Raw genomic sequence first — 288,358 nt, forward strand, 5'->3', positions numbered from 1 at the left:
GCCTAGTGCACCATTGGCGCCGGCAACGCCATAACCGACGCCTTAAGCAACGTATCGCCAGCATTTCGGCCCAGGCAGAAAGTCATGCGGCCTTTGTGGCGCAGCAGCAATAAAACGGCTTTTGTGACCCACTGAATGGCCGCCTGGGTACAGCCCGTACTTGGCATCTCCTCCGCCATCTCTTAGATCCCACCAAATCCCGCACACACACCTCCCAATCTCTCCGCCGCTTATTCCAGACTTTTTCAACTTCGGATGACGCTCTATTCACCCAATTTCGCCTTGAAATAGCTCCCCCAACCACCCCGCTTCCTCCCACACTGCCGCCATACACCGGCCAACCAAACCCCGATCTGGACTCCCCGTTCACGGTCGAGGAAATATCCGCAGCGCTGCAATCTCTCTAGCGTAAATCTGCTCCCGGGGCGAACAGGGTTACCTCTACCGTACTCCGCAACCTCGATACCTCTTCCATCGCTGCCCTTATGACATTCTTTAATACGCACTGGTTAGCGGGCACCTAGCCTTCCGAGTGTCAGTGGCGCCATGCCGACGTCAGTTTCATTCCAAAACCCGAAAAACCTCTCGACCTTTCCAACCTCCGCCCTATCTCTTTTACCTCGTGTCTTGGTAAGCTCTTTGAACACGCCGTTCTGAGACGTCTCCAGCCATACCTTTACTCAAGCAATTTCCTCTCCCATACACAATATGGCTTTCGTAGTCACCTTTCCACCCACGATGTCCTCCTCCAACTTCGCCGCGATATTCTCGAAGGCCTCACTCCAGCATCCAGTAGGCCTATCCTGGCATTGGATCTGCACGCCGCTTTTGACGATGTATCCCATTCTGCCATCTTAGACGGTCTAGCTCCTGTTCAATGTTGCTCTGGCAGGCCTCCCTGCGGCCGCAGGAAGTACCCGCAGGGAAATTTCCGGAGTCCTCCAGTATGGCGTCTCTCATAGCCTGAGTAGCTTTGGTACGTTAAACCTCACAAACTAAACCAAACCTTATGTTTGGTTTGGTTTGGTTTGGTTTGTAGGATTTAACGTCCCAAAGCTACTCAGGCTTGAGACACGTCTTAGTGGGGGCTCTGGAAATTTCAACCATGTAGGGTTCTTTAGCATGCACCGACATCGCCCAGCACACGCCCCGCCGGGGGGGGGGGTGCAGTGATAAGACGCCCGACTAGTGTGCTGGAGTACCCGGGTTCGAACCTGACCTCGGCGGCTGCGTTTCGATGGAGGCGAAACGAAGAGGCGTCCGTGTACTTTGCAATGTCAGCACACGCGAGATCCCCATGTGGTCTAAATTACTCCATAGCCCTCCACTACGGCTCCTCTTTCTTTCCACTTTCAGTGTCACCTTCCTCCGTTTCCTTACGGCGCGGTTGAGGTGTCCACAGAAAACAGTGACACAGATACCGCGCCTTTCCTTTCCCATAAATAAATCAATAAATCAACCAGCACACCGGTGCTTTACTTTTAACCTCCATCGAAAAGTGACCGCAGAGGCAAGGATTCGATCCCGCTTTCATGGGACCAGCAGTCGAGCGCCATAACCATTGAACCACCCCTGTGGGGCCGCAATCAGTAAGTTTGGTTTGGTTTGTGGAGTTTAACGTCCCAAAGCAACTCAGGCTATGAGAGACGCCGTATTGGAGGACTGCAAAAATTTCAACCGCATGGGGTTGTTTAACGTGTACTGGCAACGCACAGCACGCGGGCCCCTTGCTTTTCGCCTCCATCGAAAAGCTGCCGCCGAGTAATAAGTAGTGGCTATGTTGAAGAGGTTTGTCACCACAACTTTATCGGGAGTGTGAGTGAGTGAGTGAAAAACTTTATTTAGCTCTAGATTGGCTTGTCTTCTGCGGTTTTCAGATGGCTTCGTCCATCTTCTAAGACAAAGGTCGGTTGCCCTTAGTTCAGGGCTCCTCTGGATGCTGCTGCCAGTTGTGCTCGCCGAATCAGACCTTCTTGATCTACTCGGCGATCGCTGCAGAGCAATCCCTCCCATTGCTCCGCTCTCGGCTTTCTTATAACGGGTACCACGCTTATCCTCTGCCATGCCAACGTTATGTGGCACAGAGTGGGTGGTTCTTGGCACCGAGGGCATTTGTCAGTGTACTGTGTGGGATACATTTTGTTGAGTACGTGTAGGTTCGGGTACGAGCCCGTTTGTATCTGCCTCCACGCGACTGAGTCCTCTCTGCTAAGGGAGTTGTGTGGTGGTGGGTACCGCTTTCTGCAGCCCTTGTAATGGTTTAGTATCGCTGAATAATCTTGGGATACAGGTTCGTTCCCCTCGAGGTCGCCTACCTTGGATGCTCGGTAATAAGTGTACCCTCGAGCTATAAGAATTACGTCGAAGCAAACGGCTATAGAAAAAAAGCGAATGATTGTAGTGGATAGTGGATGAAAAAAATGTCTCCAGGGGAAATAGTTTGCGCGTATGCAGTGATTAGTGAGCTATTTAGAGGCAATTAACTCAATCGGATGTTTCAATAGCCAACCGGAGTACTTGTGCTCAAGTGGTACACCGCCTCCGGTCATAATGGGCCTAATGGGTCACAATGACTAATGGGCCTGTAAGGTATTTGAAATAAATATGACCCATGAGTACGTCGGAATAATGATGGAGTTATGTACACGCCAGAATGTGACGTCAGTGTCGAACATGAATGAGCCGAATAAATCAGTGAAAGTCATCAGAAAGTCTGTAAAGTGTTGTTCAATCGACGATAAAAGAAACGTTTCGAGAGCACTGGAGAACCTGCAGTGGAGAAATGCAAAAGCCTAAGCATTACCGCTGCTTACGATATATCGTGCTTCCCTTGCCGAACGCATCAAAGTTCACCGGCGTTCTATAATTGGTTTACAGGAAAGAAAAGGCGCAGTATCTGTCACATGGAATGTCGCCGAAGCGAGACTCACCTCACGCATAGAAAGGATTTTGCCTTAAAAATAAAAGAAAATGCACAGTTTACTACACAGTTCCTTCACTGGCGCAGCTGGTGTCATACGTTCCGCATTGTGACAGATACAGCGCCTTTCCCTTTCTCTGAACCAAATTATTATTATCGACAAAGGGCGCTCGATAATCCATGTGCAGCACCTTCCAAATCTGAAATATATAGATTTTGAAGATGAGAGCTGCAGGATTTGCGGGAAGAGGGGAATTCTCAACCATATAATATGGGAGTGTTTGCATTGCCCCAGACAGGGTAAACAAAATTGATAGTAGAGAAGCCTAGGAGGCTTTGCTGGAAAGTTCATCCCCGGAACACCAGCTACTAGCGGTTCGATTAGCTGAAGAGACCGACTACATCAAGGGAATTTTGTCCAGCATCTAAAGCGGATTCTCACCTGCACCCAGGCGCCTCTCCTCTAGTGAGGAGGACCTGGGGTAGAAAAAAGCCTTTTCTGTCGGACAATGAAGTTGATTCAATCACTCACCCCATGTGCAGCAGCAATACTCAGGCTTACGCATTTTTCCAATGCAGTGCTCTCGGTTTGGCTTTTTTTGCGAGATAAGTGGTTCACTGACCACGGCCTGCTTTGGGCCGGACGCTTAGACAAATGGTTCAGGTGGTCATGGTCAACGACCGGTTAGGCTGGGCCGGCCATCTCTACAGAGCATCTCGATCACCAATAGAAGTGTGGAAAAGATTAAAAACTGATGCCTTCGAAAGGGTTGACGCCCGTCATCCGATCTTAAGCGAAGGTCTACAAATGAATCCTCCTGACTTGAGTGGTTCGTGATAACCGCCAGCTGGGGAACTGGGGACTAGAGAATAATTTTGCGAAGTGAGTTCAAGAAAGATAGATTGTTATCGCTAATTTTTGCGTTGACGTTTTTAATAGAGTAGAACACTGAGCTAGTTGGTTGAACATCTTGTAAAAAGCAGCTGACCAGGCAACAGAACAGAAGAAGGATGCACAGACACAAGGACGATGCTGCGCTGAAACCTATATTGACCTGAAACCACGCGCCTTCTTCTGCCTTCACTTTACATCTGCGGCTTACTTCTTCTTGAACTTCAAAATCCAGCCGGTAAGCGTACAAAATCTATTTACTTTTTCAAAAGTACCACCGAAGGCGTGATAACACATTGGTCTCCAGAGTTCCTGATCACATATGCTTCTAAAACTTCTCTTAATAGTCTTTCCTTATTCCTTGTCAAAACCTGCACATTGTTTAGGTCAGCTGGGCATTTTTCGTCTTTGCAAATCGCACAATTTTTGCAGTGCACCGCGAGATTAGTTTCCGACTTCCTCGATATTGCCGCAGCGTGCTCTTTATTTCTGTCATTAAAACTTCTCCCTGTATGCCCCGCCGCGGTTATGCAGTGATAAAACGCCCGACTACTGGGCGAGAGTACCAATCACAGTTTGCAGTGAGTGTATATTACCTTTAGGTTGCGTTCAGAGAGATCTTTGGAACAATCGCCGTTTAACTCGCTGAAAGTGTTGTCTGCTCCAGTGCGCCTACGGGATATGGTTTGGCAGTACGCTACCCGAGTTCGGTCCCGATCGCCGGGGGCTACGTTTCGAAGGAGGCGAAACAAAGAGGCGTCTATGTGCTGTGCGATGTAAGCGTTGTTGTTGTTGTAGCTGTAGGAAGAAGGAAAAGAAATACACGGGTCTGCTACTGGTTCTGTAGTTGAGCCACCTCCGCTGCGGAGGATCTCGAGCGCAGCGCGAAGCGATCGGACGCATGGCGTACCGGCTCCGTCGATTTTTGTCTGCAACCAAGGAAATCTTGTTCTGACTCCTGCGAAACTTGTGCATCTGCATCCGTGAAGGCAGCACGATCCTGGAGACACCGATCATATCCTGGCGCGCTCAATTTTCGGCCATTTAGAGCAACTCTGCGCATAATCACGTAGCGGAGGAGCTAAGCCTAACGGCTGCGGCCGGCTCCCCCGCCGCTCGCTGCGGAGACGCCCACTGGCCACCCAATCAACATGGTGCAGCACGAACAACGCGGCTACGAGCCCACGACTCTGTCGTGGTTCGCTGTCCCTATAAGCAAGCCATTTCGGCGGAACAAGGTGCCCTTTTTCAAGTTGTCGAGAACCGGTGCCTTCGCCGGCAAAACGCACGAAGAGCGGCGAAGTCAGACTCCTCTGAACAATGCAGACACGGCAGATGCTCGCGCTCCGTCTTCAAAAGCTCCACAGAATACATCCCCACTGTCTAAGTGGAAGCCGAAACCAACCGTCAGGATGAATTCTGACGACTATGTGATCGTGATCAAGCCAAGTACTACGGTCGACCTGAAGACAGCGTTTCAACAGGGTGTGCTCGGCGCTGCCATTTCCCAATACAGCAGCACATGAACGCCATCACAGTTTCTCCCAATTGAGAACAAAACATCATCGTCTGTGGCATGCAGAACGCAGAGGTAGTTCAGAAGATGAAAACACCAGAAAAGGACCGCTCCCGCTTCACGGACACTACAAGCTCACCGGTATGTGTGTTGCGGAGTGATTACTGTGCACAACCTAGAAATCTGACTCTTTGAAACATAGTGTGCAGTGGCGTGGTGGAGAACTTGTCCATCTGTGCGAGCTGGGGAACTCCCACGTAGCTGTGCTCACTTTCGTGGGACGTCACGTTCCACGGCATGTTCACTGCAATGCCGAACTGACTCCCGTAAGGGGATACAAGAAGACAGTGACAGCGTGCTACCGTTGTGACACCCTGGGTCACCGTGCGGACAACTGTCCCACTCCAATGATTGAAAGATGCGGACTTCGTGGCCAAAACGTGGGGTCTGGTACTGAGGGGATGGCCCCCCCCCCCCCCGAATGCAATTCAGTGTGTATAATCAGCGGGGGACCGCACCTCACCAGCTCCCGCGAATGCACGGGGAAATTCATCAGGCCTCAACAGCCAAGGCCCAAGACATCGGGACCCCCCGCAAAACAGAAACGCCAGCAGGAGACACAAAACTGCGGCGGAACGCCACCAAATGACAAGAACGCCCCCACCTGGAGACGCGGGTTCCCTGCTCTAAAGCCTCCTTCTAAAGGCGCCGCCTGTAAACAGTCTAAGGTAGGCAGCTGAGCGAGGTCCACCTCCTTTTCTTCTTCTACCCTTCCCCCTCCCCCCTAACCCGAACCGCTGAGATTGGTTGTTGTACAACTTTTAATTCTATCGGAAACGGGGAGTCGTGCACCCGCGGATTAGAGGCTGGCAGGATGCCCTTGGCTTGTTGCGGCCTCTTCCGCCAGAAGGACGGTGCGGTACTGGATCGCAGGGTCCGCGCTTCGCAGCAGGGTATCTCATGCTTCTCTACTTGTAATATTTTGTCCTATCCCTGGAGATTGTGGGCACTCCAAAATTATGTCGTCGAGGGTGCCTCTCGCCCCACAGTGTTTGCAGAGATCATTGTCCCTAAGGTCTGGTAGCGCGTGAAAGGCCCAGACCGGGTTCATGAACGTATTAGTTAGTAGCCCCCTCCACGCGACAGCTTCTCTATTATTTAGTCTAACATCTGGCAGGGGTACCAGTCTACATCCCAATTTATTATAATGGTCGATGATTTCTCCGTAATTTTGCAGACGCTCGTCGTATGCCCAGTGTTCGGGGGGCTCGACGGCTACCCGGTAGTAGAGAGCTCGGGCTAGCTCGTGAGCTGCCTCGTTACCAGGGGCGGCAGCGTGAGCGGGTATCCAAATTAACTGGATTTTCCTATTTATCGTTCTTTAAGTGAGGATTTTGGCCGCCTCCGACGATATCCTCCACTTTCCAAAAAATTGAATGGCAGTTTTGCTGTCGCTAATTATGAACTTGGCTTCTGTTCCTACGCAAGCTAGCGCTATCGCAACTTCCTCCGCAGTCTCTGTGTTGCGGCCTCTGATGGCTGCCGCGGATACTGGTGCCCCTTGGCCATCGACTACCGAAGCTACCGCCGCACCTGTTCTGCCACTTGCCGCATCAACATAGACTACTTCTTTTGCTCCCATGTTCTTGAACCGTCGCTCTAGAGCTTCGGCTTGTTTGGCGCGTTTTTCGACATTGAATTCTGAATGCATATTCCTAGGGAAGGAGGGAACTACCAAGGCATTCCTGATTTCACTATTAATTGTGACTTTTTTTTAACTCCTCTGTCTGGGTTGAGGCCTACATTTACAACGATTACCCTGCCCGTCTCGATCGTGCTTAGTCTCTCTAATTAGGAGACTCGCACTGCCTCCGCCAATTCTGCCCACGTGTTATGTACCCCGAGTTCGAGCAGTCGTTCGCTCGAGGTACCCATGGGCAGTCCTAGCGCCTTCTTAACGCATTTCGAATCAGGCAGTTTAACTTCTCTTTTTCGCCGGCCTTGATGTCCAGGCAGAGCGTGGCGTAACTAAATCTGCTTATTACGTATGCCTGGATTAGTTTTAGTAAATTTCTCTTCTTCAGGCCTCTTCCTTTAGTGGCGACCCTCCTCAAGAGCCCGAAGGTTTGTATCGCGTAACTTTCTATTTTTTTTTTCAGGACCTCTCCGTTATGGCCGTGGGATTGAATGAACATCCCCAAAATCTTGATCTGATTTACTTTTGGCACCGGTTTGCCCTCCACCTGAATATGAAACTCCCCGCTATTCCTGCAGCGGAGGTACTTTGGGTTATAAACGAACAACTCAGATTTATGCGGGGAGCCCGAAAGTCCCCTTTTAGCCGCGTAATCGACAATGATGTCGGTCGCTGCCTGCAGGCGTTCCTCCGTACTCGCCTCGCTCCCATGGTTAATCCAGAGGTTAATATCGTCCGCATACATGCTAAAATTTAGCCCCTTGATTTAGTTAAGTTTACCCGGGAGGCCTCTCATTGCCACGTTGAATAGGAAAGGCGATAACACTGAGCCCTGCGGTGTACCATTGCTTCCTAAATCTATCGCAGGAGATTCTAAATTTTGAAATATCATGCAGGCTTTTCTGCCCGATAAGAAGTGTTTTATGTAGTTGCACGTTCTCTCACCTACTCCGAACACTTCGAGCCCTTCGAGGATAGCCTCGTACCTGACATTGTCGAAGGCCTTGGTGAGGGCTAGGCCCAGGATCACTTTGGCGTCTCTCGATCGCGAGTCTATGATATCATGCTTTAGTCGGAGCATTACGTCCTGCGTGCACAAGTGTGCTCGCAAACCGACCATTTCGTGCGGCCACAGGTTGCTTTGCTCCATGAAGCACGTTAATCTCGTCCGTAATACGTGCTCCAGCAACTTCCCTATGCATGAGGTTAGGGAAATCGGGCTCAAAATTTCTAATTGCGGGGTTTTTCCCGGTCTGCAGCAAGCGTATTATGCTTGCTGTTTTCCACTGACCTGGCAACTGGCTCGTTTCCCAAACTTTTCCAGTGAATTCGGTTAGAAGACTAATAGAGTCATCGTCCAGATTCCTTAGCATTTTATTGGTGATCCCATCGGGACCCGGGGCTGATTTAGTTTTTAGTCTTACAATTTCCGCCCTTACCTCTGCCTCCGTGATGGGGGCGTCAAGCGCCTCACTGGGCGCGCCACCGTAGCTCGGGAGTGGGGGACGCTGGTTGTCTGCAACATACGCTTTTACTAACTTACTCATAAATGCCGCATCGTCTCCTTCAAAGGCGTGTCTGACTTTTGCCAATCTTATTCCCGATTGAGTTTTTAAATTTGTTGGGTCCAGCAGATGCCAGAGCATGCCCTACGTTTTGGAGATTCATGCCTCCCTCTATTTCGTCGCATCTGCTGAGCCAGTTTTGTTCACACAATTTCATTGCATTGCTTTCCATTTCCTTGTTATGCCTCGCGATTGGTCTTCTAAGATTCTTGTTCAACTTTTGTTTCTTCAGTCTGCGTTTCATGCTTTGTTTAGCGTCCCACATGTGGAGCAGTCGCCTATCTGCTATACCAGGAGCGTCGTCTCCTATCAGCGTCTTCGTCGCCCCACCAACGTGGCGTTTGAGTGCCTCCGTCCATTCCTCAATGTTCTCAATCCGTTCTAATTGCGCGGTTGCCCTGATTTCTCTAAATTGATCCCATTCCGTAACGGCCGGTTGGCACGCCCTGTGCGTCTTGACGCCCTCTTTGTAACCGAAACGACAATGAAATGGTCACTGCCAAAATTTTGCTCAGACTTTTGCCAGTCTAAACCCTGCAAGTTTTTTTGAAAATATCAGGTCTGGGGATGTGTCCGCGCATACGCTGTTGCCGTCCTCGTTGGATGATCGGGATGCGTACGGAGAGTGAGACCTAGCTCGTGCGTGTCCTCCCATATCTACCTACCTTTGGTGTCCTGTCTAGCATAGCCCCATTCTTGATGTCTGGCGTTAAAGTCACCAACGATTAGCAAGTGATTATTCCCGGCGCCTTGATGGCTTTGCGCATAAGGGCCCTAAATCTAATTTTCGTTTGCTTGGGTGAGCTATTAATGTTAAGAAGGAATAGACTGGGATCCGTCTTTCGTCCCGTTAATATATCGAGAAATAAGTTCTCGATATCTCTCGAATTTAAATCGTGTTCTATCACCGCTACATTGCGCTTGACAAAGGTCGCCACCGTCGATTTCACGCCTCTATCGCTGTTGAACACCTGGTATCCCATTAGTTTGGCTCCCTTCCCTGTTTCCTGAAGGGCGATTGCGAGGGGGGTCTCCGTTATGAGCGGAATGTATTGCTGCAGTAGAGCTCTCTTGCGCTGGAAGGCGCGACAGTTCCACTGCCAAATTTGGTCCTCATTTACGCGCCCGGCCATTTTGCAGCTGGGTTAGGCTTTGCTCGACATTCTGCTGCCACGTGTTGACGGCTATGAGCTCGGTTCGAACTCTTTGCAGTTCCCCTGCAAGTGCCTGTACCTGGCTCTGAATTTGGTTCATGAATTGGATCAGTTGGCTCATGAAGGAATTCAATTTTTCGTCAAGCCTATTTTCGAGTGCTTGGAACGGGTCTGGTTCATTAATTTTGCGCTTCACCGGGGGCGGGCGAGACGCCTCAGTCGCCATTTGCTCATCCCGTTTCGTCGGTGGCGCCGCTTGTGGCGGGGCGACTGGGTGAGCAGGTGGCAGCTGCTTCGCGGGAGTGGGAGGCCCTTGCTTTTCCGTATTCTGTTTCAAATTTTATTTTCCGTTAACTTTCTAATCGCCGCTTTAAGCTCCTTAATTTCTTTTTAAGAATTTCGACTTCCTCAACTTTCTTAGCTTTCCTAGGTTTAGCCTGGGAGGCACCGCTGTTGAAGCTTACATTTTTCCGGTCTCCGCTGGCGTTCCACATGATCCATGGGTTGACCGCGTCCCTCGAACTCGAGCGTCTCCTGGACCCAGACCTGGAGCATCCCATGGAGCGAGAACTGGAACGCCCTTGCTGCTGCGGTGGCGTCTCGTTGGCGGTAGATTCCAACGCCGAAGTCTCCTCCTCCTTCTTGCTTGACTTTCGGTCGCCCTCTGTTGTCGTCGTGCGCTGGCTTCTCCTTGACTGTTCGCTCCCATTGCTTCTTATTCACCTCGTACGGAGTCCTGTATATTTCCTTACATTTTCGGTCACCAAGCAGGTGGCCCTTGCCGCATAGCTGGCACTTTGCCTCGCACTGGTGACCTTGCGGTGGCCTCTCCATTCCGCAGCTTCTGCACTTGAGGTTGCTCGGGTCCGGACAGACGTCCTCCCTGTGACCGAGTCTTCCGCAGGCATTGCATACTTCATATTTTTTGCGGTAAAGCTGACACCGCTGCGCCATCGGAGTCAGGCGAAGCTATCGTGGTACTTCTCTCTCATCAAAGAGAATTAGTACAGCTCTGGAATTTTTGCCGAGTCTCCGCACACCCAAAACTGGCGGGTTGACGTGGATTCTCAGCTTCTCCATGATGATCTCGTCGGTTATGTAACTGGCACGTCATGTACCACGCCCTTGCCGCAATCTTCCGGCGTTGCCACGTAGGCAGTCAATTCGATCTTCTCCCCCTCGAACACGAGGTGGGTTAGGCTCGCGTAGCGTCTCTTCCTTTCGGCGCTTATAGTTACCACGAGTATCGAGTGCTGCTTAATATTCGTCGAGATTACGTCCTCCCCGGCCTCGCCCGGGTGGATACCAGCTGCCACGATTATTGCGTCAGCTAAGATTGCGTTGCCAAACTTGAGCAGACGCATGAGGCCGCCACGTAGCTTAAAATGATTTTCTCGGCGTCATCGGGTAGGCTAGCAAGCTGCTTTTCCATCAATTTCGCAGCCATTTTTTTTCCAGCATGCTTCTCAGCAGCTCGCTGCTTCTCAAATTGTTGCAAGGTCTTCTCGAGCGGCACATATCTCTGCTTGATGGTATACCATTGGCCAGGCACTTCAAATTCCTCCGGATCTGCCGGCGTTCCTTCGACAATTCCCATTTTTTTAGCTTTAGTCAGCTTCACGAGGCTAGGGGTGGGTCCCTACGGGGCCGACGCGATCCCAGGGTGCCGCGAGTCGCTAGGCCACGTTAGGCCTAGCTTCAGCACGTAGTCCACCGAACAAAGTCCGACAGAATCGGAAACAAAGTCCCGCCTCGGAAAAACTGGCATTCTTGTGGTCCTCTTGATGCGTTCCGTCGATTCGACACAAAATTAAAAAACGCCGATCCAATGAATTGCCCAAAGTAACCGAAATTGGCGGAACTCATGAAAGGCACGTCCGCTCGATTGAGAGGATGGGGTCGGAATCAACCGCCGTGACGCAGGAACTTTAACGCGAGAACGCCCTTTTGCGAGCTCAAAACGAAAAACTAGCCAGCGAACTTAACTCGCTGAAAAACGAAGTCACTACTCCTCCCTCTTCTAGCACGACGAGGAAGAAAACATATCAGACAGGGAGATTTCTAATAATATGGAGAGACGCTCTGGAACCACCGGAATGGGTCATCGTGATTGAAACGCAGTTGGCTGATCTTGCCAAAATTATCCATGACACAATCGCGCACCAGATGAACAGTGTCATCACCCATGTCACACATGCTGTAACTCACATTATCCAAAAATACATACAGGAAAATCCTCGCGTCCTTAAACGCGTGGGTGCAATGAGGGACGTTAACCGCCCTTCGAAATTTAGCAGTCATTCCCGATTAGTCTGACCTTTCTGAAGACCCCTGCATTTCTTCGCCGGGCACTAGTGGACTGGGAGGTCGTAACAACGTAATCCCGCCTTCCGTATCCGACCACGATCTCCAACCTTAAGTCGAAAGCCAGATCAACTCAGCCGTTTACACTAACGCAGTGGAATTGCAGAGGTCTCAAGAACAGCAAGAAGCGGGATGAACTCCGCTTCTTCCTTGAGACCTCTGAATTCCTCGTTGCCGCGGTTGCCGTTCAGGAACCCGGCGCAGGCGTCAACCTCACAAACTACCCTACATTTCAACACAACCCGCAGACATATATACTTGTTCACAGGCAATATACTGCACAGGAAGTCACACTCCCCACAACACCACCATTCGCATACACGATGGTGTCGGTACTGCCCCTAAGGCGGTCTGACCAACCTGTACACATTCGTAACATTCATGGTCCCCCTACGTTAAGCGAAATTTTCCTGCAAGCTATGCAGGTAGCGGGAAAGGACCCACTTCTAATTGTCGTTGATTTTTGTGCTTAGAGCAGGCTCTGGGGTTACCCCTGGGCCAACACACGTGGTAGGAAGCTTGCGGAACTTCTCTCTACACTCGGACTCACCCTCCACACTCACCGCACCAACCCAACACGTGTAGGACATTCGATTCAATGCGACACTTGCCCGGACCTCACATTTACACGCAACATACGCCATGCCGACTGGCTGAACACAGAGAAAACTCTTGGTAGCGATCACTGTATATTCTACACAACCATCTACACGCGTCCACTGAAACGCCCACAAACACAAGCTTGTCTCCCGGACTGGACAAATTTCCGCACCTCTCTGCCTATCGTAGAGCCCCTCCAGTCGGGATATGACACCTGGTACAAATTACTCACGTCTACACTGAAACAACACGAAAGGCAGATACAGCTCACGGAAACGAAAACGGTCGTAAACAACCACCTCCTACATTTTTAGGAGGCCCGCCGTAGCCTCATCCAAAGATGGAAAAAACAGAAACATAACAAACGCCTCAAAAAACGCATCCTCGAACTTACACTTCAAGCCGCGGAATATGCTGCTCATCTAGCCGACACTAACTGGGTAGACAGGTGCAACACGGCTGCGCGCCAGATGTCTGGTCGTAATGCGTGGCGCCTATTCCGCGGGCCTATTGATCCAACACAAACACGCACAGAAACCCAACGCCACTTCATAGCTAGCGCACACGGTCAGGGACCTATACCTGTGCACCACCAAGGACCCCCGGGCGGTTGCCTACTCGTATGCAGGCAAAGAGAACAAGGAGCTGGACAATTCATTTCAGCTCCACCACATCCGGGTGGCCTTAAGCAAGATGAAACGCGCGGCACTGCACCCGGGCGCGCGAGAAGGTTACGGTCAAGCTTTTGGCCAACCTTCCCGATGCAGCATATGTCGTACTTCTCAAATACATCAATAGCATTTGGGACGGAAACACTCCTATCCCTCTCGATTGGAAGTTGGCTCACGTGACATTAATTCCGAAAACCGGCAAACCTATCGATGTGAGAACCTTCGCCCCATCTCTCTCACGTCTTGTGTCGGCAAGCTGATGGAGACAAGGGTGCATGACAGATTCTCCGAATTTCTCGAAACACAACACATTTTCGCGGACACCATGTTCGGTTTCCGCCCTCAAATATTAGCACAGGATATACTCCTTCAGCTCCACCACGACTTCTTAGATCCTGTCGATTGTCCCCATAATGACAAGGTGGTCCTGGCCTTGGACCTTAAAGGTGGATTCGACAATGTGAAGCACGAAGTAATCCTCGATCAGCTCAGTCACACCAACTGTGGTCCCAAAACATTGAATTACATAAAACATTTTCTTGCAGAACACCAAGTCTACATACGCATACAAGATGCGGAACACAGACCATACACCATCGGCTCAAGGGGAACACCTCAGCGCGCTGTCTTGTGTCCCCTTCTCTTCAGTTTATCTATAGTGTACTAGAATTCTAGTACACTGTAGTTTTACCATGCTTCATCTTCCCTCCAAATTGGCTTCTCTTCCCGGGATATATCTCGCACTTTACGCGGATGTTATCACAATCTGGGCCACGCAAGGTAATTTGGGCCACATGGAGTCCTGCTTGCAGACAACGGCGACTGTAGTCGACGACTACGCGACCTACTGCGGACTCCAGTGCGCCTCCAAGGCGCACTGGAGTCCGCAGTGCGCCCGAAATCTGAATTTGTGCCCGACCTCGGCGGCTGCGTTTCGATGGAGGCGAAACGAAGTGGCGTCCGTGTGCTGTGTGGTGTCAGCGCACGTTAAAGATTCCCAGGTGGTCGAAATTACTCCGTAGCCCTCCACTGAGGCTCCTCCTTCTCTCTTTTCACTTTCACTTCCACCTTCCTCCCTTCCCTTATGGCGCTGTCCAGGTGTCCAGAGACACGTGTGTGGCAGATACTGCGCCTTTCCCTTCCTGTGAACCAATTATTATTATTCTTATTTAATATTACGTACGTCCCTCCCCTCGAGACAACTCAGCTTCGCATCAGTCCCCTCAGGACCGATCCGGGAGGCAAGCAATCCGCGTCCTTGGCCTCTTCATGCAACATCAACGTAGGGTTCACACCACTCTGGCCAAACTTCGCATGGTGGGAGACCAGGTGGGCCGTATGGTCAGCCGGGCTTTTAACAAGCGGGGCGCAATACGAAGCAAGGATGCACTGCTGCTAGCCCATGCTTTTGTAACGAGCAGAATCTGCTACTCGACGCCCTACTTGTACCTGCATGAACACGATGATGATCAGTTGGAGGTCATCCACAGGAGAGTCATCAAGCGGGCTCTCGACCTTCCGGTCAGCACGTCCAACCAGAGACGTCTGGCTCTGGGCGCGGTGAACATCTTTCCGGGAGCTACGAGAAGCCCACTTACTAAGCCAATACACGCGTCTTACACAGACCACGCCCGGTCTCCGCCTCTTGTACCGACTACACATCAAACATGGTTACCACATCTAGAAAAGGGTGAGAGTGCCAGAACTCTGGAGACGCACTCTCCGGGTCCGACCCTTTCCCCGCAACATGTCCAAAGAAGACCATAATGGTCGTCGTTAGGCGCGCGCGGAAGCGTTGGAGCAATACTATGGTCACCAGAAACATGTGTATTATGTGGATGTTGCAGGCCCATACCACGGGGGAAGGTATTGCGGCTGCAGTCGTACACAACACAAACACGGTTAACGGGCTAACTTTCAAAGCCTACAGCGCAACTCACGCGAAGGAGATTACTATCGCTCTGGCTCTCAGTATTCCCAAGTCGAAACACATCATCACCGACTCGCGAGGGGCCTGTCGGAACTATAGGCTGGGATAGGCTCTCCCGCTTGCCCGGCGTACAGTGCAATATAGCTGCCAATACATAGACCCGACACCGCATAACCTCATTTGCCACCCGGTCACCGGGGACTTAAGAGAAACGAACAGGCCGATCAGGCCACCCGCGCACTATCTCCCCGGGCTATCTCCCTGTCCTTAGAAGCCTACTCCTAACCAGACAATCTGGCCCTTACATTCAAAAACATCACCGATTACTGCAAAGAGGAGCACAGGCGCTACCCGGCCCCTTGTAAGGAACTGCATCGCGCTGACGAACGCCTCCTCAACAAAATTTTTGGCAATATTGTACTGTGCCCGGCGGTGCTTAAACATTTAAACCCGTCCTTTGATGGTGCGTGCCGGTACTGTGGGGAGCTGGCTGACACCTTCCACATGGTCTGGGCGTCCCAGTCAATCCCATCTATTCCTCCCAATTCCAATCCAACTAGAGAGGACTGAAGGCGACCCTGCTTGGCTGTCAAGACCTCAAGGCTCAAAAGGCCTTGGTTCAGTGGACGCGGGCGGCGCTGCTTGCCAACGGTGGCCCGGAATAGGGGCCCCACCTAGTATTGTGAGGGGAGGACACCGATACGTCTCTAACCCAAACACCTCTATGTAAGCATTTAATTGTTAAAATATGTTTTAACCACCACCTCCGCTGCCTCGTGAGGACCGAAGAGAAAAAAATTAAAGAGCACTGCAGAATCTTCATTGGAGTAATGCGAAAGCACGAATGCTACTGTTGAATGCTTTTAGTAGCCTAATTCACTTCTTGTTTGCCCATTTTAGTCTTTGGTACTTTTCTATCCCGCACCCATCCCTTCCTATGCCTTTTTTGGCTCTGCTTACTGTTGCATGACGTCACATCCTCTCCCTTGCATTAATTATATTCTTGTTTACCCCGTTTAGTCTTTGGTACTTTCAAATTGCAATTCATTCCTCCCTATGCCTTTTCGGCTGTACTTCAGGTTGCGTGACGTCACATCCTATCCACTACCGCACCTGTTTCTCTCTTGCCGCTTAATTTTGTGGTCTCCGCTTAATAATCGGGGCAAATAAAAATAGAAACATTAAACAAGAAGAGCTGAGTCATTCCGTCGTAGCTGAATAGTGCTACCGCGTCTACTGAGGCTAATCTTGAGCGTGTTCTCTAATGTTTTTTTGTTTTTTTACATAATAGTGTCCATAAAGTAAAGATTTCAAATTACACCTTGCCCATGCATTATAATCTGGAAAAATTACATTGAACGTAGTGCAGTTACGTTTCTATTTATTAAACAGAACCTTTTCAGCCCTATTTCACAAATGCTGGGTATGTTCTCCTTTACCAGGAGGCTGCCGGGTAATATATTGCGAAAATACTTTGAGCATTTCAGGCAGCATTATGATGTTTTCATATTACAAAGCAGTGACATGCATCTTGCATTCTACTCCAAAATATGTTTCCGGAAGCCATAAACGATAATTCATGCACATTTCTACTTTGTAGCTAGAAGTGATCACTATTAGAAGATTCTTCTGTAAAAACAGCGCTAATGCCAGAAGCAGCACATCTTCACAACTAGACGACACTTCAGAAAACTTCTGGAAATTCATACCATACGAAACGCTGGTATCATCTCGGTGTCAACATTTTGTTCTTAACTTTACCACCCTTTTCCGTGTGCATATCAAATCAAAGGGAATTGAAATTAACCTTTCGAAACACGGGCGCATGGAGTGCCATGAAAATATGGCGGCATACCTTCTGAGCCCTCGAACAATTCCCAGTGCAGACTCCGAGCGGTAGTCTTGGGGTACATAAGGTGCCAACAATAAAAGTGCAAAATTCTTGATAAACAATTTATCTGGCGTGACGAACAGCCTAACTATTCTGCAACAACATCGCTGGAGCGTGGCGCACAACGTGCCGGCGCCTGAAAACGCGTATGCCTTAAAGGACACTGCAGCGGTTTTCAAATGTGCCAAAACTAAAATTTTTTGTTGTAGATAATTTGTTTACCATGTCCATAAAGTTATTGTTTTCAATTTTGCATAAAACACCTGCTCAATCGCCAACCTGAAACGCGCAATTCAAATATTCCGCGCTCCGCGCGACTAGGAAAGCGGAGAGAGAAACCTCGCTTCTTCGTCCGACGTTACGTCACATTGAGGAGCCGGAGGTGCCGGAGGCATTGCGAGCCAACGAAGGGAGGTTTCGGCATGCGCTGTTCCTCGTCTGGCGTGCGTTTCGGGCGTAAAACACACGTGAACTAATTAGTGTTGTGTACCTGATACAACACAGCTCTGCATTTGCTCGGATGGACAAACAGCTGTGTACGCGACGATGCAGTCTCCATTTTGTCAAAAGGTCACGGCGCATTGTGGCGCTGCTGAGAAGAGCGATAAATTCAAGCCGACCAAAGGAAACATTCTACTCGACGCACTTTCGTGACTATGACTACATGGAATTTGTTCCTAATGCGATTTTTATAGGGCTTTGTCTATAAGGAGTGGACAAACCATGACGCGGTTCCTTCTGTTCCTTGTACAAAAGAGTCGTACCAGTCTCCATTTCCTAGAACCACGCTTATTCAAAGAAGAAAAGGGAGCGAAGGCTTGTAAATTGTAGTATTGTTACTTTCTGACTTTACAGGTCTGATTTGTATGTGAACCGTAGCGTTATCGTTGATTTCGATCTGTTCACGGAGTAGAATCTAGTGATGGAACAGGTGGAAAGCATCAACGCATGGTTGTATTTGTATGTCTCATTTCCTTTTAATTTTTTTTTTTGCGAAATGCTCCGCGCAACGGCTTCTTTGCTAAACATCGGACAAATCATCAGCGGCGCGCACTGATGATCTTTGCGAACGAGCAGATGATTAAGAAGAGCACACTGGTATGTCGCAGCTAGGCTCTGACGGCTTTGCAAGATCCTTTCCAACAGCTTGATATGATCGTGGAACCGCTACGGGAGCTTTATTAGAGACGTTTAGTTTACCGCTGCCGCTTACGGCGGCGTCTACAGCTGCCGCCCGCCGTCAGCACAGGACACGCTAATTGGTCCCTGCGTGCGGAGTCCGCTGAAATTTGACAGCGGCGTAGCGCCATCTGTCACCCTCCGGGTGATCAGCGCATGCGTGATGACGCTCACACGGTAGCGATAGGCAGTAGCGGTAAGCATAGCGCCAAACTAAGCGTCTCTTTTAGAAGATAAGGTGTGTACCGCTTCGCTGATTATGGGCGCATTCAGGTATGGAGTGCACAGAGCGAGGTTTCCATCGATGCTTCTAAGCAAGAAATCATCGAAGTTGTTCATAAATGACCTTGTGATTTCGCATCCGTTGCTACGTCGTCATTTTACATAGTCCTGTATTGTTCGGGAACGTAAATTAAATTGGAAATGAAAACGATGAGGGCACTTGTAAGAAAGCACATTTCATGACATTGTTTTCTCATGAAGGTATGGGTGCGGCGGAGCTGCAGCTCGGCTTTCAGCATACGTCAGCCCACAATTCACTAAACGTATATTGTCGGCGTATGATAAAAGGGAAGAGTTCTCTACAACTGTTAAATTCCCCTTGACTCAAGCAGCATTCTGCGCGTACTTGATCTGGTCTCCAGAACAATGGCTCCGTCAATGCCTAGCATGCATTGCATAGTTCGGCAACCGTGCTTTGCTTATTGTTCCTTTGTCTGGTGGCAGCTGTGCACTGCTTCTCTCTTTCGAAGCCATTCTTCTTTTTTCCAAAAGTACGACGCCTGGAATTTTAAGCAGGATGTGGAACACCTTGCCTTGGGCGCTTTCTTCACAACAATGACTTTTCAAGGGCGGGTGGGGGAGGGGGGGGGGAGGGGGGACGCCTGAGACGTAGATAGTCTGCTACTGCATTGTTCGCTGCCCTTCCTTCCCAGGAATATGCACGTGGAGGCTTCTCTGAGGGCTAATAATGACACACACTACCTTTCAAAATGCCTTATGCTAACCAAAGCAGTTAGTTGCCATGCAAACCCTACGCACCCCACAACGTAAGTGCTGCATCGTTTGTGGGCGCATCTGGTACGGATACATGCGATGAAAATCCCCATGGTCATTCGAGGGGAAATGACATGCCATAATCACATTCACACGACTGCAGAGGGCTGCAATAAGCACTCGGCGCGACGAAGGGGCCGAATTGGCAGCTTTCCCGGTCCTCAAAATGTCGTCACGCGACGTCTTTGCCAATCCCAGGTGGTGGCGCGACACGCAGTGAGCCCCGTCACGCTGGTTGCGCATGTATGCTGAAAAAAGGCTATATTCAGCTTTTTTCTGCCTTTTTTCAACCTGGTATTACCGGTCACAGCAATAAAAACTGTGGGTTTCTGCTGAGAGCCTGATTTTTCCGAAAAGTGCTGCAGTGTCCCTTAAAGCACGCGGCTTAGACTATTGCTGGCAACACGGAGAGCTGGAGACGATTCTACACGGCATGCTCTGGTATTTTGTGAATGCAGCCTCCTTAGCGTGATGTAGCCGACAACCAGAGTTGGGCAGCGTTAATTACAATCCAAAATACGGTCGCCTCCAACGCTCTGCTTTTGTTGCGGGTGGTGGTACACCGCTTTCATGTGCATCAGCACACCGCAACTAAATGCACCTGAGTCTTGCTTGAGCAGCGCAAAACATCTGAGGGCAAACATCCGTACATTCTCTCTTCGGAAAAGCGCAGTGGCTGCGATATCTTATCTTCACGTTCCAGTCTGTCAACAAAAGAAAGTGCCCACGTGTACTTTCGGCTGCAGGCCGGCCATATAAGTGTTCTTTTTTTATATTAGACAGTGGCGCCCAAGACGAAGGAGGGGGTACTTAATATGTGGACACACCAGCTGCCTGTTTGCCAATAAATCTGGCAGAATGAACAAAGCAAAAGAAAACAAAACATTAAGCGGTGCTGCAGTCAGAAACGCTAGCCCCTGCTTTCGCTCGACATGACAAAATTTTGTTGGCCAATTCCTTTCTTTTTTCTGCGGACCCTGCAGCATTTTGTCAAGTCACTTCTTTGAGGGCTTAGGTGCTAAGAAGGCCCGCTGAAGCAGCTAGCCTAGAAATATGTACACTGCAATAGACGGAGCATTTTTCCTAATTCATGGCAGCGCAGTCCAGTATCCGCTAAGTGCAATGATTGTTTTTTTTTTTATTGCGAAAACAATACTACGCCAGGTTTCGCCTTTTCGCCGTACCGGAGCCTACCCTTTATGGTAGGTGGTCGGTCATGCGACAACCAACGTCATACCAGAGCGAGAGACAGGGTAGCAAGTTGGCTCTTCAGCGCGCTGGAGCTACGCCGCTCAACGGTCGAGCGACGGCGGCGGTCGGTCACGTGACTACTGACGTCACACCAGAGGGAAAGACAGAGGACCAAGCAACATAACCTAGACTACTATACTCGGGGACAACTTTCTGTGGCAATGGAGCCAAAGCTACGAGGGCGGGGCTTTCCTAACTGTATTACTACGTCATGTAGTTCCAAGTATCTGGCTTCGGCTGCGGTTTCGGAAACGCGCACGACGTACGCTGTCAAAAGCAGACGAGCGATACGAACGCGCGCAGAAATGGGCGGAGAAAAGCGGCCGGCGCATCCCACCCGGCCCCGCCTACGCTCTTGCGCTTTACGAGATTGTCGACAGGCCGCGCAGCCATCGACGTGAACGCTGTCTATTAAACTCCCACTGTACTGGCTAGTACTGTAGCTTAAGCCTGATACAATAATAAGCTTAATAGTTCCATAATGATTTAACATTCCAGGGTATCCACTGCGAAATTTCTGGAGGCACTATATGCTTGTGCGGAGTGAGCTGGTGCGTTTCGGCTCCGTAGCTTCCACCACATTGCCAGAGAAAGTTGTCCCCGAGTATAGAAGGCCTGCGCAAGCTTATATGACATCATCGTAGTGAGATCATACTGAAAGTCGGCTTCACCCTACGCGTTCGCGTTTCTTTTTATTCAACGCTGCTCTGGAGCTACCTCTTCAAATTTTTAGTGCTGGCGATGAAGAGGGTTATAGTTTTGTTATCTGTATTGCCAGTCGTTTGAAGTATGAGAAGTTTGACACAATCCACCTGGAATTTATTTCCATGGCAGAAATGAAGTGGCGAGGAAATTTTCACCTTCATTCAGAGTTGCTTGAACAATCATTAAGACAGCCACAAAATTCAGCTCAGAGTATATTTATTGTTAGATGGATAGATAAAGCTAAAAATGGTAGGCAGAGATATTATTCTTAACGGTGACCTTGACGACACTCGGTGTAGCTTGTTGTGAATACGAGGTCGCTTTCACGGACATGCTGGTCAGAAAGCTGTAACGTAAATATAAAAAAAAGCTGCTTAAGCACGGAGCAGCGATTGCCATGGGTATATTAACAAAGCGAGCAGCTAACTCGGCTTTAAACCAGTCATTTACCACGGTAACTACAATCACGTCGCCACTAGCGAAATAAAATTGTTTCCATAAGAAAGTAACTTAGGTTGCAAAACAATTTTGTTCCTCACTCAAAACAAGGCGGATGCTACTCGATTATTTGTAGCTGTGCTGTCCAAATTGTGTGCTCGATATGCCCAAGCCTACGCTTTAATACACTGTGCTAAATCAATTAGTCGTGAATAGCAGCACGAGTATTAGGAAGCAAATAAGAACGCTTTCTTACCACAGTGCACTTATCGGTAATAAGTTTTTTTACGGCACAGCCTTTGTTCACGCTGCATTTTGAGCCGAGTCCGACGGAAACTTGTACATTTGCGCTTTGGATCCATTGGCATAGTTAGATCGACAGTTTAGCGCACAAAAAAGCCCAGACGTTGTAGATACCTTGCTCGCAAGCGCCTATGCAGCACTGATTAGGAACACAGCAAACGTAGGCTGAAAACACGCACACTCTGGCCGAGTCGTTCCAGGTCGCCTTGCTTGTGTACGCTTGCGCTCAGCGCCACCGATCTATCCCCAGATCTCACTGTCGTGACGTAGGACTATTGGAAAGGGGGTCTTGCGCTGACCTTCTCATAGTGTAGGTGGTGTTGGACCAAGTCGGCTCTTCAGCGCGGCGCAGCTACGCTCCACGGCCGGTCGGCCACCTGCGAACGGCGGCAAGCGATTAACGTCATACAAGTTGCAAAAGCTTGCACGCCTTGCTGCGATAATGGATGTGTGTGTTGCAGCGTGTGGTACCACGTGCGGTGTTGGGGTGTATAGAATAAAAGTAGCGCCTACTAGCCGGTTTCGTCAGTATAGCTGTATGGAAGACTTCGATTGTGTTACCGTTTAACCTGGTGGAGGCTATCAAAGATGCTACGAGTTACACAACTGCACAAGACCATAAGAATGCAACCAGGCGACGGCAATGTGAGTCGAAAACCGAAGAAGAACGGCAACGTCGTTTAGAAAAGCAGCGAGCTAGATATGCTGCTCGTCGGGATAGGGAGAGGAACGCTATGAGTGTTATACGTGAAGAAAATCTTTTTGTAGAAGACTCATGTACTGGTGATTCAGCATCGTTAAACCTGATGGAGGCATTGAATGCCGAACAGTCTACAGATTACATCATTTCGTGGGTATGCAGGAGATTAGCAATGTGCACCACTACAAGCGGACCTTGCTTTCGCAATTTCCAGCCCTAAATAAAGCTAAGCCACAGCTAATTTTTTCTGTATGTTTTGGTGAAAAAGGAAAAGTAGGCTCCCCAGAATCTAAACATGGTACTCTCCCACCCGTCTTGAATTCAAGAGATATGTCTTGAATTCAAGAGATATGTATCGTACAACACGCATAGCTTTCTGTTTACATAGAGGTCATTTTTAAGCAATCTATTTATGAAAGACAGGGTTTGAGTTATTGCTCTGGGAATAATGGTTCTTAAACAAAAGTTGCGCCTCATCTAAAGTTTCACTGCGGCGTCTCTCATAGCCTGATTCGCTATGGAACCTCAAACCCGGCATGACACAACCAAACATCAAAAAGAGTAAAACGAAAAGTTTTCACCAGATACTGGGTAAATTAGTTATATAAACTTTTAGATGGTCCAGTTCAATGTATGAAGCATTTGACTGAAAGTTTTGGACAGTGCTACTGTTTTTGCGTACCCGAATATCATCGCTAGATCAAGCACGCGCCTCGTCTCGCGATCGAGGCAGCGTTTCAGGGTAACTACGTAACAGAGTATAGGGGGGTGGGGGGCGGAGCGTTAGGTAACCAGGCCCAGGATGAGCAACAGCATTATTTACAAGCTTGGGCTTCATGTCTCAGCTGCCGATGTTGCTGTCACCAGAAGCAGTATATTTGTTTTTAATCTGAAAATGGGTGGTTGCCTGGCAATTCAATGCGGTGCATTACCGCATTCAGTGGCTTAAGCTCAAATGAGCATGGTAATATCATAATATAGACTAAAAGGAACCCAGAAAATATAATTGCGGTAATATTCCAATGGAAGAAATTCATACGGAGTGGAATTATCAGTATTTGAGTCAAACGTAAAATCTTTGCGCCAGACCGATTATTTAGAACTCTTTTTAAGTGCGCTCCGGGCGACTGCTAGAAACCGGTTTCGACACCTCCATGCGCGCCCCCTACCCGTTTATGTCAACTGGACTTTCTAGGCGCGCCCATTTCATTGAACGCTCTCAAATAATGCGAGTTGGACGGGCTGGAATGAGGCGCTGTCACGACTCGTTTTTCTTTATTTCTTTTTTTTCTTGGACTCGGGCTTTCGTTGACTTATGTAAAAGATTGAACGAGGAGCATGACTGCCGAGTGCAGATATGTTCTGTGCCAGTGAGAATAGCTTCAGTATTATTGTGTTGTTTAGGGAACTGATGGAATACTGATATTTAGTACGAATTTCCTACTTTCCCTAAATCGCCTTTCATGGTCCCTTTAGGGCTCTGTTTGCCGAGTACTAGGCTGTGCACACCCTTGACTAGAATGTGAAATTTATGCATCTCTAGACTTTGCAAATACAAGCAGATTTGTAGCTATTCGATATCAGTCACCACAATGTATCCTGTGCGAATACTGATTCCTTTCTGCACCGTTATCGCTGCTATAGGAAACAGGCCGTATTACCAAAAGTAATACGAAGCACGCGAGCGGTAGCCGAAATGAAAAAAACTGCATACCAGCGCGCTCTATCAGCAGATGCGTGGTCATGAGCGAGGGGGCGTCGGCACATCCGGCTGACCCACCTCGATAACTTGAGCTCGCGTTATTGCCTCAAAGTGCGAAGATGCGCTGCTACCCTCCCTGCCCATCAGGGACGTTTTCATTATCTCATGGTTTGTTGTTCGTACGGGCCCTGCAGAAATAATTGCCATCGGCACCGTTCGCTTTATGCTTCTTCGGGAACTGCATTATCTTTCTCTACATAACAGCCGAACTTTTTTTTTGCGCCTCACTTGGCGGCGAGTTTGTGCGCTGACGAATATAAACGTGCTCATGCAACGCTTTAGCAAGTGCGGGGAAATTTTGTTTCGCTTTAGGCAACGCATGAAAAACAAAGCATGCATGTGCTGTCTCTGATACAAATAGATGCTCAAGGGCATAGCAAGTGAGCTAATAATTCAAGACCAATTTCTTCAACACAAATTCACTTTCGTACACTGGAGAACAAACGGTTAAGCATAGATATAGGTGAAAGAAAGGAAACCGTTAAAAATATAACATCAAAATGTGCTATTTTATGCGAACTCAGTTTCATAACCGGTAAATCCCCCAGCTAGTTTTCGACATAAACGAAGCGCCAAAAACGAGATTCGTACAATAATTCCACGTAGCTTTCGGAGGTTGTCCCACATCTTCTTGACAGCCTCCCATCCAAAGGTCACGTGGACTAGGTCTACGATCGATACGATGTAGATTGATTTCCAACGTTCACCAAACGACCTCACTTATGTTCATATCGGCGTCCTTTGGCGTCCACTCCAACAACAGCACAGCCCTTTCTTCCAGCAAGACTTTTATGACTCGCGCAATGTGGACTGGACCACCGTCTTACTGTTAGAAAAATACATCATCGTAAAAAGGGTAGTCTAAGTCATATGGGATGAGATAGCGACCGAGCGCCTCGCAGTAGCTGGCTTCGTTCATGCTGTCACCGTGATAATCGATGAGAACAAAGCTAGACGCGTTTGAAAATACGCCCACACGCACGTATTTATCAACGAACGTTGTGGAAATTGCCATTCAACGAAAAATGTCGCCCAGAGTCCCACTGGATATTAGAAGCGAAATTGTTCTATGCGCGCAGGGAGTATCGCATCGCGAAGTATGCCGCAGGACTGGAAGGTCGATGACTGCAGTGAATCGGATAATACAAGCTTACAGGGATGAAGGAGGCAGCTTTGGCGATGCTTTACGTCCACATCACGAGCGGTGCACTTCGGCTGAGGCTGACCAACTGATCGTCGCTGCTGCCGTTGAGGATCCTTTTCAGAGCGCCAAAGAAATTCTAGATGTCCTCGGCCTAGATATTAGTCTGGGCCCCATTCGGAACCGTCTCCAGGAAGCCGGATTAAGTAGATGTGTGGCGGCGCATAAGCCGTATTCGACGACAAGACAGAAGGCACAGCGCCTGGCATTTGCTCGCGCCGACGAGCAGTGAACTGTGGATGACTGTCGACAAGTCATATTTACAGATGAACAAACTACTTCTTAAGATGGGACCGCAGCGGCGTCTTTGGCGTACATGTAATTGCAGGCATATCCGAATAAGATCATTTTGTGTGAAGTAAAGAGCACAGCGTTCTAAAGAACAGGAAGGTATGGGCAAGTAAAAATAGAAAAATGAAATTGTTTTTCTTCACTGGTCATCTTGCAGCAATTATGTTCTATAAGCCGTACCGTTTTCGCTTTCTCTGGCCTGACAGTCATGGTTTTGAGTTGAATGCATAATTTGTAATCCCGCATTACGTAAGAGCTGATCAATGCATCATTAATTCGCACATAGATACCTGCCCGACTACGCGACGCAAATAATCAGCTGTGGTCGTTGTGCCGTGAACGTCTGGGGAGCTGTCAGTGCAGAAAGACTCGGCCCTCTTATTAGACTGCCATCAATGTTTAACGGAGCCAGCTACTGCGATGTCCTCGACCACTATCTCGTCCCGTACGAACTGGACAGGCTGTTTAAAGATGGAGTAATACTCCTGCAGCAAGACTATAGCCCCGTCCACACTGACCGAGATGTGAAAGCCTTGCTTGAAGAAAAGGCTGTGCAACTATTCGAGTGAACTCTAAATGGAGCCGATATGAACATCATTGAGAACGTTTGGGGAACTTTGAAAAGTAATCTCTCTCGTATCAATCACAGCATGGGTTCAGGTGACCTCTAGGAGGCGAGAGCAACTCGGATACGTCGACTCTTTATATGAGTCCCTGAGCATAGCTGGCCTTTCAGCAACCAATCCTGCCTCATACGCCACTTGGACGCAGGGACCTCATCATCGCTCCCTTCTGGACTTCATAAAATCAGCCAACCCTTTTCCATTCATTTAATCATTCATTCATCCTTCATCTCATATCCTACTGATGCCCTGAGGCAATATATATCGACTAAAAAAAATAAAGTCCCTTCCTCGGCGTATGGCCGGTGTCATTAACGTGAGCAGGATCTTCACCTGTCATTCAACTTTGAGTTTGCATAAAAAGAACTTTTAGAAGTTTTTTTTTATCGTTTCCTACATTTTGCCCTATTCTCCTTGCATGTTTGCAAAATATAGCCGATCATCATCATCATCATCATCATCATCATCATCATCAGCCTGATTATACCCACTGCAGGGCGAAGGCCTCTCCCATATTTCTCCACTTAACCCGGTTCTGTGCTAGCTGCATCCACTTGACCCCTGCGAACTTAATCTCATCCGCCCACCTAACTTTCTGCCGCCCCCTGCTACGCTTTCCTTTCCTTGGAATCCAGTTTGTTACCCTCAGCGACCATCGGTTATCCTCTCTTCGCACTACATGTCCTGCCCATGTCCATTTCTTCTTAATTTCCACTAGAATGTCGGTAACTTGAGTTATTTCTCTGACCCACTCTGCACGCTTTCTATCTCTAAATGTTACCCCTACCATTTTTCGTTCCATAGAGCTCTGGGTTGTCCTCAACTTAAGTAGAACTCTCTTGGATACCCTCCACGTTTCAGCCCCATAGGTGAGTACAGGCAAGATGCAACTGTTGTATACTTTCCTCTTGAGCGATACCGGTAAGCTGCTGGTCATAATCTGCGAGTGCTTGCCAAATGCGCTCCATCCCAATCTTATTCTTCTTGTTATTTCCTATTCAAGGTCCGGATCTGCGGTAACTACCTGTCCTAAGTAGACATATTCGCCTACTACTTCCAGTATTTCGCTACCTAATGTAAACTGCTGTTCCTTCCCGAGGCTGTTGAACGTTACCTTTGTCTTCTGCATATTGATTTTCAAGCCTACCTTTCTACTTTTTCTGTCTAGGTCATCAATCATTATTTGCAGTTCCTCCCCCGAGTTGCTTAGCAAGGCAATGTCATCAGCAAATCGCAGATTACTGAGGTATTCTCCATCTACCCTTATCCCTAACTGCTCCCATTCCAAGTCTCTGAATACTTCCTCTAAACAAGCTGTGAATAGTACCGGGGAGATTGTGTCTCCTTGCCTAACACCTTTCTTTATGGGAATTTTGTTACTTTCTTTATGCAGAACTATGGTTGCTATGCAGCCACTATATATATCTTCCAGCGCTTTCACGTACGGCTCGTCTACCCCCTGATTTCGCAATGCCTGCATCACCGCCGAGGTTTCAACTGAGTCAAATGCTTTTTCGTAATCAATGAATGCTATGTATAAGGGCTGGTTATATTCCGAGCATTTTTCTATCACCTGATTGATGGTATGGATATGATCGATACTAGAGTACCGTTTCCGAAACCCTGCTTGATCATTTGCTTGATTGCAGTCTAAGGTTGTCCTGATTCTATTAGCGATTACCTTAGTGAATACCTTATACGTAACAGACAGTAAGCTGATTGGTCTGTAATTTTTAAGGTACTTAGAGTCACCGTTCTTCTGAATGAGGATGATGTTTGCATTCTTCCATGATTCTGGTGCCGTCGATGACACCAGGCACTACGTATACAGGGTGGCCAGTTTTTCTAGCACGATATCCCCCCCCCCGTCCTTCAGCAAATCTGTAGTTATCTGATCCTCTCCAGCTGATTTCCCCCTTTTCATAGTTTCTAGTGCTTTCTTGACCTCGTCCTTCGTCATTGGTGGAACGTCTGACTGTTTTTCCCTAGCGCCAATCTCATTACGGTCCTGACTACTTTGGCTACTGTAGAGATCTGTATAGAACTCCTCGGCTATTTTGACTATCTTGTCCATATTAGTGATGACGTTGCCTGCTTTGTCCCTTATCGCATACATCTGGTTTTTGTCTATGCCCAATTTCTTCTTCTTTACCGCTTTAAGGCTTCCCCCATTCTTTACAGCATGCTCAATTTTCTCCATGTTATACCTCCTTATATCGGCCACCTTGCGCTTATTGATTACCTTTGATATCTCGGCCAATTCGATCTGGTCTGTTGGATTGGAAGCTTTTATACTCTGGCGTTTCTTAATCAAATCTTTCGTCTCCTTAGACAGCTTACCGGTATCCTCTCTAACTATCCTACCGCCTACTTCTACCGCGCACTCAGTAATGATATCTCTGAAATTATTGTTCCTTGCCTCTAGGGTAATGTCGCCATCCTGAGTTAGAGCTGAATACCTATTCTGTAGCGAGATCCTGAACTCTTCTGCCCTCCCTCTCACCGCTAATTCGTTGATGGGTTTCTTTCTTACTAATCTGTTGCGTTCCTTCTTCAGATTTAGGCTAATTTAAGACCTCACCATCCTGTGGTCACTGCATCGCACTTTCCCGATTACCTCTACATCCTGCACAATGGCGGGGGTTGGACACATTATGAAGTCGATTTCATTTTTAGTCTCTCCGTTAGGACTTTTCCATGTCCATTTCCGGTTCTTCCGTTTGCTGAAGAAGGTATTTATGATTCGTAAGTTATTGCGCGCTGCAAACTCAACTAGTAACTCCCCCCTGCTATTCCTAGAACCAATGCCATAGTCACCTACTGCCTTGTCTCCTGCCTGCTTTTCCCTACTTTGGCATTGAAGTCGCCCAGTAGTACAGTATACTGCGTCTTTACTTTTCGCATTGCCGATTCTACATCTTCATAGAAGCTTTGAAGTGCCTGGTCATCATAACTACATGTAGGTGCATAGGCCTGTACAACCTTCAGTTTATACCGCTTATTAAGCCTAATTACGATGCCTGCAACCCTCTTATTAATACTATAGAATTCATCTATATTACCTGCTATATACTTATTGACAAGGAAACCTACTCCTAGTTGTTGCCTCTCTGGTAAACCTCGATAACACAGTACATGCCCATCGTTCAGTACAGTATATGCCTCATTCGGCCTCCTAACCTCACTAAGCCCTATGACATCCCATTTCATGCCCTCTAGTTCCTCTAACAGCACTGCTAAACTAGCTTCACTAGCTAGGGTTCTAGCATTAAACGTTGCCAAGGTCAGTTTCCAATGGCGGCCTGTCCAGCGGAGCCAGGCTTTCTTAGCACCCCCTGCTGCGTCACAGGTCTGACCGCCGCCGTGGTCAGTTGTTCCGCAGCCGCTGGTGACTGAGGGCCGGCCGATATAGCCGATCGCAGACGACTAAATGAGAGACAACTTCGTTTTCTGTTTGTCATTGTTTCCTCCAACGTAAGAAAGTAAATTTGTGTCGAGGGAAGCGATCCTTAACTAACTTGCAATACCGTTGAGCCCATATCTTTAAATGAAGACAACGAAGGCAACGCCGGCAAGCTATTTTTTTTTTCATACGCTTCCTTGAGCCAAGAAAAAGTTGACCACACTTGCCAAAGCAATAGATGAGCTTTAGTATTCTATAGCTCGCGCCCGAACTCGCAGAACACATCATGAGCTAGTTGGTTGTTCATCGCAATAAAAACAGCGCAAACTCCACGACAGACGCAGAAAGGGAAGACAATCAGAAGACGACGATCTGTTGTTGGATCAGCGCCTATATCTCGTCTTCCCTTTCTGCGTCTTTCGTGAATTTCGCTTTTCTTATTGTCACAAACTCGTCACGAAGCGAAGAGTGAACCACGGCAGTCACGCAGGCTGAACATGGTGGCATTCCTGAAAAAGCAAAAAGCGCGAGCTGCCCAACGCCCACTTTTTACACGGCGCGGACAAACGACAAACCCTTGCATGACGTGCCCCTGGCGAGCACTGATGGTAGCAGCGCAGCTTCGCTTGTGGCGGCGATAACGCGAGCGTCAAGGACCGAATTACAGACGGCTCACACTCACAATCAAACTCACACTCACAACCTTCCTATTGGCCAGCGGCAACACGGCGGTAGTGGCCGTTCTTTACACCATCGACGTCTGCTGTTTACGTCTTGAACACACTTGAAGTGATGACGTTGTCTACGGGCCAATTGTGAGCGGGGGTTGTGGACGACGCGAGCTGCTCACAACTCGTTTGTGAGCGCTCACAAAGGGAAAATGGCGGTGATCTATGCGGCGGCCGGCGTTCTCGTGAGGCAGTAGCGGCGGCGCTCCGACGCGATCATCGACGAAGGACGGTGTACGAAGACTGTTTGACGTGCCCGGGGAGATGTTTCGACGCATGTTGCTACTCGATAAGGATATATATAGTGACTGCATGGCGGAAGTAGAATGGTGGGAAAGGCTGGGCCCAAAAGCGGTTCAGCGGTATCGCAGCATAGCCACAGGTCGGGGGGCCAACCACTCAGAATAAGAAATTATACTACTAGAAATTAAAAAGTATCAATCAACATAAAAACAATAGACATTTTAATAAAATCGCTTGTGAATGAGGTAAGGTATTTTATAAATACATTCTTAACTTTTTTTTAAATCTTGCAACACTCTTATCGCCCCACCCCCTTGATGTTGCATCGGTCAGGAGGCGCTGCCAGAGGTAACTAAGGCAACGGAGATAACGAAGCTGACGATGCATGAAACGATTTTTTATCGCTGTCTGCTGCTCGTCTGCTGTGGTGCGGACCTTGGTGTGCCCGGGAAAGCTTAATGTAGTTCGCAAGTCTGAAAATGTCCCTTTTGCGAAGATTTCGCCGTCCTTGCTGGTCGCTGCTCTGTCGCCGTTTGGTGAGATTTAATATCCCCCTGCAGCCGTGTTTTTTCGGTTTCGTCCCCTTCGTCGTGCGGTCAGTGCGAAGTCGTTTTGCAGAATTGTATTGCGCTTAGCGTTTTATTGCAAGATGAGCCCGCACAAAGTGAGGAAGCGATGCTCTGTGACACGTTGCGACAGCGTGGACTCAACCGTCGGTGTCTTACCGCTTCCCGGCTGACTTTCACCGGTGAGCAGATCTGGAGGTTGCACACAGACTGAATGTATGCTCTAATGCTCCTGTGTAAAGCACGTTTGTTGATTCTAAAGCTGTCTGGACTCTCGCAACCTTGAAATTGCCTTGAAAACTGCTGTATACTTTCTGCCGAAGAATTTAAATGTGAAGAGTGATCCCAGTGCTCTATGCTCCACGTATGTTTTGATGCACCTACTAATTCATGACATTTTTATTTCAGTTGCAGCTGTCATAGCTTTGTTTCTGTACGTGCATGTTTTTTATCTGGTGATGTTTTGTGGCAGGCACTTGAAGCCTTTTCCATGCCTCGGCTGGGATCATTGAGATGATTAGCCCGCCTAAACAGCGCTACTGTTCGTGCTGTCTGCGAGGTGCATTTTTATTGTTGTGATTTGTTGCTGTATTTTATTGGTTGATGCAATAAACCATGGATATGAAAACCATATTTGTTCACTTGATACACTCTTTTGCGAACTAGGCACGACTGCCCAGTTGCACCATTATTTCTGGACCGCACCTTACTGTGCTGAGGGACAAAGTAAATAGCCAAAGTACTTGCATGACTTGCAGCAGTATTTGTATTGTGAGCCCTCCACGGATCTTCTTTCATTTGTACATACCATGATCTTCGTCTTCCTCTTGTACATACCATCATCATGGTCCCTCGGCGCCGGCTCCGGCGCACGCTTGGGTTTTTCTCCATCAGTTAAACGCTGATACGGCATACCTTGCCTTGCCTTCACGACCTTGCCGTCTGGACCTGGCCTTCTTTCACAAGTGGTGGAGGTGAAATTAGATCCCCTTGCTGCCTTGTGCCCTGCCTCTCGCTGGAGTTACGTTCCGGTCGCCGTTTAACCACTACCATCGTCATGTCAACCGAGAGTAGTCCCGACCCGGCCGGACCCTCTACCTCGGCTACACCGCCGCCTCCGATGGTGCCCACACGACAACGCGACCCGCCGCTGTTCGCTGGTCGTCGCGACGAAGACGTCGATGACTGGCTTGACACTTATGAACGCTGCAGTGCCTACAACCGGTGGGATGATGCTTTGAAATTTGTAAACGTATCTTTCTACCTTATTGAGGTCGCCAGAAATTGGTTTATTAACCGCGAGCCCCACAACACAAACTGGCCCACTGTCAAGCAGCAGTTCCGACAGTACTTCGCTGACCCGGCTGTTCGGACGGAGATCGCAAGGAACAAGCTCGCTACCCGCCGTCAAGGTTCCGGTGAGTCCTATGCGTCATACATAGAGGCCGTGCTTTCACTCTGTCGGCGTATCAGTCCCACTATGCTGGAATCTGAACGTGTACACCATGTCTTGAAGGGAATCAATTCAATGGCATATAACACCCTAGTTGCCCAAAATCCATCAAGTGTTGATTCCATTATAACGACCTGCCAACGCCTCGACCAGCTACAGTCCTCCCGATTGCAGCCCAGCTTCACTACTGCCCCGACCTCTACTGACCTCGATCTACGAGCCATGATTCGAGCGATAATCCGCGAGGAGCTCCAAGCTCTCAGCCCTTTCTGCCAGCACGGGTGCGATCATTCGTCTCCTCCTGATGACGCCGGCCTCCGCCACATCATTAAAGAAGAGTTGGGCACTATCAACCACCCTGTCACGCCTGATCCTCCTGCACCTCGCCCAGCACCCACTTACGCTCACGTCACTGCATCCTCTCCTCCTTTCGTTCCCCCACCCCAAGCACCACCCTACAACCACATCAACGCCATGACGACGGCTCAACCGACGCCACCCTATTACGCACCTTTACGCACCTTGGCGCCCCTCTCGCCCAGTGTGCTATTATTGTGGAATTCGAGGACATATATCTCGCTTTTGTCGCCGACGCATTCAGAATGAGCGACGTGGTTATGACGCCTTCGAAAGTGACACACCTGCATATTATTAGCGACGACCAATTCCTAGTCAACCTCGTCGATTCTCTCCACCGCCGGTATCCTCGTCTGAACCAAGTGGGGCTCATGTATCCCGACGCCGGTCCCCTTCCCCATACCGCCGCACTATTTCGCCACTTCGACCAGCAACAACTGTTCCTGTCCGTAATTCGGAAAACTAAGCGATGCAGTTTCCGGAGGAGAAACTGCACTTTGCGAACTTACAAAAAGTCCTCCTCGTCGCCCGTATAATATGATTTCCGTTTTAGCTGAAGGATTACCGGTCGAAGCTTTGATTGACACAGGAGCTGCACTTTCTGTTATTCATGCTGATTTGTGCCACCGTTTGCGGAAAGTAACGACACCATATGATGGACCTGAACTTCGTGGAGCAAATGGCGTCCCTCTGCACCCTCCAGCAAAGTGCACAGTTCGAGTTGTTATAGACGGCGTCCGCCACCATGTGCAGTTTGCTGTGCTTTCACCGTGTGCGCATTTGATGATTTTTGGATGGGATTTTTTGTCAACAACTTCAGCGTTAATTTCTTGTGGCGACCGTGTTATCCATATGACAGACAGTGATTGTTCATCTGACATTTCTGCACGGCATCATTTCCTCATTGCCGCAGCTGATACTGTATTGCCTCCACAGTGCGAAACACTTATTACCGTTTCTTCCGAACCCATCATTGACGGGGATGTACTCATCGCACCATATCATCGTCATCTTGCCCGTGGAATCGCCTTCCCATCAAGCCTTGTACGATTCCGCAGCAGCTCTGCAATAGTAGCTGCCACGAACGCTTCCCGTGAATCCCTCGTGCTGACTAAAGGAACTTCCCTGCCATGCATAGTGGATGCTCACCCTATATCCATGATGGTGCTCACTGCCCCGCTACCTCCGCAACGCGATTCATCGCAAGTCTCTCTTTCCATGCTGTCGAAGACAATGAATCCGAACCTCAAGCCAAACCAACATCAAGAATTGCTGCAATTGCTTCAAGCCCACCAAGCCATTTTTGATGCCACTTCCCCACCACTGGGACGGACTAGTGTTGCACATCACGGCATCCTTACCGAAGGTAACTGAATTGTACGCCGACGACCTTATCGGGTTTCTATCTCGGAACGAAAAGTAGTTGAAGAAAATGTCAATGACATGCTCCGTAGCGATATTATTCATCCATCAACAAGCCCATGGTCCTCCCCAGTAGCATTAGTTAAAAAAAAGGACGGATCGCTACGATTTTGTGTTGATTATCACGCACTCAACAAAATTACCCGCAAAGACGTCTACCCGATGCCGCGTATTGATGACGCCCTTGACTCTCTCCAAGGTGCCGAATATTTCTCGACCTTGGACCTCCGCTCAGGTTATTGGCAAATACCTATGCATGAGGACGACAAAGAAAAAACCGCTTTCGCAACTCCTGACGGACTTTACGAGTTTAATGTTATGCCCTTCGGCCTTTGTAACGCACCCGCAACATTTGAAAGAATGATCGATACTGTACTCCGTGGCCTCAAATGGAGAACCTGTTTATGTTACTTGGATGACATTGTTATCTTTTCGTCAACTTTTACCGACCATCTCACGCGCCTGAATGAAGTCCTCACGTGTCTTGCTTCAGCGGGCCTTAAGCTCAACACAAAGAAGTGCCACTTTGCAGAGAAGGAAATTAAAATATTAAGACATCTGGTTAGCCATGACGGCATTCGCCCAGACCCTGAAAAAATAACCGCGGTCTTGAATTTTCCTCGTCCGCAACGGACTACAGATTTGCGGAGTTTCCTCGGCCTGGCGTCCTATTTCCGGCGATTTATAAGACATTTTGCAACTATTGCTGCGCCACTTCATGAGCTACTTAAGGCGCGCAGCCCTTTCGTGTGGACTGAACAGTGCAACACTGCTTTTAACGACCTAAAGCACGCCCTCACATCAGATCCAGTTCTTGGCCACTTCCGCGACAGCGCTCCTACCATCCTGCACACTGATGCCAGTGGTCACGGTCTTGGCGCTGTACTTCTGCAGCGCGATGCAACTTCACGTGAGAAAGTGATTGCCTTCGCCAGTCGGACCATGACTCCAGCTGAGAAAAACTACACCATTACCGAGCAGGAATGTCTCGCCGTCGTCTGGGCTGTTCAAAAGTTTCGTCCTTACCTGTATGGTCGGCATTTCACAGTTGTGACCGATCATCATGCTCTTTGCTGGTTATCTTCACTGAAAAATTTGACAGGCAGACTTGGCCGGTGGATTCTACGCCTGCAAGAATACCATTTCGACGTCGTTTATAAATCGGGTCGCCAACACCAAGACGCCGACGCTCTTTCTCGCTGCCCGGTTTCGGAATCAGCCTGCTGTTTTTCTTCACAATGCATTTCCACCTCTGACCACAGCCGATCATCGCTTCCACCGACGCATATATCACTGCAGTTTCTTTTGACGACTCTGAGAACAAGCACGCTCTCCGTTCACAGCAATTAGCTGATGCCTACTGTCGGCCCATCATCGACCGCCTTATCGGCGCTTCGAGCCCACCCAACGCTAGGCTTCGCCGACAGCTTCGCAATTTCAAGCTTGAAGATGGCATACTACGCCGCTACGTGTATTAACCTGATGGAACTCGCTGGCTCCCAGTCGTACCACGTGTGCTTCGCCCACGTATACTAGCAGCTTTCCACGATGACCCTACCGCAGGTCACCTTGGTTTTAACAAAACATACGACCGCGTGAAAAGACGATTCTTCTGGCCTGGCCTGTCTACCACCGTAGCTGTTTCGTTGCTTCCTACCACCTGTGCCAACGTCGCAAGCGGCCGACCTCTTCCCCCGCTGGTCTCCTACAACCCCTTCCCTGTCCCGCCACACCATTCGACGTAGTCGGCATCGACTTATATGGTCCCCTACCTCTCTCCAATGGGGGTAACCATTGGGTTATAACAGCTGTCGACCACCTTACACGCTATGCTGAGACCGCCCCTGTACCGACTGGTTCCGCTGAAGAGGTAGCTAATTTCTTTTTGCGGTCAATTGTATTGCGTCATGGCGCTCCTCGGGTGCTTCTAAGTGACCGCGGGACGGCCTTCTTATCGACAGTCGTATCCGAAGTTCTTCGTGCGTCATCCACCCTGCATAAGACAACCTCAAGCTACCATCCCCAGACTAATGGTCTGACTGAGCGATTTCACCGCACCCTATCGGATATGCTATCCATGTACATCACACCGGATCATCAAAATTGGGATACTGTTCCACCATTCGTCACATTCGCCTATAATACTGCAGTACAACGGACTACCGGTTACTCCCCATTTTTCCTCGTTTTCGGCCGTCCTCCCACTACAATCCTCGACACTTCCTTCTTCTCTACGCCCGACTACTACTCATCATTACCAGCCCAGTTCTTATCCCGTGTAGCCAGATGCCGTCATCTTGCCCGCCTCAACACAGAAGCGTGCCAGCAGGACCGCAAGAGTCGCTACGATTCGAAATATCGCGTGGTCTCTTTTCGTCCTGGTGACGAAGTACTGCTGTATACACCACTGCGCACCCCTGGCCTTAGTGACAAATTTCAGCACCGCTATCTTGGTCCCTACAAGGTAATCAACCAAACTTCCCCAGTAAACTACCAAGTCACACCTGTTGATCCCCCAGCTGACCGACGCCACCGTGGAACTGAAATTGTTCATGTATCTCGCTTGAAGCCGTTTGTGCGCCGCGGTACATCGGTTGGTTAGGAGCGGCCAGGCTGGCCGCTTCCGACCCCCCGGGCAGATTGTGTGAGCCCTCCACGGATCTTCTTTCATTTGTACATACCATGATCTTCGTCTTCCTCTTGTACATACCATCATCATCGTCCCGCGGCGCCGGCTCCGGCGCGCGCTTGGGTTTTTCTCCATCAGATTAAACGCTGACACGGCATACCTTGCCTTGCCTTCACGACCTTGCCGTCTGGACCTGGCCTTCTTTCACAGTATTATGAATTTGCATGCGCGGTTTCTATTTGGAAGTGTTGCTGCCTTTCTATGCCGCCACCTTTGCCAACCACTTTCATTGTGATGGAGCAACTGCTTATAAACAAGGGCGTAAACTACAGAAACGCAACTTCTTTTAGATGGCAAAGGTTGGCGCGCTGAACGGCAACAACCTTCAAAAGATACAGGCTCGTAAATGCAAAGAAGCGGTTAAAAGAAAAAAAAACTTGTTTATAATTCGCGCCAATGTGAACGCATACGTGACGTCATTTGACGTCATGGCCCCCCATTTTCATTGGTCGCTGGAGCCCATGAGCCGCCATGTTTTGTACGTATGGGCGTCTATGGATCCTTCGCTACCATAGTACATATACCTTGGTGACTGTGCGACGCAATGAACTGAGATAGGTGTGTGCGGCCGAGTGCGCTGTCTGTGCGGCGGCAGACAACGTGTGCCCTGCGCTTTTTCCGAACTGCTAGTGGCTTCCAAGCCGCTACTGGCAACGAGGCGAACATCGGCCTCGCGCAGCCGACAGTTCGAAAGCGTTTGCTGCGGCGTGCAGCTAGGGCGGAGGAGAAGAAAGGCTTCCTTCGTCACGGCAGCCTACCCAGGGCGTAGTCGGGTTCGTCGACGGCACATCGGTCATCTACGAGTAGCCTTGTGATGTCCCTGTTCCAGATATGAGATGCCAACATGATTTTGGCCATGAACCGTCCTACCTGGAATCTTAGCATGGTGCTTTCTTCTGGCGACATTTATGACACAGGTCGTGGCCGGCCTGCTGCGAGACGTCGAATTCACGACACTGAGCCGCGCTGCTCTTTGCCTTGGCTTGTTGCATAACTTCTTTGGATGTCTTCCTGCCTGCCTGCAGACGAGGAGGGTGCTGCTGGCTTAGACAAAAAAAGGGTCACATCTGTGCAATGGCTACTTGGAAGTGGAATCACTATTGCCAAGCATACCTGTAGGGAAACGTCATACAGAATCATGTTGTGAGCTTGTTCCGCAGAACCTACCACCAGAGGCTGGCACAGCTGCCCATGGTGCGGCAACCGCTTTGGCGTCAATTCCAGCACAGCAATCGGTCGTGATATACTACACGTAGCTGACCAACTCATCACAGGCAGCCAAGTGCAGCGTCTTCTCGTTTAATGTATGTACCAGAAACCTGTTGTGATAAAGATGCATCCTCTCGAACAATGCGTTAAAACACCTCATCTGTCAAGTCAAATTTGTCTTCTTACACCCCACTTCACTGTTGCTCGCAACCGTGTATGTTGATGTTTGTGTGTGTGCATGTGTTTGACTACATAATTAAAGTGTTTCACAAGCAAGCAATTGTGATGCCTTACGGAATGGGAAAGTCTCACAGTTTTTTTAGAAGCACGTGTATCCATTGTGCACCTTTATTTTCTTCCAGCCGTTCACATGAATATGCAGCAGCGAAACCAACTGCCTGCAATAGCATGGGCAGTTATTCGACGTGCTGCACAATTGTGCTATACACAGAGAGGACACACAAGAATAATTTTTAGAGCCTGTAAACTGGCACAGTACTCATCGCAGGTCTTCACAAGCAAGAAATGAAAGTATTGTGCATAAAACTGCGACACAGAGGCAAGACACAAAAGAATAGTTGCTTAATGATTACAGGCTTGCATAGCAGTTGTCATAGGTGTGGCACATTTCAGAAGCAGGAAACAAATTATGGCACTCAGCAGTGCAGAAACATGACACAAGTAGTGTTATGTACAATGTTTGCATAGGGCAGTCTCCATTAGTGAGCCTTTTAGGACTACAGGCCTGCATATACGGTTAGGATGCATAGAACGCATTTGCTTATTGCAAAACCACGGCCGCTTAATGGAGGCGCACTTAGGTGCGGCCCGTCGCGTCGCCTAGAAGAGCCGTATTGCGCCTAGTTCTCATCGCCACCGCTGCGGCGCCACCTCTCCGGGACGAGTCCGGGCGGAGAGCTGCGCGCAGCGGCCGTGGCTGCGCGTTCGTTTCGCCGTCCGCGTGGTCGGGGCTTGCTCAATTTATGATTATGAGCGGCGTTTCACACAGTATGTGATGCTACGTTCAAGTTTGCTATTGATAAGGTGATAGCGGCAAGTCATCATCACTAGGCTTTTCCAAGTCATTCGTGGTCTTCCGTTTACAACGAGAACGAGGCAGTAGTGTGCTTCGCTGAGTGCGCACCCATTTGGTTGCGTTTCAACCACTGTAATAACGTATTAGATATTACAATCTTGAAATCGGGACACGGTTTGGGGCCATTGATTCAGCGTGCACTTTTCTGGAAGCTTACAATTCAGGACGTAGCGTTCAACATTATTTTTCAGCCTGTTCCTCCGTTTTCACTGGAAATAATATTCAAATCGGTACCACCACCAAAACATACTAACATAAACTGTTGCAAAAGAAACAACACAAGACAGCCAGTTCAACGACACGCCCGCAGGGTCAAGTAATTTTTTTCTCGTTTGATTGTGAAGCCGCGTGATGCACAGAAGACACGCGAGCTTATTTTACAAGCGAAGAACTTTCCTCGAAAAAGGTTTATGTGCAAGCGTCATTTTTTCCACTGTCTGATTGATGTTGCCTGTCCAGTAGGTCATCAGTGGTCGCATTAGTGTGGTTAGTTCCTTAGTGAGACTGCGGTCTTCTCTCTCGCAAATCAACTCCAGAAATTGCACAGAATAGGGAAGAAGGGATGAAACTAACATGTTGCATAGCTTGCTGCTTCTTATGACTTGCGGGCACTTCATCACCTTGCTAACAAAGGTGCATGGTGATTTTCAGATACCTTAGGCGTCCATCATCAAGAATTTTGATAAGTCCAGGGTTTTGCAGGAATCACAAGGCACAAAGTTAATAAATGGATGCGGACAAATAAAATAAAATTATTCACACTCTAAAGTAAGCACTAGAAGTTATTTAAACTTTGTTAATATATAAATAATGAAAACACGGGCTGGCACTGAGAACAGAATAAATAAAAGTGTTGCATGAGATTCTGTAAAACTGTTGATACTTTCTCTTAAATTGGACGTGCAAGGTAACCAGCCAAGAATGTAATCGGTGCTAACTCTATGTGAGCTGCTGGTTCACACCACAAATGAATGAATCCAAGCTTACTCGAAAACTCTCTTGAAGCCGACGTGATATGGCAGTTGGCAAGGTACGACTTTCATACTCACGAATGCCAAGTTTTATAGCTGCCTAATTGTTGATAGATGCTTTTGCAGACTGATGCTTGCAAGATGCCAACGTGCACAAAGCATAGCAAAATGTTTATAATCTCAGTCGATAAATATATTTTATTTTTCGCTAGTGGTACCTTCAGTATTTTCTCCGAGGTGAAAACTGCAGCCCTTGCGTCAACTTTGTCGTTCCCGCCTTTGAATTGCCTTAGGCTGCTAAAAAGCGATAGTATAGACCCGCTTTAAGAGCCTGCTTTAGGGCGTATCGGAAGCTGAAAATAAGATTCGGTTAAATGCAATGCACTAGTAAGGCACACAGAAGACATTGTTGTAAGATACTTGATGAGATCAAGAAGGTACTTAATTAGCGCCACTGTTGATCTGATTGTCATGATTGTTGCTTCGTACGTTTGCTTGGTTAGCCTTTGCTTCGACGTGCCTCCTTGGACCTGAACGTCTTCGATATGGCGAAGTCCAACTCTAACCAAGAGAGTCGCTCATCTGACAAATAGAGCTGCTCCTCTTGGTGTCTCCATGGCTTCACTTATGCGATGTTGGGCAAGGCATACCATTTTGATATCATCGTCATAAAAGTGATCGTGGCGGAGCTATCTTGAAACACACATGCTTCAGGATGACACGGGGGGTTGTCCAGGAGGAAATGAAGCGTAGCTATAACAAGTGGGTTAAATAAAGCTATTGACCTGCGCACATTAATTTTTTCAAGGTTGTTTGGTTCAACATGAGCCCGCATGAGTAACTTAACTTGTAATGTGGGCAGTTCGGGAACACGGAGGGGACAGCTGAAGAAAACAGGATCTTTAGTTTTATGTTCTTCCCGTAATCGTCATCTGTGAACTGCAGTGAGTATACTAGTGACTTGTCACTCGGCTCCCACCGGCTTCCTCTTCCGTCCTAGCCCTCCCGAGATATGTTTTTCAGCCATGCTGCTCGACGTTGTGAATCGCATGGGAACTCATAGTAACCGACCTTTTCTTGCTTTCGTGGTGCACAGCGGCACAGAGCAGTTGCCTGGCATGATGCTGCGTACGCTTAGGACGCTGTTGACACAGGCACCGATGACACGCATGCAGAACTATCAGAACCACGAGGTTATGCTGAGTAGTCAAAACGATAACACGCCCCAACCCAGCCAGCGCGCTCCTTCCGCGTCGTCTGCTCGTCCGTGCCGGCGGCGCCTTGTCATGGAGTGGTGGCGCCCCCGCGGAGAATGACGGCGGAAACTGTAACTTCTCCCAATACGCACTTCCCCAGCCATTGAGGCGCGACGCGACGGGCCGCACCAAGTGCGCCTCCATTGAGCGGCCGTGGCTAAACAGTGTAAAGCTGACAAATTGAATGCATAATATTGCGAGTTTTAGTGCTCACAGTGATTGTAGCATAAGTAGAAAATCCCATAGGTATACAATTAAACTGGCGCAAAAATATCACATATGCATCAAGCAAATGATGTGTGGGCAGAAGGTATCGCTCAAAAGCAAAGCAACCCAGTCATAGAGAACAAAGAAAAAAAATACAGAACACACTACAATGAACGCTGCATAGAAAGCCCTGTCACGGTGGCACTGCAGTGAATGAAGGTTTCAGGTTCAGTCTCGGCAGGGTTGGGAGCATTCCCACGATCATGTTCTTTCCTAAACTATCCAGCTACATACAAACAGATGATCATGCAACCACGGAGTTTCATTTTGGCCTACACTACATGCTTCACAGTCGTCTTGCATTTCCTAAAGAGAAACAAATAGCACCACAGTGCTTGCACGTTGCACTTTCAGTTTTCTTTAGTAGGCGCCGACCGAAAACACCTCCGCAAGTTGTCTTTGTCCATTTCTGTGTCAAGCGCTCCATGATATTTTATCGCTGCAAGCTCTGAACTTCGACAGCATTCTATTAGATTTTAAGCATACTCACTGCACCCGCAAGGTACTTCGATTTCAGACGACGCTTAAAAGAGCAGCACCTTCTCGGGGAATCAGCTGTTTGCTTGCAGGCCTCCATGTGCACGCCATGACGCCGCCGGCGCACCCTCGCGGCAACCAAAGTTACCTAATAGCAAGTATGATTGCAAAACTAAGAACGCTTCTACTTGAGCTTGATGTTATTCAATATTAAAAATAGTACCTTGCCAAAATAACCCTTAGTCTGTTTTATTTATTGCGTATTAATTGCGTCGTGTTACAAAAAGTTAGGAGACGGTCCCTGCTCAGTTTTGTGCCACACTGTGGCAACAGCGTTTGCCGAGGATTGAGAACTACCGGGGCGGAGCCACGCTAAAAGTCACTGGTAATTGGACGATTTCGCATACTCGTCACGATTGACTTGTCAAGGCTGCATCACGGCTCCGTAATTTTGACGTCACGCTCACAAACTTGTGAGCGGAGTCCGTAACTCGGCCCCTGGCCGAACTGGTAAAAACTGCATGCCAGCGTGCTCTATCAGCAGATACGTGGCTAAGAGCGAGGGTACGTCGGCATATCCGGCTGACCAATCTCGATAACTTGGGGCCGAATTACGGACTCCGCTCACACGTTTGTGAGCGTGACGTCAAACTTACGAAGTCGTGACGCAGCCTTCAGACGCCAATCGTGACGAAGTACGAAATCGTCCAATTACCAGCGACTTTTAGCGTGGCTTCGCCCTAGTAGTCCAGAATCCTCGGCAAACGTTGATGCCACAGTGTGGCGCAAAACTGAGCAGGGACCGTCTCCTAACTTTTTCTAACAGGAGGCAACTAATACGCAATAAATAAAAAAAACAAATATTTATTTTTGCAAGATACTATTTTTAGTATTGATTAACGTTGAGCTCAAGTAGAAGCGTTCTTAGTTTTGCAATTATACTGGTTATTAGATAACTTTGGTTGCCGCCAGGGTGCGCCGGCGGCGTCATGGAGTGCACATGGCGGCCGGCAGAAAACAGCTGATTCCCCGGTATAGTGCAAGTATATTCTAGGCACTATATCCCCGGCAAGGTGCTGTTTTTTTTTAGCGTCGTTTGAAATCGAAGCAATGCGCGAGTACCATAAGCATGCTAAATATGTAATAGAAAGTAGCCGAAGCTCAGGGCCTACAGTGATAAACTTTCATGGAGTGCTTGACACAGAAATGGACGAAGACAACTTGTGGAGGTGTGTTTTTCATTGCCGCTTACTATTGAAACAAAAGAACTCATATTAGAGCGTGACTGTGGTTTTGCTAGCTTATCTTAAGGACATAAAAGACGACCGTAAAGCATGTAGCGTTTGTAAGAAGTGTGACCGCGTACTCACTTCTTGTTGGTATGTACTAGCTCATATGCATCTGGGTAGTTAGGAACGAACATGACCGCGTGAAGAAACAAGGACAAGCAGAAAAGAAACACACATTGGCAACAGTCTTTATCGTTCTTACTCGGTCCTAACTGTAATCTCCTTCAGTGCAACGAATGCCTATGCACCTCCTTATGGTGTACCAACCAGCCGAACCCCAACAAGTGAAATCAACCCCTATAAATCCCCGTTATTAGACATAATTCTCTGTAGTTCCCTGATGCAGTTTCAAATCTTCTATAAATGTGAGAAAAATAACGGACAAATCAGTTATTCGGTCAAAAAAAGATGTCTGGCAAGGCACCCCGCATGTCCCGCGCCCAATAGGAGATGCTGGTCCAGTTCATGGGACAGCATCCCATCTTGGCGCGGGGCTCTACGGAGCTGACGCCGCAGCAGACGGCGGCCAAGAAGCGAGAGCTGTGGCAGCAGCTTGCCGCATCTCTCAACAGAGAGGGCCCAGCTGTGAAAAGCGAGGAAAGGTGGCGCCATACTTGGCACATGATGTGCAGCAGAAAAAGAGCCGAGGCCACGCGCCTAAGAGCCGAGGCGAGGTGAGTCTTTCCATATGTGTCCGTATAGTGCAAATTATTCATGCTACTTTTTATTCTGTCGCAGGGGAAACGGCGGTGGCGAGCTGTCCTGGCTGTCTGGCCGAGTCGTCGCTCTACTTGGGGCAGCCAGTGCGACTGGCGTGGGGCCCATGAAAAGTTTCCCGAGGACCCGCCAGGAGGTGGGTACACATTGCCATTTATAAACTGTGGTCACGTTGTAGGTAGTTGAAAATATTCCTTCAGCAAATAATGAAAAGATCTATAATGAGCGCCCTGCGCTGTGTCACTGTGTCCCGGCCTGGCCCGCTAGAGCAAGCTGGCCCGTCAAAGCAGCCCGGATCAGCAGGAGCAGCAGTTCCTGGGCCAAGCGGCATTCAAACGGAGGCGAGCTCGGCAGCGGGTAAGTAGACCATTTAACCACGCGATTTGTGTGTCTTAAAACTTGTACACCTTGTTATGTTCGTTTATGGTTTTATTTGGAAGGTGAAGGAATGCTCCCTGACAATGCAGCCTGGACTTGTGCACGTCCCCTCTTTTTGCCAAGTAATAGCGGCGATGGTTCTCTTTACATTGTCTCTCACGTATAATCCTGCTGTAATGCATACTTATGGCAGTTGTTAACTAAGTAATCATGTCCTATGAAATCATTTCACCCAGAGGACACCCTCACGAGCCCCTCTGTAGGAAGCCTCTTTAGTGAGGAGCTGGAGGAGCAGGAGGAGGAGCTACAGGCGAGTGCCAGTGGCGCGACCCGTGAGTGTGCATTTGACTACCTTTGCTCCGCTTCACCCTTTTTGCCAGGTGCAAGAAGAATAGAAAAACATTTCAAAGAGGGACAGTATAGTGACAAGCAGTTTACACTGGCCATGAAACTATTCATCTCTGGTATTTGCACCGTGTTCCATTTTTTTTTCTTTTGCAGTAGGGTTAATGTTGGGTCCAACTGGTTCAATGAATTGCCACAATGAACGTTTTAGAAGAATTATACTATTGTTTCGTCACTAATTGTGTCTGTGTGTTGCTACTGTCCCTACGCACTTCACTAATTATCCAAGATATTGTAATAAGCAGTTTGCTGATTGCATTGTGTGATAAGTGCACTTAGGAGCAGCCTACCGTTGCGGCCCCTCCGCACCCGAGCCCTTCTGACGATGCTGAAATATTTGACCACCTGCTGAGGGAAGCCGAGCGATCAGCTTCCCTCACCGAGGCCAAGACCCAGCAGGAGGCTTATTTTCAGCAGCAGGTGCTGGTCGCACTTCAGACGGTCATCACTGAGAACAGGCAGGCACGTACAGGCAGTGCACACCAATAAACATATAGTAGGGCGTTACATATGAAATGTGCATGTACTTCTGTTGGTTGTCTTGCATACTACACCTCTGTACAACAGTCTCTTGTGAGAAGTGATCCCAGTACACCTCACTGTCCCAAAGCGAGCATTGTCCTCCATGAAGGCAGTTGTACACATCCGCATAAGAAAGTATGTTTGCAAGCAGGCATGATTATGAAGTACTATTTACTGCTTGTCCTATTCGGAGGCTGTGAACTGTGAGGATTATGAGTAAATAGAGAAGAGCTCTGTAGTCTGTTACTCTCAGATGACAATGCCTTGCTAAGCATATCGGGGGATTCATTGCAAAGGGTGAATATTGACTTAGGCAGGGAAAGCAAAATGTTCGTAATTTGTATTATGCAGAAGACTAAGGAATGGCTAATAGCATCAAGGAACTGAAATTAACGATGAGTTGCGAGGTTGTGGAAATGATAAAAAAAATAAATGTTTTGAAACAGGTAGTGACCACAAATCTGTATCACGGAAGGAAACTGCATACAATTATATATTGCAAAGGACCGCATTTGGCTTGCGCTATGATGTCATGAATGGTTGGTTGCTAGTATAGCTCAAGGATGATATCGGCGTAAACCTAAGGGAGAGAAGCATGGACACTAAAAAACAAGGATGTACTTAAATTAAGGACAGCATGGCAAGCAATGAAAAAAGACAACATAGCTATGAAGTTACAAGGCCGTAAGCAGGGTCAGTGTTAATTGGAGGGATATGTAAGGAGCATTTGTAATGTGATGGGTACATTCAGGCTAACGATGATGACACAGCACCTGTCCTTAAGAAAATAAATTCTTGTGCGAGACTTGGCAGGTCTGGTTTTCACTTCAGCATCCTTTTCTATGCAGGAACATCAAGCTGCGGCTGAATCTAGGGCCGAAACATGCGAAGCCCTGCGCGGTATCGAGGCTGCCATGCGGGAGGTAGCGGCAGCTATTCGCGAAGCCAGGGCTGACTCTTCCCGCTTCCATGAACCGCCTGTGCAGCTCTTGGGGGCAGTGACCCACCGTCTTCGTAATTTCTTTTCATGTAATTCTTTAAGCATTTTATATTTACTTTTTTATGTACATTACCTGCCAGTCGAAGAATTGTTTTTGTTCAGTACCTTACATTTGTTACCCTCTGCCAGGTGCAGAAACATTTATATCAACTTTTTGTATGTTTCCATCTTTTTGCCAAGTGCTCAAACTTTCGATTACACTTTTATGATTTGGTTTGTGCTGTTTAATGTCTCAAAGCAACTCAGACTGTGCAGGTCACTGTAGTGTAGGGCTCCGTAAATTTGCAGAGGCTAGATTCTTGATGTGTGCACTGACATCGCGCACTGAATGAGCGTCTGGCTTTCACCTGCATTGAAAAGCAGCCACCAAAGCCTGGAATTGTTGCGTCTTTGGGTTTAGTAGTCGAGCGCCCCCTATTTTAATGCATTGCAATGCGCATTTCATGTTTGCCACCATTGTTCTTGGGTGTTTGCTTTTATTTTGATTGACAAAATCTGTGCACATGTAACCTCACTGCGTCGGTGATATTTACGACGATTTGTACAACGGTGACAATTTTAAAATCGTGTTAGTCTCTGTGAGTTGTAAACCTCACATTGCATGCTAAGTATACACTTGTGGAGCCTTATCCTCGATTTGTTAGTGTTTGGCATTAAGCAAGGCTTGCATTCTGTGCATGATACAGGTTTTGCAGGCGTGCAGAATTGTGGCCACTGGTTAGCGTAGCAATTGTACACAGTGTCAGGTCATCTTATTGCATTATACACCTCAGCTTACCTGGTCCTGGAGTGTGTTCAAGCTCTGATAAATGTCCTGGTGACCTCTAGTCATTTTTTTACTCTTGAATATGTGTCGCTCCTTCTCAAGTATCTATAACCGTTGATGTATATCATCCGAGCTTACAATGCACATATTCCAGTGACCGCTGAAGTTTTGCGAAGTGCAGTAATGTGAAAGCATTGTTTTTGTTTTGTTATGTGGTCTTTTTTTTTCATTTTTATTTTTTTCGCTTTCCATATGTTTTCCAGTAGGAGTGTGGAGAAAAACTGTTTTGTTGTATCAAAAGCATATAAGTGATATGAGCAGAACAGAGAGTCATTTGATAGAGCCAAAAGAACTCAGTGTCCTCATGTACCTTCTTTCATTGCGACTTTGAGAATGCGAATGTAGAGCGAAATGTGATGCTGAAGCTACACATAAATACAGGAGGCGACCATAGTGTGATACACAGTTGGAACGCCAGTACCACAATACACTACTAGTACCTGCCGCGCTCGGCTTGAGCAAGAAATTATGTTGTTTGGTTGGTGGGAAATGTTTTCTTGCACAATTTTGTTTTGTGAAAAAGTCACTTATGTGGGGGTGCTCTTTGTCCACACAATGTAGTGATGCCACGCGCCGGGAATGCTTTTGCAATAATAACCATTTAATTTACGAACTGTATGTTCTGCATTGCACATTTCCATGTGCAATGCTTCTTGTCCTGCTTTAGAAGTGTAACGAACATGTATGTAGTCCCCACTGAAAAATTCTGTTTAAAATTCGTACAGGAAATCGTATACAGGTTTACTGTATAGGATCTGGGATACAGGATTGGGGCTATTTCAGAAAATTCCTGTACTGCCTGGAAAGTCCGGAATGAAACCGCGCGGAGCTCTGATACCGGAATGGCATGTATGGTTGATGGCCCTGGTTTCCGGAAAGAAACTCGTCGCCAGGGTGGAAAAAGCATGCAATATAAAATAAAACGACTAGATTTAAAAATAAACAAAATAAAAAAACTACTACACAGTGTGGAATCGAACCTCGGTCGCCATTGGTCTTTAGACGGGCACCTTAACCACTACTCTACGCCGGATTATGGTTACACCGGTTATTATTCGGTATATGTAGCTACATTTGCTCTTTCGTACTTTTATATTTTCTTTGGCAGTAGAATTTGTGGCCGTAATTCACCGATCGCCCTTTAAACACGCTGAATATCTTTGCAGGCTATCAACAAGGGTTCACAAATGTGCCGTATCTTTATAATGCGTCGCTTTATTGAAGGCAAAACTCAAGATATAATTTACTAGTGCTGATGTGTTTTCATCGTCTACGAACGCTTGTAAGTTTTCCTACATACAGAGATATCCGGTGCACTAATACTTGTAATACTGGGCGTTTTAGCTTCCCGTGCTACCAGCGGAGCATCGATGTCAATGAATGCACTTCCGACTGAGCCGTTTCAATATGTAAACATTCAGAACGCGTCGCCCGGTGTGCGGCTATCTGCGCATCTTTCGATGGTCAGCGGTGTTTGTTTATTTTTTCTCGAACAGTTTTTTGTCATCGCTAGCGAAACAATCAGTTCGTGCTTCCACTTTCGCGTTGAAGGCGGCAGATCTTCAGTCGCAGATATGAAGACGCACCGTAAGGTCGTACGAGCTGCAGCGACTGTTGTACGCGCAAAAGCGATGCGACGCGCGTATATGCTTGTACGCTAGCGCACACTTCGACGGCTTCGCATTTTCGAGGTATTTGGGAAACAAAGCGTGCCCTTTGCATACAGAATAGTTGTATAGTATGTTTAGTATCATGCTTATTTAGTGCGCTGGCGTGTCCGGCATGGTCATTCTGTTCGAGCTTCGCCGATCGGCCCGGCTTCTGTTCAGAAGCGGAATACTCTGCCCGGTATCAGTTCCAGAAATGACGCCTTCGTTCGGTTTCTGGTTAACTGATAGAGGCTGAACCGAAATGAAAAAGCGCGGAGCTCTCATTCCGGAAATTCCTGTATGGTCCGTGGCCCTTGTTTCAGAAAAAAACTGGACGCCAGGCTGGAAAAAGCATGCAGAGCTATAAAATAACACCGCTACATTTAAAAAAGACAAAGAAAGAAAAATAAATGAAAAAAGACAAAGAAAGAAACAAAACAGAAAAGCAAATTCACATGCGATTCGAACTTCGATCTTTTCAGCCAGCATGCACGCACTTCAACCACTACACCACGGTAGAATACGGTGGTAGTGGTTATATTTCTGCTTATGTAGTCGACATTGCTCTTTTGTAGTTTTTGTATTTTTGTAGGGTGTACAATTTGTGGTCGTAATTGAATGATCGCCCTTTAAACACGCTGAATCTTTTTCCTGGCTATCACGAAGGGTTATTCGTGTCCCGCATCTTTACAATGTATCGCTTTCTTGCAGACAAACGTCAGAATGTCACAATTTACTAGTGCTGATGTGTTTTGTCATCGTCTTCGAAAGCATGCAATTTTCGCTATATATAGATATATGCGGTGCACCAACATTTGTAATACTGCTTGTTTTAGCTTCACCTGCTGCCAGCGGAGCCGCGACGTCAAGGAATTTACTCCTGACCAAGTGTTTTGCATACGTAAACACTCGAGGAAGCGACTCCCGATGTCCGGCTGACCTGTGCATATTTCGATGATCAGCGATGTTTCATTTATTCTCGAGCGTATTTTATCCTCGCTAACGAAACGCTACGTTCTTGCTTGCACTTTCGCGTTGAAGGTGGCAGATCTTCAGCCGCAGATATGAAGAGGCACCGCAAGATCGTACAAGCTGCAGCGACTGTTGCACACGCAAAAGCAAAACGCGATGCGTGTATGTACTTGCTAGCGCACACATCCAGGGCTTCATATCTTCTAGGTATTTGCGAAACAACGCGTATTCCACATATACAGAAAAGTTATAACGTATAATATGTATGGTTTCATGCTTATTTAGCTCGAAGGCATGTTCCGACGGGGTCATCCTGGTTGAGCTTCACGACCCGGCCGAATTGTACTGAGAAGCGGAAATGCTCTGTCCCGTATCAGTTTCATTCATACAGGTTTGTCCACTTTCTGTTAAACCGGACATGCCCTGTCCTGTATATGAGCTCAATACAGAACTGGTCCGCCCTGTCTGATATTCATACCGGATTGGGATGTCATGTATAAGTTGCATGCTGGAAATGGTCTGCCCTGTATTAACTCGACACCGGAATGGACCATCCGGATTGAGGTTCATAGCGGACTTGACCTATCCGATATAAACCCATTTAAGCTTCATACAGGACTGGTGTGCCCTGCTTCATATTCATACCGGATTGGTATGTCATGTATAAGGTGCATATGGAAATGGTCTGCCCTGTATTAACTCTATACCGGACTGGACCGTCGGATTGAGATTTATACCGTACATGACCTGTCCGTTATAAACCCGTTTAAGTTTCATACACGACTGATCACACCAGTATGAAATTTATTCGGGATAATACAGGACCGGTTCAAACCCGTTTGTCGCGATACGGGATTTTTCACTGGGGTGTGGCCTTACAGTCATTTTCCGGTATCCTTGCATCGTTTGCTCCTCTTAATCTAAAATATGCGGAAACTGTTGAGTACCGTTACGGGTTGTAATAATGAGAGCTATTTTTAATATCTTATCTGTGTCTGTGCAATACATTTTGTGTGCAATTTATTAAGGTTTATAGGATTTGCTGCCAATGCTACTGTAAACAGTTCGTTTTCCTGCGGCATATTCAGATGTACGAAATGCAGCTAAGAAAGCTGCATACTGATTGCATATCAACCATGCATTACAAGCTGTTGCTGCCTCCTTGGGATTTGTTCATTTATTCATCCTCTTATTCCATCACACACACATATACAGTTCACACCGATACGGTTTGCACCGCCACGACAACACCGAAGCAGGATGTACGAAGACCCCTTTGACTTGCCCGACAAGGTGTTTCGATGGATGTTACGTCTCGAGAAGGAAGAAGTCCGCCGACTGTACAACCAACTCGCCGTTGGAATGGGAGGAGTCCAGCCGCGTGCACTGCCAGTGAAGCAGCAGCTGGTGTGGGCGTATGCTTCTTCGTCACGGCAGGCTTCCTTGCACACACACGAGGTTGAGGCAAAGTTGACGACGAGTTGGCCAGCTACAGGAGGTGATCATGGCCGGCTGCTACACTGCACGTGGCGCCGCAGTTGTTGACGTACCGCGCGCAGGTGTGCAAGCCTTTGATGAGGTGTTCTCGCGAACAGGCTCACAACACGACTGTGCACGACTTTATCTTGCAGGTATGTATGGCGCGACCGTGAGCCCACCAAGTAGCCGGCAGAGTTCGCACCGATACAGTTTGCACTAACACCGAAGCAGGATTTACGAAAACCCCTTTGACTTGCCCGACAAGGTGTTTCGACGGATGTTACGTCTCGAGAAAGAGGAAGTCCACCGACTGTACAACGAACTCGCCGATGAAATTGGGGGAGTCCAGCCGCGTGCACTGCCAGTGAAGCAGCAGCTGGTGTGCTTCTTCGCCAAGGCAGGCTTCCTTGCACACACACGAGGTTGAGGCAAAGTTGACGACGAGTTGGCCAGCTACAGGAGGTGATCATTGCCGGCTGCTACGCTGCACTTGGCGCCGCAGTTGTTGACGTACCGCGCGCAGGTGTGCAAGCCTTTGAAGAGGTGTCCTCGCGAACAGCCTCACAACACGACTGCACACGGCTTTATCTTGCAGGTACGTATGGCGCGACCGTGAGCCCACCAAGCAGCCGGCACGTAGAGGCGGCCCATTGTCGTCAGAGCCAGCTGCCTCCTCCTCGTCCAAGAGCACGGGGCAATCCAAGCACAGGTTATGCATCACGGCACAGGCTGCAATGATGTACGTTGCACGGTCCGGCTAGTAGTGGAGCGCCCGGTACATTTGCAGGCACTGGAAGCGGCTTTTAAGCACGCCTATGCAACGCTCCACCACCGACCGCATGGAGTCGTGTGCCGCGTTGTATAGCCCCTCGGGAGAGCTCGGACTGGGATGCCCTGGAACTGGAGTGAGCAACCATGGCTCCAACGGGTAGCCGCTGTCTCCTGCATATTGAAATATGGCATGCAGTTAAGTGCACCCTTCGCCCACAACAGTCTCGCACCATGCTGCACTATACAACGCAAGGTTCACACGAAGTACCCCACTGTAAGGAATTGCCAAACATGACCTCCATGGATACGCAGACAATGCACGAATGTCATATTAAAGCAAACACTGCATCAAGGCCAACCTTGCAACTTTAATTTCCTGTAAGCGATGCGGCACTTTCGTACTAAAAACAAGTACCACAAAAACGCTTTCTACTGTTTTCTCTTAAACTAGACATACCATGCATTTCTACAATGAAGTATGTCCTGTGTTCTAACTGTAAAAGAAGCAATCAAAAGACGTCGATGCACGTGAAACATGCTGCTCGTAATTTAACATGTATTTGCTTATTATAGCTTCACAGGAAGTGAGTTACTTTTCACATTGCCCAATGCATCGCCCGAAGACCGACAGGTTCTTTTACTACTTACCCAAAAGGAACTCGCCGTCACGCAGCAGGCCTGCCTCGACCTCTTTATGCAGCGATGAGCAGCGCCACGAGAAGGCGTCGTAGCACAATCCGGGACAGCGGGAGTCTACTGCGGTGATCCTCATGTTGGCGTCACAGATCTTGAAACAAGTACAACAGAAGCGTACTACTCCTTAACTTCTACTATAGGGGTGCACTCTACCAGAGCAGTGCATCAGAAAAGTGTACTCACTATATTTGTGTTAAGGGCGTGGCACCTCTTGCGGCTCCAGAAAGCGGCTTTGTGTGCAGCATTGCCCAGGGGAGCTCTGATGGCAATGAGCGTGCCGTCGACACAGCCGACGACGCCGGGGATGCTGCCGTGGCGAAGGAAGGCTTCCTTCGCCGCCGCCTTCTCCTCGTTGTATACAGGGAAACCGAACCCAATCACTCTGTGCGCCAACCTTACAAATAGTCTCCGCCACCCGTCGCACACTTGCTCACCGTCGGCTGCGCGAGGCCGATGTACGCCCCATTGCCAACGGCGGCTTGGTAGCCTCCCATGGCGAAAAACCGCAGAGCACACAGTACCTGCCGCCGCATTGACAGCGCACCCGGCCGCACACTTCTCATTTCATCAGCGAGTTCGTCGCACAGCCACTGCACTCTATCCTTCTCGAGGCGAACCATTCGTCGAAACACTTCGTACACCACCGGTACAAGGGTTCTTCGTACACCCTCCTTCGTCGTCGTTCGCGTCGACGCCGTTGTGACCGCCTCGACCGCCTCACAACCACGCCGGCCGCTGCATAAGGGATGGCGTCCATTTTAACTTTGTGAGCGGCGCGCGTCGCTCACAACCCCCGCTCACAATTGGCCCGTAGTCGACGTCATCACTTCAAGTGTGTTCATGACGTAAAAAGCAGACGTCGATGACGTGTAGAAAGGCGACTCCCGCCGTGTTGCCGCTGGCCAATAGGAACATTGTGAGTGTGAGTGTGATTGTGAGTGTGAGCCGTCTGTAATTCGGCTTCTGTACTTTACGGGATCGCTGCTTGTGCGTGTGACAAGTAGCTCGATAGTCAGGCTTGCTGCAAGAGTGTTGCGGACGCTTTAGATTGATTTTGCTCTGCTGTAGCCACAGAAAGAGCGTATCGAATTGTCGCATGGTATAAGGCAGGAAAGTGCATGGTAGTAAAATCAGAGTGAGTGAAAACTAGGACCTAGCTGTAATCTAGAAACTATCGAACACATCAACGGTGCAGAGAAAAATAGAAAATGCACCTTCGATATGATTATCGCTGCATTTCACGGCTTAAGCGCGAAGCGTCTGTTGCAAATTCCTTTAATAAGCTTCAGCTTCCACATTTCAAACAAGTGGCTGCGATGTCCGTGCACGTTCAAGATCCCCAGGGGGTCGAAATTTACGGAGTCCTCAACTATGGCGTCTCTCATAGCCTGATTTGCTTTGGCACGTTAAACCCCGAAAACCAACCAATCAACTATGATTGGTGAAAAAGGGCACGTAGAAGGCATCAACTTCAAAGCAAAATGTGTCACATTATTGACGTAATTTATTTAATGTTTATATGCAGTAGCTCGCACCTCAGGGTTGCCAATCTTACAGACGCATCTGACGTCTGCGATTCATGCTCGAAAAAGTAAAATTTGCGTCGAGTGGTGCTCATTCTATGCACGGTTTTTGAGGTGAAAGTGAAAATTTCAATGTTAGCAAGCAGTGTTGGCGAACGTCACTTAAGCCTTTCTTCATACAAAAGCTTATTGCGTCGGTGATCACATAGAAATATTCGTTGTACAGAATAAAAGGACATAATTCTGCAGCCCGTTGTTCGATCTATACTCGATGCGGCAAGATCTTTTCATTTCCAGCATGATTTTATTACATATTGTGGTCAATGTTGTGTTCCCTTAAATTAGAACTTAATTTCTTCTTGAAAGCATTAGGTACTTATAAAAATAATTGTTCGTCGGAGGGTGTTACCAATCAAGCTAGGAATAACAATGCATTTCCCCATATATAAGCATTTCTAAGTGCAACCTAAGTATATTTTCACGCATTTAAAAAATATATGGCGTGTTAGAGTCCCGTCGCGGTGGTGCAGTGGTTAGTGGGCTCGACCGCTGTGCCCAAGGATGCGGAATTAAATCCCGGCTGCAGCTGCCGCTTTTCAATGTAGGTTAAAAGCAAGGTGCCCGTGCGCTGTGCGATGTTAAAACAAATTCTACGTGGCCTAAATTTCTGGAGGTCTCCACTGCGGCTTTTCTTATAGCCTGAATCGCTTTGGAACATTACACTCAATGAACCACAAACTATCACTTGGAGTGCTGGTGCACTACGCAGCTACTGGGGAACAGGCAGCGTTTAGGCGTTTTTCATGGTGGTCATGGGTCGTATATACAGCACAGCGATCGCTGCCAAGGCCGACGGTCGTCATTCGACGCTATAGGCCGCTCCTCGCCCCCTTACAAACGTTCTAGATAGCACAAAGGGGGCTATAAAGGTAGGAGGCCCGGTTGATCCGATGTAGTCAATGCAGGGCAGCCCTGGTGGGCTCAAAATGGGTGCTGCAAGGGGGGCCGATGTAGGCTTGAAGGGGGCTATCGAGAAAGCCCCGATGGGCCCGATTTGGAACCGATGTAGACAGCCATGCGAGGCTGCCCACATTTTTCCCTCATTGCCAGAAGTGTACATCCCGCCAACTCCCCCCGATGGTCCTACTTTGGACAGATTCGGGCAGCCGCTCTGGATGAAGACTTTTTTTATTTCGAACAGCCCTCAGATAATGATATAAGACCGATAAGGATTCTATAGCGCAAGCCGCACTTGGGCTCGCCCTCATTATTTGCATTGGGGTCCGAAACACATAACTGATAGAAAGCCCTAGTCGGTCAGCCCCTCAAATAATGACATAAGACCTATTCGGGTTGTATAGCGCAAGCCGCACTTGGGCTTGCCGCATTATTCTCATAGGGTTCCGAAACTGATAATCAATTGGAAGCCCTACATCAAGTTCTCCCAATGAAAATTTACGGACATAATTAAACAATTATTTTATACATGTCTGCCCTTTCTAAACAGCCACAATAATAAATTTCCCTATAATTCATAACTACAATCTAGCCTAAATGAATTCTTGTACATCTTGTTCAGCCTGTGGAGATGCGTGTTCTGGACAGTAATATTGTTGTTGTTGTGGGTGTAGGAAGAAGGAAAATGCACGGGCCTGCTACTGGCTCTGTAGCTGAGCCACCTCCGCCGCCTCATCCGGGCAGGAGGGAAAGTAGAAAAGAAAGAAAAAGAAGAGCCAGAGAAAGACGCGCGCCGCAACAGCCGTCGTCGCCGACCTAAGCGGTGGCGGGTGCAATGACGGCCTACAACAGATAAACATTCGGTGGCTGGCTAGCCCCCGCCGCAAGCAGCGTTGACCTACCGTCTGTGAAGAACATGTGATAATTTGATCAAAGACGAAGAAAGAAACGAAGAAAGAAGAAGAGGAAAACATGGAGGTTGGCTCGGGGAGCGCGAGACACGAGCAGGGGAGAACAGGCGAGCAGCGGAGCCGATCGGCTGTCCAAGGAGCGCGAGGCACGAGCAGGGGAGAACAGGCGAGCAGCGGAGCCGATCGGCTGTCCAAGGAGCTCGGAGCAGTGCGTCTTCTGCCAGGCCTGACCCGGGGATCCAGACCTGGGGCCTGCCGGCCGTATCCTGTCCTGTTCTCCTGTCTTCCACGAAACTCGGAACGGTGGTCGGGCCCGGGAGTGCCACAGCGCCAGCTCTTCACTGGCACGAGCGTTCGGCGCCGTGCTGAGCCCAGGCACGTCGGGGAGTCCTGACGCATCGGCCGTGGAAAGACAACCCGAGGCCTCTTGCCTCTACTGGGCCCCGTCCGGTGGCCTAGCCTTCCGCTGGGCTTACCGATGCCCTACTGCACCGACCCTTCAAAACTCTGACTACCCGGAGCGTCTGCACCGGCTTCTCCATCCAACAACTTGGTGACTTTTTGACAATTTGTGTTTTGCCATCATCCCACTTGCTCGTTCTACTTTCGTCCCGTCCATGTCTGTACATAAAAGTATTCGTTGTTAGCTTGGTCAGTCTGGTCGTCTATTTAGATTTCTGTTTCTGAATAAGCCACAGAATAAGATGGCCAGAAGATTCAAAGAAAAGAACCACACAATTTTGGCGTTCATGGCAGGACCAGGCCGGCCAAGCAACATTTTCCAGCGGCTAGAGATTTGAGAAAAAATGAGTGCACCAGAGTTGCTCGCGGTAGAGGAACGTATAGGTTTGCAGGGAATCGAGTTGCGCGAGTGGGTAGAGAAAGATTTGCAGAAGGCAAGGGAAGACAAAGCTGCCGAACGCGGAGAGCTGCAGAACGTGAAGCGGCGAAGCAGCGCTTGGAGCAAGAAAACCAGAAATTGCAGCTACGAGTACGACTTGCGGAATTGGGAGAAAATGCCCTTACTGCTGCAAGCGCTGAGCACGGTACCGTACCAGCTCCGTTTTTCCCAATTATTCCTCATGGATTGATTCCACTGTTTAATGAGGAAAGGGACGATTTGGACGCGTATTGAAGCGTTTCGAACATGTCGCCATTGGCCAAGGCTGGCCGAAAGAGAAGGGGGCCATGGCTTTGAGTCTGTGCCTCGGCGGAGAAGCTCTCAGAGTCTTTGGACGACTCTCTCCTGAGGACTGAGTCAATTACGATGTAGCGAAACTTGCCTTACTTCGGAGGTTTCGGTTCACGGCTGAGGGCTACAGAGAGAAGTTTCGTGGAAGCAAGCCGCAAGATGGTGAGACAGCTTCCCAGTACACCACAAGGCTCTTAAGTTTTTTTGACCGCTGGGTTGAGATGCGAGGACAAGGTCGCACGTTTGAAGTGATTTGGGACATGATAGTGGCTGAGCAGTTTTTAAACATCTGTCACAATCCTTTAGTTCTCTTGCGAGAACGTGATTGTAAAATGGTGGATGAGATTGCTGAGGCCGCCGATCACTTTCTTGAGGCTAGCGACAGAATAAAATTGCGGTTTTTGAAGATAGAGCTGAGCAGAATTCTGCGAAACCGCAGGGCGCAGCCCCAATCCCAAGGACTAGAATTCGATGCTTCGTCGGTGAAGAGACCGGACATAGGTCGGCGGATTGCCGTACAAAGCCGAAGCCCCCATATTGCACATTATGTCGCAAATCTGGGCATGAAACCCAGTTGTGTCGATACGGAAATTCAAATGACCGGGAGACGTCTGCTTGCTGCACGTCCCCTCGAGATTCCCTCCCTGGTCGTCAGCTGGGAAGAACATGCCTAGATGTTCGAAGGGACGATTCGGCTCTTAGTCGATCTCAGGTTATTAACAACATGCCAGTGAAGCATGGAGAAGTGTTCGGACAAGCAGTGTCGGTGCTGCGCGACACTGGTTCTAATGGCATCGTGGTGCGTCAGGCTTTGGTGCCCGAGGCTGCATATACCGGAGAGCGAGCATCTTTGCGTTTAGCGGATGGTTCTGACATTGAAGCGCCTGAGGCGGAGGTTATTATCAAGTCGCCATACTTCACAGGCAAAGCTATTGCTATGTTTCTGCCGACGCCATCATATGACGTAATTATCGGCAACGTTCCGGGTGCAAGCGACCCATTCGCCGACGCTCCAACAGTCTTGACGGGCCAGAGAAGCATACCTGCCAGTGATGATGGGTCCAGCACTTCTTTCCAGGTTCTGGCGGCGAAAGTTTCAGGGACTGGTTTGGATGCCACTCAAACCGTACTCCACTTATCTCGGTCTGTTTTTCGCAAGAAACAAGAAGAGGACGCCAGCTTAGACGTGTGTCGTCGCAAGCTTAAGAAAACCTATCACGGAAAAGGGCAGACGGCCTACGCCTTCCATCTAAGCGACGGCATTTTGTACCGGACCTATCAACTTTGTCCAGGAAAAACAATTAAACAAGTGGTCGTTGCGAAGGTTTTGCGCCGTCAGGTCCTCGTGCAGGCACATGGGGGTGCACTTGTCGGCCACCAGGGTGTCAGAAAACTACCGCAAGAGTGCTTGAGGACTTTTACTGGCCAGGGGTGCAAGCTGACATTAAGCGGTTTGTGAGGTCGTGCGATGCATGTCAGAGGACTGTCCCGAAAGGAAACCTGAGGAACGCTCCATTATGACGCATGTCCATTAACACAAAAAGCTACGAAGAGTGCCAGCCAGTGAATGCCCTACAAACTTCATCCTTCGTAGTTCTTGATAACGTCGAGTCGAAAACTCCGTTGTCAACGTTCAGTGAAGAACCTTGGTCCCAGAGTGGACTGGGGAACCGAGACTCGGTACATGATAGTCAACTGTTGAATCGAGAATGATACGGGAGACAATGTTAATCTCTGTGCTGTCTTCTGGAGGTGTCGTCATGCTGTTCATAATATGTTTCTAAGAGTTTATTTCTTCTGACAAGTGTTGAGTGTTAATGTTACTTGTACTAGTACGAATGTTTTTTTTTTTATTTTATTTTGTGTGCTCGAGTGACTCAGACTCTCAGCAGACAATAGCAATGGTGCAGCAGTGTTGTGGTGTGCCGTCGTCCTCCGAAAGAGTGCATCAGTGTCATGGCCTCAAGTTTTTTTTCCCGAAAAAAAAACTTCTCAAAGGGGGGGCATATTTGTGAAGGACATGTGATAATTTGATCAAAGACGAAGAAAGAAACGAAGAAAGGAGAAAGAAGAAGAGGAAAACGTGGAGGTTGGCTCGAGGAGCGCGAGACACGAGCAGGGGAGAACAGGTGAGCAGCGGAGCCGATCGGCTGTCCAAGGAGCGCGAGGCACGAGCAGGGGAGAAAAGGCGAGCAGCGGAGCCGATCGGCTGTCCAAGGAGCTCAGAGCGGTGCGTCTTCTGCCAGGCCTGACCCGGGGATCCAGAGCTGGGGCCTGCCGGCCATATCCTGTCCTGTTCTCCTGTCATCCACGAAACTCGGAATGGTGGTCGGGCCCGGGAGTGCCACAGCGCCAGCTCTTCACTGGCACGAGCGTTCGGCGCCGTGCTGAGCCCAGGCACATCGTGGAGGCCTGACGCATCGGCCGTGGAAAGGCAACCCGAGGCCTCTTGCCTCTACTTGGCCCCGTCCGGTGGCCTAGCCTTCCGCTGGGCTTACCGAGGCCCTACTGCACTGACCCTTCAAAACTCTGACTACCCGGAGCGTCTGCACCGGCTTCTCCATCCAACAACTTGGTAACTTTTTGACAATTTGTGTTTTGCCATCGTCCCACTTGCTCGTTCTACTTTCGTCCCGTCCATGTCTGTACATAAAAGTATTCGTTGTTAGCTTGGTCAGTCTGGTCGTCTATTTCGAAAGCTGTTTCTTAATAAGCCATATAATAAGGTGGCCAGAAGATTCAAAGAAAAGAACCTCACACCGTCCCAGCCCCGTAGGGCTGCGTACAGCCACCCTTCACCAACTCCTAACTACCGACAGTAATACTGTGCTGATAGTTGGAGGCTGTCCAGGGCAACCACATAACAAGCAACAGTTAGCAATCAGTATGCTTTAATGTTTTAGCGCAATTTCCATGAGCGCGATACCTAAAGCCATGTAATATTTCTAACCGAATAAAAATGCTAACAACTGTTATACAAGTCATCTATAACAGTTATTCAGGGCTACGTCTAATACAAATAAAGGATGGAAAGAATTCTTGCACAATAGTGTGCGGAAAGACTGATGTGTTCAGCCCCGCTGCGGCCAGTATAGCACCCACAGCGGCATTAATTTGACAGCCACAATTCGGACTAGCGGCATTTCTTGCGACAACAGCCCGCATCTACGTTTTGTCAGCAATCATTCTTTACAAATGTGACGAACCTATGGAAGCTCTAGTTTCTATCCCCGTCAAGGCAAATGGCGGGGATAGACCTGTAGCGATTTTCTGCGGGGAGCCCCGATTGGGCTGGGTGTTATTTTTTACCCTAGAGCCCACTAGCTGTTGCACGTGCTTTCGAATTCCCCACAAGGGACTTATTGTGGTATCCTGCGGACATGCCCACCTTCCAGCCTCATTACGGCCGATGCGGGACATAAGCGGTTTTGAGTCTGCAGCCCCAATAGAGCTTGGTGTTGTTTTTGAACCTAGAGATTATGTGCTGATTGCGCGTGCCTTCAAATTCCCCACAAAGGAGAGATTTTGGTAGCATGCGGTCATGCCCGCCTTCTAGCCCTGTTACGGCCGATTTTGGATCTACAGCGGTTTTGTTTACGCAGCCCCAGTTGAGCTGGGTGTTGATTTTGAACCTAGAGCCCACTTTCTGTTGCCTGTGCCTTCAAATTCCCCACAAAGAACCAATTTTGGTATCATGCGGACCCCTCAGCTTTCAAGCCCCTTTACAGCCGACGTTTGACCTAAAGCGGTTTAGCTAAGGCTGCCTCTTTTGGACTTCATGAGGGCTTGCCCAAAGTGAGCTCTTATTCATACTCCACCTGCCCTCAAGTAATCTATAAGGGGCCGAGTGGGGCAGCATGTGGGAATTCCCGTTTTCTTACTTCACTACGGCCGATGTAGGTCTCACAGAGATTTAACGTAGGAGTACTCATTTGGGTGTACTTTGGTCATCTGATGAGAAGAGAGGAGTCGCTGGAGAAAGATTTGATGTTGGAAAAGTTTGAGGGTCGCCAGAGAAGGGGTAGGCCGCGCACGCGATGGTTAGATGGCATCCTCGAGGCGCTGCAGATGAAGTTATGTAATGTTAGGAAGATAGTGAGAGACGGGAAAGCGTGGTGTGACATGTTCCATAGGGTCACGAAGAGTCGGACACGACTGAACGACTGAACTGAACTCATTCAGAATCTATGAGGGGTTTCCGATAAAGAGCTCACATTTAAGTTGAATTTCCCTCAAATATCCCACAAGAGACCCTTGTGCTCTGGATGCAGGAATGTGCTTCACATTAGCCCGAGCAACGCCGCTATGGCCCATGCACCAAGAACAGAGGCAAGCGGAGCTTGCCCACTTTTGCCTCATCGGGGACCAATGCAGGTTTTATGATTGTTATCTCAGGCCCACTTGCCTACATCGGACCTGCTGGGGCTCCACATTATATGCAACCGGGGGTAATGTAGACGGTGTAGGCATTCAAGCGTGAGAGCCAGCCGAGAGGCTTGTCTTTCCACGTGCCTTTAGAACTATTCTCCATCGACCGGCGAGAACTTACGTCATACTCTAACTACTTTTTTGGCGGTCAACATATTGCTCTTTACCCGGTTAACCCGGTTCAGTGCTAGCTGCATCCACTTGACCCCTGCGAACTTCTTAATCTCATCCGTTAAGTGGAGAAATATGGGAGAGGCCTTCGCCCTGAGTGGGTATAATCAGGCTGATGATGATATTGCTCTTCCTGCAAACCAAGAGAATTGGCGGATAATTGGCATGAAAGGAAGATACGTTAACTCTTGAATAGGCTCTTTTGTGATGCACGCCCGAATTTGAGAAAGCATTTACGGTAATCTAAGCTTTGGTCTAAGCTGCTAACTTTTATCGAGAGCAATTGTTTAGCAATCGGAGAGCAAAGATGCACTCGTTTAGGCAAGAAAAGTACATCCTAAGCCACGAAGAGGCACGGGGATGCATAAAACGCACCCGAGATCAAATTTGTAATTATTCCGTCAAAATGGAATGAACAAGTTATTCCGCTTCCGATGAAGAGGCGTCTTCCAGGTGTACTGATAATATTCGCTACCTCCATCAAGAAAAAAGAGACACGGGGATGAATGTATGTATGCCTATATATATATATATATATATATATATATATATATATATATATATATATATATATATATATATATATATATATATATATATATATATATATATATATATTTATATTTATATTTATATATATTGTAGGGGTGTGTTTATTCAGTCGACGCACATATGGATCCAGCTGCTCGAGATGAACTCGCATCTGTGCGTAAGGCGTAGCGAATCACACAGACAACGACCAACTTCGTTCTTGAGAGCGGCAACACGCGACGCATGTCAGTGGCTATGACGATGAAGATTACCACACTACTGTTTCTCCCCGGGCAGAGTAGTAGCCATCCTGGCGACTCATGGAGCCGAAAGGACAGACGGATCGTAGTAGGGCTTGGTTCGGTCTACATGAACTATTTCACGTCCACGGCGACTCAAGTCCGCAGAGGGAGTAACGGGCTCAACTACGTAGTTGACAGAAGATGTTTTTTGAAGGACTCGGTATGGACCGTGATACCGAGCAAGAAGCTTCTTTGAAAGGCCGGCGGTTGTGGCAGGAACCCAGAGCCACACCAGGGAGTTGGGCGCATATGAAGGCGCCTCGCCAGTGTCACGATGGTGTTTTTGTTGCCACTAGTTTTCCTTTGTAAGCGACCGAGCGAGCTGACGGCATTCTTCTGCGTACTGGGCGGCGTCCGAGAGTGGCGTCGATTCACAAACATCAGGGGGGTAGGAAAAAAGCGCGTCCATTGTGCGGGCTGGCTCGCGACGGTAAAGAAGAAAGAAGGGAGAGAATCCAGTAGTGGTCTGTATCGCAGTGTTGTACGCGTAGGTTACGAAGGGAAGAACGTGATCCCAGTTGGAATGAGCGTCGTTGACGTACATGGCCAGCATGTCATTCACAGTACGGTTGAAGCGTTTGGTCAGACCATTCCTCTGAGGGTGGTAAGAAGTAGCGGTGCGATGAATGATGCGGCATTCTTTCAGTAGGGCCTCGAGAGCGTCGGACAAGAAAACGCGTCCGCGGTCACTGAGCAGTTCCTTCGTAGTCCCGTGGCGAAGAATCAAATTGTTGAGAAGGAACAAAGCAACATCCCTTGCGGAGGCAGCGGGTAACGGTGATGTTTCAGTATAGCGAGTAAGATGGTCTACTGCCACGATAATCCGCCGGTTTCCAGCAGGAGTAGCAGGAAGAGGGCCATATAGATCTATGCCAACGCGGTCAAACGGACGAGCAGGGCAACGGCTGCAACGAAACAGGGTACTTCTGAGGAGTTTTTCGGCGTTGACAAGATTCGCAAGCGCGCACGAAATGTCGTACAAAGCGATGCATTCTATGCCAGTAAAATCGCAGACGAAGGCGCGTGTAGGTTTTCAATACGCCACCGTGAGCACATTGTGGGTCACTACGGTACGCAGCACAAATGTCGGCACGGAGATGACGCGGGATGACTAGAAGCCACTTCCGTCCATCAAGCAAATAATTGCGGCGGTAGAGAAGACCGTCACGAATGGAGAAGTGGTGGGCTTGGCGGACGAGCGCTTTGGATGAATGACCGGGAGTAGGACTTGAGAGAAAATCCAAAAGTGCATTGATCCAGGGGTCATCCGCTGCTCGGTGGCCATGTCGATAGTGGCAAAAGTCGACAAATCGTAGGCACAGACGTGGTCAGACGAAGTATCTCTAGGCAATGGCGAGCGGGAAAGTGCATCCGCGTCCGTATGCTTCAGGCCTGATTGATAAAAGACATGAATGTCAAACTCCTGGAAACGGACAGCCCAGCGAGCAAGGCGACCGGATGGGTCTTTCAGAGAGGCAAGTCAGCATAAAGCGTGGTGATCGGTCACAACGTAAAACGGTCGGCCATACACATAGGGACGAAATTTTCCGATGGCCCAAATAATGGCCAAACATTCCCTTTCTGTGACTGAATAATTAGATTCTGCTTTCGTCAATGTTCGGCTGGAGTATGCCACAACATACTCGCTGTAACCAGGCTTACGTTGAGTAAGGACGGCACCAAGCCCAATACCGGTGGCATCAGTGTGGATCTCCGTAGGTGAAGTCGGATCAAAGTGGCGTAGAATGGGAGGCGAAACCAAAAGGCGGCGTACAGTGTCGAAGGCTTAATCGCAGGCTGAAGTCCAGGCGGAAAGGTTGGAGCTGCCGGCAAGGAGCTGGTTCAGAGGAGCGATGATAGAGGCGATGTTCAAGATGAAACGTCGAAAGTAGGAACAGAGGCCGATGAAGCTCCGGAGCTGCTTCAGGGAGGTTGGCTTCGTAAACTTTGCAACTGCGCGATGTTTGGTGGGGTCGGAAAGAATGCCATCCTCAGAGACTACGTGGCCTAAAATTTGAGTTTTCGAGCGGCAAAGTGGCACTTCTTCAAATTCAACTGAAGCCCAGCATCAGCGAGACATGTGAGGACATTCTTTAGCTGGAGAAGGTGAGAAGAAAAGTCGGTAGAAAAAACTACGACGTCATCCAGGTAACAAAGACAGGTCTGCCACTTGAGTCCACGAAGAACAGTGTCCATCAGGCGTTCGAACGTAGCTATGGCATTGCATAGGCCAATGAGCTTAACGTTGAACTCGTATAAGCCGTCCGGTGTTATAAAGGCAGTTTTCGAGCGGTCATCATCAGCCATCGGTACCTGCCAGTAGCCAGAGCGCAAATCCAGAGGAGAAATACTCGGCTCCCCGTAAACAGTCTAAGGTGTCGTCGATTCGCGGCTGAGGATAGACATCTTTGCGCGGGATTTTGTTGAGCCTACGGTAATCGACGCAAAACCGGGTGGAACCATCTTTCTTGGTGACCAAAACAAATGGAGAAGCCCATGGACTGTTAGATGGCTGTATGACGCCCCGGCGAATCATGTCGTCCACGTTGTCAGCAATGACCTGGCGCTTAGAGGCCGACAAGCGATAAGAACGCTGTCGTAAAGGTGCGTTTGTAGCAGTGTCAATTTTGTGCGTAACGACAGACGTGCGACCCAGAGCAGTGTGAGGAAGCTCGAAGGCAGAAGTGAAGTTCTGTAGAAGAGCAGCGAGTTGATCGCGTTGAGCGGCTGGAAGATCTGCGTCAATGGCTTGTTGAAGAACATCGGGTGGAGTCGAAGCGGTCGCTATATCGCAAGAGCTGAGAACATTAACGTCTAATGAAGTAGGCGTGGCAGGAAGAGTATTTACAAATGCGGGATCAAGTTCTTCAATACGACCGAGAAACTCGCCGCGTAGCAGGATGGACGAGCACGAAAATGGATTTGAGAAGTACATTGCACTAAGGCCATCTTCGAACTTGAGAAAAGCAAATGGAAGGAGGAGGCAGGGATGGCGTTAAGCGGCGTCGGAAGGTGTGAAGAAGACAGTCGAAGAAGTAGCGCTTTCACAGGAGAGTGGAACGAGGGCAGCAGAAAAGGGAGGCCTGTCTGTGTCATTGGCGACAAGGAGTTCTGCAGACTGGGTAGGGACGTCAAACAAGACGGTGTCACAAAGAGGTAAAAAGGAAACTTCCGCGCGGGCGCAGTAAATAACGGCACGATGAGTGGAAAGGAAATCGTCGCCCAGGATGATGTCGTGTGAGCAGTGAGACAGTACAATAAACTCGATGGTGTATAAGACGTCTTCGATAAGAATACGGGCCGTATGCCACTGAGGGATGAATGCACTGTGATAAGGCGGTGCGAAGCGAAACGTCGGAAAGCGCGGTGGTCACCTTACGAAGACGACGGCAAAGAGCTTCACTAATGACGGATACGGCAGCGCCCGTGTCGACAAGAGCGAGAACTGCGACACCGTCAACAAACAGTTGTAGTACGTTAGCAGGAGATTACGGAGGACTTGAAGAGTTCGAACCATGCGCAGTTCTTGCTCCGGGAACTGCGACTGTTAGTTTCCCTCAACAGCGCCGGTAGAACGTCGGGGAAGCGGGGACGATGAACGGCGACGAGGGGACGATGATCGGCGAGTTGTATACGTTTGATTGTCACGAGGTACAAAGTCGGAACCGGGCGGAGGTCTCGTCAAGGGCTGGTCTGTATCGTAGGAGTAGTTCCAGAGGTCAGGTTGAGAAGGCGGAAGGCGTTGGCGGAAAGGCGTGCGACATGGCCCGGCAGCCCGCAAGAGTAGCAGATTGGCCTGTTGTCCGCGGTACGCCAAGGGTTCGTAGGGCGTTGACGTACCCTTGGAATAGGGACATGGAATGCAGACCCAGGCAAAGGCGAAGGAAGGTTGGAAGGTGCGGCCTGGTAGGAAAGAGATGCCGATGGCATTAGCGGCCTGGCCGCAACTTGGGCGTAAATCAGTGGTGCCGCTCATTGCGCCGGCACGGAGCTGGGCGGCAGCACAGGGCTGGGCTGGAGCATGGACCTTGGCGGAAGGACATCAGCGATGTGATCTTGCACGGCACACCGTATGGTAGGGGCCAACGACGGAGCCATGTCAGGAGCAAGGCGGCCAGTATCCTGCAACTCAGGGACCAGTGATAGCTGGCGGGCGACCTCTTCTCGAACAAAGGCTTTCATTTGTTGAAGCAAAGGGCTGTCGTCTGATGGGGTAGAACCGCCCAGCGCTAGTGTAGAGATGGCGTCGTCTCTAACACCGGACCGCCGGGTAGAAGCGCGCTTCTTACGAAGCATGTCGTAGCTATGGCAAATTTTGATAACGTCACTAACCGTGGCAGGATTTTTCACCCAGAGCATCTGGCACGCGTCGTCAGAGATGCCTTTCATGATGTTTTCGATCTTATCCGCCTCGGACATAAGCGGATCGACACGCTTGCACAGGTCCACGATGTCTTCTATATAACTGGTGAACGACTCTTTGGCATGCTGAGTGCGCTCACAAAAGCGTTGCTCTGCCCGGAGCTTGCGAACTGCCGGGTGGCCGAACACTTCCGCAAAATTCATTTTAAATGCAGAGCAAGATGGCAGGTCTGCCTCATTGTTGCGAAACCAGAGGTTCGCCACGTCAGTCAGATAGAAGATTACGTTACCTAGCTTGATAGCATCGTCCCATTTGTTGTAACTACTGACGCGCTCATACGCCGACAACCAATCGTCGATGTCTTGGTCGGCTGTGCCACTGAAGAGGCACGGATCACGCTGCCGTAGAGCGCCAGAACACAGCACGGTGGTTGCGAGGGGCGACGATGTCAAGGCAGTGTTGTCCGGCGTGCTGGAAGCAGAGGGTAATGTGCGGCATTTTAGTTCCAGGGTGGACGGGAACGTACCCAGCAGCACCTGCACCAATTGTAGGGGTGTGTTTATTCAGTCGACGCAGATGGATCCAGCTGCTCGGGATGAACTCGCAGCGCAGCATAAACAAGGGCGTAAACTACAGAAACGCAACTTCTTTTAGATGGCAAAGGTTGGCGCGCTGAACGGCAACAACCTTCAAAAGATACAGGCTCGTAAATGCAAAGAAGCGGTTAAAAGAAAAAAAAAACTTGTTTATAATTCGCGCCAATGTGAACGCATACGTGACGTCATTTGACGTCATGGCCCCCCATTTTCATTGGTCGCTGGAGCCCATGAGCCGCCATGTTTTGTACGTATGGGCGTCTATGGATCCTTCGCTACCATAGTACATATACCTTGGTGACTGTGCGACGCAATGAACTGAGATAGGTGTGTGCGGCCGAGTGCGCTGTCTGTGCGGCGGCAGACAACGTGTGCCCTGCGCTTTTTCCGAACTGCTAGTGGCTTCCAAGCCGCTACTGGCAACGAGGCGAACATCGGCCTCGCGCAGCCGACAGTTCGAAAGCGTTTGCTGCGGCGTGCAGCTAGGGCGGAGGAGAAGAAAGGCTTCCTTCGTCACGGCAGCCTACCCAGGGCGTAGTCGGGTTCGTCGACGGCACATCGGTCATCTACGAGTAGCCTTGTGATGTCCCTGTTCCAGATATGAGATGCCAACATGATTTTGGCCATGAACCGTCCTACCTGGAATCTTAGCATGGTGCTTTCTTCTGGCGACATTTATGACACAGGTCGTGGCCGGCCTGCTGCGAGACGTCGAATTCACGACACTGAGCCGCGCTGCTCTTTGCCTTGGCTTGTTGCATAACTTCTTTGGATGTCTTCCTGCCTGCCTGCAGACGAGGAGGGTGCTGCTGGCTTAGACAAAAAAAGGGTCACATCTGTGCAATGGCTACTTGGAAGTGGAATCACTATTGCCAAGCATACCTGTAGGGAAACGTCATACAGAATCATGTTGTGAGCTTGTTCCGCAGAACCTACCACCAGAGGCTGGCACAGCTGCCCATGGTGCGGCAACCGCTTTGGCGTCAATTCCAGCACAGCAATCGGTCGTGATATACTACACGTAGCTGACCAACTCATCACAGGCAGCCAAGTGCAGCGTCTTCTCGTTTAATGTATGTACCAGAAACCTGTTGTGATAAAGATGCATCCTCTCGAACAATGCGTTAAAACACCTCATCTGTCAAGTCAAATTTGTCTTCTTACACCCCACTTCACTGTTGCTCGCAACCGTGTATGTTGATGTTTGTGTGTGTGCATGTGTTTGACTACATAATTAAAGTGTTTCACAAGCAAGCAATTGTGATGCCTTACGGAATGGGAAAGTCTCACAGTTTTTTTAGAAGCACGTGTATCCATTGTGCACCTTTATTTTCTTCCAGCCGTTCACATGAATATGCAGCAGCGAAACCAACTGCCTGCAATAGCATGGGCAGTTATTCGACGTGCTGCACAATTGTGCTATACACAGAGAGGACACACAAGAATAATTTTTAGAGCCTGTAAACTGGCACAGTACTCATCGCAGGTCTTCACAAGCAAGAAATGAAAGTATTGTGCATAAAACTGCGACACAGAGGCAAGACACAAAAGAATAGTTGCTTAATGATTACAGGCTTGCATAGCAGTTGTCATAGGTGTGGCACATTTCAGAAGCAGGAAACAAATTATGGCACTCAGCAGTGCAGAAACATGACACAAGTAGTGTTATGTACAATGTTTGCATAGGGCAGTCTCCATTAGTGAGCCTTTTAGGACTACAGGCCTGCATATACGGTTAGGATGCATAGAACGCATTTGCTTATTGCAAAACCACGGCCGCTTAATGGAGGCGCACTTAGGTGCGGCCCGTCGCGTCGCCTAGAAGAGCCGTATTGCGCCTAGTTCTCATCGCCACCGCTGCGGCGCCACCTCTCCGGGACGAGTCCGGGCGGAGAGCTGCGCGCAGCGGCCGTGGCTGCGCGTTCGTTTCGCCGTCCGCGTGGTCGGGGCTTGCTCAATTTATGATTATGAGCGGCGTTTCACACAGTATGTGATGCTACGTTCAAGTTTGCTATTGATAAGGTGATAGCGGCAAGTCATCATCACTAGGCTTTTCCAAGTCATTCGTGGTCTTCCGTTTACAACGAGAACGAGGCAGTAGTGTGCTTCGCTGAGTGCGCACCCATTTGGTTGCGTTTCAACCACTGTAATAACGTATTAGATATTACAATCTTGAAATCGGGACACGGTTTGGGGCCATTGATTCAGCGTGCACTTTTCTGGAAGCTTACAATTCAGGACGTAGCGTTCAACATTATTTTTCAGCCTGTTCCTCCGTTTTCACTGGAAATAATATTCAAATCGGTACCACCACCAAAACATACTAACATAAACTGTTGCAAAAGAAACAACACAAGACAGCCAGTTCAACGACACGCCCGCAGGGTCAAGTAATTTTTTTCTCGTTTGATTGTGAAGCCGCGTGATGCACAGAAGACACGCGAGCTTATTTTACAAGCGAAGAACTTTCCTCGAAAAAGGTTTATGTGCAAGCGTCATTTTTTCCACTGTCTGATTGATGTTGCCTGTCCAGTAGGTCATCAGTGGTCGCATTAGTGTGGTTAGTTCCTTAGTGAGACTGCGGTCTTCTCTCTCGCAAATCAACTCCAGAAATTGCACAGAATAGGGAAGAAGGGATGAAACTAACATGTTGCATAGCTTGCTGCTTCTTATGACTTGCGGGCACTTCATCACCTTGCTAACAAAGGTGCATGGTGATTTTCAGATACCTTAGGCGTCCATCATCAAGAATTTTGATAAGTCCAGGGTTTTGCAGGAATCACAAGGCACAAAGTTAATAAATGGATGCGGACAAATAAAATAAAATTATTCACACTCTAAAGTAAGCACTAGAAGTTATTTAAACTTTGTTAATATATAAATAATGAAAACACGGGCTGGCACTGAGAACAGAATAAATAAAAGTGTTGCATGAGATTCTGTAAAACTGTTGATACTTTCTCTTAAATTGGACGTGCAAGGTAACCAGCCAAGAATGTAATCGGTGCTAACTCTATGTGAGCTGCTGGTTCACACCACAAATGAATGAATCCAAGCTTACTCGAAAACTCTCTTGAAGCCGACGTGATATGGCAGTTGGCAAGGTACGACTTTCATACTCACGAATGCCAAGTTTTATAGCTGCCTAATTGTTGATAGATGCTTTTGCAGACTGATGCTTGCAAGATGCCAACGTGCACAAAGCATAGCAAAATGTTTATAATCTCAGTCGATAAATATATTTTATTTTTCGCTAGTGGTACCTTCAGTATTTTCTCCGAGGTGAAAACTGCAGCCCTTGCGTCAACTTTGTCGTTCCCGCCTTTGAATTGCCTTAGGCTGCTAAAAAGCGATAGTATAGACCCGCTTTAAGAGCCTGCTTTAGGGCGTATCGGAAGCTGAAAATAAGATTCGGTTAAATGCAATGCACAAGTAAGGCACACAGAAGACATTGTTGTAAGATACTTGATGAGATCAAGAAGGTACTTAATTAGCGCCACTGTTGATCTGATTGTCATGATTGTTGCTTCGTACGTTTGCTTGGTTAGCCTTTGCTTCGACGTGCCTCCTTGGACCTGAACGTCTTCGATATGGCGAAGTCCAACTCTAACCAAGAGAGTCGCTCATCTGACAAATAGAGCTGCTCCTCTTGGTGTCTCCATGGCTTCACTTATGCGATGTTGGGCAAGGCATACCATTTTGATATCATCGTCATAAAAGTGATCGTGGCGGAGCTATCTTGAAACACACATGCTTCAGGATGACACGGGGGGTTGTCCAGGAGGAAATGAAGCGTAGCTATAACAAGTGGGTTAAATAAAGCTATTGACCTGCGCACATTAATTTTTTCAAGGTTGTTTGGTTCAACATGAGCCCGCATGAGTAACTTAACTTGTAATGTGGGCAGTTCGGGAACACGGAGGGGACAGCTGAAGAAAACAGGATCTTTAGTTTTATGTTCTTCCCGTAATCGTCATCTGTGAACTGCAGTGAGTATACTAGTGACTTGTCACTCGGCTCCCACCGGCTTCCTCTTCCGTCCTAGCCCTCCCGAGATATGTTTTTCAGCCATGCTGCTCGACGTTGTGAATCGCATGGGAACTCATAGTAACCGACCTTTTCTTGCTTTCGTGGTGCACAGCGGCACAGAGCAGTTGCCTGGCATGATGCTGCGTACGCTTAGGACGCTGTTGACACAGGCACCGATGACACGCATGCAGAACTATCAGAACCACGAGGTTATGCTGAGTAGTCAAAACGATAACACGCCCCAACCCAGCCAGCGCGCTCCTTCCGCGTCGTCTGCTCGTCCGTGCCGGCGGCGCCTTGTCATGGAGTGGTGGCGCCCCCGCGGAGAATGACGGCGGAAACTGTAACTTCTCCCAATACGCACTTCCCCAGCCATTGAGGCGCGACGCGACGGGCCGCACCAAGTGCGCCTCCATTGAGCGGCCGTGGCTAAACAGTGTAAAGCTGACAAATTGAATGCATAATATTGCGAGTTTTAGTGCTCACAGTGATTGTAGCATAAGTAGAAAATCCCATAGGTATACAATTAAACTGGCGCAAAAATATCACATATGCATCAAGCAAATGATGTGTGGGCAGAAGGTATCGCTCAAAAGCAAAGCAACCCAGTCATAGAGAACAAAGAAAAAAAATACAGAACACACTACAATGAACGCTGCATAGAAAGCCCTGTCACGGTGGCACTGCAGTGAATGAAGGTTTCAGGTTCAGTCTCGGCAGGGTTGGGAGCATTCCCACGATCATGTTCTTTCCTAAACTATCCAGCTACATACAAACAGATGATCATGCAACCACGGAGTTTCATTTTGGCCTACACTACATGCTTCACAGTCGTCTTGCATTTCCTAAAGAGAAACAAATAGCACCACAGTGCTTGCACGTTGCACTTTCAGTTTTCTTTAGTAGGCGCCGACCGAAAACACCTCCGCAAGTTGTCTTTGTCCATTTCTGTGTCAAGCGCTCCATGATATTTTATCGCTGCAAGCTCTGAACTTCGACAGCATTCTATTAGATTTTAAGCATACTCACTGCACCCGCAAGGTACTTCGATTTCAGACGACGCTTAAAAGAGCAGCACCTTCTCGGGGAATCAGCTGTTTGCTTGCAGGCCTCCATGTGCACGCCATGACGCCGCCGGCGCACCCTCGCGGCAACCAAAGTTACCTAATAGCAAGTATGATTGCAAAACTAAGAACGCTTCTACTTGAGCTTGATGTTATTCAATATTAAAAATAGTACCTTGCCAAAATAACCCTTAGTCTGTTTTATTTATTGCGTATTAATTGCGTCGTGTTACAAAAAGTTAGGAGACGGTCCCTGCTCAGTTTTGTGCCACACTGTGGCAACAGCGTTTGCCGAGGATTGAGAACTACCGGGGCGGAGCCACGCTAAAAGTCACTGGTAATTGGACGATTTCGCATACTCGTCACGATTGACTTGTCAAGGCTGCATCACGGCTCCGTAATTTTGACGTCACGCTCACAAACTTGTGAGCGGAGTCCGTAACTCGGCCCCTGGCCGAACTGGTAAAAACTGCATGCCAGCGTGCTCTATCAGCAGATACGTGGCTAAGAGCGAGGGTACGTCGGCATATCCGGCTGACCAATCTCGATAACTTGGGGCCGAATTACGGACTCCGCTCACACGTTTGTGAGCGTGACGTCAAACTTACGAAGTCGTGACGCAGCCTTCAGACGCCAATCGTGACGAAGTACGAAATCGTCCAATTACCAGCGACTTTTAGCGTGGCTTCGCCCTAGTAGTCCAGAATCCTCGGCAAACGTTGATGCCACAGTGTGGCGCAAAACTGAGCAGGGACCGTCTCCTAACTTTTTCTAACAGGAGGCAACTAATACGCAATAAATAAAAAAAACAAATATTTATTTTTGCAAGATACTATTTTTAGTATTGATTAACGTTGAGCTCAAGTAGAAGCGTTCTTAGTTTTGCAATTATACTGGTTATTAGATAACTTTGGTTGCCGCCAGGGTGCGCCGGCGGCGTCATGGAGTGCACATGGCGGCCGGCAGAAAACAGCTGATTCCCCGGTATAGTGCAAGTATATTCTAGGCACTATATCCCCGGCAAGGTGCTGTTTTTTTTTAGCGTCGTTTGAAATCGAAGCAATGCGCGAGTACCATAAGCATGCTAAATATGTAATAGAAAGTAGCCGAAGCTCAGGGCCTACAGTGATAAACTTTCATGGAGTGCTTGACACAGAAATGGACGAAGACAACTTGTGGAGGTGTGTTTTTCATTGCCGCTTACTATTGAAACAAAAGAACTCATATTAGAGCGTGACTGTGGTTTTGCTAGCTTATCTTAAGGACATAAAAGACGACCGTAAAGCATGTAGCGTTTGTAAGAAGTGTGACCGCGTACTCACTTCTTGTTGGTATGTACTAGCTCATATGCATCTGGGTAGTTAGGAACGAACATGACCGCGTGAAGAAACAAGGACAAGCAGAAAAGAAACACACATTGGCAACAGTCTTTATCGTTCTTACTCGGTCCTAACTGTAATCTCCTTCAGTGCAACGAATGCCTATGCACCTCCTTATGGTGTACCAACCAGCCGAACCCCAACAAGTGAAATCAACCCCTATAAATCCCCGTTATTAGACATAATTCTCTGTAGTTCCCTGATGCAGTTTCAAATCTTCTATAAATGTGAGAAAAATAACGGACAAATCAGTTATTCGGTCAAAAAAAGATGTCTGGCAAGGCACCCCGCATGTCCCGCGCCCAATAGGAGATGCTGGTCCAGTTCATGGGACAGCATCCCATCTTGGCGCGGGGCTCTACGGAGCTGACGCCGCAGCAGACGGCGGCCAAGAAGCGAGAGCTGTGGCAGCAGCTTGCCGCATCTCTCAACAGAGAGGGCCCAGCTGTGAAAAGCGAGGAAAGGTGGCGCCATACTTGGCACATGATGTGCAGCAGAAAAAGAGCCGAGGCCACGCGCCTAAGAGCCGAGGCGAGGTGAGTCTTTCCATATGTGTCCGTATAGTGCAAATTATTCATGCTACTTTTTATTCTGTCGCAGGGGAAACGGCGGTGGCGAGCTGTCCTGGCTGTCTGGCCGAGTCGTCGCTCTACTTGGGGCAGCCAGTGCGACTGGCGTGGGGCCCATGAAAAGTTTCCCGAGGACCCGCCAGGAGGTGGGTACACATTGCCATTTATAAACTGTGGTCACGTTGTAGGTAGTTGAAAATATTCCTTCAGCAAATAATGAAAAGATCTATAATGAGCGCCCTGCGCTGTGTCACTGTGTCCCGGCCTGGCCCGCTAGAGCAAGCTGGCCCGTCAAAGCAGCCCGGATCAGCAGGAGCAGCAGTTCCTGGGCCAAGCGGCATTCAAACGGAGGCGAGCTCGGCAGCGGGTAAGTAGACCATTTAACCACGCGATTTGTGTGTCTTAAAACTTGTACACCTTGTTATGTTCGTTTATGGTTTTATTTGGAAGGTGAAGGAATGCTCCCTGACAATGCAGCCTGGACTTGTGCACGTCCCCTCTTTTTGCCAAGTAATAGCGGCGATGGTTCTCTTTACATTGTCTCTCACGTATAATCCTGCTGTAATGCATACTTATGGCAGTTGTTAACTAAGTAATCATGTCCTATGAAATCATTTCACCCAGAGGACACCCTCACGAGCCCCTCTGTAGGAAGCCTCTTTAGTGAGGAGCTGGAGGAGCAGGAGGAGGAGCTACAGGCGAGTGCCAGTGGCGCGACCCGTGAGTGTGCATTTGACTACCTTTGCTCCGCTTCACCCTTTTTGCCAGGTGCAAGAAGAATAGAAAAACATTTCAAAGAGGGACAGTATAGTGACAAGCAGTTTACACTGGCCATGAAACTATTCATCTCTGGTATTTGCACCGTGTTCCATTTTTTTTTCTTTTGCAGTAGGGTTAATGTTGGGTCCAACTGGTTCAATGAATTGCCACAATGAACGTTTTAGAAGAATTATACTATTGTTTCGTCACTAATTGTGTCTGTGTGTTGCTACTGTCCCTACGCACTTCACTAATTATCCAAGATATTGTAATAAGCAGTTTGCTGATTGCATTGTGTGATAAGTGCACTTAGGAGCAGCCTACCGTTGCGGCCCCTCCGCACCCGAGCCCTTCTGACGATGCTGAAATATTTGACCACCTGCTGAGGGAAGCCGAGCGATCAGCTTCCCTCACCGAGGCCAAGACCCAGCAGGAGGCTTATTTTCAGCAGCAGGTGCTGGTCGCACTTCAGACGGTCATCACTGAGAACAGGCAGGCACGTACAGGCAGTGCACACCAATAAACATATAGTAGGGCGTTACATATGAAATGTGCATGTACTTCTGTTGGTTGTCTTGCATACTACACCTCTGTACAACAGTCTCTTGTGAGAAGTGATCCCAGTACACCTCACTGTCCCAAAGCGAGCATTGTCCTCCATGAAGGCAGTTGTACACATCCGCATAAGAAAGTATGTTTGCAAGCAGGCATGATTATGAAGTACTATTTACTGCTTGTCCTATTCGGAGGCTGTGAACTGTGAGGATTATGAGTAAATAGAGAAGAGCTCTGTAGTCTGTTACTCTCAGATGACAATGCCTTGCTAAGCATATCGGGGGATTCATTGCAAAGGGTGAATATTGACTTAGGCAGGGAAAGCAAAATGTTCGTAATTTGTATTATGCAGAAGACTAAGGAATGGCTAATAGCATCAAGGAACTGAAATTAACGATGAGTTGCGAGGTTGTGGAAATGATAAAAAAAATAAATGTTTTGAAACAGGTAGTGACCACAAATCTGTATCACGGAAGGAAACTGCATACAATTATATATTGCAAAGGACCGCATTTGGCTTGCGCTATGATGTCATGAATGGTTGGTTGCTAGTATAGCTCAAGGATGATATCGGCGTAAACCTAAGGGAGAGAAGCATGGACACTAAAAAACAAGGATGTACTTAAATTAAGGACAGCATGGCAAGCAATGAAAAAAGACAACATAGCTATGAAGTTACAAGGCCGTAAGCAGGGTCAGTGTTAATTGGAGGGATATGTAAGGAGCATTTGTAATGTGATGGGTACATTCAGGCTAACGATGATGACACAGCACCTGTCCTTAAGAAAATAAATTCTTGTGCGAGACTTGGCAGGTCTGGTTTTCACTTCAGCATCCTTTTCTATGCAGGAACATCAAGCTGCGGCTGAATCTAGGGCCGAAACATGCGAAGCCCTGCGCGGTATCGAGGCTGCCATGCGGGAGGTAGCGGCAGCTATTCGCGAAGCCAGGGCTGACTCTTCCCGCTTCCATGAACCGCCTGTGCAGCTCTTGGGGGCAGTGACCCACCGTCTTCGTAATTTCTTTTCATGTAATTCTTTAAGCATTTTATATTTACTTTTTTATGTACATTACCTGCCAGTCGAAGAATTGTTTTTGTTCAGTACCTTACATTTGTTACCCTCTGCCAGGTGCAGAAACATTTATATCAACTTTTTGTATGTTTCCATCTTTTTGCCAAGTGCTCAAACTTTCGATTACACTTTTATGATTTGGTTTGTGCTGTTTAATGTCTCAAAGCAACTCAGACTGTGCAGGTCACTGTAGTGTAGGGCTCCGTAAATTTGCAGAGGCTAGATTCTTGATGTGTGCACTGACATCGCGCACTGAATGAGCGTCTGGCTTTCACCTGCATTGAAAAGCAGCCACCAAAGCCTGGAATTGTTGCGTCTTTGGGTTTAGTAGTCGAGCGCCCCCTATTTTAATGCATTGCAATGCGCATTTCATGTTTGCCACCATTGTTCTTGGGTGTTTGCTTTTATTTTGATTGACAAAATCTGTGCACATGTAACCTCACTGCGTCGGTGATATTTACGACGATTTGTACAACGGTGACAATTTTAAAATCGTGTTAGTCTCTGTGAGTTGTAAACCTCACATTGCATGCTAAGTATACACTTGTGGAGCCTTATCCTCGATTTGTTAGTGTTTGGCATTAAGCAAGGCTTGCATTCTGTGCATGATACAGGTTTTGCAGGCGTGCAGAATTGTGGCCACTGGTTAGCGTAGCAATTGTACACAGTGTCAGGTCATCTTATTGCATTATACACCTCAGCTTACCTGGTCCTGGAGTGTGTTCAAGCTCTGATAAATGTCCTGGTGACCTCTAGTCATTTTTTTACTCTTGAATATGTGTCGCTCCTTCTCAAGTATCTATAACCGTTGATGTATATCATCCGAGCTTACAATGCACATATTCCAGTGACCGCTGAAGTTTTGCGAAGTGCAGTAATGTGAAAGCATTGTTTTTGTTTTGTTATGTGGTCTTTTTTTTTCATTTTTATTTTTTTCGCTTTCCATATGTTTTCCAGTAGGAGTGTGGAGAAAAACTGTTTTGTTGTATCAAAAGCATATAAGTGATATGAGCAGAACAGAGAGTCATTTGATAGAGCCAAAAGAACTCAGTGTCCTCATGTACCTTCTTTCATTGCGACTTTGAGAATGCGAATGTAGAGCGAAATGTGATGCTGAAGCTACACATAAATACAGGAGGCGACCATAGTGTGATACACAGTTGGAACGCCAGTACCACAATACACTACTAGTACCTGCCGCGCTCGGCTTGAGCAAGAAATTATGTTGTTTGGTTGGTGGGAAATGTTTTCTTGCACAATTTTGTTTTGTGAAAAAGTCACTTATGTGGGGGTGCTCTTTGTCCACACAATGTAGTGATGCCACGCGCCGGGAATGCTTTTGCAATAATAACCATTTAATTTACGAACTGTATGTTCTGCATTGCACATTTCCATGTGCAATGCTTCTTGTCCTGCTTTAGAAGTGTAACGAACATGTATGTAGTCCCCACTGAAAAATTCTGTTTAAAATTCGTACAGGAAATCGTATACAGGTTTACTGTATAGGATCTGGGATACAGGATTGGGGCTATTTCAGAAAATTCCTGTACTGCCTGGAAAGTCCGGAATGAAACCGCGCGGAGCTCTGATACCGGAATGGCATGTATGGTTGATGGCCCTGGTTTCCGGAAAGAAACTCGTCGCCAGGGTGGAAAAAGCATGCAATATAAAATAAAACGACTAGATTTAAAAATAAACAAAATAAAAAAACTACTACACAGTGTGGAATCGAACCTCGGTCGCCATTGGTCTTTAGACGGGCACCTTAACCACTACTCTACGCCGGATTATGGTTACACCGGTTATTATTCGGTATATGTAGCTACATTTGCTCTTTCGTACTTTTATATTTTCTTTGGCAGTAGAATTTGTGGCCGTAATTCACCGATCGCCCTTTAAACACGCTGAATATCTTTGCAGGCTATCAACAAGGGTTCACAAATGTGCCGTATCTTTATAATGCGTCGCTTTATTGAAGGCAAAACTCAAGATATAATTTACTAGTGCTGATGTGTTTTCATCGTCTACGAACGCTTGTAAGTTTTCCTACATACAGAGATATCCGGTGCACTAATACTTGTAATACTGGGCGTTTTAGCTTCCCGTGCTACCAGCGGAGCATCGATGTCAATGAATGCACTTCCGACTGAGCCGTTTCAATATGTAAACATTCAGAACGCGTCGCCCGGTGTGCGGCTATCTGCGCATCTTTCGATGGTCAGCGGTGTTTGTTTATTTTTTCTCGAACAGTTTTTTGTCATCGCTAGCGAAACAATCAGTTCGTGCTTCCACTTTCGCGTTGAAGGCGGCAGATCTTCAGTCGCAGATATGAAGACGCACCGTAAGGTCGTACGAGCTGCAGCGACTGTTGTACGCGCAAAAGCGATGCGACGCGCGTATATGCTTGTACGCTAGCGCACACTTCGACGGCTTCGCATTTTCGAGGTATTTGGGAAACAAAGCGTGCCCTTTGCATACAGAATAGTTGTATAGTATGTTTAGTATCATGCTTATTTAGTGCGCTGGCGTGTCCGGCATGGTCATTCTGTTCGAGCTTCGCCGATCGGCCCGGCTTCTGTTCAGAAGCGGAATACTCTGCCCGGTATCAGTTCCAGAAATGACGCCTTCGTTCGGTTTCTGGTTAACTGATAGAGGCTGAACCGAAATGAAAAAGCGCGGAGCTCTCATTCCGGAAATTCCTGTATGGTCCGTGGCCCTTGTTTCAGAAAAAAACTGGACGCCAGGCTGGAAAAAGCATGCAGAGCTATAAAATAACACCGCTACATTTAAAAAAGACAAAGAAAGAAAAATAAATGAAAAAAGACAAAGAAAGAAACAAAACAGAAAAGCAAATTCACATGCGATTCGAACTTCGATCTTTTCAGCCAGCATGCACGCACTTCAACCACTACACCACGGTAGGATACGGTGGTAGTGGTTATATTTCTGCTTATGTAGTCGACATTGCTCTTTTGTAGTTTTTGTATTTTTGTAGGGTGTACAATTTGTGGTCGTAATTGAATGATCGCCCTTTAAACACGCTGAATCTTTTTCCTGGCTATCACGAAGGGTTATTCGTGTCCCGCATCTTTACAATGTATCGCTTTCTTGCAGACAAACGTCAGAATGTCACAATTTACTAGTGCTGATGTGTTTTGTCATCGTCTTCGAAAGCATGCAATTTTCGCTATATATAGATATATGCGGTGCACCAACATTTGTAATACTGCTTGTTTTAGCTTCACCTGCTGCCAGCGGAGCCGCGACGTCAAGGAATTTACTCCTGACCAAGTGTTTTGCATACGTAAACACTCGAGGAAGCGACTCCCGATGTCCGGCTGACCTGTGCATATTTCGATGATCAGCGATGTTTCATTTATTCTCGAGCGTATTTTATCCTCGCTAACGAAACGCTACGTTCTTGCTTGCACTTTCGCGTTGAAGGTGGCAGATCTTCAGCCGCAGATATGAAGAGGCACCGCAAGATCGTACAAGCTGCAGCGACTGTTGCACACGCAAAAGCAAAACGCGATGCGTGTATGTACTTGCTAGCGCACACATCCAGGGCTTCATATCTTCTAGGTATTTGCGAAACAACGCGTATTCCACATATACAGAAAAGTTATAACGTATAATATGTATGGTTTCATGCTTATTTAGCTCGAAGGCATGTTCCGACGGGGTCATCCTGGTTGAGCTTCACGACCCGGCCGAATTGTACTGAGAAGCGGAAATGCTCTGTCCCGTATCAGTTTCATTCATACAGGTTTGTCCACTTTCTGTTAAACCGGACATGCCCTGTCCTGTATATGAGCTCAATACAGAACTGGTCCGCCCTGTCTGATATTCATACCGGATTGGGATGTCATGTATAAGTTGCATGCTGGAAATGGTCTGCCCTGTATTAACTCGACACCGGAATGGACCATCCGGATTGAGGTTCATAGCGGACTTGACCTATCCGATATAAACCCATTTAAGCTTCATACAGGACTGGTGTGCCCTGCTTCATATTCATACCGGATTGGTATGTCATGTATAAGGTGCATATGGAAATGGTCTGCCCTGTATTAACTCTATACCGGACTGGACCGTCGGATTGAGATTTATACCGTACATGACCTGTCCGTTATAAACCCGTTTAAGTTTCATACACGACTGATCACACCAGTATGAAATTTATTCGGGATAATACAGGACCGGTTCAAACCCGTTTGTCGCGATACGGGATTTTTCACTGGGGTGTGGCCTTACAGTCATTTTCCGGTATCCTTGCATCGTTTGCTCCTCTTAATCTAAAATATGCGGAAACTGTTGAGTACCGTTACGGGTTGTAATAATGAGAGCTATTTTTAATATCTTATCTGTGTCTGTGCAATACATTTTGTGTGCAATTTATTAAGGTTTATAGGATTTGCTGCCAATGCTACTGTAAACAGTTCGTTTTTTGCGGCATATTCAGATGTACGAAATGCAGCTAAGAAAGCTGCATACTGATTGCATATCAACCATGCATTACAAGCTGTTGCTGCCTCCTTGGGATTTGTTCATTTATTCATCCTCTTATTCCATCACACACACATATACAGTTCACACCGATACGGTTTGCACCGCCACGACAACACCGAAGCAGGATGTACGAAGACCCCTTTGACTTGCCCGACAAGGTGTTTCGATGGATGTTACGTCTCGAGAAGGAAGAAGTCCGCCGACTGTACAACCAACTCGCCGTTGGAATGGGAGGAGTCCAGCCGCGTGCACTGCCAGTGAAGCAGCAGCTGGTGTGGGCGTATGCTTCTTCGTCACGGCAGGCTTCCTTGCACACACACGAGGTTGAGGCAAAGTTGACGACGAGTTGGCCAGCTACAGGAGGTGATCATGGCCGGCTGCTACACTGCACGTGGCGCCGCAGTTGTTGACGTACCGCGCGCAGGTGTGCAAGCCTTTGATGAGGTGTTCTCGCGAACAGGCTCACAACACGACTGTGCACGACTTTATCTTGCAGGTATGTATGGCGCGACCGTGAGCCCACCAAGTAGCCGGCAGAGTTCGCACCGATACAGTTTGCACTAACACCGAAGCAGGATTTACGAAAACCCCTTTGACTTGCCCGACAAGGTGTTTCGACGGATGTTACGTCTCGAGAAAGAGGAAGTCCACCGACTGTACAACGAACTCGCCGATGAAATTGGGGGAGTCCAGCCGCGTGCACTGCCAGTGAAGCAGCAGCTGGTGTGCTTCTTCGCCAAGGCAGGCTTCCTTGCACACACACGAGGTTGAGGCAAAGTTGACGACGAGTTGGCCAGCTACAGGAGGTGATCATTGCCGGCTGCTACGCTGCACTTGGCGCCGCAGTTGTTGACGTACCGCGCGCAGGTGTGCAAGCCTTTGAAGAGGTGTCCTCGCGAACAGCCTCACAACACGACTGCACACGGCTTTATCTTGCAGGTACGTATGGCGCGACCGTGAGCCCACCAAGCAGCCGGCACGTAGAGGCGGCCCATTGTCGTCAGAGCCAGCTGCCTCCTCCTCGTCCAAGAGCACGGGGCAATCCAAGCACAGGTTATGCATCACGGCACAGGCTGCAATGATGTACGTTGCACGGTCCGGCTAGTAGTGGAGCGCCCGGTACATTTGCAGGCACTGGAAGCGGCTTTTAAGCACGCCTATGCAACGCTCCACCACCGACCGCATGGAGTCGTGTGCCGCGTTGTATAGCCCCTCGGGAGAGCTCGGACTGGGATGCCCTGGAACTGGAGTGAGCAACCATGGCTCCAACGGGTAGCCGCTGTCTCCTGCATATTGAAATATGGCATGCAGTTAAGTGCACCCTTCGCCCACAACAGTCTCGCACCATGCTGCACTATACAACGCAAGGTTCACACGAAGTACCCCACTGTAAGGAATTGCCAAACATGACCTCCATGGATACGCAGACAATGCACGAATGTCATATTAAAGCAAACACTGCATCAAGGCCAACCTTGCAACTTTAATTTCCTGTAAGCGATGCGGCACTTTCGTACTAAAAACAAGTACCACAAAAACGCTTTCTACTGTTTTCTCTTAAACTAGACATACCATGCATTTCTACAATGAAGTATGTCCTGTGTTCTAACTGTAAAAGAAGCAATCAAAAGACGTCGATGCACGTGAAACATGCTGCTCGTAATTTAACATGTATTTGCTTATTATAGCTTCACAGGAAGTGAGTTACTTTTCACATTGCCCAATGCATCGCCCGAAGACCGACAGGTTCTTTTACTACTTACCCAAAAGGAACTCGCCGTCACGCAGCAGGCCTGCCTCGACCTCTTTATGCAGCGATGAGCAGCGCCACGAGAAGGCGTCGTAGCACAATCCGGGACAGCGGGAGTCTACTGCGGTGATCCTCATGTTGGCGTCACAGATCTTGAAACAAGTACAACAGAAGCGTACTACTCCTTAACTTCTACTATAGGGGTGCACTCTACCAGAGCAGTGCATCAGAAAAGTGTACTCACTATATTTGTGTTAAGGGCGTGGCACCTCTTGCGGCTCCAGAAAGCGGCTTTGTGTGCAGCATTGCCCAGGGGAGCTCTGATGGCAATGAGCGTGCCGTCGACACAGCCGACGACGCCGGGGATGCTGCCGTGGCGAAGGAAGGCTTCCTTCGCCGCCGCCTTCTCCTCGTTGTATACAGGGAAACCGAACCCAATCACTCTGTGCGCCAACCTTACAAATAGTCTCCGCCACCCGTCGCACACTTGCTCACCGTCGGCTGCGCGAGGCCGATGTACGCCCCATTGCCAACGGCGGCTTGGTAGCCTCCCATGGCGAAAAACCGCAGAGCACACAGTACCTGCCGCCGCATTGACAGCGCACCCGGCCGCACACTTCTCATTTCATCAGCGAGTTCGTCGCACAGCCACTGCACTCTATCCTTCTCGAGGCGAACCATTCGTCGAAACACTTCGTACACCACCGGTACAAGGGTTCTTCGTACACCCTCCTTCGTCGTCGTTCGCGTCGACGCCGTTGTGACCGCCTCGACCGCCTCACAACCACGCCGGCCGCTGCATAAGGGATGGCGTCCATTTTAACTTTGTGAGCGGCGCGCGTCGCTCACAACCCCCGCTCACAATTGGCCCGTAGTCGACGTCATCACTTCAAGTGTGTTCATGACGTAAAAAGCAGACGTCGATGACGTGTAGAAAGGCGACTCCCGCCGTGTTGCCGCTGGCCAATAGGAACATTGTGAGTGTGAGTGTGATTGTGAGTGTGAGCCGTCTGTAATTCGGCTTCTGTACTTTACGGGATCGCTGCTTGTGCGTGTGACAAGTAGCTCGATAGTCAGGCTTGCTGCAAGAGTGTTGCGGACGCTTTAGATTGATTTTGCTCTGCTGTAGCCACAGAAAGAGCGTATCGAATTGTCGCATGGTATAAGGCAGGAAAGTGCATGGTAGTAAAATCAGAGTGAGTGAAAACTAGGACCTAGCTGTAATCTAGAAACTATCGAACACATCAACGGTGCAGAGAAAAATAGAAAATGCACCTTCGATATGATTATCGCTGCATTTCACGGCTTAAGCGCGAAGCGTCTGTTGCAAATTCCTTTAATAAGCTTCAGCTTCCACATTTCAAACAAGTGGCTGCGATGTCCGTGCACGTTCAAGATCCCCAGGGGGTCGAAATTTACGGAGTCCTCAACTATGGCGTCTCTCATAGCCTGATTTGCTTTGGCACGTTAAACCCCGAAAACCAACCAATCAACTATGATTGGTGAAAAAGGGCACGTAGAAGGCATCAACTTCAAAGCAAAATGTGTCACATTATTGACGTAATTTATTTAATGTTTATATGCAGTAGCTCGCACCTCAGGGTTGCCAATCTTACAGACGCATCTGACGTCTGCGATTCATGCTCGAAAAAGTAAAATTTGCGTCGAGTGGTGCTCATTCTATGCACGGTTTTTGAGGTGAAAGTGAAAATTTCAATGTTAGCAAGCAGTGTTGGCGAACGTCACTTAAGCCTTTCTTCATACAAAAGCTTATTGCGTCGGTGATCACATAGAAATATTCGTTGTACAGAATAAAAGGACATAATTCTGCAGCCCGTTGTTCGATCTATACTCGATGCGGCAAGATCTTTTCATTTCCAGCATGATTTTATTACATATTGTGGTCAATGTTGTGTTCCCTTAAATTAGAACTTAATTTCTTCTTGAAAGCATTAGGTACTTATAAAAATAATTGTTCGTCGGAGGGTGTTACCAATCAAGCTAGGAATAACAATGCATTTCCCCATATATAAGCATTTCTAAGTGCAACCTAAGTATATTTTCACGCATTTAAAAAATATATGGCGTGTTAGAGTCCCGTCGCGGTGGTGCAGTGGTTAGTGGGCTCGACCGCTGTGCCCAAGGATGCGGAATTAAATCCCGGCTGCAGCTGCCGCTTTTCAATGTAGGTTAAAAGCAAGGTGCCCGTGCGCTGTGCGATGTTAAAACAAATTCTACGTGGCCTAAATTTCTGGAGGTCTCCACTGCGGCTTTTCTTATAGCCTGAATCGCTTTGGAACATTACACTCAATGAACCACAAACTATCACTTGGAGTGCTGGTGCACTACGCAGCTACTGGGGAACAGGCAGCGTTTAGGCGTTTTTCATGGTGGTCATGGGTCGTATATACAGCACAGCGATCGCTGCCAAGGCCGACGGTCGTCATTCGACGCTATAGGCCGCTCCTCGCCCCCTTACAAACGTTCTAGATAGCACAAAGGGGGCTATAAAGGTAGGAGGCCCGGTTGATCCGATGTAGTCAATGCAGGGCAGCCCTGGTGGGCTCAAAATGGGTGCTGCAAGGGGGGCCGATGTAGGCTTGAAGGGGGCTATCGAGAAAGCCCCGATGGGCCCGATTTGGAACCGATGTAGACAGCCATGCGAGGCTGCCCACATTTTTCCCTCATTGCCAGAAGTGTACATCCCGCCAACTCCCCCCGATGGTCCTACTTTGGACAGATTCGGGCAGCCGCTCTGGATGAAGACTTTTTTTATTTCGAACAGCCCTCAGATAATGATATAAGACCGATAAGGATTCTATAGCGCAAGCCGCACTTGGGCTCGCCCTCATTATTTGCATTGGGGTCCGAAACACATAACTGATAGAAAGCCCTAGTCGGTCAGCCCCTCAAATAATGACATAAGACCTATTCGGGTTGTATAGCGCAAGCCGCACTTGGGCTTGCCGCATTATTCTCATAGGGTTCCGAAACTGATAATCAATTGGAAGCCCTACATCAAGTTCTCCCAATGAAAATTTACGGACATAATTAAACAATTATTTTATACATGTCTGCCCTTTCTAAACAGCCACAATAATAAATTTCCCTATAATTCATAACTACAATCTAGCCTAAATGAATTCTTGTACATCTTGTTCAGCCTGTGGAGATGCGTGTTCTGGACAGTAATATTGTTGTTGTTGTGGGTGTAGGAAGAAGGAAAAGAAAATGCACGGGCCTGCTACTGGCTCTGTAGCTGAGCCACCTCCGCCGCCTCATCCGGGCAGGAGGGAAAGTAGAAAAGAAAGAAAAAGAAGAGCCAGAGAAAGACGCGCGCCGCAACAGCCGTCGTCGCCGACCTAAGCGGTGGCGGGTGCAATGACGGCCTACAACAGATAAACATTCGGTGGCTGGCTAGCCCCCGCCGCAAGCAGCGTTGACCTACCGTCTGTGAAGAACATGTGATAATTTGATCAAAGACGAAGAAAGAAACGAAGAAAGAAGAAGAGGAAAACATGGAGGTTGGCTCGGGGAGCGCGAGACACGAGCAGGGGAGAACAGGCGAGCAGCGGAGCCGATCGGCTGTCCAAGGAGCGCGAGGCACGAGCAGGGGAGAACAGGCGAGCAGCGGAGCCGATCGGCTGTCCAAGGAGCTCGGAGCAGTGCGTCTTCTGCCAGGCCTGACCCGGGGATCCAGACCTGGGGCCTGCCGGCCGTATCCTGTCCTGTTCTCCTGTCTTCCACGAAACTCGGAACGGTGGTCGGGCCCGGGAGTGCCACAGCGCCAGCTCTTCACTGGCACGAGCGTTCGGCGCCGTGCTGAGCCCAGGCACGTCGGGGAGTCCTGACGCATCGGCCGTGGAAAGACAACCCGAGGCCTCTTGCCTCTACTGGGCCCCGTCCGGTGGCCTAGCCTTCCGCTGGGCTTACCGATGCCCTACTGCACCGACCCTTCAAAACTCTGACTACCCGGAGCGTCTGCACCGGCTTCTCCATCCAACAACTTGGTGACTTTTTGACAATTTGTGTTTTGCCATCATCCCACTTGCTCGTTCTACTTTCGTCCCGTCCATGTCTGTACATAAAAGTATTCGTTGTTAGCTTGGTCAGTCTGGTCGTCTATTTAGATTTCTGTTTCTGAATAAGCCACAGAATAAGATGGCCAGAAGATTCAAAGAAAAGAACCACACAGTTTTGGCGTTCATGGCAGGACCAGGCCGGCCAAGCAACATTTTCCAGCGGCTAGAGATTTGAGAAAAAATGAGTGCACCAGAGTTGCTCGCGGTAGAGGAACGTATAGGTTTGCAGGGAATCGAGTTGCGCGAGTGGGTAGAGAAAGATTTGCAGAAGGCAAGGGAAGACAAAGCTGCCGAACGCGGAGAGCTGCAGAACGTGAAGCGGCGAAGCAGCGCTTGGAGCAAGAAAACCAGAAATTGCAGCTACGAGTACGACTTGCGGAATTGGGAGAAAATGCCCTTACTGCTGCAAGCGCTGAGCACGGTACCGTACCAGCTCCGTTTTTCCCAATTATTCCTCATGGATTGATTCCACTGTTTAATGAGGAAAGGGACGATTTGGACGCGTATTGAAGCGTTTCGAACATGTCGCCATTGGCCAAGGCTGGCCGAAAGAGAAGGGGGCCATGGCTTTGAGTCTGTGCCTCGGCGGAGAAGCTCTCAGAGTCTTTGGACGACTCTCTCCTGAGGACTGAGTCAATTACGATGTAGCGAAACTTGCCTTACTTCGGAGGTTTCGGTTCACGGCTGAGGGCTACAGAGAGAAGTTTCGTGGAAGCAAGCCGCAAGATGGTGAGACAGCTTCCCAGTACACCACAAGGCTCTTAAGTTTTTTTGACCGCTGGGTTGAGATGCGAGGACAAGGTCGCACGTTTGAAGTGATTTGGGACATGATAGTGGCTGAGCAGTTTTTAAACATCTGTCACAATCCTTTAGTTCTCTTGCGAGAACGTGATTGTAAAATGGTGGATGAGATTGCTGAGGCCGCCGATCACTTTCTTGAGGCTAGCGACAGAATAAAATTGCGGTTTTTGAAGATAGAGCTGAGCAGAATTCTGCGAAACCGCAGGGCGCAGCCCCAATCCCAAGGACTAGAATTCGATGCTTCGTCGGTGAAGAGACCGGACATAGGTCGGCGGATTGCCGTACAAAGCCGAAGCCCCCATATTGCACATTATGTCGCAAATCTGGGCATGAAACCCAGTTGTGTCGATACGGAAATTCAAATGACCGGGAGACGTCTGCTTGCTGCACGTCCCCTCGAGATTCCCTCCCTGGTCGTCAGCTGGGAAGAACATGCCTAGATGTTCGAAGGGACGATTCGGCTCTTAGTCGATCTCAGGTTATTAACAACATGCCAGTGAAGCATGGAGAAGTGTTCGGACAAGCAGTGTCGGTGCTGCGCGACACTGGTTCTAATGGCATCGTGGTGCGTCAGGCTTTGGTGCCCGAGGCTGCATATACCGGAGAGCGAGCATCTTTGCGTTTAGCGGATGGTTCTGACATTGAAGCGCCTGAGGCGGAGGTTATTATCAAGTCGCCATACTTCACAGGCAAAGCTATTGCTATGTTTCTGCCGACGCCATCATATGACGTAATTATCGGCAACGTTCCGGGTGCAAGCGACCCATTCGCCGACGCTCCAACAGTCTTGACGGGCCAGAGAAGCATACCTGCCAGTGATGATGGGTCCAGCACTTCTTTCCAGGTTCTGGCGGCGAAAGTTTCAGGGACTGGTTTGGATGCCACTCAAACCGTACTCCACTTATCTCGGTCTGTTTTTCGCAAGAAACAAGAAGAGGACGCCAGCTTAGACGTGTGTCGTCGCAAGCTTAAGAAAACCTATCACGGAAAAGGGCAGACGGCCTACGCCTTCCATCTAAGCGACGGCATTTTGTACCGGACCTATCAACTTTGTCCAGGAAAAACAATTAAACAAGTGGTCGTTGCGAAGGTTTTGCGCCGTCAGGTCCTCGTGCAGGCACATGGGGGTGCACTTGTCGGCCACCAGGGTGTCAGAAAACTACCGCAAGAGTGCTTGAGGACTTTTACTGGCCAGGGGTGCAAGCTGACATTAAGCGGTTTGTGAGGTCGTGCGATGCATGTCAGAGGACTGTCCCGAAAGGAAACCTGAGGAACGCTCCATTATGACGCATGTCCATTAACACAAAAAGCTACGAAGAGTGCCAGCCAGTGAATGCCCTACAAACTTCATCCTTCGTAGTTCTTGATAACGTCGAGTCGAAAACTCCGTTGTCAACGTTCAGTGAAGAACCTTGGTCCCAGAGTGGACTGGGGAACCGAGACTCGGTACATGATAGTCAACTGTTGAATCGAGAATGATACGGGAGACAATGTTAATCTCTGTGCTGTCTTCTGGAGGTGTCGTCATGCTGTTCATAATATGTTTCTAAGAGTTTATTTCTTCTGACAAGTGTTGAGTGTTAATGTTACTTGTACTAGTACGAATGTTTTTTTTTTATTTTATTTTGTGTGCTCGAGTGACTCAGACTCTCAGCAGACAATAGCAATGGTGCAGCAGTGTTGTGGTGTGCCGTCGTCCTCCGAAAGAGTGCATCAGTGTCATGGCCTCAAGTTTTTTTTCCCGAAAAAAAAACTTCTCAAAGGGGGGGCATATTTGTGAAGGACATGTGATAATTTGATCAAAGACGAAGAAAGAAACGAAGAAAGGAGAAAGAAGAAGAGGAAAACGTGGAGGTTGGCTCGAGGAGCGCGAGACACGAGCAGGGGAGAACAGGTGAGCAGCGGAGCCGATCGGCTGTCCAAGGAGCGCGAGGCACGAGCAGGGGAGAAAAGGCGAGCAGCGGAGCCGATCGGCTGTCCAAGGAGCTCAGAGCGGTGCGTCTTCTGCCAGGCCTGACCCGGGGATCCAGAGCTGGGGCCTGCCGGCCATATCCTGTCCTGTTCTCCTGTCATCCACGAAACTCGGAATGGTGGTCGGGCCCGGGAGTGCCACAGCGCCAGCTCTTCACTGGCACGAGCGTTCGGCGCCGTGCTGAGCCCAGGCACGTCGTGGAGGCCTGACGCATCGGCCGTGGAAAGGCAACCCGAGGCCTCTTGCCTCTACTTGGCCCCGTCCGGTGGCCTAGCCTTCCGCTGGGCTTACCGAGGCCCTACTGCACTGACCCTTCAAAACTCTGACTACCCGGAGCGTCTGCACCGGCTTCTCCATCCAACAACTTGGTAACTTTTTGACAATTTGTGTTTTGCCATCGTCCCACTTGCTCGTTCTACTTTCGTCCCGTCCATGTCTGTACATAAAAGTATTCGTTGTTAGCTTGGTCAGTCTGGTCGTCTATTTCGAAAGCTGTTTCTTAATAAGCCATATAATAAGGTGGCCAGAAGATTCAAAGAAAAGAACCTCACACCGTCCCAGCCCCGTAGGGCTGCGTACAGCCACCCTTCACCAACTCCTAACTACCGACAGTAATACTGTGCTGATAGTTGGAGGCTGTCCAGGGCAACCACATAACAAGCAACAGTTAGCAATCAGTATGCTTTAATGTTTTAGCGCAATTTCCATGAGCGCGATACCTAAAGCCATGTAATATTTCTAACCGAATAAAAATGCTAACAACTGTTATACAAGTCATCTATAACAGTTATTCAGGGCTACGTCTAATACAAATAAAGGATGGAAAGAATTCTTGCACAATAGTGTGCGGAAAGACTGATGTGTTCAGCCCCGCTGCGGCCAGTATAGCACCCACAGCGGCATTAATTTGACAGCCACAATTCGGACTAGCGGCATTTCTTGCGACAACAGCCCGCATCTACGTTTTGTCAGCAATCATTCTTTACAAATGTGACGAACCTATGGAAGCTCTAGTTTCTATCCCCGTCAAGGCAAATGGCGGGGATAGACCTGTAGCGATTTTCTGCGGGGAGCCCCGATTGGGCTGGGTGTTATTTTTTACCCTAGAGCCCACTAGCTGTTGCACGTGCTTTCGAATTCCCCACAAGGGACTTATTGTGGTATCCTGCGGACATGCCCACCTTCCAGCCTCATTACGGCCGATGCGGGACATAAGCGGTTTTGAGTCTGCAGCCCCAATAGAGCTTGGTGTTGTTTTTGAACCTAGAGATTATGTGCTGATTGCGCGTGCCTTCAAATTCCCCACAAAGGAGAGATTTTGGTAGCATGCGGTCATGCCCGCCTTCTAGCCCTGTTACGGCCGATTTTGGATCTACAGCGGTTTTGTTTACGCAGCCCCAGTTGAGCTGGGTGTTGATTTTGAACCTAGAGCCCACTTTCTGTTGCCTGTGCCTTCAAATTCCCCACAAAGAACCAATTTTGGTATCATGCGGACCCCTCAGCTTTCAAGCCCCTTTACAGCCGACGTTTGACCTAAAGCGGTTTAGCTAAGGCTGCCTCTTTTGGACTTCATGAGGGCTTGCCCAAAGTGAGCTCTTATTCATACTCCACCTGCCCTCAAGTAATCTATAAGGGGCCGAGTGGGGCAGCATGTGGGAATTCCCGTTTTCTTACTTCACTACGGCCGATGTAGGTCTCACAGAGATTTAACGTAGGAGTACTCATTTGGGTGTACTTTGGTCATCTGATGAGAAGAGAGGAGTCGCTGGAGAAAGATTTGATGTTGGAAAAGTTTGAGGGTCGCCAGAGAAGGGGTAGGCCGCGCACGCGATGGTTAGATGGCATCCTCGAGGCGCTGCAGATGAAGTTATGTAATGTTAGGAAGATAGTGAGAGACGGGAAAGCGTGGTGTGACATGTTCCATAGGGTCACGAAGAGTCGGACACGACTGAACGACTGAACTGAACTCATTCAGAATCTATGAGGGGTTTCCGATAAAGAGCTCACATTTAAGTTGAATTTCCCTCAAATATCCCACAAGAGACCCTTGTGCTCTGGATGCAGGAATGTGCTTCACATTAGCCCGAGCAACGCCGCTATGGCCCATGCACCAAGAACAGAGGCAAGCGGAGCTTGCCCACTTTTGCCTCATCGGGGACCAATGCAGGTTTTATGATTGTTATCTCAGGCCCACTTGCCTACATCGGACCTGCTGGGGCTCCACATTATATGCAACCGGGGGTAATGTAGACGGTGTAGGCATTCAAGCGTGAGAGCCAGCCGAGAGGCTTGTCTTTCCACGTGCCTTTAGAACTATTCTCCATCGACCGGCGAGAACTTACGTCATACTCTAACTACTTTTTTGGCGGTCAACATATTGCTCTTTACCCGGTTAACCCGGTTCAGTGCTAGCTGCATCCACTTGACCCCTGCGAACTTCTTAATCTCATCCGTTAAATGGAGAAATATGGGAGAGGCCTTCGCCCTGAGTGGGTATAATCAGGCTGATGATGATATTGCTCTTCCTGCAAACCAAGAGAATTGGCGGATAATTGGCATGAAAGGAAGATACGTTAACTCTTGAATAGGCTCTTTTGTGATGCACGCCCGAATTTGAGAAAGCATTTACGGTAATCTAAGCTTTGGTCTAAGCTGCTAACTTTTATCGAGAGCAATTGTTTAGCAATCGGAGAGCAAAGATGCACTCGTTTAGGCAAGAAAAGTACATCCTAAGCCACGAAGAGGCACGGGGATGCATAAAACGCACCCGAGATCAAATTTGTAATTATTCCGTCAAAATGGAATGAACAAGTTATTCCGCTTCCGATGAAGAGGCGTCTTCCAGGTGTACTGATAATATTCGCTACCTCCATCAAGAAAAAAGAGACACGGGGATGAATGTATGTATGCCTATATATATATATATATATATATATATATATATATATATATATATATATATATATATATATATATATATATATTTATATTTATATTTATATATATTGTAGGGGTGTGTTTATTCAGTCGACGCACATATGGATCCAGCTGCTCGGGATGAACTCGCATCTGTGCGTAAGGCGTAGCGAATCACACAGACAACGACCAACTTCGTTCTTGAGAGCGGCAACACGCGACGCATGTCAGTGGCTATGACGATGAAGATTACCACACTACTGTTTCTCCCCGGGCAGAGTAGTAGCCATCCTGGCGACTCATGGAGCCGAAAGGACAGACGGATCGTAGTAGGGCTTGGTTCGGTCTACATGAACTATTTCACGTCCACGGCGACTCAAGTCCGCAGAGGGAGTAACGGGCTCAACTACGTAGTTGACAGAAGATGTTTTTTGAAGGACTCGGTATGGACCGTGATACCGAGCAAGAAGCTTCTTTGAAAGGCCGGCGGTTGTGGCAGGAACCCAGAGCCACACCAGGGAGTTGGGCGCATATGAAGGCGCCTCGCCAGTGTCACGATGGTGTTTTTGTTGCCACTAGTTTTCCTTTGTAAGCGACCGAGCGAGCTGACGGCATTCTTCTGCGTACTGGGCGGCGTCCGAGAGTGGCGTCGATTCACAAACATCAGGGGGGTAGGAAAAAAGCGCGTCCATTGTGCGGGCTGGCTCGCGACGGTAAAGAAGAAAGAAGGGAGAGAATCCAGTAGTGGTCTGTATCGCAGTGTTGTACGCGTAGGTTACGAAGGGAAGAACGTGATCCCAGTTGGAATGAGCGTCGTTGACGTACATGGCCAGCATGTCATTCACAGTACGGTTGAAGCGTTTGGTCAGACCATTCCTCTGAGGGTGGTAAGAAGTAGCGGTGCGATGAATGATGCGGCATTCTTTCAGTAGGGCCTCGAGAGCGTCGGACAAGAAAACGCGTCCGCGGTCACTGAGCAGTTCCTTCGTAGTCCCGTGGCGAAGAATCAAATTGTTGAGAAGGAACAAAGCAACATCCCTTGCGGAGGCAGCGGGTAACGGTGATGTTTCAGTATAGCGAGTAAGATGGTCTACTGCCACGATAATCCGCCGGTTTCCAGCAGGAGTAGCAGGAAGAGGGCCATATAGATCTATGCCAACGCGGTCAAACGGACGAGCAGGGCAACGGCTGCAACGAAACAGGGTACTTCTGAGGAGTTTTTCGGCGTTGACAAGATTCGCAAGCGCGCACGAAATGTCGTACAAAGCGATGCATTCTATGCCAGTAAAATCGCAGACGAAGGCGCGTGTAGGTTTTCAATACGCCACCGTGAGCACATTGTGGGTCACCACGGTACGCAGCACAAATGTCGGCACGGAGATGACGCGGGATGACTAGAAGCCACTTCCGTCCATCAAGCAAATAATTGCGGCGGTAGAGAAGACCGTCACGAATGGAGAAGTGGTGGGCTTGGCGGACGAGCGCTTTGGATGAATGACCGGGAGTAGGACTTGAGAGAAAATCCAAAAGTGCATTGATCCAGGGGTCATCCGCTGCTCGGTGGCCATGTCGATAGTGGCAAAAGTCGACAAATCGTAGGCACAGACGTGGTCAGACGAAGTATCTCTAGGCAATGGCGAGCGGGAAAGTGCATCCGCGTCCGTATGCTTCAGGCCTGATTGATAAAAGACATGAATGTCAAACTCCTGGAAACGGACAGCCCAGCGAGCAAGGCGACCGGATGGGTCTTTCAGAGAGGCAAGTCAGCATAAAGCGTGGTGATCGGTCACAACGTAAAACGGTCGGCCATACACATAGGGACGAAATTTTCCGATGGCCCAAATAATGGCCAAACATTCCCTTTCTGTGACTGAATAATTAGATTCTGCTTTCGTCAATGTTCGGCTGGAGTATGCCACAACATACTCGCTGTAACCAGGCTTACGTTGAGTAAGGACGGCACCAAGCCCAATACCGGTGGCATCAGTGTGGATCTCCGTAGGTGAAGTCGGATCAAAGTGGCGTAGAATGGGAGGCGAAACCAAAAGGCGGCGTACAGTGTCGAAGGCTTAATCGCAGGCTGAAGTCCAGGCGGAAAGGTTGGAGCTGCCGGCAAGGAGCTGGTTCAGAGGAGCGATGATAGAGGCGATGTTCAAGATGAAACGTCGAAAGTAGGAACAGAGGCCGATGAAGCTCCGGAGCTGCTTCAGGGAGGTTGGCTTCGTAAACTTTGCAACTGCGCGATGTTTGGTGGGGTCGGAAAGAATGCCATCCTCAGAGACTACGTGGCCTAAAATTTGAGTTTTCGAGCGGCAAAGTGGCACTTCTTCAAATTCAACTGAAGCCCAGCATCAGCGAGACATGTGAGGACATTCTTTAGCTGGAGAAGGTGAGAAGAAAAGTCGGTAGAAAAAACTACGACGTCATCCAGGTAACAAAGACAGGTCTGCCACTTGAGTCCACGAAGAACAGTGTCCATCAGGCGTTCGAACGTAGCTATGGCATTGCATAGGCCAATGAGCTTAACGTTGAACTCGTATAAGCCGTCCGGTGTTATAAAGGCAGTTTTCGAGCGGTCATCATCAGCCATCGGTACCTGCCAGTAGCCAGAGCGCAAATCCAGAGGAGAAATACTCGGCTCCCCGTAAACAGTCTAAGGTGTCGTCGATTCGCGGCTGAGGATAGACATCTTTGCGCGGGATTTTGTTGAGCCTACGGTAATCGACGCAAAACCGGGTGGAACCATCTTTCTTGGTGACCAAAACAAATGGAGAAGCCCATGGACTGTTAGATGGCTGTATGACGCCCCGGCGAATCATGTCGTCCACGTTGTCAGCAATGACCTGGCGCTTAGAGGCCGACAAGCGATAAGAACGCTGTCGTAAAGGTGCGTTTGTAGCAGTGTCAATTTTGTGCGTAACGACAGACGTGCGACCCAGAGCAGTGTGAGGAAGCTCGAAGGCAGAAGTGAAGTTCTGTAGAAGAGCAGCGAGTTGATCGCGTTGAGCGGCTGGAAGATCTGCGTCAATGGCTTGTTGAAGAACATCGGGTGGAGTCGAAGCGGTCGCTATATCGCAAGAGCTGAGAACATTAACGTCTAATGAAGTAGGCGTGGCAGGAAGAGTATTTACAAATGCGGGATCAAGTTCTTCAATACGACCGAGAAACTCGCCGCGTAGCAGGATGGACGAGCACGAAAATGGATTTGAGAAGTACATTGCACTAAGGCCATCTTCGAACTTGAGAAAAGCAAATGGAAGGAGGAGGCAGGGATGGCGTTAAGCGGCGTCGGAAGGTGTGAAGAAGACAGTCGAAGAAGTAGCGCTTTCACAGGAGAGTGGAACGAGGGCAGCAGAAAAGGGAGGCCTGTCTGTGTCATTGGCGACAAGGAGTTCTGCAGACTGGGTAGGGACGTCAAACAAGACGGTGTCACAAAGAGGTAAAAAGGAAACTTCCGCGCGGGCGCAGTAAATAACGGCACGATGAGTGGAAAGGAAATCGTCGCCCAGGATGATGTCGTGTGAGCAGTGAGACAGTACAATAAACTCGATGGTGTATAAGACGTCTTCGATAAGAATACGGGCCGTATGCCACTGAGGGATGAATGCACTGTGATAAGGCGGTGCGAAGCGAAACGTCGGAAAGCGCGGTGGTCACCTTACGAAGACGACGGCAAAGAGCTTCACTAATGACGGATACGGCAGCGCCCGTGTCGACAAGAGCGAGAACTGCGACACCGTCAACAAACAGTTGTAGTACGTTAGCAGGAGATTACGGAGGACTTGAAGAGTTCGAACCATGCGCAGTTCTTGCTCCGGGAACTGCGACTGTTAGTTTCCCTCAACAGCGCCGGTAGAACGTCGGGGAAGCGGGGACGATGAACGGCGACGAGGGGACGATGATCGGCGAGTTGTATACGTTTGATTGTCACGAGGTACAAAGTCGGAACCGGGCGGAGGTCTCGTCAAGGGCTGGTCTGTATCGTAGGAGTAGTTCCAGAGGTCAGGTTGAGAAGGCGGAAGGCGTTGGCGGAAAGGCGTGCGACATGGCCCGGCAGCCCGCAAGAGTAGCAGATTGGCCTGTTGTCCGCGGTACGCCAAGGGTTCGTAGGGCGTTGACGTACCCTTGGAATAGGGACATGGAATGCAGACCCAGGCAAAGGCGAAGGAAGGTTGGAAGGTGCGGCCTGGTAGGAAAGAGATGCCGATGGCATTAGCGGCCTGGCCGCAACTTGGGCGTAAATCAGTGGTGCCGCTCATTGCGCCGGCACGGAGCTGGGCGGCAGCACAGGGCTGGGCTGGAGCATGGACCTTGGCGGAAGGACATCAGCGATGTGATCTTGCACGGCACACCGTATGGTAGGGGCCAACGACGGAGCCATGTCAGGAGCAAGGCGGCCAGTATCCTGCAACTCAGGGACCAGTGATAGCTGGCGGGCGACCTCTTCTCGAACAAAGGCTTTCATTTGTTGAAGCAAAGGGCTGTCGTCTGATGGGGTAGAACCGCCCAGCGCTAGTGTAGAGATGGCGTCGTCTCTAACACCGGACCGCCGGGTAGAAGCGCGCTTCTTACGAAGCATGTCGTAGCTATGGCAAATTTTGATAACGTCACTAACCGTGGCAGGATTTTTCACCCAGAGCATCTGGCACGCGTCGTCAGAGATGCCTTTCATGATGTTTTCGATCTTATCCGCCTCGGACATAAGCGGATCGACACGCTTGCACAGGTCCACGATGTCTTCTATATAACTGGTGAACGACTCTTTGGCATGCTGAGTGCGCTCACAAAAGCGTTGCTCTGCCCGGAGCTTGCGAACTGCCGGGTGGCCGAACACTTCCGCAAAATTCATTTTAAATGCAGAGCAAGATGGCAGGTCTGCCTCATTGTTGCGAAACCAGAGGTTCGCCACGTCAGTCAGATAGAAGATTACGTTACCTAGCTTGATAGCATCGTCCCATTTGTTGTAACTACTGACGCGCTCATACGCCGACAACCAATCGTCGATGTCTTGGTCGGCTGTGCCACTGAAGAGGCACGGATCACGCTGCCGTAGAGCGCCAGAACACAGCACGGTGGTTGCGAGGGGCGACGATGTCAAGGCAGTGTTGTCCGGCGTGCTGGAAGCAGAGGGTAATGTGCGGCATTTTAGTTCCAGGGTGGACGGGAACGTACCCAGCAGCACCTGCACCAATTGTAGGGGTGTGTTTATTCAGTCGACGCAGATGGATCCAGCTGCTCGGGATGAACTCGCAGCATAGCGTAAGGCGTAGCGCATCACAGAGACAACGACCAACTGCTTCGTTCTTGAGAGCGGCAGCACGCGACACATGTCAGTGGCTATGACGATGAAGATTACCACACTACAATATATATATATATATATATATATATATATATATATATATAGATTTTGGAAGAAGGCAAGGTGGAGACGCCAAAGTCGTGACGGCAAGGCAAGGTACGTCGTGTCAGCGTTTTAATCTGATGGTGAACCCAGGCGCGAGCTGGAGCCGGCGCCGCGGGACGATGACGATGGTATGTACAAATGAAAGAAGATCCGTGGAAAGCTCACAATCTTCCCGGGGGGTCGGAAGCGGCCAGCCTGGCCGCCCGTAACCAACCGATGCACCGCGGCGCACAAACGGCTTTAAGCGGGAGACATGAACAATTTCAGTTCCACGGTGGCGTCGATCGGCTGGAGGATCAACAGGTGTGACTTGGTAGTTCACGGGGGAAGTTTGGTTGATCACCTTGTAGGGACCAAGATATCGATGCTGAAATTTATCACTAAGGCCAGAGGCGCGGAGTGGTGTGTAAGGCATGACTTCGTCACCGGGACGAAAAGAGACCGCACGATGCGCAGAATCGTAGCGACTCTTGCGCTCTTCCTGGCGCGCTTCTGTGTTGAGGCGGGCAAGATGACGGCATCTAGCCACATGGGATAAGAACTGGGCTGGTACTGATGAGGAGAAGTCGGGCGTAGAGAAGAAGGAAGTGTCGAGCATTGTAGTGGGAGGACGGCCAAAAACGAGGAAAAACGGAGATTAACCGGTAGTCCGCTGTACTTCTGTATTATAGGCGAGTGTGACGAATGGTAGAATAGTGTCCCAATTTCGATGGTCCGGTGCAATGTACATTGAGATCATATCCGATAAGGTGCGGTGAAATCGCTCAGTCAGACCGTTAGTTTGGGGATGGTAGCTTGAGGTTGTGTTATGAAGAGTGGATGACGCATGAAGAACTTCGGCAACGACTGTCGATAAGAAGGCCGTCCCGCGGTCACTGAGGAGCACCCGAGGAGCGCCATGACGCAGGACAATTGAGCGCAAAAAAAAATTAACTACCTCTTCGGCGGAACCAGTCGGTACAGGGGCTGTCTTAGCGTAGCGTGTAAGGTGGTCGACAGCTGTTATAATCCAATGGTTACCCCCATCGGAAAGAGGTAGGGGATCATATAAGTCGATGCCGACTACGTCGAATGGCGTGGCGGGACATGGAAGAGGCTGTAGGAGGCCAGCGGGCGAAGAAGTCGGCCGCTTGCGACGTTGACACAGATTGCTGGAAGCGACGTATTTAGCTACAGTAGAAGATAGGCCAGGCCAAAAGAATCGTCTTTTCACGCGGTCATATGTTTTGTCATACCCAAGATGACCTGCAGTAGCGTCATCGTGGAAAGCCGGCAGTATACGTGGGCGAAGCGCACGCGGTACGACAGGGAGCCAACGAGTTCCATCAGGGCAATACACGTAGCGGCGTAGTATGCCATCTTCGAGCTTGAAATTGCAAAGCTGTCGGCGAACCCTAGCATTGGGCGGGTTAGAAGCGCCGAGAAGGCGGTCGATGATAGGCCGGCAGTACGCATCAGCTAATTGCCGCGAGCGGAGTCCGTTTTGGTGCTCAGAGTCGTCAAAAGAAACTGTTGTGATATGCGTCGGGGGAAGAGATGGTCGGCGGTGTTTAGAGGTGGAAATGCGCTGCGAAGAAAAACAGCTGGCTGATTACGTAAGTGGGCAGCGAGAAAGAGCGTCGGCGTCTTGGTGTTGGCGACCCGATTTATAAACGACGTCGAAATTGCATTCTTGCAGGCGTAGAATCCAACGGCCAAGTCGGCCTGTCAAATTTTTCAGTGAAGACAACCAGCAAAGGGCATGGTGATCGGTCACAACTGTGAAGTGCCGACCATAGAGGTAGGGGCGAAACTTTTGAACAGCCCAGGCGACGGCAGGACATTCCTGCTCGTTAATGGTGTAGTTTTTCTCAGCTGGAGTCAAGGTCCGACTGGCGAAGGCAATGACTTTCTCACGCGAAGTTGCATCGCGCTGCAGAAGGACAGCGCCAAGACCGTGACCACTGGCATCAGTGTGCAGGATGGTAGGAGCGCTGTCTCTGAAGTGGCCAAAAACGGGATCTTATGTAAGGACGTGCTTTAGGTCTTTAAAAGCAGTGTCGCACTGTTCAGTCAACACGAAAGAGCTGCGCACTTTAAGTAGTTCATGAAGTTGCGCAGCAATAGTTGCAAAATGCCTTATGAAACCCCGGACATATGACGCCAGGCGAGGAAACTGCGCAAATCTGCAGTCCTTTGCGGACGAGGAAAGTTCAAGAGGCTAACCGGATGTCCCAATATTTTAATTTCTTTCTGTGCAAAGTGGCACTTCTTGGTGTTGAGCTGAAGGCCCGCTGAAGAATGACACGTCAGGACTTCATTCACGCGCGTGAGATGGTCGTTAAAAGTTGCCGAAAAGATAACAATGTCGTCCAAGTAACATAAACAGGTTCTCCCTTTTAGGCCACGAAGTACCGTATCAATCATTCTTTCAAATGTCGCTGGTGCGTTACACAGGCCAAAGGGCATAACATTAAACTCGTAAAGGTCATCGGGCGTTGCGAAAGCGGTTTTTTCTTTGTCGCCCTCATGCATTGGTATTTGCCAATAAGCTGAGCGGAGATCCAAGGTTGAGAAATATTCGGCGCCTTGGAGAGAGTCATGGGCGTCATCTATTCGCGGCATCGGGTAGACATCTTTACGGGTAATTTTGTTGAGTGCGCGATAATCAACACAAAATCGTACCGATCCGTCCTTTTTTTAACTAATACTACTGGGGAGGACCATGGGCTTGTTGATGGACGAATAATATCGCGACGGAGCATGTCATTGACAATTTCTTCGATTACTTTTCGTTCCGAGAGAGAAACCCGATAAAGTCGTCGGCGTACGATCGAGTTGCCTTCAGTAAGGATGTGGTGGTGTGCAACACTAGTCCGTCCCAGGGGTGGGGAAGTGGCATCAAAAATGGCTTGATGGGCTTTAGGCAATTCCAGCAATTCTTTGCGTTGGTGCGGCATGAGGTCCGGACTGATTGATTCGACAGCATGGGAAGAGAGACGTGCGATGAATCACGTTGCTGAGGTACCGGGGCGGTGAGCACGATCATGGACTTAGGGTGAACATCCCCTATGCATGGCAGGGAAGTTCCTTTAGTCAGCGCGAGGAATTCACGGGATGTGTTCGTGGCAGCTACTATCGCTGAGCCGCTGCGGAATCGTACAAGACTTGATGGGAAGGCGATTCCACGTACAAGATGACGATGAGATGGTGCGACGAGTACATCCCCGTCAGTGATGTGTTCCGAAACAACGGTAACAAGTTTTTCGCACTCTGAAGGCAATACAGTATCAACTGCGGCAATGAGGGAATGACGTCCTTCAGACATGTCAGATGAAAAATCACTGTCTGTCATATGAATGACACGGCCGCCACAAGAAATTAACGCTGAAGCGGTCGACATAAAATCCCATTCAAAAATCATCTGATGCGCACACGGTGAAAGCACAGCAAACTGCACATGGTGGCGGATGCCGTCTATAACAATCCGAACTGTACACTTTGCTGAAGGAGGCAGAGCGACGTCATTTGCTCCACGAAGTTCAGGTCCATCATATGGTGTCATTACTTTCCGCAAACGTTGGCACAAATCAGCGCGAATAACAGAAATTGCAGCCCCTGTGTCAATTAGGCATTCGACCGGTAATCCTTCAGCTAAAAGGGAAATCATATTGTGCGGGCGATGAGGAGGACTTTTGGTAAGTTCGCAGAGTGCAGTTTCAGCTCCGGAAACTGCATCGCTTAGTTTTCCGAATCACGGACGGGAACAGTTTTTGCTGGTCGAAGGGGAGAAACGGAGCGGCGGTATGGGGAAAGGGACCGGCGTCGGGATACATGGGCATCACTTGGTTCAGACGAGGATGCCGGCGGTGGAGAGGATCGACGAGGTGGGTTGGGAATAGCTCGTCGCTGATAATAAGAGGGTACGTCACTTTCGAAGGCGTCGTAACCACGCCGCTCGTTCTGAATGCGTCGACGACAGAAGCGGAATATATGTCCTCGGATTCCACAGTAGTAGCACACTGGGCGAGAGGGGCGCCATGGTGCTTAACAGGGTGGCGTAGGCTGAGCCGTCGTCACGACGTTGATGTGGTTGTAGGGCGATGCCAGTTGGGGCGGGGGAACAAAAAGAGTGGGTGATGCTGCGACGTGCGCGTAAGTCGATGCTGGGCGGGGTGCAGGAGGGTCGGAGGCCATAGGTCGGGTGACTGTTGCCAGCTCATCTTTAATTATGTTGCAGAGACCGGCGTCATTAGAAGGTACGGAAGAATGATCGCACCCGTGTCGACAGACAGGCTTGAGGGCTTGGAGCTCCTCCCGATTGATGGCTCGAAACAGTGTCCGCAGGTCCCGGTCAGCAGAGGTCGGGCCAGTAGCAATGCCGGGCTGCAATCTGGAGGACTGCAGCTGGTCGATGCGTTGGCAGGTCGCAATAATGGCGTCAACAGTAGAAGTATTCTGGGCAATCAGGGTGTTAAAAGCCACAGAATTAATTCCTTTCAAGATGTGGTGAACGCATTCAGGTTTCGGCGTGGTGGGACTAATACGCCGGCAAAGTGCAAGTATGGCCTCTATGTAAGACGCGTACGACTCATCGGGACCTTGGAGGCGAGAGGCGAGCTAGTTCTTCGCGACCTCAGTCCGAACTGCTGTGTCCGCGAAATATTGGCGGAACTGCTGCTTGAATGTGGTCCAGTTAGTGGTGTGGGGTTCACGGTTAATAAACCAGGTTCTGGCGACCTCAATGAGGTAGAAAGAAACACTCAGAAATTTTAGAGCATCGTCTCACCGGTTGTAGTTACTGCAGCGTTCATAGGTGTCCAGCCAGTCACCGACGTCTTCATCGCGACGACCAGCGAACAGCGGCGGGTCGCGTTGCCGTGTGGGCACAGTCGGAGGGGGTGGTGCAACCGAGGTAGAGGGTCCTGCCGATTCGTGGGTACTCTCGGTAGACATAACGATGGTGGCAGGCGGTAAACAGCGACCGGAACGTAGCTCCAGCGAGAGGCAGGGCACAAAACAGCACGCGGATCGATAGCCCGCACCTCCACCACTTGTGGAAGAAGGCCAGGCAGGTCGAGACGCCAAAGTCGTGACGGCAAGGCAATGTACGCCGTGTCAGCGTTTTAACCTGATGGTGAACCCAGGCGCGAGCTGGAGCCGGCGCCGCGGGACGATGACGATGGTATATACATAAGAAAGAAGATAATTACGGTATGTACAAATGAAAGAAGATCCGTGGAAGGCTCAAAATATATATATATATATATATATATATATATATATATATATATATATATATATATATATATATATATATATATATATATAGGGAGGGGGTTGAAGCTCGAATGGGTCCAGTAGGGCATAGACTTAAAGTAGGTGACACACGGTAGAAAAAACAACACTTTATTCCGACGTTTCGGCCGGGGTCCGGCCTTTGTCAAGGAATGTAGCTACATTCCTTGACAAAGGCCGGACCCCGGCCGAAACGTCGGAATAAAGTGTTGTTTTTTCTACCGTGTGTCACCTACTTTAAGTCTATATATATATATATATATATATTTGCCGTTTTGTGTGTATATATATATATATATATATATATATATATATATATACACAAAACGGCAGTGTTTGCTTTGCTTCGGTAACAAACAAAGCAGCGCTATAATGAAGATAACCGAAGTCTACCCAAGAATAGACAGGCTAGACCGCGTGTCTTTTTTATAAGCAGTGAACCTCAAACTGTGCAAATGGTCATACAAGCGATAGAAGACAGCAGGGTGCTAAAGCTACATGACCATGAAAAATCAAAACGAATGATAAGAAGAAAAAGAAAAATGTTCACTTGTTGATTTATATGACAAGAATACAGCGTCAATGAAAGAATCAGGCATGCATGCACGGTTAACATTTCAAATTTGACAATATTTTGTAAGAAGGCAAGTTCTCTATCATAAAAACAATTGTGACCTGCCGCTGGCACAGGCTAATGCCTTTCATTTTATAAAGAAGGCCTATTTCAGTATGCGGGCTGCACAGTCGACTTCGGTCTTGAACCAGTTTCAAGTAGGAGAGGCATGCATTTACATATATTGTAATTACGCGATAGGTTGAAACCAGCGCCTTTTTCAAGCAAACACTGGTTTTGCCGCTAGCGGTAATTACCACCTTCCTATTAGCCCGATGGGAAGTTTCTAAAACGCATCTAAAAGAAATAAGATTAAGAACCCCCTCCCTAAAACTCGCCAATATGTGGCTATGCCTTAGGAAATCAGTTTGTTATTTTAGGACAATATGTAGCCAGCTTAGAATAGGCCGAAAACATTGCAGATACTTTGTATTTATTGGCAACGTTCCTCATACTGTGCTGCTCAGTGAGACTACATCAACGTCCCACTCGCCTGCTACCTTTGTTATTATAAATTTTTTTCTTGCCTTTAATTTTCTAAATCAAGGATTTTATCACTGGTGGTATAACGGAAAACCTGCCTGTTGCAGCAATTCAATCGGTTGTTGGATTCTTCCCCGCGTGCAAATTTCACATTCATTTTAACACAAAATCTGTTCTATATATACATTTATGACCCATTTTACTGTGTTGAGCTGAGATGGATAGTAGGACACAATATCTTTATATGTTCCAGGTTTGTTTATCAGACAGAATCTCGTTTGTTCCAAGGAGTGTTCTAAGTACAAACGCTGTGTCTTGCTGTTTTGTGGCAATGCGCAATGCAAGTCATCGTTCCTGTATATGTGACCTTCTTCATTTCCCATTCGGGCCATTTCAGTCGCGCTGATCTATTCATGTAAGAATTGAGCAACAAACCCAGCAAATAGTTAAGCTTTAATTACTTCGTATTGCTGGAGAAAATATTTTCTGCCAAAAAATCTAGAGGGGGCACATCACCTCCATTACGTGGCACAAGGCAGCCCTCAGGTAGCCGCCCTATATAGAGCACAGGACAGCTAGCCCTTGGAGGGCTATCCGATTCAGGGCTCTGGTGATTGCCAAGCGCAGGTATGTAGCAGTAGATGTGTGTGACTGCTCGTGCATGTGCGCAAGGCGCTGACGCCGGTCAGTGACTCATGGAAACTGCTGATCGCGCCACACCTGCGTCGGGTAGCCCAACTCTGGACATTTTTTTTTTTTCGAAAAGTTTGCCACAAGGCATAAGTTGAGAAAGGGGGAATAAGATGCCGCAGATAAGAAGGAGTGAAGTCCAGTTCCGCTTATGTATTCGAGAAGGTTGGCAGTGTAGCGATTGTCCATTGTCCATTCCTCATAGTCACAATCGCGATTCCACCGCAGGCCCACCTTCATGATTATCCGTTGCCTAATGCGAGTCTTTGATGGACACGTCCACAACAAGTGACGCACATCGCAGACGTCAGGTGGAGTGTCACAGTGAGGGCACCTGTCATTTATTAGTAGATATTTTTCCCGCCATCGATGTCGAACAGATGTGGTCAGAGCCGCCCCTGTCCGGATCCGGCGCACTGTTACCTCCTCCTGCCGAGTAAGACTGCGGGGGAGAGGGTGCGAACACGGAGGAATGAGAGCGCGTGTTTGCTGGCGCAGAACTTGCGAATCGGAAACGTTCGACAGGAACGGATCTGGGGGAAGAGGGGAAAGTGGTGGATCGCCTGATGTGTTTATATGCGTCATAGCATCTGCTTGAATATTATGTGGATAACGAGCATGGCCGCGAATCCAGTGTATGCGCACAGGACATAGGTACTTTGAACAGAGCAAATGTATGGATTGTGTTATTTGGAATGTGCGTCGAACGGCCTTAAGCTGTTTAAGGGCAGTGAGAGAGTCTGTGTAAAGATGAACAGCAATAAATATAGGAACTGGTGGAAGGGAATGTATGGCATTATAAATGGCTTGAAGTTCCAGTGCCAGAGGGGTGCACGTATATGCGGTATATGTCACGTGAATGTTCAGATGCGGATGAGAGGGACTATACACAGAAGTAGCTCCTCACTCTGAAGTATGTGATGCATCGGTAATATGCACCCTGCAGGCAGATGTGCGAACGATACCGACGGGGAAGCAGTGGGGCGATTGTTCGTGAGCTGGCAGCACGACCATGGAGGTAGTATCTTTAAATGATGTAGTTGTAAAGACTGTTTGCGAGCTCTGTTTGCCATCCGCTGATCAACGAGTTCAGTGAACATATTTAGCTGGGCGTACTCCTGAAGTAGTTATGTGATGTTAGGAAGATAGTGAGAGACCGGAAAGCGTGGCGTGACATGGTCACGACTGAACGACTGAACTGAACTGAACTGAACTGAACTCCTGAAGTACCGGTATGGGTGTTAGGCGGGGAAGATATGTTATTGCACGCATAGCCTCACGATTGATGGCCTCAAGGGAGTCCCACTGTCTGCGGGTGAGACGTTGAAACTGTGCCTGGTAGATTATACGCGGCTGGAGGACAGAGCGAACAAGCTGGCGGACCGTGTGAGCACGCGCGCCGTCAGAGCGCATAGCTATGCGACGAATCAGACCTAGAGTAGCGTGAGCGGTCTTACGGATGGCTGTCAGCCACGGGGTGCCTGTCCCAGAGGAATGAAGAAGACCAACAATGCGAACGGTTTGTGCCTGAGGAATCGGGGTATTATCTATCATAAAATATATAGTGGGAGCTTTCCGTAAGCCAGCTTTATTTCCAACCCGTCAACCCGTGGCAGCTAGTGCACGTGCGCGAGGCCGCGGGAGCCGGTCGTTGATTTATGGACAGCCATCGACTGCTCCCCGCAGGCAGCGGGCGAGACGGTCGGACAGAAGGGGAGCAGGGCAGAAGACTGGGGCTGCGCCACGAATTGCGATCCCGGGGTCAAGCAGCCATTCAAAGATCCGCCCCTGTAATCCTGCTTCCTCGCCTGACAACTCATCCCTCCCACCAGTTGGAAACAATGAAAGCAGCTGCAGACCTCGGCAGTATACTACCTGGCCGGGACAAACACCGAGTCCTTCTTCAGAGCCCGTGCAGCACACCGCCAACGCAGCGACACCTGCCAGTGACGGTCAGCCATAAGCGAAAATGAGCCAGTTTTTTTTAATTATATTTGCTTAAAATTATATCCCGAGTCTGTGCCTCTATCTCATCTTGCCCAGTGTAGACCCAGGACGACTTTAAATAACTCGAGTTATCACATTGGTGTCAGAAGTGAGGTCGACACTTAAATCATTTGGCAAAAGCTGGATTGTACACCCAGCGAGAGGATCTTGAGGCATTGGCAATTTGGTTAAAATGTAAAGGAACCCAGTCGAGTGCGCAGCCCATTGAGGCAAGCGAAATTGCTTTAGTTAGAATGGTAATAAAATCGCAGAATATTTCGGTATGTTAGAACAAGTAGGAAAGATAGGCGGCTTAAATGAAAAACAACAGCTGGGAATGGCGAAATGCCGAATGTCCAGAGTAGTACATGATTTTTCCTGGAGAAATGAGGGAGTAGAGAACACGGGAACATTTGCTGAATTTAGGGCACTAGCATTCAAGTACTTTGACAGGGATCCTCCCAGTGTAAATCTCCGGCGGTTTCTCGACGCTAGACAGAAACTGGGAGAAGACCCACGGGAGTTTGATTCTCGTCCTCGCTTCTTTGATATTGATACTCCAGCGCGAGAGCCAAGGCTGGATAGCGCTAAGCAAAAGTACGCCAAAGAGCTGCTTCTTGAACATATAAATTTCCTGCTTATCACCGGGCCGAGGGATCCAGTGCGCAGGTTTTTCCTGTCGAAAGCGCCAGCTACTTTTGAGCGGGCTGTTGAGGCAGCCGTAGACGAAGAACGCAACGAGTTGTTGGTCTCCTGCGGTGACAGTGGGGAATTATTGAGGTTGGTAACAGAGCCCAAAGGGCAGACGCAAGTTTAACCCTGCCAGCTGATAGAGTAGACCGACTCGAGGCGCTCCTTTCGGAAACATTAAGATAGAACAAGAGAGGCGATTTCCGGAATCGTGAAAGGCTGATTCGCTGCTATGGTTGTCGCGGTTATGGGCAAGTCGCGGGAAACTGTCCCACGATAAGTCGCGAGTTTGATTGGACAAATGAGCTGCAGCTTAGTCAGACGAGGGGGGAACAAAAATGTAATGTTCCAAAAAAACGCGTAGAGTTCCCCGAAGCCGAGCCGGTTGCGGGGAAGAGCCCGAATAGCAAGCGTGTTCGGAGAGTACTGCCTAATTGCCAAATTTGTGATGGATGGGGTCACCTGCAATCTGCTGCTCAACTCTGGCTCCAAGATAACGCTCATAAAGCAAGTTTTTCGATGTGTTGACGAGGAAGGGAGATAGGCAGGTGCATGAAACCTGAGAATATCCTAATCTAAGGTTTGTCGAGATCACAGGAGCGGATCTCGGAACTGGGGGCCTGTACTTTTCCGTTTTTCTATCGAAAATGAGAGCTTTGACCATCACAGCTACATTTGTTCCGACGCTGTGTCGCTACCGGATGAGACAGCGGGTATCGTGAGTCAGAAAATGCTGCGGCAACATTGCATCGACCTCATACTAAGCCAGAACTGCCTTTCGTGTCACGGGAATTTGATACCAGTGGAAAACCGAGCGTCTGAGTATGTTGCACGGGTGGACTATGCAGAGCAGCGCGCAGATGACTCGCCAAAACACGCGTGACTTGGTCTTCAGACACCCAGAGAAGCAGTGGTTCCACCACGGTCAGAGATAATATGTGTGGGCGCAGTTTCGGCTCATAATAACGAGGGGCATATAGGAGTGCTTGAGCCTTTAGAAGAGCTCGCAATAGAACTAAGTGTGGCGGGCTGTGTTGTTCCTGTTGAGTCGAAGAAAAGCGTTCCTGTCCGCTTGTGTACCTACTCGGAAGAAGAGCTCCGCTCGCCGAAAAACAAAAACGTAGCTACATTTACTACGGCTGAGGTGGATGAGACGGCTGCCGCAGTTTGGTCCAGAAGGCTCTTCAGTGAAGGGAAAGATAAAGAAGCAATTCCCGATATCGACCTCTTTCTCATGTCGAGAGCCACCAGCGATAAATAGTTGAGAGTCTCTTACATTGTTACTCCGATGTATTCATGGCATTAAAGCTGGACTTGTGAAGGTGCGGAGGGATATCACCGGGATATCACAGGAATATCACCGGCGACTTTCCGCCAGTGTGCCAATGGGCCTATAGAATTTCTTATTCCCAAAGAGAGGAAATCGATAGGCATGTACAGGAGTTGGTCGAGAAAATGCATTGGTGAGCACTCCAAATCTCCGTGGGGAGCGCCGGCGCTACTAGTTGAGAAACCCGACGGTTCATTTCGATTGGTAATAGATTACCGGCCATTGAATTCTGTTACGAGTATAGACCCCTACCGCCCTGCACAAGTACAGGAAACCCTCGCTCAGCTAGGATCAGCCAAATATTTTACGGTTGTCGATCTGGCATCTGGGTTTTGGCAGATCAAAATGGAGTATGTCAAGAAAACCGCCTTTAACACCTCATCTGACCATTTTGAGTGGCGACGCATGCCGATGGGACTTGTGAACAGCTCTGCCGTCTGGCAGAGAACAGCGGACGTAATTGTGGCTGGTATGCTGGGAAAGAGGTGCTTCGTCTACATGGACGATATCATAAATTATAGCAACACATTTGCTGAGCACTTGGAGGCAGTCGAGCAGATGATCAGATTGCAAGCCGCTGGCTCAAAAATTGAAACCTTCGAAGTGCCAACTTCTCCGGCCGCAGATCAGATCAGACCGGCATGCGCGAGGTACGGACGCCGGCCAGTGATTCATGGACACTGCTGACTGCGCCGCACCTGCGTCGAGTGGCCCAAATCTTGACATGGCGATATTTGTTGCACGTGCGCGAGACGCCGGTAAGTGACTTATGGACAGCCACCGACTGCTTTTCACCTGTGAAAAAGCGAAAGGACAAAAGCCGCGGGGGAGCTAACAAAGGCAGCCGCTGGCCGCGGAAACCGGTCAACCCGTGACGACTCGCCCACGTGCGCGAGGCAGTGGGCGCCGGTCAGTCAGTGGGCGCCGGTCATGGATGCCACCGACAGCTCTCCACCTGTTAAAAGTCCGAAAGCACTTAAAAACAGGAGGCAAACGGGAGAGCGGAGAGAACGGATGAGACGGTCGAACAGAAGACGAGCAGGGCCAAAGACTGGGGTTGCGCCACGACTTGCGAGCCCGAAGTCTAGCTTCCGTTCAACGTTTGGCCCCTGTCATCCTGCCTCTTCGCCTGGCAACTCATCCCCCCCCCCCCACCAGTTGAAAACAAGGAAGCAGCGGCAACTCGCGGTATTCCACTACCTGGCCGGGACGAACAGCCAGCCCTTCTTTGGAGCCCGTGCACCAACCCACCAACGCCGTGACGCATCCTAGTGACGACCTGCCGTAAGCGAAACGGAGTCAGTTGTTTTAAATAAATATGCTCACAATTATATTCTGAATCTGCTTAGCTCATGCTTAGCTTGGACCCAGGACCACTGTAAATAACTATAGTCATCACAGCTGGCCAGGAGAGCCTCCCAGTATGACCCCGCTGTAGGTAAGGATGGAGGTTGTGAGAAAGTAGGGCATGCGAGGAGGATGTGAAGGAAGACTCCTGGTTTCCCGCAGATATAAATGAGCTTGCCTCACAAACGATATTAGAATACCACTCGATGTACCCTTTAAAGGATCAAAAGCCGCCGATGTGCTACAATTAGTGGGAAATTCCAAACGCCTGTGTTGTGTGCGATTCGGTATGCGCCGATATTCTCGGATGCCTTCTCATTTCTCATCTGACAAGTCCGACAAGTGCCGCAAAAGGCTCAAATGCCGCCTGTGGCTGCCTGTGGAAAACTCAGGATGGTCGGATATCCAGACGATTAAATGGGTCAGCCTGCGCGAAGTCAGACCGTTACATACGCCTGTACGCACATATTTTGTTCATGTGTTTTTCAGTTTAGATCTACGTACTTGGTCTTGTGCGGCGAAACTGTCTACGCCACAACTCACATGGGCAACAATAACGCTTTTTTTAGTCGAATTTTATTGCCTCAGGGCATCAGTAGGCTATGAGATGAAGGATGAATAAATGATTAAATGAATGGAAAAAGGTTGGCTGATTTTATGAAGTCCAGAAGTGAGCGATAATGAGGTTCCTGCGTCCAAGTGACGCATGAGGCAGGATTGGTTGCTGAAAGGCCAGCTATGCTCAGGTGCCGGATTCATGTTGGCTTGAGTGCTGGGCAGTCCCACAGCAAGTGGTGGATGTCGGCCTCGACATCTTCGTTGTTACAGATCGGGCATCCTGGGCGAGGATATAAGTGTTGGAAGTATGACCACGTCCTAGTTACAGCCGGTGTAAGGACAACACTGACCCGGATCCTCCTAAGCGCAACCTCCTCTGCACGGGTGAGACCGCGGGGAAAGGATATCGCACACGGAGTGCACGTGTGCGGCGCCGGAGGTGCTCCTTTCTTGACAAAAGGGGTAGCGTCGTCGACTTCGAGAAGCCGTGTGATTGATGTGTCTTGATTCACGAGGCGGGTTGCAAAATCAGCTTGACTTGGGGAAGGCAGCAGATCCCGTGGGACCCACTCAATGCGTATTGATTGTGGGATGCGCGCCGCAAGCTGGTGGATGTCCTGGCAAATTTTAGGGCAGCGGCTGACACGTCGGAGCAGACGTACTGCTTGAAGTGCGTCAGTGCGGATGACAACGTGGGCTGTAGGGAGCACGGTTATAGAAGTCACGGAGCAGAGTGCCTCCTGAACTGCCACAAGCTCAGCGCAGAAAGATGTATGTGGTTCCGAAAGCTGAAACGTAGTTGTCTGATTGAGGCTAGGTCTCCGTGGACAGTAGATTGCCGTTTTGGCTTCACAGCCTTGCAGGCTTCCATCTACGTACACTACTATGGAATCTTGAGGCAGGTTAGTATCTTGCTCTTCAAATCTCTGGCGTAGCAACGATGCAGAGTTGGCAGACGTCGGTCTGCGGATGTCAGTTGGCTTGTTGTCTCCTAACTGTATAAATTTCCAGGGAGGGAGAACTGGCGCAGGTGGCTGAAGAATAATGTGTGACGTTGCATACGCCCTCAGTGCTTGCGTGGAATGTGACAAAGTGGCCTTGAGTCTGCGAGCATCACGACGCTGCTGTACCAGTTCATCGATGGTGTTGAGCTGCGCATTCTCCTGTAACGCTACGACCGGTGTGATTCGTGGGAGGCATGTTATGGTCCTCATAGCTTCTCGATTTACGGTTTCAAGGCGATCCCATTGTGCCCTTGTAAGATGCTGGAACTGGGCCTGATAAACAATACGGGGCTGCAGAACCGCCCTCACTAACTGGCGTGCAACAGACGAGCCAGCGTCACCCGTTTTAGGTGCAATTCTTCTTATTAAACTTATAGTTTGAAGTGCTTGCTTTTTTGCCTGAGAGAGCCAAGCAGTCGCTGATCCTGATTGGTGAATTGTTAAGCCCAGAATTTTCAGGCTCGAACTTTCTTGTATTGGGGTACCTGATAGAGACGAATTGGATTTGAGGCAAGTTTACGGCGTCCCCAGCGGTTGGCGACTGACGTGTATGAAGTTTTACACACAGAAAGTTGAAGGCCAATGGAGGATGCGTAATCAGAGGTTACGTCTAATGCTGACTGAAGGGCGGCCTCTTGAGTGAGAAGATCATGGTGAGTGCTCCATACCACGATATCATCTGCGTACTGCAAAAACTTGATTTCAGGGATATCATGTAAGCGCCACGCCAATGGAATGAAAGTAATATTGAACAACGTCGGAGACAATACTGATCCCTGGGGCACGCCACGTAGTGAAACGAATGAACCAAAAGTGTCACCGCTGAGACGTATTGCAAATTTTCTTCCGTCCAAAAATGATGCGACAAAAGTGCGTACTCTCGGAGGGAGATGAAGCATGTCAATGGCATTTAGGATTGCAGCATAACTGATGTTGTCATATGCCTTTTCAACATCCATTGCTAATATGGTACGTACATTGCGGCTGCGGGTAGATGATAGAACTGCTGATGCCAAGACAGCCAACCCGTCCTCTGTACCTATGTATGGACGAAATCCCATTTGAGCAGGGTGATAAAAACCGTGCTGTTCAAGCCACCAAGAAAGTTGTGTGGCTAGCATTTTCTCTGCGAGCTTGCAAAGCGTTGATGTTAAGGAGATTGGTCGTAAGTTGGCGAGGTCCGTTGGAGGCTTCCCAGGTTTGGGAATAAGGATCACGACAGCGGTTTTCCAGCTCTCGGGTACGACACCATCAAGCCACACTTTGTTTATGGTGTCTAGTAGTTGAGGAAGTGCAGCAGTACTGAGGTTCTTGTAAACCTCATACTGCATTTTGTCCAGGCCGGGCGCTGTTTTCCGTTTCGCATCATCAATTGCAGCCAGCAGCTCGCACATCGAAAAGGGGCTCGCAATTCCATCAGCGTCGGCAGCAGATGGTAGTTTTCATGCGTCTGCAGGGATACGTGCCAAATTAAGGTTTACAGCTGAAGGAGGCAGTATATCGTATTTTGGGAAAAATTTTCGAGCAGCTTCTTTGGCGAAATCGCCCGGCGACAGATTAGCCGCAAAGCATGCTGTTGCTGCTGCGTCAGTAGAACGACTACCGTGTTCCATTGCACGAAACGTTCGCCAGAGTGAGGCATTCGATGATTTATCAGAAAATTGTTCACACCATGCATGCCACTGGCGTCGCGAGAGATCGCGTTCATATCTCCGAGCCTTCGCGGTAAGATAATTCAGTCGTGTACGTGCCTGCCCCGAAGTAGGGTCTCGCGTAGCAGCCAGCTCAGCTTGACGGCGGGCTGCTCACAAGTTAAGCAGGCCGAGATCTGGTGCCGGTCGACCTACATCAATCCATGTAGTAGTCGTAGCGCTGTTTAGTGCTCTCTGTATACGGTCAACAAGGACTGACGGCGAATCTGAAGACATACTGTCGAGACATGAGCGAAAGCTGTCCCAGTTTATCACAGAACAGTTGCGGCGTAAAGGGCGGAGACGGGAGGGATGGAGACCGATGAGGATAGGGTGGTGATCACTTCCAAGCAGTCCGGCTCCATGTGCCATGAGGGAGTTCCTGCGCCCAACCCCCACGTCAAGTCTGGAGCATAGGCAGCACTACGTATGTGACGCACAGGCCGTGTTGCTGTCCCAGGGTGATTAAGCAGAACAAACAGGGCATCAGTGAAGGCGTCCCGCACACGCCTACCACAAGGGCTTGCAGTCGAATACCCCCAATCTGGGTGAGGGGCGTTAAAGTCGCCTCCGACTAAAATTGGACACCCGGGGTATTGCCGACGAACACTTAATAACCAGCCAAGATTAATACGGGAAGAGGCGCCTCCAGCTGGTGGAACGTAATAAGAAACAAGAACAACGGTTCCTTTCAGAAATTTCGCAGCAACTGCTACTACCTCTTGGTATGATGTGCACCAGTTTTCGAGAGAAAGGCGTACATGAGGAATACGCGTTTCAACATACATCACCGCTTTTCCCGAGGGAGAAGCAGTCTGCACGCGACGGTCGGTCATTGAAGGAGACACGTAGCCGCTGAAGCCAGGAATAGATGGCAAGGCGTTCGTTTCCTGAAGTAACATAGCCCACACCCGAAGTTTGTTGAATCGCAGTCGGGTCTTGAGCTCGGCCACCTTCGTGGAAATGCCTCTACAGTTCCACTGTAGTACACCAGGACGACCGGATTTCGCCATTTTTGTGTGCTAGTCCAAGCGCTGTAGTATCACGGATGTCAGGTTGGACAACTGGTTGACCATATAGCGGAGCAGCGATGTTGCAGAGTTATCATTATGTGTTGTGGTACTCTGGGAAGAGGCAGCAAATGGCCCTGTTGCGCGGGATGAAGGCGGTTGTGTTGGGAAATTACTAGATTTGGCGGTTACTTCTGCAGCTCGCCGACGTCGAGCAAGCATTTCGCGGTGTTGTCGGAGCTTAGAGACTTCTGCTAAGAGACGATTGATTTGCTCATCCACTACAGCCATATCGTCGTCTGGTAGATCAGTACGCTGCTGTATTGGCTGTTGTCGATGGCGTTTCTTGAGCACCGTATCATTAGACTTCGTCTTAGCTGGAGGTGCATTCGAAGCGGGCTCAGGAAGCTCTGGTCACTCGTCATCATCATACTGAAGAGCTGCAAAGCGATTGGATGTCTGCACCGGTGTCATGTCCTCTATTGACCAACGCTTAGTGTTCCGAAGACGAGCCTTCTGCGTTGCCTTTTGCTTTGTCGGACAACTTGGAGATGTTATCTCGTGGTCGTCCGATTTGCAGAGGCCGCATCGGTACGTAACTTTTCCTTCAGACGCACCTTCATCGGCAGTAGCAAAGGGGCAAGATTTGCGCATGTGCCCTGCCCGAAAACAGTTATAACAGTAAACCACCCTCGGTTTATACGGCCGTGGCCTTAATATGCAGCCGTAGTAGTACAGACAGGCTGGGAGTGTCGGAGGGCCTTGCAAGGTGATCATGCAGGAACACCCCTTTCCTATGTGTCGGGCCTGTATGACTCGGTGCGTTGGGCAGTACAGCTCACGTTGAAGGGCGGTTTGATCTTCGTTTATGTCGACGTTGTAAACGACGCAACGCTGCAAGTCGGAGCCTTCAACTAGATACACTTGCACAGGCACTGAGATCTCACTTGTGACTGAAATATAACTAAGCGCTTGGACACGTTCCACCGCAGTAAGTGTCGGGAGCCACACAGCTATAGTGTTTGACTTCTTCCTTGCCGTGAAGCCCCGAAAACCTCTGGTTCCGAGACACGCGTCCAAGTTGGCCTGGATGATCCTGTTTGGTATATCGGTGAGGCTTTTGTTGGCTAGAGATTTAATCGCCACCTTATAAGATGACGATCCCGGTGTAGGTGCAACCTGGTTTTCGATAGTTAAACAGGAGCGCTTTCCTTGATAGCCACCACTTGCCGAGGACGAATTCGGTTGATTATCTTCCGAAGGACGCTTGTGAGGGGCACGGGTGCTCGTTGATACAGATGGCGGAGCAGATAGGTCCATTGGAGAGCTTGTTTCCTCAGGTCGCACTGTTGGATGTGCATCTCGTCGTGTTAGCTGAGTGGCCATAGCCGGGCTCCGCCCAGAGAACAGTTCATTTACGGGCTGTTGTCCATTTTGGGAAGGCTGAATGGGCGCTGGTGCTGAAGAACCGGGAGCACCAAGCTGGACCTGAGGCCGATGGTCAGGTTGAGGTGTCGACGGCAGAGCAGGAGTTGCAGCGAGCAACTCCGGCGAAACTACCTCTGCCAGCGTGGCAGCGGCAGCACTAGGCCTAGCCTCCGTGCCGACCTGAGCTGCAATCATGCATGAGTAGCATGCGCCGGAGGTCTCGCAACCTGACGCGGAGAGGACGTCTGGAGCTTCCTCGGAAATAGAAGATCCACTTCTCTGGAGACAGGACAAGTGCTTACAAGGACGGCAAGAATTTTCAGAGGAGCGATGAAGCCACCTTAGCAGGAAGACACTTCTTCTTTCTCGTAACGCTTGCTTGGATATAAATGAAAAGCATATTTGTAAGGCCGCAAAATATTTCGTCATTTATGGCTGTGTATTAAGCACGATTGATTAGTCATACTGTGGATATGATGGTGTGCAGAACTAGGAGATCGGAAGCAACTAGTCTTAGATGGAGATTAAAATGAATACAAGTAAAAAATACTAGGCTAGGATATTGGTCCACGAATACGTAGCAGAATTTATTGTCCGATGTCATGGTATTACAAGGCCTTAGGGAAGTACCTCTACTTGCCAGCTTTAGCATTTAATTATTTATTTATGTACTTACATATTTACAAATACTCCTGTCTCACATATGCGCAAAATAGCTGCAGCAATGTCATCGAGCGGTAAGCTGGTGCATCTGCAAAAGTCTATGTTTCTCCTCGGCCTCTCAGAGGTGACATCACTAATTATGCATGCAACACATCCCCGTAGGTACGTTGAGTCAAACATTTTAAAAGAATATGTCCAGCTCTCGGCAAATTTCGATGCCCATAAGTGCACTGGATGTGCAATCCAGGGGCATCCTCTTTGTGTGAGCCTGGTACTTCCGAACGTGCAATTCGAGCATATCGTGCAGCTTTTCCATTGCTAGTAGCGCCTTCGAGTGTGCTGAATGCCTGTGCAAGAAAGTAAACAACTCCTGTTAATGCTCCCGTGTTGGTTCGGCATCATGCATACCTCGTTGTACACACGAGACCGTAAACACTGCGCTTTAACTTCTGAGTACTGGAAACAGCTGCCCTGCTGCCTTATTTTTGCTTGAACGCTGTTGACTGTTTCTAGGGCGTGATAAAAATCAAAGCGCCTCTTGCATGAAACGAGAACGCTTCGTTATGTATCAAGTTATTGCGTTGGGCTGCATGTGTCTGCTGTCAAGAGGGCGGTCGGGTTAACCCCTTCAGCCTACTCTGTCCCCCATCAGGTATAAGTGCTTCGAATCAATCATTTAAAACCAGGCAGATCCTTTCACCGGCCGCAAACTGTGGCTCATTCGTTACATTTGCCTTCTGGCGTCTCCATCTGCGAATATGGCGCAAAATGTATCCTACATCCAGAACAAAACGTTGGCAAAGTGTACTGATGCCACAGCGACCGAAAATATAACCTACTGAGTTGCATCTCCCATTCTAACAGTAACCTTTCCTCCCTGAGAACGAAATAGCTATGACACACGTAATGCAGCATGGGCATCGTCTTGCGTACGCTGTATCTTAATATACACGTCATTTGCGGACTTTTTTAAAAGCCTCCGCCAATTCATTCCTCTCTCTTTGCATCGTTTTTGTAGTAGGCGCGCGGTGATCAAACACTTGCTGCTCTCTAATAGCGACAGGCATGTCACACATCTTTCACTTTTCACACATTAGTTGGTTGCTATTTAAGCCTGAACCGCCGACCTCCTGCCCCCACCCATTTTTCCCATTTCACCTTCTTGACCGTTGTACCTGGTACGGCCCGCGCTCCACTAGTGACGCCACTGAGAACTATAGCTGGCCCCTTTTGATTACGGCACTTCAAAACGAGAGGGAGGAAATATTAACTTCTGGGGACGTTTTCAATGCATCTTAGCATTTTTTCTGCAAAATAACAGTTCTTTACTAATGAATGAACTGACAAATGAATGTTAAAACAAATGTGAAATCTCCTCCATGCGATTGGGGCAGCTTTCTTGCGGGCAAAGAGCAATGTCATCTATCCGTAGAAACCTTCATATAAGTCTCCTAGCTCTGTGCCAATAGAAGCGACATTACACTAACCGCCATGTTAGTTTAACAGAAGAACTGGAATGACTTGTTATTTCGATTAATAAATATGTTGTCCCATATCTTACTGGAGCCACGTGAAACCTATGCGATGTTCATCATCATGACTTCCCTAAAATGAAATCTAGCAAATGAAACCCTCCTAATGGGTGGTGACATCCCTCCGCCGATAAGTGACAACGCCAACAGTCCTCGATACGCATAACTCCATTGTTGCGGCAATATCACTCTGCCGATCGGGTTGACGACCTGTCATATCTGTTACGTGGGGTTTTCGAGCGAGCCAAGGGCACGATAAGATGCCTATGATGTCTTTGACGCCGCGCGCAGTACGTGATTGAACAGCTTCACAAATATATCTAGTGATATCAGTGCTCAGATTCCCTGTGTTTGATGTCTGGGCACCGTCTGAACTCCGTAAGTACTCAGCGTCATGTGGTAGGAGGTGCAGGTAGAATCTCCCGGGTTAGCAAGCAGACGAAACGAATATTGCGCATCCAAGGGGCAGGCAGCTGCCATTCTGCTAATATGGTACGTGAAAGTCATACAAACCTTGAACATTTTCTTTCAGCTGCATAGTCATTTTAGCTTGAAGAGCACTTTTCAGCGCAATTATTTTCGCCGCTTTGTTATAAGCAGAAGCTTTCTAGCGCTACGTTTATGCCTTCAAAAGGCAGCCTATTGCGACATGCGAAAATGGTTAAGTTCTTTCTGTTATCTCCCGCTCACAAGTGTCGCTCTTTTATATGTGAATGTGTTTCAGTTCCCTGGAAAGATTTTCATTGTGCTCAATTTGTACTTTGTTACAGCCTTGAGACATCCAGCATACAAAAAGGAACGAGAAGCTATATAACCTCAATTTAATCAAGAAACTTTTCCTTCACACTGAGTCTTATCGCAAAACAAAGCAGCGATTCTTGCTGCACTTTCATTGTCTACGGAGCTTTCTTGTTGCAGTTAGTTTTGTGTCGAGCGCCGTAAACAGAGTGTATTTATTCGTGTAGATCACAACTTCTAGGCTTTGTACGCCAGATTTTTTTTCTTCCATATTTACTTCGACTGCTCAATAGCTCGCTTAAATACCCCTTTCTAATGTCCCCACACCACCGTAATGCCGCTCAAAAGCAAGGTGTCTACTAATCAAGGTACGGTTTGTGCGCTCATGTTTGCACCTTATTGTTTTCACCTGCTTGAGTATTGGTTGGGAACTATCGCCTTTGCTAATCTGTTTTACAACGCTTTCCAGCAGAGCGGAAACAAATTTGAAACCTAGCCATTTGTCTAAGACCACCACTATCCTCAAATTACAGTTATGTAACACCGCGCAACCTTGTTCCTAATAGGTTTCTAATGGTACTGCCAGGTGACTCAGGGTACACGCAATGAGAATGTTGTGGCAATCCAGGAAGCTTTAATGAGCAGCGTCTGCTCACACAATAAGCCAAGGCGCGTAATCAAATTAAGCGCAAAACGTAATGCCTAAAGTCCACGCATGATTATATTGCGAAGAAAAGAATGGTGGCCTTCATCGTATGCAGAATAACCTTCGTGTTTCTAAATGGCGCTCGGTGCGTATCACAATGCGTACGCCAATCAAAAATGCCAGCGAAGATTGGATAGCGCTGTTTTTATGCGACAATTCTCACTTCCCTCACTGACTTGAATGCCAACTGCCACGACCTCACCAACACGACAGGCGGGAAGCTATTCACAACTGCGAGTATAGTGTGTGTGGCTCGAAAAGAAAAAGGAAGAATTTGAAGGCTCGTCGAGCATAAGCGTAATGATTCTCCGCTTTTTGTACTATACTGCACTAATAACGCATACGAATATCGAGGAACCATTATGAACCCTAGATTTTTTTACTACGCAATTTTTTATTAAACAAATTTTTCCATCTCTAAAATCGGATGAAAAAACTTGGATAGCAAATTGGCCATGTAGGCAGAAAAATAAAGTTCTGAGAACGTTCCACGAGCTCGGCTTAAAATAGGTTGACTTCTTTTAAATGCAATCTTAAAATAATAAGCAAAGTATATATTGCATGCCCTATTCAGCGCTTACACATTTGCCTGGTTAGTCAAAGTCACTAACTGATGGAGGCGCCGTAACCGCATGCATCACGAAAACAATCGCATCTTTACTTATCTAACTAGCGTAGCACTGAGGGTTGTGTGTCATCAATTAAGGCGCTCCAAAATCTGGGTAGTATCATAAAGGTCTAATAAGGGGAATGCATCACTAAAAAAACTGTCAGCACTTTTTTAACTGCGGCAAGCTCAGTGCGCATTACGCAGGTAGAGTAGGAGATGTGGACAGCGCGGCACGAAACGACATAATATCAAGTATGGGCCACACCTAACCCATTAAATAGTTTCGGTCGGGTCATAGCACGACCTTTCTCAAGAATGGTTTTACAGTGCGCTCAGGCGCCTTCTTAAAGGCTTTACAATGACAACCACAGAAGGCTGAGAAAGGGAAAATGACGGGGATATTGACGAGAGGGGCGAAAAAAAAAACAAGAAAACATAGGGCAGTTCGCTGCCACGCGAACGCAAAAAGGGGAAAACACAACAAAAAAGCCGAAACGCGCGCGAAAAAAAAGGGAGAAGCGAGCAATCAACAACCGAGGCTTGTGGTCAACAACCCAAGATGAAGACGGGCCGTCTCGATGGTTGTACACATTTGCGTTGTGTGTAGAGATTTGCGGCGCGTTTGTACTGGTGACGTGCAGCAACAAAACACAGGTGTACCATAAGACAGATAAAGTCGGTAAAAGGCACCCAGGAAGTAAGATAGAGAAGGAGAACCAAGGAGGAAAAATGAAGGTAAAGCGGCAGGGCGAAACGAAGATATCACTGTAAACACTGTTTATACAGCTTTATTGAAGAAAACACGCCATAATTCATTCTTGATAGTGTCCAAAAAAAAGATACAAAAAAGCACCGCATTTACTTAAATAGGAATTTCACTCATTGGGACAGCGCCCATGATCAAAACAAGTTGTTCCTGAACAAGCATACATCAGAGTCAAACAGGATAGCGCCGCAACAAAAGACGGGGACGACGATAACACAAGACAGGCGCTGTCTTTTTGATTTACGATGTCTAACAAACATGCCCAGTCCTTTTCACTTCTGAATACATCACAGGGTGGCACTCCTCAACAAGGCAGTGTTCAGTGTCAGTGAATAAATAAATAAATAACAGCAACAATAACCATCTATAAAAATTACATCATAAGCACATAAACAACCACTAGAAACAATGATCACATCGGTTGGAATTTACGTGGAGAGCTTGCCAGCATTGTAATTAATGCCAGCATTCAAAGTATTGCATTTGTATATCAGTTACGACTCGCAAGCTTCCCTGTTATAATGTGTTTGAAAGCCTGATTGTAGTAGCGTCACCCTGAAGTAGTCAAACGAAGGCTCGTTTGTGATTACATGTCTCGAGACAGGAAGACTTGGCAGTGATCGTATATGTGCCCGGTGGTTATTTATTCCTTATCGGAAAGCCGTTTATGTTTGCCCAATATATTGCTCATGGCACACGCCGCACTCGAGAGGGTAGGCTACATTACTTGTGTCACAGATAAAGTCACCTCAAACTTTGAATGAAAAAGAGGAGGCTGTGCTTTGGACCGGTGCAGCTGTAATTATCACTGGACAAGCCTTACAGGGATCTTTATTGCACGCTGTACATCCTGAGACGTTGTTATAGTTTAATTTCGATTAGGGCACTATGTCTGTGATGTTTTTCGCCCTTCTGTACACGACAGGGGGTAGGATTCTCCGTTTTTCGCTTCGGAGAAGAATAGTATGGTACTTTTTTAGAATAGCATTGGACGTTTGGGGCTGATGCTGTGTAGGATAAGATTAACTTAGTTGGAAACCAGATTGCGCAGGCTTCTTGCAATTTAAGATAGTACGATGATCTTGCGCTGCAGCTTTTTTGACGGCATCATCAATAATGGCCTACGGACACATTATGACAGGGAAGCTTGCGAGTCGTACCTAATATACAATTCAATACCTTGAATGCTGGCATTAATAAGAGTGCTGGCCAGCTTTCCTTTTTTCCACGTAAATTCCAACCGATGTGTTCATTGTTTCTGGTGGATGTTTATGTGCTTATAGTCTTCATTTTTATACAGAGTTATTGTAGATTTTATTTATTTATTCTTCGACATAGGTGACGCCGCACTCAGGCTCCTCCAGAGCGCGACCCCATCAAAAGTCAAACACAACATCTACTGGGCGCCAGGACACACCGACATAGCGGGGAACGAACGCGCCGATGAGGTAGCTCGAGGGTACACGAGCCGAGCTTCCTCCCAATCGGACGATCTACACGAGCGAGTCGGCCCTACGTACTCAGACATTTTGAACTACTATGGGGGGGGTACGGATCCGCTATCCGCCGCCTCATCGCGATCTTAAACAACAAGAGGCAGTGTATTTGCGAAGACTGCAGACAGGAACATTCCCTAACCTTCATATCCTAAGCAAAATTTACCCGTCACAATAACGGGACGCCTGCCCCGTCGTGTGGTAGCAAACCTTCGTTATACCACATCACGTGGCAATTTAGAAATAACGATAGCTTTTGTAAAGACCTGAGTGCGGAACAGTGGGAGAGCCGGCTCTCCAGCGGCGATCTGGATTGCCAACTAGGTCTGATCCAGCAAGCCCAGCGAGCAGCGAAGCTCAGCGGAGTCCTGGAATAGGGGCACCGACCCTGTGAGAAGACGGAAGATGAACCTCTTCTACTACTAGCAAAAGACCTTCATAGAGAAATTAACGTATTTCCTATCCTATCCTATTCTTTGACACTGAACATTGCCCTATTGCAAAGTAAGTCTTATTTAAGTAAATGTGGTGATTTCTTTGTATTGTTTTTCGGACACCTTCAATCAATTCATTATGGCGTGTTTTCTCCAATAAGCTTGTATAAAGAACGTTTACAGAGATATGTTCCTTTATCCCTATTGCTTTAGCTTTTTTTTCTCCTTGTTCTTCTCTGTTTTACTTCCTGGCTGTCAATTACCAGCTTTATCTGCCTTATGGTACACTTGTGTCTAGTTGCTGCACCTCACCAGTAAAAAGGCACCGAAAATCCGTGCACTGAACGGATTTTCGGTGCCTTCGGATGACGGCAATGCAGTCCCTGGAACTCTCCGTACAATCTTTCCCCCACAAGTTCGCCGCCGCCTGCGGAAGCGCGCAGGACGAGCCACGGAGAGTGCCGCCGCCGCTCGACTCCGGCCGCGGGCGAGCTCACCATTAACGGTCAAAGCGTGCCTCAAATCTGCACTCGGTAGGCTCCGAAAAGTTTTCTAATTATGCGGTGACGACTTGGAATGTGCTTGCGCCACACAAGCGCAATGCGATGATGCGACGATCAACACAGCACAGACGTCGGTGGCTGATCACGGTTATCCATGTTCGGTGTGAGCGGCAGGGACGGCCAGAGGCTAGCTTTGACCGCATTCGTAAAACGATAGCGTGCGAGAAGTCCCGGGTAGATGGGTGTTGTTGACCCACTGCGCCACAAAAACGACGTGAACAGAGGCTTTTAAATGCTTTCTTATTCGTTTAGACACTACATCCACTATTTGTCGCTAGGTGACGCTGCTCAGAAAAATCACGCCCCAGAGCGTCGTCTGCTCGAGTGCTCCTACGGGATATGGTTTGGTAATAAGCGTCCCGGGTAGCTGTCAGTCTCAGCCGATGCTTTAGACAAAGGATCGGTGCATCCTCGTCGTATCCGCTTTCGTAAAAAGTTTGGTATATACCAGTAGAACGAAGTCCACACAGCGGACTTAGCGTGTGGCAGTGGAACTGCAGAGGTTTCCGCACAAAGCGGAATAATCTGCAGCTTCACTTATCTACCCCATCCCCTAACGAGATACCGGTAGTGATAGCGCTGCAGGAGACGCTTGTTTCGGTTAAGCTCCGCGACTATACTACTTGCGAGCCCTCCACCCAGCCTCAATCCAGGGTAGCGTCATTGGTGCACCACAACTTTACCGCGGTCGAACACCCTCTTGAGGTGGATGGCGTGGATGGTCTCTTGCTGGAACTCCTACCCCGCACACGAAAAGCACACACCCTTTTTGTTCTCAACCTCTATAGCCCTCCCAAGAGCCCTCCTGCCCCCCTCATTGGCGCAATCAAGAAAGCCCTCACAGTTAGTGCGGGAGGATCACTACGAGTAGTTGGCGACTTCAATGATAGCCATACCAGCTGGGGTTACCGAAAGAACTGCCGTAAGGGTACGGCAATTTTGTGCATCCTTCAGGACGAAGGGCTTTCTATTCTCAACGACACCTCCTATCCCACCCGAATTGGATCTAGCGTTCAGCACGACACAAGCCCAGACTTGACTCTCTCAAAATGCGTTCGAGAAAGCCGCTGGACTAATATCACTCACTCCTTAGGCAGTGATCATTACATTTTATGCACTGAGCTCTCCATCTCTTCCCTCACCCACCCAAATGCAATCAGGCCTGCGTGGTCGATTGGGATAGATTTCGCCGCATCCGGCAAAACGCCCCGGACACCATTGTGGACCTGGAGGCCTGGGTGGTTTCTCTCACACAGGATGTGGAGTCGGCGACATCCACTATGCCGGAACTAGAGGACACTTCGGCTGCGGATAGTCGCCTTCTCCACATGTGGGAGGCACACGCCAGCCTTCAGAAACGCTGACTGTCCCAAAAGCATAATCGCACCCTCAAACGGTGAATTTCCCGCCTTGTGAAAGAAATTGAAGCTCATACAAGGGATTTCGCTCACCAGCAGTGGGGGCAGGTCTGTGACCGCATCTAGGCCTTAAAGACACTTGGTCGCTTTTACGCTACCTCCTTGATCCTGGGTACACCAAGGCCACGCAGCATAAGAATATTACCCGCATTATTCATCAGCTTCCCCTAGACGATGATGCCCTAGACCTTAAAAGATCAGTACATCACTACAATCCCATCTACCCCCCTCCCTTCCTACACCGGGTTTCGCAACTCTGCCCTTGATGAGAAAATCTTTTCAGCTGAAGTCAGGGCGGCGATGCACCGCCACAGGACGACATCTGCTCCGGGGAAGGACCGAGTCGCAAATAAGATGCTTCGTAACTTGGATGGCCCGTCTGTATCACATTTATCCCTAAACCCGGCAAACCACTCGACATCAAGAATCTCCGACCCATATCTCTCACATCCTGTCTTGGCAAACTCTTTGAACATGTTGTGCTCGCACGCCTCCAGAACCGCATAGATGACCACAACCTCTTCCCTGACCTAATGATCGGCTTCCGGTCACATCTCTCCACACAGGATGTTATGGTGCAACTGTCAGAAGATGTACTTCACCCCCGCCACGCAAAGCGCACCCGAGCAATTCTTGCCCTAGATCTCACAAAGGCCTTTAATAATGTCAGTCACGCAGCCATTTTAGATGCTCTCTCATCGCTTCAAGTCGGCTCGGGCTCGCGTGTCCACCAGTACATCTCCGCTTTTTTTAGTCATCGCACATCAGAAATCCCCATCGGCTCGCTCTCATCTCCATCTTTCAAACTCGGTAGCATTGGCACCCCACAGGGTTCTGTCCTCTCTCCACTGCTTTTTAATATTACCCTTATCCCCATGGCACACACCCTCAGCCAAATCCCTGCCCTGTCCCACTCCTTATACGCCGATGATATTACACTGTGGACCACCACAGGTAACATTGGCGCAATGGAAGATACATTACAAGTCGGAGCAGATATTGTAGTATATTTTGCCGCAAATGTTGGCTTGGCTTGTTCCCCTACCAAATCGGAGCTTCTCATACTCCGACCTCCTAGGTGTCCTACAGACAAAGGCTCTCCTTCCCCCATCTTCTTGACAATTGTGAACACCCGGATACCAGAAGTGGACAGCATCAGGATTCTTGGTATCCAGATAGAAAACAATGGCAAGAATACCACAACCATCACTAAGCTGACGGTGATGGTTCATCAAACAATCCGCCTCATTCGCCGCATAGCCAATCGCCATCGCGGCATGCGCGAGCATGACCTCAGACGCCTGGTACAGGCATTTGTCCTGAGCCGTGTTGTGTACTCGCTCCCCTACCTTTTCCTCACGCGGGTGAAGGAAGACAAGGTTAACGCCCTTATCCGACAGGCGTACAAGGCCGCCCTCAACTTACCCCGCTAAACCTGCAATGAACGCCTTCTTCACATGGGCATCCGCAACTCCCTAGCTGAGCTCACAGAAGCCCACCGCTCAGCCCAGTTGGAGCGCTTATCATCTACCCTCACCTGCCGAAACATCCCTGCTCGCATCCATCTCTCACCTCCCGGTCACTGCTCTACACAACATACACTTCCCCCCTGCGATACACCGCGTTCTTAAGGTGCATCTCCTGCCAAAGAATACGCACCCAGAGCACCATGTCGCTCGCCACAAGGCACGCGCAGAAGCTCTTCACGAGCACTATGGCTTCCAGCCAGAGACCGTTTACGTAGACGCTGCCTCATACTACATACTCATACCACTCCCGCCCTGCGTTCGCCCTCAGCGCTGTTTCCAACTCTGCAACTGGTCGCGGCCGGTACAACTTTTGCCTCCACTTCCCTGGAGGCGGAGGAGGCGGCGGTTGCCCTCGCCATAGCTACTACCCGAGCCACAACCATCATTAGCGATTCTAAATCCGCCGTACGAAACTTCGCTCGCGGTCGGATCTCTAGCCCAGCCTTCCGGTTCCTCGCTTCCCTCCCCCACCCGAACACCCTATTCAATTAATATGAGTGCCCGCTCACACGGGTCACCCAGGCAACGAAGCAGCTCACTCTTTTGCTCGAGGGTACGTCAGCCGAGTGGGGACTGCGACTGCCTGGGGAGATGCTCGCGAGCGCATAGTATCCTATCATGAAATTTCTCTCCATTACCGTGATCAATGAACCATCTACCCTCCACCTCATTAATCTATGACTAAGCTACAACAGGTGACGTGGCGCCAGCCTCAGTCCCGTACATTCCCATCCCCTGCTTTCTTATCTTTGATCCATCCAGGAATGTTCTCGCTGCAGTGCACCCTGCGTGGGGCACCTAAAGCTGATTTTGAGCACATTATGATCAAATGATCAGAATTCCACCCTCCAGCCACTTGGCAACTCTCCGACCTCGAGCGATGGGAGGCTGCGGTGTCCAGCTCTGACGGACTGGGCTTTGGGTGTCGCTGGGAAGCACCAGCTTCCGGCCACAACACGCAGCCATAGCCGACCCGTCATTAGCATGTAATCACTTAGGGCTCCCAAATATAAAGTTTTTCACCACCACCACCACCTCGTGGGGGAACAGCGTGTCGCATGCAGTAAGCTGGGGGTCACCGGAGGCGCGGCGGTACTGTGCGGACATTTCTGCTGCACTCCGCACATCAATGACTTGCCCGTCGCCAAAGATTACGTAGTTAATACGTTTTCGGACGCGCGGCGCTGTCCAGGGAGCGCGTTGGTGTCTTCGTCCCCCAGGGTGTTACTCGCGGCTGACGAAGGGCGTGACTTTTTAAGATCTTTTTCAATTAGGGCTTCCAACTTGTTTGAAAATTACAAGCGGTATTTGCTTCTGGAGAGTAGAATTCAGTGTGCATGAGCTACAACGCGCTGCAAAGCAGCACGTATATTTTGGCCAATCCCCCCCGAGCCTTATGAAAGCCAGATACACGATCGTAGGAGTTAGCGCCTTTTACTTTTTTTCATGCAATATTTTTTGATGTCTGTCAAAGCCTGATAATAAAAAAAGCCTGTCAATGCCTTGCAATAAAAAAAAGTCTGTCAAAGGCTGGCAATAACAAAAAGGCACAGCGGCAAAGGCAGAGCGTAGATCTCACACCAAAAAATAAACCGAAATATTCACACCATTTCTCGAAGCCTACGTCATGTTCTGCCATGGAAAAAGAAAACAACTAAGGAGAGGCCTTTGCCATTCCCAATGAGTTGGAGAAAGTATGGCGGAAGTAAAGTCAAAATTTAGGGTTTGTGAAGTCGGGCCATTAGCAACGGCATTGCTGTTGCTATGAAAACACAGGCCACTAGCAACAGCGTTGCTAAGTGCCGAAGTACATGAGCGTCGCGGAGAAAGAAAATGCGGAGGGCGCGGAGGGTAAGGGTAAAGGAGGAGGAGAGACTTGCAGCGTCCGGTCGCGGCGCGGCCGCGGCGCCTTCAAAAAAGTGATGTCAGGGCCTGTTCTGTCCTTCCTCCATGTGTTCTGCGCATGGAGGAAGGAAACAACTTAAGAGAGGCCTTTGCCATTTCCAATGCATTGGAGAAAAAGTGGCGGAAGTGACGTCAAAATTTAGCGTTAGCCAAGTCGGGGCATTAGCAACGACGACGCTATTGCTATGAAAACGCGGGTCACTAGCAGCAGAGTTGCTAAGGGCTCTAAACTGATTTATTTATAGGAAGGGAAAGGCGCGGTAACTCTCTCTCACTTGTTTTCTGTGGACACCTCAACCGCGCCGTAAGGGAAGGGAGGAAGATGGGAGTGGAAGTGGAAAGAGAAAAAGAGGAGTCGTAGGGGAGGGCTACGGAGTAATTTCGACCACCTGGGGATCTTTACGTGCGCTGACATCGCACAGCACACGGACGCCGCTTACTAAGTACGTGAGCGTCGCGGAGAAAGAGAATGCGGAGGGTAAAGGAGGAGGAGAGACGTTGCAGCTTCCGGTCGAGGCACGGCCGCGGCGGCTTCAAAAAAATGACACCAGGGTCTCTCCTAAGTTCTTTCCTTCCTCCATGGTTCTGCTTAAACACCGTCACCGGCGGTGACTTGCTAGATGCAAAATCCTTTTCAGGGATTTTGACAGCCGCCATTTTCATCCACGCCACGTTTCAGGGGCTGAAATGTGGAGGCTATTCAAGAGAGTTCTACTTAAGTTGAGGACAACCCAGAGGGCTATGAAACGAAAAATGGTAGGGGTAACATTAAGAGATAGAAAGCGTGCAGAGTGGGTCAGAGAAATAACTCAAGTTACCGACATTCTAGTAGAAATTAAGAAGAAGAAATGGACATGGGCAGAACATGTAGTGCGAAGAGAGGATAACCGATGGTCGCTGAGGGTAACAAACTGGATTCCAAGGGAAGGAAAGCGTAGCAGGGGGCGGCAGAAAGTTAGGTGGGCGGATGAGATTAAGAAGTTCGCAGGGGTCAAGTGGATGCAGCTAGCACAGAACCGGGTTAAGTGGAGAAATATGGCAGAGGCCTTCGCCCTGCAGTGGGTATAATCAGGCTGATGATGATGATGATTTTCATCCAGCCGACAAAACAAGTTACACTACGCAGTTAGCGTCGAGGTTGTTTGCGAAAGTTGTTTAGAAGACTTGACATGAACAACTCAGCATGTTGCACACATCAGCACACAGTTCTCGGGCCAAAACTTCACCTTAATCTCGTCCCCATACGCCACCTAGGCTGCTTCGGGTGAGGTATTCTCGAGGAGAACTTGTCGGAGTTCGAAACACCGAGCGGTGTTTATGCATCCAATGGGCCCTGGAGTGGAGGAGCGGCAGTTTTCTCCCCTCCACGGAGTGGAGGTGGAGCGTCGAGTCGAGGCGCGTTTGTGAATAGCGGAAGTCACAAGAGGCCAACTTCGCTGCTCTGCGCCGCTCAGCTAGTCTCCTCTTCCTCGTCACTGTCGCCACAGATGTTTTGCGCGTTGCTTTGTCGTGTTAGTTCCCAGAGCGCCGTCGCTTGTAGCAAAGTTACTAGAACAAACTCGGTTTCACAGGTTCCCATACTGCCCAGCGGAGGAGTGCGTTCTCGGTGGCCGTCGCGAAAACTAGCGGCGCTGCAATCAACTCTTGCTCCTTGCTGAGCGCGTCGTCTTCACGAAACGCCGGCACACACGTAGCTTTTGCGTGCTGCCGTTGCACTGTGCCTGGCTACAGTAAAATTATAAGTACATTACGATAACTTTGGCTTCTAAGTCACGCATTACCTCGGAGAACGCGCGTGTGTTAAGCGAAAGTCACTTGTTAATGCTGTGAAACAAGTGTGATAGCGCCGGCGCCGTTGGATCTCTCACAAGCACTGCTTCTTGCTTTACCCCATGGCCTGTATTTGCTCACAAGCACTGTTTCTTGCTTTACTCAGATTCAATACGCGTGGTAACTGGCGCTAACGACAGGGACAGAGGAGAAGAGGACACCACGAACGCTACACATCAAGTTGATTTTGGAATAAGACTTGGAATAAAACCAAGTTGATGTCTAGCGTTCGTGGTGTCTCCTCTGTCCCGGTCTTTAGCGCTAATTACCATGTGCATTGAATCTAAAGATCACCAACTCGTCCAACTTTCCAATGTCTTGCTTTACTCCTTGGCCTGTACATTGTAGTGTGCTCTTTCAGGGGATACTGCCGTGCAAACAAAATAAACAAATTTTCAGTGCATAGCAGCCCCCAACGAAGCAGGTGTCACGTTTACGGCTGCGCTGCGCAGATTGCTTCCATTACATGCAGAAATCTGCTAGCCGGGCAACCTGTTCATGAAGCGCATGAAGCTGGCTACTCGCGTCAAACGATGTAGTGAACAAGATTGCGAATAAACGTCCTCCGTCGTCGCCAAATCAGAACCTCTTTTCTTAATGTCTGACTTTTGAGGTATGCCGCGGAACACAGCTCAAGACCGGCATTCTCGCACTCCCGTATGCATCAACGTAAAAAAAAAATTGTTGCTGTGTGGTTTTAATCAACATCAGATATGACAAGTTTTTTAAATAATTTCTGTAAGAGTAATCAGTGAGAATGGCCGTGTGCACTGCGAAAGGAAATGACTGAACAAGCGCGAGTCTATTTAAAAAAGCTTATAACGAGTAATGACAGGAAGTTAGAATTCTAGTCTTAGTCACGCCCTTGAGAGTTGCTCACTCCCCCTTTACACACACGCACACACACACACACACACACACACACACACACACACACACACACACACACACACACACACACACACACACACACACACACACACACACACACACACACACACACACACACACACACACACACACACACACACACACACGCGCACGCACGCACGCACGCACGCACGCACACACACACACACACACACACACACACAAAGATAACAGAAACGACATAATTTTGCTGCTTGTAGGGGAAGTCAATGTAATATCAAACTAGCACAGAACTGCAGTTTTAAAACACGATATCCAAAGTATCTACAGCTCCGGAAAGGGTGTTAGAAGTTGACTGCATGAATGTAAGGTATTTAAGCCTGGTTCCCATGTAAACGAAAATGCTAGCCATTTTTGCTGCGGCGACGCAAAAACCAGTTTTCAGCTGTCGCGGCAGCTCGAACGGCGAGGGCGACGCAGTTCCAACGGTTTGGAAATGTTTGCTGTTGTCGCTGTCGTTCGCCGCTCATTTCGCTCATTCGCCTGCATGGGAACCTACCTTCACGCTATCAGCGCAACAAGTAAAAAATGAGGAAAAATGCAATTGTCAACAACACTAATGACGTACGCAAATGAAATGCAGCCAACAACCAGAACTTGATTTCATCAAATAGACAAACATTGCAAGATTATAAGCAGTGAAGAGAGGAACATATTATACTTCTTTTGAGAAATGTTTAAGTGGGTAGAATAATTCTTTTTTGTGTCTAGTGGGAAATGAGCGTTAACGTTCCTAATTTCCCTTGACCATCTTTTGTTGCATGCGATTTTGCGTCGCTTCAACAGCAAAAACTACATTTGCAGCGAATGGGCTTCAATGCCTGACTTACGGAGCTCATATGCTTGGTTGGTAGCCTATCTTGAGATCATTAAGAAGCTTATACGGTTTTCTGCTTGCCCACCTCAAAACAATTCAGTTAAGAAGCCGTTCAACATCATAACTAAGTGCAGGCAGGCGCTTGACGTGCCAGCCGTTGAAAGTCTGCAAGGCCTCGTAGACGCCGATCTAGATCCTCTTCTGAGATTTTTAGGTGCTTATCTTTCAATTGTGATATCTCTTTTTGCTTTTTATTGTCAGCTGTACAGATCGCAGCATGCGTTTTCTACGAATTTCTCGGCACTTCTTATGATGTCTCCTCTCTTCGCCTTAGCTCTAGGTTGCAAGTCCCATCCACAATTGTGTAGATTTGACCTTCTTCAGAAGAGCCGAATTCCCATGATATGAAAACTTTATGCGCAACTTTAATGATTGCCGTGACAATCCGTCACTAATGACAAAAGTCTTCTCAACAAGCAAAATTCCTCGGCCTCATGGCTAGTGTATTTCCTCGTCGCGAATATACTAAAATTTTCTTCGAATGGCTGGTATTGTGATGAACTCAAAATGATTGCTCAAAATTCTTTTGTGCAACTAAGCTGTGCAATTTGCGCTGTGTACGCTAATAGACTCTTTAATCCTGCAAGTTATCTTCCGGTATCGCTGACGAAACACACATAACACGACATTAGGGTGCTTTCTATTCGGTAGAATGCCTGTCGTGTTCGAAATATAAGTGACAGCAAGGAACTAAAGAGCCTTGATAGACGAAGTGCACCACGAAAGTTTTCGTACTTCAATATAGTTCCTCTTTTAAATGCAGATCAGAAATTGTTCACTCTTCTGTGCCGAGCTTGTGTCCACCTTTTAATCTCGAGGGCGTCTATCAGTGACAACAGGAAATAACAGACTTCCAAGTAATCGTTTCAATAGGCGCCGATGACCCCCAGTCCAAAACATGCAGGACGGTAAGAAGAGGCCTGATGTTAAGAAAAAATATAGCAGAACGCTTAAGCTTTATTTTAAGAGAGGACGCAATAGCGCATTTGCCGTTGCCTCATCGTTCAGCCAATATTATGCAAATAGAGGCTGGCACGTAGTTGGCAAAGCCTTAAAGTCGGTGCACATCACTACGTTTACAGTGAATGGCATAGAATTGGAGGCACATATATTGGTTGGCTTGAATCCCTGCCACAAGCTAGACTCAAACTGGACAAGAAGGTGGATGCTAAATAAAAGGCGAAATTGCATAGCGCAGCACACTGAAGGCTCCGCATTTCAGGGCTACGTCATAATGTAAAACGCGGCTGTATTGTAAATAGCTTTCAGACCCGGGGAGTTTATGTTTCTGACACATTTCAGTGGGATAATCACGAGAAGTTTGTTATTCAAAAAGTCATTCATAAAGTGCAATTCATTAATAGGAAACGCTATAACTTTCCATCTTCAGTGAAAGTATTACTCTATAAAGCATTGTTCGCTTCCTACATAAATTATTTTAATTTATTATGAGACACAGTATCTTATTCGAACCTCAATAAGATATTATTATTACAGAAGGCCATGTGTGTTATTGAAAAAGCCTCCATATATAGAACCCACTACAGAACTTTTACAGAAACATAAAATCAGAAACATTCAACATATGTACACATATAACTTGTTCTGAAAGTTTTATTATGGGAATAGAAAAAGTAGCATAGCATTAGCTAACATTTCAAATCTACACCAAACAGTACCTTCTCGTTCCACACGACACACAGAATTCTGGCAAATACCTCGAACTAGAAAAAACTATGGGCTCCAAATGCTTCGCCACAGCTTGCCTGCACTCATAAACTGTCTGAAAAACAAATGCATAAGTATTCTTAGCTCCTACAGATTTCAAATCCTTCCTGCACTCGAACCTTTTCACTAACTTTCTTGAGTAAGAAATTAATGGTCGATGGTTTTTCACTCTATTAAATTCATTCTTGTGTGGAGGAATGTTCCGGAATGTTTTAAAACCACTGCTGTTGAAAAGTCTTTATTCGTTTTGGTGCAAGTTTGCAAGTTTTGTGATATATGATTGTGTAATAATTTTAATGTTTGTCTATGTTTACAGTAGTTTACATCTAAAAAATTGTCAGTGCCTTCGGAGATCGTGCGTGCGTCGGTCCTGCGCTGTTGCTTTTAGAGGGGTAAAGGGCCCCTCAAGCTGCTTCCGTGCAGCTTTGTTACTTAGCATCCTCCATATATGTTATGGAAAATAAACAATTGAAATCAATTGAAAATAAATGACCTGCGCATTTTTCGAATACGTTTTTCTCACATTTAGGTTACGGCGATGGTGACGCCTTTTCGTCTGGACGAGCTATGTACGATATCACGTAATAAAAAGAAATTAAACTGAAGAGCAGACAACGTTACTAGAACAATGGTCTGAAGCAAGTCGACAGCACTCTCCCACTTGTTTCAAATTTCGCATTACACAAACGCGTTCACCAAGGTAGTGGATGTATTCGAAGCCAAAGGTGCCATAATGTAGTTATAATTGCACTGCAGTCATGTACAGTGCAACGACCGGACGTAACAGCAACGTGTGTGCCAGCCGCTCCACCCTTCCGCGCCAAGTGTAGCTGACGATGCGCCCGACAAGGAGCAAGAGTCGACTGCAGCGCTATTAGTTCTCGTGGCGGCCGCCGGGCACATGTCTTCGGGCTGAGCTGTGAAACTAAGTTTGTTCTAGTAACGTTAGATTGTAGCGAACGTGGCTGAGGAGGAACTCACCCTAACGCCTATATAGACTTTTCCAGATTTGCCCGAATGCGCCACATGTGCAGCGAAGCCATACGTCGTCTTTTTCTGGAGCCGAGCATCCAGACTTGAAAACAGTCAAGAAGGATTTATTTTGGCTGCCCTAATCGAAGGAAGTCAACATCTCTACAGCTCGCACAAGATGCGGCATACCCGCGCGGCACGCCGTACCGGTTTCAGACGATGTCATGCAGCCGAGGTGGCCATCGGATTGGCTTCACGATGCTACACAGTCGCTTGGCGGTGAAAGAAAAGGAACGCGGAACTCAAGCAAAGCGCCTGTGGGAGGGAGCTTGGCGCCATCTATGGTCGGCATGGAGAGTCGAGGGCAGTGGGTTAGGCGCCATATTCTGGCGCTTACTTTCGCGTTAGAACAATAGAGAAAAACGACAATGGGACCGGCTTTTTGCGACAAGAGGTCTGCCTAAAGCGGTGATATGAAACTATGCCATGCATTTCGCGCAAGGCGTGCGTGCTGCGGTATCTTAGCGCGCAATTTCGGGTTCAAAGGACCAGGAAGCTGCAACCACTGCTTGGGCACTGCAAGGTCAGATAGGCGAGCAAAACGCGTAGAAAGACCAATGTAACGAGCGCGCTTTCCACGCGGCGTTCGGCACAATCGATAAAAGCAGTCAAAGAGGATTGCGCACCAGCTATCGTCAGAAGCCGTAAACACATGGAGTATTCTCTGGCACCCAATAATATCGCGGAATTGGCATCGGCACAATCGATAAAATCGTGAGAGATTTACAGAGAGGCTTAGCGCGAGACAGACGAGTGGACAAGAGGGGCACTCAGATTGGTTGTATCGCGCTAACCCTCCCTGTAAATTACGTCACACCTATTGTCCCGGAACTCCACTTTACGCAGTCAAAGAGGCTTGCGTACCAGGTATCGTCAAAAGCCGTAAACACATGAGAGCATTATCTCGTACCCGATGCCGATCCCGATAATATCGCGGGATCGGCACCAGCGCAGTCGGTAAAAGCAGTGATAAAATCTTGCAGACCGGCTGTTATGAGAAGCCGTAAAAACTTGAGAGCATTATTTCGCATCCGATGAATATCGCTGGACGAGTTGGTAAATTTTCATTTTTAAACCATCCAAAAGGCAGCTAACAACTGAATATTTATTGAAGGAAAGAAGACAACGAAGACCCGCACTGAGATGCGCGCGCTCAAACTCAAACCAGTGAAATTGCAGACAAATTCAGTCATGGCTTAGCCATCGATTTGTCTAACAGAGCGAATTCCTTGTCTTGTTCGCTTCTTTTCTCTGTCTTGTCTTTTAGCTGCTTTAAAAAGGACATATTGTGGGGTGCGGGGAGAAGGTGTGCGTTCCCAGAGCGGGAAGCTCAAAACTTGTAGTGGACCCTTACAAAAATGCATGTTGGGTGTCTATAGAAATTCGGATCAGATCTGTCAACATACGCTGTTGAAACTCTATTGATAATCATCGACATCTTTGAAGGTGCCGTGTTGACCACACGTTGAGATCTTTTGGAATAGTGGCCCATGTGTTTCTTAAGAGCGCTTTTCGAATTCGCACCACTGAAATTCTGTTGATTTCAGGCTCAACTGCTTCAGAAACTCTGCAAGTGACGCTTTTTGATTTTCTGCTACCTTTCCACTCCTGAACAACAGAAAATAGTACACGAACATCGGTTTGCCAGAAGCAGACACGAGGTGATTTTCATAAATGCAAAAGTAGTACAGTACATCTCCTAGCTGCGATAACTCACCACATTATATCTTCTGCTAGACCAATCAACAATCCTGTCAGATCAGTGCTTGGTAGTGATAAGTATAGTGAGGCTTAAAAGAACAAAAAAGATCTTGTTATTTTAAGCCCGATTATACATGCCCACTTAATTACGTATACTCTGACCTGGCTAGATTGTTGATTGGTCGAGCAGAACATAGAATGTGTTGACTGATCGCAGCAAGGATATGTGCTGTATTACTTTTGCATTAATGCAAACCAGCTCGTGTCTGCCCCTGGCTAACCGTTGATCATACATCATTTTCTGTCGTTCCGCAGTGGAAAAGGAACAAAATTAAATTGCGCGTTAATAAGAAACGAAATAAGGATTGCATCGTTGCTGAACCCATACCATGAGCTGGGTTGTTTATTCGCTTTATTTCAATTCATGCGCAAGGTATGACGCCAGGCAGTTCTTTGTGTAAGATGCTGATACATCCGGGAACTCCTCGCATGCGTAAACTGAAATAAACAATGGAAATCATAATTAAGGTGTGGTATATACTAACCAAAAAAATATAAAGCGAAGCGATCTGTACGCTGCCCCGCGTCATAGGTCAAGAAATTGCATTTCTTGTCTAAAATGAGTTGGCACTCTTTTTCACTGCTTAGTTAGCATCGTCGCTGCCTCCGGAACTCGCCAGCATTACCCTACGGCGCAGGTACCGTATCGAAATAGTACAACACTGCCGAACAACCCGTCAAGAACAGTCACCATTTAAAAGAAAGAAAATGTCGCGTCCGCGGTAGTGACAAACCTCGTTCTCTCCCCCCCCCCCCCTCTTTTTTTTCCGACGAGGCTGGCTTGCCTGCCGGAAATATGTACATACGCGCTTCATTATCTTGTAGCACATACTGTACAAGACTGGCATCAACACGAAAAGGAAAAGCAAAACACTCACCGAAACGCAGACGCTCAGTCCGCCCCGCTTTTCGCCTTGAATCCAAAACGCCTGCGACTGTTCAACTTCTTAAACATGTTCTCTTCGCGCAGAAGCTCTATCCCAACAACGGACTCCTCCGAAGTGCGTACGGGTCTCACTTCACTTCGCGCTCCGATGTGAACAAAACCAACTTGGTGATAATCGCAACCAAAGAACCTCCACACGATGCTTCGCTCACAGTGCAACATACGACCACGGTGGCGGGAAAGCGCCAACTGACCCACCGCCGCACTCACGCATACCCGCGTCGCCGTGCAAAGAAAACACATGCAGAAACGGGGCGCAGAAAACCGGTTTCACTTCGGGGAAAAGGGGAAGTGGCGGCCACGGCGCGAATCCGGCCGTGCCAAGGCCGCCTCGGTGAGGAGAAACGGCCGAGAAGGCAGAGCAGAGACACCGCGGGGAGCCCCCTCCGAGCAACAGGGAACAACCCCGACCCTCCCGTCTTGCTGACGCCCGTCCGCGGGGCACAGGGAGTGTGCGTACGAAGGGGACAAGAGCAAGGCGGCCGAATGCGTGTTTGAAAAAGAGTCACCGGAAGAAAACGCGCTTTATCCTTTTTTTTTTTTTTAATCCAGCGAATGTTTTTGTTATTCTTGTTCACTAGTATCCGTGTGATCAAACCGTGATTATTAGAACACCCAATACTGAAAGTGACTTAATTTTAGCGTGGTGGCCACTTCAAAAAAGGAAAGAAAAAAAAAAAACTTTCGAAAGACACGCAGAGCGGTGGAGGATTCCAATGCAGACTGCACCTCATTTTGCGGCAATGAGCTATGGCCAAAAACATCTAGGCTTCTGCAGAATGTCAGATACTGAAGCATATACTGAACTTTGCAACTAGTTTAATGAAGCTCTGCCCTGCCCTACATAGTAGGTTAAATCCAGGATCGTGTTTGTTAGTGCGATGACTCACTGAACTTATTTTTGATATAAAATATATACGTATATCCTAGCATTACAGTTACCTTGTGTGACATACAAAATATGATCTATTACGAGGTTTAATTGAGTAGCATTCAGTGATGTGTTTGCATTAATAGTGAGGGGAGCCTTTGCCATCATAAAGTTTTCAGGGCCATATTTTCGCTACTTTGTTGCGAACTATCAGCTAGGTGTGCACCGTTAATGTTAAAAACTGTCCATATGCACTTGTCCAATAAACATGAACGTGCACGCAATTGGGCGCTGCTCTTATATTACGTTGCAGAATCTGGCCAATCGTTAATTTCAAGTGAGATCAAAGAAGCATAACGAAATCGCCACATGTTCTCAACATTGACGCCTAAAACCACTTAAAAACATGGGTCAGCACTACAGTATCCGCTATTTTCTTCGTGAATGTTGAAAACTGACAACAAAAAGCACATAGAAACAATAGTACAGAAAGTCTATTGGGTAGAACACAATGAAAATTTTGTTGGCCGTGTGAAGACTATACTCAACTGGGGCCGAAAGTCTATCGACATTCAATAAATTCAAAAGGCGGTCAATAGTCCGACAATGGAGTTTCAAAACCCATTTTTGTAAGGGGAGGGGTGAAGTTGGTGCGTGCCTTCCACAGATTACGCCGCACGCGCGTATGCACGCGAGCAAGCCGCATTGCACTTTTTCGCCGACTTTGCTATTGCTGCTGCGAGGTGGTCACGCTAGACGTGCCAGTGTTGACGTCCAGCACGACTAGCACGGCAGCAACGGCAAAGTAGGCGAAGAAGGGCATCAAAGGCAGCTCGCTCCCGCACATAGGCGCGCACGGCGTCCGACTTAGAAAAGCACAAAGTGACTGAACACTGTTCACACCCAGCGCCCCAAGCTCGCCGCAGCAAAGAAAAAGTATGTAAAAAATCGGCATTAAAGGGAGCTTGAAAGAGATCACGCAAATGCGTATGCACTAGATGCGACCTCGTGAAAATTATTCACTGCAGCAGTAAGAAAGTTCGCATATACGCATTGTCTTTTATTTAAAATTTGCACGTGAACAAAATAAATGACGCGACATTTGATAAAGCGCATTATAGGTAAAACGCATTCATGTCACGGGCTCATTGAGTGCACTCGCCTCGTTCTCGGTCCACTACCTCCTACTAGGTATCAGCCTTTCTGCGCGTCGAATTTGCTTAGCGTGTCGGTCCGAGTCGTATCTGAGACGGTGCCGTCCACAGCCAAACGCCGCTCCTAAATGGTGCGTAGGTATTTTAGGCGCGGGCCAGCGTCTACCTCTTTGTCTAGTGTAGAAATGTGGTAACCGAGCCCCACCACACACGAATGTCGCAAGAAAAAAGGGCAAAGGCCACCGCGACAAAACATAAAGGATTCATGGCCCTATAGCTTTCCCGCGGCGTGAGTGAAATAACTGGGAAGGCGTCACGAGATAGTGACAGATTTAAAGGCACGAGCGGAAAACTAAACTAAACACTGTTATGACTGCAGTAGCTGTCGTAGCACTGACATGAGGAAATTACAAAGAAAGGATGAAAGCGGCTGGCGAAGCTCACGAATCACACACACACACACACACACACACACACACACACACACACACACACACACACACACACACACACACACACACACACACACACACACACACACACACACACACACACACACACACACACACACACACACACACACACACACACACACACACACACACACACACACACACACACACACACACACACACACACACAAACACATGCTCTCGTGTGTGTCCTGCCTACCTGCCTTTTTCAAAGTATTATAAAAGATTGTTTTTAACAGAGTGAATCCGTTTTGGGAAAGATACAGCTGAATATCGCCTTGCCAGAATTACTTTCGAAAAGGAATGTCGACTGAGCTTGCTGTAATAAAACAAAAAGCAATTATAAAAAAAAATATTTGGGAGGAGAAGACATAATAATGGAAACTTTTGTTGGACATTTTTAAGGCATTTGATTCCTTAAATCACGATACCATTTTAAGGAAGTTAGAACATTGCCGTTTTCGAGGCGTGCCATTCAGTCTGCCGAAATCCTATCTCACTAATAGCCAGTTTTAATCAAAGAGCACTTTTCTACACCCAAACCAATGAGAGGCCGTCTTCCTCAAGGTAGTGTTTTAGGACCGCTGCTTTTCGATTGATACGTTAATGATGTTAGCATCACAGACCGCTCTCCCTCCATCATCTGTGCCGACGATACGAGCATTTTTATACGGTCAGACAGCCTTCACCTTGCAGCCAACGCCACCATTGAGAATTTTTACCAATAATAAGTGAACGCACTGAATATGGACACTAAAAAGACGAAAGCCATCCTCTCTACTGCTGCCCAAAAACAGATGAGTTGTAGCATTGATGTGTACATTGGTAAAGACAAAATTGCCATTGTTCCAGAAACAAAGGTGATAGGTGTTGTTCTCAACGAACATTGCCAGTATAGAACTCCCATGTCAAGCATAATAGGCTCTACGCCAGCCAACGTTGTTGGGGTACTCTGCAAGATTCAGTGTGTACTACCTACAAAAGTTAAGCTACTGATTTATAATCGTATGTTTTCATCTTAAACAGATTATTCTTTTCTTTTTTTTTTCTGGAGCACAATATAAAGCAAATACTAATAAAATACAGTTGCTTCAGAAAAAAGCACTTCGCCAGGTTGCAGCAGTTCTTTGGATGTACCATCAATACCTGTTTTTCAGATGTTCAATAATTTGCCTTTCGAAAAATCATATAGCTACCGATTTATAACAGAAATCAAGACATGCCTGAAGATCAATAACAAAGCCTTTTTTTCTCTTTTTAATCTAAAAGGACCTCCTGAAATGCAACACTCTGCGCAACGTGCACTCATGGCAACTCTCATTTTCGAGGATGGGTCATTATTGGACCAGTATCGATGATCGTATAAGCAGCCTTCTTAATGAGCTTATCTCAAAAGGTGTAAATTTAGACATCATGAGACTAGCGAAAATACAAAGAGTATCTGCCAAATTCTGTTTACATGTGCGTGTTGCCTATACACATGTCTGGGTAAATCTTAGAAACGTTCTTGAGGAGCTTCATGCCACGTTGTCTTTTGTACACATCATTATGTGCCTTATTGTTTCGACTGAAGTAATGATGCGTATTAGTTGATGATGCTTTTTAGTTTTGCTGCACTGTGTGAAAACAAATATTAAGTGCTCTGGAGCCCGGTCAAAGCTACCTTCTGACATGTTTTTTGTCCCTGCCTTTCATTGCAAGGAATGCAGAATAAAATTTGAAAGTAAAAAGTGGTCCGCACTGGGGTTTCTATTTTTGATGTCAGAAGCCAGAAGTCATTACAAACACGGTTAAAATCTAAGTAATTGCTACAGCTTCGAGTGTTTTGAAGTAGAAATTAGCTCCCGTTAACGAATATGTGAATTTTGTATTTCTAGCGATGAATATCTACGTCGGAGCTCGGTGAAATGCCTGGTCCTGCAAGGGAGTGCAATAAGGAACGTGCTACGCCCTCATTTTCTTCACTATGGGCCTATTTATGTGCATGGCAATTCTTCGTTAAACGGCTCTGACTATTCTAACAAGTACTTATTCTCAAAATTATTTATTGAGATTTTATCATCCCCTTCTTATGCATGGGAGGCTATGTAAGCAAAGGAGTCTCGATTAACGTTTCAGCGGGACCGTGTTCTAACTTTCCATGAACGTCAAACATACAGGGTTCACAAGGTCTGGACATCAAGGTGCCGGTGAAGGACGGCGTGGTTTCATCACCTTTTCCACACGTGCAGCTACTTGAAAACGAGTCGTTCTATCAGTACGTCCACAAGAGCCTCTCCTACTTTGCTGACAAGCCGGCACTGGTGGGTATTAGGCACATTAGTGTGCACAGGGCGTCTGAATTCTATGCACGAAGTGAGAAGGGTTGTAGCAACGCTAACCTATGTACGCGCTTCTGATATATGGTTTCTCTCGTTACGGCTGCATTGAGATTACTGACTAAAATATATCTGTGCACTTGTGAGATCCTCACAAAGGTTCCCCTAGACATGGAAGGAGGGTATGCTGACATCTTTTTTTTTTTCATTTAATGCTTTCAATTGTACAATTAGCCTTCTCGTTACCATAGGCCTAACTAAGTTTAATGCATCACACAGGCATTAAACATCGCAACTTTTTAGAAAGCCGAGACCTATTATTCCATGTTTGCAATATGGCCCCAGTGGCGTCCTAATCAAACCGGAGATGTCGGAATTTACTTTTTTGAAAACTAATAAAGAAATATATTCAAGAAGAACATATTGAATAATGGCGGGCAGATGAAATTGCTGAAACACATGAGTGTGATGTAACGTCAGGTACCTTACTGATATCCCGTAACATCTATAATGAAGGATAGAAAGGTAATATATAGACGATACGGTGAATAAATACAGTGTTCTGCGAATTCGTCAAACCCCCGTTAGAAAAATTCTCCCGCCTCAACCGGAGGCTCATTTGCGCTGAAACTGAGCACAAAGCTTGCGACTTGTCCCCTTCTTTATGATGTAAGTTTGACCATGATGCTCACTTGGTTTGGCCGCACATGATGAGAAACCAGAACCGTCTGCAACGAGACTGAGCAGCAAAAAAACGCCAGCGCGGAGCTTCTAGCAAAAGGCAGCTGTGGCGTCATCTGGTGTCGCTGGAGGAAAGCGCTGCAGTTGAAAAGCGCCGAGGCAAGCATGGCACGTTCCTGTAATGGTGCTAGATGGCGTCACTGCTTCCCTTCGGCGGAAAATTTACGTTTGCGTTTTTTGCTCCTCAGTAATTGTCGCAGACGGTTCTGGTTTCTCATCATGCGCGGCCAAACCAAGTAAGCACCATGGTCAAACTTACCTCGAACCGAAGGGGACAGCAACTCGCAAGCTTTGTGCGCAATTTCAGCGCAAATGAGCCTCCGGTTGAGATGAGTGAATTTTTCAAACGGGGGTTCGATAAAGTGGCAGAACACTATTTGCATTTCTTGTACATGTGCACGTTAAACCGGCTCTGTAATCTCTATATTTACTCATGAGCGGCTGTTACGCAACGTTTAATAAGGGCTCTTTAATATTCCTCGAATCAACCGTGTCCTGTGCCTGCTGCGATTGCCTTCTACCGCAAACTTAATCTTAAGAGCCCCCATCATTTGCGGCCTCTCCATGCTACGCATGTTTTTTCTCGGAATTCAGTAACATTTACCAGGCCCCGGTTTGCTTTATTTCGCATTAGAGCCTCCTCTATATCATTCCTTATTTTTTGTTTCGGTCTCTGCCGCAATGGGTTAAGGCCCTCGAATTCCTACCCCGTGCAGGCTGCAATCGCGGCCGTGGTGGCAGCATTTTCATCGACCCTAAACGCAAGGCGCACGTTTTCGCTGTCATATCGGGACATGTGGAACAACCCCCAACTGATGGAATTTTTTTGATTCCGCCGTTTTGGGATGTTAAAATGCATGAGCCAGACGACTTTCGTTTCGGCTAAATATAATTATCTCAACTTTTGTTCCCTGATCCACAAAGCCTTGGCTTCCGTGTCTGAGCGTATAGAACCTTCTTTTTTGCTGCCCTTAGCATGTGCGTAGCCCAAGGGTTCATGTCGCTTTTCGAACCCAAGATAGCGTTGCCGTGGTACATTGCAGTGCCTAAACCCTTTTGTGAGAAGGTATACACAGCGGCGCCTTAAAATAATTTGTGAAGACATTTACCACAAAAATTGTGGTCATTTAAAAAATTTTTTTGATGCTCGCTGATACAGCAGATGCCTACGGAGGTAAAATAGAGTAGTCGGCTTGTTCACTGGTTGTGAAAATCTGGAGCCGATATCAGCGCACCTTATCCTCATTTGAACGGGGATCTCGAAACCATTCTTCAGTGTACCTGCTGTGAAAAATTTGAAAGAAAGAAGGCATTGTGTTTACTGACTGTCAGATAGGTGACCCGATTACTCTACTCACTCGAACGGTTAGGAAGGGAAAAACAACGGGTCAGGGGAAGGTTAGCTGTGTACAGACTGAAATTTACAACTGATGCTCTTAAGCATAGCAACATTTCCTCCAAGAGTTCCGGCAGGTGAAATTAAATTTAGTATCATACTACGAGAATAAATATAGCGGTACGTGCGGATAAACGTAACGCTATCGCAAAGTTTTCCGAACCGTTCAGTGCCCTGAATTTTCTTGAACGTGGTTGACACAGATGTGCATTATCGCTCCTAAACTTGTATGCCGTACAACCTTCTTATGAAAGATTTAATTCGAGGCTCTGTTCAAAAGCCTAATTTTTACAGCTTGTAAAAATTGAGAACTTCTTCTCGATGTTCTTAATTCCTTCATTGCGGAAAAACAAGCAATAAAATCATCCGGAAAACTAACATTCCTGAACACCGTTTATTGGTACGGGTTTGAAAATGACGCGTAATTTTTGACTGAAAGATAAAATAGGTAACACGGTGCAATATTCACTAACTGTGTGCCTGCAGGAAAGAGACGGTAAATGGCTAAGTGGCGCCGAAGTGCTGGCTTTAATGGAGCGCTACGCCAGTGGCTTCCAGCGACTTGGAGTTTCTTGCGGCAGCCGGGTCTGCGTCAACGTGACCAACTCAGCCGAGTCTATTGTAGCTGTGTACGCCCTCTGCTGCGCTGGTGCTGCTGTGGTGTTGGCTCGAGCTGGACTTACGGAACGTAAGTGAAATGAATGCTAGCCCTGAAATCTAACCTACGAAATGAATTGAAAATCATTTCTTTCTTTAGCAGCATACAACCTCTAGAGGGAACACAATGAAAAAAAAAAAAAAAAGCGGCAGTATATGCTGCTTAGAGGCCAGTTGAGCGTGCAGTTTCAGCAGAATGCAGACACGGCGCGAGAACGAAGAAATGTGGAAACAGACACAATTACAAAAGTTTAAAGAATTTGAACAGGCACAACCTATGAACATGATTTGACGATTGATTTTCCTGTTTAGTTAGGTGCGCAGGACTTATATTAGGGATCTTCTAGAAGTATCATCGATTGTAATATTTGTCACGAAATTAGGCAAGATGCAGGACATAAAGTGGGTGTAGTACCTAATGAGAAAAAAGGGTAATGACCAAACATTTTCTTAAGTATATTAAAATGTGAAATATAATGAATCACGCGAATCAATAGGCGAGAAACAATGTTATTGTATGACAAGGCTTTTCCTTTACAAACATAAGAGCCGAAATGCAGACAAAACAGTAGGCTTCATAATGCAAAGTTCTATAATAATATTAGCTGCGCTTGACTATGTTTGCGATTATTGTTGTTGCCCGCATTTGCTTAATAAGAATATTTTAGAATTTGGTTTGGTGATAGCTCATAATAGTCATAATCAGTCGGACTATACTCACTGCAGAGTGAAGGCCTCTCCTGTATTCCTATAATTAATCCGGTGCATCAACTTGACCCCTGCGAACTTGTTCACCTCCTCCGCCCACCTAAATTTCAGCCGCCCCTGATATAGTACCCAAAATAAAAAATAGATGGTTTCTGAGGTGACTCTTAGGACGAGAATGACGAAAGCCTACCCTTCCTATCATTTGCTTCTCATGGTTTCCCTGTTATCGTTATCGTTGCAGCGCTACATAAAATTATGATTGTTTTACAGGAAAAGAAAGGCACAGTATATGCCACACTTTCTCCGGCATGTGTCAGTTTGGACTAGACACTATCGCTCGGTCTTTCTCTCCCTCTTCTTTTTCTCTCTTCTCTATTTTCTCTTCTGTCCGCACGAAGCAACGGTGGTGGCTCAGCTACGGAGCCAGTAGAAGGCCGTGCATTTTCTTTTTCTTCTTTCTTCAGTCGCAATAACACCATCGCTTCTGTCGGGAGGCGTTTCTTGGTGCGCGTTCAATTGTGGTATTGCAGATGGCAGCAACGCTAGACAGGAACTAATCTCGCGGAATATGACAGATCTCGCGCACAACATTCGCGTACGGGATTTAGTTGCGTGAGCCTAAAAAGGCAATCGAGTTAATAACCAATATGAAACAGATGAAAATAGAACGGTGTTATATAATAAGAAATTACCTTAGTTAATTGATTCAGCCTATTTGGGCATAATCCTATTTCCTTTGCTCATTTTATTTCGAGGAGTGTGATTCTGCGCATTTCAATTTAAAGTCTCAGGGAAGATAACACACACATACACACACGCAGTATAGTTGTCTACTTCAGTTTTACTTTCCCCGGGTAGAAGCCTTCCTCACATACTATTTGCTTATTTTTAGGATAGCAAACGAACATCTGTTGTATATCTGTTAACTTTGTAGCAACTAGTTTCAGACCAGTTTAGTAAATGTTTCAGAAATTTATTTCAAGACGACATTACTTGAGTTACATTTCATCCGTATTAAGGTAGAATTCGTGTACCCTCAGCAAGAGCGCCGTCTGTCCTCCTGCTATACATTACGCTGAACACCCAGCTACTCTCCTGTCTCTTACCTCCGCTCGTCCTACACTGGGCATGCCCACATACTCGTCCACGCAAATACTGCTAGGCATGGGCGCCCACAACACGGTGGAGAGGCTCATTGAAGCCCACCTCTATAATCAGAGAATCCAGCTTAGTCACATGGAACAGAGACGAGCAGTCCTACGCAAGATAGAATGGCAGATTCATCCAGTACCCATCAAGGAAGCCCTTCCGGAAGATTGGAAGACGACCATTCAGACCAAACCCCTTCCCCGGAACATGACGCCGGGCAAGAACGATGAAAGGCGCACTGCACGGGCCAAAGCCATAGCCTGGAAGCTGGAAGAGAATCCCAGGGTCCTCTACGCGGACGCCTTCATAGTGACTATGCAGCGGTAATGGTTACATAAAAAAACGGGCTGGTCGTCAGTGCGTCCATAAAGACAACAGATCCCGCAGTTGCCGAAGAAATGGCCATGGCCCTCGCACTCGTACAGCCGAGCGTGAACACTGTGGTCACCGACTCAAAGACAGCCTACAGAAGCTTCCGCAGGGGGCCGATCTCCTCCCGAGCCACTCTATCGAAGTGCAAGCCTCCTGGATGAGCCGTAGAGCTCGTGCAGGTCCCAGATCACTCGCAGACAACAGGCAACGCCATTGCCGACAACCATGCCCGAGAAATGTCAATCCGGGGCGAACACGAGCCGGAAGAGCTACCGAATCCGGTTACCAACTTTCGGGAGATTACCCGGATGTACCGAGAGATTATCCCAGAATAAAATTGCACCGATGAATTTAGGAGACGCCTGCTTCTGGGAAAAAGAGCCATGGCTAGCCTTGACCGCCTAGTAAATAGCAGAGACATTAGACTGCCAACCAAGATCCGTATGACTCGTGCTATGGTCTTTCCATTTGTGATGTATGGATGTGAGAGTTAGAATGTGAAGAAGGCTGACCGCCGAAGAATTGGCGCATTTGAACTGCGGTGCTGGCGGAGACTCTTGAGAGTTCCTTGGACTGCCGGAAGATCAAATGAGTCAATATTGTCGAACATAAACCCTGACTGCTCATTGGAGGGTCCAGTTCTAATGTTAAACCTCAGCTACTTTGGTCATCTGATGAGAAGAGAGGAGTCGCTGGAAATAGATGTGATGTTGGGAAAGGTTGAGGGTCATCGGAGCAGGGGTGGGTAGCGAACGCGATGGTTAGATGGCATCCTCGAGGCGCTGCAGATGAAGTTATGTGATGTTAGGAAGACAGTGAGAGACCAGAAAGCATGGCGTGATATGGTCAATAGGGTCACGAAGAGTGACACGACTGAACGACTGAACTGAACTGACCGAGAGGAGAGGTTCAGACTGCCAGAACCGCATCCCAAACTCACCAGGCAACAACAGACGATCCTGCGTCGAGCGCAGGCGAGATCTCTTGCGAATCCTGTACTGACGAAACACATGTAACCTGCAGAACACGACATGCTTTATCCTTTTCGCAAAAAAAAAAAAGGGCACCGTACCGCACGTTTTGGCAGAATACGATGCACAAAACTCAAAGCCGCCCCTCCTCCACTTCCCACTAATACCCCTATTCCCCATCCCCTTTAGCGAAGGGAGATCTTGTTATTCAGCTCCGCCCTATCGTTTCAGCTCGCACTGATGGACAGGGGCCAGGAACTGCTGGAAAAATATGGGCCCCGCAACTAGGGAACCACCCCGTCTTGTGCCTGCCTGCATGCACCACCGAATGACTTCGGGCCTAATTAATAAGTGTTGATTCCTCCTCTTCCTCTTACACACGCCCGCCAGTACAAGTCGACCATATTTGTCGACCACGATTTGAGATACAGAGCATGCGTTTTCGTACGCGTGGATTGTGCCCGCCGCCAAATTCAGGCACCCAAAACTAGACCCCATCTCGTCGTCGAGTGGGACAGCCAAACTTATACACTGCGTGTCAACGGATGCGACCCCGTTGTCTCCCTGGACCGCCTAAAGCCTACAACACCGCGCTACCTTCACCGTCGGCAAAAGCAATAATATGTACCAAGTGGGAGCTGAAGCTAAGTAAATTATATTGTCACGTAGTGGTGACGAGGTCGACGACACAAATGAAGGGTCGATGATTGCACTAAAGAAACTCTTTATTTGGGTTGACTTGCGCCCGCAAAAGAACTAAGCAAATCGGCTGCGGCGATAGAAACAAACGTGCTCGTCGATCGTCGAACAAAGAATGCCCGCCACAGTCGTCAACGCTCAATTTAAAGGCTGCACAGAACAATCCAGATAACGTCGCAAACAGCTACCAGCACGGACTGGAACATTGTGGAAAGACACGCGAGTGGCCGGAATCTTCGAGATAGCTCTCGGTGCATCTTGCGCTACAACGAAACTGATAAAGGTGTGACTCGCGACATCGAGCATTAACAGACAAAGATTACGGAACTGATACGCAATCCAGAATCAGAGTGATAAGCCTGTATGCCGGCGGCTGTTGAAAAACAACACAGTCTTGAAGGTTTCGCGGCAATATACAGCAGGAATAAAAGGTATCCAAGAATGCTTCCCTATAGTCAAGGGTTCGACGAAGGTTCGTCTGGTCAGGCATGGTAGTTGAGTAAAGTCATGTTGACTTGGTCAGTGACTGCAACTCTTTTTACTCAGTGCTTCCCTATGTAACGCCAGAACTGATCCCCTCAATAAGTGACAAAGTATGGTAATAAAAAACAAAGTGTTCTTTTTTTTTTTTTAAGTAAGACTGTAGTTAGGAGAAGCTGCGTTCTTAATGCCATACGGTTAAATTTTTTTAGCAGAAAACCATGATTTGTTAAATGTAATGGTTTGGTAAAATCTGTATATATTCCAAGAACAAGAACCCTTTCTTTAAATGCTCTATTATAGCTACTTTTCGTGCCGAAAGCTATACCAAGCTAGAATCGGCGCATTTTGCGGAGCCGGGCCGAGGCCACTACTGCGCATTCGCCGTTACCATGGCAGTGAGTTGCGCCGGAACCACAGGTCTGCGCCGCGGGACGTCGCTCCGCCGCGCGTGTCGTCATCACTTTGCTATGCGCCACATTGAGCCTGCGCCGAGTGGGGCCGCGCAGTTGCAATAAACGCCGGGGCGATTGGTTCATTGCATGGAAAGAGAACGGCTGTGCTCGTCACGGCAGCAGTATAGGTACGAGGCCAGCCGACAGCGTGAAAACGGGGCCAGAAAGATTCAGCGGGTGGCCGAGCCGCGCGAAGAACGAGAGAAACGTCTTGCGAAGAGACACCGTTGAGCCGCTGAACGACAAAGACGGCTCGTCGGTACCGAAATATCAGTAGACAAAACTACACCGGGGAAGACACGGCTACACGGCAGTTAAACGACCACACCGTCAGACTGTCAGCAAGGGCCTATTCTACGTGTTCGTTTAAGGCTGAATTTGTGGGCGACCAATTTAGTTGTCCTGCTTACTGCAGTACCGCTCATCACATGCACAAGCTAAACGAGTCCTAACCGTAGATTTATTTATGTGTACCCTGGCCTAGCTGAGTTAAGCCACCAGTAATTTTGGTTTTCTTTATCAGGGCAATCTCTAACAGTTTACCTAAAGTAAACTGGCAGTCTGACAGCCCAGAGTTTTTTCCGGGGAGCCTATTTATTGTTAATTAAATAACCTTCTCAAGAGCTTTAAAGGCTAACGTAGATTGAATGTTCGCCTGCAATTCCCTATATCTGAGGCGCGTCCAGCTTTGTGGACGGTGACGGCTTTGGCAATTTGCATTTGCCCAGGGACCATTCCTCAACTGAGCCGAAGATTGTACGTACATGTGTGTGAGCATTAAGGCTCTTAAATCAGTTATGTAAATAAATGGTTTCATTTGAAACCCGTACTGCTTTCGGAATGAGAGCACACAGGATTTCTCACAAAGTACGAAGAGTACTAGAAGATGGCTGTTGTTCCTGGAATGGAACGGTACAACAAGAATCAGATATTTTTCATCGGATACGCTATGGTGAGCTTATTCTGTCAGTCCCAGAACTAAACCAAGTTTGTTGACCTTTAAAACAGCCCTTGCTTCTTGAGAACAAAGGATACCAATCACAATTAAAGTATTTTGCATGATTTGCGTTAACGCCTTCGCAAGACAATAATCATATTCATATGTAGGCCTTGCTTTTTTGCACTCTCTTTTGCCGGCCGAGGGTCGACGTTCTGTATGTGGGGAAAGAAAGATATTTCTCAGAAACATGCATTTCAAAAGCACAGCTGAATAACAAAACATGTATAGAATATAGATATATAGGAAAGATATAGAACAGGATAGGGTACATCAAATTAACGCGCACCACACGAGGAAACGCTGCGGAATTAGGGGTTCGCAGCACGCTCCTTATTAGCACAACGAACGCGCCTTGTTTCGCTACGAATGGTGCACGTTTAATGATCTAGTTTATTAGGCGGTATAATGTTAACACTATGGACATTTGAAGTACTCCTTAATTTTACTATATCTCAGGTTATGTTTGCGAGGGGCCAAATACAGGCCACAAAAATAATTCTTAAAGTTGTAGAAAGCCAATGAAGCGTAGTACTGTTCGGAAATGCCGCATGTCGTCTGAGGTTTAAGAATTGCAGATACGCTTATGTATCTGGAGAAAAATTATCCTCACGTAGATCTATATTGCGACACACGTGTTAGGACGTCCGAAGCCCGGCGTGACTTCATATACGTGAGTGCCATGCACAGTTATATAAATGATGGCTCTAAAAGCAATATAGACCCTACAGTCAATATTCTGTAAGATATGTGTTTGATGTTATGGCGAACAAAGGCTTGTTTTGTTTTCCTGTTTTCATGCTCGACATGGAATGCGCCGAAACGCCAATCAAACTGTGTCTCACTAGACCTTGAGACGCTAGTAGATGGAAGTATATTGCTGTCTAATTTCCCGTGTTTAGCATGCTCGGATAATATCTACTGTACATTATTAGAAGGCGTCTTAATTGTTCGTATATTCAAGTAGTGCACTTCTCTGTGCCTCCTATAACTGAACTAAAATGTACTGTACGACTAACTATTGTCGCAGTGAATTATAATTTCAGAATTACCGCACGTTAAGTATTTCAAAGAGCTCATGCTGGACAGGCACACCACCCCACAGCGTAACTTAGTCATACCTTAGAACAGAAACTCAACCGGCCCACTGCGGTCGCTCAATAGATTCTGTGCGAAATGATTACATTTTATGACAGTCGCACTAAACACGCATTTAAAAAGACTCCTCTCTGCATTTGAAGATATTACAGTGTTCACAGTGATATTGACAAATCCTGAACACCTCTACAGGGACATGTATTCCTTCGCGAACCCTTCTTTCGGAAATAAAAACAGCCATTCATCGCACCACTGTTACCTTAAAAAAAGAAGGTAAGGTTCTTGTTACTTTTTGTATGTGAACGAAGGGACATTACTTTACTCGCAGGAGAGGTTTTGTACCAAGTGGAAGACAGCGGTGCCACATTCATCTTGACGGAAAATCAGAACGTTCACAAAATCTTGAACATCCACAAATCCCGACCTTTCAAGGTGAGAAACGTTTTATGCCGCTGTATTAACGAAAACGTAATTTGACTTCTTCCTCTTTTTGAGAATGGTATCTTTTATACATGTTGACTTCCTTTCTACGAAGGTACCTATCAAATCGCCTGCAACGTTGTTAGTCATGCGCGCATATTTGATGTGCGATTCATAGGGCTTTCGAATTCCAGGTCTCGTTCTGTTTAAAGATTGCTGCCACACAAAAGCAAACTGTATTGCTCGACTTTGCTTGAGAATTGGAAAAAACTTTGCACACGGTGCTCCTGCACGTACTCACCAGTGCGCGATGACACTGCTGAAGTACTGACTGGCCTTGCATAGCATTTAAAAATATAAACGTGGAAGTTAATCTTGCTAGAACGAGCAGAAGGGTGACTTTTATGTGTTGTCAGTTTCAGCGGTATTCCTTACGCCCAGGCAGTGCAGCATGAATTTCTCGATGGGCAGTTTAAAATAGACCATTGGCTGCGAAAAAAAAAAAAAAGCTGGGAAAATTGCATAACGATTGACGCTTGTAAAGCATACGAATCTTTCACAGGGTCTCTTTTGCGTGGACCGGGTCGACGGGTTTCACTGCATTCAAGACTTTGAGAGCCGGGATCCCGGCAGATTCGAAGAACCTTGCGTGGACGACACGCGCACCCACGTCATGGTATACACGTACACGTCGGGCACCTCTGGTCTGCCCAAAGGAGTGGAGATTACCATGTACGCGTTCAAAGCATCGGTTCAGCTAAATAGGTAAGCAATGGCTTTGACGAGTTAGAACTGCGGCGGTATAGAGTGCTGTGATCGAAACTGCAGAATAATAGCGATATGATCTAAAGAGCTTGAACTATCACCTTTTTTTTAATGATCCTAGCTTTGTATTCTTTTGTTAGATCCCAAAAGAAATCCTTAATATTCACGCTAATCATAGTAATAAGGGAACCACGTAATTTGCTTCAATGCTGCGGAAGTCGCGGTTGGCTGTTAAGTTATCGTTACTGTTCATTTTATGTAGAAAGATTTTCAGCCACGTGTACGTAATAGACCGAATGCATTCGTTGCCCTAAACACCCAAACTAGTGCCCATATCGAGTTAATAAAAAACAAAAAAGTGAAAGCAGAAATATCATTTATTATGACGAGTGATGCCAAACATCTTCGTGTATTGATTTTCGTTTACCGTCCCAGTCGGAGAAGGTGTGAAATTGGGGATTTTACTTGTAAAGTGGACTACTTTCTAGGTTGTGTCCGCATCAGCCGCGTTAACCGCGCAGCGATTATAGTTCAACAACCACAGTGCCATTTATCACTTCATGAAATGCTAATGTGTTCACATCCAAATTTTGCCGATGTACGGCTAGCTTTGACATTAACTACAGACCAGTATCAGAGCCGCTTTGAATATGATTTCAAGCGGATAGGACTGACAAGTTCATGATAATACTACAGCCAGTGTTCTAGCCAAACACCCATTTCCGACAACACACCGCTGAGCTTGTCGCTTTTTGTTTGTTTGTCGGTCCCTGCCCCATGGTCTCAGCAGACAACTTGGGCTGGGAATGTAGCGATGCGTATTATTTCTCAAAATTTATAACACATTGCACGAAACCAACTCTGCCATTAAAGATAAAAAGAACTACAAACCAACTGTTCCTCCAGCTTTACGCATTTAATCTAAAACAGTCGTCGAATGGTGTAGCCGCTTCTTTCTCTTTTTTAAATAATACCAAGAACATAACCTTTTTATTGACTCCTTCACTAAACACACACTGTAAAAAAAAAAAAAAGAGCCTTGCTGGCCTAAAACATCGCCCAGTCTACATAAAGATGATTTTCTTTCATACCTTTACGGTGTGAAAATGCGTTAAATGACTTCGAAAAAGAAATTATACCAAGTTGGACACCGAATGGTGTCTTCATGCAAAAATCAGTGTGAGCATTGACATTTGGTCTGGTACATTTGGAGGGGCTGCAATCAGCTACCGTGCTCTCCGTGCTCCGTAGGAATTGAGGTGTTGAAAGCCTCACCAGATAACTAAAGACTCATGTAATGAATACTACACCCGATTACGAATGGCCACAGAGATTGAAGGGAGCGCTGGGCGATTATCTTTCGGCTATGGCAATCCTGGCTTAGAATTGCAGTATATTCCTGAGCTAGCGAATGATCTGGAACGAAAAGCAAAATAAAGTGGGAGATTTCACATCACATTTCCACAATTTACATTTCATCCTTACGGTCCACTTCAGTCGAATAGCCTTGACAACTAGGTGACGCACTATGATAGCGGAGGGAATTTCATTAACTTGAAAAGATTGCTAACGCTTTTTTAATGATATCACGCATGGCGAAGCTCCTACTTTGCTCATATTTCTGCTTTCTCGTGGTTTCGTGATAGCTGATACCTGCTTGGTTCAAGGGGACAGGCTGAGTGCCCACCAAGAGAGCAATAGTATGCGTGGGGAATCTGCTGCTCAATCAGCAATCCTCGCCGCACAAGTGGACACTGCGGCCGCAATGCCTGTTTTTTTTTTTTTTTTTCAAACTTCTCCAAATCATTTTGTGATATCAACGTCGTACTGGCGCGGCGGAGCATTGGTTGCTCTTGTGTTGGCTACAGTGCAGTGCCTAAATTATATTCTATATTCTAGGCACTGTAGCGATCGTGAATGGGCTCTAGACAGTTGCTTCTTCTTTCTTCAACCACTCTCTATGAGGTGCCGCCTCTTCCGTACACCCTGCATGGGAATCTGAAAAATTGTGGTATTGTGACTGTTCGCGTTTTTGGCCAGCGATGGTTAAGGGCACGTGTTAATGAAATGTTTTTCGAATAAATAGTATTTCCACTTAAAGTACACTTTACTGCGTAAAGTTGCATCTTTCCACAAAAGCTCCTACATATATTTTAATGTCAAATAATTTAATGGTCAGAAAAAAGTTGCTCGGCAACGCAGTGCTCTGACTTAGTTTTAAAAAAGGTGGGCGAGCGTCTTTCAATACAAACGAAAATAGTAAATCTCAAATCTTCCGCTATTTTATATCCGTAAGAAGCAATACAAACTGCGAGAATAACTGATCGATCTAATTAGCAATTTATGGCTATGTTAGCAAAAACAAACAGTGGAAAAAACACGCATGTAGAAAGAAAAGACAAGACATCCGCGACCTCAAATGACCCAAAAGGCAGCCACTTTAGCATGCGCGGCGTGTAAAATAGGAAACGCCTTATAGAAAATCGTCAAAACACGGTCAGCACAGAAATTACTCGTTAGTCAGAAAGAGCCCATGGTGAGGTGGTGCTGTAAAAGACTATAATGAACGATATAAAATACAGATATGAGGACCCATATCCTACTGTTCCAATTTTTTTTTTCAACTAAGAATAATAGCACGGGAATAACGAGAACGAGACCTACATAGGATCAGCCCTAACTTTCAACACTTTAAATGATAAAGTGGAATACTATAGACAACGCCTTATGCAGGGCAGGTAGAGATTTTACATTGAACTCTGCAATAATGTTGCCGCGTTGGCGTCGTACAGGCCTTTTTGCATACGCTCAAAAGCTTTATTTTTTGTTGTTGTCGTAAATATAACATTGAATCCAGAACTTTGCCCTACCTTCCTTAGATTGTGAGAAATCAGCAGGTAGGGTTTTTCTTCAATTGTATTTTTCTCTTCTGCTCTCCGTTCGTCACTCATGCGCGATTCGGCTCTCAATCTGCAGTGCAGGCCTTCAGCGACTGAAACAATGACTTGTTTAGGAAGCGCTTTACCTGCTTTTGTAAACTTTCGTCAACAGCATGTTGAGCGGCTTACCGAGAGCGCTCTAGAAGAAGAAAAGAATAATACTTCTCAATACAAGCTTTGAGTGCGCAGGGTTGTATGGCATAGGAGGCTTGTTACCTCTAGGCTCAGACAACCAGCACGCATGATCTTGGTCAAAACGGAGTCGCTGATATAAAAGCCTCGTGCTGTCCTGCGCGGGAAACTGATGGGTAAGGGGTAAGGTAAGGGTAAGGGGCCTAAAGCATGCATTAAAGGCGTCTAAAATGTTGGAGACTATAGGGCCACTAAAAACAGTTCTATCTAAAACAATTGAAACGGCATCAACAGAACGGAAATATTTAAAATCCTAAGGTCACCTAGAGGCTCAAGAAGAACCTTGGTATACAATGAGCTAGAAGAAGTCTTAAAATGGGTCAATACTGAATCTTACGCAAACACCCTGTTTTTTCAGCTAATTGTTATTGCCAAAGCCAGATTGGTTGACGTCATTTACAACGATGGTAGGTCTAAAAAAACGGCGTACTCATATACCACAAGCGTTCTGAAAATCGATTGGTCCCACATACGTCAATGGCGTTCTCTATTCAGGACAGCACATCTTCATGCGTAAATAAATAAAACAAATCTCTGATGTCTATAGAGAAGGCTGTGATATTTTTGTGGGGACTAGATCTAATGCAGCCAATAACGGCACAAGAATCTTTACTCAGGAACGGATCAACCACGCTGAAAAATTTCAGATTAACTTGCAGAAAATTTTCGGTACACTTTTGGCACGTGCTTGACTCCTAAGCGATGACCCGAAAAGGATATGTACCTCGTGCGTATATGTCTAAAAAAGGATTTCCAGGAAGTCACAGTCACTGCTTTCTATTTTCTTCACAACACTTATCAGGTGGGGCTCCTCACAAAGCTTCATCGCTCGCGGCGACTTTCGTTATCGAAATCCAGTGAGTTTCGTTGAAATCACCATGGACGGCTTCGTACGTTTTTTCACGGAACACCTCATGGCTAAGCAGCGCAAAACCGCCCTTTTTCATCCTCTGGGAGTGCACATCGACCATGCTCATGAAGGCAGGTGCCGTTTGTTTGAGTCGCAGATCAGGATTCTCCTGTCCTGATTTTAGGAGAAGGTTCACTACCTGGGACACAAACGACCCACTGTCATGCACTGGTGCACGCCTCCCTACTTCCCGGATACAAGCTAGAAGTTCCGCTAAGCCTTCCTAGGCTTGACAGCGAACCCTGTACCAAGACTCAAAGTCCTGCTCCACCTTCCAGGAAATCAAAATTGTCGAAGGTGTGGATTTGATTACTGGTAGTATAAACCCTCCGACGAGGCACCAGAGGACAGAGACTGCCTAAGGCCTGGTACCAGAAGGCCTCCGTCGAGTTATCAAGCAATCTGAAAAACTTCACCAATCTGGTGCGCTCGTCTCTCATTTTCATCACTGGTGCGCAGACAGTATCGGTAGAAGCAAGCTTATCTCCGCCACTCTGCGCGAAAGATCTTGCACAGCCTTGCTCCGTGATGGACCGAAGGGGGGAAGCCATCAAGCAACGCCGAGTTTTCCCGGGCAGGATCTTGGAGTAAATACAGAGTGAAAGAGCGCGAGTTTGAACTTCGGCGCTCGCAACCAGAGAAACGAAGAAACATGGATCAGAAAAAAATTGAGAGGATGAAGACATATCCAATGGACTAGAAATGAACCTCAGAAGGGAATAGGCTTGGACAGATTGTTAAATTATCCTAACTCGGGAAGCATAGCTGCTCTTTTTCTTCCTAAACAGAATCATCATCATCATCCACCAGACTATACCCACTGCCGGGCGAAAGCCCTCCCCATGTTCCTACAATTACCATGGTCCTTTGCTAGCTGTATTCACTTTACCCCTGCGAATTTCTTAGCGTCATCCACCCACCTAATTTCCTGTTCCGCCCTGCTACGCTTACCTTCCCTGGGATTCAATTGGTTACTCTTAGAGACCATCGGTTGACCTCTCTTCGCGCTACATGTCCCGTCCATGCCCATGTCTTCTTCATTTCAACTAGAAATCATTAACTTCAGTTATTTTTTGACCCACTCTGCATGCTTCCTTTCTCCTAACGTTACCCCTGTCATTTTTCGTTGCATAGCCCTCCGCGTTATCCTCAAGTTAAGAGAATATTTTTGGTTATCGCCATTCTTCAGCCCCATAGGTGAGTATCGGCAGGATGTAGCTGTTATACACTTTTCGCTTGAGTGATATTGGCAAGCTCCTAGTCATTATTTTTGAGTACCTTCAAAATGCGCTTCATTCTCCTCCCTTCCTTTCGTGGTCCGGATCAGCGGTCACTACCTTTCTTAAGTAGACATTATCGTCTACCACTTCCGGCGCTTCGCTACCTATTTTAAACTGCTCTTCCTTTCACAGGCTATTACACATTACATTACATTACCGAAGCGGTGGCCTTGTGGTAGAGCATCCGCCTCGCATTCGGGAGGTACCGGGTTCGATCCCTGGTGCCGCCGGTTACCTACCGGTTTTTCAATGGGTACAAGCTTTCTCCCGGCCTGGTGCTCGGCTCTTCTGGGGTGAAATGCTTGGGAAAAGGTGTCACGGCCTAAATAGTTGCTCCGATGTGGCAGTGATCCGTTCCGCCATCGGACAACAATAAGCCCGCCTCGCGCGGCAAAAGCCCATTATGTGGCCCTTTTTTTCTTCTTGAACCCACATTTTGGTTCCTGGCCCATTTTCCCAAGCATTTCACCCCAGCAGAGCCGAGCACCAGGCCGGGGGAAATCTTGTACCCATTGGAAACCGGTGGGTACCCGGCGGCACTGGGGATCGAACCCCGTACCTCCCGAATGCGAGGCGAATGCTCTACCTCAGTATTAATCTTCTGCGTATTAATTTTTAGACGTATCGTTCTGCTTCTCCTGTCTAGATCATCATCATCATCATCATCATCATCAGCCTGATTATACCCACTGCAGGGCGAAGGCCTCTCCCATATCTCTCCACTTAACCCGGTTCTGTGCTAGCTGCATCCACTTGACCCCTGCGAACTTCTTAATCTCATCCGCCCACCTAACTTTCTGCCGCCCTGTCTAGATCAGTAATCATTAATTCCAATTGGTCCCCTGAGTTACTTAACAAGGCAGTGTAATCAGCGAATCGCAGATTAATGAGATATTCTCCATCGGCGTTGATACCTAACTGCTCCCATTCCATCAACCGAATGAGATATGTATATGTGGGCTCCTGTTTCCACAATAATCGCTGTTAATTCATTCACGTTAACGCAATAAAGGCTGTGTTGAAGTTAGCGCTACTCCTGTGTTTTCCTCGTTCTCACGTCCCTCCCAAATTTTGTTTAGGTCGTGTACAAAGCCTTTCATGTCTGAGTAGAATTCAGCGTTCGGCCTCTCCTCACGGTGCTCGACTGTCCGTGTTTCTTGCATAGTGCATATTGCGCTCCTGGATAACATAAGCCTAACCTCGTGAGCATTCGTTGTGACTCACCGGCATGCTATCACTGTCAAAAAAGATTCAAAAGCGCCTGAGCGTTCATCGCTGTTAATATCCCCTTTCTTTGCGCTGCTTTCCTGTCGTGATACAAATGTTTATCTACTCTAATCGCAGAAAACAAATTGTACACTTAGTACACAAATGCTTTCTGGAAGTATTTTATCGGTATTTCAGGTTGGCAAGCTACACAGAGCAACGCAAAGGATCTTATTTGTTCGCTTTGAATGCTGAGGCTCGGGTCTCGCGGAGTCAAATAAATCTTCCTACCTACCTAACTTCATTTTTTTTCTTTGGTTTTTTTTGAGTACGAAAATAAAGGGGAAGAAAACGCAGTTGTAGGGGGTTTAAAAACCACTACTATCTTTTCAAAATGCGGTAACATTAGATCTTTGGCTGGGTTCATTCACGACAGGGCTAAACGAAATTATTGTTTGGCATCTCCGTCTGTTCAATGTGTGGCCCTGTTGGATGGAACCTCTAGGCGCTTTTTTCAGTTGCCATTAAGGCCTCCACACTTTCAAACGTGTTGCCAAACGAGTGAAAGTGCCCTCGCACTCTGCATACGCATAGAAATGAGTTTGGATTGAAGTTAGGCTTGCAATGCACAACGCGAAAGGCCGGCAGTTGAACACGTGGGATGGCAGACCGCGGCGATGGCGTTGCTGTCTAACTCAGATAGCAGTGAAACTGACCTCTTAGTGGCATTGCAGTCCTGCTCGCGAGGATGAAGTGTTTAATTGTTCGAAATCATCCCACTGCATTTTTTGTTTCAATCAGTGATTTTGTTTTCACATGCGCTGCCGCATGCTAGGTTTATTGTCGATGGGGCTTTCGATCCTGCACAATAAAATGAACAGGTATTAGGAATTGCATTCTTAGAAGTACTATAAAACTTCAGGTGGTGCACCTTACTCTATGTTAATGTTAATAAAGTTAATTCAGTTACTACAGAGACGTATTAGCCTTGCCTTGGCATGCCGCCTATCTCGTGATCGCAGACGTGAAAAAAAAAAAGTAGAGTATGGTCGAAGCTGCACCTGCAAGTTTTATTTGCCACGCTTTTATATTTCATCCTTCCATTGCATGGCTACATTGCAATTAGTGCAATTATTTGAGCTTAGCTCTAATTACTTTCTTCTATCCCATTTCATTAGCATTTATCTTATTTTCGATTTCCTTTATTAAACAAATTTTTTGTGTATTACTTCATATAAATTACATTAATTTTCTTAACTTATTTAATTGCGGTATTTCATGAACATATGCTAATTTTTCAAACATCGCAACTATTGAGACAATCAAACAATTAGGTCAATTTATGTTTACTCATCTACTCATTACGTGTTTGTGTGTTTATTTTTCCTTCAGTTGTTTTACTTAAAGCGCATTTTTATTTCTTGTGCCAATAGTTTTATTGTAGAAACTGTCATATACCATTCGTGAATTACACACAGAGATGCTCAGCAAGCGGTATCCTTGTTGCTTCAGATCAAGAAAAAGCTTTTGTTCGCCTAAAACATGGCTACATATTTGGCGTAATGAATGTTTTTCAATTTCCGCGAAATTTCATGTTTAATGGCATTCAAAGAACACTGGAGGTTGACGGGTGAGAAAGTACCCCTGTCCCTGTAATCCACGGTGTCCGACAAGGTTGTCGCCTCTCGCCTCTTTTGTTTGCTCTCCGCTTAGAGTCTTATTTGAGTACCATCATTGCAGACCAGAGTATCCTTGCATGGCTTCCTTTTATTAGAGTGTCAGACGCTGCGAGTAACTGCTCACGCGGATGACATTGCGTTGTGTCTGTGTGACGAAGAGAGCATCCTGAGCTGCCTTCATCTTTTTTGGCAAATACAGCAATGTGTCTGGGGCTGCAATAAATTTTAATAAAAGAAAATATCTTTTAATTACCAGGCCAGACGCGCGCCTCAGTGGTTCCGTGCAAATTACACATAGTGACATCCTCTGCATCATTGGCATTAATTATGAGGCACATGGGATAACAGCTTCATTGTGGATTTCTGTCTTAAACGAGGTGCGCTGCAAGCTGGTCGCGGCCAGGGAACTTGAACTACCGGCCTTTTACGGATTTGCGTTCCCTTTAGTCTCTTGTGATTTCATTTATGGGGACAGGTCGCACAAACTGGGGTGCCATGCGGCACTTGTCTGTTCTTTCTTTGTCTGCTGCCGGCTGTTGGCTCTGCGCTACCTTCGTTTGTTGCAAGGGCATGAGTGCACATCGCGAGTGCTTGCATTCTATTTTTTAGACACAAGTGTGAGCGAGCTTGTCCCTGATATACCAGGGATCCACAGGCCTTCCAGATGCCTGTTTTTTATTCTTCTATGATACCATTTCATCGCCACGTCCGCCATGTCAGCCCGGACTTAGATATTTTGGCTAACAGAGCAGAAGAACCCACGGGAACATTACTTCTTGCCCAAAGGTCTGCAGAACGCGGGGGAAGGGCGGATTTCACTTCTTGGTTACCGCTCACGGCATCGTTTCTTCCAGGCCATATACGTGACTTTATGTGGCTCTTGGAGGAGAGGGGGGGGGGGGGGGGCGTTTTCTACAAGAGACTGGCTACATCGCAGTGCCCCAACTGCCCACTTAAAGAATGTAGTCGTCACATGGCTCAGGTATGCGTGGTTGCTCGTGCTGTTTAGAGGGCAGTCCACGCCGGTTTCAGAGAACTCTTAATGTCAACCGATTTCGGATAAATGGTAGATGTCCTCGCGGTCCGTTTGTACGATTGCTAATCTTAGCTGGTGCTTTCGCGTTATGGCGCACTCGTTGTGAGGTTGTCGTCTCGAGCCGGAGCCGACGTGCGCTTTTCCCCGTCCTGACGCGTCTACGAACGAAGGTCGTAAGCTTTCTTTGTCAGGAACTTTTCTACCTTTGGAGCGAGAGTTACTTTACCGATGGTCTTGCTCTTTAAATTCCGCGTCGAAAGGACGCGCCCAGGTTTTTTGCGCCAACCTTAGTACAGTTATTATAGTGTATATATCTATGCAAATTCAGAGCTGTATACATCACAACACACATGCTCATGCCATGACTGTATATTTTTGAACCTCTGTTTACTTGGACAATTATTTTACACTGTGTATTGTGTGGTGTAGGAATAAGTGCGTTTTCCCCGCTTATTTGCGGCTGACTCTCAAAAACCGCCGACCACACCCCGTGCGCGCTAGCGAGCGTACGCCGAACACGGCGGGCCGTACTCTTGGAAAAAGAAAAAAGAAGGAACACGTGCTGAAAACAAACAGGCATTTATTGTTGCAAAAACAACAACGCCCGCTAGCAATAAAACTCGTTTGTGAATCTAGGTCCTCCTACATACCAACAAGTTTGCGGGCGAACGTTCGCCCACGCTTGGGCAGGGGATAAGCTCGAGAACAGTACCACAAGGATTCTCTCCGGAGACTGCGCAGTCTGAAAGGATGCGTCCGCTCGCGTCGAGTTCCCGATGCCGAAGACCTATGACTTTCCCGCGTGCGCAGTCACAAGGCGAGGGTTGGCGCTTGCGCTGCCGCGCTGCTGGGGCCATCTCTCGACTATTTGGTGGATTGATGAATGGAATATAGGAGCGTCTCCTTTGAAACGGGGTGGTAGCAGTTGATATCATGTTATTTTCCCCCCACATCATATTGGTTTAGATTGGCTATCTGTACCATCATTTTATTTATTGAATTTTTGTTTCTAAATTACTAACATTATGTCCATTTTCTGCTTTTAAGCCACCAATCTTCCAATCAGTTTTTGCTAGCTCCACCGCAGGTTCATTCACCCGGCCACTAGTATCTCTAAACCCATGGGCCTCAGGAAGAGTAAGTGCGCCTGCATCCACTTCCGGATGGATACCATTACATTCGAGTATAATATGGTCAATTGTTTCACTGGAGTTACCACATACTGCTCATGCGTCATCTTCATTGTTAAATTTCTTTTTGTAGCTGCGTTTTCTAAGGCACACTGATCTAGCTTCAAAAAGTAGAGCACTGCCTCTTGAGTTATCAAAGAAATCTTCCTTCCTTATCTGCTTTTTCCACTTTCGGTATAATTCAACACTCTGTTTTTCTCCATCAAATTCATCCAATTTTTACTTTCTGTGTTTTTCACCTGTTGCTAAACGCTCTTTATTTCTTCATCCTTGTGACCAGCATACTTACTGGTTAGTTTCCTAGTTCTTTTCCTCAATTGTGAGTCACCGCTTTTTTATATATAGATATCTAAATACCATAGCTGCCCATCTATTACTGTCCAATTCCCTCAGGCGTTCCTCATATAATATTTTTCTCTGAGCCTCCCGTACTTCAAAAGATCCCAGCCCATATCTCGATGTACCGCCTCATTTGTGGTTTTGCCGTGGGCACCCAGTGCTAATCATCCGACGGCTCATTGATTTATTTTTAATGTCGAATGTACCTCAGATTTTAAGCACAAAACCGCATTTCTGAAAATAGGCCTGAGCACCGTAATTTATTTTCAAATACTCCTCAAAACCTCGTACCTGTTGTATCTCCAATATCATCTATGCTTCATTATCCCGGCATTTCTTCTCTCCTTTGCCTTAAGTGATTTCTCATGCTTTTCAATGTATGCCAATCCTTCGCTAACCATACTGAGAGATATTTATATTCTGCTACTCTGGGTATTTCATGGCCTTGTATTTTAAGACCCTGATCAATTGAGCCGTTGAAACTTATCAGACCCGACTTAACTGCGCTAAAACTGAAGCCTAGAGCGTCTCCTTTGTCTCCACAATACTTAACTAGAGTTTGCAATTCTTCCTGACTCCCTACTCGCAGCACAATATCATCGGCATACATTAAACCGGGGAGGACCGTCTTTCCGCCCAATATATATGACACGTTAAAACCTAGGTTACTTTCTTGTATCCTCCGTTCCAGGTTTATCATATAAAGCATAAGCAGCAGCGGTTATAGAGTACAGCCTTGTCTTAATCCTTTGCATACCTTAACAGCTTCCGTACTTTTTATCCCTTCCCATTGTAATTTCTACTTTGTTACCCCGGTAAGTTTACTGTAGGGACTCTGTTATCTCATTTCCGATACCTTCTCCTTTTAGTATATTCTACATCAGTTCCCTGTTTATGTTGTCGTACAACCTGTGGATGTCCAGGAAGGCCGAATACAAAGGTCTATTTTCCACTCTAGATATTTCGATGCATTGGGTAACCATGAACAGGCAATCGTCTAAACGCCTACCATTTCTAAAGCCGTTCTGAAGGTCTCCGAGTATCTTCTTACTTTCTACCCATGCTTGCACCTTTAATTTCACCGCCTGCACGGTCAACGTGTACATAACAGATGTTATAGTAATCGGCCTGCAGGATTTTATGTGCATCCTTTCTCCTTTCCCATTATAAATCAAATGCATTTTACTTTGCCGCCAGCTGTTCAGAATTTGCTTATTCGTTATGGCATGTTTCCAGATCTTTTAACAACGTTTCCTTACTTTTCGGACCAAATTCATTAATCAGCTTGATCGGAATTCCATCTATTCCTGTACATGTGTTTTTAGGAATATTTTTTTCTGCCTTTCTCCAGTTTAGATTGGTCAGTTCTAAGCTGCTTTGTATTCTGCTACCTTGTGTTGCTTCCTGATTTACGGAGATTACCCTATCGTCGCTTTTAAATGACTCGGCTATAACTGACGTAATGTAGTTACCTGCGTTGTCTCCATTTAAACAATTTCCATCGTTTTCTTGAATCCAATCCTGCTTTCTTTGATTCTTCTTCCCTAGCCAGCTTATATTGTTCCAGAATTTTCTTCCTCCGCCTCTAGAGGCATCGTGTATGTCAGCCATCCAGAGATCGGTGGACTGCTTTATTTTACTTTGGACGAGGGCCTGCACTTGAAGTTTCTTTTGTCGATATGACTCCCATTTTTGGTCGATTTCCTCCTGAGATACCTGGGCTTTTTTTTGCCACTCAGTGTTTCCTTCAAGCAGCCCCTCGTTTTTCAATAGCTTCCCTGGTTTCCTTATTCCACCGGCTCCGTGGCTTCCTCTTTCCATTTCAGCGGTTTGCTACTTTAACCTCCTTAATTTTCCTCCTTATGAGTAGTTCTAACTGTTAATAATCCCAGTCTTCCATGGGGCTTTTCTCTATTGCTTCCTCTATGTCTGCTGCTATCTGCGCTATTTGATCGTCGTTTAATTTTGCGTTTACGTTTTGTCTTAGTTCCATTTCTCTTTTCATCAAAGGCCCCATCTGCAGTATAATACCTTTATGATCACTTCCCAGACATACACTCCCCTTCTTCGTCTATTTCCATTTTTGTGACATTGCTATAAATTTCCTGCGACATTAGACAATAGTCAATGGCCGTCTGCCTGTTGCGGAATTCCCACGTGATTTGGCCTTCACATTTTGTTTCTCTATTTACTATAACTAGATCGTGCCGCTCACAGAAATCTAGCATTAGCTTCCCGTTACAATCCGTGTATCCATCCAGATCGTCGATGCGGCCTTTTCTGTCCCCCAGCAGAATTATATTGGCCCCGTCTCCAAACCGGCTTGTATCGTCACTGAGACATTCAACGAGATTCTCCTTTTTTTCCTGCATTGGTGTCCTGTTCGTAAATAAACTACTTCTAGCCATGCCCTTATGCCGGCAATGGTTCCAGATACCCAGATATGTTCTTTGCAAAATGATTTTACTCTTTGCAAATTTTTTCCTTTGTGTATCAACATACCTTCCCCCCCCCCCTTTTTTTTTTTCGTTCTCATTCTGTTGCACCCTTCCTAGACGTAGCCTTCTATAAACGGCGGATCTTCTAGATCCCTAAGATGAGTCTTGCATAGAGCGTACACACCCATTTTGTTATCCTTCAACTGATGTTCTATCTCTAGCCATTTCGCTCTTTTTCATCCTCCTTGTATGTTTATGTAGCTGATCCTAGTGTTAAATTTCTTTTTGCACCTATCTTTCTCGACCTGCTCCTTGCCATTTTTCAGGGGCTCAGCCTCCCTTATTTTGATTTCTTCTGCTTCACTTCTAACTACCCTTGTGCATGGAGCCCTCGCGGACCCCCTAAAAAAGCTACAGCCCTGCCTGCCAGGCACCAGACGATCTCTGCTCCCACCCTTCTGTTAAAATGGATGCCATCTCGCTAAAACGCCCTGCCAAAACCTGCTTTATGCGCCTCCCTGTTTACCTCAACCACTTCGAAATGCTTCTCCACGTTCAACTTTCTTGTGTCCTGATTAACTGTCACCACGACCTTTTCAAGCTTTCCGTTAATTCCTAGCACATCCGGTACTGTGCATACAACTGTCTGCGCTTGCTGTGTTATTGCCCTAATATCGTCAACTCCCTTAGCTATACTGTTCACCACTCCTGCAGCGTCACCATTAAGGACATCGTTCAGCCCCGCGGCAACAATCACCATATTGCGCTGTGCAGAATTTTTCAACAGCCTATTTACTCTCTTTCAGCACTGCGCTCATTGTCATCCCTGGGAAGGTTCCAACTAGCACTCGCTTATCACCCTTTACACGTTCCATTATATCTCGCTTCCATCTGCTCATGTTGCAATCCCCGGCGATAAGCACCTGGGCATTCTCTCTCTCCCTTCCAACTGTTGGTTTTCTGCTTTCGGTTATCTGTGTCCTTCTCTCTAGGATTTTCATTCTTGCTTACTTCTTTCTTTTTCCTGACTTCTTAGTTGATACTTCTAAATAATTCTGTGGGTTCGACTCCGCTTGACCTACTTTGCTTATGACTTCAATGGCAGTACTGGTGTCTGCCACGTGGCCCACACTGGAATGTCCGTCCTCGTTTCTTCCAAGGGCAATGTCGCCATTTTTGTTTTCCATTTGAGGAAGCTGTCCCAGCAGTTTCTGATTTTGTGCCCCGAATAAACCTAATTCATTTTCTAAGGCTTCCACACAAGACACTAAACCGCTCTTTTCTAGTTCAAATCTATCTAGGCGCGAATTCACCAGCAAGACCGGCACAAAAAGTCAGTGCCTTTCGCTTCCTCTACCGAGTCGAAACGCGTTTTCTTTAGATTAACATGTGCCTCACACTAAATACATTTTACTTTCTTTTGATTGCACACCTTAAGCACATCTATCAACTGAACTATTTCTACTACAAATTCTCAGATTATACAGACTGCAAAGAAAAGACACAAAAACGACTAGCAAACACACGTTAAAATAAATTCTGCTAATGGCAATAGCCTAGAAAAGAGAATAATTATCAAACAAAGTAATTAAAGAATGAACGCCGAAAAAAACCTAGCTGCCGGCACGAAAACCAGGCTGCTAGGACAAAGAGCTAAAATCTATTCTTTAGGCTACACCTAACTAACTAGCAGAAAAAGCAGTAAAGTTAATAAAAAAAAAAAGAAAGAACTCATCGATTTCACGCTTTCGGAAGCTCCCGCTGTCGCCAGTCCGTCCGTTTCCGGTAGCCACGTGCAATCGGAGGAGCGACGGACTACCTATGCTGGCGCCATCTCGTGATAGTTAGAGCGATTCGGCAGGAGAAGCCGTATACTTTATACTTTATACTTTATACAGTATACTTTCATGTACATTGCCCTTCGAAACTTTGTATATCATGATCACTAGCAGACATTTTTCTTATGTGTACACAGCGGTTTAACATGTATTTCTCGTAATGAGGTTTGTGAAGTTCTCTGACCCCTTTTCTTAACATTGTATATCTTCCGTTTTAGTCATTTGTCACCGCTCACGTCAATTTCAAGTAAACTATTTTCTAAAGCCTAGCAATTTTTTGCTGATAAATTAAATAAACTATTCACTCAACTCACAATGTTCAGTTGGCATAACTGATGATCTAATCACCAAATAGGTGAATAATTGCTTCATCAATATATGTAGTCAGCTTATGGTTGTGAAATAAACTTACCACTTGAAATTATTCGTTTTATAAATAAAATATACTTTCTCCCCTTTCTTCTAATGAGCATCGTTAGTTGAATGGGGACTGACAACTCGTGATAACAAATCCTCTTCATGTCAGTCATGTGCCAAAAGGTGTTTTACCATTATATCTACCGCTGTCTAAAATAAATAGCTCCTATTTAGGAAAATAAAGCTACAGCGAATGTTTATTTTCAGTTCAGACTGCTTGATGCCTGAACCGCGCTTAGAGGGACAATTTATTGATATTAGTAACACGCTTTCTGTAATCCATTAATGAGATATATTTGTATTCTTTGCCCGGTTACGTTCAGTTCTAGCTTTTTTAATTCATATCATTTCATTATTTCTTCGTATCTTTGTATATAAGCGCACTTCCCCTGTTAACTGTCCTATGAGGAAAAGTCTGATCTGTAGAGAAATGAATCAGATTTCTTTATCGCTATTGAAAAATAAACGCTTTCTGCCTCCCCCACTGCTCTACAACGTTCACTTTTTCTTTTCTTGTGCATTTTTCTTGCCCAGAGGGGTGGACGTGTTCTACGAGGGAGACGTGTACCTAGGCTGGAACCCGGTGACGCACGCTGCTGGCTTCGTTCTGACCGCATCCGCACTCTGCTCGGGTGCCAAGGTTGTACCATCTCGAGGAGGCCTGTCCGCTTCCGAGTTCATCGACATCGTCAACAAGCACCGGGTAATTGTTAAAATTAAGGAACAGTGGCGCGCTTTGTCTGAATCGCTTACCTCTGAGGCTCCGTACTCACGGCATTTTTAAGACGCTTACATCACTCTAATCGGACCAGTGTAAAGTGACCAAAAACAGTTGGACCCGATTTGAAGGCTACGAATTCAAAGCACTTCTAAATTTGCTTTGGCCAGTTGCATTGGTGTGCTTCGAAAAATATGCCTTTCTCAAATGAAACACTACCCACATATTCCCCGCAATGAAGAATCAGTCTTGAGCTTTGTCTGGGAAGTTATACTTGTGTTGGCGACCAATCCTCGCAATAGTTTGAGATGTTAAGGGCCTGACGGTCTCGCGACCAGCGTTCTCGATCAGAATTATAGACCAAATTTTTGAGCCGTTCTGAGGCGCGGCCATTTTCTGCCGACCGGTGTGCCACCGCACGGCCGTTTCATTGGAGACATTTAGTTTAGCGCTGCCCCTTACCGCGGCCGTGTGCAGCTACCACGCACCGTCAGCACAGGACGCGCTGATTGGTCCCTGCGAGCGGCGTCCACCGAAAGTTGACAGGAACGTACGTGGCGCCATCCGTCACCATCGGGGGGATCTGCGCATGCGTACTGATGCTCGCGCGGTAGCGCTAAAGTCTCTATTATGGACTGCGGGGCTGCGGCATCGCCGCGGCCGCGCCTGCACGGTAGCCACGATTAGGTAGTCTCAGGCCGCTAAAGAATATTGCCATCCGAAGGGTTGTGTTGGACCAAGTTCATTTCTGTTGTTGCAGAGTTATAGTGACAGGTTATTTATGAGATTTTGTTTGAAATTCATGTCGGGTTGCTGCTCTGGCACGCAGCCACGCCAATGTTGCTGTTTCGATACCTTACTGCTGAAAAGACGTTTTAGAGCCATTGCAGGTATAATTCCGCTTTCAATGTGCTTTTCGCCCTTCATGCCAGCCATAGCGAACCTCACCAATTAGGCTGTGTGGTGGCATGTGTGGTGGACGTACCCCTCACACGTGAACAAATTATCGCTGCGTGCTCATCTCAGTTGGCAAGCGAGAAGTACGAAAGTTTTTCTGTACTCTACAGATAAACGCCGTCGTATTAGTCTCATTTCTCTTCATGCCTGGAAAATCTATACCCCCTATAAAACTGTGGAACCTGCAAGTCAGGCATGATATATATATATATATATATATATATATATATATATATATATATATATATATATATATATATATATATATATATATTTAACGGCCGACACGGCAATACATTCTTTACTTCACCATGTCTGACTTTTAATGAACGTAAATATATATTATTCCGGCACGTACATTATCGCACGTGTTAAAGAAACAGCAGTAAATGAATGCTAGCTGGACCATAATAACCTAGTTTTCATATAGTAGATGGAGGTTAGTGCCACAGTATTGGTTATGACATACATCATCGTAAAGTGCTACAAAAATTTTGACCACCTGGGATTCTTTCACATGCGCTGACATCGCTCATTACCTGGGCGCATTCCACTTCGCCTTCGCAAGAGCGCAGTTGTTGTCGCTGCCGTGATCGACCCGTGTCTTCGTACTCAGAAGTCAAGAGATATAACCACCGAGCCGTCTCTGTGGAGTACAACACCGTTTTGCTCTTTGAATTAAAGGGATATATGTATAGACACCAATTTTTGAAGCGTGAGAAGGATTACGGTTGCTTTCTTGGTTATACAGAGAGGCTCCCCAAAAATCCTAACCTCTCATTTTGCTGCGAAAATATTTCAATTTGATTTTAAATAGTAGCCAGGCAAAGACTCCGTTTTTCAAAACCCATCGAGTGTGACATCTCTGCGACGAAAACGTGTACATAGGTAAACATCATGACGTCATCAAACAACTGCGACGTGACGTCAGCAGAGGAAAGACCAGTGACGACACAGGATACCTGTCTGTATCGACTGGACACCCCAGAGAAAGCTCTCCGCGTCAGCTCGCTTGACTCGATGGCATTTCACACTGTCTTCGTTGCTGCATGTTACAATTACTTCACTCTGCGTCGATTTCGCGGTCGGCGTGTTTTTTAAGCACAATTCTTGAGTATACTTTGTGTGCGCGCACGGACGAACAGATCGGACTCCAAAAAGGGGAAGCAATTTATTTGCTCATTTCATTGACGTCACACTAGTGCAACTTGAACCTGGTGTACATTAAGGCTGCCTGCTGTACTCGGGTCCCAAGAGCATTCCTGCACAAGCACACAGCTTTCGGCACCGGCGTCGTCCGCTGTCGCTCCGGGAGACGTGAACTGTGAAGCCGCTCCAGGCCTGCCGTTGGCGGTGGTGTTAGCTGAGAGACTAGCGGCATCTACCGACAACCGGTAGATGCCCTAGACACTGCCCTAGACGTCACTGGGCTTTGCATGTTTCACATCGAGGCGGCAGCGGACGGCGCTTCTGAATGGGTTAACGCTGTAATAGACGTTGGACTTTCGGGCCGTTTTACTGAGAAGCCTACCGCATAAAAGATACATCCTTGAATCGCAAGACGCCTTCAGCAGCGGAGCTAGCAGACGCCAGGCGAGTCGCCCTGGACAGCAGAAGCAAAGTGGATGTGGAAAAAAGCTCGCTTGTACGCTGTAATCACTCTATCAGCACCTGAGTATTGGTCAAACAATCCTCCCAGTTTATTCGTTATTCATGGTCCTTTGTACGGAGTTGTTATACATGCGAATAAACAATGATCCGCGAGCGATTACCGATAGCGGAGGCTATCACAGGTCGATCGAGGTGGTCGTGGCTTTGCATGCCCAGATCGCCTTGACAGCGCCAGATGGCGCCAGATGCTTGGGCCGGTGCCATTCAGGACTGCAGCGTGGGACCAATGAGCGCGTGAGCAGGCGTGAGCATGGGCAGGATGGGTGTCGCGCTAGTTACGGTGGGTGACGTTGTCTGATTGGGCCACGGTATTTTTTTTTTTTTACTGCTAAAACCTGGAAGCGAGCTTGGAGCGCACATCGCCGGCAAACTGGGCACGGAGAGCAGCGTCTTCATAATAATCAGTATATTTGTTCAACATCTCTAACCACCGCATATTTCCTGCATGCCAACCGCCAAGCTTTCGTGGCTGCTATTGGTTCCTGCTTTTTTAGTTGAGTAGCTGACGAGCGGGTCGAATCAGTACTCAGCAATGTCAATAACAATCACGCTTTCGGGCGGCACAGCGTAGGAAAACTAATTATGCTACGCTGAAGCACTGCTCGACAACGATATTTCCTTGCACGCGCGATTGCAAGCAGACGAAAAATGCTACCCGTATGCGTCATTAGATTGCGTGTGTACGTGTCGCCAGTCTTGCCAGCAGGAGGCGCTTGTGTGGCGCGCGCTAGTATGGTGAACGAGAGTAAAAATAGGCTGTTGAAAAATTCCGCAGAGCGCAGTATGGTGATAGTAGCCGCGAGGCTAAACGATATCCTAAATGGTGACGCTGCAGGAGTGGTGGTAAGTTTAGCTAAGGGAGTTGACGATATCAGGGAGATAGCACAGCAAGCGCAGATAGTTGTATGCACAGTACCGGAGGTGCTAGGATTGAACGGAAAGCTGAAAAGGACGTAGTGACAGTTAATCTGGACATAAGAAATTTAAGCCTGGAGAAGCGTTTCGAAGGGGTTGAGGTAAACAGGGAGGTGCATAAAGCAGATTTTGATAGGGCTTTTCAGCGAGATGGCATTCATTTTAACAGAAGGGTGGGAGCAGAGATCGGCTGGCGCCTGGCAGGCAGGGCTGTAGCGTTTTTAGGGGGTCCGCGAGGACTCCGTGCCCAGAGGTAGTTAGAAGTGAGGCGGAAGAAAGTGTAATAATGGAGGCTGAGCCCCAAAAATTGGCAAGCAGGAGGTCGATAGAGAAAAGTACAAAGAAGAGATTTATCACTAGGATCATCTACATAAACATGCAAGGAGGGTAAAAAAGAGCGAAATGGCTAGAGATAGAACAGCGGTTGAAGAATGACAAAATAGATGTGTACGCTCTTTGCGAGACCCAACTCAGAGATCTAGCAGATCCTCCGTTTATAGAAGGCTACGTCTGGGAAGGGTGCAACAGAACGAGAACGGATAAAAAAGGTGGAGGGGTAGGTGTGTTGATACACCAGGGAACAAATTGGCAAAAAAATAAATCATCTTGTAAAGAACATATCTGGGTATCAGGAACAATGGCCGGCATAAAGACATGGCTAGGGGTAGTTTATTTAGGAACTTGACATCAATACAGGCAAAAAAACAAGGATCGCGTTGAACGTCTCAGTGACGATATAAGCCAGTTTGGAGACGGGGCCAATATTATTCTGTTGGGGGACATGAACGGCCACATCGACGATCTGGATGGATACACGGATTGTAACGGGAAGCTAATGCTAGATTTCTGTGAACGACACGATCTAGTTATAGTAAATAGAGAAATAAAATGTGAAGGCCAAATCAAGTGGGAATTCCGCAACAGGCAGATGACCATTGACTATTGTCTAATGTCCCAGGAAATTTATAGCAAGGTCACAAAAATGGAAATAGACGAAGAAGGGGAGTGTAGTCTGGGAAGTGATCATAAAGGTATTATACTGCAGATGGGGCCTTTGATGAAAAGAGAAATGGAACTTAGACAAAACGTAAACGCAAAATTAAACGACGATCAAATAGCGCAGATAGCAGCAGACATAGCGGAAGCAATGGAGAAAAGCCCCATGGAAGACTGGGATTATGAACAGGTAGAACTACTCATAAGGATGAAAATTAAGGAGGTTAAAGTAGCAAACCGCTGGAATGGAAAGAGGAAGCCACGGAGCTAGTGGAATAAGGAAATCAGGGAAGCTATTGAACAACAACGGGCTCCTTCAAAGGAAAACCGAGTGGCAAAGAAAGCAGAGGTATCTCAGGAGGAAATCGACCAAAATATGGGAATCATATCGACAAAAGAAACTTGAGGTACAGGCCCTTGTCCAAAGTAAAATAAGGCACTCCACCGATCGCTTGTTGGCTGACATAAACGATGCCTCTAGAGGCGGAGCAAGAAAATTCTGGAAACATATAAGCTGGCTAGAGAAGAAGAATCAAAGAAAGCAGGATCGGATTCAAGAAAACGGGGGGAATTGTTTAAAGGGTGACAACGCAGTGAACTACATTACATCAGTTAAAGTCGAGTCATTTAAGAGCGACGATAGGGTAATCTCCGCAAATCAGGAAGCAACACAAGGTAGCAGAATGCAATGCAGCTTAGAACTGACCGATCTAAACTGGAAAAAGGCAGAAAAAAAATATTCCTAAAAACGCACCTCCAGGAACAGATGGAATTCCGATCAAGCTGATTAATGAACTTGGTCCAAAAAGTAAGGAAACGTTAAGCTCTGGAAACAGTCATAACGAATAAGCAAATTCCCGACAGCTGGCGGCAGAGTAAAATGAATTTGATTTATAAAGGGACAAGAAGAAAGGATGCACATAAAATCCTACAGGCCGATTACCAAAACATCTGTTATGTACAGGTTGGCCATGCAGACGGTGAAATTAAAGGTGCAAGCATGGGTAGAAAGTAACAAGATACTCGGAGAACTTCAGAACGGCTTTAGAAATGGTAGGTGCTTAGATGATAGCCTGGTCGTGCTTACACAGTGTATCGAAATATCTAGAGTGAAAATATACCTTTGTACTTGGCCTTCCAGGACATTTTTCAAAAATGGACGAAGCGCTTGTCCGTGTCTTCTTTCATGTGAATGTGTCGTTAACGCTTCGTTCATTTTTGAAAAATGCTGCACCAACTAGCGCAACAAAAAGTCCTTCTTGACTTCCTGGGCATAAACGGGGCGTACGACAACGTAAACAGGGAACTATTGAACATATTAAAAGAAGGTATCGGTTATGAGATAATAGAGTTCCTCCAGGAAATATACCGGGATAACAAAGTAGAAATTACATGGGAATTAATAAGAAGTACGGAAGATGTCAAAGTATGCAAATGATTAGGACAAGGCTATCCTCTATCACCGCTGCTGTTCATGCTTTATTTGATAAACCTGGAACGGAAGATACAAGACAGTAACCTAGGTTTTAACCTGTCATATAGATTAGGTGGAAAGGCGGTAGAGCAGCGCCTCCGCGGTTGGATATATGCAGACAATATTGTGCTGCTAGCTGAGAGTCTGGAAGAATTGTGGAAGTGTCCACAAAAAAATGAGACAGTTACCGCGCCTCAATACAGAGCCAGTAGCAGGCCCGTGCATTTTCTTTTCCTTCTTCTTACAGGTGCAGAGAACAAAACAATAATTAATTGCGGACGCTTTTCAGGTGACGTCGGTCGCTGCTTTTCCAACTACGTTCCGGAAGATAGCCTTTGATTTGAAAGAGGGGGACGTCCCAACGGTGAAGCGTATCCTCATGTGCGGCTCACCCACATCCGAAGAACTGTACAAGAAAGTTTCACAGGTATGCTAGGCTCTGCCCTTCGCATATTAAGCATAAAGCGCTTTTAGGTCCACTTCGCGAGAATAAGGCCGCATCAGGCCAAAAGCGCTCTTTCGTGTCACTGTTCTTCTGGTACTTTCCTAGCTGTTCCGCGCTAAATCTGTTCCATTGCCTCTATAAACTAACTCGCCGAGCAGAACGCTTTACCGAAACGTGAATATCCGGGCACCGGACGTTATTTAAAGAGATCTCCGCTCCCTAGTGCTTCTGTGCTGTCCCAAAGGACAGCTGTGCGGTGCCTGTTTCTTAACCCCTGTTGCTCGGGCATTTTAAATCAAGTTAAGCCCTGCGTTTTTGCGTGAGGTCATGGCGTTTCCTTGTTTAGTAGACGCTTTTTTTACACTCTCAGGGAGCACTCGAACACAGTGATTTTCCTGCATTCTGTCAGGCCAGCGCCTACTCTTGGCCGCGTATGGTTCGGAATCGCTGTGCATTTCAATGCCATAACCGTCACAGCTGCTAAATACGAGCAATGAAACCTGATGAAAGGAGAGTGATGCGCCCTTCGGAAAGCTATCGCTTTGCGAGGTATATGCCACAGGAGAGGACTACTCGTCCCTGATGGCAGCGTGTCACTGCCGTGGATTATAGGATGAATCGCAGGATGCAGCTCCCAGTGATTTCTTCGGCAGTAATTTGGGTGCTCCTAAAAACAAACTCACCTGTTTTTTTCTCCAATTCTCTTTTATTTTTATTGCTTTGGTTTATAGGGTTCAACCTCCCAAAGCGACTAAAGCCATGCGGGACGTCATTGTTGAGGGCGCCGGAACTTTCGACCACCTTGGGTCTTTACCATGCAGTGGTCACATGCCTTTCTTTTTGCCTCCATCGAAAAGCGGCCGCTGCTGCCAGGATCCTACCACCTATCCCTGAGTTCAGCACTCCGGCGTCGTAAACACCAAGCCACCGTGACGGGCATTAATATCTTTAAAACAGCCACTGTCGAAAAGCATATTAGAACTGAAAGATTTGTGGCTATGTGTAGTAAAGCCAGCGCGAACACGCGCTGCAACACGAACGCTGGTCGGCAGTGAACAACAACGTTTATTGCCCAGAGCCGAGATTATAAACCTCTCGTGTTGAGAGGGTTACAGAAGAGGGAGAGGTGTGTGAGCGACAGGAACGCAGTCACGGGGCTGCCTTCAGCACAGGAACGCAGGCACGCGGCTGCCTTCGGCACCACCCAAGAAATACATTTCTCCTCCCTTAAAATTGAAACCGCTGTATGTGGTTGGTGTTGTAGTGGTTATTTATTTTATGTACAAAAGGAAAGAAAAGACGTTTGCCAGCCCCGGTATCTGCTATCTGATATCTGAAGCACCTGAACTGGGGCGGCGGAAATAAAGGGATAGCGAGGCGAAGGTAGAGGAAATCAAAGAGGTGAGTGATAGGGAGAAAGAAAAGGGTAGGTAAAAATAAAAGAAATATATATACACTATGGTACAGTATACAGTAGTTCGCTTGAGGCCCACCCGCAAATGTCTTAGGTCACTGAGCACTCGGCACATCGGGCGGGCCTCCGCAATAGCTCTGCGTCCAGGCAACTGTTCACAACGCACGCACTGGCACACTGTTCAAAACACTGAAGGCTGTCTTGGGCGATCTGCTGTTATTGTGGGACACGTGGAGCATTCAGTCACAGGGCGCACTATCTGGCGAAGTGAAATAGGCGGGTCATCAAACTCGCCTGTTCGATGTACTCACTCAGGCTCACGTGTGCTCGCTCACGGACGCGCGCACTGCCCGGCGGCCACAGGAGCACAGCTACGCTGTCCGGGATTACCCCTGCGCTCTATAAGCCGCCAGAAACTCACGTCGTGGTCGGCTAGCGCGGTGCAGCGCAGTAGAAGATGTTCGAGAGTTTCTACCGCGCCACAGCCGTCACACACGTCACTGGTGGTAAGTCCGTGGCGCATCCGTCCGCAAGTCCGTGGCGCATCCCCAGGCCACACACATCGAATGCGTGCACAGAGGATCATTGCGCGTTGCAGCCGAGTCAGCGAGCGGCCGCTGACACTGTGAATGCGCTCAACTATTGCGATGCGTCCGGAGGTGATCATCGATTACCGCACGCACATCCTCCAAAGCGAGTTGCTCGTCGCTAGGAGGGAGTTCATGTGCTGCGGTCGCGAGCTCGTCGGCACGTTCGTTGCCCTCTATGCCGCAGTGCCCGGGGATCCACTGTGCCCGTATACGCGCAGCCGCGCTCCGGTAAGCGATCGAGACGCGCACGAATCTGACACAGCAGCGAAGTTCCCCGGCCGGTGGTTCGTAGGCGGCTGAGGGCAGCGCGGGAGTCACATAGCACGGCACACCTGGGTGGCGGCGGAGTCAGTTCAAGCAGTAGATCAAGGCCTAGGCGTAGGCCCAGCAGCTCCGCCGTGGTGGAAGAACCCAGGAATGACAGGTGCAGCTATCTGTGCAGTTGCAGGTCGGGAATGGTAGCCGCCGCTGCTAGCGAGCTACTATCTCTGGCCACGGAGCCGTCGGTGTAAACGAGGAGGTGGTGTTGGAGTACAATACGTTCGGAGCTTTTTCCAGGCGCGCTCCATGCGCGTTCGCGTGGTGGGTGCTCTCTCGGCGCCTCGCCCAATCGGGCTAGGCGTGCCGCAGGGCTCTGCCCTGTCACCTTTTCTGTTCAATGTGGCGATGTCGGTGGTGCCGGGCTGCCTGCCTGCAGGCTGCCGGCATCATGTGCACATCTCCATATACGCAGATGACATTGCTCTGTGGTGCCTGGTACCCCCGGGCGAAACAGCACGGGTGCGCGCGTGCCTGCAGGCAGCTCTGACGGTGGTGAGCGACTATTTCCACGGCCTAGGTCTCTCGCTCAGCGCGCACGAATCCGTCGCATTGGCCTGTGTCCCGAGCTCGCGCAAGCGACCACCGCCGCTCACACTGGACGGGACCCTCTTGCCGTGGCGACGTTCGGTGCGGTACCTGGGCTTGGACATAGACCAGCGCCTTTCCTTCCGACCCGCAGCGATCAAGGACTGCCTGCAGATGGAGAGCCACCGCCGCCGTACACAGGCTCACTGCTCGAGGCCAGGGCATCTCCCAGCAAGCAGCGTTGCGGCTGTACAACTCCGCGGCTCTGGGGGCAATACTCTACGTGCTACCGCCCGTCACACTGCGCAAACCATGCTGGAAGAAGCTAGAGGTAGAGCATCGCAAGGCGCTCCGCATTTGCCTCGGCCTTCCTCAGAACTCTCAATGCGCAGCGACTTTGGCCGAGGCAGGTGCGTGGCCTTTGCAACTTCAGGCCACGCGGCGGGCGCTCCGACACATCTATCGCCTACAGCTCGCAAAGGACGGCGGCCCGCTATTACATCGCTTGCGACATCATCGCCACTCGCGCATGGGAGCGGCGCTGCTCGAGTACGAGCAACTCACCAATGCAACGCCCCCCTACGACCTCTTCTCGCCCTGGCCCGCTGCTACGAAGGTTCAGCGAGAGATTGTCGGAATCACGGGGAAACGCACCACACCGCCCTGTGCAGTGCAGCAGCTGATCAGAGAAACCGCTGTACCGGTTGTCTTATTCTGATGGATCGTCTAGGCGTGGGCTGCAGGGGTTCAGTCAATTCCGACGGAACCAGTGGGCGCTCCGTTGTTGCTGCTGATGGTGCTTCACTCTGGTCAGCTGCTGACGCTTGAGGGCTTTGTTCTTGCTCCGATTCAGTGGTCCTGGGTGTATGCACTGGTGGCAGATCCGCACTGGTCGCCTTGTCAGGACCGCCTTTCAACTGCGCGCTTGCAGTGGCCTCTACAGACGCAGTCCCTGGCATAAACTCTTGACGACGGTGGACTTGGTCGACGTGGCGCTGCACTACTCTGGTTGGCGTGTTGACTGTTATCATTCTCGTCTCCGACGTCGTCTGTACACTCCCAGGCACCCATCTTTGTCCGGCGCCGTAGTTCCGCACGTATACGCTGCTGCCTGGCGTGATGGTCCAGTCGTGAGCGTCCGCCGACGAGTCCGCATTTCTGGGTGGCAGACATGTGTCTAGCCGGGAACGTAGCTGATAGCCGAGAAGCATCTCGGAAGGCGACATTCCTCCTTTTTGGGGGTCCGCCTGTAGTTGAATAATAAACGCATGAGGTTATCTTCCAGCTGTCCGTCTTCCATTTTCTGCAACCCGTCCTTCACGGTCCGAACCGCTCTTTCTGCTGCTCCGTTAGACTGGGGGTGGAAAGGCGCAGTGCGCAGGTGCACGATATTGTTTCTCGATTCGAAAATGGCGAATTCCTGACTTATATGTGTTTATGAATATGTGATTATCGGACACGATTGTGCGTGGCACGCCAAACCGGCAAAACATGCTCCTTAGGCATCAGATTGTACTAGCGGTATCGCGTACTTCCAGGGTACTGCTTCAATTCACTTCGTGTGGGCATCAACCACTATCAGTATCATCTTGCCGCCTAACGGCCCTGCAAAATCGATGTTAATACCAGACCACCGGTCCGCGGTATTCGGCCAACTCACTAGTGAGGCTGCCGTAGGCACTGGCAGGTTTTGCGCGCAGTTGCGGCACTGCGCAGACAAGTTTTGAATGTCCCTGTCCAGGCCTGGCCACCAAAACAATGAACGCGCGGCTGATTTCATTGCCGAGGAGCCCTGATGGGTTTCATGTAGCAGCTGCAACATCCGTTCCTGCGCTTTCCGCGGTATCACCACTCTGTTGCCCCAGTAAATAAGACGGTGAGCCCACGATAGCTCCAGCTTACGATCAAAAAACGGCAACAAGTCTCTCGCCATTCCTTTAGTCGCTTTAGGCCATCCATGCAAAATGTAGTGTGTGACACTGGCTAACCTCGGGTCTTTGGCCGTCAGCTCTTGCAATTCACGCGTCGTCACTATACCTTCTTCCAGGGATTCCAATGAAAGGACATACTCCGGCGGTTCACCCTCGGTCCCAGGTTCCATATTTGGCGCTGGTAGCCTGCTGAGGGCATCTGCTGTCAGGAGCTGTTTCCCTGGCACGTACTGCAACTTGTACCGCTGTTCAGAGCATGGTGCACCAATCTGGGTTATTGTCATATGAGCAGGATTCACGAGAAGACCGACGTGCCCGCCTAGCTTCATCTTGAGCACACCGTCGAGCGAGACGCTCCTCATCTGTCTCTGTGGCTCGCCGTTGCTTCCTATCAGCAGCGAGGCGACACGTCTTCTCTTGCGGAGGCATGGCGAATGACTTGGCAGACGGTGAACGCGAGTATATACCCCCGGCTCAGCCACTTACCTCTCTATTGTGACGTCAAGTTCTACTTAAGTTGAGGACAACCCAGAGGGCTATGGAACGAAAAATGGTAGGGGTAACATTAAGAGATAGAAAGCGTGCAGAGTGGGTCAGAGAAATAACTCAAGTTAACGACATTCTAGTGGAAATTAAGAAGAAGAAATGGACATGGGCAGGACATGTAGTGCGAAGAGAGGATAACCGATGGTCGCTGAGGGTAACAAACTGGATTCCAAGGGAAGGAAAGCGTAGCAGGGGGCGGCAGAAAGTTAGGTGGGCGGATGAGATTAAGAAGTTCGCAGGGGTCAAGTGGATGCAGCGAGCACAGAACCGGGTTAAGTGGAGAGATATGGGAGAGGCCTTCGCCCTGCAGTGGGTATAATCAGGCTGATGATGATGATGATGATGATGTGACGTCAAAACGAGCGCAGCGCCTCCAACAGAAGAAACGCAATGCGCCTTGTCTTCACGCCTGGCTAGCGGCCGCCGCTACGCGACGACTCGACTTGCTAGCCCGTCTCTCGCTCTTGGTATGAAGTTAGGGGTCTATCGCGTGGCGCCTCTAGTGGGAGGAGTGCGGCGCGCCGTGGCTAACGGCCGCCGCTACGACGATTCGACTTTGCAGTAGGGATGTGTCGCTCCGGAGCGAGCCGGATCTTCGGAGCCGCTCCTTTCAGAGAGAGGGTGAGCTATTTTGCTCCGAAAAGTCGAGTCGGATCTGTCGGACCCGTCGGATCCGGAGCGGCCGGAGCGGTTGGGGCCATCGGAGTGGTCGGAGCCGTCGGATTTTTTTGGAGAGCTGGTTGCTGGTTCTCTCGCTCAGTGAAACGTTCCGTCACAGGCGGGTGCGACATCCATGCCACCTATTAGCGATGCGAGAAAGCAACCTCCTGCACTTTCTCGCAAGATTCGCAATGATGTCCTCCCCCTCGGCTTTCTTTTCAGTGGAGTGCGCCGTTCTCTTGGAGAGCGAGTGAGGTGGTTCTTTTGCTTTTTTTCTATGAATGGAAATCTGCTAAATGGCTGAAACGGCGTTTATTGCGAAAAACCGGTGGTGGTGGTAACAACTTTTATTGCCACGAAATGAAAGGAATTATTTCGGGCTGGGGCGAGTCTAGGGTGGCCTCCAGTCGGGAGCGACCTCTTGAGCTCGCGTGACGAGGGCCAGTTGCGTAGTTTTCCTTGGGCTGGCCAACAGCTTGTCCCATTCCTCCGCTGAGGGAGCTGGCAAGAGTGTCTTTGGAGGGGGATTGCTGGCGCATTCCCACAGTATATGGTCTTGAGTGGCCGGCGTCCCGTCACCGCAGTGCCGGCATGCAGGGTTGAATTCTCCGTTTGTAATTAACGATAGTCGGTAGGGGCTAAGAATGGCCTTTGTTTGTAGGCGTCTGAGTGTCGTGGCTTGCGCCCGGTCGAGGTCGGGGTGAGGGGCGGGGTACGTGCATCTTAGCTCGCGATAAAAGTTTGTTACCTCCGCGTATGTGCGCGGTGCCTCCACAGGCGCGTCCGTTCCCGATAGATCTCCCGTCTCCCGGTTGGTTAAGCCTCGGGCTAGACGGTCGACCCCTTCGTTTCCGGAGTTACCCGCGTGAGCCGGAACCCATACGAGATTGATGTTGTGATTGAGAGATCGGTTGCGCAGAATTCGCGCCGCGAGTGCGCTTACAGAATTTTTGGCGAAATTTTGAACGGCGCTTTTTGAGTCGCTTAGAATAGTTTTGGTGTGGGGATCCGCGATGGCCAGTGCGATAGCTACTTCCTCTGCCTCGCATATGGAGCTAGCATGAAATGTTATAGCGTTAATGAAGGTTGACTTTGGAGTGGCCATACATGCCACGTATGCTCCGTTTTTGATGTGCTGAGCTGCATCCACGTACACTGCTTGTGGATCGTCCTCGTACTGTTTCTCAAGGGTCTGTGCCCTTGTCTTCCTGCGGGCATCATGTCTACCTGGTAGCATGTTTTTGGCTATTGGTTTAACAACTAGTCTACTAGTTATGTCAGCCGATAAATGGGATGTTGCGCACACCTCCTCAGTGGGGTGGATGTGGAGCTTGTCGAGAATTACGCGTCCCGCAAGGCTGCGTGACAGGCGGGTCACTTGTGCTGTCTTATGGGCTTCAATTAGTTCAGATAGTGTGTTAAAAATTCCTAACTGCAGTAGTCGATCTGAGTTAGCGTATACTGGTAAGCTAAGGGCCGCTTTGTATGCTGTTCTAATTATGCTATTAAGTGCATGTTCGTCCCTACGACGCAGATGATAGTACGGGCAAGCGTACATGATTCTGCTTATCATAAAGGCTTGGATAATCCTGCACAGGTCGGCTTCTCTCATACCCCTGCGACGTGTGGCAATGCGTCTCACCAGCCCACCTATCTGGTGCGCCGTGACGCGTAGCCGGCGTATAGCTTCTGTGTTCTGCGTATTATTCTGAATCAACATTCCGAGAACTCTGATCGTGGCTACCGGGGGTATCGGATGGTTGTCAATGTGTAACTGGATAGGTTCTCGAGAATCTGGCTTTACCTGTGAAGCTTGTTTGTTCCTTATAACTAATAGTTCTGATTTAGCCGGTGAACAGGTAAGGCCGTTTTCCTGCACATAAGACTGTACCGTGTCGATAGCTCGTTGTAATGAATCTGTAATATCTCCATCGGAGCCAGAATTGGTCCATATGGTGATGTCGTCGGCGTATATGGAATGATGTATGTGTGGGATATCATCTAACAGACGCGGGAGGCCGCTCATAACGATGTTGAAGAGAAAAGGTGAAAGTACGGCGCCTTGCGGTGTTCCTCTCGTCCCTAGTGTAATTTTGTCGCTAACTTTGTCAACGAAATGGAGCGTAGCCGTACGCGCATTCAGAAAGGCAGCGATGTAGTCGTATGTCCGTTTGCCTACGTGTAACTGTGAGAGGTGATTGAGGATGGAAGCGTGTGACACATTGTCGAAGGCCTTACTCACATCGAGTCCCAGGATGGTTCGCGTGGCTCTTATGCGATTTGTATCTAGAATGTCTTGTTGAATTTGCCACATAATGTCCTGAGTCGAAAGACCTGCTCGAAACCCAATCATGGACGGGGGAAACGTGCCTTCCGCATCGGTGTGCATAAGGAGCCTGTTTAAGACAACGTGTTCCATTACCTTCCCGAGACATGACGTTAGCGAGATTGGGCGGAGGTTCCCCATCTCGAGTCTTTTGCCCGGTTTAGGTATGAAAATAATTTTAGCGTGCTTCCATTCCTCAGGGACGCTGCCCTCTGTCCAGTACCTGTTGAAGAGGTCCGTAAGAGCCTCTACTGACTGGTCTTCTAAATTGCGCAACATCTTATTGGTGATGCAATCTTCCCCCGGTGCCGAGGTGGTGTTAATTTTGTTAAGAGCAGCCCTAATCTCTGCTACGGTAAAGACGCTATCCATGCGAGGATTATCCAATCCTGAGTACCCATCTGGCGTGGGTATATCCTGGGAGGTGTTAATGTATTTATCTTTTAAAGTGGTCATGAGCTCTTCGTCGGTGCCTTGGAAAGATTGCGAGATCCTATGTAGGTTCTTGTGGGAATCTGCCTTAGTTCTCGTAGGATCCAGTAAATGTCTAAGTAAAAACCACGTGTTCTTGTTGCCCAGTTGCCCATTAAGGCGGTCGCAAGTCTGATGCCACTGTTCTCGGCTAAGTTCCCACGAGTAAGCCTCGATTTCCTTTTCAAGCCGGGTTAGCCGAATTTTTAAACGTCGGTTATGCTTATTTTTACGCCATCGAGCATGGATACTTCCTTGTGCTTCAATCATGTGCACTAGCTTAGCGTCCGGACTGGGGCTGCTGTCCTCAAGGGCAACAGTTTTTGAAGTGTTTGCGGCGTCTTGCAACAGACGCTCCGTCCATTGTCTTAAATCTACTATACTTTCCGCGGGCCTTTGCGAGCGGACATATCTAAAGGCGTCCCAGTTCGTGTGCTTCACTTCCTGGCGACGCATTTTGCAATGCGTAGCTCGGAAAGTGGTACATAGTACATAGTGGTCGCTTCCTATGTTTGTATTTAGGTTTTCCCATCTCGCATCGGGGATATTTCTGGCAAAGGTAAGGTCAGGGCACGTATCCCTGGTTACACTGTTACCAATGCGCGTAGGTTTATCAGGGTCGACGAGTAAGGTATGCCCTAGCGCCTGGGCTGTCTCCCATAATTTAGTTCCCTTTCTACTGTTAACTGAGTAGCCCCATTCTGCATGGGGTGCGTTAAAGTCTCCAACAGTCAGCAACATTCCATTATGAGCGGCTACATGCGCCTTACGGAAGAGTGTGGCTATTTTCGTGCTGTTGTCTTTAGGTGGACTATATACGTTTAGAATGTAAAGGGGAGATTCTGTTCGTTTGTTCGGCAGGATTTGTATAAATGTATGAGAGACCTCCGGTATTTCCAAATCTAATTGGTTTGCAGTTAGATTACGGTGTACAAGTGTAGCTGTGATCGGCCGGCACTCAGCCGACACTTTCTCATTGTATGCTGTATACCCTGCAAGCTTTACTTCTGTATTCGTCTCTTGAAGTGCTATGACTACCGGCCTGTTTGTTTGGGCCAAAACTGCATATTCCAGAGCCTTGCGCTTGGCTCGGAATCCCCTGCAGTTCCATTGCCACACTATAACAGGTGTACTAGCCATCGCGTATCGGGTAAGGTTCCGCTCGCGCGGGTTGCAATACGCTGGGTCGGAGAATGCTGCTGGGGGACGGACGCGCCGAAGCACCGTCAGCTGGGCGTGAGAATGCTGTGTTGGCGGGAGGCAAAGAGCCTGCATTTGGCGTTGGAGATATCAGATTGCTAGGGGATGCTAGTGCGTTAACCCTGGTTGTAAGCGTGTCGAGTTTAGCTAGGACAGTTTCGAAAGTAGTCGGAAACTTTTCCATTGTGTCAGTTACTTTGTTAAGCTGTGGTATTAATTTCTGGATAGTTTCCTCCACCTTGGCTAGTCTTTGGTCTATTTTTGCAAATCTCTCTTCATAATTACTCTCTAAGTCATCTGTATCTGGCCGAGGTATCGAAGGTGCCTTTCGTTTGTTACGGCGGTTTTGATCTACTTCCATGTCCTCATTGCGGCTGACTTCAAGGCGAGCGCAAGCCACAGACGACTGTTCATTTTTTGATTGCGCATTTGCAGTTTCTAGCTGTTTGATTTTTGCGTTAGACTGAGCTAACTGTTGTTGCAGTTGTCGGACTAACTCTGCCAGCTCCCTTACCTGTGGGTCGGGTGCTCGGCGTTGCTTGTCTGTAAGTGGAGTCTTCCATGCCAAATGTTTGGCAGGTCTTCCTTCTTCTCCGGAGTTGGAGTTGATCCGCGAGCTGCGTCTCTGGGACGATGACCTGCTCCTATCTCTGCTCCCACTGCGTCCACGTAGAGGGGGAAAAGAGTCATCTCTTGGTTCCTGCAGCTGAAGTGGTGGACTTGTGGCGAGGTCAGTTGGGGGACTGCTGCTTTGCAGTGGCGGGAAGGATTCATCCCTTGGAGGTGGTTGTTGGTGGCCGCGTTCTCGGGGACGGGACTGGCGGCTGCTTGGCGAACTGGCTGGGTCAGTGGCAGTGTCCGTGGGGGATATTGAAGATTTGCGCCTGTGGCTAGACACGAAGCGGTATTTGCAGCTTCTGCTGCCTGTTGGATGTGAGCCTTTGCATACGATGCACATGGCTTGGCAGGTAGGTGGTTGGCCGGCTGGTGGGGAGTCGTGAGCGACGCCGCAGCGGCGGCATGTAGGTATTCGTGGTTGGGGGCACACGTCCGCTCGGTGACCCAGCTTGCGACAGTTGAAGCACGCCTCCGGACGAGGCTTCAAAGGGAAGACTTCGAAAGTAAACCCCAAGTACCGCACGTATCGGGGCAGCTCGGTGTTGGTGAACGTAACGACGAAGTGCTGCGTCTTGCCCATACGACGCGCAGCAACGATGGGGAGATCGGGATTTCGAGCGCGGAGCTCAGCCAGGATCTCGGCATCGTTTTCGTAACTGTAGGCTCGGTACAAAATCCCCCGTACGGAATTGTCCGGGGCTGGGGCGTAGGCGGCAACCGGGACTACTGTCTTGTCGATGGTGATGGTGCCGATCTTGGCGTAAGACACTGCACGGGCATTGTCAGGCGTGCTCACTGTGATGGTGTTGTTAGTGGGGTGTATGCGGACTTGGTCGGCAGTAACCGCTAGGCGGTGGTCGACGTTGGCGGCTGCGTAGATAGCAAGTGCAAGTCGTGCGGGGCCTACGGTGTGAAGGTTCAGCGTGCCCTGTGGACGGAGGACGATCTTGAGGTGTTCCGAGGGCAGGCGGGGCAGAGGACGCTTTTTGGTCAAAGGTGGAGGGCGTCCGCGTGTCCGCGGATTCGGTACAGTCGATGTCGTGGCTGGCGTCTGGGCCTCGGCAGGTTGTTTCTTGGGCGGAGATGGTCTTCGGTACCGGCGTTGCATCTCGAATGCCGTCCATGAGCCATCGGATAACTCCGCGGCGGTAATGTCGGTGCCTTCCACAGTGTAAGGCATAGTCAAGGCGGTGTTGGGCTTGGCGGGACGCGACGTCGCCACCGCCGCTGCGCGCGAACGCGCCGATGTCGTGAGGCAGCGATAGGCTTAGCTGTCGCAGCTGTTGCGGCCAAAAATATTTGGTCGAAAAATCATCAAACTGCTTGCCTTGGTCTGGAAATCACCACACCGGGTCCGGAGCGATAGACGAACGTCCAGGGCAAAGTTGGTGAACGCAAGTGGCAAGAAATACGAAATTTTGCTGTGAAATCACGGAGCTCATGTGAGATGCGTCCGCTCGCTCTACGATCCTGTAGATGGCCGCCTGCTGTCATGGGAGCCACGGTTTCTTAGCACGTGGTTCACCGGGCAGCGAAAGCCCCACAAACGACCGCGTGACGACTCGCGAAAAACCGGTTCTTTCTTGTTCAGTGAGCATTGTCTGTCGGAGCCGGGTGAGCTTTTTCAAAACGCAAATCGTAAAGCAACTATAACGCTCTTCCTTGACAGTGTCACAACCAACGCATTGCTTTGGATCTTCCCGCGGGTACGGCGGGCACACTGCTGCTGGTTTCCGCTCACTTTTTTTTGTCTTGCAGTTTTGTGGTTTCGTTCCATTCCGACGAGTGGGGACCGGTACTCGTACTCGTACGCTATGCAAAGTGATCCGCGGCAATTTCTTTGGCTCTCTATGCGTCATATAGTGTGACACCCGATGCCACTAAAGGTGGGAGTAAAGAAGCCCTAATTGGCAAAGAATGACACCGTTCATTGTCATGCTGCTATTCGAACGATGCTTCGCGACACGCATCGGTCGTGCATTGTTCGCTGGTGCAATAACTACATTTGAAGACGAAGTCTTCCGTGTCTCAAAAGACAATCGAACGTGCAGTTCACTGTTTTGATGAAATAGCGTGTAGGACGAGGACGAAGACTGAAGGGGACACAGAAAGCACTGACTACAACTATTATACATCTGATCAGAAGAGAAGTGAAAGAAGCCAGTGGGAGGTAAGAAGAGGGAAATAATGAGTATATGCCCGTCGCATCGCACAACTGCCGTTCGCACCACACACAAAAGAGCATCGCATCGACAGAAACACGACAGCTGCTGTTCTGCCATCCAATGACCCCTTAGTGATGGCGCGCGAACAAGGCGAGGCGTCGAGAAGCCAGCGTGCAGAAGCACAGTGAAAAAAAAGGAGAGAGAGAGAGAAAATGCAAGCCAGCGTTTGTCCTCCACGGATTTTTTTCGGTACAAATGGAACAGACTGTTATTCGTTCATTTTGGAGAAATACTAATGCTATGTGAAGAGGAAGTAGTGCACGAGAAACATTCCAGGCAGTGGCATCGTGATCGCTGCGCGTGTTGCTCATGACTGTGTTCGCCGCTGACCTGCCCAGTCCTGCTCATCGAGTCCTGCTGAATTTATCAATAAACCCCCATCTTACATTTGGAGGAGCTGCCGGTTAAGATCTACCCTCTCGCCCTGGAACTCCGCAGCCGCACATTACCACCTCCTGCTATGCCTGAGGACGTTAACCACCAAGCTGTACAAGGTGGCTCGGCCATCATCTGTTCCGGCTCCCTCCGCCAGCGAGACCCTGCCATCTTCAGCGGCACTGACGACCATAACGTCGAGGACTGGCTCACATCCTATGAGCGAGTGAGCGCTTACAACAAATGGAACGCGGAAACGAAATAAGCAACGTGATTTTCTATCTCACCGGCGTAGCCAACCTATGGTTTCGGAACCATGAAGCGGACATTCCATCATGGTCCGTTTTCAAAGCCAGCTTCTCGGAAGTTTTCGGCCGTCCGGCTGTGAGAAAACTCCGCGCTGAACAGCGCTTGCATGCGCGGTCTCAGCAGGTTGGCGAGAATTTCACGAGTTATATCGAGGACGCGTCGACTTGTGCAAGCGCGTGAACGCTCAGATGTCAGAGGCCGACAAAATCCAGCACATTCTACAAGGCATCGATGACGACGCCTTTCAGATGCTGACTGCGCGAGATATCCGCACCGTCGCTGAAGTGGTCACACTGAGTCAAAGTTCTGATGAACTGCGCAAACAAAGGGCCATAACTCGCGCAAACACCATGCACTCTGAGTCACCTGCTGGCCTGACAGATGCAGCTGAACATTCTGCGCTCCTGCAACAAATCAAGAGCTTCATTCAGGAAGAAGTTGCTCGACAGCGCTCCCTTATGTCCTGTCATGTAGGGCCTTCCGCACACCTCGCTCCCAGTTTGCGCCATATCATTCAAGAACAGGTAGCTGAATCCCTTCCTCCAGCCCCTCAATCCATGCCTGTCGCAGCCTCGTTGACATATGCGGCTGTTGCTGCCCGACCACCACCTACGTATGCTCCGCCGCAACCTGCCTACGTTTAACCGCCTCCTAGTCCTGCTCGAGAACCTGCACAGTTTTCTCGACCGGCTCCAAGACCACGCAATCCCTGGCGCACGACAGATAACCGGCCAATTTGTTATACTTTAGGGCTGGCTGGACATATTTCTCGTTATTGCCGAAACCGTCTCCCAGTGTCGGCACCACCTACTCTTGGCCCAGGGTACTGGTCTTCGACGCCTAAGTATTCCGCGCCTACTGAGCCTCCAGCCAGCCGTCATTTCTCCCCAGACCGTTCAGCCATGTCCGACCGCCGTTCACCGTCGCCGCGACGCCGGTCGATCTCTCCGATGCGACGTCGATAGAACGCTTCACTTGAGAAAAACTAGAGGCTGCAGTTTCTGAGGCGAGAACTGCGACCCCGTAGAACTTCCCAAGTTCTCATCTGTCGCCGGCAAACCTTATTGAAGTTTTCATCGAGGGTGCTGTTGTCATGGCTTTAATTGACACTGGTGCTGCGATTTCGGTTATGGACGCAAAACTATGTAGCTCTTTAAAGAAAGTGAAGACGCCAATTGCGGGGTTTTCGTTGCGAACGGCCAGCGCTCAGCATATCAAGCCTTTAGCAGCGTGCACCGCTCGAGTAGTTATCCAGAATTGCCTTTATACGATTGAGTTCGTCGTGCTGCCAAGTTGCTCACACGCTGCAATTTTAGGCTGGGATTTGCTGTCGCGTCATGCTGCTATCATCGATTCTGCTCGAGCTGAAATGGGGTTCTCGACATTGCCGGGTGCCTTACCAGACGCTGATCCACCAAATTCCTGTGCTAAAGCCCTCGTCGCCGAAGATATTTGTGCTCTTCTGTGCTTGTTCGCGTCGCTTGTGCCTCTGTTACCGATGACACCGTTCTCTTCACACCAGCCCATACTTTCCTGGGCCGCAAGTGCCTTCCATTGCCCTACGCTGTGCTCGCTATTTCCGCTGGCCTTTCCATGTTATGGGTGTTTAACCCATTTAACTCCCCTACTGCTTTGCGCCATCGTGAATGCCTCGCAGTATCCAGCCAATCGCATCTCTTCTGATCTCTGAGGAACCTGACGATGCGCCGCACTCTGCCGTGACTGCGCTCAGCCCCGCTTCACCTGCACCCGCTTCCCCATCTACAGACTTGTTCCTCCGTTCCATCGACGCCGATCTTCCTCTAGCGCAGCACACTCAGCTTTTGAACCTACTAAACCACTTTCGCTCCTCCTTCCACTCTCATCAAAGTTCTTTGGGTCGAACTTCTACAGTCACTCATCGCATCGACACCCGTACCCACGCACCACTGCGACAGCGCCCCTATTGTGTGTCTGCGACCGAACGCCGGGCTATTGAAGAGCAAGTCGACCTTATGATTCAGAATGGCGTGATTCAGCCTTCAAGCAGCCCTTGGGCGTCATCTGTTGTCCTCGTAAAAAAGAAAGATGGTTCTATCCGCTTCTGTGTCGATTATCGCCGCCTTAATAAGATTACGCGAAAGGACGTCTACCCTCTGCCACGCATCGACGATGCTCTCGATTGTTTGCAAGGCGCCGAGCTGTTTTCTTGCCTAGACTTACGTTCCGGGTACTGGCAAGTTCTCCTGGAAGCGGCTGATCGCCCTAAAACTGCCTTTATAACTCCCGACGGCTTGTACGAATTTACAGTTATGCCGTTTGGCCTTTGTAATGCTCCGGCAACATTTGAGCGGATGATGGACACCATTTTGCGTGGCCTAAAGTGGAAGACGTGCCTCTGCTACCTCGAGGACATTGTCGTCTTTTCTCCTGACTTTGACACACACCTCTACCGTCTGAAGCACGTTTTCACTTGCCTATCTGATGCCGGACTGCAGCTAAATTTGAAAAAATGTCGTTTTGCCGCCCGCCAGCTCACCATTCTCGGCCACGTTGTCTCCAAAGAAGGTGTATCTCCAGATCCTACCAAACTTCGTGCCGTAGCAGACTTTCCCAAACTGACTTCCATCAAAGATCTACGTAGCTTCCTCGGGCTGTGCTCTTACTTTCGCCGCTTTATTAGAAATTTTGCTTCAATTGCTGCTCCCTTGACAGGCCTTCTGTCCGGCAGTTCCAACCTTTCGTCGTGGTCGCCAACGTGCGACGATGCCTTCAATGCTTTACGCCTCATCCTCACGATACCGGTTGTCCTACGTCACTTCGACCCCACAGCGCCTACTGAAGCCCACACGGACGCTAGTGGTATTGGTCTCGGCGCTGTGCTCGCTCAGCGCAAATCAGCTTATACTGAATACGTGGTCGCCTATGCTAGCCGTACACTCACGAAGGCTGAATCCAATTACTATGTCACTGATAAAGAGTGCTTAGCGATTATTTGTGCTCTTACTAAATTCCACCCTTACCTCTATGGCCGCCCTTTTGACGTAGTGACGGACCACAATGCGCTTTGCTGGCTTTCCTCACTGAAAGACCTGTCCGGCAGACTGGCAAGATGGGCTCTTCGCCTTCAGGAATATGATGTCCGCGTTGTTTACGGCTCCGGCGCAAGCATCACGACAACGACGCACTTTCCCGCTGCCCCCTTACAGCTGAGGTCGCGAGCTTTTCCTCTTCCGACGATTCCCCGCCATCGCTTCACATCAATGATATGCCGTCAGCACAACGGCAAGATCCTTGGATAAATTCTCTCCTCAATTTTATCTCCAATCCTACAGCTGCTTCTCCATCACGTGCTTTCCGCCGCCATGCTTCCCACTTCGCAATTCGTGATAACCTCCTCTACCGCCCCAACTACTGCGCAGATGGCCGCAAATGGTTGCTAGTTATTCCCCGGCAGCTACGTTTGCAAATCTGTGACTATTTCCACGCTGACCCACACTCCGGTCACGCGGGCGTCTTCAAGACATACGCTCGTCTCCGGCTGCGTTACTACTGGCGGGGCATGTACACCTTCGTACTCAAGTATGTTCGCTCATGCCTCACCTGTCAACGTCGCAAGCCATCTCCTGAACGCTCGGCTGGAGAGGTGCTGCCGTTACCCAGCCCACCACGCCCTTTCGACCGCGTCGGCATTGATTTGTACGGGCCGCTTCCCTACACTGCAGCCTGCAACCGCTGGACTATCGTAGCCGTTGATCATCTAACGAGGTATGCAGAAACCGCCGCACTTCCATCTGCCACAGCGTCAGAAGTAGCTTCCTTCATTTTGCAGCGATTTGTTCTTCGCCACGGCGCACCTCGAGAGCTGCTCAGCAACAGAGAACGCGCTTTCTTGAGTGACGTTGTTGCTCACCTTGCTCACCAAGTGCAACATTATTCATAGAACCACCTACGCCTATCATCCCCAGACTAATGGCCTCACTGAGTGTTTCAATCGTACCCTTGGCGACATGCTCTCTATGTGCGTCTCCTCCAGCCACTCAAATTAGGACCTCGTCCTTCCGTATGTCACTTAAGATTACAATACCGCAACGCAGTCTACTACTGGCTTCACTCCTTTTTTTCTCCTCTACGGCCGTTACACCTCTACTACAATCGACACCATACTCCCGTATCAGCCAGACATATCGGAGTATACTCCTGCGTCTCAAGCAGCCCAGCATGAGGAAGACTGTCGCCATATTGCCCGCGCATTCACGGCTAACACCCAGTACCGCCATACATCCAACCATGACAACCAACACTCGACACTGGGCTTCTCGTCTGGCGCACTTGTGTGGCTTAGGATACCTTCCAATGCTCTTGGACTGTCTTCTAAATTTCTTGCTAAATACCATGGCCCATACCGAGTTCTGGAGCGCACCTCTCCGGCTAATTATGTGGTGGAACCTCTTACGCCGTCTCATGATCTACGCCGGCGTGGACGGGAGATCGTTCACGTCCAGCGCCTCAAACCCCATTATGACCTTGCCGTCTTGCTCACGCCGTAGTTCGCCATGATGTATCCTCTTCGTCCCGGGGGTAATTGTGAAGAGGAAGTAGTGCACGAGAAACATTCTAGGCAGTGGCATCGTGATCGCTGCGCGTGTTGCACCTGACTGTGTTCGTTGCTGACCTGCCCAGTCCTGCTCATCGAGTCCTGCTGATCTGATCAATAAACCCCCATCTTACAGCTATAAGAAAGCGTAAAGCGAAAATGGGGCCAGCGTGTCCGTGACAGCATTAAAGGCGGAAGGTACAGCTAGATCGTTGTTATGGCCTCTTAGCTCTCATTCAGGCACCGTCCTGTTTATCCCATTTACACTTTTCCCCACAACAAAAGAATCTCATTTACTAATCCGTCAGTACATTCAACAAATCTGTTTTTATGCGCCGTGTTGCATCCATGAGGTGGCTCCGCCACAGGGTTACTGAGGGGGATAGGTATTGACAGTGTGCAAAAAGCGGAGGATACTCGCATGTCAGAACGCTGCGCTATCTTTTTTAGGTTATGTGACAACGTCTGTTTGTACTGACTAACAACTTCTTCCACTGCTTTTTGTGGTTATCAATAAGCTGGCTATGTCCGTATTTTCTTTTCCTGCTCAAGCACGGACACAGTTAGAAATATATATGAATAACCCACAGTTAGCTGCAGGGAAAGGCCGGGCGTCAGAGGATCGAAGCCAATGTTGTCGTACTCCAAGCAAGCTTGGTACGCGGTGTTTTTTAGTGTCCGGAGCGGAGCCATGCTCCGGAGAAGGAGAAACGCCGAGCGAAGTGGTCCGAATGTTCCGCGTTCTTTCGTATCACCTTCCTCAGTCATCTTAACAGGCAGAAACTGCAACAGCAATCACAACCGCAGGCAGAAAGTGATGGTAAATGCCCCACTATATATATATATATATATATATATATATATATATATATATATATATATATATATATATATATATATATATATATAAATAATATCCTGCCCTTCCTGAGCGACCAACTCACCTCTTGATGCACCACGCAGCAGAATAGGCGGCGACACGCAGGAGAGGCACACAATACACACACACACATAAACAAGGAGAATGCTGCACTGACAACTGATTAAATCTAACGCCAAAATCCTCTTCCTTCTCCACTTCTAAGGACACACACCACTTCTTTGACGGTCCTCCCAATGATCTAAAACGTCTTTCTCTTTCCTTGACAGGAGAACTGAAGGCATGCTAAGGCAGTCTTCACAGCCAAAGATATCTCCCAAGCTTCTAATATTTCTCGGGTTAATTGTCCTTGTTCTTCCTCAACACTACTACTTTATTAAGTTCTTTTGAAGGCATTCCTTTTTCACAAAGAGTGCAGTCCTTGCAGTGTATCGCAAGGTTAGTCCCGGACTTTTCCAATATCGTAGAGGCATGTTCTGTAATCCCATCATTCAACGGTAGCAACTTATTGCTACAGATGTAAGTGAGCTAATGTGAGCCGTCTTGCCCATCTGTACTTTGTAGCCCGTATTTCACTCTGACATGACGTCAGAGGCCGTTCTAAAGGCGAAATGTGGCTGACGGCCACCGCTACGCGAAAGGCCGTTCATAACCGTAGTATTGCTTTCGGAATAAAAGGCTAAACTGTAATGGGCGGATGGTCGGAGGTCCGAGGCTAGCAGAATCAGGCCTTCGCCTTCTGCTACACTCTAGGCTGTAGCCCCTGGAGACATCCGTCAGCCTAACCTCCCTCCTCGGACAACCCGTTTGCAATCGACCGTCGTCAGACTCCCAGCTGTCCGCACGCTCACTTCCTTCACTAATTCCAAAAGCCTGTCTGGTCCGTACAACAATCACAAACATAAAACTATGTGGCCAATAGCATGCAATTTTTTAAAATTGGCTGGCCAATCACTATGCTACATATGCCTCTCTCTTACGTATATTAAGTAAAACAAACACAAAACATGCACAAGTAACACACTTCTCCGTTTTACGCTCTCCTGCCAACATGTCACGAGAAGACCATAATGGGAGGCGCCTGGCACGGGCGGAAGCCTTGGCCCGCCAATATGGCAAAAAATTCGATGTGTTCTACATGGATGCCTCGGGCGCCCATTCGGGGGCTGATATACGGCCGCAGTCGTTCACAACGGGAACACAGTCGATGGCATTACATTCAAGGCCAAATCTATACCACACGCTGAAGAGGTGGCCATTGCACTCGCCGCCTCAGACCAAACTTATAAATATATCATCACCGACTCACGAGGGGCTTGTCAGATCGTCGTCCAAGGGTGGACCACCCCCTTAGCCTATAGAATATTTCTAAATTGCTGTCGATCCACGGTCCCGCGTGCAGATATCTCCTCTGGGTTCCTAGCCACCAGGGTCTTGCAGGGAACGAGGCAGCTGACGCAGCCGCCCGCGCGCTTTCTCTGCGGGCAGTTTCCTCAGGACTCGAATCGGCTGAGGACATCGATTCCAATCCGGCCTACACATTCAAAGATATTGTAATTTTTTATGAAAACTCGCATCGCAAATACCCTAACCCCTGCAAAGAGTTAGGAAAAGCGAACGAGAGGCTGCTCCTGCGGCTCTTCACTAACACGATGCTGTGCCCGGCAGTACTTAAACATTTTGACTCCCAATTCACTGGCCAGTGCCAGTACTGTGGGAAGGTGGCTGACACCTACCACATGGTATGGGCCTGCCAACAAAACCCATCCCTTCCCCCCATCCCTAACCCTTCCCGGGAGGACTGGGAGGCGACCCTGCTCGGCTGCTGCGACCTACAGGCCCAAAAGGCCTACTGCGTGTGCGGGCGGCGGCAACCGCCAATGGGGTCCCTGACTAGGGTCTCCACCAAATATTGTAAGGCCGAGGCCCTTAAGGCTCCGCGTCAAACCTCCAAATATGCAATAAACGTTTTCACCTCCACCACCACCACGCAAGAGGTGCCAAGCAGTCACAAAGACAAACAACGCCTACGGTTGCACTCTCAATACACACACATATTAACGCAAACCTCAGGCTCAAACATTCAGATCGGTGACGCTTTGGTCGGTTGCGCGCGGGCGGTGGTTTCAAAGGGACGGATGGGCAAGCGCCTTTCAGAGAAGACATATCAACGGCTCTCTCTGTCCCGTATTCTCCCCAGCCCGTGTTACGCCGCGTTTCGGAGATTTATGGTCGTGCGCGCCCTCTCCACTCAAAGCGAGAAACAGAGCGGTTAGCACCGACTCCACAACTGCGGTTACTATGTGCTCTCCAACAGGTCTGTTTTGCCTGCCTCCCGGTATGGTCAAAGTGCGACTCTGGGGCCAATTTTCTAGAATCGGAACGGATCGAACTAGGGGCGTCACCCGTTCCCATGTGTTCGGATACCACTTTCGAAAAACGCCAGCCTGTGCGACCGTCATAACTAAGCCCGCGTCAAGCTGCCCCTTGACATCGGCCGCTCTCTAGAACCCTCGACCCCCCCCCCCAGTTACAGTTCACTCTGTGACCACTTTATGTTTCTTGGAGAAGCCCGCAGACTTAACTGAAGGTGTAACCGATTTTCCCCTTCATGGATCACTGCCTTGTCGTGGCGGAGGGGCTTTCGAAACTCGATGAACTCGTGAGGGCCACCCAAGATAGACAGGTCACGGCAGAGAGTTCTGACAAAATGTGATTCACTGAAAAAGGTAATGGCAACCCACTCCAGTATTTCCTGCCAAGAAAACCCTATGGCAGGTCACAATACCATTAATGATATGGCGCCGGAAGATGAGCCCCCCAGGTTGGAAGACGTCCCACATGTTACTGGGGATGAACAAAGGGCGATTCCTAGTAGCTCCAGGACGAATGAAGCGGCTGGGCTAAAGCCAAAAGGACGCTCAGTTGAGGATGTGTCGGGAAGCGACCGGAAAGTCCGATGCTGCAAGGAGATACATCACATAGCAAATGGAATGTAAGATCTATGACGCAAGGTAAACTGGATGTCGTCAAGCGAGAAATGGACAGATTGAACATTGATATCTTGGGTATCAGCGAGCTCAAGTGGACCGGAATAGGAGAATTTAACTCCGGCGACCATTATGTCTTTTATTGTGGGCACGAATCCAAGAGAAGGAATGGGGTCGCTCTCATAGTAAACAGAAGAATGGGCAAAGCAGTGCCAGGGTACAACCCCAAAAACGACCGAATGATTTCACTTCGGATCCAAGGTCACCCTTTCAACATAACAGTTATCCAAGTCTATGCACCGACCACTACTGCTGAAGAAGCTGATGTTGAGAGATTTTATGCGGACCTATAATGCCTTTTAGACCGCACCCCATCATCAGACGTCGTTTTTCTCATAGGAGACTGGAACGCTAAGGTCGGGAGTGAAGAAATATCCGGAATTATAGGCATGTTTGGTCTTGGCGAGCCAAATGAAGCTGGGCAGAGGCTAGTAGACTTTTGTCAAGAAAACAACCTGACCATAGCGGATACTCATTTTCAACAGCACAGGAGGCGCCTGTACACATGGACTTCACCGTACGGTCTGTACAGGAATCAGATCGATTATATTCTTTGCCGGCAGAGATGGAGAAGCGCTATACAAGCAGTAAAAACAAGGCCTGGGGCCGATTGTGGCACCGATCATCAGCTTCTTGTTGCCAACATTAAGCTTCGATTGAGGAAAACGCAGAAAACTGGAAGGCCTTTCAGGTATGATCTGGATCAAATTCCATTAGAATATGGTGTGGAAGTGAGGAATCGATTTCAAGAATTAGATCTAGAAGACAGAGAGCCCGAAGAGATGTGGACTGATGTTCGTGATATAATACAAGAAGTTGCTACTAAAGTAGTTCCAAAGCAAAAGAAATGCAAGAAAGCAAACTGGTTATCTGAAGAGGCTTTGCAAATAGCTGAGGAAAGGAGGATGGCAAAAGTTATGGGGGAAAGAGAAAGATACAAGGTTCTCAATGCGGATTTTCAGAATATAGCAAGGCGAGGTAAGAATGCCTTCCTGAACATACAGTGCCAAGCAGTTGAGGACAACAGCCAATTAAAGAACACAAGAGCTCTGTATAAGACAATCAAAGATATCAAAAGGAAGCTTCTGTGCTAAGGTCGGCGTGATAAAGGACAAACGAGGCAAGGACCTCACTGAAGCCTCAGAGATAAAGAAGAGGTGGCAGGAATACACAGAAGAACTGTTCAAGAAGGACCCGAATGTGCAAACCCAACATACGACGGTTGTGATTACCGATCTCGAGCCGGGCATCCTGAAGAGTGAAGTTGAATGGGCCTTAGCCAGCCTTGCTAAGAACAAAGCCAGCGGAATTGATGGCATTCTAGCTGAGTTGCTTCAAAATCTCAACCATGACGCTGTTATGTCAGAAGATTTGGACAACGCTGCAGTGGCCACAGGATTGGAGGAGGTCAGTTTACATTCCCTTTCCAAAGAAAGACAGTGCCAAAGATTGTTCCAACTACCGCACGATCGCGCTTATTTCGCATGCTAGCAAGGTGATATTGAAAATCATCCAAGGTAGGCTGCAGCAGTATGCGGATCGGGAGCTTCCGGACGTGCAAACTGGGTTTCGCAAGGGCCGAGGAACTAGAGACCAAATTGCCAACCTTCGCTGGATCATGAAAAAAACAAGAGAGTTCCAGAAACCCATCTACTTCTGCTTTATTGATTATGCGAAAGCGTTTGACTGCGTAGATCACAGCAGATTGTGGCAAGCTCTCTAAGAGATGGGAGTTTAAATTCCCCTCATCTGTCTCCTCAGGAACCTGTATGAAGGGCAAGAGGCCACAGTCCGAACTGGGCATGGTCTTACTGATTGGTTTTCGATCGAGAAAAGAGTGAGGCAAGGCTGCATACTGTCGCCCTGCCTATTTAACCTATATGCAGAGTACATCATGAGGAAGGCCGGTCTGGACGAGTCTTCAGCTGGAGTGAAAATTGCTGGAAAACGTATCAACAACCTTAGATATGCGGATGATACCACTTTAATGGCAGAAAGTGAAGTGGAACTCAAGAGACTTCTGATGCGCGTACAAGACGAGAGTGAGAAGTTTGGGCTTAAACTGAACATTACAACGACAAAGATCATGGCGTCTTGCCCTATCAAGTCCTGGAGCATCAATGGACAAGAAGTGGAAGCTGTGACAGATTTTCTGTTCTTGAGCTCCAAGATTACCTCGCAAGGAGACTGCAGCCATGAAATTAGGAGATGCCTGCTTCTGGGAAACAGAGCAATGGTTAGCCTTGACCGCCTAGTAAAGAGCAGAGACATTAGTCTGCCAACCAAGATCCGTATAACTCGTGCTATGGTCTTTCCAGTTGTGATGTATGGATGCGAGAGTTGGACTGTGAAAAAGGCTGACCGCCGAAGAATTGACGCGTTTGAATTGTGGTGCTGGCGAAGACTCTCGAGAGTTCCTTGGACTGACAGAAGATCAAATCAGTCGAAATTGTCGACCACTAACCCTGACTGCTCATTGGAGGGTCAAATTCTAAAGTTAAAGCTCAGCTACTTTGGTCATCTTATGAGAAGAGAGGAGTCGCTGGAGGAAGATTTGATGTTGGGAAAGCTTGAGGGTCGCCGGAGAAGGGGTAGGCAGCGAACGCGATGGTTAGATGGCATCCTCGAGGCACTGCAGATGACGTTATGTGATGTTAAGAAGATAGTGAGAGACCGGAAAGTGTGGCGTAACATGGTCCATAGGGTCACGAAGAGTCGGACACGACTGAACTGGACAGTAACCGATTTTATCGGTACGAGAAAATCCTCACCCCTACCACAGAGCCTATGAACGGTGACAGATGACATGTAATCAAGCAGCTCATCATGACTGATTTTCGAATTCAACCAATTTTTGGTGAATACCGCAGTATCCCTTTGATTGTCTTTTAAGAGCGCTTCTACGGTATCCTTCTTCGGTATGAAACTACGAACGTTTGCGAGCAAGACAGACATGGTCCGATACGCAGGCGCACTGGTTGGAGCCTGAACGGGCTGATATGGCGGCAAGACCGGATGCCGGTATTTTCGCTGTGACTTCAATGTTCTTAGTTCTTGCCCGAAGTCGGAATCACTGTCATAAATATACACTTTGATGGCAATTATTAGCTTGTCAAAGCGCATTTTGAAATTAGAAGCGCTCTGAAGCTGATATTCGAACAGTTTCCATGGGCAAATCGAACACGCGCCGAGTAACCCTCGAGTACTGAATATGGCAGATCATTCAACTTGGGCTCATGAGAGTGGATGTTAGACTTTGTTTTGTACTTGACTAGTATAAGTATAACAGGCCGATTCTTTGATTCTTGGAAGCGTCTCAGTCTGTGGGCACACTCAATAATAAATCTATCGATGTTTAAACCAAGCTTCGCAAAGCAAACTGTGATAACGCTGGACTCCGTCTACGCCCAATTTTCGCCCTTTACATCCTTGTATAAAGTAGGTTTGTGCGATGAAGACTATTTTACGAGGCGTTACATTTCTTCGCAAGTGCCTTGATTTTAAAGATAACATCTCGTTGCTCGGATTAGTGGCCAACCTAGATCTGCTTTCCTCGAATTGGATATGTATCCACGATCTTCTCCAAAGCATGAACGCGATTCAAACTACTATTAAGCATGTTTTCTATGCTTTTTTGTTTGGCTCAGATTACCGGAACGTCAGGCAATATATTGTTTTGTGTGAGGGCGGTGTGTGCAAGTGCTGAGGAAATAATTCAAGCGATACGGGTGAGTCAGACTTCAGACCGGATCAATGTCAACCGAGTGCCCCAGGAGTGAATGAATGAGATAGGAATTACCGCGGTATGCAAAATATGACTGACAAATCAATCTACGCCATTGATCAAGAGTTTCAATGGGGCACGACAGCGCAAAAGAAAAGATGGGTTGCTTGAACGAATGCAAAGTTGAGTAACTAACCTGCAGCAGAAAGGGCGTATTCATGACCGCATTCATAGCGGTGACGAGCACCAGCTGGTATCAGAACGGCGGTGCTTTATGAAGACTAGGATGATCTCTAGCGCAGATAGTCCCGCGTGGTTGCTAGATGAAGGAAGGTACGAAAGCAGGAATCGGCAGCGACAACGCTCTCTCGTTATCTGTAGTAAGCGACTCGGGAAGGTGGCAGACTGGCCTGTCGGTATCCAGAGTCAAGGGTGGACTGGTGCGGTAGTAGCCTGAAAGCACTGGAATGATGGTCGAGAGCAGTACAGCCTGCAGCAGAAAAAGCGTATTCATCACCACGTTCTTAGCGGTGACGAAGTGCCAGTCTTGCGACACGAAGAAAATGATAAAACTGCTTCTCTTAACAACGAGCATGAGCTAACAGAGTACAGAATCGATCCGCGCGCTATAGTCACAGTGATAAAGCAGAATGCCGGCAGGTATTTAAAAAGAACAAAGATTTGCATGATTCGCGGCAACATATTGACATGTCGTATAAGAAACCTCGATCTGACATTCAATCCTTGAGCTGATAGTTTAAGCAATCTTGAATTAAAAAATCCTGATGTAGAGCGCATTCTCCTGCCGTACGCTAAGTGTGTCACTCTTTGGTATACAGACTGGCGAATTGGTCTACGTTGTAGCAAAGATAAACTGATGCATGTGGCGCTGAATATAATACATCTCGTTATGATCTACACGGAATCGCGCTTGACCTAGTGCCATCCTACAAGTAGTTAGGCGTATTTGTTTTACCTAACACTTGTTGGGAACCGCACCGGCGACTCTATATTTAGTAATGCTAAACATTCCCAAGGTGACCCGAACAAAAAAATCTCGGACTTCTCTTCTTTCCTAAACTACAGCTTTACAGAAAAAAAAATCAGATACTTAATACTCCGCACCAGCGCCATTGACCACTCATTCAGAGTGGAACCAGACAGCAGGGGCGCAGATAAAATAACCCACTATGATTTTATTAATAACGCTGTAACACCATGTTTTGGGTTAAGAATGAATAATGTGCATTGTGTGAACAATTTTGGTTGAAATTATTTTAACCGTACATTGTTTTCTTCTAACATATTGCACACGTGATATACTCGCTCCCCTCTCTAAACCTCGATCCGGGCCATAAGAGTGTTAGCAATGAATAAATAAATTCCTTTTCCATTCTTTGTACCAGGTGTTCCGACTCAGAAGCTTGCGAAATGGATACGGCCTGTCTGAAGTCGTCGGGTACGTGTGTATGACAGCACCAAATACGATCGGTACAGCCGACGCCGGTTACCCTATGCCCTCGGTGGAGTACAAGGTTAGTTCATGTTTAATTTTTGTGAATAATTACAAAAGTTTCAGCACCTGCAATCGAGATTAGAGAAAAATGACTAATTTTTGTATGTTTCATATCTTTGTGGTGCATAAATAGGCGCAAGTCACTTTAGCCATAGCTATATTTGCAGAGTAGTGGACATGTTGAAATGAAAATTTCTATGTCACTCATATAAATATGTGTTAATATATTAATCTCAACAGCAGTCCATGCCGTGATCTAAGTCATTAGCACCAGTAGAGCCGATCGGAGGCCGCCAGAGGTAGGCATTCTTCAGACCTTTCAACCTCACATCAACCTGATATAATTACACACCTCATACAACCTCAAAAATTGAATCTGAGCTCTCCTAATGAGCCCTCATCTAAATTGTCTAAGGAGGACTAGCGACCTCACTCAGCCTTAGTTCATCCCTTTTAACTAGACTTGAAACGTTATACCCATTTATATATATATACGTTCAGGTCAAGAGCACTACAAAAGAAAAACGCACGAAGAGTTATTTACCAAAATACTATAAATGAAAAATCATTCGACGATAATTTTGTTAGAGGGGAAAACCAAATTGACGATGCTAGTGTTTCGGCGACAGGTTATAGAGAAAGTTGCATGATGTCATTCAAACTGTATAACCTCTGTCTTTGAGACTTTCTGCACTGCACTCCGCACTATTTTTGACTAGTGCAACGACATGCTTGAAACGCGAGTGTTAGGTTGATCTTGTGCAAGTTTCGCATTTCAGAAGATTGACAGAGCGGGCGAAATGGCTACACCAGGCTTCACTATGACGTGCATTGATCTCCTTCCCAACCAAAAAAAAGGTTAGCTAATGGTGTTAATCTGTGGGAAATTCTAGTGCAACAACATGGTTGAGACTCGAGTGTTAGGTTGATTAGCTAACCTTTCTTTTGGTTGGGAAAGAGAAGATCAATGCGCGTCATAGTGAAGCCTGGTTCAGCCATTTCAGCCAGCTCTGTCAATCCTCTCAGATGCGGAACCCATTTATATATATACGTTGAGGTCGAAAGCACTACAAAAGAAAAAAAAGAAAAACACACAAAGACTTATTTACCAAAATACTATAAATGAAAAAATCATTCTACGATAATTTTGTTAGATAGGAAAACCAAATTGGACGACGCTGGTGTTTCGGTGACATGTTATAGTGAACGTTGCGTGATGTCATTCAAACTGTATAGCCTGTGTTTTTTAGAATTTCTGCTCTGCACTCCGCACTATTTTTGACTAGTGCAACGACATGGTTGAAACTCGAGTGTTAGGTTTATCTTCTGCTAGTTTCGCATCTCAGAAGATTGACAGAGCGGGCTGAAATGGCTGCACCAGGCTTCACTATGAGAAGCACTGACCTTCTCCTTCCCAACCAAAAGAAAGGTTAGCTAATGATATTAATCTGTGGGAAATTCTCTTTACCAAGGCACTTGCCAATAGCTCAAGCTATGAAAAACAAAGCAAATAATGGAGACTAATAAATAAAAAAATCCCAACAATGGCCACAACACTTCAAGAAATACCAGCAGCGGCGTATCCTGTATCTCGGGCTTTAATGACAGCCCGAGACAGCCACTCGAAGCTAGAAGCGAGCTGCGGCATGCCGAGTTATTAGGATGGTAAAGTGAACGCCAGCATGGATCACAGCGCATCATGCCGTGCACTTCAAATCCGATTCGTAAGAAGCGCTCAATGGTGTCAGAAGCGACAAATCTGTGAAGCCTTGACGGCTCTCATCCCCGTCATGGAAAGATGGCCTCTTAAACTGATTTATGAGGTTCTGGCTAGATTTGCGGTTCTCACTGCAAAAGTATTTAGCTGGGGTCAATCTTGGCCCTACATTACCTGACTCCAAGTCGTGATGTTGCAACTAGCATTCCGGAGTATCTCAACGCAGTCTTGCGAATGATTACTTCTTCTGGTCTAGGCAGCTACGCACTGTCATCGCTCACGTGTGGTGTTTGGATATCTATGACAAAGCACATGGTTCTTCATAAAGTTTTCGAGTTGGAAGTAGCACTCTTCCTTGTCTCCTCTTTCTTCGTCTGTTTTTTTTCTTTTGCCGCAATGGAAAATATTATATTCAGGCATCACTGATAGCAGACGACGCTTCAGCTCGACTGAATTATTCCTATAAACTGAAACAGCAGGAGCATTGTTAGCGGACCGGAAATATTTTGGAATATCGAGTACAAGCAACAGCTATGCTTCCTTTGGCAGCTTGTTAGGTGTGAAAAATAGCAAAATTAGTTTTTACAAACGACAAAATTGATGGCGTAACGCCTGGACACATAAGCCGACATTTAGCATGACTTCCCACGTACCCGGTCAAGCTGGTGAGGCGGAGAAAGACATTACACACGTTTAAAAATAAAACGACGCTCCTTTGGAAATGAATCTGTAGTCACGGGGAGAGCGCAGTTTCAATGTGGAGCTTGAGCGCGCTTTATATGCACACAAGTTATGCTCTTTCGAGTTACGAAACTAACGCAAATATGTGCTTTTTAACAAATAAATTATAATCCAGAATTTTTTAAGAGCTACGAACACTGCGCGGCACACTTGTAAAATTTCTCGATCTGCGGCAGGAGACGTTATGGACGTTATGATTCGTTCGTTGATTTCTTTTACAACTCTAATCTGGTGTCAGCACTCGAAAACAGAAAAGAAATATCTAGAAAGCAGCCCAGAAACCAGAGCCAAAAGCGCAAAGTGTTAAACTTCATGAGGGCAGAGCAAATGATGCAAGAAAATACGAGGCAAATAAAGAACAAAAGCTGATTTTGTCGTTTCACATTTCATGTACCCAACCTGCATGCAGCTGTTACGCTTAGAAACCTAAAAACAGCAATGTCTAGAAGATGTTCGCGCATTAAACCAGTGCTATTCCAGGGGTGACATATCCTTTAAAGGATGCAACCTTCTACAGGTTCAGCACAACGTGAATCATTAGGAATATTCGCAATTTCATATCCGACTTTCTCAACTGCGTAGCCAACATCCCACGCAGAAAAAAAAATACATCTGTAGTGTTCCAGATGAATATTCTATCCGTTTATCCTACAGACTTGGTAACTTTGCGATATCACCTCAGCAACTCTTACAGTAATATATTTATTGAGAATAAGCCACGTAGTTATAAAGCACTAAAACTCTCAACAACAGTATCGACATTTTATTATTCTCTTATAAGATGTTTACATGCCTCTTACCTGCGTTACAATTACTTGTTGCGATGACATATAAGGATAGTATTCTGGCGAGCCATGCAAATCGGCATCTCCTATTTTGTTATATATTTGTTTTTAAGCGTTTTCACCGCTTGAGCGGAATTGGGCAAAAAAAGAAATACTGAGATCCATCAATCTTTTTTGATCATATTCTTTCCACACGAAGAATCGTACAGAAGCCCCGCAAGCGTGAGCAGCGCTGTTTTGTGCGTGAATTCAGTCATTTCGAATGAAAATATAGCAAAATGGAGGGTTTCATTCACATCGGCGGGAATGGTGTGCCTGCAGATTGTGAGCCGCGAGACGGGCCTCCCCCTGGAAGCCGGAGAAGTGGGTGAAATCACCTTCCGTGGTCCACACCTCATGCGAGGCTACTACAACCGCCCAGAAGCAACGGCAGAGGCTCTCAACGAAGACGGCTGGTTTCGTTCGGGTAAGTGGGCTCACCAGGATGCAAAGCGAGAGCAGACAGCTATGCCACGCCCACTTTATCCACATCAGTCACCCTTCCCGTACTGTGCGGAAAAAATGAACTCCGGTTAAAGAACTACAGAAAATTTCCAGTTAAGAAAAAAAAATCTACATAAAACGGCATCTGTTTCTGTGCGGTTTTTGATGCCGAACCTTTTGTGACAAAACAAATTTCTCTAGTAAAATCATTAAAGGGCACTGAACAAGAACTGAGGGGGAGTCACAGTTCGCAAGCCGTGCCAACGTTCCGACAAAAGACGTGTTGAAGTCCCCTTATTGAAACGTTGGCTCAGCTTTTTAACTGAGGCTCCCCCTCAATTCTCAGTTTTTATGGTGTAGCCATCCTCTCTACCTCGTTCTATCATGAAATAACATAAAAATTTTGACGTTTTATTAGAAAAACAACAAAGAGCTACAGACAAAGTAATAAAGAAAAAACTGGAAAGCTGCAGAAAAGTACTAAGCAACTATAGAACTATACAGAATGTTTTCGTTATATTTTCGGCTGGTTTCATTTTTTGGTGGTTTAGGATCACATTCAAAATCATCGGGGAGAACAAAGTTAGGCTCTTGATTTCTAGCCATTTTGTGCGAGTAATGTAAATATAATAATCTGCGTTACTAGAGCGTTGAAACAAAGACAAAACATGTTTCTTAAAATTCCTGCGCGTGTCAGGGCCCCGAAGGAACTCCTCTTTCATTTTTTGTCCTTGTAGACTCAGGAACGAACCTCATGAGAGTGCATTTATGTTCGTGCCTGCATTTCATTTATTTCGCCGATTGCAAACAGCATAATTCATTATAGATTGAGTCAGCAATTCACCCTTCTGTTTTAACTTTAGAGCTCACTGTATGTAGACCAAAATGCCTCCGCTGTGCCAGAATAGCGGATGTTCATGAAAATATTGGTTATTAATTATTTCTAAACTGTGAGCAGAGAACAGAAATATGTTGGTTTCAGTAAAATTTACCATTTTAATTTGTCCAAACTCGAAATTCTATTCGTGCTGTGCTCAGGGCGCCGAAAAATAGGTTTTTGAACTTTCGCAAGCAATCACTAAATTCCACGTTAGTGGTTATTGAATGACAGTTACCAGTAATATAAGCTGAGGATATTTTGTCTAAAAACAACAAGGTTCAGCTCGCCTGTACCTTGAGCGACAATATGGACCAGAAGAATTGAATTATTTCCTCAGCAGAAAAGGACGGAGCCAAAGAATGAGCCTTCCATCTTCTGCTAATTTCAGCCTAATACAAAATGCCCTTTTTGATTAAATCGCAGGTTCCACCTTTCTTGACAAATGGAACGACACAAGAACATGGTCAAAGAAAAACACGAGGGATATAAAGAAGGAAAAAAAAATGAAAAGAAGTGGAATCTATTCCTTTTCTTTTTCTGTGATCGTGTCCTTGCGCCGTTGAATTTGTCAGTATGAACCAACAGCCCCACAACAAGTACTTCTACCTCTGTTGGGTATGAGACGGTTCAGCCCTTGCTTTAAAGAAGCCAACATCCACTGTTTTACATTGGCAAATGTTTACACAAAAGCGCATTATATAAAAATGTTTTGTAGATGCCTTCGCTTGGAATGCCTCGCAGGAGACGCTGGCTACCGTGACCACGCTGGACGGCTGCACGTAGTAGAGCGCCTTAAAGACATGATCAAATGCCTCGACCAGCAACTTGCGCCGGCGGAAGTTGAGGCGCTCATTGCGCAGCACCCGCTTGTCGCCGAGGCCGCGGTCGTGGGCATTGAACACCCGGACCTCGGCGAGGCGCCCACCGCCTTCGTGGTTGTGAAACCCGAGGGCAGAGTTGGAGAGGAAGAGCTTAAGCGACTTGTGGCAGGTGGGGGAGATCAATTAAAATTATTGTTTTCGCTTTTTATGTAGTACATGACCAAGAACACCCATGCCCTATATGAATTCACATATTCTGTATGCGTATTCATATAAGAGATGGTGGCCATATAATGAACCATGATGGCAAAAAACTGTTCTTCTACAGCATTGTGCTGCCATTGCGTTCTACGGTATTAGGCGCCACCTCACGCCTGGTTATGGGTTTCCTTTCGCAAGAAGATTTTCTTATGTTGCGGAGAACCGTGATTCGAACTGTGGTTCTCAGGTGACTGGTTCTGCTGCTGGTGATGAGGATGTTTGTACACAGGGTACGGCCACAGGAAGCGAGGGAACCGAAATTTAACGCGGAAGGCAACAAATGATTAGAACGCACGTTGTGGGCACTGTGCCTTAATCAGTCCTCATCCTCGGGCAATATACTATTCGCTGTACGTCCGCGTGTTGCACTGAAAAAAGAAGCCCGTAAATTATTTGCCACAATGCTCAATAAACGACTCTGTAATCAATGAAAAAGGGAAAGAAAATGTGCCAACACATATTGTTCAAATTTTTATGAAAACTGTTGCATTCCTCACTCCTTGCTAAATGAATCTCCACATCTTCAATGTGCAGCTATCGACACTGGCGTATGCAGCCCTCTCTCCGGCAGAAAGAAATAGTAGTTCTCCGGTTCGATTGGCCATCTGTATATTTTTGCTCCTTTCCCTACATACTACATGCTTACATTCTCAGTTGAGCAATAGCTACAGCTATGAGCTCATGCTCACAAATATGCTGTCCCTTTGTTTACAAAAGAAATAGATGGATAGAGCACTAAGTTTCTCAAAACTTATGAACTGGAAGTGAACGGATAGTATAACCAAAAACGGTGTAAGCAGATACATTTTATGGAGCTCACACTCTTCGTACTAAGGATGATGTCCGCTGCCAAACTGACACTGTCACCTAGTAATTGCGCAATTCAATTCAAATGCCCCCAACACGCTAGACTGTGCGAAGAATTTGTCATGGTTGTGGGAAGATTACAATGAGTATTTCGTAGTACGGAAAGAGCTTAGTAGCGAATGCTGAAGTGGAGAGTTGGGCATCCTGTCTTGTAGTCGGGTGGCCAACAGCGTTCCAGGAGCTTCCCTAATAAGTTCGACTCTCACACGCTGAGCCTTTACCTACTCGTTAGTACGCGTGCAGCATGCATAACATGGCTAACTTGGCTAGTTAAATGGCCCTGCTTTGCGAGGGTTATGCTACGTTGGCTCTGGCCGCTTTATGTGAAGTAGCAGGGTCTGTTACTGTGCAGGTTTGGATAATGCTTTGTCATTCCTTCATCCCAGGATGTTAGAATGAGCGGCGCGTCAAATCGTCGCGATTTTTGCCTTGCGTCGGCATATCGAACCTGATAACCATGGAGCTGTAACATGAAGCAAGTACTACTTGCAGTGCAGGAGCGTGATCGACGGCGTTGTATGGTATGCATATGACGAAGACTTCGATCAATTTGCAAAGAATTGTCGAAGTAGCTCGCACTGTAGCGAGGTATTTTAAACTTATTCAATTCAATATAAAATATACGTGTTCAAATTCATGACTCGCAACAGCGCAGGATTCTTTCACACAACGGAAATTAGATATTACGAACGCTGCCCTAGACATCTTTTTGTTCCAAGAATGGAAGAACTTAAACATCAGGAAAAAACACAGATAGGATGACACGAAACTAGAAATACAATTTAAATAAAAATCAAACATGCAAGGCGCGAAGTGGTAAAAAAAAAAATAAATACTTTGCACAGCGGAGTCAACCTTGAATGGATATCTTTGCAGATTTCCGACCAAGGTAGGCAATGTTTGAAAATACCTAAAGACCCTGCTCCATGGGGCCCCCGAGCTGGCTCGAGCGGCGCGCCTACGCGCACGAACGTACGCTGGAGTCTATCTGTGCATGCGTGACGCGCCAGGCACGAGCTGCGGCGCGCGCGGAGCATATATGATATTTCGGCGCGAGGAGATTCGACGGTTATTGGCTGGCGTGCACCAATCAGAGGATGACTTTCGCGCCGTCTCCGCGGTCTCTCTCTGTTTGCTTTTTTGTTTTTTTTTTGCATCGTTGGTGCGGTACGCAGGGATGTACAGCCTTTATCAAAAGTTTACAGCCCAGAGCGTTTTCTTTTAAGCCGTATAATATGACTTCTGTAATAATGATGGATGTCCTAGCCTTTCAAGAGGGTAGGACGAAAAATCTTCTTGCCTTCAGCAAGTATGGAATCCTGGGAATGCATTACGAGCCACATAGTATCACTCAGAAGTAGACCCCCTGAGGTGTAAACCTTTAATAAAGACTGTACGTACAGTTTGCCGATCGGCAAAGAAAGGTTCATCGCCGCAGTATAGCGGCGCCACTGGCTGTTGCTCGCCAGCCAAAAACCGCATAAAATAAATAAGGTAAAGAAGCTATGTGAGGAGAAGTGGCGCGTGAGGTGCTGCCGGGAGCACCGAGCGCGGGTAAGTGCATTGTTTACGGCAAGCATTGAATAAGTGAAATGAGCTTAAAAATTATCGTGCTGCAATCGCGCAGACAGCATTATCGAGCCTGTGCAAAGGCGCTGGAAGTCGCTCCGGCACAAGCTCCAAGTAGCAGTCGAACTCTTTCGGCCGGTTTCAGCTTACGAGGTCTTGCAACAACATAGGAGCGCACGCGCCAGATACGCTTCATCGAGATCGATATGCGTACTTTTTCCAGCGTTATCAGGGCGCGGCACTGGGCGCGTAGGCGCCTTGCTCGCGCGCCTCTCGTGCGCTCATGGAGCGGGGTCTTCACTCATTCTGTGAGGCTACAGACGACTAACGCAAGTATCAACAAAATCATGTATATGAAACGCCTCCATTATTTCCCGCGCTGTCACGTCGTTATGCATAAAAATATGTGCTATGCTTAAAAAATCGGATTGCAACCGCAGGAATGAACACGCATGGCAAGATCAATAGATGAATTTGAAGAATTAGTATCTCATGAATTGGACTACTCTTGAAACGTTTTTTAACGCACAGTCCGGTCGATACAATATCTAGAGCAGCAGCTTATGAAAAAAGCACCAACACTTTGCGAAATAAATTTTTGCACGGCACTTTTACTGCCGCCCATACTTTTTTTCACCGGAGCGAGTCCCTGATCTCCTCTGCTTCTGTCAGCAAATATTACTGAATTTATGAGGTCCCGACAAAATAAACCTGAGGCCGCGTTTATGGGACAACTTGTAGGTATTCGGTGCGACCGCTACCTTCTTTTTACCAGGGGGAGGTTTCTGCTGCCATGTACCCATTTTCCCCTTTACACCTACCCCTCACTGTTTATATCATGAGCCAGGTAACAGGTCTTTTTACCTAAGTCGTCAAGCATTAACTAAAATTTAAAGTTAAGTTTGGCTAGGAATTTTATTAAAAGAGATAGGCTAGATACCTTGATAAAACAGAACAGTGGGTTTCAAAAGGAGCAACCAGAGAGATCGAGTTAGGGCGAATTATGCGCTTATTATTATTTATTTTTTTTGGACAGCGTCTCTACAGTTGGCTTAACGCCAGTGTGCGGCATTGGGAGGTTACTGCGAGATGCCATCTTGCATAAAGCACTTAGCCTGAATTGTAGCTATGATAATTAATCACGCGATAGCCCAAACACCAATAATCTGTGATAGTTATAATGCTGCCTCTTTTTACGGATTTAGAAAAAAGAACAAGTGTTTTACCGCGTCTCATCTAATGCGATGCAGTCAAGAAAACTTTCATAACATAAGATCATTCATCGTAAAGTCGGAAAGAAAACCCTCTGATCATTATTAAACAATCTTTAGAGCTAGGTATTTAAATACTCCAAAGATCTGTAAGCGCATATTTCAAATAATCTAGAAAATGATAAAAACATTCCACTGGGCAACCAATTTTGGTACATTTCAAATTATGCATGCAACTCCACAGTTTATTTAGCAGGTTCAAATTCTGCGCCATTTTTAACAGCGTCCTTATTCTCACCGCAGCCATTCCTTCTGATCTTTTCAGGGAACGTGTTAAAACATTCGATCATTTTTTTTTCGTGCAGAGCAAGCTGCTAGTCACAAGCACCTCCACGGCGGCGTCGTGTTTGTGGAGCGCCTTCCCAGGACGGACACGGGGAAGGTCATGCGCCGGCAACTGCGCTCTCAGTACTTGGACAGAATGTCGAAGTGCATCTAAAGCCGGACAATTGTACAGCGCAGTGCTGCACTAAATTCGCAGAGGAAGCGGGTTTGCGTAGGAAGAAATTATACGAGCCTCTGCCCTTTCCACATGGCAGGGTCAAAAAAGAAATAAAAAGTGAAACCTTCGCCAGCATAGTAAATTTCTCACATACTGAGTATATGCATAAAAGTGAGAATGACAACATCTCTGAACTGTCTATCCCCAGCGTAGAAGGACGACGCTGCTTCGCATGATCAGCGCTCTTCAGTGCTTGGTGCTTTTAACAGCAGAAATAAAGCGTGATAAACAACTGAATGGTCGGTGCTTGCAATAGACATCGATTTTAATTTCCTTCTGCATAAATTCATAAAATAGTGCAAAGCTCTTGCATGGTGCCATCATACTTTCACCGCCAAAATATTCATCGGCGTTTTGTTTTTTGATAAATTGGATGAAAGATAAACGTTTGAAGCAAATGTTGGGTGAATTAATCAGTTCACATTACGTTATTGCCTCAAAAAGCCTGCATTTGCAGGTACTACGTAAGAAGTGGGTAAAGGTACAAGCGAGCATACGCAAAAAAAAAGGCATTGAATAAACAATAAACATACCAGTTATAGAACTGATAACCCCGGATGAGATCTGGGATGAAAATTTCGGTTTTACAAGCGCTAGAGAGAATTTGAAACATGCCCAGTGATTATCACATCATTAGGCTAATTAACTAGTCGCCAAAATTACTGCACTGCCTCATTTGAAATTTTGTGGAGCTTGACTTTGGAGCAGCCTCCAAAGACGGACTCCTGCGCGTCTAGTTATGCAGCGCCGTGTTTTCAATGACGTCATCGATGGAGCACGGTGCGTTGGAGGGTATTTTGTGATGGCCTCCATTCTTAGTCTAATTCTTAAGATTTTTTAAGATTGACAGCCTTGGTGCTAGCGAACAAAGTGTTGCATAGGGTCTCTGCACGACATGTATCAAAACCACTATTATGCGAAAAGTTAGCAAAGTGACACGTAGATATGCCTGTAGAAACATAATTTAGCACTAAGTGTTGCTACTTAAAAATGATATTTCTAAGTCCTGCGATGTGTAGCAAACTGTATAACGTCTATTGTAGACTTTTATTAGGATGAAGGACGTCTAACTGTTATACGTTTCTCTAATTGCAACGTTCCTATTGGCTACGCATTCTTTGTTATGTCGAGGATTTGTTTTATTGAGTGGCTCATGAAGATTTGTTTGTGGCAGTTAGAGAATGCATTGAAGCGTTTTCAGAACTCAGCCTGTGTGTCAGCAGACAGCTTCATTTCCTCGCTAGAATTTTATTTGCAAGCCACTTTTATTTCTTTTAACGATGACTTTCCTATTCAACGACAAGGTATTTGAATCGGATCCTGCGTTGCAGCGACCCTTTGCAATATATTTTTAGCCGCTATTGACCTATCCCTGAATCAGAGGTTTACTAACCAGGGGGTACTTCGGGCGTTTAGATACGTTGACGACATTTTAATTGTTTTATCTAAACAAAAAACAAACTTTGACTCATACACATTCAGAGAATAGCATTTTAACTATATTTAAATGCTACGTGAAGGGTTTAAAGCTTACGAATAAATTTCCGACGAAAGGTGCGCTGCAGTTTTTAGATCTTAGCTTGGAGCTTAGTTTTTATCAAGTCTGCTGGCACTACGCTCCAAGAGCGCAGAAAGGTCTCCTTCCTTACAATTCTCCTCATTCTAAGGTAGTTAAAATAGCCATAGCCAGCTCGTGCCTAGAATCTTCTCCCACAAAGTCATGCCCGCATGCAATGAAGACCAGTTTTGATAACCACATTAAACAGGCTGCTTTCGGCCGGCTTCCCCTGTGAGGTCATCTGAGCTGTGGCTGAGAACGTTTTTAAGAAGGTGAAGAAAGAAAACATCGCCAACAGTAGGCAGCGATTGCGCAAAGAACGACAACGGTCGTCCCGTATATGCACAAGGTCGCCCACAGCATAAAAATGTGGCGAACAGGCATGGCATCCTTGTGGCTTTCAGCTCCACGTAAGCTCGTAGGGTTATGCCCTAGGATCAGTGCTGAATGCGCTCGGCGAAGAGCATGCGATATTAAACATGCCCAAAGATTCGTCAAATGTGCCAAGGGCGTTGTGTACCAGATCCCACTCAAGTGCGGACGTGTGTTTGTGGGCCAGACAAGACGCTGCGTCAGTGAACGCGAAGGGGAGCATCAGCGTTCAATTACAAATAGGGAAGGAACAAATTTGCCTGCTCATTGCATTGCGTTGGTTGTGAACCAGTGTTTACAAGCATTGGAATTCTAGGCAGAAGCAACGACAAAGTAGCCCGTGGAATTCTAGAGCCGTATTATATCAAGATAAAAGGCGATAATTGTGTTAGTGACACTTCAGTTTTCCTGCACAATCTGGAGTGAGTGAGTGAGTGAAAACTTTATTGAATATTTCAAGGGTTTCGCGGTTGTGAAGTCTCCGTCGTCTTCTCTGGCGCTGGCGACTTGAGACTTCTCGTCAGCAAGGGTGGGCCCCTATTCCAAGGCTCCACTGAGTCGTACTGCATCAGTCGCGTGCTGCACTAAGGCCCTTTGGGTCGTGAGCTCGCCGCTGGTGAGCCGACTCTCCCATTGCTCCGCACTCGGGTCTTCGTGTTGGTGGAAGGCTTTGTTGCGTTCGCATTCCCACGTGATATGATAAAGTGTAGGTGTGGCATCGCACCAAGGGCAGGTGCCTCTGTATTGTGTCGGGAACTTAAGTATGTGTAGGTTAGGAAAGGAGTTGGTCTGTAATCTGCGCCAGCCGGTCGCTTCCTCCTTTGTTAGAGCTTTGTGTGGTGGTGGATATCTAATTCTAGCTCCCCTATGCAAGTGCAAGATCTCTGCGTATCCCCCCTCGCAAGCCTGTAGGCGGAGCTCCGGAGCATTTGACTGCCCTGCTCGGAATGCGTAACCTCGAGCTAGGCTGTCTGCTCTTTCGTTCCCCCCTATGCCCGTGTGGCCCGGGATCCAGATTAGGTTATAAGGAAATTTTGAGCGACTTTGGGTGATTGCCGCGCTGGTTGTGATTTGCCCTCTGATTCCTTCTGCACCTCCCTTTTTGTAGGCATGCGTGTACACTGCCAATAAATGCAGGCTTAAACGAATAAATAAACCAGTTGATAGTTTGCGCTCTTTCTGCCTACCTGTGTTTATTTTTCCTGTGTGCCCTTCTGTGCGTCCTTTTTTGCGCAACTTGTTTCTACAACACTATGAACCAACTCGCCCAACAAGAAGTTCTTCTAAATTAACTCAGCTCACCAGGGTGACACTTCGGAAAACTACTCAGGCTGGTACAGAGGTCAAAGTGAGATTTAGTATATTTTGCTACTATGAAGCTGTGTGTCTAAGCATAGTATATGACACCGCGATAAACAATGAGCTTAGATCATTGGTTAATATGCCTATGTTGACCAATTATTGGGCCAACTAATTTGATACTTGGTAAATGGCTGTTAAACCATGCTTTTCGCTACAGCATCGAGTTATATACGGTTGAAATCCTTGGGCCGAGCGTATGACCTGTGCTAGCTAGTAATCCGTATTGACCTGAGTTAATTAGTTGTATGCATAAAAGACCGAACATCTGGCTATACTATCAAATCATATATCGCTGAAAAGTGTTAGATGAGTGCAAATGCTGTGTACTAATTACAACCCCTAAGGACTTTTGCACTGGGCTAGGAGAATGTTGAAAGGCCTAATCTCTGGGCTGTTGCAAACATTTTCCGCTGCCGCTTCCACCGTGCTGACTCCAGGCACACACAACAGCACGGAGAGCAGTATGGCGACGCCCAGGGGACCCTCGTGGCAAAGGTCAATAGTGTTAATGATTTAAAAGCATTCAAACCCAGCCTTTGTGTTATTGCACGGAGTCATAATTCCTTAGAAAGCTTAACTTAAATGCAGGTCAGCTGGGCTACTTACTAACCCGAATGAAGTGGTGGTAAATGGTTAATTGCAGTTAAAACTAAACATTTCACTATACATCCAAAGTTAAGGTCAAGTGTAAATGCATTAGGCTAGTTACCTAATGAAAAACATAAACAAAACAACAACAAAGTAGAAGTCGCGGACTGCTGGGAGAATTGTTATGACATTATAGGAAAGTCAGCTCACCCGCACAACCCAAGGGATTAAGGGACAAGTCACAGCGCTAAGAACTGCTGGTTTTATTCAGAGCGCTTTGTGTATGTAGAGGGAGCCACTAGGAATAAGCAATGAGGCGGTACAGAGAGATATGTGCTGGGCATCTTTCGAAATACGGGAAGGTCAGAGTAAAATATTACATGAGGAACGCCTGAGGAAATTGGACAGTAACGAATGGGCAGCTAAAGTATTTAAATACCTGTACTTAAAAAGCGTTGACTCACAATGGAGGAAAAGAACTCGAAAACTAACTAGTAAGTATGCTAGTCACAAGGACGGAGAAAAAAAGAGCATTAAGCAACAGGTGAAAAACACAGAAGGTAAAAATTTGATATATTCGATGGAAAAGAAAGAGTGGAAATATACCGAAAGTAGAAAATGCAGATCAGGAAGGAAGCTTTCTTTGATAACTCAAGAGGCAGTGCCCTACTTTTTGAAGCTAGATCAGGGTGCCTTAGAACACGCAGCCAAAAAAGAAATTTAACAATGAAGATGACGCATGTGCTGTATGTGGTAACCTCAGTGAAACAATTGGCCCCATTATACTCGAATGTAATGGTATCCATACGGAAGTTGATGCAGGCGCAATCAGTGTTCCTCTAGCTCTGAGGTTTAGAGATACCAGTGACAGAGTGGATAAACCGTCGGTAGAAACTAGCAAAAAACGACTGGAAGATTGGTGGCTTAAAGGCAGAGAAGTGACATAATGTTAGTAATGTAGAAAGAAAAGTGTATTAAATAGAATGATGGTTTAGTTAACCAATCCTAATCAATATTTAAGATATAGGCTTCCAAAGCACCGTCGAGCGGCGCTGCTGCTCCTGACAGGGAGCGCCATCTCTGACAGAAAAATATAAACTGGGGATAAACGCGGCGGCACCACCTAGGCATCCCGTGCAAGTTTTCTCCTTTCGCTCGCTCGCTTCCGCACGCGTCCAGACGTCTCGCGCTGCTTTTGTTGCGCGGACAGAAAAGCACGCACTGGACGCCGCCGGCTCAGCTCGCTGCCTTCACGGCGTGCGCCGTGGGCTTTCTCTCGCATGAGCACGCGCCTTGACGCGCCCCCGCAGGCGCACCGCTACATGCCACCTGCATTCCGGTTTTATTGGGCAACCTGACGCGTATTTTCATGAAGGATACTTAATTATAGGCGGGGAGCTTTTTATTCACGTCTGCGCTGTACATCAGACAACAGACGGGGATGAGTAAATATTGACTGGATTGCGTCCTACGTTAGCAAAAACGTAGGAAGGGCACCTCGATGTAAGTCCGCTATGTAATTATATTGTCGTATATAAAATGTAAAAAACTGCTTAAGTATCATCAGTACTGTGAAATAAAGTGGCCCGCTCGTTGACCATCGTTTCGGCCTGTTGCATGCGACCTATATACGGATTTCTTTTGTTATTATTACGATGTTACCAAAGCAAATCTTGCAGTAGAAGAATAAGTATGTAGTCTGAAGAAGGTGTTTCTTCAAAGACAAGAACGCTAGCAATCTCATAAGCACATGCGTGCTCCGTGCGCTGCACGCGACATAACCGGCTCGCTGGCTAGGGAGGCAGGTGAAATTCAAGGTTGTACTACATAGTGTTTTATTTCGGTCCTTATGGAATGGTTGTGCTTCATTAAAATATTTGGTTTGCACTCACGAACCCTGTGACGCGAATGGGGTGCTCCGTGCGAGTAGTGTCAGTCGAGCCATAGCTAGGATCACTTTTGTACTGCACTTCCGACATATCTTCGTTAATAATAATAATAATAATAATAATAATAATAATAATAATAATAATAATAATAATAATAATAATAATAATAATAATAATAATAATAATAATAATAATAATAATAACAATAATAATAATAATTGGTTCACTTATTGGCCAATTTGCGAAAATCTGTAAAAGCGTCTCAGCAAGGCATGTTTTCACAACACCATCCACACCCCCGAAAAAAAAAAAAGGCCTCGTTCCTAGATATTTTCTTGGTCAATCAAAAATGAAAAGGCAGCTGTGGACACCTACAGCACATTCACACATCAGTCTCAAACGCGGACGTCGCATCAGTTGATTTGGTTGCTTTCAGAGCACCCACAAAGCAGGGAGAGAGCACAGAAAATCGCCGAAACTAGACACGCGGGGAGCGAAGAGCAGGATAATCTTCCACCCTCTTCACTTTTTATGCATGGTGTTAAACCACTGTACGTTTTTGATGCCTCTCCAAGCCGTCTTTGTCAACTGTCAACATTTCTGAGTTTACAAAGAAAGGGGAAATTTGTTCTTTTCGTTTCCACAAAGAACGCGAGACTTCCAGAACGCTGTCATGCGGTTGGAAAACAGGTCTCGCGGACACGCTTCCAAAGAAAACTGCGATGTTTCACACGTGAGCCTGGTCTTTTGGCGCTTCACCTACTATTGTGGCTTCCCATGACACAATGCTACTTAGTACATCCGTTTCACATCAACGGAAGCGTTTTTGTATCGCCAAATAACCACCAGGCGCAACGCGATCGCCGCGCGTGCAAAGGAAGCTAGCGGAGCGTCTGCTCCGGCGAAACCCCATCGTTTCACATTTCGCCACCACGCCAGGAATGCGGCGCTGCCATCGCGCGGCGAAACTTGAGCTTGGGCTCCCTATAGGGAGAAACAATAGCATGATAGCTACTGCTACCACACCGTTTCAAGAGGAGACGCTCCTATATTCCATCCATCCGTCCGTCCGTCCGTCCATCCATCCATCCATCCATCCATCCATCCATCCATCCATCCATCCATCCATCCATCCATCCATCCATCCATCCATCCATTGATCCATCCATCCATCCATCCATCCATCCATCCATCCATCCATCCATCCATCCATCCATCCATCCATCCAAGGAAATAAATTTTTTGGTTGATACAAGAACGTCGTCTTCTTTTGATGGCATAGCGATGGAAGGACTGCTAACGCTGCCGGGCCTAGCCTCCCAATCTGCGAAGCCTCAATGATCTCTCTTCCGATAGTATCTTTGCGATATGCTGGGGGCACGACACCGCAGCCGCCATGCGCTCACCGCTGTTTCTTGCTCAGGTGCTGTCCTGCGTCCCTTCTCTTGGTCTCCCCTAGATCCATCATCACTGGATGAGGCATTCAAGCATGCGCCTATCCATTTCAACCTCAGCTCAATTGTTGCCGATGATGCTTCGATAGCAAGTTGCTGCGTCCCGCCTCTGCATCTGCCTCCCAGTTTGGCTCCGACTGCGCTGGGGATCTGGCAACACGGATGCACGTGCAGCACTACCTTCGAGGGCTGATATTTATTCGTCAGTTTCAAGCCAGCCAGCTGGGGCACGACATCGCAGCCGCCATGCGCTCACCGCTGTTTCTTGCTCAGGTGCTGTCTTGCGTCCTCTTCTCTTGGTCTCCCGTGGATCCATCATCACTGAATGAGGCATTCAAGCATGCGCCTATCCATTTCAACCTCAGCTCGATTGTTGCCGATGATGCTTCGATAGCAAGTTGCTGCGTCCCGCCTCTGCATCTGCCTCCCAGTTTGGCTCCGACTGCGCTGGGGATCTGGCAACACGGATGCACGTGCAGCACTATCTTCGAGGGGCGGATATTTATTCGTCAGTTTCAAGCCAGCCAGCTGGGGCACGACATCGCAGCCGCCATGCGCTCACCGCTGTTTCTTGCTCAGGTGCTTTCCTGCGTCCTCTTCTCTTGGTCTCCCATCCAAGCATGCGCCTATCCATTTCAACCTCAGCTCGATTGTTGCCGATGATGCTTTGATAGCAAGTTGCTGCGTCCCGGCTCTGCATCTGCCTCCCAGTTTGGCTCCGACTGCGCTGGGGATCTGGCAACACGGATGCACGTGCAGCACTATCTTCGAGGGGCGGATATTTATTCGTCAGTTTCAAGCCAGCCAGCTGGGGCACGACATCGCAGCCGCCATGCGCTCACCGCTGTTTCTTGCTCAGGTGCTTTCCTGCGTCCTCTTCTCTTGGTCTCCCATCCAAGCATGCGCCTATCCATTTCAACCTCAGCTCGATTGTTGCCGATGATGCTTCGATACATTTCTGAGTTGCTGCGTCCCGCCTCTGCATCTGCCTCCCAGTTTGGCTCCGACTGCGCTGGGGATCTGGCAACACGGATGCACGTGCAGCACTATCTTCGAGGGGCGGATATTTATTCGTCAGTTTCAAGCCAGCCAGCTGGGGCACGACATCGCAGCCGCCATGCACTCGCCGCTGTTTCTTGCTCAGGTTGGTTACCGGTTTCCCGCTGTATGCTATTGCAGTTCCAATCGATGTATTATTGCGGTGTCGTGCCCCGACGGCCTGCTTTGTGGTATGAAAAAGTGTGCTGCTATGTGGAAGTATGGTTATGGTCTCCTATGTCAAATTTTACTGTTATTATCTGGTGACGTTGAGAGCAACCCCGGTCCCGATTACGATGCTCCTCAGTTTAATTCTAATAGCGAAGCTATTGCTGGGATTTACGCAGTATTGGAACGTCTAGAACTACGTCAGACGCAGTTTCTTCAGGAACTCCATATGATTAAAAAACAGCAGAGCGCTACAAGTACGTCTGTGCAAGGCTTCCTGGGCAGTATCTCTGCACTGCAGACCGACTTGCATTCCTTACGGCAGACTGCAAATGATCGTACTCCGAATGCATTACAATGTGTTGGCACCTTATCCAGTGATATTGCCCATCCTAAGGCTTGTTTTGAATATGTATCCAATAGGTCTCGCAGAAATAACCTGCTTATTCTAGGTCTATAAGATTCCGCAACAGAGAGTTGGTATGAATCTGAAAAAAATGTGCGTGCTTTCTTTTGCCCTTTTTTTTTCCAAGATGTTCCTTCTGAATGTATCGAAAAGGCTCACCGAATAGGTCACTTTGTTGAAGGCGAAACCCGACCTAGTGTCGTTAAAGTTTGCAGTTATAAGAATCAAGGACAATATCTTATGTGGTTTTAGGCTCAAGGATACTAAGTTTGCCTTGCGCTAAGACATGAAGCCTGCTGTTAGACAGGCACGTTTCAAGCTTTCACAATACGCTCGTGATCAGGATTTTCCTTCGAAGTCGCGATTTGATAAGCGTTTCGTAAATAAAAAGTGCTTTGTCTATGATTGTGAACATGACCGAGTTGTTGAACTTAGGGAATAGCAAAGAGGGAGGCAACTGCCCGCTCACCAGCATGGGCCTGATCTTCATTCTACGCCTTCGGCATCATCAAATTTTGAATTGACAATTCTCATCGTGAATTGCAGGAGTATAAAAAATCATCATCATCAGCCTGATTATACCCACTGCAGGGCGAAGGCCTCTCCCATATTTCTCCACTTAACCCGGTTCTGTGCTAGCTGCATCCACTTGACCCCTGCGAACTTCTTAATCTCATCCGCCCACCTAACTTTCTGCCTCCCCCTGCTAGGCTTTCCTTTCCTTGGAATCCAGTTTGTTACCCTAAGCGACCATCGGTTATCCTCTCTTCGCACTACATGTCCTGCCCATGTCCATTTCTTCTTCTTAATTTCCACTAGAATGTCGGTAACTTGAGTTATTTCTCTGACCCACTCTGCACGCTTTCTATCTCTTAATGTTACCCCTACCATTTTTCGTTCCATAGCCCTCTGGGCTGTCCTCAACTTAAGTAGAACTCTCTTGGTTAGCCTCCACGTTTCAGCCCCATAGGTGAGTACAGGCAAGATGCAACTGTTGTATACTTTCCTCTTGAGCGATACCGGTAAGCTGCTAGTCATAATCTGCGAGTGCTTGTCAAATGCGCTCCATCCCAATCTTATTCCTCTTGATATTTCCTTTTCACGGTCCGGATCTGCGGTTACTATCTGTCCTAAGTAGACATATTCGCCTACTATTTCCAGTATTTCGCTACCTAATGTAAACTGCTGTTCCTTCCCGAGGCTGTTGAACATTACCTTAGTCTTCTGCATATTGATTTTCAAGCCTACCTTTCTACTTTTTTTGTCTAGGTCATCAATCATTATTTGCAGTTCATCCCCCGAGTTGCTTAGCAAGGCAATGTCATCAGCAAATCGCAGATTACTGAGGTATTCTCCATCTACCCTTATCCCTAACTGCTCCCATTCCAAGTCTCTGAATACTTTCTCTAAGCAAGCTGTGAATAGTACTGGGGAGAGTGTCTCCTTGCCTAACACCTTTCTTTATGGGAATTTTGTTGCTCTCGTTATGTAGAACTATGGTTGCTGTGCGGCCACTATATATATCTTCCAGCACTTTCACGTACGGCTCGTCTACCCCCTGATTTCGCAATGCCTGCATCATGCCTGCAGTATAAAAAATAAAGCTGATGAATTTGCTGCCCATGTTTCCTCCGTTAAGCCTCATGTAATAATTGGCACTGAATCGCGGCTGGATGATTCCGTTCTGAGCCCGGAAGTTTTCCCAACTGGTTATAACGTGTATCGTCGAGACCGACACTTGCATAGTGTAGGGGTATTTCTACTTGTTGAGGAATGCTTTCGCTCTTCAGCAATAACAGCGCCCCTAGTTTTCTGCGAATCAGTGTGGAACCTTCGCCTAAGCAATGGAAGGGACCTGACTATTGGTTCCGTCTACCGTCCCCCTTCCGCTACCAACCCTGACATTTTCAGGTCACTGTCTGATTTCTTGCTTGGCTTCAAAAATGGCTTTCTCTTTGGCGGGGATTTCAATATGGCTGATTTCAAACGGGTTCACTACAAACCTCTTCGTACGAATCAATCTTCATTGTCTTTGGCTTTTTGTGAATTAATTACTACGAATGATCTCAGTACTAATACTAATACTCAGTACGTCACTGAGCCTACTCTGGAAACTCAGCTCTCATCTTCAGTGTTAGATTACTCTTCTGTAACCGACCATCGGTAGTGCGCGGCACTGTTATCATACCAGGAATAAGTGATCGCAGTTGTGTTGTTGCTAATGTTAGGCATTTTCCTTATTTAATTCCAAAAGGTCTTCCTAGGAATGTCTTTGTTTTTACCAGGGGCGATTATACATCAATGAATAACGAACTTGCTTCCTTCCTTCCTTCCCAATTTTATTACTCTAAGTCAGAGTTTAGACTGCATTTCACTCTGGGAGGTATTCAAAAATAAATTGGTCAGCTTAATTGATAAATACATCCCAACAAAACTTCTTTCTGCAAAGCGGCGCCGCGACAAACCATGGATCACGCGACAAATCAGACGGCTTGTCAGGAAAAAACATCGCCTTCTTCAATCGTATAAAAAGAATCGTTGCCATGCTGTATTGCAGTCAATTCGGGCCCTTGGCAATACACTAAAAACTGAAATTAAAGCTCATAAGGATAACTTCTTTAATAATCTGGGTTCTAAACTGCATAGTAATCCCAAGGAATTGTGGATGTTTCTGAAACACAACGGACAGTCAGTCATGAAACACCTTGACTCTCATGACTTCTTTACGCCAGTTCAGCATGGCTTTAGAATAGGTTTTTCCTGTACCACCCAGTTACTTGAGTTCAGTAATGATCTGTTTTCCTCTTTTGACCACGGATATCAAATTGATTGTGTATTTCTGGATTTTAAAAAAAGCCTTTGATTCAGTACCTCATGTGCTATTATTACATAAGTTACGCTGGCTTGGTCTGCATCCCAGTATCATCGACTAGCTTCATTCATATCTCCAGGACCGCATGCAGCGTGTTGTAATTAACGGTTGTCACTCAGATTCCGTAAACGCCTTCTCAGGTGTGCCCCAGGGGTCTGTCCTTGGACCCCTTCTTTTTCTCATTTTTATTAATGATATTGTTCTTGACCTCACCTGCCAAGTTCGGCTATATGCTGACGACTGTGTGCTTTACCATGTTGTGGAAAGTTCTTCCGACGCATTAAAACTTCAGCGAGACTTAAATTTTATCCAGTACTGGTGCTCAAAATGGCAAATGTCTTTGAACATTTCAAAATGGAAACTTGTCTCGTTCACTCTTAAGCGTTCCCCTCTACCGACCTGCTACTCAATAAATAATGTTCCCCTGCAAAACGTTTCTGAATATAAGTATCTCGGCGTATATTTCACATCTAACCTTACGTGGACGAGACAAGTTGAGCATATTACATCGAAAGCCTTCAGAATGTTTAATTTTTTTTAAGCGTAATTTCAACAAAGCACAGTCAAATGTAAAGCAGCTCCTGTATTTCACTTAGATAAGGCCAATTCTTGAATATGCATGCCCTGTATGGGATCCCAAGTTTACTTACTTATCTGACATGCTCGAACGCGTCCAAAATAATGCTGCCAGATTTGTGTCTAACAATTATAATTTTTCATCTTGTGTCACGTCTATTAAACATCATCTTGGTTAAGAATCTTTAGCTCACCGCAGAAAACATTTCAGACTGCAGATCATGTATCGCATTTATTTTGAAAAGTTCAGCATTGAGAAAGACCGGTACCTGCTTCAACCTTACTTTTTGTCTAGACGACGTGATCATCAGTGGAAGATCCGCGGAATAAAATGCCGGACAGATGTGTATAAAACCTCGTTTTTTCCACTGACGATCAATGAGTGGAACCGGCTGCCAGCTGGCATCACTGAGTGTTGCACTGAAAATTGATTTTGGGCTTTTTTATCGGATGTGTGACGTGGCGCCCAGTTCTCTTGCGTGTGTTTCCTTCATTACTTTGTTTTTGAGTGTTTTCATCCCTTTGTTCGTCACGCAGTTGCCCCCTTTAGATGAATGTTTCTAATTCTGCATTATCAATTGTGTCGTGTTATTTTCTTCATTTTTATGTATTTTATTGTATCACTGGCGTTCCCAGCAAGATTGTTTGTCATCTCCCCCCTGCAATAATGCCTTCGGGCGCTGCAGGAACCTGTAATAAATGAATAAATAAATAAATAAATTGGCATTCCTCGACCAGCGGATGACAAGAACAATCGCGGCAATGAATCTCAATATTGTGGGCAGCATGTTTATCTTTACTGCAGGGTCCCTGAATCCGTCAAACGCTTGTTATCCAACACAATAGCTGTCGCAACACAAGGGGAGGCTAGTTAAAGTAGAAAGACGGGCTAGTTCGTCTTCATAAGTAGAGTGCATATTTTGTCAGCGTAAAATTAAAGACAGGACTAAAGGAGAAAGACAAGGGACAAACACTGAACTTCAACTGATAGTTTAATGGACGTAACATCAATATATACAAAAATTGTACAACGCCATCTCTTGAGCGCATGCTCCCAAACCTTCGCCTCTGCATTATCGTACAGATTAGAACCTCATCACTTATGGTCATGTGTCATTCGCCTCTTTAAAAATTCCAGCTCTTTGGGTGACAGCACAACCGAGCTACTGCTAACACAATTATCGCCTTGATTGTGAATCTCAAGGGCCTCAAATATCTCCCTGCTCACCGGTTGCTTGAAGCTGCGCAGCACACGTGTGTCGCTCAACGCAGGGGTGCATGATGGACTGGTAGGGCTAAGGCAGCGGCTGCAGTGCAAGGCTAAATGACTACTCTTTACAAGAGATCCTACTGCTCTTCGGTGCTCTCCAATCTGTCGTTTATGCACCTGCCCGTCTGTCCGACGTAGGTTTTCCCACATGACAGAGGAATCTTGTATAGCACCCCTGTTCAACAGGGGACGAAGCAGGTGTCATGCTTCTTCGTGCACGCAGCAATGCCACTCTTTTGCCCATTCACCTTAGGGCAAAGCCGCGACAACTTTTCAGGAGCAGAGAAGACGACAGGGACGCCGCACTTCGCTGCGATCTTCTTCAGACGGTGGGAGAAACCATGAGTGTAAGGAACGGCAACACGCCTTCCTTCCTGGCGTCTGGATTGTTGTGATCGCCCTCGTTCCTCACTCTCCACTTCCCACAACAGCTTGTTCGCCACCGAAGCCAGGAGTTCATTCGGGTAGCCGGGGGCTTTCAGGCGTTCGATCTGGCCCTGCACGTTGATGGTCATAAAGTGTGCACACGACTTTGCGAGAGCAGCACGTAGATCCCTCTTTTTACCAATTTTGAATGGGCCGAATCATACCTCAACACTTCTTTTTTCGACCGCGGCCTGTAGCTCCAACATACATCCGCCTCCCTGAAGATCAAACACACATCCAAAAACTGAAGTCCGGTGTCCTCTGGCAATTCAAAAGTAAAACGAAGCCCTTTCGAACAAACCTCAAACACGTCAAGCACTGCTTTTACCACGGCCTAGCTACACTGAAACTTGCTTGCCCTGATAACCACTAGGTAGTCGTCAACATATCTAAAAATCTTAGCTATTATAGCGGCGTCAATGCACGTGTCAATACACTCGTCACACTGGGCTAAAAAGATGGTGTCTAAAACAGGCGCAATGCAAGAACCAATGCAGACCCCCGCCGTTTGTATGAAAGGTTGACCGTTAAAATGTATAAAAGTGGAAGAAAAATAAAATGATAGAAGTTTCATGAAGCCGTCAATGGAACTTCTATCATTTTATCATTTTTTGCCCTAAGGTGAATAGGCAAAAGAGTGGAATTGCTGCATGCAGGAAGAAGCATGACACCTGCTTCGTCCCCTGTAGAACGGGGGTACTATACAAGATTCCTCTGTCATGTGGGAAAACCTACGTCGGACAGACGGGCAAGTGCATAAACGACAGATTGCGAGAGCACCGAAGAGCAGTAGGATCCCTTGTAAAGAGTAGTCATTTAGCCTTGCACTGCGGCCGCTGCCCTAGCCCTACCAGTCCATCATGCACCCCTGCGTTGAGCGACACACGCGTGCTGCGCAGCTTCAAGCAACAGGTGAGCAGGGAGACATTTGAGGCCCTTGAGATTCACAATCAAGGCGATAATTGTGTTAGGAGTAGCTTGATTGTGCTGTCACCCAAAGAGCTGAAATTTTTAAAGAGGAGAATGACACGTGGCCATAGGTGATGAGGTTCTAATCTGTACGATAATGCAGAGGCGAAGGTTTGGGAGCATGCGCTCAAGAGATGGCGTTGTACAATTTTTGTATATATTGATGTTACGTCCATTAAACTATCAGTTGAAGTTCAGCGTTTGTCCCTTGTCCTTCTCCTTTAGTCCGATCTTTAATTTTACGCAGACAAAATATGTACTCTGCTTAACAAGGGGAGAGAGTAGACAATAATATCTTTGCAAAGTACAAACGTGTTTCAGCGTTTTTCGCGTAAATGAGGACAGTTTTTACTTCTGTTTCCGGATCAGATACACATGCGCACATACTACCCAATCGCAGCTGAGCCCCAAAAATAATGCCGACTCCCAGTTCCACACAACAATATGAATATCCCACTGTCGAATGAGAATGAGGCCACGTGTTGCACATTAAATGCTCACCAAAGCCCTCGCACACCCGTATCGCCGTTACATGTAGGCTGAATAAGAGTATAAAATATTGCTTTCTTTCATTCGTTGTTTCAGTAGGGTCTTTAATGGTGCCCTAAAAATTGCCACGCAGGATACGACTGCGCCCTGCAGATAAGCCCCTTAGACTAGAGCGCGGGAGATCAAACAATAAGCGTGTCACACCTACCGAACGAGGATAATTAATGGCGGTTGGTTGGGCAACCACCATGTGTTTCAAAAGAGCAAGCGAGGTTTCGCTTCCCCATTTATCACTTGGAGCACGAGTCAGTAGGCCGGCAGCGGCAATAGTCCTTCAGGCTGCACAGCGCTGCCGCTAAGAGTTATGCGCAGTGTAGGATAAAAGGCAGGATTCCACGCAAGGAGTGTACAAATGGCGTCTAAATTGAAGCTATGAGCTTCGAAATATTTTAGGCTCTACTCTTCCAGACACATATTCATGGACATCTTGGCTCCATCTGGCTGATCTTACAGAAGACACAGGGTCAAAGTGATGTTTTTCGTACTAGATCTTTTTCGTGTATACCCCATCAGGAATTTAAATTTCCTTTGCTGGAATTAAGGGCTGGCGCTTAGTTGCATGCGAATGAGTTCCTTTCTATAGTGCACGTAAAGTCAAACGTAAGCTTTCCCGTACGAAGTTTACCTCGAGATCAATGATGACCGTGCATTGATTGGTGGCACCACTGTCTCAGGTCCCTAATGCTTCACGGCAGTTTATTTCGCAAGAGACCAGGCGCACCTAATGGCTGATGCTATCGTGCGCACCAAGGCCGTTTCTTTGTAGAGCCAGTGGAAACGAATTCCCTGCTTTTCTCTCGACCCCACGGAGCGAGCTACGCTGAGAGCAGCACCGGAGCTTAGCAACTGGGCTCTTGCGCAAATACACTTGACCCGACTTCCACAAATGATTCCTACCAGGTCACGAAGAGGACACTTAGCATTTAACGACGCTCGTGGTTATTCTTCTGCGTAGGAAATCGCATCTATAACAAACTCGTTTACATTGTGCTGCTGTGTTTTATAACAGATGCTCATGCTTGCGGTGTTGCGGCATTCTCCGCAGAGTGGCTTTAATTATTGTTTTTCTCGAAATAGGCAACGACTTCGCCTCTTTGAAACCCTCTGTCCAGATTAACCAATAGTGGTGCATTATTCACTCCGGCCAGGCTTCACGACGCACCGCTTCCACGCTAACGATTCATACTAATTACATTTGGAAGGCGAAATGCTTTCGCCATGAGAGAGAGAGAAAAAAGTGGAAACTGATGATGAGCCGTCTGGAGTAATGTTTCGTATATACACTAGTTACGGTACCTCATCTTGCCTCTATTTCATGGTATATGTGGAGGCAGACCAACTAGGTATGTGAGCAGGTAGATGGTGCCAAGCGCCAAGAAAAACAACTAAATCAAAACGTGTTACAAAAAGTTCGCCATTGTAATATGAATATGCTACAAACACTACAGAAACACTAATAAAGAATGATAACACCTACAAGATCATTGTGATGTTCGGCACTATGCACTATTAGGATACCTTTTTGGGTCACTTTTGAGATTGAAAAAAAAGCACTCTTCAATGGAAAGGCTCAAAATCTAAAATAAAATGGGCAAATTGACAGGACGATGCGAGAGTACTTGCTTCGTCCGCTTAATTTGGTGTCCCTGCATCCGTTCCTCATATGCAACAATAAGCGCAGCTGCCATCATTACTAAACGTTCTTAACTTTCGTAGAAATATTTACACGCCACTCTTATTTTTGTACTTCTCAATGCGTTTAAACTTTATCAAAATGTTTCTGTGAGTGACGAATGCTCCCTTGCGGTCTGTGAGAAAAATGGCTATGCTACTTTGACTCATAAAAACGCTCAATATCAAGTCTTCCAATCAGGGGTGGATTCGCAACGGTTGCTCTTAGGTGTCAGAAACCAGGTGTATTTTCTACTCTCTACAGAGTATCCTTTAAAACGCAGTTATATATACTACACGGCGGTATTTAGAAGTGGATGTACTGTGCCACGTGGCAGATATTGTGCCTTTGGTGGCAGGTCGGTATACGGCGCTAAATTGTTTGATATTAAATAATTATGTTTCCCGAATTCAGCTGCACTGTAATACATGGTAGAACTGTAAGTTGTGATAATCGCAAGGGAACACTGAATTCTGTTTAATATATCAGCAATATGGTTTCGAATAGAAATGTGTAATTGTGCGCACAAAGCTAGCCTGAACAGTAATGAACACGCGAAGAGCGCCGGAACTGATTTTGCCCCATTTCGGGCTGTGGGTGGCAGCATGGCGGCCGCCTCTCTCTTCGGCATTGAAAACGAAAAAAATTGCATAAAGGCATAACCATGGTTGAATTGAGTTAGATGACCGAAATTTTGGTTCCGCATGGCTTTTATTTTAATTTTTCAAGGCCTGGCAATAATTGTTGATTCTACACACCGAAACCTTTTCACCTGTATGTGATGACGATTGGGCTTAAGGTAATTTTATGATAAAATGTCTGAAATAATGCAATTATTGGCATTAACGTATACTCAGCATACAATATCCAACAATATATGAGGCTCCTTGTATTGTAACTTTCAATGTTTATTCAGAATCAACTAATCGATTGCACTGAATAACGACGTGGAATTAGTAAAGCTGAATTATACTCGACGTATGCCATTCAAAGATGGAAAGCTTTTGCTGCTTTTAGACTCGACGTAATCTACATAATTATAACCCCCATGTTATTATCAGCTTTAAAGGAACATTTGAGATTTGATATTGCCGCGAACCATTCAAAGCACTATCTGGTATTTCTTTAGCCGCCGTTGGTATGTGGCCTTATCACTGCGATTGTATCGCGCGGATTAGATATGTATGTTCTGTTTGTTTGTAATTGTTGTCGCGAGCCGTGGCGTTATGATTTTCTTTGTTGCGGAAGATGCTTAGAAATGTATCTCGTACTATTCCAGACGCGCGCTTGTGCGTCTACATTATTTAACGAAAGCAATGGTACCGAAAGGACTTAAAGGGACACTAAAGACAGCCAAAGATGGTATAAAAATCTAATAAACTACATTTGGTGACACTGTCGCCGCATATCCGGCAGCAAAAAATCGAATAATTGCTGAGATATTGCGATAAGAAGTTGAGGTTTTTTCTTGTTCCCGCCGGTCGAATTCAAACTGTGGCCTCCAACTACGTAGTTGGAGTTGAGTGACGCACACTATGACGTAAGCGGAGACTCCGGGATAGCTGGCGAGCCGGCGCGGCCCGCGGTGTCGCATCCCTCAAGGGCCAACTTGGCAACAGCGTACTCGCAATGACGGCCTCAGCCGAAATAAATAAAACGATGAAGACAGTAATTTACCGAGCGATGGGCCCATAAAGGAAGAAAAAAAAAAACATAAAGCGCTTGTAATGCACAATACTTTACATGTTTCTCAAGCTTTTGCGCTCCTTCTTGCACTGTGTATAAACAAACCGAGCCCTCGGTCATCGCAACGCTTCCTGACATGTCTACATACAAATAAGATTTAGTTACCAGCAAGATAGTGTCCTCGCTGCTGCGCTTGTCAGTTTTGAAGCTTCGTCGCACTTTTTTCCTTCAAGGTTTGTGCTACAGCTCCGTGTTCAGCGAAAATTACGTCCACGGTAGCAGAACATGACCGAAGTGCCGGCGCCACTACATTTGCCAGCGCTGTGAAATTCCACAGGTTAAAATGGATCCAGTGCACAATATAGTGCGCATAGGCATCCAGAACATTAGTTGCAAGACGTGAGAGCAGGCAGCAGGTGCCGATGATCAAGAAGTTGTAATTTTTATACCGGCAGCAGAAACACTTTATTGTAAATGGGGCCATGACATAAAAACTAGAAATATTTCCAACTTTCTCGTGCCGCGGCGTAGCCGAGCGGTTCGCGCCGAAGGTTACGGAGCAAGAAGTAGCGAGTTCGACTCATGTCTTACCGCTTCTGGCATTTTTTTTTTTTTTTACGAATCGATTTTTTTTTAACTTTTTGTAATGTATTTCTGGTGCTTCGTTATTTTTAGTTTTTACTTTTTACCCGAGGCCCTTTTTTCGCCGGGCGAAGAGCGCAATATATCGACGCTCTCCTTGGTATGAGCGGCAAGTATGCCCCTTTTGTTTACGACGCCTGCAAATAGCACGTTGAAGGTCTTGTTGACGCAGTATATGTTGGTCAGATGTACCATGATTTAGTGAACGATTGAATGATAATGCGTTTTTCCTTCGGTACTTAGCATATGTATGCTTTTCGTGGCGTACGTAGCTGCAGTCAAGCGGTCAGGTCGCAGTCGAAGCGGCAACGGCGGCGATATGTTGGCGCAGAAGTGTGAACGAAGGAGTGTGCCGGCGGTAGCGGATTTCGCTCGCTCGTGCCTCCGAATGCTCAAATGGGAACCATCAAGGCGCATCTGCTGCTCCAAGCTCGTAATTCAGGCGCTGCAGGTTCAAACAAACTATCCGAGTGCGCACGAAATGCCTGAGCCGAAACATAACCAAAACTGAAGTGGGCGCCTGTGGCGCCTCCAAGTATATTTTTGTATTTGCCTTGCAACGTTCACGTTGTCTTTTCGCCGTCGTTTACGTATGATAAAAGCGTGTTATCATGTTTGAGAAAAAACGTACTACCGCATTCAAACATACAACGTAATTCGCATTTGTCAGCCTCCGGGATCCCTAGCGCGTCACGTGATTTGTAGTTGCGAGCCTCGGCCGTTTGGCTGTGGTGGCGATACCTGTATTTCTGTTATTCTTCTTTACTACCTTATAACAACTCTGTTTTCAGTAAGAGTGGTCTTTTTGTAATCAGGAACTGGCATTCTATCGATGCAAACCCACTTCCTTTCTCTCTTTAGTGTCCCTTTAAGATAAATGTAAAGTGCGCTCTCGGCACACTTCGCCCTGAACTATTCATTCGCTGGAAAAATATTTTAGATGATGCGTCATTAGCTTTGATTGCCATTTTAAAACAACACTGTCAGGAAAAAGTAGATGAACTTAACGATCAAATGGCCAAACTAGCACTAACCGCGAACGAGCATCAAGTACTAAAAGAATTCGTGAAAAGGAAAGAACAAAAGCTTCAGGTTAAAAAACAGCGTAAATTCAGAAGGGATCAACAGTCGGTAGATAATGACACACCTTGGCAGCGAAGAATGGGCACGGTGGCGCGACCAGAATGCGGATCGCTAACCCCCTCGTCTTTTTCACGCAGTTCTTTGCAATCTTGCTGCCGACAACAGCGGGAGATGACCGTCCACTGGGCGGGGCGGCTGATCTGCAATCAAAGTTTCCACGTGCGGAATACGCCCCCGATTCCGGACTGTTGGAACTGCAGACAAGGCCGCTCCGTCTCTGCTTCACTCGGCGTCAACGGTGGTACCCTGGTGGAGGAACTGCCAACTCGGAGGATAAAACCGGAGATGAATCTTCCATGGGCCAATGGGCACGGTGGCGCGACCAGAATGCGGATCACTAACCCCCTAGTCTTTTTCACGCAGGTAAGAAAATGTTATGGAAAATGCTATCGTTCGAGCGACCCGTATTTGGTTGTGCTGCCGTGCCCTGGGCTGCTGTGTGTGTTAACTTGCGACTTAGCCAGTACCATTATGAATATAATACTCCGGTGATGTTGAAACCAACCCGGGAGCCGACTTCGCCCAACTCGCGCACCAAATACAAAAGATTGCTGAGGATATTAAAGAAATTAAGGATGGACGCTTGGCATCCATCGATGCGAAGTTGGAAACTCTAGCTATTCTTGACAGCAAAATATCAAACTGTATGGATGAGGTTGCTAACCTACTTCTCTTCTCTTGAATCTAGAGTGGAGGACTTGGAAAATCGTCGCTTCCCTTGATGAACTAATGAATGAAAACATTTTGAAGGACATTCTTAAAATCGAACCTGTTAAAATAGAAAGAATTCATAGGTTAGGACGGCCAGCGACGGATAAAACTAGGCCCATAATACTTAAACTGCTAGACTACCGAGACAAAGTAAAAGTGTTAAAAAAACTGTCACAAATTGAAGGGCTCTAATTACGCAATAGGCGAGGACTTCTCAGCTCGGGTGAGAGAAGTAAGAAAAAAGTTGTGGAAATGGGCAAAATCGATTAAAGAACAAGGAGACAAAATGTCGCTAGTTTATGATAAACTGCGCCTAAATGGCCAGTTATACCGCTGGGATGACACAAATGATTGTGAAATCCTTGTAACTGCTCCTAGCAGTCTAGACAATCAAAAAAGCACGGATGATTTGGAAGGCGAGGTGTCCCATCGTGGCATTTCAGACAGCCAAAAAAACACAGAAAGTCCTCCAGGCGAGGCACTGAAACCACGCCCCAGACGGAAACCACAGCGCCGCATATAACTTTCGCAAATGTTAATGTCCGCAGCATTCTGAACAAAACAGATTGGATCGAATCACTGCTTGTTGGAATTGAGCCAGACTTTATGGCAATAACAGAAACTTGGTTATCAGCCGATATCTTGGATGGCGAGATTACACCTCCAGATTACGTAATCATACGCAAGGATAGGCCTACACGTGGCGGCGGTGTAGCTATTCTAATAAACAAAAAAATACCCTTCTCTGTACTGCCGGATGTTCAGGGTGCTGAGGCAATCTTTTGCAAATTGAAACTAGGCTCTCGCGTTATCATAGTGGGTTGTGTCTATCGTAGTCCCTCATCCGACCATCTCTCAATGTCATCCTTGTATGATTACATGCAACGCCACGTTCTAGGCTCTAGACTAATCTTATTAGGAGATTTCAATCTGCCAGATATAAACTGGCAATCCTTGCAGTTTCACTCCCCTAGTTCCGAAATAATTCTAGATGCTATGCTTCAATTTATTCTTTGTCAGGTAGTAAATAAGCCTCAGTTCAGTTCAGGCGTTCAGTCGTGTCCGACTCTTCGTGACCCTATGGACCATGTCACGCCACGCTTTCCGGTCTCTCACTATCTTCTTAACATCACATAGCTTCATCTGCAATGCCTCGAGAATGCCATCTAAACATCGCGTTCGCTGCCTACCCCTTCTCCGGCGACCCTCAACCTTTCTCAACATGAAATCTTTTTCCAGCGACTCCTCTCTTCTCATCAGATAACCAAAGTAGCTGAGCTTTAACTTTAGAATTTGACCCTCCAATGAGCAGTCAGGGTTTATGGTCGACAATATCGACTGATTTGATCTTCTGGCAGTCCAAGGAACTCTTAAGAGTCTTCGCCAGCACCACAATTCAAACGCGTCAATTCTTCGGCGGTCAGCCTTTTTCACAGTCCAACTCTCGCATCCGTACATCACAACTGGAAAGACCATAGCACGGGTCATACGGATCTTGGTTGGCAGACTAATGCCTCTGCTCTTTACTAGGCGGTCAAGGCTAACTATTGCTCTCTTTCCCAGAAGCAGGCGTCTCCTAATTTCATGGCTGCAGTCTCCTTCCGAGGTAATCTTGGCGCCCAAGAACAGAAAATCTGTCACAGCTTCCACTTCTTGTCCATTGATGCTCCAGGACTTGATAGGGCAAGACGCCATGATCTTCGTCTTTTTAATGTTCTGTTTAAGCCCAAACTTCTCACTCTCTTCTTGTACGCGCATCAGAAGTCTCTTGAGTTCCACTTCACTTTCTGCCATTAATGTGGTATCATCCGCATATCTAAGGTTGTTGATACGTTTTCCAGCGATCTTCACTCCAGCTGAAGACTCGTCCAGACCGGCCTTCCTCATGATGCACTCTGCATATAGGTTAAATAGGCAGGGCGACAGTATGCAGCCTTTCCTCACCCCTTTCTCCGATTGAGAAAGGGGTGAGTAAATAAGCCTACACGTGTACAAGGAAGAACGTCCAATATTCTTGACCTAATATTTTTCAGTAGCCACTTTTCAGCAGACCAGGCAGAACTAGAATATATTGATGGCATATCTGACCACAAATTAGTCCTATGCACTATTCCTATATATAACACAGAGCCTCCCACTAAGTCTAAAATTATCTATCACGATTATAGTCATGCTAAAGATTCGAATATCCTCGATCACCTTATTTATGAATTCTCGGCATTTGAAGAAATGTCCAATCAGCCTTCGGCAAATATTGAATCCCTATGGTGCAGATTCAAACGTACTGTTTTCTTCTGTATTCAGAATTACGTACCGACGAAAACAAAACTAACCAGAAAACACAATCCTTGGATAACACGAGACGTGATTCATGCCAAACGCAAAGTTAAACGACTAAGAAAATCAGCGAAGATGAAACGCACACCTGGACTCGGAAATCGTCTCGCTGAAGCCATTAGAGACTTAAAATCAAAGATAAACTCAGCTGAAACCAACTATTTCACAAATACTTTACCTAATTTTCTCAAAAGCTCCCCCCCAAAATTTTGGAACTTTCTCAAACCCAAAAAACAAAACAAGAACCAGAACTCCCAAGAACAAGATCTTAACTGTGCTAATAGCATGAATAAGTACTTTAAATCTGTTTTTACAATTGATGATGATGAGCTCGCTCCTATAGCGCCTTTATATAGGTTACCTCTAGCCTCTTTAAATATAAGTGAATCAGGTATACTGAATCTTTTACTTAAACTAGACACAAAAAAAGCTCCTGGCCCGGACAACATACCAAACATATTTCTGAAACGATATGCCGAATGGATCGCCAAATATTTATTCATACTATTTAATAAATCTTTATCAACAAGCGCCTTACCCCAAGAATGGAAAATCTCCAAAATTATTCCTGTACATAAAAGTGGAAGCAAGAGTGAACCCTCTAACTTCAGACCCATCTCCTTAACTTGCACAATATGTAAACTTCTTGAACACATCTTGACCAAGCATATAACCACATTTCTCGAACAACAGCACATCCTGACATCATCCCAGCATGGGTTTCGGAAAGGCCTTTCCACTGTTACTCAGCTCTTGGAACTAATTCATGACCTATCATTGAGCATCGACAATCAGAAACAAGTAGATATGATTTTTTTTATTTCTCAAAGGCATTTGACCGCGTTTCACACAGAAATCTTATTAATAAATTAGAATGCACACTGGGCAGCAGCCACTTTGTTAAATGGATTAAAGACTATTTGACAGATCTGTCACAATATGTTGAGATTAACAATCAGTGCTCTGAAATTGAACGAGTAACATCAGGAGTGCCTCAGGGTAGCGTCCTGGCTCCAATTTTATTTCTAATTTTTATTAATGATCTACCCTCTTATGTCAATGTCAATATTAAACTTTTTGCAGATGATTGTATAATTTACCAGGAAATTAATACTCCCGATGACCATATTGCACTAAACCGCGCTGCAGAAGCCGTATCCAAGTGGTGTGTTGACTGGAAAATGAACTTTAATATTAGTAAGTCTGCTCTTCTAACAATAACGAGAAAAAAAAGTCTTCATATTCCTATATGGTGAATAATACCCCCCTGACGCGAGTTAACAATTATAAATACCTCGGAGTTATAATATCCCATGATCTCAGATGGGAGTCTCATGTCAACTATGTGACATCAGCCGCATTAAAACGGCTCCTGTTTCTCAGAAGACACCTCCGTCAAGCCCCGCCTTCAACAAAACAACTTGCATATAACGCTTTTGTTCGGTCGGTTCTGGAATATGCGACTGTCGCTTGGTTTCCTCACACGAAATGTCTCATAAGTAAATTAGAATCCATTCAAAGAAAGGCAGTTAGGTTTGTGTTTAACAGGTACAGGTATACTGACTCACCGACTCAACTACTAATTGACGCCGGCATTCTCACTCTGCAAAATAGAGCCAAACTTGCACGTCTTAAGCTGCTTTATCAATTGCTACATAACCAGCTTAATCTTGATAAAACAAAGTACATCACGACCTCAGAGGCGAGACCAACTAGACATAAGCATAGCCAAAATCTAAAAGAGTATTCTTTCCACACTGACTGCCTGAAATATTCCTTTTTTCCCCTTGCAGTAAGAGAGTGGAATAACCTTCATCATCACATCACTAATAGTGCATCACTAGATACTTTTGCAAAACTTGTTGAGAATCACCTCCTGTCATTATCACATATTCCGAATGTCATCCTAAATAGTTGACTTCATGTTTAGTGCAACATTTTCCGTTCATATTGTTTCTGTGTGATGCTATGTGGGCCATGCCTAACCTATTAGTGTGATCATGTTTGTCAGGCGTTAGTGATCTTGTTGTATAACTGATCTTCCCTGTATAACTGTATAATGAAGTGTGACACTGTATTCCCATCGTTTCGCCTTTTAAGTTCCTTTAAGACTACGCACTCTGCATCTGACATTTTTAGCCATTTAGTCCTTTTCACCCTGATATGCTTTGTACTAAATGCCCTTCCTGTTAAAATCCCCAGTGGATTGACAGTATGTCTAAATAAATAAAATAAATACCTCCTGCAGTTTCACAACGACGGATATCACCTACGAGACAGTACACAGATGATAGCAACATCATTGACATTTCTAAATCTCTAAGCGATAATGATAAACAGATCCTAAGGCGAGGCCTGACCGAATAATAGCTTTAATGAATATGAACTTCACCGAGATATAACTGAATTCTCAAGAAGAATGCGTAACAAAGAATTCTTCGCTGAAAATCTAAACAATGTACCGGAAGCTTCAACCTACTCAGAGCCTCCAGCACATGGTTTCCTGATGCAGAGCGCAGCCCCGAACTAGACCTATACATTAAATCCGTCTCAAAAGAAATTATTGAAAAAACAAAGCTAGCTCGAAAGCCCAAAAACCTCTCTATAACTGAAAGAGCAACTCTTGACAACCTAGCCTCTAGAACTGACCTAGTTGTCAAGCCTGCAGACAAAGGTGGTAGCATAATGATTCTCCCTGTTGAAAATTACAAAAAAGAGGCATAAAGACAGCTTAACAACTCTTTCCACTAGGAAAAGTTGAATACTGACCCGACAGAACACTTCAGTGAAGTCATCCTGAATAAAATAAGAGATCTTAGCCAGGGAACTAATTACCGAGATGGACTATAAATTTCTTCAGCCGTCAAACAAACAAGCAGGTCGATTTTATCTACTACCCAAGATCCATAAGATTTCCGCAGAAGCATTGTTTACCACAGACATACAAAGGAAGACCAATTGTTTCTAACAATAATACGCTAATACGCCCGCAGAAAACCTCTCAATATTCCTAAATCACCACCTAGCAGACCTCCCGACCCAGCTTCATTCGTTGTGCAGGACACACCTCACTTTCTCCGAATTATTGAGCGTATTAATAACACCACCAATCTTGCAGATGATTGTATACTTGTCACACTTGACGCGGCACTCTACACTAATATTCTTATCAATGAAGGTATCGACGCCCTCCACCAAGTATTAATCAACAACCACCATCCGCATGCCTCTGAAGTTTATCTCTCGCTCCTTAAACTAGTCCTAACTTTAAATTATTTCGAGTTCGATTCATCCTATTATTTGCAGATATTTGGAACCAGCATGGGTACTCTATTCGCGGCAACTTACGCGAATATATTCATGGGAGTTCTAGAATCCAATATACTAAATTCATTCCCGGAAAAGCCACTTATATACCTTCGCTATATTGACGATATTTTCATGATATGGCAGCACGGATCAGAATCACTTCAGTCGTTCGTCTCGCATCTTAATAATCATCACACTAGCATTAAATTCACTTGTCAGTCGTCGCAATTAAAAGTCGACTTTCTCGACACCACGGTGTCAGTGGAAAATGGAAAACTTAAAACTTCTTTGCACAGAAAGCCAACGGATAAGCAACAATACCTAGATTTTACGAGTCATCATCCGAGACATTGTAAGCAAGGAATATTTGTAGGATAGGCGACACGGCTTAGAAGAATAAGTAGCGATGATAGTGACTACCTAAACGAACTACATTACTGAAAGCAACACTAATCCAGAGGAACTATCTCGGTAACTCCCTAAATATGTCCCCCGATTAAACGGCCAAAAGCCAACACTGAACGCAAGCCTTCTTTTGTAACTAAATACTAAAATGCCCTTCCAAACATAAACAATATTCTGCTGAAATACTATTCCATGCTAACGTGTATTGAACGCCTCAAGAAAATATTTCCGGAGGCACCAAGGGTGACATACAAACGTAACGCAAACCTCAGAGATATTCTAGTACATTCTAAACTCAACAACAAGCATCCAACACAACCAAACCCTTGCTCTCGACCTAGATGTAAGACGTTCAGTCATATACAAAAAGACACCACGGTTAAAAGCAATGCAAGCGATTTCACTTTTCACATAAATTCAGGCTTTAACTGCACATCTTCAAACGTTATCTACCTTCTAGAATGCTCCTTTTGTCATAAACAGTACATCGGAGAGAAAGGACAACCAATGAACATGCGGCTTAATGGACATCAGGCAGACGTGGGCAAAAACCTCCCGAAAGCAGTTTCCCAGCACTTCAATCAGAAAGACCATAAGTTCGAAGAAATTAAATTATATATTCTCCAGTCAGGCTTTAAATCTACAAGGGACAGAAAACATAGAGAGACGTATCTAATTCATAAATTTAGAACATTGGAACCAGCAGGAATAAATATATCTAAAGGAACGTTAGAAACCCGCAGGTATATTCCCTCTCCATCATAACTATTCGGGAAAACAATCTCACATAGCCTTAATTGTACAGTTTTTCACAACGCATGTACACCCTATTTCCTTCCGCAATAGGATAACCCTACACGTTCCTCTAAACACATTTACTCCTTATCACTTGTTGCTTGAATTTGCCCTCAAACATTTTTTTATATATTATTTTTTTTTAAATTATTTTTCTCCTTTTTTTATTTTCTCATGTCAGGTGTGGTTCCGTGCGCGCTTATTATTCTGTGACTTTGTATCCCCCCCCCCCCCCTTTGCAGAAAGTTTCAAGAATTGTCCCCCTTAGATATATGCCTTATCAGGGCCCTTCACAAACCCTCCCTTTGTAAGGTGTATCTGCACCAAACCCGCCTAAGTGGTGACTAATCATCTACCCAGTACTGTGATTTTTTTTCCTGGTACTGCGGCTTTTACTTTTTTTGTAGGCCACAGGATCTTCGGGTTCCAGGTTGAGATATCTACTTAAGGTTATTATTATTTTTCACTGTGCGGTTATTATCCTGTGACTATATACTCCCTGCCCTACCCCCTCCTTTTAAGAATTGTCCCCCTAGATATATGCCTTATCAGGGCCCTTTGCATAGCCTCCCTTTGTAAGGTGTATTTTCACCAAACCATCTTTAGTGGTGACTAATCACCTAACCGGCATTGTAGTTTGTTTCCTGGTACTGCCGCTTTTACTTCTTTTGCAGGCTACAGAATCCCTGGTTCCATGGCTGATAGTACATACTCAAGATGTTTCTTTTTTTCCCTACTTCATGACCCACTTTCGTCTCACCAATCCTATCCTCCCCACTCTTTCGCACCTACATTCCCCTCCCCAGCTTTTCTTCTTCCGAAGCAAAAGGGTATTTAAACCCCTGCCAGTGATGATCGCTATGCCCAGACGAAGACAAGTCCACTTGTCGAAACGTTGGCTCATCTGCGACCTGAGGCGTACCCTGTTTACCCTTGTTCAGTTCTTCTTTTTTATACCGTGAAAACCATCTTCTTCCTTTCGTTCTACAATGTTTCAGGTTATATGGCAGTCATCCTTACCGGTTTTATCTAGATGCTTCTCCGCCGCCTTTAAATTGAGCGCTGTCGAGTGAAGCGGGCATTCTTTGCTCGACGACCAGCGAAAACATTTGCTGTTATCGTTGCTGCCGAATCGCGTAAGGGGGGGGGGGGGGGGGGGGCTTTTACGGACACAATTCAGCCCAATGAAGAGTTTGTTCAGTTCACTCCCAGACCCTTCAACTGTTGCCATTGTTCTATTTGTCACCACCAAGTGGTAATGTAAGTAATCAGCGCGGCCTTAGGTCAAAGCAAGACTGCAGCGGAGCAGAGGAGGAGGACACAGGAAAGAAACGAACAACACGAGACTACTCGCTTCACAAGAAAAATTCGGAGGTGCCAATCCGTTCAGTTGCGCTGTTTTTTTAAAGCGAAAGCCTTTAAGTGTTCATACTAGCGGTGACCATCCGTCCGTTACATCCAAATGCTGGAACAGTGCCAGCTGTGACCCTTACCCGCACTGGCGCACACCCTACTCGCCCCTCGGCGACAGGTGGCGGTGCCGAAGTGCATGTGCTTGGCATTCATTTTAACAGAAGGGTGGGGGCTGAGTTCGGCTGACCCCTGGCAGGCAGGGCTGTAGCTTTTTTAGGCGTCCGCGAGGGCTCCAGCACAGGGGTATAGGTGAAGCGAAGCAGAAGGAAGCATAATAACGGAGGCTGAGCCCAACAAAATGGCAAAGACGAGATCGAGGAATACAAGTACAAAAAAAGAGAGATTGAACACTAGTATCAGCTACATAAACATGCAAGGGGGTAGAACGAGAGCGAAATGGCTAGAGATAGAACAGCATAAGGTAAGGTGGAGTCCAAAGTCAAACTCCGCCCGCACCACTAATGTATCGCGGGGAGAGAAAGTTCCGCAATTCGAAAAATAAATGAATAGGTCAATGAGACAAAAGTTTTTGATTGGAAGTTATTAAATAAAAGGGGGGCGTGCTACTAAAGCGACCCACAGCCGAGGAAGCGGGCCCGGGGAGACCCCACGTATCTCCCCTGGGAAGTAGCGGAAGGGATGGGTTGTAGGGTAATGAGAAATATGAAATAGGATAGGATTATGGGAAGTTGGAGGGGAATGTGGGCAGCGTAGGACTTGACTGCCAGAAAATTTGAGTCGAGCTCCCATATGGGCCTCCGTAGAGGGCGAGCACTCGCTCTTAGCCGAATATGCGGCCCTCGGCCCTTGGATCATTCCACCACCGCAATGCGTTTGCCGGGTCTCCGGCTTCTGAGACAGGTTCCCTACTTGAAGCCGCTTTTGAGGTTCCCCGTCCCCCCAGCTCGGTTCCCCCACCCTGACTCTAGTTGAAGTACTGAGAGATAGATTTTGCAACATTTGATGCCTTCTTCAAGGTACTCCGCAAGTGGCCAGACTTTAATCTGGCGCACACTGATGGATACTCTTTCACGGTTTTCGCTCGGCAGGGCGTGTTGGAAGGTACATTTCATCGTCGTCCTGGGACACGCAGGAAACGCTTTACTCCTATCCAATGCTTATGTCCGCTCTAGTGCTGAAGGTCCTTGTATTCTACAGAGGATACTTCCCACGTGAGCACTTGGCGATTTGTTCACCGGCTACTAACCGTTTCCGAGGTCAGCTTCAGGAACGGCGAGATAGAACAGCAGTTGAAGGATGACAAAATAGGTGTGTACGCTCTTTGCGAGACTCATCTCAGGGATCTAGAAGATCCGCCGTTTATAGAAGTCTACGCCTGGGAAGGCTGCAACAGAACGAGAACGAAAAAAACAAGTGGGGGGGGGGGTAGGTATGTTGATACACCAAGGAACTAATTGACGAAGAATAAAATCATCTTGCATAGGACATATCGGGCTATCAGGAACAACTGCCAGCATAAGTACATGGCTAGGTGTAATTTAATTAGAAACAGGAAACCAGTAGAGGCAGGCAAAAGAGAATATCTTTGAATGTCTCACTGATGATATAAGCCAGTTTGGAGGCGGGGCCGATATTATTCTCCTGGGGGACATGAACGGCCACATCGACGATATGGGTGGATACACGGATTGTAACGGGAAGCTATTCGCCGCGAGATCGACCGAGAGGTGGCGCCACCGTCACTCCGGTAGTGTGGATCGGTAGCCGGCGGCGCTCGCAGAAACGCACGCTGCGTAGGTCTGCTTCCGAGTTTACGGCAGGTTTGTTGGCGATGAAAACGTGTCTTCTGCAGTATTTCTGCAATATTGCAGAAACAAATCCAATGCAGCAGAAGAAGAGTGGATTTTAGGAAAACAAAGCACGCAACCACCAGTCTTCTAGATTTACTTTGCACGTTTCTGCCGCTGTACCGCGCTCACGCGCCTAATGCTTGGGCCTGCCTAATGACAGCTTTGTTTTTCTTATCGACTTTTAAACAGTTTGCGCGTGTCTCATGCGAGTGAGCCCGACGAATTTAGTGTCAAGCCCACGCACATACAAGGTTCGTGCTCTGACCTGCAGTAGTTTAGATTGAATCGGGAAAGCCTGCTTCGTTTTATGATACTTGACTCGAGGATTAAGCTGGTTAAATGTAGCATTGGCAGCGCACTGCATGGCGAGTTGCTTTAGACTGAGTGCACATCAACTCTGGCCCAGACGACTACGCACAAGTATTCCCCAAAAATGAGATCACGCCGACACTACACAGGAAACCTCGCCGCACAGGAAAGCTGATTGTTCACGTGTACAGCGCTGAGTGGATTGAATTTGCCGAGAGGCTTTTTGCGGCCACTGTCATAGAATGTGATAGTATATTAATGCATGCACCACTAACTGTAAATGACCCAGGTAGCACAAAGTGGGCTATGAAGGGTGTGTCCAATGTAGGCGATGCAGGTAGGCTCAATGTGGGTGCTGCAAGAGGGGCCGACGTAGGCCTGAAGGGGCGGTCGACAAAGCCCTGATGGGCCCCACTAGGAACCGGTGCAGGCAACCTTGCGGTGCTGCCCACATTATTCCCGCATTGCCAAAGGGGCACATCCCGCCAACTTCCCACGATGGTCGTACTTTGGACAGATTCGGGCAGCCGCCCTGGATGAAGATTTATGTTTCTTTATTTCGGTTAGCCCCTCAGATAATGACATAGGACCGATGCGGGCTCTATAGCGCAAGCCGCACTTTAGGGGTCCGACGTTGGAAAGTGATGGGAAGCCCTTGTCCAAGTTTTCCCAATCATTACTTATGCATACAATTAAGTAAATATTTTATGCATGTCTGCCCATTCTAAACAGCCACAATAATAAGTTTTATAATAATTCGTAACATTAATTTAGCCTAAATGACTTGCTGCACATCTTATCCAGGCTAAGGAGATGTGTGTTCTGAACAGTTTTTTCGTGTCGAGTGTTGCAGGCTATCCTCAGCAACCACATTAGGAGCCACAGTTAGCAATCAGTATGTTTTCATATTTTTAGCGCAATTTGCATGAGAGCGAGAACTAAAGCCACGTAATATTTCTAACCGACTAAACATGGCAACAACTGTTATACAAATCATCTATAATAGTAATATAGGTCAGCATCTAATACAAATAAAGGTTGAAAAGAATCATTAAACAATTGCACGCACGCCTTCTAGCCGCATTGCGGCCGATGTGGGACCTACAGCGGTTTTGTGTGGGCAGCCCCAGTTGGGCTGGGTGTTGTTTTCGAACCTAGAACCCAACTGCGGTTACACGTGCCTTCAAATTTCCCACAAAGGACCAATTTTGGTACCATGCGGATGGATGGATGGATGGATGGATGGATGGATGGATGGATGGATGGATGGATGGATGGATGGATGGATGGATGGATGGATGGATGGATGGATAGACGGACGGACGGACGGACGGACGGACGGACGGACGGACGGACGGACGGACGGACGGACGGACGGACGGACGGATGGATGGATGGATGGACGGATGGACGGATGGATGGATGGACGGATGGACGGATGGATGGATGGATGGATGGATGGATGGATGGATGGATGGATGGATGGATGGATGGATGGATGGATGGATGGAAGGATGGATGGATGGATGGACGGACGGACGGACGAACGGATGGACGGACGGATGGACGGACGGATGGACGGACGAATGGACGGACGGACGGACGGACGGATGGATGGATGGATGGATGGATGGATGGATGGATGGATGGATGGATGGATGGATGGATGGATGGATGGATGGAATAGAGGAGCTTCCCGATTGAAATAAGGTGGCAGCAGTTGCTAGCATGCTCGTTTGTCCCCTTTATCTTAATTGTTGTTTTAGATCCGCTAACTATACCATTATTCTAGTTATTGAATTTTTGTTTCTACATTACTAACAATATGTTACTTTTCTGCTTTTAAGCCAACAATCTTCCAATCTTTATGTGCTAGTTTCCACCGCTGGTTATTATTCACCCGACCGCTGGTATCTCTAAACCCCAGGGCCTCAGGAAGAGTGACTGCGCTTGAATAGACTTCCGGTTGGACACCATGATCATCGAGTATAAGATGGTAAGTTGCGTATGTTGATTTACCACCTACTGCACATAGGTCATCTTCATGGTTAATTTTTTTTGAAGCTGCGTGTTCTAAGGCACCCTGATCTAGCTTCAAAAAGTAAGGCACTGCCTCTTGAGTTATCGAAGAAAGCTTTCTTCGGTATACTTCCACACACTGTTTCTTTTCCATTGAATTTGTCCAATTTTTACGTTCTGTGTTTTTCACCTGTTGCTTAATGCTCTTTATTCCTTCGTCCTTGTGACCAGCATACTTACTGGTTACTTTCCTAGTTATTTTCCTCCAGTATCAGTCAACGCGTTTGAGGTACAGGTATTTAAATGATTTCGCTGCCCACCTGTTACTGTCCAATTTCCTCAGGCGTTCGTTATATAATATTTTACTCTGAGCTCCCCGTAATTTGAAAGATGCCCAGCCCATATCTCCCTGTACCGCCTCATTTGTGGTTGTACCGTGGCCACCCAGTGCTAATCATGCGAATGCTCTGATTTATTTCTAATGTTGGCTGTACCTTACTTTTAGGCACAAAACCACATTTCCAAAAGTAAGTCCCGGAACCATTTTTCATTTCCAAAAACCTCAACACCTGATACCTGTCGTATCCCCACAATGCCCTATGATTCATAATCCTGGTATTTCTTCTCCTTTTTGCCCTAAGTGATTGCTCATGCTTTTCAATGTATGCCAATCCTTCACTTACCCATACCTCGAGATATTTATATTCTACCACTCTGGGTATTTCATGGCCTTGTATTATCACACCTTGATCAGTTGAGCCGTTGAAAATCGTCAGAACGGACTGAGCTGCTTTCAAACTGTAGCACAGAGCATCCCCTTCGTCTCCGCAATACTTAACTAGAGTTTGCAAGTCTTCCTGGCTATCTGCTTAGCTCAAAATATTGTCTGCATAAATATAAACCGGGGTAGCGCTGCTCTACCACCCTCCCGCCTAATCAATATAACAGGGTAAAACCTAGGTTACTTTCTTGCATCCTCCGTTCTAGATTTATTATGTAAAGCATAAACAGCAGCGGTGATAGAGGACAACCTTGTCTTAATCCTTTGCATACCTTGACAGCTTCCGTACTTTTTATCCCTTTATATCTAGTTTCTACTTTGTTATCCCGGTATATTTCCTTTGTTAAATCTGTTATTTCACGAACGATACATTTTTCTTTTAATATATTACACAGGAGTTCCCTGTTTAAGCTGTTGTATGCCCCGTTTATGTCTAGGAAGGCCAAATACAAAGGTATATTTTCCACTCTAGATACTTTGATGCATTCGGTAGGCATGACCAGGCTATCATCTAATCGCCTACTATTTCTGAGCCCGATCTGAAGTTCTGCGAGTATCTTCTTGCTTTCTACTCAGGCTTACATGTTTAATTTCACCGCCTGCATAGCTAACCTGTATATAACAGATGTTATGGTAATCGGCCTGTAGGATTTTATGTGCATCCTGTCTCCTTTCCGTTTATAAAACAAATTCAGTTTACTCTGCCGCCAGTTGCCCGGAATTCGCGTATTCGTTATTCCTGTTTCTAAAGATTTTAACAACGTTTCCTTAGTTCTTGGACAAATTTCATTGATCTGGTTGATCAGAATTTCATCTATTCCTGTAGATATGCTTTCGGGAGTATTTTTTCTTCCTTTTTTCCAGTTTAGATTCGTCCGTTCTTAGCTGCTCTGTATTCGGTTATCTTGGGTTGCTTCCTGATTTTCAGAGATTACGCTATCATCGCTCTTAAATGACTCGGCTATAACTTATGTAATGTAGTTGACTACGTTGTCTAGCTTTATACAATTTCCCTCGTTATCTTGAACCCAGTGCTTCTTTCTTTGAATCTTTTTACCTAGCCAGCTTCGTGGTTTCAGAATTTTCTTGGTCCCCCTCTAGTAGCATCGTGTATGCCAGCCATCCAGCGATCGGTGGACTGCTTTATTTTACTTTGGACGAGGGCCTGTACATCAAGTTTCTTTTGTCGATATAATTCCCATTTTTGGTCGATTTACTCCTGAGATACCTGTGCATTATTTGCCTCTCGGTGTTCCCTTGAAGCAGCCCGTCGTTGTTCAATGCCTACCCTAACTTCCTTATTCCACCCCCTCCATGGCTTCCTCTTTCCCTTCCAGCGATTTGCTACTTTATCCTCCTCAACTTTTCTCCTTATGAGTATTTCTACCGGTTCATAATCCCAGTCTTTCATGGGGTTTTTCTCCATTGCTTCCTCTGTGTCTACTGCTATCTGTGCTATTTGATCGTCGTTTAATTTTACGTTTAGGTGTTGTCTAAGTTCCATTTCTCTTTTCATCAAGTGCTCTATCTGCAGACGTTTATGAACACTTCCCAGGCTACACTCCTTTTCTTCGTCTATTTCCATTTTTGCAAGCTTGCTATAAATTTCCTGCGACATTAGACAATAGTCAATGGTCGTCTGCCTGTTCAGAATTCCCACGGGAATTGTCCCTCACATTTTGTTGCTCTAGTTACAATAACTAGGTTGTGTCCGTCACAGAAATTTAGCAATTGGCCTCAAGATCGAGCAGAGTCGTCAGCTTGCGGCTCAGCGGCGAAACCTACTCAGTGTGGATGCGTTTTCGCGTCGCGTGCCAGCCCGCAGTGATTTACGCGCGCGCATGCGGCGTGTACAGGAGTGTTTTTTCTTTGTTTCGCTGTTCCTGTGAGCTTTTGCTTACCTATATGCCTCTTGCAAAACGAATATGAACAGTCTATAACCCCACGCTTCAATAAAAAAATATATACTCGTCCGTATCGGGCGTGTCATGCTTGGATAAGGACATCATCCATCGCGGTCTTCTGCGCTTGAGATCCTTTGACATGCAATGTCTCAAACGAAGTGGTACTGTCGTTACCGCCGAGTCAAAGCAAAACAGGTCGTTGCCGTCAATAAGAGTTAATGCAAACGCTCAGAAATCGCATATTCCCGTTTCTGTTTTGAACGCCGCAGCTACTAAAACATATGCCACCGCAGACTGCTTCATATAGCAGAATGCAGTTTGAACAGACCACTATGCTTACTATGTCGTCTGTATGCGCGATAGAGTTGTGTGAGTATTTATTTTTTTTTTTTTTTTTGCTTTTAAACCTCTGTCGCGGTGTCTCAATGGTAAGGGTGCTCGACTGCTGGTTTCGAGAACGAGGGATTCAATCACAACCGTTTCGAAAAGCGTTCTCTGCGTTGGGATTTGACTGCACATTAAACAATCCCACGTGGTAAATGTTGTGGTAATAATGAAAAAAAAAAAAAAACGACACCAAAACCAGCCTCTCCAATCATCCGTCACAGCCGATGCCGCTTTCATGCGTTAAACCCAGGCCAATATGCATTTATTTATTTTTTCTTTTGTTGTTGAATGCTTCTGTGCATCCGTAAAAGTTTTAGTGAGCCCATTTTGCTTTAGAGAAATGGTCGAATGTTTGAGAAACATATTCCCTGCTCCTAATTGTTACCCTAAATATTACATAATACACCTAGATCAATGTACTTTACTGGTAGCCTATTATAATCCCTTTTCGTCCACGTGCTGTCTTCCGACATTGGATTGGATTGGTAAAACGTTTATTCGGGGCCTGCAGTAGAAGGAGCGCTCGCGCGCGCGCGCTCCGGGCGGGGCCTACGTCGTCCTCTGGGCACCGGCCGCGCGGCCTGGGTCCCCGCTCGCCGTGGCCGGCTCGCTGGTTCCCTGCCGGGCCAGCGCCTTGATGACCTGCTGGACGGCCCAGAGTTGCTCCTCTTGGTTGTCGCTCCCTGCGGCTGCTTCCAGTCGCGGCGGGATCCTCCCAGACTTAGCTTCTTCCTGGTACTGGGTACAATTCCACAGCATATGTGCAAAGCCGGCAGTCTCCGTTCGGCAGACTCTGCATTTGTCTGTCGGGTGCGTCTCGGGATACATTCTATGCATCAGCAACGGACTCGGGAGTGAGCCCGTCTGTAGCTGTCTGAATAAAACGGCTTGCTTTCGACTGAGCCCCGAGCAAGGAGGTGGAAGAGTTCTGCGAGCTAGGCGGAACACCTTAGTTGTTTCGTTGTAGTCCGTCATTCGGTCTTTGGTGCTGAACCACAGCGGCCAGTCGACCGAGGCGCGGTCCGTTAACGCGCGCGCCTCGGCGTGTGCCGTCTCGTTGCGGTTGGCGTTGCGGTCTGACGCCTCGCCCGCGTGCGCCGGGAACCACTTGATTCTCACTTGTCTGCTGCGATTGTCGTTTTTGGTTGCCTGCAGTATGCGCACAGCTTCTTTCGCTATCCTGCCTTTGGCGTAATTTCTCACCGCCTGCCTCGAGTCGCATAGCACTGTGTGGCAGTCGCGGTCGGCAATGGCCAGGGCGATGGCCACCTCCTCCGCTTGCTCTGCCTTGGTGCATCTCGTGCTGGCGGTCTTCCGACAAAACTCGTCATTTCTAACAAGGGGAGTAAAACAGCTTCATCCGGCCTAAATATCAGTGTTTAGTGCGGAATAAATACATTTTTATAGTCGCATGATATGAGGACCTCCATTTCTTTCGGAATAGCTTTATATCCGGCATCTGTTTTGGAAGCAACCCTAATATTTTACTTCGCATAAGGTTTAGTCACGGCTAAATAATTAGTGATAAAGAAATTTTCGGTCTATAAAATTGCTTCCCAGATCATGACAGTGCCCATGCGCAGTTTATAACGATGTCTCCGCAGCGAGTAATTCGTAGCTTGCACTTTAACGCTACTGAAAATTAATCGCTGATTATTGTAAATTCTGTCAAGTGTGTGAAAGTTCTCTCACCCGGTGAAATTTATTCGCATTGCAAAACAAAATAATTACATACTAATTTGCCGTTATATATTAACATCACACACATCAGAAATCGCTTATACTTTCCTCGGTTTCAAGAAATCGACATAACAGACACGCCACATCACGTCACGTTACAGTCATGTCATAGCAAACTCATAGTCTTTCGATTAGGCCTGTGCTTTTCATAAAGCGGAGTAGTGCCTGGGAGGCCTTTGCCGTAGACGATCGCCGTGGCCAGGAAACTAAAATCTTAGTTTCACTCAATGGGCGTCCATCTAGATGCTCCAGCGAACGGCACAGACACTTCCTTTCCTCACTGTATACCGGGCACTCACAAAGAATGTGGCCTATAGACTCATCGCATCCACAGTTTGTACATGTAGGGCTGTTTTCCATGCCTATCATAAAAGAATACGAGTTTGTGAATGCTACACCAACCCACAGGCGGCACAGCAAAGTTTCTTCGCGTCGGGGTAGGCCAGGCACCACTAACAAAAATCGCTGGAAGAGAAGGCGCGATTAAAGAAGGAATATTATATCAATAAATGGTGATACTTAAGAGTACCCTGTTCGAGATTACAGTAGCCTCACATGTGTTCTTCATGCATGGAAAAGATAATATATATTGCAAGCAGAAATACTTGGCAAGTTGAAAGGTGCTAAAGAAGCACAAGCAGTCATTTACAAAAAAATCAAGCGTCTAATCGACCGGATATCTGCCCTTGAAAGCGTCATTGCTTTATCCAGCATTGATACAGCTAGCATTTCAAAAGTAATATTACGTCAGACATAACAAAACAGCTGACCTCTGTTGTAGATACGATCATGAGATTATGCTGAAAATAGATCTAGATGGTCAAACATGCCGTTTTTCGGCATCACGAATCACGCCAAAGAAGACTGCATATCATCAGAAAAAACGTTAAAACATTTTTGTGCAGGCCGCCACGAAATCATATTTACGGAAACATAATTCCACCGTGCGCACTGCATAGGCAAGTTTTATTTTACAAGAACTGAAATTTTAAAATTCGTACATTTTGTGGATAAGCAATCATATATTCTTCGCAAAAACTGAAAATTTCAGGCCTTTCTAAGAGCAAGCCTACTTCTGTTCCACTTGGTACCGAAGAAGAATATACACTAAAGCTGGGTATAACGAGTCTAGGTTATTAGTGGGTAATTGTGTATGGACGGCAAGACCTCCAATTACAAAAAAATAGTCACTGCCATTTCTTGCTGCTAGCTTGGTCCCAATTATTCACCTGCACACTTGCATTTGCTGCAGACAGTATCTGTATCTGTAATTTTTGGTGTCTGGTATCTGTAATTGGTATCTGTAATTTTTGCCAATATTGCGAGCTTCCTTCCGCAACGGGAGGAAATAGGTTCTTTCATTGAAAGCAACAATACCGCTACTCATATGATATATACCGAAGCCTGGCTTCAACCTAATATGTAGACAGCACTGAGGTTCTACTTGAGGGACACACATACATATTGTTTATATCGACATTCTGTATCGACCTACTATTCTAAAGGAAGGGCAGAGGTGTTTTTATGGGTAGCAAAAAAAATATAAATGCCCCAAAACAACATGTCGTTTACGTCCTTTCACCGCTTGGAATTTTCTGCGGATCCGGCATTTCGCCCTCAACAGTGGTACGTTTGTTAGTCATGCATTCTTACCAACTCATCCAAATATCTTTGAGGGGCTGGCAGTTGCCTATTGTTGACTCTTTGATTACAGTCACAGCTTTATCGAAAAAATCCGCAATACTATCGAGGCTACTGTTTTGCACCGCTCTTGCGACCCCATCTACCGTTGCCGCGGTTTAAATTTTCCAGTTGTTGATTGGCCTTGTTTATCTGCCGCTAGCACCACATCCCTTGAGTGCAGAAATATGACTGCACTTGAAGCTGTCTGAAAGTGCAAACCGTCTTACTTTTGTATGGAATACACTTGATCGTAATCTCTGCAGCGCCACTGACATTGCAGGAGACAATGTATTTCGATGTGCCTAGTAATCAGAAATAATGCAGTTACCAATAAGAGTCATTCATTAGCATTCCGGCCGTGCAATCAAGATGATAAGGGACTGCAATAATCCAAAATGTCTAAAACGAATGCTGATCTAGGTGTATCCCTGCATGGCACTTCCCTACGACGATTTCATTCCAGATAAGTACATGAAATTTGTGATATTTTTAGAAATAAGATTTTTAAGTCGGCCGACCAGTACGCCCAGTCCGTTCTCGTGAGCAACGACAAGCAAAATCCGCGATTGTATAAATTCCTTCAAAACGTAAAAACAAAAGCAAACATTTACGAAAGAATGCCTTGTTGACTCACAGTCAGTCCGGTTGGAAAACGTACAGTGTGAAAATATAATGTGCTGATATACGCGATTTAAACGATACATACCGTTCTCACGACCTTCCGGTACCACTAGAATCAAACCCCAAATATTATTATTATTATAATCACAACAATGTTATTATCACATGTCCCGACGAAGAATGTGAGTCAAAATTTAACCAATTATTTTGTCTGTTTTTATACAGGAAGACCATTCATGAGTACCATATGTCTCCTAACGTCCTTAGGCATATGCGGAACCCATTTGTGGCAGATTCCCGTAGGAATCTGTAAAAAAAAATGATTAGGAGGAAGACTGGGTTTGGGAATGCGGCGCGCGGTGGCGATTGCATGCCATGTTGCTATATTGACCGCCCTGTGGACTGCCGAGGATTAGACTCACTCAGAGGTGGCCTGCTGTCTGCCCTCTTTCTATATTTTGGTGCCGAAAGCCGGGAGGGTAATAAGAGCTCCTCTATCGATCTTTCCTAGAGGTTGCAAGAGGAACGTCAGCGACCCTCCAGGAAGATACCAGGACTTCCGCTAGGGAACCTCACGGGAATGAGACGAAGAGGACTTCAGCGTAGCACCATTGACCACATAAAAAAGAAGCGAGTCAACTAGCGTGCTTTTCATACCCAGCTGTGCAATGTTTCAAGTGAACTACTGAAATCGAGCGCAGGAGCTTTAGTAGAGGTCAACGATCATTCACGCGAGATTAAAAACTTCCAGCCACACTTTACGTGTGCTAAATGTGAAGATATGCAGCCTTTTAAAGTCGACGTTTGTGCTAAGATATCGAAGATACACTAGAGTATGCAGAAACTGCCATTCAGGCAATTGGCTCCTTCACCACATAATCGACGCCTTCAAGGCTCATATGCCTGCTGCGAACAGTTGCTATTTTATGTGGTCAGCAGTTGGGCTTCCTGCAGAAGGTGCATTCTATACGAAAGCAGAACGATAAAAGATTTTCACTAATAGAAACGAGAACGTGATTCCGCACAAAGCTGTTAAAAAAGTATCAACGATGAAAGACGCGAACTAAAAAGAGAGAGCTGCCTTTTTTCCTCCGGAGGCAGGCTCAAAGTCAGAGAAACGTGCAGCTCACGGCGGGAAGGAGTGTTGTATTCAGAAATCATACTCTGGAAAACTCTTAGCCTACGAGGAAGGCTTCAAAGGAGTCCTGCTGTGTAGTGTGCACCAAACCACCGGCAAGAAGATGGTTTCCAGTCTATAGAACACCTTGAGGGCCTGAACTGCTGTTCAGTGAAGTAACACGCGATCTAAGGGAGGAGCACGCCACCAAGACTAAAGAGAAAAATGTCCAGTGGCACCATTTTCACACTGAGGGCCGACTCTTGTTGATTAGAATCAACACTAAATGCATCATCGCCGGAAACCCATTACTCCTCGACATCGCCAAGAGTATCAAACTAGTGTTCATTTTACGTGGGTCGAGAGCGTTGCCAGCACTCGCCAAGGAGCAGCTGCCATACTGTGGATCGCACATTCGGAAGAAGCCCATGGCAATCAGGAACCAATCCAAATGGGGATGTCCGACAATTAGTATGTCGGAGTCAAAAGTCAGACTCCTCCCGCACACAAATGTATACTGGGTAGAAAAAAAAACCTAATGTGTGGAATAAATGAACAGATGTTTTGGGCAATGGTGTTTGATAAGAAGATGTTAAATAAGTAGGGGAATGCAACTGTAGCGACCCACAGTCGAGGAAGCGGGTCTGCGTAGACCTCACGTATCTCCCCTGGGATGTAGCGGAAGGGTTAAATATAGGGAAAGGGGAAGTAGAAATTAGGATAGGCCTTGAGAATTAGGTGAGAAATGTGAGCAGAGTAGGATTTTGATTGATCATGTTTGAGTCGAGCTGCTTTTCAGGCCTCCGTAAAGGGCGACCACTCGGTCTTAGCAGAATATGCGGCTCTGTGCCTTCAAAATTTCACCGCGACAAGGCGTTTGCCGGGTTTCCGGCGTCTGAGACAGGCTTCCTTCATGAAGCCGCTTTTCAGATTCCCCGTCCCACAAGCCTGGTTCCCCCACCCTGACTCTACTTCAGGTACTGGAGAGATGGATTTTGCCATCACGTTGATCCCTACTCCAAGGTGTACTAGACAAGTGCCCAGACCCTGAACTGGCGCACACTGATGGATACGCTTTCCCGGTTTTCTCTCAACATGGCATGTTGGATGGTATACCAGTCAGTGTGATCAGTCCTGAAGTCCAACCGTTGCTACACGCTCATGTTCGCTAATAGTGCTGTAGGGCCTTCCATCCTACAAAGGATGCTTTTCGCGTTAGCACTAGGCGAATTGTTCCCCGGGCTACTAACCTATTTCGAGTTCCGTGCTTCCATGCCGTTTCTTTCGTACTAGGAGCTTTCACACCTGTATTCCACCAGTCTTTTCCCAAGTCTTGGTGAACTAGCTTTTAGCTATTCTCTATCATCTTTTTCTCTCCTCCAAACCAAAGACGAGTTCCCCAGAACCCAAGCTTTGTTCGCACCAGCCGTCAGGCTTCCGTCGAGGCACCGTTCACTACGGCACTGAAGAAGCATCGAGTAAGTTACACGACTTGAACAGCGGACAGACGCTTCTTTTCTGTGTACTAGCAAGGTTGTTTTGAGACCGTCAATGAAAGAAGAGTGTGAAAGAGCACATGTTTATCCTGTAGCTGACACGTACCCGCGGAGCCAGCATTCAAACGAATTCAGAAGCAATGCACAGAGAACATTGGAAGCGCATGAATTGTTTATAAGCAAGACAAGAAGGAAAGCGAACAACAGATAGCCTTCCTCGAAGAGCGCATGAGTACAGCTTGTGTTAAGAATATGTGAAAGGAATACGTTCCGGACACTGATTCTAGCAGAAACGCCGACCTCTATAGACATTATGAAAGGCCGAGGTGAAAAACTAAGAGCTTGTCTTAAGTGTTATGGTACAAACACAAGAATTCAATCCTGCAATGCCGCAAGCGCTTTCGCAGTGCGCAAGGATGCTGAAGAAAGAAAACGAATCGTCGAACAGCCCGGGACAGTGGCGGCCACTGTTTCTCAAGCAAATAAAAAATGAAGGGCAGTCCACAGGAAAAGAACACGGCTGAACCCAAAGGAGTGCGTTTTGTCACAGTTTGGGAGTGTTTCAGAGCATTGACGTCTAGGCTGTGCGTGTAAACTTCCGGCTGCAGCTATACACTTCCACTCCTGCCCCTGTTCTTGGTCCGCCAGCCTTTCCAGCTTTGTACCATAGAGCTCTGCACGGGGGTCAACAAAGAGACACAGAGCAGCCGGAACCTCACAAAGAGAGCGTCAAGCCAGAGGCTAGCTGAACTGGATGAAACAATCAGTGCTCTGGGCATTGATACTGTCATTCTTGCATAAAACGTAGGTCATCTGAGTGGACCTTTTCTGCAAAGTAGCACGTGACCTGAAAGCAGAGCAAGTGATGTCGCAGCCGATACAAGGACAAGTGGTGTTCTGGCACTCGCCCAACAAAACCGGAATCCATAGATATCATGCAACATTTATGAGGGTGCCATGCCTACGATGACGCAAGCAGATCAGCGATGATATTGTTACAAAGGCGGTGCATGCACTGATATGCGCATAACAAAGGAAGAACAATCTGGTGAGTTTTGGAGAAGACGACGTTCGAGCAGTGTCGGCCGGTGCCAGCAGAAAACGTCTGTTGTTTGAAAGCCTTGTCTCGGTGGAGGCGCTTTCGATCCCCCTTGCCACAGCGCCTCGTATTTCCGCGCCATAAACCTGGATTTGCGCAGTGGACGCCATCTCCCCGAGCTCACCCCCCCCCCCCCCCACGACTGCCACGGTAAGCATGGCATCCCAGGACGCATCATCCGCTACGGAAACTCCAGCTGCCCCCATGTTCTTAACCAAACTCCGCCATCAGCCTATTTTTAGTGGCGAAGACAAGAAGGATGCTGAAGATTGGGCCGATGAATACGAAAGGTGCAGCAATAATAACCGGTGGGATGCTAGCATAATGCGTGCAAACATAATCTTCTACTTAGCGGGAACGGCGAAGACCTGGTTTACCAACCATGAACAGGAGATGTCTACTTGTGACATCTGCAAACAAAAACTTCAGGACTTGTTCGGCAAGCGAATTTGGCGAGCTTTAGCAGCCAAAAATGACCTGGCTACTCGTGCTCAATCGTCAGCCGAATCATACCTCGCCTGCATACAGGATATCCTGGCCGTGTGTCGAATGGTGAAGACCTCCACGACCGAAGATGATAATGTGGGCAATATACTTAAGGGTATCGCTAATGACGCATTCAGTAAACTTCTCTGCAAAGGCTGCTCTAAGGTGGACTCAGTCTTGCAAATATGTCTCTGTTTCGAACAGGCGAAGCAGCGCCGCATCGTCCATCGATTTGATCGCCTTCCCAACACGGCGACTACATCGTCATGTGACGAACTGCCCACTTTGCAGCAGCCCTGAAGTCCGAATAACCTCACTACCATCGTCTGCAGGGAAATCGAGTCCTCGAATCCTATTACACTTACATAACCTCCTGCAGAGGCAACAATAGCTATGGTAAAGGCTCTTGTCCGCCAAGAATTCGTGAATGTGGGCCTCATTTTTCATCTTATCAAGCCACCCTCTGCAACCCAGCCAATACCAGTGGTTGCTGCTGCTGCCACAACCCCGCCCCACACATCGCGCTACCCTACCCGCAATCCTGTGGAGTGGCGCACATCCGACGATATAGGCCTATTTGCTTCGCCTTCTGCCGGGTTGTCCATACGTCCCGCTATTGCAGCAGTCGCTCGGCTCCCCCCTCTCGCCCCTATTACAGCCCTGTCCGCCATGACTATTATGCTCCACGGCGCGTTTTCTTCGTACCGAGGACATTGAGCAAGCCCGTCGTCCTAGCCGTTCGCTATCCCCTCAAGCCAACCGTTTCCGATCACCTACTCCTCGCCGCAGCTTGTCTGCAAAGTACAAAGGCCCCTACTCGGAAAACTGGAAAATGCAGCGCCCGGACGTGAGGCTGCGTTGCCATTCCGGACAGCCAACTGTGTTTCGACATCACACCACGCCACAACATGATCAGTGCCCTCGTATATAGTCCCTGTGCGCGTCCTCATTGACACTGGAGCCCATATTTCAGTCCTTAGTTCGTCGTTCTTCCAGCGCCTCAAAAACGTTCTTACGCCTGCTAACACCTCTACAGTTCGCGTTGCTGATGGAAACACTGCTACAATCATCGGAATGTACACTGCGCCCATTAGCATTGCGGGCCACCACGGCCCTGTGCTCTTCGCCGTCCTTACTACTTGTCCTCAAGACGGCATTTTATGCCCGGACTTTTTAACAGCCCATTCCGCCCTCACTGACTGTTCCTCCGGACTTCCGCGCCTAGCCCTGCCTCAATGTGTTCACGACCCTAGCGCTGACCATTCCCAGCCTCGCCTCCACTCCTATGCATTTACTCGCCTATCTCCCAAGGCGACAGTATACGTGACCATGTTACCTTTTCCCTCTCTTCCTGACGGCGACTACGTTGTCAACGCCATCACCGACGTCACTCTACAGCACAACATTGTCCTACCTCATTACATTGTACCCGCCGAGAATAACGTCACCTACATTCCCGTACTCAACTTTAGCATGTCTTCGCAAGTTCTCCCGGAGGGCATTTTCCTTGCCGAGCTGTAAACTTTGTCCAGGTTTACTATTTCTGCAGTGCTGTTCGACCGCCAAGCTGAGGTACCCGCACAACCTGTCCCGTCGCATAACCTGGACGACCGCATCTCAGCCATGTTTGCCTCTGACCTGCGTCCCGAATATGCCAGTGCCCTTGGCGGAATTTTACGGTCGTACAGCGACATTTTTGATTTCGGACACGGATCCGTTGGCCAAACGCCCATGGTTGCACACATCGCATCGATACTGGAGATGCCCGCCCTATTCATTGACGGCCTTAAAGACTTGCTCTTTCCGAACGCCGGATCATTTAAGAAGAAGTGACGAAAATGCTGGCCAGTAACATTATTCAGCCGTCGAGCAGCCCCTGGGCGTCTCCGGTAGTACTCGTCAAAAAGAAAGACAACAGCTGGAGGTTTTGCGTAGATTATCGAGACCTAAACAAGATAACAAAGACGTGTACCCTCTTCTAAGGATCGATGACATCCTCTACTGCCTACATGGTGCAAACTACTTCTCCTCCATCGATCTGCATTCTGGATATTGGCAGATCTCTGTTGACGAAAGAGACCGTGAAAAGATGGCTTTTGTCTCCCCGGATGGCCTCTACCAATTCAAAGTGATACCTTTCGGCTAATGTAATGCCCCTGCGACCTTCGAGCGCATGCAGGACTCCTTACTACGCGGGTTCAATTGGAACACATGTCTGTGGTACTTCAATGACGTCATCGTAATTTGATCAACCTTTCAGTGCCACCACCATCGTGTTGGTGCTATTCTTGGCGCCTTCCGACGAGCTGGCCTTCAGTTGAACTCCAAGAAGTGTAGCGTTGGTCGCCTGGAGCTCAAGGTCCTTGGACATTTGGTCAACACCCACGGTGTCCAGCCGGACGCCGACAAAATTCGTGCTATAAGTGTTTTCCTATACCAAAATGTAGCAGCGACTTGCGTAGCTTCCTCGGACTTTACTCATATTTTCAGCGATTTGTACCAAACTTCGCGGAAATCGCCCATTGCACTCACGCAGCATCTGAAAAAAAGAGGTCTCCTTTTCCTGGGGCCACAAACAATCGGCCGCCTTCGTCGCTCTTATTGCCCACCTCTACGGTCCGCCAGTGTTGGCTCACTTCAATCTGTCAGCGCCCACAGAAGTACGCAGAAGAAGTGGTCATGGAATAGGTGCCGTTCTCGCACAACGTCAGCTAGGTTCCCCTCGCCTCATCACCTACGCCAGCCGACTCCTCTTTTCGGCCGAACCGAATTTTTCCATCACCGAACGTGAGTGCTTAGCCCTAGTGTGGGCCATTACGAAGTTATGCCCTTACATGTATGGGCGGCCATTCACGAAAGTCACTGACCACCACGCATTGTGTTGGCTTTCTACACTCAAATACCCTACTGGCCGCCTTGGACGTTGGTCCCTGCGCCTTCGATAGTCCAATGTTTAAGTAGTTTATAAGTCTGGCCAGTTGCATCGAGACGCCGATTGCCTGTCCCGTCATCCAGTCAACCCGCCAAGCCAACCTGAATGTGACAATTATGCTTGCATGCTCTCTATGTCTGACTTTTCCAACATTCGCCGTGAGCACTGCCAGATCACTCAGCTTCACGAAATTATCAATCGCCTCAGCGCCGATCGCCATGACCCTTCCCTTCATTTATTTCTGCTCCATGAAGGCACCTTATGCGGGCACAATATGCGACCTGATGGCCCCGACCTTCTACTAGTAGTCCCTCAGCACCTACGCGCAGCCGTCCTTGAACAGCTTCACGACGTTCCCACCGCGGGTCCTAGGCGTCTCTCGCACATACGACACTGTGCGCTGTCGGGTCTTCTGGCCAGGCCTATACCGCACAGTACACCGCTACGTGGCTGCTTGTGACCGCTGTCAAGGCCGGAAAAAGCCATCAGTTTTACCATCTGGACTTCTGCAGATGATTGACATTCCCATCGACCAATTTTCTCGAGTGGGTCTGGATCTTCTAGGGTCTTTTATACTGTCCGCATCGGGGAACAAATGGATTGCGGTGGCCACTGATTGCACCACGCGCTGCGCGTTCACACGAGCGATACCAACCAGTTGTGCAACTGATGTCGCTGCTTTCATCCTCAACGATGTTACACTCGTCCATGGAGCTTGCCGCCAACTGGTCACCGACCGTCACCATTGCTTTCTTGCGCGTATTGTCGACGCGATCCTACGGTTGTGCAACGTTCGTAATTCTTTCACGACTGCCTACCATCCACAAACGAACGGCCTTAACCGGACACTGACTGACATGCTGTCTATTTACGTTTCTGATGACCACCGCGACTGGGGCATAATGCTGCCATTTGTGACATTTGCATACAATTAGTCGCTTCACGATACTACCGGCTACTCCCGCTTCTATCTTCTATACGGCCGTGACCTCCGCTTCCTTTTGACAGCCTGCGCCATTGTGTCGCCATTGCCAGCTCATATGCTTGTGACGCCATAGCCCGATCTGATGCTGCCCGCGTTGTCGCTCGCAACCAACTCGCAGCCTCCAAGCACTCCCAGAAACGTCGCTATGATTTCTGTCATCGCAGCACCCAGTATTATTGCGGCTGTCTCGTGCTGCTTTTTACCCCAGCTTGCCACGTTGGCCTCTCGGAAGACCTTTTGCCCCGTTATACAGGACGCTACCGCATTTTACGACAATTGACTCCAGTGACATACGAAATTGCGTCCTTGCATTTCGCACGCCATACATCTACACCACGCACCGAGACGGCCCATGTTGCACGTCTCAAGTAGTACTACATGGACCCTGGTTTAAACGCTAGTAGGCACCGGGACGGTGCTTTTCAGCCCGCGGGGTAGTGTAACCTTAGGCGACGGAAGGAAGGAAGGAAGAAGAATTTCGTGAGTTTTGGAGAAGACGACGTTCGAGCAGTGTCGGCTGGTGACTGCAGAAAACGTCTGTTATTTGAAAGCCTTGTCTTCCGTGTCCGCTCTCTGTAATCCCAGGAACTCCCCCGCAAATATATTTTGATCCTATACAACCATCAGGTGGACCACGCCGCGTGACGGAAGTTGATGCTGGACGACCGCAATCAACTTCCGTTCTGAAAATCCTACGGGAGCATCTGTGGGACGGCATCCATTAATCGCAGGTCGTCATCATAAGGTATGCAACAGGCTGTGAGAAAACTACCGAGATGCCACAGTACTAACTGGACTCCTACATGAACCAAGGGATTAAAGTTGAGCGATGTATTGTGATCACTCAGCGCCATCGAATCAGCGCAGTCTATTGCTGGGCGTATAGCAGAAAAATGATCGGAAGAGCTTGGACAGAGTGAGGGCTACAGTGTGTGATTCTAATCTGTGCTGTCACACCCCTGCGGATCCATCTTGTTCTGCACTGTTGATATGCTTTTGCGGAAAGTGGTAGCCGGTCTTTGTGAAGTATCTCAGGTCTTCATTTGACCAGATTCCAGAGCGAATGTCAGTACCAGCTTCATTGTGATAGTCATAACAGACCATTTATTTGACACTGTTGCAGCTCCTAACTACGTCTCACGTAAGGGCCGAAGCGTGTCATATATTTGTGCAGAAATATGCAAGAAGAATGATGAGGAAGACAGGATTGCGGAATGGGGCGCGTGTGGGGGACAGAGCCCCATGTTGCTGTATTGACAGCCGTTGGGACAGCCGGCGATTAGACTCAGTGAGAGCGGGCTGGTGTCTGCCCTCCTTTATCTATACGATTACTAGAGAAGGCATATCACTTTTGATCGAACCTCAAGAACCTCTTCAGATACTGAAAAATACACCGCCTATGTTCAGCGAAATACTTTGTCGTATGTTTACACAATTTCTGTAGACTGATCGGTTGCTTGGAGTATAGAGAATGGCAAAATTTCGAAATTGCAGTTTTTACAAGCGGTCACAGAAATTCTCCTAATAGCTACAGCACACTAGCGCTCACTTGCATGAGTTGAAAATATTTGAACAAGTTATCTCCTCTAACCTCCGCCTTCTCCTTGAGTTTAATCATTTATTTCTCTGACCAAATGGCTACGTGGAAGGTTCTTCCTATTGCCGCGAACCATTCAAAACATTATTGCTTCTTCTACAGCCGCCGGCATGCAACCTTATCACTGCGATGCCAGCACACGAATCGATTATGTATTTTCTGTTTGTTCATTTATTTTTGTCACGAGATGTAGCCTAATCATTTTCTTTGTCGCGTAAGATGCACCGAGATCTGTCTAGAAGATTTCAGCCATGCGTGTATTTTTCTACAAAGTACCAGGGCATGCTAGTCCCCGGTTGCAGTTTTATCCCGACCTTTCTTTGCAGCATTTTAATCGAGCTCTGACACGTGCAACGGGTATTCTTTGTTCGACGACCGCCGAGCACGATTGTCGCTATCGCCGCCGCCGCATCGCTTAGCTCTTTTGTGGGCGCAAGTCAGCCCAATGAAGGGTTTCTTCAGTGCACCCCCAGACTCTTCATTTGTGTCATTGGCTTTGTCACCACCACGTGACACTATGATACACAGCTACTAGAGCTAACGTCTGATCTGAGTTTGATCGAGAGGTCAATGCCGCCTAGTCTCTGAACTGCCAGCCCTAAATAATAATTGGTTCAGAAGAAAGAAAAGGCGCGCTATCTGTCACAATTATTCCGTGGGCACCTGACCGCACCGTAGAGGGAGGGAGGAACGCGTGAGTGAAAGTGAAAATAGAAAGAGGAGCCGCAGTGGAGGAATACGGAGTAATTTCGACCACCTCGGGATCTTTAACGTGCACTGACATCGGAAGGAGAGAGGTGTCTACTCCTGGCCCTACGGGGCTGAGACTGGTAGGTCATCGCCGCTTGCGGCGGGGGCTAGCCAGCCACTTGGTGATATTCTGCATGCATGTGCTTGGGGAAAGGTTTGACGGTGATGGCTCGGCGGATATTCTGTGGCAGATCTTCGCGGATTTGGGTTGTATAGGGCGGGGCAATATTGAGAGTTTGGAGGACATGTCTTCCAGTGGACGAGGCCGCTAAGCGGACAAGTTGCGACAGGCGATGTGCTTTATGCAACTCTTCAACGGTGTTATGAACTCCAAGTTGGAGTAAGCGGTCTGTAGACGTGCATTGCGGAAGCCCCAGAGCTGTCTTGACCGCTTTTCTGACAAGAGTGTTCAAACGATTGAGCTCCTGCTTACGAAGCGGTATGTATGGCGTGCCGTAGGTAATGCGGGCGAAAATGAATTCGTTGACCAGCGTCAGTGCGTCTCGCTCCCTAATGCCGTAGTTTCGATATTTACCTCGTTGAAGCATTCGTATAATTTGATCGGTAGTGTTGACTAAATGATTGAGAGTAGAGGAATGGGAGCGGCTGTTAGGGATAACGAAGCCAAGGATCTTGATCTCCGGCTTCACTTCTATCATTTGGCCGTTCATGATGACCTCAACCGGTGAAGTGGCACTGTAAGGGGGATGTCGCCGGCGGTCAATAATAAGAATTTCCGATTTCTCAGGGGTACAAGCAAGGCTACGAGGAGCGGCATAGGCACTGACCAGGACTGTCGCCGCTTGGAGATTGTCTTGAATTTCGCCTTCATTACCATGGGCAGTCCATATGGTCACATCGTCCGCGTAGATGGCGTGTCGACCTCCCGGAAGGCTGTTGAGCTTATTGGGAAGGTCCTTCATAATGGGGTTGAAAAGCACTGGTGAAAGTATCGTCCCCTGAGGTGTGCCCCCAGGGCCCAGACTAATGGGTGTGGAAGTAGCTTCGTCCACATTAAGGATGGCTTTCCTATTGGTTAGAAAAGCTCATGCATAGTTGTAGGTACGAGAACCACAGTTGGTGGCGTTCAAACTGTAAAGAATGCTGCTATGAGTAACGTTATCGAAGGAACCGCGCAGATCTAAAGCCAGAATGGTGCGTCGATTTGGGTGCGTGAGAACTTCCGATTGTAGTTGAATTAGGATGTCTTGTGTAGAGAGGTTGGCGCGGAATCCAAACATAGAGTGCGGAAGAATGCCTTCATCTTCAACATATCTGGTGAGACGGGTATTATTAACTCGCTCAAATAGCTTGCCCAAGCCAGAAGTAAGAGAAATAGAGCGGAGGTGCTCGACTGAGAAGGGTTTCTGGGGCTTTGGAATCGCATCCGCCACCGCTTTGGTGGTGGACGATGGCTGCTGCGACGCGCGCTTTTCTCTTACTCTGCTTTTTTTTCTGCCCTATTTTCTCTAATGTCCGCACAAGGCAGCGTAGGTGGCTCAGCTATAAACCCAGTAGCAGGCCCGTGCATTTTATTTTCCTTCTTCCTACAATCGTAAAAACAGCAATAACTGACATCGCACAGTATACGAACGCCTCTTCATTACGCCTCTATTGGTCGAATCTAGGCCTCGGCGGCCGCTTTTCGATGGAGGCGAAATGCAAGGCGCCCGAGTGCTGTGTGATGTCAGTGCACGTTAAAGAACCCCAGGTGGTCGAAATTTCCGGAGTCCTCTACTACGGCGTCCCTGATAGCCTGAGTCGCTTTGGGAAGTTAACCCCACAAACAAAACCAAACCAATCAATCGAAACGCAGTCGCCAGCGCTTGGGATCGAACCCGGGAACTTCGGCACAGTAGTCAGGCGTCTTACCACTGTACCCCGCGGCGGAACAAACTGTCAGCCTTTCGTCTTGATTTTCCAACTTTATCCTGCCTTCGAAACTTTCTTGCCCTTTGCAAGCACTTTGCGTTAGTTGATGTTAATCTTCATCAACTGCTTATATGTCACCCCAGGTGCTCCACAGGGCATTGTTCTCGGTCCGTGGTTGTGCATTATTCACTGATGATCATCTCAATCATATTTAGGAGTGGTGTTGTATTTGGCTTATGACGCTTAATCTCATCAAATATAAATGATGATTTTCAGCCATGGAACAATTACCTACACGTTCTCTTACGTTCTAAATGATGTGTCAAGGCATTGATTTGAGTGGGAAGCTTTCCTTATTCGAACACACAGCCTCTGTCTGTGCTAAAGCTTACCGCTCCCGTTGTTACCTCGGCTGCAGCCTCAAAAAGGAACGGCTTACGTCCGCAAACTTGCTTGCATAACCATTGTACGCCATCAACTCGAATTAGTGTCTGCATATGGTCACCATACCAAAATTATCTCCACACAAAGAGTAGATCAATACACAACAAAGCTTCCCGGCTTATCTCCAACAACCATAGCTGCTCATCCAGCGTAGCTGAAACGAAAAAACAAAAACAGGTCGTTCTCCCCGCCCTAGATAGTCGTAGCTCCGATGAACTTCTGGGTTGCCTGAGGATATGTATACATCAATAAGCCTTCGCCACTACCCCGTCCCGCATCACAGCGCACATATAGGCATTTACACCATAATGATAGTCATTCGCGCATCATAGGGCGCACAAAAACCTTCAATTCAACCGGACTCCCTCGAGCCATAAAACTTGGATGATCATCGCGACTCAATTGCTCAATTAACTGATCTCGCTTGGTTCCGTGAGCAGGTGCTGAGCTTGTACTGCTCAAATAATCCTTCTGCATTACATTACAGTGCTAGTATCTTGTTTTTTTTCATATTTTGTTAGGGTTTGCATGTTTTCGGTTCAAAATTACCTCAGTCTTCGGCATATTAGGCCGACCTTCCTGCTTCTCCTCACTAGATTATTAATCATTCGGTGAAATTGTTCTCTTAATTTACTTAGCAAGGCAATGTCATCAGCGAATTGCAGATTACTGATATATTCTACATCGACGCCGATCGTTCAACATTACCGTAGTCTTCTGCACGATGATATTTAAGTCTACCCTTCTGCTTCTCCTGTCTAGATCATTACTCTTTAGTTGTAAGTGGTCTCGTGCATTAGTTAAAAAGGCAATGTAATCAGCGAATCGCAGATTGCTGAGATATTCTTCATCGACCCTGATGGCTAACTGCTCGCATTCCATTTCTGTGAATGCGTCCTACAAGCAAGCTGTAGACAGCATTCAGTAGATTTTTTCTCTTTGTCTAACACTTTACTTAATTTGAATTTTCATTTTCTTTATGCAGAACTATGGTTGATGTGCAGCCACTACAGATATATTCCGGTACTTTCGCATATTGCTCACCTACACTCTGATTTCGTTTTGCCTGCATGACTGCCGAGTTTTCGAGTGATTCAAAGGCTTTCTCGTAGTCAATGAATGCTATGTATAAGGGCTGGTTATATTCCGAGCACTTTTCTATCACACGAATTATAGTGTGGATATGATCGATGGTGGAGTATCGTTTCCCGAATCCTGCTTGATGCTTTGGTGAAGGGAAGCCTAAGGTTGTCCTGATCTCAACACTTTTATATCACCTGGTTGATAGTATGGTAATGATCGAAAACCTGCCTGATGCTTGTTTGTTTGAAGTCTAAGGTTGGTCGGACACTATTAGGCATTATATTAGTAATTATCATGTAGGTAACGCATAGTAAGCTAATTGGTCTACAATCTTTCAAGTCCTTAGCAAGCAACTTCATTTTTATGAATTAGGATGATGTTAGCATTCTTCTATAATTCTGGCACTTTCGATGTCATCAGGCATTGCTCTTATACCGGACATTGTGTATGTTGAGCAGCTTGGGAAGCGGACAGCAGTTTAATATCGGTAGCGAAGTGCTGTATGCGGGAGGCAAATATGTCTACGTAGAACAGGTAGTGACTGTAGATCAGAACCACGGAAAGGGAATCAGAGAATAAGATTGAGATGGAGCGCGTTTGCAATCCACTCAAGCATTATGACTAGCAGCTTACCGGTATTGCTCAAGAGGAAAGCATACACCAGTTGCATCTTACCTATACTCACCTATAGGGCCGAAACATAGCGTGTAAAGAAGAGTGTTCTACTTAATTCGAGGACAACGCAGTGAGCTATGGAGTCGAAAATGGTCGGTGTAACGTTAGGAGATAGGAAGCCTGCACAGTGGGTCAGAGAAATAACTCAATGATATTCTAGTCAGAATTAAGACGAGGAAATGGGGATAAGCAGGACATGTGGTGTGAAGAGAGGTTAACAGAGGGTCGCTAATAGTAACCAATTGGATTCCAAAAGAAGGAAAGCCTAGCAAGGGGCGGCATAAAATTAGAGGGGGAAAGGGAAGGATGAGGTTAAGGCGTTCGCAGGGGTCAATCGGATTCATCTAGCACAAGATCAAGCTAATCGGAGCAAAATGCGAGAGACCTTCGGCCAGAAGTGGGTATAGTCCGGCTGCTGCTGCTGTTGCTGCTGATGATGATGATGCATGTATTCTATACTGTGTAACCATTTATAGCTTCTGCAATTTTTTTGCAATTGTGCTATGCATTAAATAGATATATTTTTCGCCCTTAATTACTGACATTTATTTTTATTTTAACCCTTCTTACACAATCCCACTTAGGGCCTGTGAAGTTGAAAAAAAAATAGTCACCTTGAAGCATGTTGATCGTGCACGACTATGGTTTGATGCGGGAGTTTACAAACCGTGAAATGATTTTATTTGTCTTTCTTTTATTCCGGAAATGGGGGACTGCTTGGCCCTCCCGATGTGGACACCGTCGACAAGCATGCGCAAGCCAGTTGTGAAAGCATAACTCTAGCGTGATTCGAAATCTTTTTGAGCTCAGATGCACATCAACGGGGCACCTCAATTTAGAACAATTTGATGCACCTCCTGTAGGCCGTGAAAGTTCCAAACAGTTTGTGATCGCCCAGTATAGATTACGTGCCATATAGCTCCTTGCAACTTTGATTTTTATAGTTTTAAATCAATTTAGTGTTCCTAGACAAATAGGTTTAAAGCACATATGGTTAGGTCAAAGCGGAATAATATTTGTTTTGCTTGATATAGGTTTGTAATCCTCCCTTTAGCAGTTCTCAGCAAACGAAACACACAGTCGCTATGCGCTGACATGATTCTGCACATTCGCAAAACCATTACGTTCACGAGGCTGCCTTAGAGTGACAACTTACGAGGGGGCCAAGAAGAGCGGACACACCTCAGCACGGCTCCGCGAAACCTTGCCCGCTACAGAATTAAGGGACCAGGTACGGACGTGAAACTGCACCACTACGAGCAGAAGGTGAGTGGGTTACTCCCACCAATTTTGGTTCCCCTAGCTCCAGCCAAAATATCGAGAACCGTCCGAAAGCGACTCAAGCGGCACTGCCGCCGCGCTAAGCCTAGCGCTTTGGATTGCCACCGAACCGCCGTGCACAATGCAAGTGCAAGTTGAGGGTCAGACCCTCAAAGAGGGAGACTTTAATCCCTCAGAATGGACTAACGTGCTCAGTACCTACCAGAAAAAAGAAACATCACGCAACCAGGCAGACAACGCGGGATCCGCGTCGTCGTCAGCGTCCGCGTGGAGACCGACGTACAAACCCAACGGAACGCAGTTGCGCGCCACAAGGATTGTTGAACGCCGCAACAGACAAGTAGCGCCACTACCTTATCAAGCATACAAGGTCATCTTCCGCTCACAAGGAGGGTTATATCTCCCCACAGTGCAGCCACAGCAACTGCTCCGAAGTATTTGTGCAGCAGCCAACACACCACTGGGAGATCACGTACAGTTACGCATCCATCCAAGTAACAACACTTGCACGATGGCCACAACAAGCAAAGAGGCCGCACTTCAACTGGCGCAGGTGAAGATTATAACGCACGCCTGCAAGGAGTACGCAGTCACTGCGTACATAGCGCCAGCATCGGACGCTGTCCGAGGCGTCATTACGAATGCCTTTTGGAACGAAGCAGACCAAGAAATCGTTCAAGATCTCCAAAGACGAAACCCAGATGCGGACATTGTAGCCGCTCGTCGTATGGGACGCACTAAGTCTATTCTAGTGACTTTCGCACAAGGCCCACTTCCCCGGAAACTAATTTACTTTGGCGGTGTACACCTGTGTACACCATACCGTTCAAGGCCAGAGGGCTGCACCAACTGCCGGCAACCGGGTCATCGCTACGATGTTTGCCCGCATCCGAAGCAATCAAAATGCCCAAGATGTGGCGTCGACCATGGAGCGGACCATGAGGGACTCTGCATCCCCCAGTGTATACTGTGCGGTGGTGAACACTTAACGGGAACAGGATGGTGCAAGGCGAAGCAACGCGTGACACGGCTCCGGCACAGAGATTCCGTTGGACAGCCTCGCCTCAGCGGAAGCGCTTCCAGAGAACGCTCTTCACGACGGACGCGTCAAGGCGACACAACTGACGAGAAGCGCATGGGAATCACGTGGGCAGAAAGGGTCGCCCGCACTCCAGACAGTCAGGCGGAGGAGATGGCCCGGCTCAGGGAGGAGGTAAGACGCCTACAGCAACACCTCTCCCACTCATCCTCAACCTTATCCCCTTCATTGCACCCAGATACCAACTCAAATGTTCCTCCTCCCACCACCCCCCTAACCACACAAACTCCATCCCCTCCTGCTACTCCCCCGTCTAAAAAGAAACGCATAGAGTCAAACAGCGACACCGATCCTCTAGCTGAACTAGAAGCCCGCTTAGAGGCGAAATTTCAAGCAAAATTCGAACTCTTCCAGCAAAAAATGGAAGAACGATTCCAAACCCTAACGGCCCAGCTAGAGGCGCGGCTAAACACATTCTGTGACCATCTAACTGTTAAAGTAGAAACGATGGTAGAGGGGGCAATTACCCGCATAATGAAGGTAGTTGACGCCAGATTGGCTACACTCCCCATCCAACCATCCCCCACTTCTTTCTTCCCAAGCCATCCCTCTATCCAACCACCAATACCCCCCTCCGTAGCACCCCAAGTGCAGCATGATGGCAGCTCATCCTCACTCCCTCTCCAACCATCCCCCACTTCTCTCTTCCCAAGCCATCCCTCTATCCACCCACCAAGCTATCCCTCTATCCAACCACCAATACCCCCCTCCGTAGCACCCCAAGTGCAGCATGATGGCAGCTAATCCTCCAATTCTTAAGGGCAACAACAACCCACTAATAATCTGGCATTGGAACTGCCGGAGCATTAAGCGAAAGCGGGATCCTCTAGTGCAACTTATTACTAGCAACTCGTCAACCCCAGACCTTATACTTCTACAAGAAACTCGTATAGCACTCAACATACCAGGATATACAGCATACCATGCACCTAGCGTGGACAAGCCCGTGGTTACAACCTACATCAGACGCACACTCAGACACACAATACACGACTATACACACGAGGTAGCACACATTACCGTAGAAATTATACCGAATGATGTTACTAAAGAATCATTAATAGTCTCCAATATATACAACCCTCCTAGTAGCCCCGCATCTCGTTGCGCGAATCTAATTAGGACCATAGCAAAGGAAGCCAAGAAAACACCTTTATTAATAGCGGGGGACCTAAACTGCGCACACACTGATTGGGGATACAGCCGTACAAACAGCAGAGGAGAGGTTCTGTCCAATCAGATACAGCAGTCACAGCTATCCGTACATAATGATTTTGAAATGCCCACCAGACAGGGTACAGTTGGTATTATGGATACCAGCCCAGATCTCACGCTCGGCAGACACATCCCGCACCTAAAATGGGAACGAACCGGACACACATTAGGCAGCGATCATTATATCATCGCCCTAACCCTTGAGGGACCACAGTGCACGCCAAAGACATATAAGCATCGTTTGGTGAACTGGGAAAATTTTAGAAAACAACGACAAAACACCCCTGCTGAAGACAACATAGAATTAAGGCAATGGGTGCGACAACTACTTCAGGACCAGGAAAATAATACGCAGGTCATTGATACAAACGAAGATGTGCCAACGTTAGATGCCAGAATGGCGCATTTACTTGAAGCCCACCGTAGTTTAAATAAACGGTATGCCACACAGAAGCACAACCGCAAACTTAATCAGAAGATTAATGATCTGGCCACCCAAATTGAAGACTATGGAGCGCAATTGTTTCAGCAGAATTGGACACAAATATGTGAAGGGCTAAAAGGAAATCTCACCACAAAGCGTGCATGGCACCTACTTCGGCACCTTCTGGACCCAACCCAGAGCAAGACATATACACGAAACATAATAGCTAGACTAACCCATCAACACAGAGATGACACAGATGCCCTACTAGCTACTCTAAAGCATATGCACACCACCACGGGTCAACCACAATCCCTTCCCTCCTATGCAGGAGGACCAAATGATATATTAGATGCTGCAATAGCGACATCAGAAATACGGGCAGCACTTCACAAGCTCAAGAACACAACGCCAGGCGAAGATCAGGTTTCAAATGCGGCGCTAAGAAATCTAGATGATAAATCATTGGAGCAACTAACGGACCTCTATAACAAACACTGGGAAGAAGGGACACTCCCAGCAGAATGGACACACGGGAAAGTAATTCTCATACCAAAACCCAACAAGCCAATTTCCCCAGCGAATATGCGCCCAATATCGCTCACCTCAAACTTAGGAAAACTCTTTGAACAGGTTATACTAGCTCGGCTAACTGCATACATGGATGACACGGACCAATACCCGCACTCAATGGTCGGTTTCAGGCCCCGTCTATCTACGCAGGACGCTATGCTGCAGCTAACGTCAGCAGTGCTTGACCCACATATACCAACGCATACTAAGGCGATACTAGCAATAGATCTCAAAAAAGCGTTTGATAATGTACAACACACAGCAATCCTACAGGCACTCACGAACATTCAAACTGGTCCTAGGCTTTACAACTGCATAAGAGCCTTCCTTCAGCACAGGACAGCCACACTTCACATCGACAATCTCCACACCTCACCGTACACGCTTGCCAACGTGGGGACGCCGCAAGGCTCCGTTCTTTCCCCGTTTCTGTTCAACATTACCCTTATCCCCTTAACCGCAGAACTACAGAAAATCCCTCACCTCGGTCCCACCATATACGCCGATGACATCACACTCTGGACAACACACGGATCAGACGGTGAAATCGAAGACACGCTACAAACAGCAGCAGACACGATAGCCAAGCTTACCGCAACAATCGGATTAGAGTGCTCCCCAGAAAAATCAGAATTACTAATCATACCCCCTAAAGGACGGACCTACCAAAGCCCCATAGAAATTCGAATTCAGGGAAGACAAGTACCACAGGTTCATACCATCCGCATTCTGGGACTATACCTGCAACAGGATGGAAAGAACGTCGACACAATTAAGCGGCTCAAAAAGGCCGTTGCAAACACCACACAACTCATAAAGAGGGTGACAGGACGCGCACATGGGCTTCGAGAGGCGGACACACTTCGAGTAGTGCACGCCTATACCCTCAGCAGAATTCTTTATGCTACACCATACCTCAAACTATCATGCAGTGAGGTCCAGCAAATAGACTCATTAATTCGGCAAGCAACAAAGGCAGCACTTAAATTACCGAAAAGCACTAGTAACGAGAGACTACTCGAACTTGGAGTCCATAATACAATACATGAACTTCGAGAGGCCCATTTACAAGCACAATACCTCAGATTAGCTGCTATAACTACCGGACGACATATACTCACTAAGCTAGGCATCACTATTCCTGCAAACAATTCATCCCTATTAACACTCCCTAGCCAAATTTACACTTCAATCTATGTCAAACCATTACCGCGGAACATGCACCCCCACTATGACCAAGGTCGCAGGAAGGCGCGCGCGGCAGCGCTCCACAAATGGTACGGGAATGAGCCCGATGCCGTTTGGGTAGATGCCGCCTGCGATGAGAGCGGAGCCACTGCAGTTGTCCACAACCCCCACACTTCCCCCTTAACTATTGAGCTTCCTTCAGGCACGACCCCTGAAGAAGCCGAGGAGACCGCTATAGCTATTGCTCTGGCATACACCGATGCCAGTTACATACTCAGTGATTCAAAAACTGCCATTCTAAATTATGCCAGGGGCCGGGTTCATCCTCCGGCGCACCACTTGCTGCACATGCCCACCTCCCACCTCCCCCGACGGATTGAGCTCATCTGGGTGCCTGCGCACTCGGGAAATCCCGGCAACGAGGCTGCCGACTCCTTAGCCCGAGGGTCTAGAAACCGGGCACAGGCGGACCTCATGGGGGATTTCTCGAAGGATCGTATGCACTCGTTTGCTGAGTTCACCGCAAACTCCCGCGCTGAGCGCCTCATCTATCCGTCACCCCCCCCATCCCTCACTATCAGAGAGCAGTCAATCTGGCGTCGTCTGCAGACACGAACTCTACCGACACCAGCTCTACTTTCGAAATTTCAGCCGGTATCCCCCATATGCACTTTGTGCTCCCACCCCAAGGCCACTCTTACCCACATTCTTTTATCCTGCCCTGCGTCTCCTCCCCCCGCCGGGCCGGTGCCTCTCCGAACCTGGGAGGACTGGGAGACCTCACTGCGATCAGCGGACCCGGCCAGGCAGAAGATCGTCGTCAGCCGGGCCGCATACGTCATGGATAAACATAATATGAACGTTTAGATCGTGAGTGGGGTCGTGCGGAGACCCAGGAGGCCTGCGTGCCTCGAATTCTTCTGCAAATAAAGTTTTTTCCTCCTCCTCCTCCTCCTGCCTTAGAGTGGAGCAAGATATGCTGATGATAAACTGGGTACTAGTAAGAACACACTAGAAAACAATTATGTACTCAAACTCTCTACAAAATCAGTAGAAGCGCAAGAAAATATTCTGCCCTTTTGTAACAGCCGGAAGATAATGCTTGTTTTTGAAAAAAAAATTGCAGAAGGGTATGGAGTTTATTGTTGTTGTATTTATTTATAACATATCATGCAAAATAGAAAGCAGCTGATTTGTCCATAGGCAATGCCTAGTTGTGGATCCAAATTAAAAAAGATTGTTTCCGATTTATGATACCGCGAGTGAGTAAGCAGAGCTTATAGATCAGAAATATCCAATGTGATGTCGAGCGCATCAACAGCATGAAGAAAAGAATATCAGTACAGTATGTTTCTTTTTAGCAAACAAAGAATTGCAAAATATACAAACTACAAAATTCCCAGAGCTATCCGAGCCCCCCAAATAGACAAGGATTTATATTTTGATAAAATACACTTTTTGAAGAGAGTAATTAGTTTCTTCTTGCAGTATGCTGTAAGGTAAGCTTTGTATTTAAGATGTATGCCAAAATTCATCTTGGCTGCTATCTTAAAGTTAACAGCTTCGTTCCCATTTCAGACTAGTGCACCGCTAAGTTTCACACGCGTTATCCGGTATACATTGTGAGATGGAAGCAGGTTTGAAATTCTGGAAGGCAGCGGCTCTTTTACTTTGGGATGGACTTGCCAATAAACTCACTGAAAACAAGTGATTTTTTAAGTTATTTTATTTATTTTACAGTTGATTCTTTCTTAGTTTGGGAAGCTCAACACTATATTATGGTATGAAGGAAAGAAGCCAACAGTCGGCGAGGCTAAGGAAAGCATTGGGGATTGTACTTCGTCTTTTTTTTTTATTTTTACTTCGGTAATCACATAAATTAGTAATACAGTCTGTTTAGGGGAAAGATAATTAAACACAAAGTAGAAGAAATGCTTTCCTTGCGAGCACCCTCATTTCCCCTTCATTTATCTGCTTATATTATGGTATGCAATACATTGCCGGCAAACATAATAGCACAAGTAATATCATTTCATGGAGGTAGTTAATATACCACCTACAAAGGAATGCGCACTCTCGGGTGTGTTTACCAATCACGCTTTAAATTTCTGCCATTGTTTGCCTCTAAATAACGTTGCTCACACATTCTCAAGCTATATTATATTTTACGACCTTTACGACTGCTACTTTAATGTAGCTTTACATCCGGTGGGCGTACTCCTTATGGGAGGGCAAGGTTACTTTGAATTCGCATTTTATGTCGTATAAATAAAGTGTCACTGAGAGCGGTGCTTCAGAAGCAGGCTTTCTGCAATGTGTCCCAACGAGCGCTCGTATCTTCAATAGGCCCCGCTAGAGTGGTGTAGTTGTAAGACGCCCGACTACTGTGCCGGAGTACCCGGGTTCGAACCCGACCTCGGCGGCTGCGTTTCGATGGAGGCGAATGAGTGAGTGAGTGAGTGAACTTTATTAACTGCTCGGGGATCTTTTTCTTCGCCTCTTCAACCGAGGCTGACGAGCGGTTGGCGCCCCCAGTCCAGGGCACCACTGGCTTTCGCCAGTTTGCGAGCTCTTGTGACCAGGTAGACCTGAGCCTCCGGGTCAGAGCTGGCCAGCAAAGCCTCCCACTGTCTTTCATTTGGGTTTTCAATTTTACGAAGAGGCGTCCGTGCGCTGTGCAATGTCAGCGCACGTTAAAGATCCCCAGGTGGTCGAAATTACTCCGCAGTCCTTCACTACGGCTCCTCTTTCTCACTTTCCACTTTCATTCCCACCTTCCTTCCTTTCCTTACGGCGCGGTTGAGGTGTCCACATAAAAGTGAGAGAGAGAGAGAGAGAGTTACCGCGCCTTTCCCTTCCTATAAATCAATCAATCAATCAATCATATCCTCAGTAGTGGTAAAAGGCGGAGGAAGAGAAGATTGTCGCAAGTAGCGAACGCCAGTTTTTGCATCCCCCTTTAAATCAAGGAGCAGCATCGAAGGTGTGTGTAATGTGAAGACAAGCCAATAATGATCGGCAAAGGAGACGGACTCTACGGCAAAAAAAGGAAAGCGTAGCGGGGGCATTAAGGAACCGATGGTCTGCTGAGATACGGCATACAAACTCAATATGGCTGTGTTGGTACGCTTCCCGGCCTCGGCGGCCGCTTTTCGATGGAGGCGAAAAGTAAGGCGCCCGTGTGCTGTGCGTTGTCAGTGCACGTTAAAGAACCCCAGGTGGTCGAAATTTCTGGAGTCCTCCAATACGGCGTCTCTCATAGCCTGAGTTGCTTTGGGACGTTAAACCCCACAAACCAAAACAAACCAAACAAGACGAGGTTAAAGGAGGGTTACGGAAGCACAAAGGAGAAGCCTTATCCAGCTCTACTGGTGAGGGTAGTAAGGATAGAGTATTACAGGCTGTATGCCGCGTGAACGAGGTGCAAGGGCGCCAGTTAAATTCCCCATAGGCCGTTTATCTGGGCATGAAGTTACCGCCGCTTCCTCCGGCACCTGACGATTTTTTTATGCAGTGGCCTGCAACACAAGTGTTCTTTTGTGTAGAAGCGAAAAGCTGGCAAGGTTGTGGTCTGCTTTTTGGGGTGTAACGTCACAAAATGACTCAGCCTGTGAGAGATGCTGTAGTGGAGATATCAAGAAACTTCGACCAGCTATGGTTCTTTAACATGCACTGACATCGCACAGCACAGGGGCGCTTTATTTTTTTCCTACATCGAAAAGATCGCCTCAGCCGGGATTTCATTAAGCGTCCTTGGGTCCCTGGCCCCGGCGATCGTCCGCGGTGAATGCCTCCCAGGCACTGCTCCGCTTTATGAAAAGCACAGGCCTAATCGAAAGGCTACGATTTTGCTGTTACGTTACGTGATATGACGTGACATGTCTGTTACGTGACTGTACTAACTTCACCCATCCTTCTCTTAAAACTTTTATATTCATTCACCCCTTTCCCCAGTGCAGGGTAGCAAACCGGTTGCTGCTACGGGTTAACCTCCCTGTCTTTCCTCCTCATCTTCCTCCTCCTCCTTGCACTCAACATCGGCCACCCTTACAATTGCAACCGCGCGGTGGGGAAACATTCATGACTCAACCTAATAAAAACCAGTTCATATGCAACTAAGGTGTCTCCTGCAAACAAGGAATAAATAGCGAACTGAAATATTTAGCCAATTTTCGCATAGATTATGCTTCACCGGCTGATCAATTACTTTCACAAAGAAATTCTCTGTTCTTTTGCGTCATAAACTGCATCTCAGGGTTTAATGGTGCCCTCTTGGGGAGGCCAGTGATGCTCTGGCCCTCCATTTTTTTCGCCTTTGCAGGATCCTGCGTTTTGCGCATGCGCGATGGTACTCGAAAATCTTGCAGCGATGACACCGGTGGCGCAATCTCGTTCTGCACTATGTAGATGCTTCTTTTATGTCTCTTCTACCCTCCTGAGTCCCGGGTGCATTTGGGTTCCCATGTTGTTTTTTTAAACTTCAAGAATACGTTATTATGGTTATGAGGCGGAAAACTATTAAGTATTTTTTTCAGTACCATTCATAGTTTTGACTTGGCGAGATGTCTAACATATGAACAATGAGACTCTACCCGGTCAGCTCTCACCCTGGGTGCATATAATGACGTACCCTTGATATTGCGGTCTAACTCGGGATCAGAAATGTTTTATTAACTTGAAAGCAGAAACAGTGTATAAAGTACATAAAAGTATCCTTCCTCTGCACAAAAAAAAAAGTTTGCCCTTTGGTTCAGTTCCGAGCATTTCAAAATATGTTCGGTCCTTAGTGATGCAGACCAGCCGACATTTAGAGCAGAATAATAATAATAATAATAATAATAATAATAATAATAATAATAATAATAATAATAATAATAATAATAATAATAATAATAATAATAATAATAATATTAATAATAATAATAATAATAATAATAATAATAATAATAATAATAATAATAATAATAATAATAATAATTGGTTCACATGAAAAGAAAGGCAGTTTCTGTCCCACCTGTTCTGTGGACACTTGAGCCACGCTGTAAGGGAAGGAAGGAAGAGAAAAAGAGGTGCCGTTTTGGAGGGCTCCGGAATAATTTCGACCGCCTGCGGATCTTTAGCATCCACTGACATCGCACAGCACACAGACGCCACTTCGTTACGCCTCCATTGAAACTCAGCCGCCAGCGGTCGGGATCGAATCCGGGTACTCCGGCACAGTAATCGCATTTCTTACCATGCAGAAAAACTTTCTTTTTGTGTTGCATGCCTGTAGTATGCAACAGGCGGAGTTGAGAGTATCAGCCAGTCTTGGGAAGTGCCCAGTGCTGTTATCTTGGGGTCCTCCTGTAGATAGTCGTTCTTACTCTCTGTGTCATGCTGATTCAATCCTAGAGCCACGAAGCGACGCTACTTTATCTACAGGGCGTTAAATACCAACAGTACTATTCTGCGATTCATAACAGGACTATCGCAACAGCGCGGTTATAATAACCGGATTGAGTCCCAGCGTCCAACATAATGGCAATAAAAAAAAGCTAAGCTTAGATAAAAGTGATCACGTGTACAGTTGAAGTTTTGAGTTCTGCGCGTTCTCTCTTGTATTAACTTTGTGGGGCCCCGCAGCCCCTTTAAGTGCTTTAAACCACGCGCGCGTCTTCCTATTTGTATTGTGTTTGCACGGGCAGCGCGAGTGCGCATGAGCAAGCAGATAATCTTGAGGGGGGGGGGGGGGGCAAGGCGGATGTGTTAGCGGCGACAGACGAGGGAAGATAAGCGCGTCGGAAGCAAGGCGCGTGGCTTTTTTTCCCCGGCGGAGAGGCCGGCGCGGGGCAGCAGGCGAACGTCATGGGCCAGCAGGGTGTGCACGGACAGCTGAAAGAAGATCGTCAACACGAAGATGGAAGCAGTGCCTACAGAAACGGCCTAGGCGTATTTGTGTGAGTTGTCACGCGAGGAGCAATGTTTCTTGTGCCGCCGTTGGCGCTTTTGTCTCTATTGCTTGTTTTATTCCTTCCACAGTGTGTTTTTTTTAGCCGCGGTAAGGCACTGACATTCTTCCCGCTCTCCGTTGGTGTTCTTTGTCGCGCGCATGAACAGTCTGTTCTCAGCGCAGTAGCGCCTGATGTTACTTTGTCTTGATTTTTCTGTTTATCTGGAATGAATGAATGAATAATATACCGGTGTTTTTAAAAGACTGGATTTGTCACTCGTCGGGCGAGACCATGGCTCGCGGACCCGTTTTTTTTTTTTTTTTTTTTTTTTTTTTTTTTTTTTAAGGCGAGGCCTTCAACTTTAATATAAAATAAAAGTAAAGCTCTATATGTAGATAGGAATCGGGCAAAGTGTACTTACTTCTCCAGGAGGTGCCAAGAAAAGCAGCGACGCTGAATGCCGATATTCGGAACTGTTTTGACGGTAATTTGAACGATGTATTTTCATGAATACTGCATAGATGGCGCAAGTAGGCGTCAGATATACTGGACAGTGCGGTTTTATTAGGAGAGAGAGAGAGAGAAATAACATTTATTGCACCCGTCAAAAGGTTGGTGAGGATCCGAGGCGAAGCTCTGTCCCAACCATGTCCTCCCCCTCAGCCGTCGACCTGGATCCCTGGGATCTTAGCAGCGGCCAGGGCAAGACGGATGACTTCTCGTTGCCCTTTTTCGTCCTGCTTGAGAAGTGGTGCCTCCCAGGACTCATATGTTCGGTGAGGTTCTCCAAATCTAGGACACGTCCATATCATATGGATCATGTCCGCTATGCCATCGCAACGTCTGCACCTGGGGCTAAAAATTTCCGGGTGCCACTTGCTGTAAAGCTGGGGGTTCGGGAATACTCCAGTCTGTAGCTTACGCCACATAACCTCCTCGCTTTTGGTGAGTTGCTTACACGCTTTTGGTAGTACTGATCTGCCTAATTTGCAATGATTTAGGATATCTTGGTAGGTGTTAAGGTCATCATTGAACTGCAGGGGCTCCTCATCGCGCAAGAGGCACGGGGTTGCGCATAAGTCGTCACTGGGATCCCGGAATGTAGCTAATCCTCGGGCCAGTACGTGCGCTTTCTCGTTCCCCCTCAACCTCTGGTGCGCCGGTGTCCAAATGAGCGCGACCTGCTCTGCCGGTGGTGAACCACTGGCCAACACTCTTGCTGCTATGGCCGAAATGCGGCCCGCGTCAAAGTTTCTAATCGCTGATTTTATCTAACTATAATTTTGACCTGTTGTTGTGTTAAAGCTAGCGCGATGGCCACCTCTTCCGCCTCCGTTGTGGTCGAATTTCTGGTGCTGCAGCTTACTACCGAGCCCCCGTCTTCTCTAGTTGCTGCTGAAACACGTCCCCTACCGTTCGTGCATTGTGCGGGATCTGTATATAAGACGTCCTGTCTTCCCTGAAAGCGGGCTTGCAGCGCTGTTGCTCTATCACTCCTCCGGCTCTCATGGTAAACGGGGTGCATGTTTTTGGGGAGCGGAGGTATTTTTAATTTGTCTCTAACCTGTCTAGGTACTTTTTCTGTACGTCTGGAGCATGCTTGCGGGTCATACCCCAGTTTTTCCAAAATGCTCCGACCAGTACGACTGCGCAACAGTCTCTTGTATTGTGAAGTCCTTGCAGCTTCAATGAGCTCTTCGAGGGTATTGGAGACCCCTAGTCTCATAATCTTGTTTGTCGATGTATTGGGTGGTAAACCTAGTGCCGTTTTCATCCCTTTACGAATGAGAACGTCAAGTTTCTCCTTTTCTGCCTTGTGAAGCCGTAAATACGGCGCCACGTAGACTATCCTACTGATTATAAAAGACTGGACTAGCCTAAGGAGGTTAGCTTCTTTCATGCCCGCATGTTTGTTTGCGATCCGCTTCAGGAGTCTACAGGTTTGACTGGTGCTAGCGTCTAGCCTCTGTATCGTTTCCGAGTTTCTGCCGTTGGCCTGAATTTGTAATCCCAGAACTCTAATGGTTGCCACCGTTGGTATAACGTTATCGTTGACCCTGAGTGTTCTTTTCGGGCTATCCTGATTTATACGCCGACGATGGGGCGATCGCATTGACGTGAGAACGAGCGCTTCCGATTTCTCGGCCGAACATCTGAGCCCGATCGGTTCTAAGTATCTTTCTATAACTTCGATTGCCCGCTGGAGTGTCTGTTCAATTTCACCGTCACTGCCCCTGCACATCCACAGAGTCAGGTCATCTGCATATAATGTATGGTGTAGCCCTTGGATTTCGTCTAGTTTTGGGGGAAGACCAATCATGGCGATATTAAACAGCGTCGGGGACAAAACCGAACCCTGTGGTGTGGCTTTGTTTCCCAGTCGAATACCTTCTACTGTGTGTCCCCCCATACTGATAGTTGCCTCTATCGCTGAGGAAGTCGCATATGTAGTTGTACGTGCGAACTCCAACATCTAATGCACTGAGATTCTGCAGAATAGCCGAGTGCTTCACGTTGTCACAAGCTTTTGACACGTCTAGACCGCGGCCAAATTCGGTCTAAATTATATCATGGTGTTCGGATAGATATCGTTGTCCTCCAAAAACCGGTTCAGCCGGGCCTGAACAACATGCTCCATTAGTTTCCCCACGCATGACGTGAGCGAGATCGGACGCTAGTGTTCGAAACCCGGCCGCTTCCCCGGCTTCGGGAGGAATACGAGGTTTGCGGCCTTCCATGTCGCCGGCAGCCGACCGGCCTCCCAATACTCCTGCATGAATGCTGCGAGGTGTCGGGTCGACGCGTCGTCAAAGTTTCTTAGCATTCGATTGTTGACTCTGTCCGGACCTGCAGCAGTCTCTGTTCTCAGTCTATTTATTTCTGCCCGGACTTCGGCAACCGTTATCGGGCTATCTAGCTCCGGGTTTTCCTGGCCCTTGTAATCAGGCATTTGTTGGCCTATACCCTCTGCACAGTTCAAATACCGGTCTCGGACTTGGGCTATCAGAGTAGCCGCGGTCCCATCAAAGGTATGTATTAGCCGGTGAATTTGCTGCCTGGCCTCCAGTTTAGATTTGTCGGGATCTAGAAGATGCCGAAGTAAGTGCCACGTACTTGCGTTCCCGATATTCCTGTCCAGTTTTTCACAAATGCTGGCCCAGTTTTGCCTCGTTAAAACGAGCGCATATTCTTCAATTTCTTTGTTAAGCACCGCCAATTCTCTGCGCAAGTTCCTATTCCCTCTTTTCTGTGTGACTCTCGTTTCTAGATCCTTCTTCTTACGCCAGAGCCTGACCATGTGACGGTCTACTCCTTCAATGTCTTCGTCAACCTCCACCTCCTCCGTTGCTTCGTTGACCGACTGAATGACCTTTTTATTCCAATCGTCAATGTTACTTATGCCTTCCTCGTCACCTGTGCGGCCATTTCGGAAAGCCTCCCAGTTCAGCAACGTTGCCTTTTTGGTGCGGATGACCGGTGGGCCGTTATCTACTACGATTTCTATAATTTTATGGTCGCTGCCTAAGTTTTCACCTGTGTTGCATCACGTGGCGTAAATGCAGCCTCCGGTTAGAGTTAAGTCCGGAGATGTGTCTATCGAAACGCTGTTACCCTGGCGGGTTGGTTTCAGGGGATCCGTCAGAAGCAATAAGGCATTCTGCTGAATGCTGTTCCATAGTTCGCGTCCTTTTACCTGCGTGTATCTATACCCCCATGCCGTGTGATGCGCGTTAAAGTCCCCTACTATCAACAGGGGTCCTCCTTTCGCTATCACTCGCGCTTTGGCGCATAGCTCATTGAAGTTGCGTTGACGTTTTTGTCGAGGCGGGCTATATACATTGAGGATGAATAGACTTTTGAATTTTCTTTTTTGTGGGATTATCTCGATTAGTATATGGTCAACATTTGTTGTCCCGGTATTATGTTGCAGCACCGTTATATTCCTTTTGACAAGGGTGACCACTCGCGTGTTGTCATCTCGTCCCGCGTATGATTTGTAACTCGCTAGCTTAGCGTGCTTACTGCACTCCTGCAATGCGATTACTTCGGGTTAATCAATGTTCGTCAAAAAAGTTTCCAGTACCGCGCGTTTGCGACTGAAGCCCATACAGTTCCACTGCCAAATGGTATTTCTACGGTAATGCAGAGCCATTTTTAATGTTATGAATCTCTTGGTAAACCAACTGAATTCTCTCGTCTCTCCTAGCCATTTCGACCCGCATCTCTGCCATAGCACCGTTCAGGCGTTCTAACGCGGTCATAACTTGTTGTTGGAAAATTTTGTCGTAGTCTGCTTTTTTAGCGAATCGTTTTTCCAATCCTTGGACGCGAGTTTCGAGATCCGGCTCGGGACCTCTTTTCTTTTTTGCTGCAGGAGGACTGTCCCTAGGGGTCTCTTCCTGTTCCTCCTGCGGTGCCTCCGCTACCGGCATTTCGGTCTCCATTGGTTGTGAAATTTTGCCTATCGCAATGATTTGTTCCTGCAGTGCCTTAACTTGCGCCTGTAACAACTGATTCTGTTTTTTTAGAGCCTGAACCTCAGCTGAGTCCTGAGAGTCACTACTCACTCCTTTTGATGGTGTCTCCGGCGGTTTCTGCTACTGCTGCTGCTGCGGCTGTTGCTTTGGTCGAGAGCCCTCCATTATCGTCTTGGACGACGGCGGCTGCAGTCGCGGGAACGAAGAGGAACGGGTTCTTGTATGGCTCTGGGACCGGTTGTGGGACTCACTACGCCCATCTCGACGACTAAAGCGGACCTGTTGCAGCTTCTTGGCCTCCTCCTCGGCGGCTAGCTTCTGTTTGGCTGCCTGCTCGGCGGCTAATTTTGCTTCCCACTTTCTCTTCTTGATAATGTAGGGTGTACGGAAGAGTTCTTTGCAGCGTCTGTCTCCCGTTATGTGGCCCTTTCCACATAGGCGACATTGGGGAGTGCACTGGTGATCTTCGGGCGGCGATACCACCCCACAACCACGGCACTTAGGTTTTTCACTATCGCACACATCTGAGCGATGACCAAGTTCCCCACATCTGAAGCAAATTTATCTTTTTTTGAACAATCGACATGGCATAAGTATGCCTTCAATCCTGACAAATCTTGGGACTTCAGTTTCCAAAGAGGTGATAATAATAGTGGAAGTCTTCCCCATCCGCCGCACCCCAGCGACCGTTGGGTCCTGTGGATCCTTCCTCAATGCTCTGAACAACTGTTCTTCCGTGAATGTATCACAGCTCCCATGGACGACTCCCCGGCCGCAATCCTCCGGTGCGATCAGATTGGCCACCACTTCATGCTCCTTGTCATCGAGTTTAAACAACGGATTGCGGCTACCTTCACGCCTCGACTAAAGTCCAAGGAATGAAAGAGCACCGCACCTTGCTTTCCGTTGACACACCGTGAGTCCAGCTCCGACCAGCTGATTCCGGCAGCCATGGCGAGGGCCTGACTAAGCAGCGGGCCCGACGTGCGTTTAATGACGGCTAGACCTTCACGAGGCCTAATAATCACCTTGATACCTTCTTCCGAGAACCTCGGAAGATTCATAGCTATTGATCGTTAAGCCAATTTTCTTCTAGTTGCTTTAGCAGCTCGCCCCGCCGGGGTGGTGCAGTGGTAAGACGCCCGACTACTGTGCCGGAGTTCCCGGGATCGAATCCCGGCCTCGGCGGCTGCGTTTCGATGGAGGCGAAACGAAGTGGCGTCCGTGTGCTGTGCGATGTCAGCGCACGTTAAAGATCCCCAGGTGGTCGAAATTACTCCGTAGCCCTCCACTACGGCCCCCCTTTCTCTCTAACTTTCACTCCCACCTTCATCCCTTCCCTTACGGCGCGGTTCAGGTGTCCACAGAGCAAGTGTGACAGATACTGCGCCTTTCCCTTCTTATGAACCAAAACCAACCAACCTGCTTTAGCAGCGCCATGAGCGGCTTCCCCGTTTGGAACGCGGTGTTGCACCACCTTGTCCTCCTTGGAATCATTCAGAAGCGTCCGCTTGGTTTTAGATTCAACCTTTTTCCTGAGCGTTTGTACCCAGGTGCTGTCGTAGTCTTCTGTATCGAGGTCAGTACCTTCTACGGTCACGTAAAGGTACGGTAAAGGAATAGCGTCTCAGTACTTAGTATCCATTATAATGGACAAATTTCCATAGCCGGCTCTCAGGAGGCTACAGAACGCCATGATTCTACCTGAGTAACAGAAAGCAAGTTGTCCAGCAAAATATACCCTACACAGCATAATTAAACGCCATGCATATTGCAACCGAGTCAAGTGCCGCGAGGAGCAGAGAGGTTTTCCCTTATTGGAAAACTATAAACAGCCTCAAACAGACCCTGCTCTCAACAATGTTTCAGTGTGCGCCTTTTTGCTCGCCACTTCCGGTTTGTGGGCTACGGAGCCGAAGCCGAAATGCGAAGACGCCGCACCTGTGCCCCGCCGGGGTGGTGCAGTGGTAAGACGCCCGACCACTGTGCCGGAGTTCCCGGGTTCGAACCCGACCCCGGCGGCTGCGTTTCGATGGAGGCGAAACGAACTGGCGTCCGTGTGCTGTGCGATGTCAGCGCACGTTAAAGATCCCCAGGTGGTCGAAATTACTCCGTAGCCCTCCACTACGGCTCCCTTTTCTCTCTTTCCACTTTCACTCCCACCTTCCTCCCTTCCCTTACGGCGCGGTTCAGGTGTCCACAGGGCAAGTGTGACAGATACTGCGCCTTTACCTTCCTGTGAACCAAGCAACCAACCACACCTGCCTTGCGGGTTTGAGAGGGGCGGCA

General features: G+C 47.5%; 1 protein-coding gene and 1 pseudogene across 2 annotated transcripts; both read left to right on the plus strand.

Annotated features, from left to right (window-relative positions):
- Positions 1 to 22,669: 22,669 nt before the first annotated feature.
- On the plus strand, positions 22,670 to 214,709 carry LOC146209858 (uncharacterized). Of its 2 annotated transcripts, none has more exons than XM_084604528.1 (11): positions 22,670 to 22,776; positions 143,617 to 143,760; positions 146,399 to 146,600; positions 153,827 to 153,930; positions 154,481 to 154,683; positions 170,682 to 170,850; positions 177,168 to 177,305; positions 204,471 to 204,599; positions 208,145 to 208,289; positions 209,928 to 210,176; positions 214,281 to 214,709. In XM_084604528.1, exons 1-11 carry the CDS (start codon positions 22,720 to 22,722, stop codon positions 214,412 to 214,414), a joined length of 1,674 nt encoding a protein of 557 aa, XP_084460654.1. In that variant the 5' UTR covers positions 22,670 to 22,719; the 3' UTR covers positions 214,415 to 214,709. The 2 variants fall into 2 exon arrangements, with proteins under 2 accessions (XP_084460654.1, XP_084460646.1); XM_084604520.1 differs by lacking the exon at positions 22,670 to 22,776 and adding an exon at positions 120,031 to 120,182.
- On the plus strand, positions 148,406 to 150,057 carry LOC146209859 (uncharacterized; annotated as a pseudogene).
- Positions 214,710 to 288,358: the final 73,649 nt, after the last annotated feature.

This window comes from Amblyomma maculatum, chromosome 1 (genome assembly GCF_055883805.1).
Source record: "Amblyomma maculatum isolate TAMU_Amacu chromosome 1, ASM5588380v1, whole genome shotgun sequence".
Classification (NCBI taxonomy): Eukaryota; Metazoa; Arthropoda; class Arachnida; order Ixodida; family Ixodidae; genus Amblyomma; species Amblyomma maculatum.

Bases quoted from the DNA above. Each gene is read 5' to 3' on its own strand.
- LOC146209858 (XM_084604520.1), top strand. From the start codon at position 120,045: ATGTCTGGGCACCGTCTGAACTCCGTAAGTACTCAGCGTCATGTGGTA. The intron at 146,601-153,826 runs GTAAGTGAAATG...CTTTACTCGCAG, and splicing joins TCGAGCTGGACTTACGGAAC to GAGAGGTTTTGTACCAAGTG. The intron at 177,306-204,470 runs GTATGCTAGGCT...TCTTTGTACCAG, and splicing joins TGTACAAGAAAGTTTCACAG to GTGTTCCGACTCAGAAGCTT.